This window comes from Spea bombifrons, chromosome 1 (assembly GCF_027358695.1).
Source record: "Spea bombifrons isolate aSpeBom1 chromosome 1, aSpeBom1.2.pri, whole genome shotgun sequence".
Taxonomy (NCBI): domain Eukaryota; kingdom Metazoa; phylum Chordata; class Amphibia; order Anura; family Pelobatidae; genus Spea; species Spea bombifrons.
Window position 1 is genome coordinate 157,946,285 of NC_071087.1, and position 288,358 is coordinate 158,234,642.

A 288,358-nucleotide genomic window follows, 5' to 3' on the forward strand; every position below is an offset into this window, starting at 1 on the left:
ATGGATGCAGCACAGCATCATCATCACTGCATGGATGCAGCGCATCATCCTCATCATCACTGCATGGGTGCAGCACATCATCCTCATCATCACTGCATGGGTGCAGCACATCATCCTCATCATCACTGCATGGATGCAGCGCAGCATCCTCATCATCACTGCATGGATGCAGCACATCATCCTCATCATCACTGCATGGGTGCAGCGCATCATCCTCATCATCACTGCATGGGTGCAGCACATCATCCTCATCATCACTGCATGGATGCAGCGCAGCATCCTCATCATCACTGCATGGATGCAGCGCATCATCCTCATCATCACTGCATGGATGCAGCGCAGCATCCTCATCATCACTGCATGGATGCAGCACATCATCCTCATCATCACTGCATGGATGCAGCGCAGCATCCTCATCATCACTGCATGGATGCAGCACATCATCCTCATCATCACTGCATGGGTGCAGCACAGCATCCTCATCATCACTGCATGCATGCAGCACATCATCCTCATCATCACTGTATGCATGCAGCACACCATCCTCATCATCACTGCATGGATGCAGCGCATCATCATCATCACTGCATGGATGCAGCACATCATCATCATCACTGCATGGATGCAGCACATCAGCATTGCATTCACACTAATAAACTCCGTACATAATACCTCTGGCATTCCAGATTCTGTGCGTACCAACTCCCATCATCCCCAGCCCACATGAATTGGCAACGTACACCATGATCCCATCCAAAAGAAGTGATGTAGTTATTATTAAGTTGCGCCGCTGACATACTAATTATTTTTATTATTATGCATGTGATGCGGATAAACAACTAATGAATAATAATTAAACGGACACTCCACCCATCATAAGCACTTTAATGCACAGGATACTTTGCAGAATCCCTCCATGCGCATTTGCCCCCGTCCCCCGGCACGTGATGCACTTGCTGCCGGCGCTGGCTGCGCATGCACAGGAAGCGCTCCTATTAAACTCAGGGGGAGCACTTCCCTACCACTGATTGGCTGCTTCAAGCAGGGGGTCTCTGGAGTGGACCTTTAAGCGGCTAAAGACATTTGCCATTTATTTGTGGAAATTAATTATTATTATTACTATTATTATGAGAGTGATGTGCGGGAAAATCATCAGATGGTGAGTACAAAATAGACAGAAAAATAGGAGTCCAAGATATTGCACATAAAATGATTTTCCCTTTTTTTTTAATTTAAAATCAGGTGTGAATATGCAACCCCCAAAAAGATAGATTAAATAAAGAAAGTATATATACAGTATATGTATACCGTATATATTCTAAACTCCTGAAGTGTCTGTATGTATCAATATATATTTGTTACGTGTGTGTTAACTGCCCCAATTAAATTGTACAGCGCTGTGTAATTTGTTGCCGCTTAATAAATAACAGGTAATTATATATATATATATGCAGTGAATATGAATCCCAAAGAAAAATAAACAGATAGAATCACAGAATTTGACGGCTGATCAGACCCATTCGGCCTTGCTTTATGTCCATCCCATGCACGTTTAAATTCCCTCTCCGTATTACTTTCTACCACTTCCGCTTGGAGGCGGCTCCACTTCTCTGCCGCCTTTTCAGCTTCCATAAATGACATATAGCCTGATTGCTTTAGCAATTACTGTGAGCGTTAGTTCACGCCTTAATCACAAACCCGGAGATATTGCAATTAGCACCATAGGAAAGGGTGGTGGGATGAGAAATGTATAATCCTGCGGGGAGTACACAAGGTAAGCAGGCATTCCAATTACAATGATTTATTAGCGTGCCCCCCGATCACATTCTGCTTCCCGTCCCACCGTTATATCTGCTCTGGTATTTGCAGATTAGACATACTGACCATCTACTGGTTTGCGGCTGAGGAGCTTTAATGGCAGCCGCGCCATCCCTGTCGGAGTTAAGATGAAACGCGATAAATGCACGACGTGTTCTCCCATTATACCCCGGAGCCAGTCCTGAGCGGGAATTACTCCAGAGCCCGGTGGCGGTGGCTTTACACCACTCCAGCCGCCGCTTGGCATTGTGCACAGTGATCTCCGGCTTGTGTGCAGCTGCTCAGCCGTGGAAATTTCATGAAGCCCCCGGCACACAGCGCTTGAGCGGATGTTGCTTCCAGAGGCAGTCTGGCTCTCTGAGGTGACAGATGGTACAGAGGCCAGGAGATTTTTAGCGGCTTCGGCGCCTGGCGGCTGCGCTCCGTGAGTGTGCACGGTCTACTGCTTCGTGGCTGAGCTTCCACTTCACAGTAATAGCATTTATAGGGCCCGGCGCAGATCTAGCAGGGCAGAGATTTCATGAACCCTCCTGTGGCAAAGGTGGCATCCAATGACAGCGCCATGTTTAAAGTCACTGAGCTTGTTCTACTGCCTGTGTCTGTCTATGGAGACCGCTGCCTATGGGCTCGATTTGACTGGAACAAGGAGGTCAGCGTGGCGGTTGTTTCATCATCATCATTGAGTATGCAGCGGTTTGTGTATTATGATCATACCCGGGAACTCTCTGGGTTTGCCTAGAGATTGCCGGGTGAAGCTCTGCTCTCTGGGTCAGGACCCGAATCCTCGGGAGGTTAAACGGACCACAGCAAGTGCAGAACCGGGAACGGAACCAAGTGATTCTGCTGCAAAGTTTGACGTGTTGGCAAAAGAATCTAGAAATCTATGAAATTTTTTTTTTTAAATACTTCTTAAACACGCTTGCAGTCTGTCCTCATGTCTGCGGCTGTTTTATCATTTCATTTACTAATTCATTTCATGGTTCAACTGATCTCCAACTAATTTTATGAGAGTTTATTTCAGTCCTAAATATGAGATTCAGAGCCCTCACCGCTGCAAAAGGGTTAATGACATTTCATGTGTAAATGTAACAAAATCTAGGCATTTATTGCCATGCCGAGGAACTCTCTTAGGTTGGCTCAGAGTCTCCGGGTGAAGCCTTCTTCCCTTGGTCTCCGGGTCAGTTTCTTCTTTCTATAGGGAGAGGCGTGGTATTTGGCCACACCCACTCCCTACCCGTGCTACACCTACTCCCCGCCCACTTTCCTGTTCCTGGTGCTAGCCCCACCCCTGCACCTAGCTAGCCCCACCTCCTTCACACAGCCACTCGTAATGTCATGAGCTTCCTCGCTATACCCATCAAAGCACCGAAATTACCACCCCGTCCTGTAATCCCACAGTTAGTTCCGGGCTATGGCTAGCTGGTGGAGCGTGATGAGAGTTGCAGTCCAAGTAGAACCAGAGGGCGGCCGGTTTCCCCCTGGTCCCCTGTCTGTGCTGTCCTTAAATGCGGAGGTATCTCAGATTTTAAAGGTCAGACACATCTAATGAATTTTCCCCATTGTGAGGCATGGCAGGAACTCCCGGTATTCAGAGACTCTGCACACAAATCCTATTTTCCTAAATGTCATTTCTAAATATCGTTTTACTAAACGCAACGTTCAGCAGCGCAGATATTTATTCCTTTCATTCTGGAAGGTTTCTGGCAGAAGTTCAGGAGAGATGGCAGGAGAACTGACATTATCTCCGGATCCGACCTTAGCCTAGAACGGCATGGACCAGCGCGCCAGGTTTATTTAAAAAAAAAAAAAAAAAATAGAAAGGGGGAAAAAAAAAACTATATAAAACTACGATGCAGATAAAAGCCCACCGCACAATATAAATTATAGCGTGCGATTCTACAGTTTGTAAGAAAGTAACACAAAGTGCTTAAATACCTCCTTGCTCCTCAATCTAAGTCAGCTAACAGCTAAATTGTATCCAGCAGGGTCCGGCGGCGTCCCGGCTCTCTACATTTTATATACATTTCTCTAGGATCTCCAACTGAGCCCTAACGGGTTAAAAAGCCACGTTGTGTAATTTTCTCTTGACACCGATAGCCAATTAATCCGTACAGCGCGGGGTTTTCACGGAAAGAAGATATCAAAGCGGCAATCTACGAGCCAGCAAAACATTAATCCCTCTGTATCCAGCGCTGCAGAATTTGCAACACAAGCGGATCGGTGAAACGGGAACGCTCGTCTGGCATAATACAGAGATCACCGGCTACTGCGTATTGCGGAGCGGCTACATTGTCTGACACTGCTGGAATTCTACTAATACAGAATACTTTAATCCCTCTATATTCCCAGCTCCCAGGATTTTATTCTTATTTTGAACCCAGATACTAAGCCATGCAGAGCTATTTGGGTCCCCAGATCAATCTCTCGTCTCATTGTTTGACCATGGAGTCTTTTGATCTTAACCAAAGGAACGGCTGGCTGGGGGCCGTTATATATACTTCAAACATGGCCATTGCAACTTTTGGTTGGCCTGCCATGGGATGTAGAAGCGCAGCGAGGTTGCGTAACACATTGTACTTAAGAAGGGTGCAAGATACATTCCAGGTATGAGTGTGTGAAGGTGAGAGTGTGTGTGTGTATGAATGATTACCTCAATCTTAGTGTGAATGATTCAATTCTCAGGGTCGCATAGCCTGCTGCTATCATCTTCATATTCTACTCAAATTTTATGATATCTGAGTATCCCAGCTGGTGCTTTTCTCACGCCTAGGTGGCATCTGAAATCTCTGCTTGAATACAGGTGACTTGATTCAGAACATCTATCTCCTGACTTTATTACAACTATGTGGTTGACACCGTTTAGCGGAGTCACTACAATCTAATCTATGGGGGGACGCTATTAAAGGGTTAATATTCGAATGGCCTCGGGACTATTAATTTCCCATTTAAGACAGCGCCAAAAAAAGTTAAAACCTCAGTATGCACAACGCGATAAAAGGTTTATTAAACATACTTAAAAGTATAACGCGGTCATAAAGAAAGGATTTTGTGCCGTAAACACTTTCCCTCTGCAGCGACACCTACTGGTCGGAGGCCATTACTGCAAATCATTCCTTACAATTTTATAGGCGACTCCTCATTCAATGCAACACTGAATACTCGTCACCCAATACGGAATAATATTACATTTATAGAGCGCCAGGAGATTCCATAGAGCTTTTATAACAGGGGGCCAGAGAAAACGAACAATAACAATTTCACAATAACATTACGATCAGTGATCGCTTCCTAAACTCGTTACTGCAGACGGGTGCTGCATTATTCAATATGGCGAATGTGATTGCTATGGGAATTCAGTGCTTAATAACAAAGTATACATTAAATGCTGGATGACAGTAGATATAGAATTACAGGGTCACCAACCTGGGTGCAAGACCCTCAGAGACAGAGCAAAGTTCAGTACAACGTTTATTTAAGACACTTTTCATAAAGCTGCCGGCACGGCAGAAACCAAAAAACATGCAGCTTATATATTGGCAATCTTAATGTTATTGATGATTTTCATGGCCCCCGGGTTGTAATCTGCTGACTCCCTACAAATAAATGCGACGTAATATCTCTTATTGGATTATGAGTATTCATTGGGACAAACAGATTTAGCAAAGAGTGCACAGTATCAGTCAGCAGCTGCAACAGCCAACAAGATATTAGTATGTATAAGACGGGAGAAGGATAATATATTGCCTCTTTATAAAAGTCAGTGGTGCACAGTGAATATGCGGTGAAATTCAGGGTACCGGTCCTTAAAAAAAGGACATAGAACTAGAAAAAAAAAGCAAAGGACGGCTACAAGACTAAGACAAACAGCCTGGAAGTGTGAAGATTTCATATACAACAAAGGAAGGGATTCTTTACAGTGAGGGCAGTAAAGGTACGGAATTCACTGCCAAGATGTGGTTCCAATCAGGTATAACGGTTCCCTTAAAAAAGGTAAAAAGCAGAATATAAAGGGTTATAAATGATAGAATAAACATTAATATTGCAGAGCTTCTTGACATTTTGGAGTCACAGAAGTTTCTTTCCTTTGTGACCCCAAGTCTGGATAACGAAATTCGGTGGGGGTTCCCCTTTAAGGATTCCGACTTCCCCTCTTACCCAACACAGATAAAGCACTTTCATACCGCGGGGTCAAGTAACCAAAATAACGTGTATATAGGATTATGTACTTAATCTGAATAATCTTGTAACTGAAATACTCTCCAGGATTTGCGCTGCAGAAACGTAACACTATATAGAAGATTATCATCTCGTGTCAATGGGTCCCAAGGACATGGCTGGTATCCACTACTCCAGGAGCGTAGCCGAGGCTCGCGGGTAACTCACTAGGTCAGATGTAGGGAGCGTCCGGTGAATTCGCCGTCTCCTGGCTTCCTTTAAGATTGATGAAGACTTCACTCACCCTCAGGGAGGCTTCTGACTGCCCCAATTATTGATTTACTTTGTTGCATCACAACGACCCCAAAATCATTGCAAACAATCTTAATCGTAACGAAGGACATGGAGTCCTGGAAGTGATGGTGTGCAGAGCCTTGATCTCAACATCACTGAGTTTGTCTTGGATTCCAGAAAGAGAGAAGCAATGGAGGCTGAATAAATCCATAGAACTGAGATTACTTCTCCAAGGTGTTGGGGACCACCGACCTGCCGAGTCCCTTAAACTGTATGCGAGAATACCTAGAACTGATGCAAAAGGCGGTCACCCCAAATATTTAGATATTTCTTCAGCTCTCTCGCTTTCCATTTTGTTAAATAAACTATTAACATGTCTATTATTGAAACCATTCTTCCTTTAAAGCTGCCCAAAACATATACATACACACACACATATAATTATATATTACACACATATACATAATGAAATATTGCCATGTATTATATATATATAGTCTATTGAAGCTGTCTGGGATTATTATAATTTAGAGGTTGACGTTTCACCTATCCAGGATCCAGACGGAGTGGTACAGAGCGCTACGAAGGGTAAGGAGACGGGAAGAGAGAGTTAACGCTCATTAGTATGTTGGTGGAACGCGTTTCATACGTGCTATAAAACAGCTACAGGAATAAGAGGCATCGATATAATCCCGGCCAGAGCTCTCGGACCCCCTCCCCCTCCTGCTAAGAGTTTTATTGATTCCATTACATTATCGTTCCAAATGCAATTCAGATTTGGATAGGAACCATGAAGGGTTTCCCACCGAGACGCTCCTGCGCCGTATTATTTTTCTTGTTAATTAAAAGGCGAGAAATGAAGTCTTTTCATTGTCGGTCCTCTGTAACGTATCGCAGACCCTACTGCCAATAAAAGCCGTGTATCAGAATCCCAATTTAATTAAAGAAGAATAGCGCGGCTGGATGCGTTGTTCGTCACCCTCGCGGCTCTTGGCGTGAATAAAATCATTCTACATTAGATACGGTTTCTGATTTTGTCTGTCAATCAAATCACAACGAAAAAAAACAAAAAACTAACAATTAAGCAAACATTACTTTTATTAAAAGGTTTGCAGAATAATTTCCTTAAGTGTACGGAGTAAAAAAGCATGTTTGGCTCCTCGTGGCTAGATTTACGCGAGCATGTGACGTGCGAGCCGTGGGGTGGGGTGTTTGGACTCCAGGTTCTCCAGAGTGAATTATTTCACCATGGCTCGGTCTAAAGGACGACCGAGTAAAAGGTACACCGGGAGAACTCAGGGATATCATGCCGGATACCATAGTGTCAACTGAGAAGTTTGCTGGAGGAGGAAACATGGCCCGTGCGACCGGGTCTGACCTCTCTGTTCAAGTGGAGACACACCTTAACAGCACCGGACAACGACATTCCAGAGGACGCTGCGCTTCTACAACACTTTCAGGAAGGCTCTATCCACTTGTGCATTCGTATTCGGGCGAACATGAAAATGAACACGAAGGGTGTGTTTTTATTGTTCAGCCCGAATCCCGAACATACAAACATGGCGGAGGCAAAACGCAGACAAAGACGAAGACGCACAACACAAAGAATCTTCATGTTCGTCTTCGTTTACCATTCTCCCTGGTCCCTTCCCCATCTAGCCTACCTTATTTACGCAGCAGTGCAAGGGTTAACGGGAGCGGAAATCCGTAGGTTCGCCGTCAGGAGTGAAAGAGCCGCATTAACGACTATTGGCCACCTGCAGGGGCCTCCTCTGGCATCAACTCCTAACGGAGCAACTTGGCCTGGGGAGACCATGGTCTCCCTGCTTCAAGAGTTAAAGGTCCGTACGAGTGACCCTATTGGTCGTTAGTACTGATCTTTGACTCTTGGAGCCAAGTTGTGGCACCAGGATTTTAAAAGTCTGCAAGCCCTTTGCCATTTCAGTTGCCCATCTCTGAACTTCAGAGTCCTCCAGGACGTTAATATTCTCCTAGAGATGGGGGTCTTCAGAACTGCCCCCGACACTCTAGGCGAGGTCTGACCGGAGATCTGTAACGTGGCAGAAACTCCTCCTTCTACCTGCTACTAACGCCTCTCGCCATACAGCCCCGCACCCTGCATGAAGTACAGGACCCTTTTACTGTTTAAGTCATTATAAAGATCTGAGCATTAATGCGTTACAAGATAAAAGTGCGATGATCAAGACAACGGTGTGATCAACTCTACATTCACGAACGCTTAGGACAAACTGGGTTCGTGTTTTGAAGAATCTATTAGTAATCAAGGCAATATATATTTTTTTTCTTAGTATACACAAAAATATACATTATCGTAGTCTGTACAAGTGCATTAAAGAAACTGCAGACTTTGTCACGGACGTGCGCCTCACCTACTAACGATTCGTGAGCTCGCTGTGTTAGCAGATGATATAACGCACCAGTCCTTTACTCCGAATCTCTCGTATACGATGGCAATGGCGTAATATACTGAGCATCCCGTGAAACCGCTTGTCCACCTTCACCTGGGTAAACTCTTTTATATCTTGATCTACGACAAAAAACAGTCCTGGGGGAAAAAAAAAAAACGGGGACCAAAAAAAGCAAGTTATTTAACAGTGAAACAAGACCCTCAGGGTATAAATGAGGCGAGACGAACACAGAGAGCGAGAAATGTCCTTGTTTTTGAAAGAGAACCACATTTGGTCCGTTAAAATAACATGAAATGGATGAGAAATCCAAGGCAGACGGGGTTAATACGTAGCCCCGACCCTCTAATATAGCATATATAGGTGTGGGTCACATGACTAAGAAACGACGCTCACAAAGGGCATGCTGGGTAATCTCCCGCAGTCCTACCTACCGGTCTATGCCCCTCTCCACAAGTTTCAGAGAGGAGCGTTTCTGGATTAAATAGGCAAATCTTTGTGGACTTTCATATCCCATGATTCTCAGGCTGTCTCAAAGCTGACCGAGCATCATGGGACATGTAGTTCCAAACATGTGCTGCTCATCTCTGATGCTAGGAAGGTGCATATGCAAGATTTTGTATTACCAGCCCCGCACTACTGTACATAAATGCCCCCCCCACCCATAGGGTCTTGTTATGTTCAGACTATTTTTCTTTCCGTCTTTAAATCGGGCTAAAGTTTCAGCTACGTATCACCAACCCAGCGGCGGTCCGAGGAGTATTCTGAGAGATCGCTCATATCTTATCCATAGTGCTGGCAGAAGGGTTTAAGACAACAGAAGGGGGGGGGTGTCAACATTGAAAAAAAATATGGTTTTTACCACGACATTTTGTGATGCGATGCATGGTTTGCCCCAAAAAAGGAGTCTATGAAACGTTTAATCTGTCCTAATATATTTATTTCCTTGGGTAAAGTGTATTCCTACCCCCAGCAGTCAAAGAGTTAAACCAAATACACCCAAAATAAGTACAACAAGACACACGAGCTATGGAAAGTGTTAATAAATGAATTAAGCCAAAGCCGGGACCGGTGAAGCCCCATGGGTGACGGTCATTACATTTATTTCGCTTTGATGGATTTATTATCTCTCTAGCAGCTGTAATCAGTTTTTAAAAGAGATGAAATCCATTAACCCGGTCGCAGGTAATATAATTATATCCCCCCACCCCCCACATATAGCAGCGTTTATGGAGAGAACCGCAAAACAATCGATATATGGATTACGTCGCAAGTCTGCAAACAGATGTATAGATCAATAATAGTCGGGGGGAGAGACTAAAAACAACGGAACAGCGGATTCCGTGTCAAAGAATTTCCACAGAAAGCTTTGAAGGATATGAAGGGGATTTTACCATCGCTCAGCAGCCATTGTATACGGATCCATTGAATAATCTCACAGCCTTGCGATGTAAAGCGAGGGGGTCTCCTACATTTTGTTGGAGGAACGCAGATGCAGTTCAACCTTGATAAACGTTAAGTAACGCACTTGGGACGTAAAATATTTTACTGAGAAAGATTTGAGTCGGATTACTTCCGAGGACTAAAACAAAATGCATGTTAAATGACTCTGTAAGCACTCTGCTGGGCGTCAGATATGAAATGCATATTAACCCCTTCACGACAAAGCCTGTACGTGTACGGGCTCACAATGCATTGTTTTTAATGGGTTAAATGCCGGATGGGTGGGTAATAATCCTCCTACACATTGCCAACAGGGACCTCCCGGCTGTCGTATGCACTTTAATGCGTATGATGGCTGGAGCATCCCTATCAGAGATCAGAAATAGGGGCGGAAAAAGCAAGGAGGTTGCCGGGTTGTGTATTTAGAGGCGTTGGTATTTATCTGTATGATTTGTTAAAGGATTACACCAACCTTTCGTCTCCTTGGTTTCTTCTTCTTTGAACCGGCACAGCTGCTTTTTGGCCGCGTTGTTCAGAGATTTCATCGGCTGGTGAAATATCTTGTATTTTCCCACAACGGCTTTGTTGACCTCCTCGATTACGCCGTTTATCTGTTCGTACGTCAGGCGGTTCTTCATGTAACTAGTTAGATTAAAAATCAAATCAGCAGTGCTCCTGATCGCATCGCGCAACACATCTTGCTGATTGATAGGGGATCAAATACTTATTTCACTGAGTAAAATGCAAATCAGCTTATTCTGGAGTTTTTTGTTGTTATTCTGTCTCTTACTGTTTAAATACAGTTATAGACTGATCATGTCTTTGTCAGCGGGCAAATTTACAATAATCGGCAGGGGATCAAATAATCTTTTCCTCCAATATATATATATATATATATATACACACACATACATAATCATTCAACTACGTAAGGTACCTAAATTGCTGTATATTTGAGAAGTAAGGCAGCATTATAGATTCTGTATTAACTGTCAGCCCATGCTGTCTGAAATTTGGGTACAGACACTTCCAGCAAAAAGCCCTTTTCTCTTTCTGTACTAGTGTGTCTTAACACGTATTAACGTCATTGTAATTTCTGTATAATATAAATGTTATGTTTTAGAATGTCTTTTTATTTGTTAAATTGCGCTGCCCCGCAGTTGTAAAACAGCTACTGAATCAGCCGGCGCTCTAATAAAATCTAACGCAATAAAGCCATTAAACCATCGCATTGACCGTGAAGGGAATAGATTTGGTAGGTGGAAGTGCAGACATTACTTACGCCGGGACATTTGCAAACTCCTGCACCGTGATCAGCTCCATTTCTTTTATGGCTTTCTCCTTGGTTGGTCTCTTCGGCGGCTCCGCACGCGCCGGGGCCTGACCGACATCCGGCGGCTCGCACTTTGCCTCATTACTGAAACGGAGAACGGGATTAAATGTCACCACAGTACCCGCTTGTAGGCATTCGCATGCAATGAACAAACACTGATCCTGCTTCGGCAGAGCAACGCATAAGCAGCGGAAATTAAACAGTTAAAATAAAAACAGCATAAAATAAGGTAAAACTATAAATACATTTGTACAGTTTGCTGCTCATAATATGCAAGATGTAGTTGGAAGATGCACAAAGGGCCTGTGTCTGATGCTTCCTCTTTGATCACAGAAACGCACACATACATATATATACATATACACACACATAATGTAATATGTATAAAAATGTAACAAAATATAAAGTGTGTATATATCTATCTATCTATATATATATATATATATATATATATATATATATATATATATATATATATATATATAGATATATACACACACACATAAATTTAGGAACAAGTGTAATGTCACACTTTATGCTCCAGGGGGCAGCGGCGCACCTAAGGATTTTAAATACCGTATTTGCTCGATTATAAGACGACCCCGATTATAAGACGACCCCCCAAAATCAAAATATTAATTTAGGAAAAAAACAAAAAGCCTGAATATAAGACTACCCTATAGGGAAAAAGTTTTACCAGTAAATATTAATTAATGTAAATTATTTTCATGTTAAATAAAAGCTATGATTGAGAAAAATATATTTTTTAAATTTCCTTTTATTTGCCAACCTGCCCCCCCAGTTATGCCACTCTGCCCCCAGAAATGCTTTATACCCCCCTATTTGCCACTCTGCCCCATGATATGCCTTATACCCCTGTATGCCACTCTGGCATATAGGGGGTTAAAAGGCATATCATGGGGCTGAGTGGCATATAGGGGGGTATAAAGCATTTCTGGAGGTATATAGGCATATCATGGGGCTGAGTGGCATATAGGGGGTTAAAATGCATTTCTGGAGGTCCAGAAATGCATTTTAACCCCCTATATGCCACTCAGCCCCATGATATGCCTTTTAACCCAGCATGTACTGGCTGCAATCACACTCCTATCAAGCCAAGGCAGCCAGTACATGCCTCCCACAAGCAGTGGGATTACAGCCTCCATATGCCATGCTACAACCCCCACCCCCCTTACACATCCATGCTATCACACACACACTCACACTCATTCACAAACATTTAAATACTCATTCATTCCCTTAATCACACACACTTCACACATACTCAAAAACCCTCCCCCACCCCCTCACCTGAACTGCAGATCTCCCACTCGCAGACTTCTGCAGGGGACCGGCTGTAGCAACTTCTCTGGCCCCGCCCTCAGAGGAGGGAGGGGGGAGATAGAGTTCTGTGAGGACGCTGCAAGCTTCCTGTCCTGCTTCTAACAGAAGAGACGCTGCTCGCGACCGGTAAGCAGCATGGCGCCAGCATTTTTTTGGGGTCTGATTAGAAGACGACCCCGATTATAAGACGAGGGGTATTTTTCAGAGCATTTGCTCTGGAAAAAACCTCGTCTTATAATCGAGCAAATACGGTATTGCCAGATAACTCTAGGAAGCGGATTATTGTTGTTTTATTGTTATTTTAGTAATGGCTGATAATGCATACAAAGTGCAACTGTGGACAAAACCACAGCAGAGGTATAAACTTTACAAAATACGCTAGACTCACCAGCCGAGTACAGAAATTGCTTTGTTTAACCCATTAACGGTCATTGATTTACCTGCTCGGAGCTTTCTTGGGTAGATGCGGAGGGATGTTTTCCTTCATGTGAGACGCTTCGGCAAAATTATTAGCAAAAGTAGCCTGTAGTTCCTGCAGATGAAGGCGAAAGACTTTACTTTAACAAGCGGTAAGAGAATAATGACTTATGGGTATCTGACACGCCAATCAAAGCCCCAATTTGTATGGTTTGCACAACTCAGCGGTGTTCATGAACACCCCAAAGCACTCTTTCCGGGGTATACGCAGCAATATAGGTAAACTGAATAAAGTTAATTTAGAGGAATATAAATGATGTAGAAAAGTTTTAGAATTTGTCTAAATCCAACTGTTAAAAAGAAGACAATATATTATAAAAAAACAAAGTTGTATTGAAGGCTACTAAGTGAACATACTCATAGGGGTACAGCTTGCTATCGTCCATTCCCTAATGGGTTAATCGGCCTCTTGGACCGTAATAATCAAACAGAAACCAGACGCACGTGCCACCGGCAGGACGCCAGCTTCACTTATAGCCTGTGATGGATTCTGACAGGTTTTTGAGGGGTAGTATGGGAACGGGGGACCCGTCATGTGACCCAAGCAACCCCATCTACCCTTTGGCTAATCTATGAACTTGTGATGACTTTACCTGTAACTTTTACAGAACGCTCGTCTTCCTCAGATCAACAGACAGACCGGTAAACCTACGAACCTGGGGATTTTATACGGAAATCTGAAAGGGACTTTAATTTAACGGCGAGGAAGCTTCTCTCATCCGCATGAACCGGACGACCACATTCTCCTTGACACAAACTACGCCGGTGAAGTCATAACATGGACTGAACATGAATATCCAGTTGGGTTAAAGCCGTGTAGCCAGAGAGTATTTGTTACTCCATGTGAGTAATAATGTCACTGATCTGCGAGCCGCTTCTTACCTTCAGGGAACGTGAAATACTCTCCTGCTTCTGAACCTCCGTCTCCAATTTGTTGAGAAGGTCATGCAGAGAATTCATTTCATGCGCGACTTTATTCAGGACGCAGGTCAGAGAGGGATCCTGTCCTGTAAAACAACAACACTTATCAGCTGGTGGTACCTGTACACATACTATACATAGTCCATTATTATATATACACATATAGAACGTAGTTTAATAATTACCTATATTTCTCAGCTGGAGAGTCTTCTTGATTAAAGAAATCTTTGAGTTAACATGAAAACATAAATCATCCAGATCGCTCGATTCCATTTTGTGCGTCTGCCGAGAGAAAACCAAAATCATATAATGTATCCGGGGGGCTATAGTAGCCAAAAGAAGTGCTCTATCGGAGGGTCTGATGTACGAACCAGAGACCAGAGTAGAAGCCTCCATAGGGGATGAAAGGGAAGCACAGATTCCTTATAAACGCCGACAGAAATATTAACCTTTACTCGTTAAAGATCCCAATAATGCTCTCCATTCACAGCCTCCAAACCCTACAGCGACCCTGTAAGTCATAAACCTATAGATATACATTTAACTGATCAGACAGATCTATAGACAGGATTGCTTCCTCCCTCTTAACCCTTTTAGAGATCAATCGGGTCACTGCTGTAGCAGCGGACCTGGGCAGCCCCTGAGATGCCACTTCTGCGGTTTGCAACTCCTATTATGCCTGGCCAACCCTTAACGATAACGGATTAGTATAGAACATTTTTACTAAAAGGGGCAGTAAGAGGTATTCAGGTGTCACAAGTGAAAAGATTTGGGAAAATCAGCATATTTAATAGATTGTAAGCATTCTCTCCTGGTATACAGTTTGTTTGTTTATATATATATATACATACATACATACATACATACATACATACATACAGTATCTGCTGGCGCTATATACATAAATGTAATGTACCCCACAGTAAGGTTAACGCTAGAACAGCAGCAGCTGTCAAAGACAATAAATCCATCTCAATACCTCTTCCTTAAATCCGAATTAGAACCAGAACATCCAACACAGAGAACCAAACCGGCTGCCAGCTACTCAGCGCAATTCAAAATAACCGCCTGACGTCATCAGAAGCGGCCGCCAATAGAAGCTTCTTCGAGCTCTACACAATAGAGAAACAAGTATAGTCACGTCTCCCTCGCCGGAAGCCATTTTGTCGGAGTCTACGCCAAGTTTTTAAAGATAAAATAAGCGACTCTGCAGAGATGACCTCAATGGTGCAACGGCAAGAAAATGGCATTTATTTGTAGTTGTTTGTGGTAGAACTCTCCATTATAGGGGACCACGGAGCAAAATTCACCTTCTTTAGGACTCCGACAAAATGGCTGCTTATCTGGACCGGGTGCTCTGGAGAGACTTTTAGTGATTAAAACGTAGTGTTGCAGCTTTTGTTTAGAGCTGTTAGGACTGTTCCTGGCAACCTTTTATGTTTTATTTATGTTATCATTTCTAATTTATTTAACAATATATTTTTTACACAAAAATTGTGTCACGTTAATTTGCACAATTTTGTTGTCTTTGTACATGGCGTTAGCTTATGTTTGATGTTTACCTTTACCCCCAAGCCTGTATTGTATAGTCTGTATTGAAAATTAAATTAAAGATATTTATATGTCTCCGGGACGTCACTATATACGTATATTAATGTTTATATTCAACTTTTTATTGTTTTTTGTACCTTGTATTAAAGGGACACGTCACTCTTACTAAAGAAGTATTAAAGTACTTCACTAGCACTCTTCTTCTCCACGGTTTCGATTAGAAAAGTCTAGAAAAGCTTTTTATATGCAGCTATTCACGCGTTCCTGTTATTGTCCCCTAACAATATCGCTATCGGAAACATTTCTATATATATATTCATCAATGTAGCATAGCAGCGGATATTATATCAATATATTATCTATATAGTCACCAGAGATCAATGAGGATATTGGCTGTCACTCAAACTGTTAACAAAAAGTTTAAAAAATGCTTTGAAATTATTATTACTATTTATTTTTTTAATTGTTTTAAACAAAATTATGTTTCTTTAACCCCTTCAGTCCCAGGGGTTTTTGGTACCTCACATCCCAGAGCAAATTTGCCATGTCGGTTCAGCGATTATTCTCTTCCTGTGAATAGTGTACCCATGTATACTATGTATTGTTTTTTTAAGGGGAGATAGAGCTTTCTTTTGATACCAGAGTTGGATGATTAGCTGAAAATTTAGAATGAGAAATTCAGTAAAAACTAGTGAAAATTAGAATATTTTTTTAATACATTTTCCCTCTGAATGCTCACAAAATTAGGTAAAATGATGGAAAATCCCCTTTAAGTTTATCAATTCAGGTGTCCTTTCCCAGTGCATATAGGGAACATACTATAAGGTGTACATTATTTGTAGAATTTTTACGGTTATGGCTTAACGGGTTTGGGGGTTGTGAACGGGGGCAGGAGGGTTATACTGGGTAGATGTTTTGTTAGGGCAATGGAAGGAGGGTGAGAGACATGGTTTCTCACGCTCCTCCTCCGATCCCCCTGCACCGATCACACTGTGATCTCTATGCAGGTCCTCACAGACGTGAGTCGCACTACGTCTGGCACCAAAAACCACCATGCCACGTTCAAAGTCACTGAAATCCCCTTTTTTCCCCATTCTGATGCTCGGTTTGAACTTCAGCGAGTTGTCTTGGTATATTCACGTATATATAAATTACACCAGCAGAGGGCAGTCCATCTGGCACGGCTGCCTCGGAGGGTCCGCTCATGATTTCATAACCAACAATCATTGATGTTTACTGCAGGGGTTAATTGCATCTCTTGGCATTCTCTAAAGCACAATATGAGTTGTGTTCTCTGTTGATAACATTGCCTATAGGAGTGTCTCCTGCTTTAATTATGAAAGTCCAGTTATACGCAGAAACCCCATTGTTTAAAAGAAGCAATTACCATTTACTCCTGAACGTGGCCGGGTCCTGACGCTTATTTTTCGTAGCTTACTTTGCCTGAGCCTTCAAAAAAAATGTAACATTTACCTCATATGGAAGCTGCAGCTTTGGGGCTACTCTCGTCCTTTGTGGTCCAACAATCCTTGCCACTGATTGGCTGCTTCAAACAGCATACAATACCTTAACATTAAGGGAATTGATTATGATGCGGGTGGGTATGATGATGGTCTGGCACAGCTTTACACTTAAACATACATACTTACATACCTACTCACCCACTGTAACATCACACGCTCTTAACACCTTACATATACATACACACGCTTTCACATACACTCACTCTAACACCTTACACGTACATACTCACCCACTGTAACATCACAACACACTCACTCTAATACCTTACACATAAGCACACACTTTCACATACACTCACTCTCACACCTTGCACATACATACACTCACTCTTACACCATCATTTAGAAATTTATACATACGCACACCCAGGCCCGGACTGGGACAAAAAATAGGCCCGGGCATTTAAGCCTGAGCAGCCCATATTTATTTATTTATTTATTTATTGTTAAAGCCCACCCTTCATGTACCATCTTTGCATCTAATCATTCACACAAATCATTAACACATTCATTAATGCAGTCTCACAAATCATTCAAGCAATTCATCCACACATGAATTCATTAATTGTCATACGCATTCACACAATTCATCCACACATTTATTCATTCATTCTCATACGCATTCACACTACCCCCTCTCATCATCTTATCTGCCCCTTCTCACTATGTTCCCCCTTTTCACTATGTAACCCCCTTCCCCACTTATCAATATGTACCGCCTCTATCTATCCCCTCTCCCCCTTTCTCACTACCTAACCCCCCTCTGCCCCTTCTCACTGCAGCCCCCTCCCTCACCCTACTTACCTTGTTGCCAGAGCAAGCAGCAACTGCGACCACGCCTGTGGCAGGGCAGGATTGACTTAGGGGCTGATGGAGCTGCAGCTCCAGGCTAGTACCTTAAAATATGGCCGCATTAAGGCAGAGCCCCTTAAGCCCGCCGCAACTGCAACCGGGTCCGCCACTCTAAGGCAGAGCCGGCCTTAGGTGTTCTGGCGCCCTGTGCGGACTACTCCTCTGGTGCCCCCCCATCCCTAAAAAAGAAAGGAATAAAAACTTGTAACAAAACTCCCCTTTCTCACTATCTATCCCCCTGTATCACTATCTACCACCTCTGCCTCTTCTCACTGTTATCATTATATACTGAGGCAGACATTGACAGTGGTACAGCATAATACTTATCACTATATACTGAGGCAGAAATTGACGGTGGTACAGCATAACACCTACCACTATATACTGAGGCACACATTGACAGTGGTACAGCGTAATCCCTATCACTATACATTGAGCCAGACATTGACAATAGTGCAGCATAACACCAATCACTATATACTACGCCAAACATTGATGTGGTGTAGGCCTACCACTTCATTGTCTGGCTTAGTAGTAGGGATGCACCGAAACGAATTCTGGACTGAAACCGAAAATGCAGCATTTACCTGTCCGAAACCGAATATGACACCCCCCCCCACACCATAAAAAAATCTAACACTTTTATTTAAAGTAAGTAACACACCAAAATAGGACAAAACAATTAAATAACAATATTATATGTATATATATATGATTGTTAACAGCAATCACATTCCTATCATGCCCAGGCATACCCAGATTCCAGGATGTACTCGCAGACTTGGCATGATAGGAGTATGATTGCCCTATCTACCCCTTCTCACTCCCTTCTGCCCCATCTACCCCTTCTCACTCCCTTCTCCCCTATCTACCCCTTCTCACTCCCTTCTCCCTATCTACCCTCTTTCCCCCGTCTCACGCCCTTTTCCCTATCTACCCCCTCCTAACTATCTACCCTCTCCCTCTTTGAAGTTCACTTACCTTTCAGGAGTCCTGCGGTGGGGGTGCAAGGCCTCTGCCTCCCAGCTCTGCCACTGTATGGAACAGTATAGAGTGATGGGAGTTATGATGTACTTTTAGAGCATAATTAGATCATGAAAAAAGACATTGGAAATGGTACAGCATAACACCCATCACTCTCACACACTTACCAATCCACACATATATACCAATCCACACGTATACCAATCCACACCTATACCAATCCACACACATACCAATCCACACGTATACCAATGCACACTTATACCAATCCACACGTATGCCAATCCACACGTATGCCAATCCACACGAATGCCAATCCACACGAATGCCAATCCACACGTATACCAATCCACACGTATATACCAATCCACACATATATACCAATCCACACATATATACCAATCCACACATATATACCAATCCACACATATATACTAATCCACTCTCACTGAATATTTTCCTACCTTTCCTCTTTTCTCCTTACAGCTCCTTTTCCTCCTCTTCGCTCCTCTTCTTCAGTTCTTCTGTCTTCTCTGTCTTCTTCCGCTTCAGAGGGCAACAGCTGCTGTGCGCCGGGGTTTGTTGTCAGATCCCGGCGCACAGCAGCTGTTGCCGTGCAGATCACAAGGGAGCGGTATCGGAGGTCTTTAACAGACCTCCGGCTCCCTTGAGTGATTTTAAGCCGGGTTCAACCCGGCTTAAAATCACTCAAGGGAGCCGGAGGTCTGTTAAAGACCTCCGATACCGCTCCCTTGCGAACCTGCTCCTCCAGCGGCGGACATTACTGTCCGTCTCTGGAGGGGTGCCGGGTGCCGCAAGTTGGCACCCCCTGATGAGCGGCACCCGGTGCGGACCGCCCCCCGCCCCCTAGAGTGTGACGCCCTGTGCGGTCGCACACCCCAAAGGCCGGTCCTGCTCTAAGGGGCCGGGAAGCCCCCACCAGGGCCGGCCTTAGGGGTCTGCGGCCGCACAGTGTTTAAATTAAAACATCGGGGTTTTTTTTCAACTTTATTTAACATCCTACATGTTAAATAAAGTTAAAAAAAACTTTATTTAACATGGAGGATGTTAAATAAAGTAAAAAAAACCCCCGATGTTTTAATTTATACCCTGTGCGGCCGCAGACCCGTAAGGCCGGCCTTGGTGGGGACTTCCCGGCCCCTTAGAGTGGCGGACCCGGTAGGTAGGGTAGGGGCCTGGAGCTGCAGCTCCATCAGCCCCTAAGTCAATGCGGCCCTGCCGTGGCCCGGCCCACCGGGCAAATGCCCGGTGTGCCCAATGGCCAGTCCGGGCCTGCGCACACCTACCCACTCTAACACCATACATATATAAACAAACATCCACTCCAGCACCATAACTTACAAATACATACATACAATACATACATCAAACAATTATAATACACTCTCACTCTCTCCGATCATCTGTGCCGCTCACACACTTCCCACCTCCCTCTGAATTTTTATGCTCTGGTTTTAGGAAAGCTACGTGTTTATTTGCAAAGTTTATTATCTACTGTGAAAGTAATTTCTGTGTTTTAAGGAAATTCGTTTTCAGTCATTTATTTAAATGAACTTGAAAGCGGTTCATTTTAATACTTTGCATTAACCAGACTATAACGGGGCTTTCCCAGGTGATGATGTCACGGGCCACAGTGATATCAGGAACTAGATGTATCTTATTTGTTGACTACTGACTAATGTGTTGCACTGGATAACAGGTTTGACCCACATAACTCAGAAGCAGAATTTTTATCCTTAGAAGGCCTTCCCACAATGTCATACCTAGCGCCTTCCACATTTACCAAAAAAAATAATGATTTTTTTAAAAATGACTGTTGAATTAAAATATTAGGAACCCCCGCGGAAGTCACGGATGAATAAATTCAAGCGAAAAACAAGAGGTACCTACATATAAGCCTCAGAATCAGATGTCGGATTGGAAAATAAGAGAACCATTATTATTATTATTTATTGTTTTATATAGCGCCAGCAAATTCCGTAGTGCTGTACAATGGGTAATATCCAAAGTGTTCCACACTTGGGTTTATTGCATCATTTGTATAATCTGGGGCACAATATGAATCATTTATTTTGTTCACAATAATATAACGTTGCCTAAAGGAAGAAGTGTCTCCCGTGCTAAATAAAAGAGCTTTTATTTCCCCAGAAACAAGGGATTTGCTTCAAAGAAGCCATTCCCGTTGACTGCTGAACGTAGCCTTGTCTCGCCGTCTTCTTTCAGAGCTTACTTTGCCTGGGCCTCGTTATATTCGTGCGGAGAAAGTCCTGCGTCTCTCTCCAGCATGTTTCTTGTGCCCTACAATGCGCCAGGAGCTCTCCTCCCCACATCAGCGGAAGGGGGAAGAAAGGAAATTGGGACACCATACAAAACGGTGCTCCCGGCGGCTCCAGCAGATGCCCCGCTCCAGGGAACGAACGCACGTATACATTACTCTTGCCGAATTTATTTGCCCTGGCTAATGCTTCCTTGGCAAATTTCAAGCTGTCATAATTATGGTCTTTTTCTCCTACCAGGAAAAGGATGGGACCTTTAGCTTTCTCCAGAGGCAGTATCGAGTCTTGGTATTCTGGTGACCTCATATCGGCCATCATGTTTCTTATGTCCATGGCTCCGATGTCTGTCACCAGAACTTTTTCTACCTCATATGGAATTCCTTCGACGCACAGATCTTTATAGGTCAGAACGGTCCCGTTTATAGCGTTGGTTCCGTTGATGCAGATGGTGGCCTTCACTTGGGGCAGATAGGAAGCCATAGCCAGTGCGATTTCTGCTCCTTTACACACAGCTACAACCCCAACTCCGTCACTCAACACCTGGAACAAAATACAAAGGACTGGAATCAATGAACTCCCTGATGTGATTCTCACCGATGATTCTTATAAATTGCCAGTAATGTTTACGTTCCCTCACTGTATAAACATCTACCACTTCTGCTGGGAGGCTATTCCACTTCCAAAAAATCAGCGTGATCATGTCCTTGCTTTCCGACACGGTAACACTTTAACAGGGCTTGACAAATTTGTTGTGAATCTAGGCGCCAGGTAAAAAAGTTAGGAGCCAGGATTTTTTTAAACTAACAGTTGGTCAGGAGTGATCTGATCATCATCAGCCCACTTACTAAACTCACAGCGCTTGACCTGGAAGCACCCTGGACTTTCAGGTCAGTGCTGTTTTTTTTTTTATTATTTTTTTTTAACTCTTTCGATGCTGATGTTCCATTGGAGCACAGCATTGATTAATATTTAGTCCCCACAAGCTTGTGGGGACAAATGTTAACCCCTACAATGCCACAAATGTGTCATACACAATTGTGGCATTGAAGGGGTTAACGCTGCACTGTCGCTCTCATGGAGCGATCAGGCAGCAGGGGGGTGTTGGGGCTGGTCTCCACACTCATGTGGAGACCAAAGAACCCTCTCCCCTGTCCCTGAAGCTGCCTCTGGCAGCTGGGAAGCAATTGCTGGTCTATAGACCAGCCACTGCAGGGGGGAGTCTATGATGACTGCTGTAGGCTTCCATGCCTACAGGAATCATCAAAGGGCTTGTGGGGGCTCGTTTTTGCTGTTGCTGGTCTGCCTGGGCTTCCAGGCAGACCACCAGCAGCAGAGCCCCGTACAAAACGGGAATTAACCCCTAAATGCCGCGATCGCGGCACTGAAGGGGTTAACGCTGCACTGTCGCTCTCATGGAGCGATCAGGCAGCTGGGGGGTGTTGGGTCCGGTCCCCACACTTGTGTGGGGACCCAATCAACACACAAACCCCTTCCCTGAAGCTGCCTGTGGCAGCTGAAAACACGATTGCTGGTTTTGCAGCAACCGCGTTTTCAGCCTACAGGATCACTCCGTGGGAGTGATCTCAGGCTCGGGGGCGGGCCCTGAGTGGATGTGCTGTCTTCCCAGACTCCTGGGCAGACAGCAGCAACAGCGCCCCCGTGTGGTGACTCAGCCTCTTACATCCACAATTTTTTCTGGATGTAAGAGGCTGACAAAACCTAGGCGCCAGGACAAAATTCTCTGTCGCCATGGCGACCTGGCGCCTGGGATTTGTCGAGCCCTGCACTTTAATGCTCCAGTTCTTATATGTTTTAGGTCTATCTGAAACAACCGATGTTCTGTACAACCGAGACATACGATCTACAAAGAATACATGGCTGTATTTAAAATTCACGCATGATGTATAGTAATTGGTTAAAAAATATCATCTCTTAACCAATAATCAGATCCCTCCAGCAGGTATAGCGGTAAATGCTCTCTGCTTATTTTTTTTACTTTATCATTTTGTATCAGAATTAAAGACTTCTTACTTTTGGGTGCTTCAGAAGGATTTGAGCAGCTTCTTCGAAGTATGTTAAATCTATTGATTCCAGGAATTTTGGAAGGTCGTCATAAGCAAAGTAAGCCAAAGCGAGGGACGCAAATCCACGACTGGCAAGGAGACCGCTTCGAAACTCAACCAATCCTCCGACACCCCCAAACATGTCAATGACTCCTGGGAAGGGACCCTCACCTAAAGAATACGATGAATACATTAACGACGCAATGATAAATATTGGTTCCCATACCCAGCTCGTAGTTTCCTACCAGCACGGCACCGCTGTCCTGGCACTGGCTCATGAGATTCCTTTGCGTGGACATCTGAGAGCCAGGCGCGTGGAGTACCAGCTTACCCGGCCATTTTTCTGGCCCAGAATATCTTGCAATGGCAAGATCTTTTGTCGCAGCTGTCAATGTAGGCAAAAGAGGCAACCCCTTTATTACTATAGGAGACCCCTGCCAGCGGGTAGCTGAAGACATTATGGGACCCTTGGCCAGGCCCAGCTGTACAGGGAAAAGGTTTATTCTTACGTTAGTGAACTTTAACCCTGGTACCCTGAAGTTTTTGCCCAAGCGGATAACCCTGCCGATAACCCTGTCTGGAGCCCAGATAAATATATTCAAGTCCATTTCCAGTTTACGTGAGACCTACTACAGCTGGTTTGGAGACTTTGTGGGGTAAAGACTATCTAAACCACTATGTATCATCCTCAGACCAACGGAGCCTTGAGACAGATGCTCTGAACCTTCACTTAGTCTCAGAGTCTGGGGACGCTACCTCCCTTAACTGCTCTTCACATACCGAGAAGTCCTCAAGAGTCCATGGGCTCCCCTCTCGTTGAGCTATTGTTCTGCTGTGTTTGTATTTTTATTTATCATTATTATTATTATAGCATTCTTCACGCATGCAAGCCATTTGGTCTCACAACAGATATAGTGGAGGACAGTTTCTTACCTGGGGGAAGGAAGAGAGCCCCCCTGACCCTTCCTTCTCTGATCTGAATTCTTTGCACCCCAGGAGTCACATACCACCGCTCGAGAACTGTTTTGACAGCAGGAGGGTCTTCAGAATCTGAGAAAAAGACCATGTTGGGATAGAGCTCTAGGTGGACGTGAAATGGACTTCCTATGACATCTCGTTTCATCAGCCTTAGGAAGGGGGTGACTGGTTTCAGAGCCCAGAAAAGCCCCATGGGACAAACACCTTGAAAATCTCCACCGATGGCAGGAGTACGATCTAGATCCACTTTCCCCTCCGTATCGGTTTTGTAAAAAGCCTGGGAACGGAATATCTTTCCTTTCTCATCCTTCAGCCAGGCTTTTAGAGTAATGAGCTGCTGTGGTGGCAAACCCCATGCACGGATCTGCACCGGTTCATCTGCCAGCGCTATCTCCGGTGTGGCTGTGAGAACGATCATGTCTGAACTTCAAGGATGGTGCTGCAGATCCAGGAGGAGAATGTTTCCAACAGGCTGACCGAAGTAAAGAATGGGGCTATTAAGAAACAAAAGTAATCATTGTCTCGTAAACCAGGATTTTTACAAGATGATCAGAAATAACCGTACGTCGTATAGATCACATACATAGGTCAGTCTGAGAAATACAGGCATCACTAAAGTGAATACACTATATTCTTTAACTGGCGGTAAATACCCAAGAGAAGCGCCTATTTATGAATCTCATTAACAGTGAGGTTCAACTGAAGGTTTGAGAGCATGGCTGCAAAGAACGATTTCCTTAGCGTATTATTTTATAGTTAAGAGATTAACCTGCTCTCTGACCTCATTTGTGGATCTGTTTAATATAATCCTTGCCACCTGACATAACTCTCCAACCTTGCCAACTGCCAAGAGCCACTAACATTTCTGTTGGCTTAAGACTCCTGTTTACCATATCCTGCCCCATCTTCTACAGGTTGGTCTACTATTAACGCGTTAGGTCGGACTTTGCGCTGCCCACGACTTCAGGTCACATCAGGGTTAAAAAAGGTTGATCATTTAAGCAATAGCTTAGCAATATATGGCCACATATTTATGCCTCAGGTACGTGCATCACTCGTCTCACTGGCAGGGCAGCCTGCCTTTGCCACCTCTGCCTCCAAACATAGCCTGCCTGTGCCAGCTCTGCCCCCTAAACAGCCTGCCTGTGCCACTTCTGCCACTTAAACAGCCTGCCTGTGCAAAGTCTGCCTCCAAAGACTTATACATTAATTCACTCACTCACTCACTCACTCATTCATGCATTCATTTCCTGGTAGGCCAGTCTGACCCTGCATGTAAGACTACCAGTTATTGCCTTTGCTCCTATGTTATGGTTGATATCCCTGCTTCAACACAGGTCACTCAATTAAGGGTATCTTTGAGTAATGGTAAGCCAAAGTTTTCATTAGGATGGGTTTTAGAGCCATTTGGGTGACACATTTGGAGAGCCACTAAATAGAATGTTCCTGATGGGCTATTAAAGGGTTAATATTTCAAGCTTCTCAGTGTGTGCCAGGTATGGTGATAATGCCTAAAAAGCTGGACTGTTATTTTAAGTACAAACAATTCTTTGTTGTCCATTATGCCTTCAAATCTATTCAATAGAATGACTCAAAAATTATTCCTTCAAAAATAGGGTGTGGATCGCCGACACGGACATGCTGGGTGGTGTTATTTACTTATAAAGCATTTTATTGTTTGTGTGTCTCTCATTAGCTATTACTTGCACACTGATATATATCACCTGGCTTGCGCTGGCCCTCTGGGGCACATGCCCAGTGGGTCTCTGGCTGATCCCACCCCATACGTACTCCTTCGAGCCCCATACTTACTCCTGGATCCGTGCGGCCACAAGGAGAATAATGTATCTTATTCACAGTATTTAATGTTTAGCTGTTTATATACATGTGTTTTTTTATCGCTTATAGGATTCATTCATTTAAAAATACAAACCAGAGACAGAAGTATTTGGTTGGATTGTGTGCGGCCGCAGCGCTTCATTCTTGCGTTGGTGCAACATTCCGACGCGCCAACTTATTGAATGATTAACTCATCTTAACACTAACTCTGTCGAGCATTCATACATTTTATCACAACAACAATAACCACCTTATGACCTCATAAGTCATAAGACACGCTTAAATAAAATCTCATTAATGGCATCATCATGCCAACAGAATGCATGCCGTCACTATCGTAACATTACCGTAACATTACGTTCCCTAATGGATCCTTCCCCTAGGAAGCCATCACCAGCAAGCTTATTGAGACGTCCCGCCGCCTGTCGCCATCCCATTGACGACCTGTCCTAAAAATCCTTTCCGGAACCAACGCCACAACCTGTTTGGTAACTCTATTACAGTCGAATGTGTGAGTCGGCCGGGGGGGGGGTGAGTCTTTTATTAAATGAAAAGCCTACTTAAAAAAGACTTTTATCAAAAGGGTGATGATAAAACATGATTTCTGATTACCGCCCCTTTAAATAATCTCGTCAATTAAAAATACATAGAAAGATTGGGCCTGTTTGTGATTATACCGGTAATACAAAAATCCAGCGCTACGCGACGGCAGCACAACTGTGTTACACTCCTCTGAGTTAAAGCCCACGGCGGATAGTAGTGTTCTCTCGCAGCGGCCTTAGTAAAATCTGACATTCATGCGGCGTGTAGCCAAGGCACGGTGCCAAGACGTTATACTTACATAACTCCCGGGAAATACACCGAGCGGAGGAAAAGAGAAAGGGTGGAGAGATACGAGGGCACGGGAGGGAAGGCCGACTGGGAGAGGTGGAGCGGAGAAGGAAATGCTGCCTTGATACGCTGTTTACAATAAATGCAAACTACAGCTATAAGGATTTAGGATCCAGCCCTCATATTATTATTATTATTATAAGTATCTTTCATTTATATAGCGCCAACAATCTACGCAGCGCTTCATACAATACATAAATTCAAGGGGTCTGACAAGACGAGAAGTGACAGACAAACCGATACATTAGGTGGAGAGACTCGGCTCACAAGCTTGCAATCTTCATAACCACGTCCAGTAGCGTACCTAGCGGGGGGCGGGGGGGGCAGTGCCGCTCATCAGGGGGGTGCCATTACTGTCCGGTTCCCTTGAACCGGCTTAAAATCACTCAAGGGAGCCGGAGGTCTGTTAAAGACCTCCGATACCGCTCCCTTGCGATCCGCGCGGCAACTGCTGCTGTGCGCCGGGGTTTGTTGTCAGATCCCTGCGCACAACACTGAAGCTGCGCCCACCGCTGTCCGTGCCCTCTGACCCGGAAGAAGACAGAAGAAGCGGAGCGAAGAGGAAGAAGAGTAGCTGACTGCTGAAAGAAGAAAAGAGGAAAAGTAGGAAATCATTCAGTGAGAGTGACAGTGAGAGTGGATTGGTATGTGTGGAATCCGTGGATTGTTATGTGTGGAATCTGTGGAATGGTAAGTGTGGATTGGTAAGTGTGTGAGAGTGATGGGTGTTATGCTGTACAATTTCCAACGTCTTTTTCATTATATAATTATGCTCTAAAGTACATCATAACTCCCATCACTCTATGCTGTTCCATACAGTGGCAGAGCTGGGAGACAGAGGCCTTGCACCCCCACCGCAGGACTCCTGAAAGGTAAGTGAACTTCAAAGGGGGGAAAGGGTAGATAGTTAGGAGGGGGTAGATAGGGAGAAGGGAGTGAGAAGGGGCAGATAGGGCAGAAGGGGGTGAGAATGGGTAGATAGGGAGAAAGGAGGGTAGCAAGAATATTGGAATAAAGAGTCAGAATGAGAGAGGGAAAATGAATGTGTGGATGAATTGTGTGAATGAGTGAGAGAATTAATGAATTTGTGAGAATGCATCAATGAATATGTGTAAATAATTTGTGTGAAAGAATAAATTATTGTGTGAATGAATTGTGTGAATGAAAGTGAATTAGTGAGTGACTGTAAAAGTGTTTGTGTTAATCATAGGTGTATAGTTGATTTGTCAAAAAGGCAAAGATGGTATAAGCAGGGTATTTATGGGACAAAGATGGCACAGGTAGCGTGTTTATGGGACAAAGATGGCACAGGTAGCGTGTTTATGGGACAAAGATGGCGTACACTCGGCTGTTTGGGAACAATGCTGACTCATGCTGGGCTGTTTGGGGGCAAAGATGGCACGTCCTATGTGTGTGTAATTTGGGTGCTGGTCAGGTTCTATGTGGGCAATGTGGACGCCGTTTTTTTTTTGGAGGGTTATTAAAGAAAGCACTATTATATGTTAAGTAAATGTTATTTAAACGTGTTTATTTTACTTATAAGTTATTAATTAATTTTTTCAGATTTCTTGTTGTTTACAGTTGACATACAGTTTACAAATTGGTGCAATAAATATTCTTGCCAACATAATTTTGTAGATGTCTGTCAGGCATCACCTAGAGTACCACAGACCGCAAGGCGTGGCCACCCCTTTAAGAGGCCCAGCTGGACTTAAAAATCACTATGTCATCACCTAGTTCTGTTCTGGACTGGACCCCGCCTCTCTCACCTGGCCTCATCATCAGGCTTTAAAAGATCAACCTCACCTCCAGCCCAGTATCTAGTTGTTGTTTTTGCTTCTGGATGCGCTGTGAGTATTTGCCTGATTTCCTGGACTTTGACCTCTGCTCTGATACCTCGTTTCTGAACCTACACTGCCTGCCTGTGACCTTGGAACTGCTTTTGACTACGCTATTTGCCTTTGCCAGACTATAACGGGGCTTTCCCAGGTGATGATGTCACGGGCCACAGTGATATCAGGAACTAGATGTATCTTATTTGTTGACTACCGACTAATGTGTTGCACTGGATATCAGGTGCGACCCACATAACTCAGAAGCAGAATTTTTATCCTTAGGAGGCCTTCCCACAAGGTCATACCCAGCGCCTTCCACATTTACCAAAAAAAATAATGAATTTTTTAAAAATGACTGTTGAATTAAAATATTAGGAACCCCCCCGGAAGTCACGGATGAATAAACTCAAGCGAAAAACAAGAGGTACCTACATATAAGCCTCAGAATCAGATGTCGGATTGGAAAATAAGAGAACCATTATTATTATTATTTATTGTTTTATATAGCGCCAGCAAATTCCGTAGTGCGGTACAATGGGTAATATCCAAAGTGTTCCACACTTGGGTTTATTGCATCATTTGTATAATCTGGGGCACAATATGAATCATTTATTTTGTTCACAATAATATAACGTTGCCTAAAGGAAGAAGTGTCCCCCGTGCTAAAAACAAAAGAGCTTTTATTTCCCCAGAAACTAGGGATTTGCTTCAAAGAAGCCATTCCCGTTGACTGCTGAACGTAGACTTGTCTCGCCGTCTTCTTTCAGAGCTTACTTTGCCTGGGCCTCGTTATATTCGTGCGGAGAAAGTCCTGTGTCTCGCTCCAGCATGTATCTTGCGCCCTGCAATGCGCCAGGAGCTCTCCTCCCCACATCAACGGAAGGGGGAAGAAGGGAGATTGGGACACCATACAAAACGGTGCTCCCGGTGGCTCCAGCAGATGCCCCGCTCCAGGGAACGAACGCACGTATACATTACTCTTGCCGAATTTATTTGCCCTGGCTAATGCTTCCTTGGCAAATTTCAAGCTGTCATAATTATGGTCTTTTTCTCCTACCAGGAAAAGGATGGGACCTTTAGCTTTCTCCAGAGGCAGTATCGAGTCTTGGTATTCTGGTGACCTCGTATCGGCCATCATGTGACTTATGTCCATGGCTCCGATGTCCGTCACCAGAACTTTTTCTACCTCATATGGAATTCCTTCGACGCACAGATCTTTATAGGTCAGAACGGTCCCGTTTATAGCGTTGGTTCCGTTGATGCAGATGGTGGCCTTCACTTGGGGCAGATAGGAAGCCATAGCCAGTGCGATTTCTGCTCCTTTACACACAGCTACAACCCCAACTCCGTCACTCAACACCTGGAACAAAATACAAACAACAAACTAGGCCTCAATGTGCAATGTCAGTCTGCGGTTGCTAAGGCCAGTAAGGTATTGTCGTGTATAAAAATGGGCATCAGGTCGCGGGATAAAGATATAATTTTGCCTCTGTATAAATCAATGGTAAGGCCGCACCTTGAATATGCTGTGCAATTTTGGGCACCTATTCTAAAGAAGGATATCATAGCACTAGAAAGGGTGCAGAGGCGGGCTACAAAATTAATAAAAGGAATGGAGCACTATAGTTATGAAGAAAGGTTAACTAATTTAAATCTGTTTAGTTTAGAAAAACGTCGCCTCAGAGGGGATATGATAACGTTATATAAATATATTCGGGGCCAATACAAACCATTGTGTGGAAATCTGTTCATAAACAGGACTATGCACAGGACACGTGGTCATGCATTTAGACTGGAAGAAAGGAGATTTAGTCTAAAGCAGAGGAGAGGGTTTTTTACAGTAAGGACAATAAGGATGTGGAATTCTCTGCCTGCAGAGGTAGTTTTATCGGAGTCTGTACAGACGTTTAAACTGCAACTGGATGGATACCTGGAAAAACATAATATTCAGGGATATAATCTTTAATTATGGGGAAACAGCTTATTGATCCAAGGAGAAATCCGACTGCCATTTTGGGGTCAAGAAGGATTTTTTTTTTCCCTGGTTAGTGCAAAATTGGAAAGAGTGAAACTGGGGTTTTTTTGCCTTCTTTTGGATCAACAGCAACAAATTAACAGATATAGGAAAGGCTGAACTTGATGGACGCATGTCTTTTTTCAGCCTATATAACTATGTAACTATGTAACAAAGGACTGGAATCATTGAACTCCCTGATGTGATTCTCACCGACGATTCTTATAAATTGTCCGTAATATTTACGTTCCCTCACTGTATAAACCTCTACCACTTCTGCTGGGAGGCTATTCCACTTCCAGAAAATCAGCGTGATCTTGTCCTTGCTTTCCGACACGGTAACACTTTAATGCTCCAGTTCTTATATGTTTTAGGTCTATCTGAAACAACCGATGTTCTGTACAACCGAGACATACGATCTACAAAGAATACATGGCTGTATTTAAAAATCACGCATGATGTATAGTAATTGGTTAAAATATATCATCTCTTAACCAATAAACCAATCAGATCCCTCCGGCATGTATAGCGGTAAATGCTCTCTGCTTATTTTTTTACTTCATCATTTTGTATCAGAATTAAAGACGTCTTACTTTTGGGTTCCTCAGAAGGATTTGAGCAGCTTCTTCGAAGTATGTTAAATCTATTGATCCCAGGAATTTTGGCAGGTCGTCATAAGCAAAGTAAGCCAAAGCGAGGGACGCAAATCCACGACTGGCAAGGAGACCGCTTCGAAACTCAACCAATCCTCCGACACCCCCAAACATGTCAATGACTCCTGGGAAGGGACCCTCACCTAAAGAATACGATGAATACATTAACGACTCAATAATAAATATTGATTCCCATACCCAGCTTGTAGTTTCCTACCGGCACAGCACCGCTGTCCTGGCACTGGCTCATGAGATTCCTTTGCGTGGACATCTGAGAGCCAAGCGCATGGAGTACCAGCTTACCCGGCCATTTTTCTGGCCCAGAATATCTTGCAATGGCAAGATCTTTTGTTGCAGCTGTCAATGGAGGCAAAAGAGGCAACCCCTTTATTATTATAGGAGAACCCTTCCAGCGGGTAGCTATAGACATTATGGGACCCTTGGCTAAACCACTATGTATCATCCTCAGACCAACGGAGCCTTGAGACAGATGCTCTGAACCTTCACTTAGTCTCAGAGACTGGGGACGCTACTTCCCTTAACTGCTCTTCACATACCGAGGAGTACCTCAAGAGTCCATGGGCTCCCCTCTCGTTAAGCTATTGTTCTGCTGTGTTTGTATTTTTATTTATCATTATTATTATTATAGCATTCTTCACGCATGCAAGCCATTTGGTCTCACAACAGATATAATGGAGGACAGTTTCTTACCTGGGGGAAGGAAGAGAGCCCCCCTGACCCTTCCTTCTCTGATCTGAATTCTTTGCACCCCAGGAGTCACATACCACCGCTCGAGAACTGTTTTGACAGCAGGAGGGTCTTCAGAATCTGAGAAAAAGACCATGTTGGGATAGAGCTCTAGGTGGACGTGAAATGGACTTCCTATGACATCTCGTTTCATCAGCCTTAGGAAGGGGGTGACTGGTTTCAGAGCCCAGAAAAGCCCCATGGGACAAACACCTTGAAAATCTCCACCGATGGCAGGAGTACGATCTAGATCCACTTTCCCCTCCGTATCGGTTTTGTAAAAAGCCTGGGAACGGAATATCTTTCCTTTCTCATCCTTCAGCCAGGCTTTTAGAGTAATGAGCTGTTGTGGTGGCAAACCCCATGCACGGATCCGCACCGGTTCATCTGCCAGCGCTATCTCCGGTGTGGCTGTGAGACCGATCATGTCTGAACTTCAAGGATGGTGCTGCAGATCCAGGAGGAGAATGTTTCCAACAGGCTGACCGAAGTAAAGAATGGGGCTATTAAGAAACAAAAGTAATCATTGTCTCGTAAACCAGGATTTTTACAAGATGATCAGAAAATAATTAATAATAAAATAAGCAGAAAATAATAATAAAACATCCTTTAGATCATAGACATAGGTCTGTCTGAGGAATACAGGCATCACTCAAAGTGAATACACTATATTCTTTAACTGGCGGTAAATACCCAAGAGACGCACGTCACAAGGAGTGAAGAAATAAAGAGTTGAACTTATTAATGAATCTCGTTAAGTTAACAGTGAGGTTCAACTGAAGGTTTGAATGCATGGCTGCAAAGAACGATTTCCTTAGCGTATTATTTTATAGTTAAGAGATTAACCTGCTCTCTGACCTCATTTGTGGATCTGTTTAATATAATCCTTGCCACCTTACATAACTCTCCAACCTTGCCAACTGCCAAGAGCCACTAACATTTCTGTTGGCTTAAGACTCCAGTTTACCATATCCTGCCCCATCTTCTACAGGTTGGTCTACTATTAACTCGTTATGTCGGACTTTGCGCTGCCCACTACCTTCTTGTACAAGGGGACTAGTTAGATCCTAACAAGTGGCTCTCAGGTCACATCGGGGTAGCCTATATCACAGGGTTAAGAAGGTTGATCATCTAAGCAATAGCTTCGCAAGATATGGCCACATATTTATGCCTCAGGTACGTGCAGGGCCAGTGAGGCGAGTGATCCATTTGCCTTGGGCACTTTGAGGGGGCATACAAAGCAGGTCTTTGGAACAGAGGAGTCTCTGCACAACCCTCTCCACAAACGTTAGGGAGATAGTGATAGAGAGAGTAAGTTATGGTGTACCACCATCAGTGTCTGGCTGTCACGAACCAGGTCCAAACAGATGACTGAAAGGACCCAGCGCGCCCAAAGATTGTGTGCAGGAGTCACAGTGCAGTAGTGGAGTTGGACAGGGCCTGGTTGCAGGGCGACCACACTCACCCAGGTGTTGAGCACCTAGGGTTGTGCAGCCACATACCAGCGCCCTGACATAGCAGCAGATGTAGTCCAAAATGAAACAAAGTGATATCCTGCAGGCACCCTGGAGCAGGCATGAAACATATCACTAGAATCACGTGCGGGATGCTGCAGGCAGGGAGTATGGAAGCTAAGCAAAGGATATAGCAGAAACATAACAAGCAAGGGACAGAGCAAAGAACAGGGAGACCAGGCACGAAACATAACCAGACAAGACATACATGATACAGGGCACAACAAAGGACAGGGAACAAGGCAAGGAACACAGGGGAAGGAGTGAGGAGCCGGAATCATCAGACACTTCTCCTTTAAGCAAGGATAGGCCATATTAACTAGGACATGGGGAGAGGAGAGAGGAACCAGAATCCTCAGATGATACAAGGAAGAAGGGTAAAGGTACATAAGAGACAGACAAACATGAATACAGAAACTAGCCTAGAACTATGTGATAACAATTGGAGATTCCGTCACATCATATGGCCATTGTATGCTTAGCCCACCACTACACCAAAGTACTCCAATGACGGTGGGTCCTAACGCTAATCCCTGCTGACAGTGGTACGAAACAAACCAAACATGAACTACAAACACACAGCACTGAGACATACCCGTAGACTGCAGACTGAGACAAACAGAACATACAGGTTGGGCACAACTTATAAAGGAAACAGAGCTGAAGCAAAGAACTGAAGCAGAAGCAAGGAATGGAAGATCAGAACGGAGCAAAAAGAAAACCAGGAATGGATCGAAGCTAAACAGAGAAACTGAAACAAGAGTAAGCTATGCAACTCCGCAGCCTGGGTAGGATCATGACACTGAAAATGAGTCTTTTATTAAATGAAAAGACTACTTTAAAAAAAGACTTTTATCAAAAGGGTGATGATAAAACATGATTTCTCATTACCGCCCCTTTAAATAATCTCTTCAATTAAAAATACATGCAAAGATTGGGCCTGTTTGTGATTATAATACAAAAAATCCAGCGATACGCGACGGCAGCACAACTGTGTTACACTCCTCTGAGTTAAAGCCCACGGCGGACAGCAGTGTTCTCTCGCAGCGGCCTTAGTAAAACCTGACATTCACGTGGCGTGCAGCCAAGGCACGGTGCCAAGACGTTATACTTACATAACTCCCGGGAAATACACCGAGCGGAGGAAAAGAGAAAGGGTGGAGAGATACGAGGGCACGGGAGGGAAGGCCGACTGGGAGAGGTGGAGCGGAGAAGGAAATGCTGCCTTGATACGCTGTTTACAATAAATGCAAACTACAGCTATAAGGATTTACGATTGTAAAAACGACACTCCAGCCCTCACATTATTATTATTATTATCTTTTATTTATATAGCGCCAACAATCTACGCAGCGCTTCATACAATACATATATTCAAGAGTTCTGACAAGACCAGAAGTGACAGACAAACCGATACATTAGGTGGAGAGACTCGACTCACAAGCTTGCAATCTTCACACCCACGTCTCTCATAAATGATGATTTTTGGAAATGCATTCAGCAGGGTCCGGGTATACGTTTCCCTGCCACCCAGCTCAAAATGCGTTTGGCCAAATATATATCTCCTGTTTGCCGGGGTCCGCGTGCCCCACACTCTCCGCGCTGTCGTAAAGGATCAAACCATGCAGAAGTCGTTTATATAATGAGTTTCCTCCAACTTTTAAAGGGACCCTACAGCTATCATATGCACTGAAAATACACGGTGTCCCCCTTACAAATGTATGAGGGGGTTCTGAATGCATTGATTGTTTAGGGGGCTCCCAGGGAGTGTCCCTTTAAGATAAAAATACTTCAAAGCTTACTTTTCATATAAGAAGGCTTTGTGTTTGTTACCACTTTGACTTTCACCTCCAGAATATACACATATACTACACATTGACGCAACACAACCCATCTACAGCCAGATACACTGTACAATAATACAACGAGGTAATAAACAGACACATTGTAACACTGACACATATGCTACACGGTAAGACAAGATCTAATGTACTAAAAAAATATAGAAACTGTTTATAGCAAACTGCTATAACCCTAGAAAAAAGTATACGGGAAGAAAACATATAGTAGTTTAGCCTCAAATACTATATAACACTATATATTATATAATCTATGTAGTATATATGTTATATATTTCATATATTGAGATATTTTTAAAATATATCCCGAAACTGTCAATATGTTTTTACAAAAGCTCTCAAAATTCATGATAGATTATAAGTATATCTCAAGTGTATATATGTAAATATATATATAAGGTTTGAGACCCCTAAATGATCTAATATAAAAAGAGCACGCAGCATGAATATGCTACATACATAAAGAATAACTATGGTAAAAATGAGGATTTTTCTAGGTAAAAATAAAGTATAAACCTCATTAGTGGTAAACTAGTAAACAGAAAATATACTCACTGCTGGTAGATACCTTTTGGAGCTCAGCGAGCGGGAGAGCTTTTATTATCTGTTATCTACAGAGCAAAGGTTAATAATTGTAATTGCAAAATCATAGGGCAAGGGCAGCCAAGTCGGGTCAAGAGACACTGGTGTTTTTCAGAGCAGGGGCAATAACCATAGCTAGGACTTCTCAGGGTTTGCCCCTAAGCTTCAGGGGTTTTGACCTAATCCCACGGTAAAAGTGACGATTCTCTGTGTCACACGGTTAGTTCTTCATATTCTGTCCTGTTGTGATCATATTTAAGCAGGGCCGGACTGGTAATGAAAAGTAACCCTGGAAATATTTGGACATCAGCCCCATATATCTCATTGTGTGGTTGACCTCATGTGCCCACACGTTACCCCAGGGGCATAACTAGAAACCACAGGCCCCTTAACAGTCTGTCTGTGCCACCTTTGCCCCTAAACAGTTTGCCTGTGCTATCTTTGCCCCCTCAACAACCTGCCTGTGCCACCTCTGCCCCTAAACAGTTTGCCTGTGCTATCTATCCCCCCTCAACAACCTGCCTGTGCCACCTCTGCCCCTAAACAGTTTGCCTGTGCCAGCTTTGCCCCTTTAAACATACGCCGTTTGGTGGCTGCTGATCAGGGCCACTTAGGGTATCCCCAGCCTAGCCCTGTATATGACAATGTTTACAGCGCTTTATGTAACCGAGTCAGTTTTTATTTACTTTAAAGGAGAATAGCGTATTTTATTTCACTTTTAGCTGTTTATATACATGTTTGTTTTATGACCGCGCATCACGCGTAGGATTCATTCACTCAAAAATACACCCAGAGATAGTAGTATTTCGTTGGATTGTGTGCGGCCGCAGCGTTTCATTCTTGCGTTGGTATCTATAGAATGATTAACTCAGCTTAACACTAACTCTGTCAAGCATTCATACATTTTATAACAGCAACAATAATAACCATTTTATGACCTCATAAGTCATAAGGCACGCTTAAATAAAATCTCATAAGTTACGGCATCATGCCAACAGAACGCATGCCGGCATTACCGTAACATTACACTAGCAGGTGGACCGGCATGAGCTAACATTACGATCCTAATGGATCCTGCCCCTAGGGAGCCATCACCAACAATCTTAATGAGGGGCACTGCCGCCTGTCGCCATGCCATTAACGACCTGTCCCAAAAATCCTTTCCAGGACCAACACCGCAGCCTCCACAACTTCACTTCTTCGGCTACTTAAAGTTATGGTTCTTGGCAAAGGTTAGGCTACCATATAAGCAAATGAAATAGGCGCTTTGAGCTTCTATTAGTCTCCATATAGCATTATTATCATTTCTTTTGTTCGTTTTTTTTTTTCTTTCTTTTTTTGTTTGAAAAACTTCTTTTAGTACATTTCAGTATGTCTTAACTTCGCAAAGCCAACTATGTTTATGAGTCACCTTACGTATTGACGTATACATTGCACAGGACCATTTTAGCCTTTCTTAAGAAGGAATCAGGCCTTTCAGTGGCAAAAAAACAGGCATATTTAAATCAATGGGTACACTCAGGTTATTAGGCCCACCCCCGAGGAATGCTTGAAGAGCCAGTGCTGGAACTGACTGGCAGTACGTATACCACAGACACGTCATTTTTTTTTATTTCAAGTAAAGCAGGTCTCCTTAACTTATTCCTATCAGCAATATTTAAAGAATGCTGGTTATTCACTCACCCAGCTGCTGCTTGCCAGTCTCTACCGTCAACCATTAAAAAATCCATAGCAAAAAGATCAAAAATGTAATAATTTTATTTCATCATAATTAGAATGAAAGAAAAAAAAAAGGACGGTAAAAAGGCGCCCCGCTCTGCCAATTTTTGTGAAGCATAAAGAACATAAAAACCCCCTTATTTCATCATAATAAAAATATCATCCAGTTTCTATTTTTGTCATTGAAATATCATACAGAATATTGGAATTTTTAAATATTTTATTTCAAAAACCACAGTTCTTTTTACAATCAGGTATAAGGTCTCATAGTAAATCATCATGCTACATTATTACGTTGCCCGATACATTGAAAAAAGCAGCAAAAAGAAAAGTCTCCCTTTATTATACCGCGGGACATGTGACTGTTCCGGAAAAAAAAATAAAAAAATAATAAAAAAAAAAAATCGAAACGCTTAATACAATTCTATTTATCATCAAATCTTGAAAAGTGATTTTTTTCATTTATTTTGTTGTTGTTATCTTTGCATGTCATTTAGTTCAGAGAAGTTGGTATCCATCCCGGGAGTCCCGGCAAAAGATGACGCACATGCTTATCATTCCACATAACTGTAAGAAAAAAGCAAACGGTTGGCAGGAGGCAACATTCAAAGATTACTCACAAGAATTACAGATATTAGCAAAACTAAATCCCATTCGGCCCCATCCAGTCGGCTCGTTTCTCCTGCTGTAAAGACTCAAACCTTAATCAGTCGTTGGTCTCGTCTTAGATTCAGGAGCCGTATGTCTATCCCATGCATGTTTAATACCCTCAATGTATTACCCTCTACCACTTCTGCTGGAAGGCTGTTCCACGCATCTACCACCTTCTGTGTAAAGTAAAACTTGCTTACCGTACATTATTGATTAAAAACTACCTACAACTAACTTTTTTTATATCACATGTAAAACACAGTGTATATTTTCATTTATTTAAAAACAAAATGTAACAATCTTGGATTGGACGGTGTTTTTGGTGGACAAAGCAGACTAACTGCTTATTAACCCTTACAATGTTTGCATGAAATAAATCTTGGACCTCAGAGGTACATTAAGTGACTTAACAAAAATTTAGGGTACAGTTTACGAACTGCCGCCCATTTAGGTATCCCTTTTCTAGCAAATCCTAAAAAATGCTAATAAAATATCCAATAAATAAAGTCAGCTTTAATACCATAATTTATATTATTTTTCGTTAAAAAGGCTAGGCGTCATTCTCTTGGTGAGGTCATAGAAAGAGGGATGCGGACTACTTTTGGTAGTATTATATTTACCAAGATCTCCTAATTGCCTTACGATGAAGGCAGGGTTTAACGTTCCTTTAAATGGCAAGATTTAAAGATCTACTGAATCTAGAACATGCAACGGAACACAGTGTTCATAAAGCATAAGCGAATGAATAAATACGATTACAGGAGATGTACAGTAAACCTACCTCCACAATAACAAATCCAAGGATGACCAGCAGGGAATAGCTCAGGACTTTGTGAATCAACGTTTCAAGCTTCATTTCGCAACCCTGTTACGGGACAAAAGCAAATAAAACACGCTTAATATTAATGTTACCTATGGCTGCAAGCAACGCCAAGGGATTCATACGAAATCCCAACAGGTTCTAGAATGAATCAGGTACTGAGAGAACCCTGACTTGCTGAAACTACCCCAGGGGGTGTAAATTGCACCCGTTACACGGGAGTCTCCGGGAGGCAAGTGCAGTCACCTGCAAGCAAATTTTGAATGTAGGGACTGTAAGAATCGCTATGGAAATAAATAATAATATTAAAATGAATTTGGGTTTTAAAGGGATCGTATGCAACGCCTAGTGGTGATTTTACCTGTAAAGAGCGCCACCTAGTGTCAGTACACAGATTTAACAAAGTAATAAATTACTCGGCTCTGATGAAGAACAACTCTGGGTCGAAACATCGGGCAGAGTTTGCATATATATTTCGGCTTGATCAATTAACTATTTTTATATTGTCTCTGTACATAGCTATGTATATATTTTGTATGCAAATCTGCCGGCAGCAATGCTAATTTGGTAAAAGAAAATTCTATGAAAAGGCTTTAGGACATTGTACAAATATTGTTAACTTTACCAATAAAGTCAATGTTTCTACAGATAATATCTCTGCCGGCTTTCTGCGGCGTGACTTGGCAGGAAAGCGGTTTTCTCACCTCCGTGTTTAGTTGGTCTGGGAGAGACAGGCTTCCGTCACAGTTTGTGGAGTTCTTTTTACAGCAGCTCAGCGGCGCGGAGTCGTTGGCGCTCAGTGTATGCCATTTACCAGTCCTCCAGGATGTGTAATTTTTGACTCCACAACACACAAGCTGTAAAAAAAAAAAAAAAAAAAAAAAAAAAAAGTAATAAAAATAAATTATATATATATATATATATATATAAAACGCAATATACTTGGCACTGGTTGTTAATTGGGAAATTAGGGGGAAAAATATATATATTTTTTACATTTAACATATTTTCATTCAGTCTTTGTTCACGTCTTAGATTCAGGAGCCGCATGCCGATCCCATGCGTGTTTAAATCCCCTCTAATTCATTCTATTACCTGTTCTTGAATAAAATCGACAGCTGAGCTCTGAACGTTTTTCCCATCGTATTCCTGGAAAAGGTTGTTCATGTTTTTCTCCAGTTCGGGATTTATCTGAGATAAAACAGACAGTTATTGTGAGATTAATGCCAACTTCCCTAAAATAAGAAAAATGATGCATTTATATATCTTGTGATCTGCGCACATTCTGTAGCACAGAGAACAGATGGAAAACTCTGCAATTTATCAATATTTCTAGTCAATTCTCCGGGTGTAAGCCGGGTAAAGCGCCGCTTCTCCAGCTCACCACGAACAAACTCAGGGTTGCGGGAGAGGCGTTGCCGCACAAGCTATGCCCCGCCCACTTCCCTTCCAAAAATGGGCTTGTTTCTGTGGGACCGCCCACCGACATCAGTGGGACGGAGTTCCTGAAAAGGAAGGGCTCCGGGTAGCCGTACCCTGGATGTTCCCAGGTATGCCTAGGCCTGACGTTGGGCAAAACCCCAGCTGCCCTCTTCCACTTACCGCCATACCGACAATCTACCACGCTAACCGCCAGGATATGACATCATACCTCAGTCTGAAGCATGTGCGTCGGGGAGTGAGGACACATAGTGTAGACGGACCAGTTACAAGGGAGATTTGAGCCCCCCCTCAACTGACCAAAGAAGAAGCAGCACGCCTGGGAGTCTGAGAGCCCGTATGTGGCCCCTAGGTCTAGTCCCCTAGGCAAGAATACACCACTGGCTATAGGCCTAAAATGGGATACTATACCACCCCAATGGTTAATCACGGCAGTGACTTGACTACGTCTGATAGATGTTGGTGGAGTTGTGGATATTTGGAAAACGGTCAAAATCAGACAATTTAACTATTGTACGAATTACAGCCATCCAATCCAAACCATCCAATCACTTTCTAGCTAACGTTTTTTTTTTTAATCTCCTCCCCTACTGTAATATGTTTTTTTTTTACTTTACTTTGTTTGTATCCTTCAGGTTTATGGTAAGATATTTATTAACAAATTAAATATTTAAAAAAATTAAAATAGAATAAGGTAATTTATACCCCGTTAATACGACTTCCAAAGGGTATTTATACTGGGTCATTATTCCATGTTATACCAGCATTGATACGATTTTTTAAATTCATTTTCTAGTCTTAAAAGTAAATTTTTTTATACAAATAAATAAATAAATGACAAAACTGAAGAGCGGTTGAAACAGATTTTGTCTTTTCTGTAACAATTATCGGGAATAACACAAAATGAGTACCTTACCTTGTCTTTGTACACAAGTCCTAGGACGAGGGCAGTCACTCCCGCGGCAAATATGGCCGTGATCAGGAACATGAACTAAACATTTGGGTAGAGAACAAAGAAAATGAGCCTTTGGCAGACCGTGCTTAGTATACGGGTGCTCCATATTGTTTAAGGCATTTAAAGGCTGCAAGGGAAGCAAGATAAAGAAACGTACAATTTCATTTTCAATCCATCTAGCCCATTTTTTTAGAATTCCCTCACTGTATTAACCTCTACCACCTTGGCTGGAGAGCTGTTCCACTTATCAACCACCCTCTTAAAGTAAAACATCCTTACATTCTGACCCTAGTGTTAGATTCGGGCCTCTTGTTGTAACATTGTCCTCCTTTTGCAATAACCTTCCGTCCTGCACTCTTTTTATGTATTTAAATGTTTCTCTCCCATCCCCTTTCTCTTCTCTCCTCCTAAATCTGTCTGCCGCTCCCTCTCCACCGAAATAAAACCTTCTCTGCCAGGTGATGACCGGCACATAGTGCATGTTTATATATTTTTAATTATTTAGTGCATCTTGTACTTAGCGCTCTACGATTTATTTAGAAAAAAAAAAACATTGTGATCGGTGTACAATAGATATGAATACATAAGGAACGAAGAAGAGCTTACACTCTAATGTATGCAAATATATCTACTACACATGCTTGTTGAGTGCGTAATGACAATGCCTTGAGGGGAGCGGCTTCATGAGGGGTAGGGCTTATGATGCAATTGGGCAGTTTTATGCCATGTGTGGGTGGGGCCATCTACATACATGGGCATATATATAGCCCAAATACCTTAATTTTAATAGGGGTGGAGAATTTGGCAGAAGTGGGCGTGGCTGGACGCCGCTCCTGCGACCCGGAGAAGTGGCACTTTACCCGGAGCCTCCGGGCGAAGGCCAGAGGGTTCTCGGGTATGGCTATGGCTGGTGGCCAAATTCACCCCATTACGGTTACCCAAGGGGCAAGAGGTATATGATGAGTGAGGCTAAAGGCCTCGGCAGTCCACATTCGCACCCCCAACATCTCCGGTGTTGGAAGCGCCACACCATTGTTGTGCGCATGGTTAGAAGTGAAGCTCAAATGCCCTGGGGGATTGTCATGATGAAGATGTGACTGTGGTCCATGCTGCCATGTTTGTAAATCGGTACTGCCCCGGGCAAACAGGACAGTTGGGAGGTACGCATCTCTACATTAACGCAACATACTCACACATCCCAAGCAGAAGGCGGATTCACTCATTGTAGCGCAGCAGCCGAGAAAGCCGATGAAGAACATGGCGACGGCTACGCACAGGATGATCACGGCCGGCAGCATGATGTACGTGTTCCCCAGGAAGTTCTCATATTGCTTGTAGGTGGTGATCACTTTTACCCCGACATAGGTCAGCCCCGACGCTGCAGCCTGAACACACACAAAAAAAAGATCCGTATACCACGGTTTCCGGAAAGCCAATAAATCGGTCAAGTCATGGCAGTCAACATTTTCTGTAACAACAAAATCACCATTAGGGGAACAGCTGAATGCATCAGGAGGCCTGATAAAAAGACCTGTACACAGGCCTGGACTGGCCACCTGGCGGGTAAATGGCGGGTGGGCCGCTGCCAGACATTGCTCCGTACGCACCCGATATGCTGCTGTGTGTGGCTATGGCGCAGTATGTCTGGCCGCATGCTACGTGAGCATGAAAGCGCGTGGTCATTAGGCAGCCGCCAGCCTTAAAGTGCCGGGGCCACCTCATTATACCGAGTAGGGCCCTGCCTATACACGTACTTAAAATATTCATAGATGCAAAAGATAAAAGGGACTGATCAAGTTTCACATGGATTCTTCAACCTGTAGGAAAAATGATTTAGGAGAAGCTGCAGTACAACACCCGCAGTCCCTTTTTCATGCCACTGATTAGCCGTTAAAAGCAGCCATTCAGTGGTATGAAAGTGAAAATCAATAGAAGCGCTTTTTGCCCATGCTAAAAAAAATACCGGTACATTTATTTTTTTTTAAACAATTTTTTTTTAAAGCCCCTCCCCTTCTTAGTAAATTTTGAGGGCTACAACTCACGTCATCCGTAAATTACAATCTTCCCATTTTTGTTTTAAACATATTTGTAGACGTACATTATTTGGTTCTATTAAAGGAGTCGGCTGAGAATTGCAAAGTTGCCACGTGAGAGCTTCCCAAAAACCGTGACTGTCCCACAAAAACCAGGACTGTTGGGGGATATGTCTACTGCTGTACACATTATAGTTATATTTAGGGCACGAGGACCCTGTGATACACTCGTACCTATCCTCAGACACGTCAGGGGAGGAAGAAGAGGACAGGGGGATTCGGGTCCCAGCTTGCTTGGCAGCTACTTCTACATACATGTAATGCAAGGAATTTTGTTTATTGCTAAATGACTGAATGATTAACGGCTAAACGATGAGCTAGAAGTCTTATCTCAGCAAAACAGGAGTGCAAAGGAAACACCTCTTGGCAGGCAGTTTAATAAACAAGGGTTCCTTTAATGCGTTTGGAGGTTTGGGTTTTTAAATAAATTTCAGACACGAGCCAAATGAAACGGGATCACAAAAGCTTACACTCTATAGAGCAGTAAGTAGGCACATACCTACGGTGTACGGGAGGAGTGTGTACAGCCCAAGGGACAGAGCTTTCTACTATGACTGTATTCATCCTATGAGTGTGTGTGTATACATACTATATATATATATATATATATATATACACACACACACACACACACATATACACCGTATATACTCACACACACATACACGCTAATGTTCCAAAGTTTTAGGTCACTCAGCTGTTTTTATGGAAAACAATGAAATTTCTGGCTGTAACATAATTACAAAAGGGTTTCTAACGATCGATACCAGGATACCAGGAGCCTTTTAAACTTAAACTTGGATCGGCGAACACAACGTGCCACAGGAACACAGGAGTGATGGGAGTGATAAAGGGCCATTGGAACACAGGAGTGATGGGAGTGATAAAGGGCCATTGGAACACAGGAGTGATGGGAGTGATAAAGGACCATTGGAACACAGGAGTGATGGGAGTGATAAAGGGCCATTGGAACACAGGAGTGATGGGAGTGATAAAGGGCCATTGGAACACAGGAGTGATGGGAGTGATAAAGGGCCATTGGAACACAGGAGTGATGGGAGTGATAAAGGGCCATTGGAACACAGGAGTGATGGGAGTGATAAAGGGCCATTGGAACACAGGAGTGATGGGAGTGATAAAGGGCCATTGGAACACAGGAGTGATGGGAGTGATAAAGGACCATTGAAACACAGGAGTGATAAAGGGCCATTGAAACACAGGAGTGATGGGAGTGATAAAGGGCCATTGGAGCACAGGAGTGATGGGAGTGATAAAGGGCCATTGGAACACAGGAGTGATGGGAGTGATAAAGGGCCATTGGAACACAGGAGTGATGGGAGTGATAAAGGGCCATTGGAACACAGGAGTGATGGGAGTGATAAAGGACCATTGAAACACAGGAGTGATAAAGGGCCATTGAAACACAGGAGTGATGGGAGTGATAAAGGGCCACTGGAACACAGGAGTGATGGGAGTGATAAAGGGCCATTGGAACACAGGAGTGATGGGAGTTATAAAGGGCCATTGGAGCACAGGAGTGATGGGAGTGATAAAGGGCCATTGGAACACAGGAGTGATGGGAGTGATAAAGGGCCATTGGAACACAGGAGTGATGGGAGGGCCTCTATACACCTATGAAGAGATTCCAACGTTTCCAACTGACAATAATTATTTACAACATCTCATAGTTACATAGTTCATAAGGTTGAAGAAAGACCTAAGTCCATCAAGTTCAACCCTTCTACCTAACCTTCCTACTCTTGATCCAAAAGAAGGCAAAAACCCCTAATTAAGCTGCTTTGAATTCTGCCATCAGGGGGAAAACATTCCTTCATGACTCCAAAAGGCAATCGGATTTCTCCTTGGATCAAGAAGCTCTTAAATATTAATATTAATTCTATTTATATCCCTGTATATCGTGCCTTTCTAAGAAAATATTGAGGCCCCTTTTGAAGGCATCTAGTGTATGGGATAACACCTCCTCCCTTGGAAGTGAATTCCGTACCTTTACTGTCCTCACTGTAAAGAATCCCTTCCTTTGTCGTCTATGAAACCTATGGCGACCTCTTGTTCTTTGTATATTTCTGTTAATGAACCGGTCACTGAAGAGCTCTTCATATTGGACCTGCATATATTTATATAATGTTATCATATCCCCTCTGAGACGCCGTTTTTTTCCAGTGTATATAATTTTAACTTTCTTAGTCTCTCTTTATAACGAGTATCTCCCAATCCCCTTATTAATTTTGTAGCCCTCCTTTGCACTTTTTCTAGTTCCATAATGTCCTTTTTGAGGACCGGTGCCCAGAATTGTACCGCATATTCAAGGTGAGGTCTTACCAATGACCTGTACAGAGGCAAGATGATATCCTCCTCCTGTGAATCAATACCTCGTTTTATGCATCCCAAAACCCTATTGGCCCTCGCAGCTGCTTGCTGGCATTGTGCACCGTGGTCAAGTCTGTTGTCTACCATTATTCCTAAGTCCTTCTCATCAGTAGTCCTTTTCCCCAAGGATATTCCATTTATAGTATAGGTTGCATTTTTATTATTTTTACCATAATGCATAACTTTGCATTTGTCTATGTTGAACCTCATCTGCCACTTGCACGCCCAGTCTCGAACCTTGTCTAAACATCAACCCCATCTGCGTTGGATTTCTGGCAAATATCATGTTATTTTAATGGACAAAATGTAACGTTTTAGAAGAAAATAAAGAAAATAAAGGTTTTAATGTTCTGAAAAGCTCTCCAGCATACCTAGTTAGGCACAGATAAGAAGGGGTTAATTTCCATAAGTATACTATAATAAAAATATTGATCGTACATTATAACTGTACCTCCATTTCCACAAGTATACCAACCTTTGTTCCACCCAGTTTTCCGATCTCAGCATCATTCTGGCTGAGAGTGATGGAGGTCAATTTTTGTATATAATTTAAAATTTGGTCATTTTTAAAAATAACTACCCGTTCCGTGAGGTGTGCCATCTCCTATCTATAGGTCTCTGGCCCTCCTGCTTAGCTATTCTACAATCAGTTTATTATTACTACCTGATCCTCCACACTGTTGGGATCATCGTAGTCCTGGGTCTCCTATCTCAGGGCGAATACCCCCGGGTAGGTTTATCAGGGTGAATACCCGTGTGTTGTGCGCTCCTGGGCTTAGGTGTTGTGACAGGGGGTGGCAGATGTTAGAGTAAGGGGGCATATGTGATGTCACACTTTCACATGTGATGTCACACCCTGTATGTAAACCCCCTCCTTGAAAATTCCCAGGTATTCCGTCAATACTTTGGGGAAGTTCAGGATTTCCTTAAAAAGACAAAAAGAGTCCTCAGCAGGAAACGAATCCTTCCTATACCGGGACTGCTGGTACTTTCAGCCGTCGTAAGGATTCCGGTAGATAACAGAACAAGAGGAACTACATATAGTTCTGCACGATCACAACATTCCCCAGTACCTCGCAGTTTCTATTGAATAAAGTTTCTATTGTTCAATAAAACCTACAATGACATCAGGAACGCGGAATGCTGACTTTTTCAGACTCTTTGGTTTGTGTTCGATGAACCAGATCATAGAGAAGACCTTCGGGACGGGTAAGGTAGCTATTCACTGCCCAAACTTCAGGATCAACAGCGGCTCTTTTGTCCCCAACCCCCCTCCTCCGTGTTCTTTTTTCCTCCCCTGATGCCCCCTCTTTTCTAGGAGGTCAGAATGTTTGCTGGGTATGAGGGGATCGCACGGTTCTACTGCCCTAAAAACCCCAATAATGTGTATAGAAACAGCAGGGGATGGGTTTAGAGATTAAATTGTGCAAATAAAATACATTTTTAAATGTATCATTTAAAACATCTTAAAACTCTGTCCCCAGACACATCCCTAACCACAAAAAGTGTCTCCCTTCGGCCATGTGATATGTTGAGCAGTATGCAACTATCTCAAAAAGTATTATTTGAAAGAATCAATTATTCTTTTGTGCGCCACGTAAACTGACCCATTCTATTGTGTGTATAACCCGGTATAATTGCTACTTCCATATGAATGGACACAAAGACCGGTGTGTATACCCATTAATTAACCCGATTATTAACCGAGATAAAAGGCGCGGGTTTGAAGGTTATTATTAGACAGGACACAAGGTACTAGTAATATTTTATCACCAGCCATACAGGGGACCGCTTAGTCTTTATAAATGTATCTACAGCGAGGTAATCACCCTGTTTAGGACCCAATACATACCAGGAACAGTAAAAAAAAAAATTTTTGTTTTATAATTATTATTACTATTATCCATTCTTTATTAAGCATCCTGTTAAACAGCTTGTGTATGTTTGGCAATAAGATATTTCAGGCGTCATTAGGGCCAGCTTCAAAGGGTTAACCATGCACAAGGGTGGGGCTAGTCATGACATGGGCAGGGCTACCCATGACATCGGCAGGGCTAGCCATGAATATGGGCAGGGCTAGCCATGAATATGGGCAGGGCTAGCCATGAATATGGGCAGGGCTAGCCCATATAGCATTAAATTTGGAGTGGAAGGCAAAGGGGGCAGACAGAGGGAGAACAGAATGACCCGGAGACTCTGGGAAGCAGCGCTCCGCCAAGAGACTCCAGGACAAACCCGGAGAGCTTCCAACTACGCCCAGAATCCTGTCCCAGATGATCACATACACGTTAATAGCTAATAAAGCACTATAAAGCATTAAAAGCCACCAAATCCCCCCCCCCCTCCGGACGGCCCGCCAGGGCACTGATAGCTTTTTGATTCTTAGGTTGTGGCTAAAAGCACTGTGAGTGAACGGCCTTAATACAGAGGCGCCAAGATGTTATTTATTTTATACACAGAAGAACACACAAGAAATAAGACGGCGTCTGGGATATGAAGAAACGCAAAAAAGGATTAAAGTGAGATGTCTGCCAAACAGAAACGGCACATTTAAGATTTTTCAAGGAGTAGGAAATTAATTGATCAACAAACCCATTCCAAATGAAGAAAATAACGCATTTAGATGAAATGATCGCTGCAGGAGATTTTTTATATATTTTTTTAGTAAAATTCGTTTTTTTTTCCAGGGCCAAGCTCTCTTGAGTTTAATAAAAATATCTAAAAATACATTTTATATATGGAAAAATTATTTATTTATTTATTTTTTAAATCTTTTTGGATACAGACCAACAAAGCAAGCAAAAGTAGATTCTTTTTCTGACTTTTACGTGAGCTTCGTCAAACAGGTTTGGTTTTTTTGCCCTTCTGCTGTTTTTTTAAGATACTGGATTCCTTCTATGTGTATATTTCCATTTTAGTTAGAAATCCCCCACTTAATAATCACCATAAAAACTTTTCTAAACTTGTATGAATAACTTCTCATTTCCCCGTGGCTGCCGTGGATTAAAATCCTGCCCCCTGCCGAGGAGGAAAAACACTCCTGGGGTATCCTGGTATTTATTATCAAATGATTTTATATTGTTTGATTTATAGAGCGTCATCAATGCGCATAATCAGATGTGGTCTGCTAAACGTGGTCTCGCTACCTGGGAAGTTCCTATGGTAAAGCTTCCTCTTCTGGATGGGGCGGGGTGAACCGTATGCAGGGGTGGGGCTAACAGCACATGTAGGCGGGGAATTATGTGGAAGGCGGACTGAGAGTAGGTGTGGCCAGACATTGTTCCTCTGGACGGAGAGAGTGAAGAAACTGACTCGGAGACTCTGGGAAGCAGCACTCTATCCAGAGACTCCGGGTCAAACCTCAGGCATGGCGGTGTCCCGATCCCGTATAGACGACAGCATGTCTCAGAGCGACCAGGAGACCTTTAGACTCTGACACCGATACCCTGCGTCATACCACCAGCCTAACCAAAGGGGGTAAATGAGGACATCCTGATGTGAAACAACCGGCACTCCAACTCATACCTCCCAAATCCTCCTGTTCCTCTTTCCTACCTAGCTGTCCCTCTTTTCTATGAGATGATTGTAAGCTCACAGGCACAGGGGCTTCTCCTTCCTTCTTGATAATTGTGTATGTTGTATTGTAGGATAAATGTCGCACCTAACCCGCTTCTAAAAACCAAAAGCATATTAACCCGGTTTGAGCATCTGAAACATAAACTACTGTCAGTTACAACTCCCATTATGCTCTGCCATACTGCAGAATGCTTCTCCTGGGAGTCCTAGCACACATAAACTACTACCGTTCCTGAAGCTTCCTGTATACAGTATGTAAAACAGAATATACAAATCACCACTATGTAAATACCAGCAGTTGACATAACTACAAGAAATGTATATTGACAAATAACACAATTTTCACGAGCCTCACTCTCAGCACCAACACACTCCGTAGCGCAGTATAAAGGCGTCCGTCTGCGATGATTCATTGCTTATGATTGTCATTTATGAACGGATTCCATGACTCAGACGATCGATGGGTTATGATATAAATGGACTTTTATTGCTTAAAACAAACCTCGCTTTTCTCTACAGGATCCAATAATATCTACAGTCCAAGCACTGATCCCGCTCAACAGGGTGGGGTATCTGTATACATCAAATGGACCATATATTTGCCCTTATAGAAAGACTATTTAACCCTTTATCAAGCATTTATCAAGCTTTTTGCTCTATAAAGTGTTTGCCTGCACGGCTTCCATCAGAAGCAACAACCCACGATTACATACATATGTGTTACATGACAATTAAAGGGACAGCGCATGCACAGATGAGACCCATTCGGCCCCCGTCTAGTCCGCCCGTTTCTCCTGCTGTAAAGACTCAGACCTTAATCAGTCGTTGGTCTCGTCTTAGATTCAGAAGCCATATGCCTATCCAATGCATGTTTAATACCCTCACTGTATTACCCTCTACCACTTCTGCTGGGAGGCTGTTCCATTAATACCAGCTCACCGGTTAGTCCTATAATGTTGCTTTAAAAACCTTTACCCTTGACTGTTACAATATGAATACAAATGTAACGAAGCTAAAAGTAACAAGATAAATACTTACCAGGAAAAATAAACTGAGCAGGATGAGAAAGGTTTTGGAGGTAAATACTCCTATCCCCATGGCGTCTTTGTTCCTGCCGTGGGTTTCTAGCGTCACTTGGGTGGGAGCTTGTGATGTGTGACGGTGTCTGTACACAGACTAAGCTTTCACGCGTGATCACAGCCTCCCTGGATAGTCACATGCTTTCTACCGATTCATTTCCTCTGGGTGGACGCACATTCATGGCCACTAGGGGGCACAGCGCTCGTGTGTTTATAACATTATCATTTATTGTTTTTTATATTATTATTATTATTATTATCTTTTATTTATATAGCGCCAACAATTTACGCAGCGCTTCATACAGTACATATATTTAAGGGGTACCACAAGACTAGAATAGACAAACAGATACATTAGGTGGAGAGAGCCCCAGTAGCGCTATCATATTTAGTAGCGCTGTACAATGGGCAAACAGACATAACACGTAGTATATAACATAACAATTTGACTTACAGAAACAACAGGAGAGGAGGGCCCGGCTCAAGCGAGCTTACAATCTAGAGTATTATTATTAATTGATTTATATAGCTCCATCATATTCCGTAGCGGAGTACAATGGCTAACCAGGTAGTACATAACATAACTATTTGGAGTTACAGAACCAGAAGGTGAGGAGGACTGTGCTCAAAGAGCTTACAATCTATTAAATGATATAAGTCGCTGTTGGATTTCTAGCTACTACAGGATATAACTCCTATTATTCTTAGCCCGCCTCTACCAATAAGCCCAGTTTGTAGCTAAATTGGTGACTAAGGTTGATGTCCACAGCCTGTTGGTCTCATTCTATGTAGAAATTTAAGGTGCTGTTCCACTTAAGGAAACAATAACTGGGCTGTCAAGCAAGTTAAAGGGAGAGTTTAGCGTTCATGACATCCCTATTCAAACTAGTGATTATTGGGGAGACCGTGATCATATATTTCTGGCCAGGGGGAGAACCGGAGACCTTTGGCCCCGGTTTTGCGGCAGAAGGAACTTCCTGAAAAGCACAGTGTCATGCCTGCTTCTGAGGAATGGTTTCCTATATCAGATCTGGATGACACCTCGAGCATGTGATGCGTGACCCTTGCACTATTGTCACATGAAAGAATATTATGTCATACTGATACGTATATTGATCCGCCGGTTCAAAGTCCACATCTTAACATTCTTCGCCAGTTCGAAGTAGGAATAATGATCGAAATATAAAAAGTATAAAAATAATGGACGATTATTAATGAAACATGTAAAGGGTACAGAACTAAAAACAAAAAAAAACACATTAAATAAATAAACAATTAAATTGTGTTTAATGTGTGATCTGTTACATTTAAAGGGACAGTATAATGTCAGACTCACCAACAAATTATTACAAAAATAATAAAAAAAGAAACTGCAGCTCCCCTCCTCCTCTATGGCCTGACAATTGTCTCCACTGATTGGCCGATGGAAACAGCCAATCAGTGGCAAAAAAGAACTCTCATTGAAATCAATGGGAGTGCAATTTATTACCCCTTGCCAGCCCTCTCCTGGGCAGGTGTTAGTGGTGCGTTGGACCTGTCCTACCGGCTAGGGTGGCTACGTCGGCCATGTGGGGTAATGTGGTTGGTTTGTAGAGGTAGGTGTGGGGCAGGTAGGGGGCACATACTCTCGCGTGTATTTATTTATATAGAATGTACACATTTTCACACATGTTGTCCTGTAAGTAAAACAAATTACCATTCCCACAAATCCTAGAGGCAGCACAGTGGCACCGAGCACCTGGAACGTATGGCAACTAGGTGCTTCTTATTATTAACCCCTTCATGACAAAGTCCATACATGTACAGGCTCACAATGCATTGTCATTAATGGGTTTAAGGACCACCCATTGTCCTTAAGGGGTTAATAACGTAAGCTCAACTAATAAATGAATTAGCGCGGAAAGAAAATTATCACATTTGGTAAAGATGATACCTAAAGTTATTATTATATATAGTATAGTATAGTATAGTATAGTATACAGCCCAGAAGGCCTGGAATCTGATGCAGTTCAGTTACCCAATAAAGTTCTCATCTTTTACCAAATTTTGCTTATTTTATTACCACTTAATAATAATAATATTTGAATATTTCTCAGTATAATAAGTATATATATATAATAATGCTCTGTATCTGTACATCAATTCTGTATTTTTATTCTATCCATCCTTTTCTAATCATTTGAGGGACTCGGGCGCCACCACCTGGCGGCTCACGGAAAAGCGTGTCCTCCTGTTGCTGGGATACCGGTGTCGTCACATCCGTAGATACCGTTACTCCGGCAACTGGACGCTAAACATGCTGATTCAGTAAGTGGAAAGCTGGGCCCGGGGATCTGAGAGCCAGGAGAGCCGGGGGCCCCTAAATGGTGAAGGTAATGAGAGGCCAGCATGTGCTGCTTAGTGCATGAGCCGAAATGCCAGCACTGTTACATCAATATATATATATATATATACCGGTAATATATATTATATATATATATTACACACACATATACACATACATTATGCTATCATACCTCACACACCACCTAATCTCCCATTATATTTGCACACATCCGGTTCCGTACTGTATATAAATGTGATATTATTCTATTAAATTCACTAACATATACCCAGCAGTTTCAAATCCAATCTATATAAATATATACCCACACACACATATTCTCTGTACTTTTTTATTATGTTTATACACATATACACTGTACATTTATTGATTTATTGATTTTTATGGCACCATCCTGTACCACAGCGCTGCACAATATGTGTAGTAAGTAGTACTATGCTTATCCAATTCATTAACACGTTTGCTAACCTAAATATAATTGCTATATATATATACGGTATATATATATACCGTATATACATACATATCAATTATAATGTCTGTACAAACCCATGCACACATTATTTGCAAATAAAAAAAGGGAAATTTCACCTATGGAATCTTTAAATTAATCTTTAGAAAATGAACACACAAACTTTGTCTAATAAAATATTATAGACTTAATAGGGTCTTAGGGGGCCCCGTGAAGTGTTTGATAAAGTACACCCATGTGTATCAGGTTTGATTGCTGGAAAGGACAGGCTCTGATGTGTAGATCTGCAAGGTCCAATATATGTATAATATTTATTTATGACCCCAAAAATCTTCCTTTCAGGATCGTATTGTCTTCACGGCACAGAAATAAACCATGCTGGTGGGTCAGAGGAGCCGACCCCGCTGCAGGGAGGTCACCGGACCAGCCCCACACAATGTGGCCGTGGTAAGTCGCCAGGAAAATGTATTTTCTCGCCTCTTCTCTGTTTGTGAGATTTAGGAGTCCTGCTTCTTGCCGTTTCTGGAAAAGAAGAAAAAGATGTTTTTGAGTGGATTTTGTATCCATCTGAACCCCACCTTAGTTGGGCGTCCTGCGGTAGCCACCTCCTGGGGTATGATCTGGGACAGAAGTAGAGCTCAGCAGCATAGAGTGGTAGAAGCAGGACTGTTCCTCACATAGTGGGACAGTTGGGAGGCTTGCTCTGTGATACTCCCTGCGTGATAGGACACTTAATGATATCTAGTAGTTCCTTTGCACCGGCAGAAGATATGACTTAGACTTGAACTGTAATCTCTGCGGGGTATTCATACCTAATTGTACCCCCAATCAAAAGGTCTGTGGACCACGGGATAGAGTGGCAAAATCATGACTGTCCCACGCAAAGCAAATCTGTTACCCAAATGGCTCTAATAACGGTCCTTTAGGAAACCTCGACACGTAATTATGTCATCTGCATTCAAGCAGGGGTATCAACCATAACATTGTAGATGTAAGTACAGCGCGGTGGAATCTGACGGCGCTTTATAAATAAAGTATAATAATAATAATAACATACTGGTCGAAAAAGCACCAATCGCGAGTCTTAGATACGACATCATCAGTGTGTAATAGGAAAGAGTCAGATTCAGATCATGTGACCCTGAGAATTTGCCACCTTTACCATGAGATTGGTATCCTGAGTCTCGGGTCAAACCCTGAGAGTTATCATGTACAGAACTTGTTGGATAGAATATAGAAGTGAGCAGGAAAATACCAGTATAGGACGAGGGCAGATTGTGGGCAAAGACAGGTCCAATGCCAGTAGGAGGTCTTCCTAAATTTCAGCATTATTTGCCCCCCGTTTTCCATAGAAAGCCAAGTTTCCCTCGCGACGGCCGGTCGATTTTTTGATTATTGAATCAAGACGCCAGGAAGAGGCTCGGGACAAACTGTTGGCCTTCGCCAAAGATGAACGATTGGGATTCATGAAGAGCAAATGGGAGAGGCTCACCGACCACAAAATCATCCACAACACAGTGCAGAGAAAGGTCTACGCGACAATGGAGGATTATAGGATGCACGTGGAGGAGAGGAGAGAGAGGTGAGCAACTGGGGTGTTTGTGTCTTAACCACAGTTCTGCAAATTTCCACGTGTCTTATCACTGGTCTAGATTCATGGATACAGCAAGCAATCGGGAAAGCCCAACATCCCGTTTCATCATGGATTGTGTGCCCTTGAGTCCGGAACCTGTTCAGGTAGAACCTCTCGTAGGTTATCGCAAAACCTTGTTTTTATCATTTATTTCCGAAGATTTTTTTGTCCACGAAAGTCTGAGAGTTAGCCGCAGAGTCGCATATCTTTTTACAACCTTTAAACAAGCTTCCTTCTTCAGGTTCCGTCTAAAGAGGGGTCCTCTGGGGTCTTGAAATCTTCTGCAACTAAATGTATAGCTCTATGGTGCTGATCTTAACGGGCTGCGTAAAATATAGAGTTTCCTTCATTTATATGAATTGTTTCAAATGCTAGTTTTTGATGTTTTACTTCCATTCCTTCTCCTGTCCCTCTGACAGCCGTGTCGGCCGGAATATGATTTATTAAACATATTCTAGAATCTGCAATACGGGTGTTTTAGATGTTCTTCCACTTGCTGTGCATCATTTACTCTTGGAAATGTAATTTTTGGGGGAGGGAGGGAGAAGTTGGTTTGAAAGTCAGAGTTAACATTATAGAAAGCAGCTCCCATACCGTGAAAATGCTTTTCCTCACCTTAAGTTCATTCAATGAAAAGGAAACTAGCGGATCATGACGGACCAGTATGATGTTGAGGAGCTGAGTCGGTCCTCTGCCCAGGTCAATGAATCGCCTTCCAGATAACAGGGTCCTTGTAAGCATCCTTCTTCAAGGAGGAACTTTTTGGCAGCTTGACTTCTGACTTACTTTCCTCCTGGTAATGACCCAGGAGAATTCCACCATGCTCAAGATCCAAAGCTAAGAAGAGGCTGAAACAGCAACCCAACTTTTTAAATCCCACTCTTGAATAAACCCCTTAGTCTTAAACGTAATTCTCTTCCGTCCACCAGTAACCACCACGTGCTTTAGTGTTTTTGAGTTAGGTAACAAATACATATTTACTTGATACATGCCCTAAATTGTTAGATGTTCTACAAAGAGAACTAGGATGCCTTTTACTGATTTCTGTTTCTGGACTCAGACTTAAGGCCTTACTGGAGGCCGAGGAGATGGAGCACATCCGGGAAATGGAGTCCATGGAGGAAACCACCCTGGAGAGACAGGCGAAAATGAGAGAACGCGCCAAGAGCCTGAGAGAGAGGAGAGAGCAGGAAAGGTTGGCCATAGTCGCTGAGAAGCGTGAGCAACAGTTCAGGTACATGTTACATTTTAATGTTTGTGAGATGCCACCCAACTTTTTATTCTCGGCATGTTCTTCATGTGTTATTTATATTAATTAAAGACAAATAGCTATCCCAAGCACATGCAAGATATGCCAATTTGATTCTTTGTTGACACATCACCAAAGTTGACTTGGTTTCGACTTCTTCTGCTGATTTCTTTGGCGTTCCTTGGCCAGAAATCCATTGCGAGATGCCTTCTAAAGCTGAACTCTCCTAAAAAAATGCTAAGTATATGAAGTAAACCTACTGAATTGTAATGGTGTTTATGGGATTAAACATTAAATATGAGGACAATTTCCTTAGTAGAGTAGCAAGTTCTGGTTAACAATGGTCTGCTGGAACCTTCCATTGGTTGCCCTTTCTATGTGTAGACCTCTCTTGGAATACTGTAAGTTCTCCAATATCTTTTCAGGGAACAATGTGAAGATCTGCGTTCCCTGAGGTCTCAAATTCACCAGAACGAGGTGTGCACGGAGAGGAAAGCACAGCTCGTACTTAAAGAGGAGCTGAACAGGCAGCGCAAAGAAGAAGACAACCTCTTTGCCCAGCTGTGGGAAAAGGACCGGATGGCCAAAGTGGAACGTGAAGAGAAAGACACCCAACGACAAAAAGAACTCAACCGGGAAATGTTAGATGTTCTTCAAGCCCAGAGAGCCGCAGCAGAAGCCCAGAAAATGGAGGGGAAGCGGCTAAAAGAAGAAGAAGCCCGTTTACTGGTAACGTTCTCCACCATTCTAGCTGGATAGGTTGTCAGTGTTTTTGGCCATCGTTGTATTGGTGTACTTTCACAAAGAAACGGTTAAACAGTAGGTGTAATCCATGATATAGCCATAATATATTTCGGATAATTACTGAATTACTGCGTAAACCTTCTGGAGAGAGACGTGGACTCACTGGTGACCTGGCTGGTGGCCTCACGTGGCGAGCTCTGGGTTAGATTGTACTTACAAGTGACAAGCAGTGGTCATCTACTCATACCTGGCTGTGTTTGCATGCAAACTAAAATTATTTCTGTACTATAAGTCTTTTTTTCATCAAATAGGTTTATGTAAATTAACTGAACAGTAATTCTGTATGTTCTAGAACACAAATGATCAGCCAATACGTCATTCTGTATAGCAATACCTAGAACCTTACTGTCGGCAGTTGTTAATGTTAATTCCTATTGGCTTTCTGAGACAATAAAGTCTGCCTGGTTGTCTCTTCCGAATCCACTTGTCATGGTAAATACAATGTTTTTGGTGCAGGAAGAGCAGCGACAACTAATGAAGATGGAGGATGAACGAGCTGTGATGGACAAACACCAGAAGCAGTCAGAAGTCCGGAACATGTTGGACAAATCCATTCGTCTAAAGATGAAGCGCCTGGCTCGGGAACAACAGGAGGAACTGGCCCTTGACATGAAGATCATGGAGCAGATTATGAAGGACACACATGACGACTCAAAGGATAAACTTCAAAGAAAAGTGAGACATTTTGGTGGCTAACAGCCATTCGGTCCCTCTGTATGATCCATTGTTCTAGCTGCTGTAAGACCTTACTTAGCCCTTGATCTCTTTTATTCAGGATAGCCTTATGCATGTGCCATTGTATTAACCCCCTGCTGTAAAGAAGATTTTAATGAAATGAACAGATACTTACAGTTCAGTTTTTACATTTTTTTTACACAAAAAAAATATCAAAAAAAGTTAAAAATGTTATATATTGTAAATTACCTTAAATGTTCTTTATTGGCTTTGTGTTCATTTGATTGATTTAAATCAGTGTAGTTTTTTTTTAGGTGGCAGCCCAGTAGAACCTGTCTGCGACCGCACTTTTTGATGACATCACAGTTTTTTTAATGAGTAAAAATGTCACCCCGCTTCAAACAGATTTGCGCCTATTTAATAAGCCGAGATGAACCGTTTCATTTCACCGCAATTTATTGTTAAATGAAACTACAGCTCACGCAAGGTCTTCTTTCACCACCGGGGAGCTTCTTACATCCCAAAAGAGAGATCTCAATGAGCGATCGCTATGTTTCCACTCGATTTCAAGTTGTTTAACTCATTAGAATGAATTCTCTATAACGCATCAGGCCTTAATTCACCAAGGAATATGCTCTCTACCCTCACGCCCTTCTCCATAAGGTTATTTAACCCCTTAAGGACTATGGGCGATCCCTAAACCAATTGAAAACAATGCATTTTGAGCCCGTACATGTACGGGCTTTGTCATTAGTGGGTTAAATGATAGATTCTTTCATTATCCCCCGTTATTAGCTTCTTATTAACATGGAGCCTGGTTTGCTTTCTAGCTTGAGCTGCGGAGAGAGCAGCAAACGTACCGGGAGTACCTGGCCCGGCAGCTGGAAGAAGAGAGGCGTCAGGAGAAGGACCTGGACAAGCTGATTGAGGTGGAGCTGGAGAAGTCCTGGTCTAAGCGGGCCACGCAGCTGAGGCTGGAGAAGGAGGCCAGGAACCGCCTGATGAAGGATGTCATGGACACACGCAGACTTCAGATTAAAGAGAAGTGTAAGAAAGCTTTTGCCGGCGTTTTAAAATGCTACATATTTATTTCGCCATCATTTCTAGGAGTTCAGAATGTAAAAAAAATAGTTTGCACCCAAATTGCCCTCAATATATACCCCCCAATGTATTTATTTCTGCACCTTCCCTTTGTGGGGAAGTTGGGCTATTGGGCTATATATTATGTGATCTCTCTGGCCCTTTGGCTTGTCTTTGATTCAGGAGAGCCTTATGCCTACCCGTGCATGTCTAACCTCTACCACTTCTGTTGGGAGGCTGATTCACTTGTCTAGCACCTTCTAAATTGGGTAAAACATTGAAACATCCAGGTGTCTGTTGGGCTTTGTTTAATGGACGTCTCATCCATCTCCTTTAGTTTGTCTAGTTTTTGGGTGACAATTGGGTCATTCTGCGTATGATCACAGGACAGGTTTTGTGAAGGTGATTGATGAATTTGCGTAATTTTATTTTTGTTCTCTTTCGGTAGTGGAAAGAAATGCTATAGAACAGGAAGAGCTTGCGCATGACAAAGAGCTCCTGGAAAAGGCCATTGAAGAGCACAAGCAGCTGGAAGTGGAAAGAAACGCCAGGTAATCATTTTTCTAAAGCAGTGTTCAGGAACTGGTTTGTATGAAGCTGATTACGACGGTGTTACGGTGGACATCACCGAATGCCGAGCCGTCTTGGTGCTCGCTACAAACCTGTGGTCAGGGCTCCTTGGCCCTATCCTACCTTATGGTCTCGCATTGGCCCACCACAGGCCAAAAGTGTCCGGAAAAATGCCACCAGGACCCAGTCCCTGGAAAGGGGACAGTGGGGCCTGTGACAGATCAGGGAGAAATGGCCCTCGTGCTGGCCCAGGCCCCTTACAAGGATACTGGTTCTAATGCCTGATGGTGGCCCTGGGCACGTGGCCATGAGACACGAAGCAGGGCTCTGTTATAGCCATGAAGGACAAAGTATGCTGAACATTGTACCCACAGCTTCACAAATTCACTTCTACCCCTAGAGAAGAGGGGCATCAGTGGGGAAAGGATAAAGGGGGTTTGGTCCCAGAGAGGGACTGTCCCTCTGAAACAGGGGCACATGGGAGGTATGTACGGTGATGTCACAACGCCGTGTGTTTTTCCTCTGTAGGAAACTGAAGCAAGCGGCGCAGTATAAGCAGCAGCTTCTTGGCCAGGTGGCTTTCCTGCAGCAGCAGCGGGACGCACAGAAAGAAGAGGAACTGCGGGAATACGAGGACGGGCAGCGGGCCGAAATCGCCTACCAGCAGAAACTGCGCGACATCCTTTCCCGTCCCTACGTCGGTCAGGAACATATTCACCCCCTGAGAAAGGCCCGCATTTCCAGCCCAAAAGATTGGCTAACAAATTAACCTTTCGCGTGCCGAATTCATTTTTAATTTCCCTTTAACCCTCAACTTTCCTGACAAATTTGTCAAACTCCAATATAGCATTTTTACCCCGTCTGACTCTTAGAACGCTCCCAGGACTGTTTTGGCATCTCATAGGTTAAACCCTAAAGTGGCAGCAGTTCTCAATAAAACGCTTTTTTGGGGGGTGAGAAACATTTTATTAAAGAAGAAACATGCAATATTTGCAAAAATCCGCCACTGTATTCTGTTCTGTTAATGACAACGCTTTGCATGGTGGCCTTCACGGCACGGAACGGGTAATGACTACATGGGTTCTGTAAAGCCAAAACCAGTCAAATAAGTACATGTTGCAGCTCATACAGGTTAAATGCAGGCAATGGCCGGCACGGGGGGGGGGGGTTCCACTGTCCCAGGGGCCAGTGGTGTATATACGCGTTTAAGGCCTAGGGTGAGAACCCATGCTTGAAGGGGAGCTCTTTATTACTTCATTATCTGATAAAAAAAAAAGTCTACAAAAATATTTTGCTGTTTTCTTTTTAAAAACAGTTGTAGTTTTTACCCCAAAATATAATGTTTTCAGGCAGCTGCATATCAGCCGTTTTTATGAGTGTTCGCTCTGTTATCTGAACCTCGATCTACTAAACCCCCCGACTCTTTATCATACTGCCTGTGGGGAACAATAGAATGACTCGGGCCTAATCATCCAGACAGACTCTCTGACTAATGAAAGTCTATGGAGGAAGGGACTTCATTATCATTGCCATAAAGCATCAGCTCAGTGTGGTGTTTAAGCAGTAAACATCACATGACCGACAACAATGTCCGCCTCCAGGTCCGCAGATAAAAGAGTTTATTGGGGCAAAAGGACATAAAACCAGCACTGAGTTTTATGCTCAAGGAGGAATTTTTTCCTACTATGAGACTTTCCTGTCTAATGGGCTCCAATTGGTCATTAAGCAATACAAGGGTTAAAAATAATGGTCTTCCTAAAAGGGCAAATTGAACATTTACAAGATCTTATAACCAGGCCGTAGCGTAGGATGCAGCAGGAGAGGAGCTCCGAATCAGCAGAAACCTGATGCGTTTTAGTTTAGTTTGATTTTTCATTGAATTTTCTGGAAATCGTCCTGAAAGCCTGCGCTCTCCTGCTGGTTTTCCATCCATTAAACTGTGGACTTGGGCATCTCCCCGGTCCTGGCGACGAACAGATTAATGCTTCTTCTCCTAACTTAAAAGTCACCAGTCATTTCATGTTTACCGCGACTCAACCTGTTCCCAAGAGCCCTCCGTGGTTCTCCACCCTTCGGCCATCTCCTCCAGCCCATTGCCAAAGACTCGTTCTAGAATCTCACACAGAGAGAAACATTCAGCTCCTTTCTCTCACTTCATCCAAATCAGGCTGCGTAAGCCCCGTCTTCTATCTTTTTGACACGCCTCAGCGGCCGCTGTTAGACATTCGACCTCTCTGGGCCACCAAGATTGAGACCTGGTGAATATTTTACCTGTAAAGGCTAATAATTATCCCGCTTTTCTTTTCTTCTACAGAATCTTTTCTGTTTCTTCTCACTTCTCATAATTTGCTTCCCGTTGACACCTTTAAGATTCGGTGCCGCTCTGCACATGTTCAAGGACCTTCTAGTCTATCTCCAGTAGAGTCTTGAAGGCTTCAGGCTCTACAGTCCACGTTCTCTGTGGCCTCCTAGCAATCATCACTGAACATACCCACCATGATTCCAGGGCGTCTGGTCATATGGGCAGCGGTGTAACATCACAGGGTTCGCTGCCCAGTAAATGCCCCATCTACCCACCCTTACATGTACTATCATCTCTAAAAAGGGGTCAGGTTGAGGAAACTCCGGAGATGGATGGGGCGAGGCTGTGCCCTTCAATGCTCGACTGCATCTCCCCTAGACAGGGTCGGGATAGAAGACCTGTTCGTCCAGTCGGTGGCAGGAAAGAGTCCCCATTGAAACCAGTTGGAGCACTATCTGCGCATGCATGGGGGGGGCATCTCTGTAGGCTCCCTGGAACTCCTGTGTGTCCTGGCTGATGGCGAGCATTGAGGACATGCGCAGCGGCAAGCGGGAGGGGAGCTCGAGCAAACACACGTCATCCAAACCAGGAAGTCTGCATCAGCGGACCCTTCAACACGAAACCCACCTAAATTATGCAGAACGGAGCCCAAGCTTCGCTCTCTTAGAACCCCCCACGGGCGACCTCCTGTCACGGCCAAGTCAGCATTCAAGCTGCAAACACAAAAAAAGAAGAGATGTTTCCGTTAATGGAACGAAACCTAAATGCGTTTCTTAAATTTCATTTCCCCGCCAATGTCTCCCGGGGGGGGGGGTCTCGCGTCATTCAATGTACCGCCTCTGGGCGAAGATGGGTGTCGGAATACCCCTCAACATTTCAGGGGTGAGTGGGGTCCGAGGCCCCCTGCCCAACTTGTCTTCAGAGCAACGTGGGAGTCTGGCCCGTGGTCCCCAGTACAGTGGGGCATTTATGTGGGACAGTGCCCAAAAACCCAGACTGACCGGGGCATTGCTGGGGGGGGGGGGACTACTGGGGCTGAAGCCCCAAATCTCAACCTCATAGCCCTGACTGTGGAGCTAAAGAATACTTCTAAACCACCTGTGGAAAAGGATTCCAGCCATAAAAGCCACAAAGGGAGGTCTCACCCTGACTCCTTCTCATACTGCCTGTGGGGAACTATAGAATGGCTCAGTCTTAATTACCCATTTCCACACTGTGACCAATGAAAGTCTTCATTAGCATTCATGGGCAGAAAGCTAAATGGAACTGAAGCTTTACCCGCAGTATGCCTCATCCATCCAGCAGATGTCCCGCGCGCACCGCTTATATCAACAGACCCTGCCGGCACATCAGGAGCCGTATGTCTATCCCATGCATGTTTAAATCCCCTCGCTGTATTACCCTCTACCGCTTCTGCTGGGCGGCTGTTCCTAAATGTAGGATGTGTGGGGGTTAAAGGATATGGGGGTAGTGGTGTGTGGGGGGTTAAAGGATATGGGGTTAGGAGTGGGGTAAAGGATATGGGGGTAGGGGTGTGTGTGGGGGGTAAAGGATATGGGGGTAGGAGTGGGGTAAAGGATATGGGGGTTAAGGGATATGGGGGTAGGGGTATGTGGGGGTGAAGTGTATGGGTGGTAGGGGTGTGGGGGGTTAATTGGTATGGGGATGGGGGTAAAGGGTATGGGGTAAAGAGAATGGGGGGTAGGGGTAAAGGGTATGGTGGTTGAGGTGGGGGGAAGGGGTGTACGGGGCAGGTACATGGGGTGTATGGTATTGCCCTAAATCTTTAGATGAGAGCAGCCCCTGTGTGGATGATCACCGGGAGTGCGGCGCTGCCCCACGGTCCCTGAGCGGTGTCGGTACAGTCGGAGCGCACTGTCAGCGGGCCCGGCGCACTCCTCCCACACCTGTGCAGGGAGCGGTGTGAGGCGGAGCGAGCTGTGGGCGCCGCCGGCACCGGGAGAGGAGGATCCCAGGAAAGGTCTCCGGCTGCGGAGGAAGCCCGGGCACCGGCGGCATGTCTGTGTGTGAACTCTACTCCCGGGTGAGTGTGAGCGGGGGTCCACTGAGTGCGGGGTCCACTGAGTATGTGAGTCCGAGTGCGGGATCCACATGCGTTTTGTTGATGCGCCTTTACTGGGTTCCTGCTGCAGTTACTGGTTTTGTGTTCTGGTCGCCGGTTACGGGTCCCCTTATTACTCCGGTCCCCGCGGTCGCCGCCTCCCTTCTGTACAGCAGTACTAAGTATCCACTGGTCTCCTGCCCCCCCCCTTGTCCCGTGTGCTGGTTCTCTTCCCCCCTCCCGTGTACTGCCCCCCCTGTCCCGTGTGCTGGTCCCCCCCCCGTGTTCCCGTGTACTGGTCCCCCCCCCGTGTTCCCGTGTACTGCCCCCCCCTTGTCCCGGTGGTCTGCGCCGTGCCCCTGGGGCAGTTCGGTGTTGCTGGTTTCCGTGTTGTTTATACTGGTGTCTCTGCTCCAGCTACTGGTTTCCATGTAATTGTCACTGGTGTCCCTGCTGCAGTTACTGGGTTTCCCTGCAGGTGTACTGGGATTATCCCCTGTGGCGGCCACAAACACTGGAGACTCCAGTATGCGCTGTGCTGATATCTCCCAGCAGCTGTAGGGTTAACAGAGATCAGGGTATTGGCTGATTCGCCCCACTTCTTTAAGAGCCCCTTCAGAGCTGACAGTCACTTTAAAGAGACCCCCAGAGCCAGCAGTCACTTTAAGGGGCCCCTGGGAGCCGACAGTCACCTTAAGGAGCCCCTGAGGGCCTGGGATCACTTTAAGGGGCCCTCAAGAGCCGCCAGTCCCTCCGGACGTGTCGGAGACTCATTCATTTGCATTTGGTAACATGTGGCAACTAAACTGGTTTCATAGAATTAGACGATGCCGATACGTTTCACAACAATCCAACCCACATCGACCATTACGTATTGTTTTATATATCGCCATCATATTCCGCAGCGCTGTACAATGTGTTATTATTATTATTTATTTATATAGCGCCATCATATTCCGCAGCGCTGTACAATGTGTTATTATTATTATTTATTTATATAGCGCCATCATATTCCGCAGCGCTGTACAATGTGTTATTATTATTTATTTATATAGCGCCATCATGTTCCGCAGCGCTGTACAATGTGTTATTATTATTATTTATTTATATAGCGCCATCATATTCCGCAGCGCTGTACAATGGGTAAACAAGGCATGACAAGTAATATATAACATAACAATTTGACTTACAGAAACAGGTGAGGAGGGCCCTGCCCAAAGAGCTTACAATCTAGAAGACTACATATTTTTCTTAGAATTTTTTCTTTAGTTCAGTCAGTCATAAAAGGTGTCTGTACGGCGCTCAAAAGGTTAAATGACCCCTGACTGCCCCTTGCACTGTCCAGCTGGAGGCTGAGGGTGCTCAGAGTTGTGGTTCAGCACCATTTGGAGTCTAAAAGCCCATGATAGAACATACATTATGGTGGCTGTTAGATAACCCTCGGCTCCCAGGGAACTCGGGGTTAATGTGTAAATAAACCATGATGCCCTATTGCCCCACCACAAAGTCATAAATCCGAGTGTCGGCTGTATAACTGCTGAGAGTGAGTGATGTAGAAACGCAGGCGCTGGCTGTTGGGTGGATTTCTGTATTTGCCACAACCTGCCACAAAACCTTCTAATCTCCCGAACACCGCAGCCGGCCGAGTTACACGCAGTTTGCAGCCATTTGCTCATGGCATATCAGCGTGTAATAACATGTATATTATATGGGATATTAGCGTGCACTAACATGTATATTATATGGGATATAACAGGGGATGTTATATGGGATATTAGCATGTACTAACATGTATGTTATATGGGATATTAGCGTGGATGTTATGTGGGATATTAGCATGGATGTTATATGGGATATTAGCGTGGATGTTATGTGGGATATTAGCGTGGATGTTATGTGGGATATTAGCGTGGACGTTATATGGGATATTAGCGTGGACGTTATATGGGATATTAGCGTGGACGTTATATGGGATATTAGCGTGGACGTTATATGGGATATTAGCGTGAACTTTATATGGGATATTAGCGTGGATGTTATATGGGATATTACACGGGATGTTATATGAGATATTAGCGGTATATTATATGAGATATTAGCATGGATGTTATGTGGGATATTAGCGTGGATGTTATGTGGTATATTAGCGGTATATTATATGGGATATTAGCGTGGATGTTATATGGGATATTAGCGGTATATTATATGAGATATTAGCATGGATGTTATGTGGGATATTAGCGGGATGTTGTATGGGATATTAGCGGGATGTTGTATGGGATATTAGCGTGGATGTTATATGGGATATTAGCGGGATATTATATGGGATATTAGCGTGGATGTTATATGGGATATTAGCATGGATGTTATATGGGATATTAGCGTGGATGTTATATGGGATATTAGCGTGGATGTTATATGGGATATTATCGTGGATGTTATATGGGATATTAGCGGGATATTATATGGGATATTAGCGTGGATGTTATATGGGATATTAGCATGGATGTTATATGGGATATTAGCGTGGATGTTATATGAGATATTAGCGTGGATGTTATATGGGATATTATCGTGGATGTTATATGGGATATTAGCGTGGATGTTATATGGGATATTAGCATGGATGTTATATGGGATATTAGCATGGATGTTGCGTGGGATATTAGCGTGGATGTTATGTGGGATATTAGCGGGATGTTGTATGGGATATTAGCGGGATATTATATGGGATATTAGCATGGATGTGATGTGGGATATTAGCGGTATGTTATATGGGATACACAGAATCTGACAGCAGATCAGCCCCATCTAGTGTGCCCGTTATTTTTTAATCAGTCGTTGGTCTCACCTTAGATTCCGGAGCCATATGCCATCTATGTTTGAATTCCCTCATTGTATTTTCCTCCACCACTTCTGCTGGGAGGCTGTTCCACTTATGTATCTACCACCATCACAGTAAAGTATTCCATAGTCTGGATTTCCCCGCAAGATCTGCTTTGGTTTAGCCACCTGAGTGTGGTTAGAAAGTAGCACAATGCTTTTTGTAAAGCAAGCATTATTATTTTAGTGAAAAACATAAATGAGATAAATATATATATTTATTTTTTGTGTGCAATGAAATCACGAAATGTTTCTGGGAGAGGGATTTAGGTTCTGCCGGCGCTTTGATTTCCGGGGGGCAGGTGGGTCACCCCTGGGCAGGTGCATAGGGTGAAAGCGGAAGTTTTTTTAGCAGTTTCGGTTGCAATAGCCGAGGGATCGTTCATAATGTATCTACGTTTCAAACACAAGAAAAAAAATTAATTAATTAAAACTCTTCCGGGGCTGGAAAACTGCCGAGACAGCTGATTTCTTCTAATCATCACTCGGTGATCTGACACAAACGTAGATTAAAGTCTGTAGGATCTACATTCAATGGCTGTACGTTTACACTAAACACGCCGCTTGTGTGACAGTCCCTCAATCCCATATTTGCCTTAGGCAGTGTTAGCACATGAGCTACCTTGGTGACTTATTACCTGGAAGCCGTAAACACAACACTCCGGCCAGACCGGAAGATTTCCTTTTTTCACTTCTCTATGTTTTTAGTTCTAATGGTCTCTGGAGCAGACGGTTTCATGTTGACGACCGTCTGTCCCAAAACTTGAAAGGCCAGCTTTTTTTCCCCGTTTTATTTTTTTATTAATTTAATTTATTTAATTTTATTTCTGTAAAAATAATCTAAGGAAAGACATTTAAAAAAGAGACTTGGTGGAGATAGCGAGACTCAATGAGTAACACTTATCACGGCGGGAGAGACCCCATGGGTGCCAGAAATTATTATTGATGATAACCCAGATAATTCATGCAGTATAATCATTTCCCGAAACGCTAAAATATACATATAATGGAAAAAAAAAATTAAAGGGACTGTTTATTGTGCCTGAGGTCCCGACTAAAGAAGAATGCATACATTCTACCTTAGGTAGAAGCTGCAGCTCCCCGCCTCCTCTGTGATCTGCACATTCTCGCCACTGATTGGCTGCTCGGAACAGGAAAGTGCTCTCATTGAAATCAATTTTTTTTAACGCAGCGCTGGAGGGGGTCCATGTTAGACCCTCCCATGCAAGGAAATATGCTCGGCCAAACACGCCTCCTGCACACGCATTAGGTGTGGGTGGGGCAGATGGGAAAAGGGGCAAATGAGGGGGTATTCTATATAACCCCCCATGTATTTTATTTTAGGTTTATTTGCCATAACATGTTTTTGTCTAAGTGGAACAGCAACTTTAAGACAGCATTATGTATAATCATACCCAACAACTTTTTAAATGACCCTGAGATGCTTGACACATTAACCCTTTAATAACCCGTCATGAAGCTTCTATGTAATGTATCAACGTACTTGCAGCAAAAGCACCAATCGGGAGTCTTACATATGATCACAGCGGGGGGGATAGGAAGGAGTCGGCTGCAGACTGTGTGACCCTGATCTGCCCTTTTGCCCTGATATTGGGGCAAAAACCCTGACAGTTTGGCTGATATTGTTGGCGCTATATAAATAAAAAAAGAATAAAAAGAAAATAATAGTAGTAGTAATAGTAATAGTAGTAGTAGTGTAATAATATATACCAGTGTGTGTGTGTGTGTGTGTATATATATATATATTTAATTTTTTACCTGCCTTTGTAAAGTCCAAGATTTGGGTGACCATGTAATAATGTTGTTCCTAGTATCTTGGTTTTCGTAGGACAGTCCTAATTTTCATGCGCTGCCCTGCATAACGGCCCCACGGTCCCTATTTCGTTTGCAGTGGGCATCACGGGCCAGTTGGGGAGATCCCCTGAGCCCAGGGAGCTTTAATGTCAATGGAGGTCTGTACTTATTGTAAAAGCTGTCGCGGCGGCAGTTCCCGTTTCATTTCTCAGGTGTGTTGGCATGTTGCGTCACTTCGATACGCCGCGTTAACATCGCGGTGAGTGGATTTCTTTACGGCCGCGCGGATGCCCTCTGAGAGGGTTGTATAAACTGCACCCTGCCAGATTCCCACCTGCAGAATATGTACTCTGTACTCACCGTGTTATTTCGCACACGTCTTAGTCACTGGAAATAGGCCGATCTAGACGTGTTACTATGTGGGATGTTTCTGTATGTGGTTAACACAGCGCTGGCTCAAGAGCAGTCTCTGACTCTCCCTTTACCAACATTTTGGATCTGTATATGTGTATATGTGTGTGTATATGTGTATATATATATATATATATATATATATATATGTGTATATATATATATATATATATATATAAACACTGTTCAGAAGTTTGGGGTCACAGTTTCCCCGAAATACAGCGCAGATGCGGTTCATGTCGCTCCCCCTCTTGACTCTTGCTGTACGGAGGCAGACTGTCATTGAGCACACACAGCCATCCCTTTCACTAGGTCTACTTGACGCTGTGTGCTGCAGGGCCGAGCGAGTTGCTGGGGCTTTCCGTGTGCTAAGAGTTTGTGTACACGCTACATGCTAGTTTTGTTAGCTGGGTCACTGTTGCCCTACTACGTTGCTAACACAAGGTGCTGCGCGGCGCAGGTTGAATCACAGAAGGGTCAGGAGGCATACATGTTGGAGACTTGGTTTCATTGCCTGTTAGTCGATTAGGCAGAACCAGTGCAGGCATAATCTCTGGTAATCTAGAGGTTAATATTTTTAATATTTCCATTTTTTTTGTTGGTAGTAATTTCAACAGAAACCCATTACAGGCTCCCCAGGGGCAAGCAAATGAGGGTCCACACGTAACCCGCATTCTCATTGGGTGCTGCCCTAGGCAGGCGCATATCTGGGAATGCGTGGGCTCGGGAAACTACCCTCGGCACGCGACCAGGACTACCCGCTGATGTCGCAGGAGGTCCCACCAACATCGGTGGGCGTTCCCGGTGACGTTGCAATAAACAGCCCCATTTATTGGAGAAATGGGTCAGGGAGTGGGGCATTGTCCCTTTTTGGCCACCGACCACTTTTTTTTGGTATCTCTCGTAAGTGGCCTCATTGAGTACTGAGTGGCTATAATTCTTATAGTAGATCAACTGCCACTTTTTGGCTATTTTTCTCACAGTAGTTGCCATGGTAACCAGCAGACATATCAGACAGTCCCTGGGCCTCACAGCTCTCCCATTCCTGATAGGAGGCCTTATAGTGGATGGGGCTGGGATCAGTCCATAGAACAGGCAACCCAAGTGTACCTGTCAGTGATCGCTTTTGTGTCACATGACAAATAAATGTTCCCGCCAAAAATGATGAATGACATTTTACATGGTGGAAGAATTATTTCTCGGAAAAGCTTTGGATATTTAATATTATATTTAGTTCCAAAAGTGTTACGTTCAGCAGATTAAGTGGAACAACACCTTTATTTGTCCCCCTGCCGCCAGCTGCAGGTTAACCCCTCAAGGGAAGAGACGTGCGCCGGGGGCCCCGGGCCCCGACAACCTCCCATTTTTATGTGTTCTTTAACGTGTCGGATTGACGTGAAAGGTTCTATAAGATCGATGGAAAGTATCCAGGGGGTAATAGACGCTTGGAAGGAGAGCTGAAATATTAAATGAAATGTCTTCCTTTTTCCTTAAATTGAGGCTCGGAGGCCGGCGTCGTCATTTTATGGTGAAATTTTCCTCGGCAGGAACCTTCAACACCGGCTTTGTAATTAAACAGCATGAAAATTCCACACTTGACTTCCTAGATGTTATTAAGTTCTGAGTCAGAGCAATGAAATACCAAGGCTATTATTTAAATCGAACTTCCCACGGCTTAATAAAAAAAACAAAAAAAAAACATTTAAAAATAATTCAAGAACCTAAAATTGTTCTTATTTTTCTTAAAACGTGGAGGCCGGCCGTCGCTCAAAATCAATGGAGCGTCGTTAAAGATCAGCGGTTTGGATACGAGCCGAATACTCTGATCAGTGACCCGCAACCTATTAACGCAGCCATCTAAAAGTACCATGAATGAGACCCCCCAAGGATCCCCCTTTAGGTTACGTCTGAAGTGGGGGGTGCAACAAATCATAACAGTAATTAAGAGCAATTACTGGATTTTATCTATTTAAGGCAATTTTGGGAAATGCCTAGGGGGGGGCTCATTTAATTTGCAAAAATAAGAAAAAAATAGTGCAGAATGTAAAGGGGGCATTTATTTAAAATAGCAATACGCTGCTTGTGTTTATTGCAAAAAATAACATAAAAAAATGGGTATTTCTAAAATCAGGACAGAAATAATCTATTTAGCGGGTTTTTTTTCCCTCAGCTTTTGTTCAAGAGTAAAAGATTTCCTAAATAAAAGTCAGAAAAAGTTTTTTTTTTTAATGTCACTATATTTTTATTATTTTTTTTGCATCCTGGCTATAATTATGTTTTAATGGAGTTTTCGTGTCTTCTTCGTGCTATCCACAAAACATTAATTGTACTCTTTATGTGGAGCAAATAAACCTTAGCAGATCTTATGAAGCCTTTTCAGTTCCTATGGCAACAGCCTATTGGGTATTTGCTTTTGCGTCACATGACAATTAAATGTTTCCTGAAAAAATTATGACTGATGCATCATTTTAGTCAATAAAGAATTGTTTCCGGTAAGGGTTTGGGTATTCATCATTACCTGGAACAAAGTTTCTAATGGACAAGGGGATGAATTAACCCCTTATGGAGAACGGTTTGTCCTTAAACCCATAAATGACATTGTGAGCCTCTACATGTACGGGCTTTGTCGCGAAGGGGTTAAAAGCTTTCTGGCAATCCTGGCAATGAGGTATAGGGGGGTCTTTTTAATGAAATAAGGGAAAAGGATGAAAAGCAGGCACAGGGTGTACAAAGTGCATTTCAATGGGTCTTACCCACCTTCCGCTTTAATGGTTTTCATCACAAAGCCCGAGAAAGTATTCTTTTTGGGTTTTTTTGGTTTTTCATACCACGAGTCTGAAAAACGTATTGAGGATTTAGGAGCGATGACGAGATTTATCAATATGAAGCATCACAAAAAAGTTTGGCGGCATCAGTTTGACCTCCCAGCATAAGACCTCCCAACATCTCTGATGGCCAAAGACGGGTGAAACTTTACCGAAACTTTGTGACCCAACAAATGGCAATTTATGTAGCTAATGCTTCCAGAAGAGTAATAATCCACGTTTGTTTTAAAGAATGTTTTGGGAGACACTTTTTTTGGGGTTAAGTATTTGAAGAGGTACGTCTTGTCACCCTGTAGGATGGGGTATTTGGACCTGTGTATCCTTTTAGTAACTACTTGACCAAGTGCATCCTTAACCTGAGTGACTGAAGTAAGAGGACGGGGCTCACGTTGGTTTCATTGTACATCACAGCGGCGTATGTGGGCGCTTTATGAAATGCACGAATGATAATTATGGGCTGGGCAGCAGGCATGAAGGACTGGATATCAGAATGATAATGGCTGAATTTTATTATGTAATAGAATAATCCTAATTTAATGCTTCGTTCACAAACATTCCGATCGGATGTGGCTGAAGTCCAGCAGTAATTCGATTTACATGTTCCTCCAGATATAATAACACGATTGAAATTCTCCTTCCGGCTTTAAAATCACATATGTTATGTTTCTCCTGCTTGTGGCCGGGTGTATCCAGCCGGTGGCCACACGCTGCGGCACCCGATCTGTCACTGAGTACGGAGCAATGTCGGCCAGGGGGCCGCTGGATTTATGCCAGATGACCAGTCCGGGGCTGGTCTAGAGTTGAGTCCTTCATGTTCTACTGTACGATATCTGACCATCCCAACTGCTGCTTTTCTCATTGCTATATCACAGGTGAAATCCCTGCTTGAATGCAGGTGACTTGATTCAGAATCTTTACTTTCTTGGGTTTTCATGAAAACTATTTTTTTAGAACCATTTTGTTGCTGTCTTTAGTGAATCACTACAGCAGAATCTTTTAAAGGGTCTTCTGGTCGGTTCACTCTTTTAAAGTACACTTTTGTATCCTAAAAATATATATTTTTGGCCTCAAAATTGATTGCCTGACTATTTGGTGAAAAATTTCTCAAACCCTTGTTTTGGACCCTTTTTGATTTCTTTTGCTTTTTCCATATTATATACATTCTCTCCTCCTTTTTGCTTTGTTGAAAGTTCGAAGTCTCCAAATATTTGCATATTGTATCGTTAATTCGCCTTGGAAAATATTTCCAACTTCCTAAAAGATGAGCACACATTACATCTACAGTGAACATTAACACGCTGCCAATTACCAACGTTGGGAGAGATCCATACGCGTAACTTGGTGAATCTCAGCATAATTCTGTATCTCCCAGCACAGGGAATACCAGTCAGCAATAATATGGCGGGAGGGGGGGGTTATTCCGTTCTGCTGCTTCTCAGCATTTCTTTCTAGCAGAGATGTGTCAGCTAACAACGAAAACCTGCATAAAAAAATGTATAGAACCAAAGTTAAAGGGGAAGTCTCATAAAAAATATTTCCTCCTACAGCATAATCCCCAGCGCTGTATACAGTAATATAACCCCCTAGCGCTGTATACAGTAATATAACCCCCCAGCGCTGTATACAGTAATTTAACCCCCCAGCACTGTATACAGTAATATAACCCCCAGCACTGTATACAGTAATATAACCCCCAGCGCTGTATACAGTAATATAACCCCCCAGCACTGTATACAGTAATATAACCCCCAGCACTGTATACAGTAATATAACCCCAGCGCTGTATACAGTAATAAAACCCCCCAGCGCTGTATACAGTAATATAACCCCCAGCACTGTATACAGTAATATAACCCCCCAGTGCTGTATACAGTAATATAACCCCCGCGCTGTATACAGTAATATAACCCCCAGCGCCGTATACAGTAATATAACCCCCAGCGCCGTATACAGTAATATAACCCCCAGCGCTGTATACAGTAATATAACCCCCCAGCACTGTATACAGTAATATAACCCCCCAGCGCTGTATACAGTAATATAATCCCCCCCAGCGCTGTATACAGTAATTTAACCCCCCAGCACTGTATACAGTAATATAACCCCCCAGTGCTGTATACAGTAATATAACCCCCCAGTGCTTTATACAGTAATATAACCCTCCAGCGCTGTATACAGTAATATAACCCCCCTCGAGCGCTGTATACAGTAATATAACCCCCCCGAGCGCTGTATACAGTAATATAACCCCCCTCGAGCGCTGTATACAGTAATATAACCCCCAGCACTGTATACAGTAATAGAACCCCCAGCACTGTATACAGTAATATAACCCCCCCGAGCGCTGTATACAGTAATATAACCTCCCAGCGCTGTATACAGTAATATAACCCCCCGAGCGCTGTATACATTATAAAAAAGGTTGCCACACACAAAAACCAGGTTTTATCTCCTTATATCCGCATACCAAAGCTTTATCCCGGAATAAGAATTCTGAGTAAAGTGGTAATTATCTGACACTGCTCATATCTGGTAATGATTGTATGTATATTATATTATAATATGTTATTAAATCTGAAAACAACATGGTTCCCAAGGCTTTCTTATAATTAATATAAAATTCATTGTATGTGATATATATATATATATATATGCCTGTGTGTGTAATTTTATCCGCTTCATAGTGTGTCCCTGAATGGCAGAAATAAAATGTAGTCACCCTAAGGCAGGATGATAAGGAGTCGGGGTATTTGTCCAGTAGACTCGGATAACAGATTTCATACAAATGGCTAAAATGCAGCCACCTGAAAACATTATATTATGGGTCAAAAACTACAACCGTTAAAGAAAACAATATTTTTGAAAACTTATTTTCAATTTGATATTAACAAAATAATGGCGCCCTTGTTCCCCTTGGGAATTCATTGAATGTAAAATAATGTTATTCTGGCTATTTCTTTGTTATTATTCCGCTGTCTTGCGGTTTGCGAGGTGTCTTGAAGCTGCCGGATAAAATACTTTTTTCCAGGGATGGGCGGCTCGTGATGGGAAACTTCAGTGTATTCCGGATATAAAGCAGTTTCTAGGATCACTGGATGTTAAAACGCCTTTTGAAATGATCTGTAGCCGGAGCATCGCTGTTTCTGATAGGATTTTCGGGGCAGATGTTATTTTATTATGTAGTCCTTCAAAAATGATCTAACATGAAAAAAAAAAAAAATTGTAGTGACTGGTAATATAACGGCTGTTGGTTTTATTAATATTATTTTAATATTTTTCATTATGAATAAAATTATAAATTAGTATTATACTATGTGTGTGTGTATATATATATATATATATATATATATATATATATATATATATATATATATATAAACCATTTATTTTACTATTTTAATTTATATATATATAAACATGAATATGTACCGTATTTTAAATAAATTTTGAGTTTAAGTTCAGCATTTGAAACATAATTATTAATTACATTATTATAGACTATTACATTTCACAAGCCATAACAAAAGAATTGTGTAAAACTTGGTTTTATTCATAATTTTGTTTTCTAGCAAGACTTATTTGCCGCGTGATCTGATAGGTTGTTGCCACTGAAACGGAAAAAGCTTCCTAAAAGTTTCTGTGGCGTTTGTATGGGATTTAACCCTTCAGAGAAAAAAATTAATAGATGGCAAAAAGTGCAATTAAAGTTTTGTCTAATAGATGTACGTTGAATAAAATATTTGAAAAAAATAGAGGAGCGAAGCTAGGGCGCCAAAAATATATAAAATGTTTTTATTATTATTATTTTATTATTTCACTTGCTTTTATTTTTTAATATTTACTTTTATTTTGTAATTTTTTTTTAAATTTTACTTGTTTTTATTTGGGGTGGAATCATGGTTTTTCCTGTCCCTAGCTTTATAGACAGGAATGGATGTACCTGATTTTTGGGTCACTACAAATACATCCCCCGTGGGGAAAGCAGAGTCTAATTCATACCCAACAAAGAGCGCTCTGTGCGGAATTGTTCGTCTCTCTTCATTCTCTGGAAGTCCATCTGTTTGGTGGCCCGTCAATAATATAAGCCGCCGGCTGGGCCGCCCAGCAGAGGGACTTTGTGCTAAAAATAATTTGTCTGCGTTTTGTCCTCTTTACAAACGCAGATTCTGCTCGGAAATACCAAAATATTTTTAGAAAGTACTGTAAAGTGTTTTTGACGTAAGCTTCAGAAAACTATTAAACCTGATCGGGTTACAGCCTGGTGTTAGCGTGAAGGAATGAGGAACGTGGGGGAAAAAAAGACATTTTACAGATTTATTACTGTGATTTTCTTCATCCAGGTTGTATCTGCTTTAGATTTTATGTAAGGAAGTTACACTTATCTACCACCCTCCCAATAAAGTGAAACCGCCTCCCAGCAGAAGCGGTAGAGGGTAATACAGTGAGGGGATTTAAACATGCATGGGATAGACATACGGCTCCTGAATCTAAGAAGAGACCAACGACTGATTAAGTAAGAGAAACGGCAGACTAGACGGGGGCCGAATGGGGCCGATCTGCCGTCTATGATTTTTGTGGCATTGGTTTTCTGTTATATCAAGTCTGTTTCTATTAAATCTAACTTGCTATTAGCCCAGGGATCTAGTTAGACCGGGGAAATGGACAACGAACACTATAAAAGATCGTAAGCTTGTGAGCCGAGCCCTCCTTCCCTATCTGTTGCTCTCTGTATCAGACCCTTTGGATGTAGGGACTGTAGGAAGCGCTGCGGAAATTGTTGGCGCCATATAAATAACATTTATTTAATTTTAAAAAAAAAATGTACGTTGTCGTAAAATAAAATGTGTCGTACTGGCAGCTTTTCTTTTTTTTAAGATATAAAACAAAATAGGAAAAAAATTGCCAGCGGGCCGGAATAATCCCTCTCGGCGTATTAATAGTATAAAGATGGATCTATTTATACTAGATTGTAAGCTCTTTGAGCCGGGCCCTCCTCACCTGTTGTCTCTGTTAGTAAGTTTGTTACGTTACATGCTACTTGTTATGTCCTTTCTACCCATTCCCGCTACCCACTATTCATTATGAAGGGCCGAAAGTGGCAAGTTTCTCCAGTAAGAAGGGTTGATCTGGCCCTGTATAATGCATAATTAAATGTGTAGTTCACTGTAGTTAACTATACATTATACAGGGCCAGCAGAGCGCCTCCTGCAGCAGAAGCTCACAGGAGTTAGCTCATTTAAAATGTAGAGTGAAGTCAAGCCAACTCTCCCTTTAGTGAATAAACCCCCAATGTATTAAATAGTAGAGATTGCTGTCTTTTGGTAGAGATTTTTTTTTATTATTTTTTTGAAAATCTTCCTAAAAGTGCATGAATTCAACATGACCCACGCCGCCAGACCGAGTTCCTCCATGATTCACACGGGGCAAATACCCGGTGGGCTTCCCACCAAAATGCGGCACACACTCACACTCACCAATGTGCGGACATGTACGTCACCAGTAATTAGCCCACCAGGCGCCCGCTGGCCTTAAAGTGCCAGGGCCGTCTCATCCTCGCCAGTCCGGCCCTGGCTTCTCCGCGCTCTCTCTGCGCTCTCTCTGCACTCTAATTGCCCATTTTAATGCAATATTTCACAATCTCAGGCACAATGCTTTAAACTGGTATTCTAGGTAAAGGATCCAGTCCGGGGAGACCCGTACGGGACGGACCCCAGCAGCACGGGCTTATTAGCCATCTCTAGTCTGGCTCTTTGGATTTGCCGCTCTAGTAGTCCGATGTGCGACGTCTTTTGTTATCTAGAACTCCCGGAGGCTTTTGTTACTTTTCATGAAGAAACACAGAATTCTTTTTTTTTTGTTGCTTTTTCCTGTCCCTGTCTCGTGTTACGTCGGGACTTTTGTAACGCGATCGCCTGTTTTAGATCCCCGCACGGTAAGAGGCAGGGATCGGTCTCGCCATTCATCACGCTTCTCTACCTACGTTCTGTGCTATGATGTCACCGGGCGCGGTGTATTCATCACGTATTCCGGACGCTTCTTTGTAGCGCTCATCGCTCCTGATAATGTTTAACCGTTCGTTTGCTTTCCTGCTGCTCTTAAAATAACTTTTTCTGTGTACAAAAGTTCTGTTTTTAGCAATAAGCAATGATTGACAGTTACGACGAGTGTTTTTTTGCCTGGAGTGAAGTCATCTCTTGGGTTTTAAGGGGAAGTTCCACTTGTGCGTTTATATTTTGGTGGTGGTATAGTGTGTATTCAGTAGGGTACCCAGTGTCGGGCGTAGTTTTTAGTTTTTTTATGGGTGTCTTTGATTCCTGGTCCCCCCCGCAGTCATCGTCCGCCGGCGTCTCTCACAGAGGTACCATGGGCAGGCGATGAGGTCAGAGGTCAGATGCCCCCGCGGATTGCCGAGTGTGCGCGGCTTCTGTATGGGGTGTCGGACGTCCCTTCTGTGAAACCATTCTCGGCAGTACGGAGCCGGTGTTCATACCTAATGACCAAATGGCTTTAATAGGGTCCTCATGGATACACTTGAGTCACCTGCATTCAAGCAGGGATATCAGCCATAAAATACTGGTAGTGAAAGCACCAATTGGCACAGCTGGTCGATCAGTATATGCGTTAAAGGTCCAGGTAAGTCGAATAAATAAAAGCTAAAGAACGACTTAAAATATTAAATATCTGTTACTTACGTACATAATGCTTTATTAAGAATTGGCAGGGTGAGGAGAGTTCCCCTTGTTAAAAAAGGACTTCCTCGAGTAAAGCATGATAGGGATTGTAGTCCAGCAGTCAATAATGTCTTTAGTTAGCCCTGAGTTACAGCTTTTGGCTGGCTAAGCCGGCTCGGGGAGCATGCAGTAAAACTGCAGTAAACGTGCAGTAATACTGCAGTAAAAGTACAGTATTGCAGTTTTTTCATGTCCAAAAAACTGCAGAAAAACTGCAGTAATTTTTTTGTAAGGGAGAGTTAAAGTATAATAAACCCTGGAAGCTCTTATCGTTTGAGACATAATGGTTATACACCAGACTTTGCCCTTATCTTGCAATGAACTGCTGTCATGGGGTAATAAATACAAGCTGTGGGCCCCAGGGGAGGTGGATCTGGTCATCCATGCGCCTTGTTGTAATTGAGAGACTCCTGGGCGTTATACCTAAGGTGACAAAAGCTTGAGTAATGTTACTGAGAGGGTGGTAGGTAGGTGGAACAGCCTCCCAGCAGAAGTGGTAGAGTAATACAGTGAGGGTATTAAACATGCATGGGACAGACACACCGCTCCTGAATCTAAGACGAGACCAACGACTGATTAAGGTTTGAGTCTTTCCAGCGGGAAAAATAATAATAGGTATCCCCTAAAGCCAAAGACTCCATTTTCATTTGGATTACCACAACTCTGTCTTATAATGTTACTAAAAATAAACGTCCTGGGAACTATGATGTCATACTTTTTCTTTGATCCTTACAATGTATTGGTTGATGGCAACTGATGATATGTTGTGGTCTGGCTCAACACACTTAGGCCTTGGTATTACTGGTGAACACGTACTATTCCAGAATAGCCAGTATCTTTTGCCTCTATTATATATATATAAATAAATAAATATATTTTGGTTCATTTTAAAATGTTTAATTTGAACAGTTTGATACCTTCCAGGCATCCCTCTTTAGGAGCGGCAGGACTCTGTGTAGTCCTAAAAGCCGCGATAATATGTATATTAACAGAAGAAAACATGTCCTGCGGTGCCATACTTCCCAACAGTCCCAATTGCTGTCCCGTTGTCATAAGCAGCTGCCCAACTCTCCTGCTGTTGCAGCCGGCGGGGGATCATGGACCATTGGGGAGATCGTTGGTTCCCGTAGACATTAGGGAGAAAATCCAACCTGTTTACCCCTCCGATCGCGATGAATGAATTCTAGTCTTTAGCGAATGAGCAAAGAAAAGCCCTGTCCATATTTCTATTGTTTTGTGACCTCATTTATTAAACGGTGGGAATCGATCTTCTGGAACGTATTTTCGAACGATGAAGAACGGAGATAATTGTCCACGTGGCTGTCCCTTATTAAAGCCGGTTTAGTGATGTCATGGGTCCATGACATCATTTTCTTCAGTGATCTTCTGTTGACCTTCTGAATGGTCCTTCAGTTATCATGTTTCCATTGCATTAAACTCAAGCGTCTTCCGAGGCAGCTGGGTGAGTATGGAGCGATGACAGACGGCGGCCCACCGGGCATTTGCCAGATGGCCGGTCCGGGCCACGGTATTGTAAACTGTGACATCCGTCTTGATGTCCTTCTGTAATTCATAGAAAAAGAAAAACAAAGCTGGGGACGGAAGGAAAAAACTGAGCTAAGAGAGAAATCCCTATTCTAGTGGCGAGGATTCTTGGGGTTAACTGGGAAAAGTTGGAGTGGAAATACTGGGGAGGAATAAAACAGGAGGTTTAATTGCGAGTTAATCATAGTCTGTCTGGCCTGGAGCCGTGTTGCGCCCGAGCGCTTGTGTCGTACAGTAACTTGCGTTTCTCCATAAATTACTCAGCATGACTTGACATTTCATCCAACAATAGACTTCGATTACCGCATCGTTTTATTTATTTGCCAAATAGAACCGTGACATTTCACCGGCCTCTAAACCGGCTTCCGCTAAATAAAACCGTTCTAGGAATGTGTCTGTGTTTATATCTTTAGCTGCCAGCAGGCGTACAGAAAGCGATAACCACCCCCCCCGACACGTAAAATTCTGGGGCAATATTTGAAGTAATCGGTAAAAATCTTCATTCCTTGATTTCTACTAATATCTGGGACCCTTTAATACTTAACCCTTTTCTACTGTGTATGTTTATTTAGGATTATTATAAATTCTGAACATTCTAAAACATAAAGGTGCCTAATATTGGGTATAAAAACTTTTTTTTTTTACGCAGTGGTTCTGGGAATCGGATTTGGTTTCCTGGCCTCTTGGGGTAGAGTTTGATCCCTGGGCCGGCATGGCGGGGGGGGGGGATTTGCTCTATACACCTAAGTTCCAAGTTTTGAGATCTCGTGTAGAGCATACTCTGGTATGCTCCCTGCTTTCCATAGAGGCTGCTGGGGGCGGAGTAAAATACAACCAATAGAATTCCAGTAACTAAAGAACGGCTACGCCTATTTGCATGCAGTAGAATGTTCTGGAGTCCACGTATATGGGTTCCAATATGCACTTAACATAAAAATAGAGCTAAAGTGGAACTTTATGCCTCAAGAGTTTTTTTCAGTATCTTGGAATCTCTTTTTACGATTGTTCATTTATTCTCGCAAGCGGACTGAACATTGACCTCACCTAACCAGCCGCCTCTGTACTCCGTAATGCTGACTACTAGCGAGCAAAGAGATCTCCAAAGGCAAAGGAACGTTAAGGACGCCATCAGTCTATATAATCTGCCTTTTTCCAGACCTTGTGTGTTGTCTTAGATTCAGGATAGCCTTCTGCCCGTCCCATGCATGCTTAAAGGGTCTTGCTGGACCCCCTGGAACGCTTGAGCATCCTTCAATATTTATATATCTTGCAGAAAAGAGGAGATGTGCTATTTAAATACTTAAACTTTCCTCTTGTGCATTGTTAAATCTCTTATTGCAAAGGAGGAGAAATGTTAGAACAAGAGACCATAATCTAAAAGTAGAGGGTCGGAGGTTTAGATGGAACGCAAGGAAGTTTTACTTAACAAGAGTGTGGTAGATAAATGGAGCAGCCTCCCAGCAGAAGTGGTAGAGGCTAATACAGTAAGGGAGTTTAAACATGCATGGGATAGACGTGGCTCCTGAATCTAAGACGAGACCAAAGACTGATTAAGAACCGAGTTCGACGTCAGGAAGAATGAGCAGACTAGATGGGCCAAATGGTTCTTATCCACTGTCAAATAACTACCGCGCAGTGCGTTTCAGCATTTAAGAGGTTAAGTTTTACACTTTGACATCATAGTTTAACTACATACGCCGACCTATGGTAGCGCTCATCTCTGTGGCATCCATCAGTTACAATGTATCTGTTATATTGTATCCATTCTGCTGCCTGCCCCCCGCACTCGCTTTGAATGTATCAGCGCTCCCTGCCAGCGGGTTATATCGCGTCTGACGGCGAGCCAGCCTTTAGGATTGGACCGTCAGAATGCAGCTTTCTCCCTATACCGGCCATCTAAGGGTCCATGGCGTGTTAGCTTGGCTAAGAGACTCAGAGCCATTGGTGGGGCCAGATGCCAACACAGTGCGATCCTTAACCCTGACCCTAGGGACAAATGCATTGGGAGCGTATGCGCATGCACAGGGCAACTAGTGCTCATTTCACCGAATCAAGGGCATTGGAGGGTTAAACATTTTTTACCCCCCCCAAGAAATGTTTAGTGCTTTTCAAACCGTTCAGCAGTTTTAAGAAGTTTTGATAAATATTGTGAAGCCGGGTCTTTTGTGCCGCAGCGTTACGTCTCTGAGGTCATTAAGCGTGTATTGTATACGCCGGATAATCCGTCGCGTGGGAGAATCGCTCGCCACACTGTTCTTCTTGTAGTGGTTTAGGAACGAGAGGATTTAGAATCCTTCCATTATTGTATGGATCGTACTCTATAAAGGAACAGTCTGATTTCACAGAGCTTGGCATTATGTCTTTGGTACGCGGATTAGACCGAGCCTTTCCACCCAACGATATATTATTATTACGAACGGATGTGGGGAATAAGCTGAGAAAAATACACGATGGTGATTATTTAACACGGTTTGACTTGGCAATTTGCGACGGCTTAAGCCGCAAAATAACGAGAGCTGAAGAAAGCTGTAGGAGTCTTATGGCTTCCATCCCTGCCGCTAAGTTGAAGGCATTGTCACATTGGAGGGGCTGATGCATGTTCTGGAGTTTTCTTTTCTAGATGTCTGGAGAAGACCTGATGTCAGAGGTCACTGTGGACCATGGGGCTCTTCATTCAAAGTAGTTGTTGGATATGTGGGAGATTAACCCTTACTTTCTGCTCTACCCCTTTTGGGGCAAATTGATGGCTCCAAATGTGACATATTGGCTGTGATGAAGCTTCTTGATCTGGAAGAGTGTTAGCAGCAGAGAGAACTGTTTTTTTAATGGCGGTTTCCGAGCTCCTTAGGTCTCATTTGTCTCTCGGTGGCCTCCGCAGCTGGCCAGCTTTCATAACTTTGTCCAACTAGAGAAGAGTTTGGTCTAATACAATGAACCACGACCCGTGGCCTTGGTGTTCTACCATTATTACAAAGGGATGGGTAGAAGCGTTTCTGCTTTGCCAAGAAAACCAAAGGTTCTTGGTTTGGCTATTGAACCACAATAGAAGTCCTCAGCTGTATGGGAGAGATACCTCCTTACCTATCCTACGAAGTAGACCACCGAGTCCATACAGCCTTGAAATGCTGATGTATTCATTCAAACACCTTACTATTATGAAGCTCCTCATTCCTTTCACAGAGTCATTCCTCACATTCCTAGTTTATATTCTGCTTGTCTGGTCTGGTAATATTTCCCTGAGAATTTTTTTTTTAAAAACTAACTTTTTTGCTTTAATAAATCCTATTCTAAGCCTTGAAGCAACGGGTGGATAACACGACTACCGTATTGGCTCGGATATAGGCCGCCCCCGTATATAGGCCGCACCCTAAAAGTTTGGTACTTTTTTAAAGAAAAAGTTTTTTTCTTTAAAAAAAGCACCAAAAAACATGCTGCCACTCTGTCCTCTCCCCCCCCTCGATATGCTGCCACTCTGTCCTCCCCCCCCCCGACTTACCAGAGCAGACTCCTGGGTGTCTTACGGGGCCAGAGGGGGACATCTATGCACATCGTGTATACAACTCCCTGAGTGCCGGCACCGGAAGTTGTATACGCGTATTGCGTAGATGTCTTCCGCCGGCCCTGCAAGACACCCGGGAGTCTGCTCTGGTAAGTCGGGGGGCTTAAAATGCATCGTGCGTCCGTGCAATGCGCTTAGACAACCTCCCGTGCCGGTACTCCCCCCGTGGAAAGTGCCGGCAGGGGAGGCTGTCTGAGTGGATCAGACAGTAGGATACAGGTCCCCTGCACCGCTGCGGGGGATCTGTATCCTAACCCCGCTGCCTGCCTGGCGCCCGGGACTGCATGTCCCCGAATATAGGCCGCACCCCCACTTTAAAGACTTAAAGTGGGGGGGGAAAGTGCGGCCTATATTCGGGCCAATACGGTAAATCACTAAGAGCCGCAGTAAGTGGCAAGTCGTTCGGTAGATGTTCCCCTCTCTTGGCTTGGTATTCTGCGCTGCAGCCAGGTACAAAGGGATGCAGAGAAACATCAAATATTTAACAGTTCTTCCTTCTCGAGGACATCAAAGTGTACGTCGCGTTCATCTTTCATATAAGTCTGCGTGGGAGATTGTTTTTTATTTGTTGGATCTGTCAGTCATAAAATTAATACGGACAAGGAAAGTTTTCAACGTAGATCTTAGCAGATGATTTATTATAGTGTGGGTTGGACGGCACTTTAATTTAAACCGCTTTAATGACTAATTCCTCAGTGCTGGGGAAGCACCACTGCGTTTGGGGTCGGCATCCCTCTAATACCACCATAAGCAGAGGTTTACTGGGGGTCTCTGGGTTGAAGCCTGGCTTCCCTGGGTCTCTGGGTCAGTTTCTTCTTCCTCTGGTGTTTGGTCTGCCTAACTCAAGGTTTAAGGTGCTCGAACCTTCTTCGCTTCCAGTTATATCAGTGCTCTGCAATAAAGTGAGATCTCCCTGAGTTTGGTGGGAAGGATCGATTGGTTGTCTAATGAGAAGCGTCCACCTCACCTGTTGCATCTATGTTTGAAATGTATAATATAATTTTTGGTAAAAAATCCAATATTTTTTATGTGCGTCTTTACGGTTGAGCCTGCCGATTCTTTCTGATGCTTCTTGGTAGTTAAATCATACTCAACGCTTCTTCATCCTGCATCATGGAGAAGACTGGTTGACCTCTAGATGGACTACGCGACCTGACCTTGTGCCAGAATGAACTCTCCATGGTTTATGACGTAGAATCACAAAATATTGTGAATATTATATTTATTATATGAAAAATGTTCTGTCTATCTATGCTATGGCTTGTGCTTTTATAATTCTATTCTAGCCTTGCAGTTTTGTGCCCGGTATAGTTGGTATTTTGGGTGGATAGTACCCATTCCTCCTATTTGATTGGTACATTTGGTGATTTACTTGGATTGTGATGAGAGCAGCAGACCCTGCGGCCGGAGTTTGACCAGGATCAGTGGCCCTCGCACGTCCATCGTGGTTTATAAACTCAATGCGCTGGATGAGCTGCAATTCCAGATGGCCGGAGATTGAGAATTAAGCGTGTTTTGTTTTTTTAAAGTGGCAAGGAATTTTTGTTCTTGCACAATTTTCTTTAGGTTACCGACGTATTGTGATGTTGTGTTGGGTCTTCTTTCTTAAAGGGGTATCGAGAGCACATTGTTGTTACTATGTTTCCAGCAACTGCAGTTCACATTGGCACATCTGGATTAGTGACTGTTCCTTTTAATGATATGTTTCAGCTAGATTAACATACCTTTATGTTTAGTGTTTTAGCATGTCCAGGAATGAAGCCTAAACAGATCCGTCATGCCATGCATCTTGTATAGATTCCTAATTATTTTAATCATCCAAAATAATATAATAATTTTTTGGGTGTTATTTTTTATTTTATTATTATTATTATTATTATTTGCATATATATATATATAATATAATATAATATATATATATATGCCCCCCCCCTGATTATGGCACAGGGGCAGATTAAGCTGTCCCTGGAAAAAAATTAAACCGGGCAGAAACTGAGGTGTTTAGAGAGTAATTGTTGGACGGGGCTTCGGCTGTCATAAATAATAAGGATTATACTTCTAACCCAATTATTTTTTTCATAAAACTCTTTTCAGAAGAGTTTTAGTTTAGAGATTAAAACAATGAGGCTCGTAACGTTAATAAATCTGCTTAATTGATGCTCTACAACTTAGAATTCAAGAATGGCAAGCAAATAAAACTTAGCTGTCGTTTTCTGTTTTAATTCTGAAGGTTTAATGAAATAAAAACGACAAAGGTTTCTACCCATCAGTGTCTGGTTTTTGTGTCACATGACAATACAGGTGCTTCTGGGAAAAAATTAGAAAATTAGAAATGAGCCAAAGTTCTACGTGTTTTAAGAATTATTAATGGGAAGGGTTTGGTCATTCAACAGGACTGGGAATGGTGCTTCTAGTGCTAAAAGTGCAAATTCTCATTATTTATTAGTCACATGGATTCATTTATCTACTAAGTTTAAAACAATTATAGCGCAAAAGGGCAAAACATTTTTATATGGATTCTGATAAATTAATAAGTAGGAAGACTAATTGCTCTCAGTGCGGTTATCGGGATAATATCTGTAGTTGCAGGTGTTTGCGTTCTCCCCTGGCATCGCTGTCATAACCCGATCTCAGATTTACTGTGTATTGTGCGGGGACTGTTTCCTTTTTCCTGTATGAATGTTTGAGCAATTCCTGCTTCAAATGTATAATACGCCTGAAGAAGAGACCTAGATGGTCTGGAAAGCCTGTAATATGTTATACTTCAGTTAGCCAATAAGAGGCGTTATCTTTGCATAATTTACATATTTTTTTTTACATAATTCTTTCCATGTTTAACACTCCCCTCTGCCTAGAGAAAGAGAGAAGTGACCTGGAGACCCCAGGGAAGCAGTGCTTCACCCAAAGGCTCCAGGTCCACCCGGGGACTTCTCAGATATGCACACCGGAGACGTAATTTACAGATAATAAGAAAACTGTAGAGGGATTTTCAGATAAGGTGGAAGCTGTAAATTTTTTTTAAAAACATGTTTTTTTTCTGCCTCCCTCACCCAGTATTTTTTTTTTAACTTTACAAAATTCTAATAAAAGTTTGAAAGGGGCATAATTTGGTTCCCAGCTCTGTTACATAGTCTGATAGATCTAATAGACAGGGAATGAGAACCTCAACGCATTCATTCTCTGCCAAGAATCTGTCTAGAAGACCCTCTGCTTCCGGCGGCACGGTATAATCTGGCATCTGATGAGTACTTTTTCAATGACGTTACCCCTGAGGAGGTGGCCGATTGACTATTCTCTTTCCCTAATACACTTTAGGGTTGAGGAATAATACCACATTAACTTTGGTGGCTTCCATATTTACCATCTACTACAGCTGCTGTGTGGCTTTGACTAAAGAAGATCTTTGGCCATTGATAGGTTGTTGCCATAGCAGAAGCTGAAACAGTTTCTTAATGGTTTTTGTGTTTTATGTGATTAAAGAGCTAAAGAAAAAAAAGAATAAAATTTTAACATCGAAAATAGAAAATATATATAAAAAAAATATATAAACAATAACTAAAATAATTTCAGCTATGAAACCATGTATAAGGTAGCCAAGTCTCAAGGGCACTCTCACCTTTTGAATTTTTTTTTTTTTTTTATTGGTGCTAATTTACTGGTATTTTATTTACTAACATTTTAGGGAATTTCATGAATTCCACCATGATTTTTAAATTATAATTTGTGATTAAAATATAGCCTGTACGTGGTTTTTTTTTTTCTGTTGCTGGTACCTGCTTTCACCGAGACGCAGCGTTATTGCTTGAATTCTCGGCGTAGTTGTTGCCTCCTGATAAATGTTTCGTTAATCTCCTTAAGTGTGAAGAATGAGTAACGTTACTTGGATGAAGAACGCTTTGCCCTGCTGTGTACCTGCGCAGAAAGAACTAGCACTCCTTAAAGAGACCCTCCGGCCATCATATACACTTTAATGCATATGATAGCTGAGATGTCCCTTTAAACTTCTATGGTGTTCCCCTTGTAAATGCATGGGGGGTATTCTGCTGACCCCCCCCAGGCATTCCCTATTTACCTGCCCCCCCTCCAGCTATTTTCTATATCAGGAGATGTGTTCAGCCCGAATAGAGTAATCCAGAATAACAGGTCTGTCTGTGACCTTCCGTCCGCCCATCCCATTAACTAAATGCCACTGATGAGCGATTGTAAATACTTCATCCGCTGGCCTCATATTCTTGGTTATGTTTAATTTAATTAAAAAATGCATTGATCACCCCTATGAGTTAATAATCAAAAATGTTAACTATTTCTATTGCTCTGCTGTAAAGAATGAAAAATAAGAATAAACGGGTTAATATATTTATATATTCTATATGGATTTTTTTATATATTTTTTTTTTTAGTTGGTTCTGCATTACTGTTGGCTTAGTTGGATACCCATGAAATAGTTAAATGAAATAAATAAATAAAAAATTCTATTGCTCTGCTGTAAAGAATGAAAAATAAGAATAAACAAGTTAATATATTTATATATTCTATATGGATTTTTTTTATATTTTTTTTTTTTTAGTTGCTTCTGCATTACTGTTGGCTTAGCTGGATACCCATGAAATAGTTAAATAAAATAAAATAAATAAAAAAAAAACAACAAAATTCTATTGCTCTGATGTAAAGAATGAAAAATATAAGAATAAACAGGTTAATATATTTATATTTACTGCCTGGATATTTTGTATAATTATTATTTTTTTTGTTGGTTCTGCATTACTGTTGGCTTAGTTGGATACTGATGAAATAGTTAAATAAATAAATAACCCCCCTTTTTTTAATGAAACATTATTATTTTAAGCTGACCTATAATTCTAAGGATACCAAGTGCCGCTTTTTAGTGCACAAAATATTACCTATACACCCTTACCTGTTTTTCAGCGCTACGGAATATGATGGCGAGATATAAAACAATGACAAAAATACTTAGCATTTGCTAGCGAATGTACAGGTTAAACATTGTACAAAAAGACTTTTAGCTATCAGCTGTCGGGCGTTATATGCTGAATAGCGTTATGTGAAAGAACGTGGGCACAGGAAAATAGCTATGGGGCAGGGAAAGGGGCAATATATATATATATATATATATATATATATATATATATATATATATATATATATATATATATATATATATATATATGTATATATATATATATATATACCGTATTGGCTCGAATATAGGCCGCACTTTTTTCCCCCACTTTAAGACTTTAAAGTGGGGGTGCGGCCTATATTCGGGGTCTAGCGCCCGGGACATGCAGTCCCGGGCGCCGGGCAGTTAGCGGGGTTAGGATACAGATCCCCCGCAGCGGTGCAGGGGACCTGCGTCCTACTCTCTGATACGCTCAGACAGCCTCCCCTGCCAGCACTTCCCACGGAGGGGGGTGCCGGCACGGGAGGTTGTCTAAGCGCATCGTGCGGATGCGTTTTACCTCTGCACCCCCCCCCCCCCGGACTTACCGGAGCAGACTCCCGGGTGTCTTGCGGGGTCGGCAGGGGACATCTACGCAATACAACTTCCGGTGTCGGCACTGGAAGTTGTATTGCGTAGATGTCCCCCGCCGGCCCCGCAAGACACCCGGGAGTCTGCTCCGGTAAGTTGGGGAGGGGGGGGGCAGAGGAGGACAGTGGTAGCGTATCTCGGGGGGGGGGGGGCAGAGTGGCAGCATGTTTTTTTGGTGCACCAAACTTTTAGGGGGCGGCCTATATCCGAGCCAGTACGGTATATATATATATATAGTCTAATGAATCCCCCTATCCACCTATGGTCACTGGTGGATCTCTTTAAGACAAAGTGTATATCTTTCTTATATATAGTTTTATATTATAATTATATTACAATGTAATTTATTATTATACTGTATATAATTTAACAGTTTCTTAAAGCTGCTGTCCCACTTAAACAAAATATTAATTGTGCTTGTATAATGAGCAAATCAATCTTTGCAAAACAAATCTGACGTTCCTTTATTCTCACTGAAATTTTAAGGGTTGCCAGAAAAAACTACGAACGGGGGAAAAAAAACGTGACTTGAAGAAATAATAATTTTTGGCATCCGGCAGGACAAGGAGCGAGGGTTTATCAGAGGAGGCAGTTGTCAATTAAAGAATAAAATTGAATTTTGTCTGTAACACGTAATTAATGGCACCTCTCATTCTAGGCAGGTGCAAAAAAAAAAAAAAAAAAAGCTGAATTATTGTTTAATATTAGAAGCCGATCTTGTTTTTCCATCACGCCTCTCGAGAGGCATCAACACAGCAGCGATTATAAACGGCCATTGGATTTGTTTGCCATTAATCACCGGTAAAGGGAACACGCAGTACAGACTGACTCTGTTTATATGTTTTTTTTTTTTTTTTTTTTTACTTTGGACATTCATTTTCATGGTTTAGTATTTTTAAAATGAATTCCGGGGTTAAATGTTAATGACTGGTAAGAAATTCTACACTGATCAATAATAGACCGGTGATTATGATACCCAGGGCCCAAAAATCATATCTGGGAACTCTCTGGGAGACTCGGGGTGAAGTGCCGCTTGTCTAGGTCACGCCAGGTCGCCGGAGTATGCACCACTCCGCGCGTGTTCCGCGACGACGGCAGCACCGCCGACTGATGTCAGCGGGACCTCCAAACCGCATCCCGCAAGAGGGGGGGGGCTATGGGTAGCCAAAGCCACATAGTTTCTAGGTATGCTGCACCTGCATAGAAGCCCCATTGAGCACCAGCCGGCCCAGTAGGTAATGATGAGCAATGTGTAGAATGCAGGCTCATGTATATTCTGCACCCCTTTATACATAATATTTATTTACACAGACATACAGACATACATACATACATATACTTAGCTTTTCACGCATGGCTTCTCTATTTTGGCTTTATTTTTGTTGAATACATCATGACGCAGTGTAAAATGTGGTGTTGTTCATCTGAGGCTGTATTTACCTCATTTCTCCTAAGGAACAGATAATTATCTCCTGAGAAGTAAAACCATAGACCTCAAAGAGGGTGTGCTTTTTACACTGTACATACATACATACATACATACATACATACTTGCATATACATACATACAGTGCATATGCATACACGTACGCACTAACATGGGCATCTCTAAGGGTGTTTTTCTCGTGGCTCGTAGAAGAGAGAAAGCAGGTGTAAGCGTTTCTGCAGACGTTGTGATTGCCGTCGGAGGTCTGTAATTCCCGTCTCCGCGTCGGACGCCCACACCGAACGTTAACAGCAGAGAATCTTCAACAACGCAGATGTGACGCAAATTTGCTGGAAATATGTCCTTTTTCAAAGGATTTTTTTTCCTTCATGCGGTGGAATAATTATTGTGCTCCTGGACTTACTTTGTGTGCCATGTTGTGTTTTTTTGACTGCCGGTGAAAGTTCTTGTATCGGGGATAGCCTTCCGCATGTTTAAATTCCTTATATACACCTATATTATACGTTAACCACTTCTGCTGAAAGGCTGTTCCACTTATCTTCTGCCCGGTCTGTGGCGTAAAACGTCTTTACGTTATATTTTGAGTCTGCGAGAAGAGCAGAACCACTCAGAATAACCCAGAATTCCCCTCCATGGCGCCGTCCTCACTGCAGAACGCCGCCGTATGATGTCATAATCTGGTGCTCTGTGACATAAAGGCACGCTGCCTTTTAAAGTAGTCTATGGAGGCTCTGCAGGCTCAGCATGGTGTAAGTGGGGCCTCGTCGTCTAAATCCGGCAGGAGACTGCTGCCCCTAAACCTCTCGCCCATCATATATCGCTGGAATAACCCCTTCACTGCCAGCAGGACACAGTATGACATCAGAATCCTCCATAGGCAGCCTTCAGAGGCTTGCTGAAATACAAAATATAATAAAAGTAGAAGAAATAGGCCAAGGATCCAAATCACAGAGGGGACGTTCAAATGTAATTTCCACTTTATATGAGAAGTTACTGTTCTTTTTTATTAAAAGTGAAATAATGTCTCAGTTTCCATATTTTAGCAATATGAAAATCCCGGAAAACAATAAGGATCATTGCAAGGCAAGGCGTTCCAGCTGCCGTGATCTATGACTCCTATCATGTCTATCCGGCAAATTCAATCCCATCTTGCTCAGCGTTCCATCAGCTGGCTGAGCCTTATAGGAGTTTTATTATATTTTCTGCCCCATGCTCCCATTGGTTTAAAGTGAAGCTGTCATGCAGTAAAGTGCGGACAGGCGCTGCTGCGTTGTATACAGATGGTGCTAGTGAATGTAAATGTATATACACAGTTGTTGCCTAACTCTCAGGTTTTTTGCCCCAATCTCAGGGTCAAGGGGCAGATTCTCAGAGTCACAGCCTGGAGCTGACTGCTTCCTGTTCTACATCGCTGTGATCATATATAAGACTCGCAATGTTTGCTTTTGTATACCAGTGTGTTATGGTTGATATCCCTGCTTGAATGCAGGTGACTCAAGTGCGTCTTTAAATAACGACAAGTCCAGGACTGCTATTAGAGCCATGTGGTTGGTACGTTTGTCAAGTCACTACTTTGAAACTTAACGATGGGCTATTAGAGGGTTAAAAATGTAAGAGTTTTAGGGTCAGCTCATTTAGATATTTGCAGGTTTGAACATAACATAGAAGATAGTGAGTGCAGACAGCTCACCAGCCCCTAAACTTAAATACACGCATAATAACACGCAAACTCACTCTAACACGGTACACGCACACCTGCTAACTCCGTACACTTACTGACATGTACCTGCCACGTGCACACTCTAATGCCATGCATTAACACTCACTCATGCTAACACCATACTCTAACACACACTCTACTGCCATACACTAATACTCACTAATCCTAATAACGTTTTTTTGGCTTTTTTTCCACCTCCTGCGCCGTGCCGTAAATTCTTTGCACCGATAGAACGCGATGATGCGAGAGGACCCGCCGCTTGTTTGTTAAACTTCTATTAAACTTTGCGGGCTGTGAACAGAGACAGGAGACTTTGATTTACGAAGCCGTTCAAAGTACAAGAAGGAAAAATTTTTCACGTGAGAACAATGGTTGAAACAAAGCGTCGGGCTCTGTGTTTAGAGGGTATAACACTTAGATACTACACTTGGTAATTGTTTTACAAAAGGAGTAGTGGATTTATGGAATTATCCTCCAGCAGAGGTGGGAAAGCCACATTCTTGATGCATCTCATTGAAAATAGCAAAGATGCTGGTCCGTGTCGGACGGTTTCAGCTGTTAGTCATTACTGTGATACGTCGGGAACGTGCTTATGTCACCAGCACTGGCTTTTTAAATCCCCGCCACCGTCTTCCATCCGCCGGCTGACTTTCAGGTTTGGCAAAAAGTTCTGCTGACTCATCTGAAATCACAAAACAATCAGGGCACGTGCCGGGCGAACCGGATGAATTAGTGACGCGAACTCTTCCGTTGATCTTTGTAGTTACCTCCCAACATTTCCACTGCCCAAGGAATGATTTGTATCGGTAATGGCGTCATCGCTCATCACTACTGCGTGACTTCACTATCTAGATATGGCCGGAGGAAGATATTCGGAACAATCTTTATTGCAAAAGGTTCCCTGGGGTAGGAAAGCACCACGGAGGGGTATTGGGTCGGGGCGAGGTGCCCTTGGGGGGTATTGACGAGCTTCTAGCAGGGGTTTTTTGTGTTATACAGGTTCCTGGTTCTTCCTGTGTCTGAAACGGATATTGAGCAATAGGGTTAATTTAAATAGGAAATAGGAAAAAACGGGAAATTGTGTTTTATTTTGGGGCAGGCTTTTGTTTCTCGAAGTCCAAATTGTTCTGTGATGCACTGCTTGCTATATCCTGCCTGCTTGTTGTACGGCGCTGCGGAATATGATGGTGCTATATAAATCAATTAATAATTGGTGAATAATAAATAAAATGAATAAAAAATAATTGAATGATATTAAAAAAAAAACAAAAAAAAAAACCTCCAGTCAATCGAGCAATTTATACAACAAAAATATACAAAGCGGTCTAGCGGTGACTGGTGTCTCATGCCTGCCAAATGTCCCGCAATGCGTTACACAGTCCTGCCGAACTCGACTTCTGTCTGTTTTTTCGGGGACAGGGGTAAAGCCCAGCGGAATTTGGCCCTGATTTTATTCTCCGGTGTCCGGGACCCCTAGAACCCATTTGTTTTTGGGCAAAACCTATTCTTTTAAGCTTTTTTTTTTTTTTTCTAAAGTGCTGACTACGTTGTATTTCCGATATGTTATATATTATTAAGTTCCAATGAGAAAGTTAGCAGATCGACCCCTTTATAAATCGCTAATTGTTAACTAACCATAAAGCCAGACTTCATAACCTCCCTTAAATTCTTAAATTTTATTACGGCGTTGTTAATATTCATTTTATCCGCTCTTTTATTATTTGTTATTGGAGGAGATATTTGTGTAACCCCCGAATAGAGCGGCACCGCGCGGCGTCCGTCCTCTGCAGCAATTACAAGTCATCTGAAAAGCGTTGACCTTGTGAAGGTTATGATAACTCGTCGGACGTATCGGCCAACGGGCAGCCGCAATGTCGCGGGAATCCCCGGCCCCCTCGGCCTCGTAATTAGACTTCACGGTGGCTGACAGCCGGTTTCATTTGCAGTGAGACTGTCAGTTCATCAAATTGGGGTTTAAGGCTTTTAATAATGCGACGGAAGCCAGAGGCGCTGGTAGGACGTCCTGCGCATGTCAATCTGATTGTTGCTGATTAATATTATTTAATCTATTGTCGTTTCTTTCTGTTCTGTATCTTCTGCTGTGTGTTTTACAGGCTGCTCGTAATGTTGCCGCCCCACAATAGATAAAGCAATCAAAGTATGATAAAAGTGTCGGCTTTCAGCTGTGATTTAATGATATTTAGTTATATCTGAATTGGGTGAATGGTTTAGGAATTACAGCAATTTTCAAATAAAGTCTCCCCATCTTCAGGGGCTCAAAAGTAATCGGAATCATAAACAAAGTGATTGTTGAATATCTGTTGCCGTGAATGCCTGCCTCATGTCTGGAACCCATGGACATCGCCAAATTCTACGTTTCCTTTGCCAGGCCTTTAATGCAACGTTGTGGGTCTTTCTGCCTTCAGTTTTGTCTTCAGCCGGTGAAATGCATGTCCAGTTGGGTTGAGGTCAGGTGATTGGCCATTTTCAGGCCATTTTCGTCGACTTTTAAAGCTCTTTGGTTGCTTTCACAATTTTTTTGGGGCCATTGTCCATCTGTACTATGAATTGTCTTCATTTGGCTGAATCTGAGCTGATCATATAGCTTTATACTCTTCAGACTCTTATCGTTCTGCTTCTGCGAGTAGCCGTATCATCAATAACCACTGGTGGCCCACTTCCATTGGCATCCATGCCTGCCCATGCCATTACACTGCCTGCCCATGCCATTACACTGCCTGCCCATGCCATTACACTGCCTCCACCATGTTTCACAGATAATCTGGTATGCTTCGGAGCCGTTCCTTCTCTTCTCCGTGCTCTTCTCCTTCTAGGTCGATCCTAGTTCCATCTGGCCAAAGAATTCGGTAAACATTTTTATATAATTTCCGGCAAAGTCCGGAATCTGGCCTCTTCTTGAGGCGTTCCAGTGGATGGCACTTTGTGGTAAAACCTTCTCTTCTTGTCTTCTCTTGATTGTAGACGTTGGCAGTGATACGCCTACCTCCTGGAAAGTGCTCTTGACATGGCGAGATATTACAAATGTTTTTTTTCCTTACCAAACCGTTAGGAGAGGCTAAATCGACAAAACGTTCAAATATGAGCAGTTTATTCAGGGAAAATAGACTAAAATAAACTCAATCTGTTCTTAAATCAACTTACTTTGGTTCCTTGTAATTTACTCATAAGTTCTATCGCCTTTTAATTAATTCTGCTGTTGTGGTCCATGTTTACAGGGAGTCTACGAGTCTATATATATATAATATATATAATATATAATATATATATATATAGATATATATATATAAAGCGCGAGGGCATGCGAAGCCTTTCTGAAACTGAATTATTTCTCAGTATAAAATAAAATGTATTCATGCGTTATTCATGTTCTTGACTGGGGTGGCATTAAAACTGGATGAGCAGCAATCCGAGGGGAATAAAGCTCTCCTTTAATTATTGAATAACCCATGATACTGTTTGCTGTGATTTTGAACTCTTTAACCTTTTGTGTGCTGGGAATCTCATACACGCAATGCACGTGATGCACTTTGAGGACCCGCTTGGGATTGAAAATGTTAAACACTTTCGCCCATTTTTTTTTTGCTATCAAGTGAAGAGAAGTTTAGAATTTTATTTTAATTTTTTATATTTTTATAAGGATTCTTGTTTTTGCCCCATAATGTGATGTTTTCTGTCAGCTTCGTATTAGTCAATTTTTTAAGAGTTCTCGCTCTATCTGAGCCCTGTCTACAAAACAAACTTCCGCAGTCGGTATAATAAGAAGCCATGGAAACAATAGAATAGTTTCCATTTTTTGTCTTCAAAGTTGTAATCCGGAACGTCTGAAGCGTCCACCTACATTCTGCTCCCATTAAACGGAGCCTACAAAAAAATGACATTAGCAAAACGTAATAGTTCCTCCCAATTTGGGCCGTGTAATTATACGTCGCTAACGCGCCTATCCCACCCCGAGCCTTTCCACTGCAAACGCTTTACGTTAGAAGAACGCGCCGAGATAGAAAGGCGAGAAAAGTCTCATTTCAAAAAACTATCATTTGCTACGTTTCACACTTTTTTGTCATTTTTTTTGTGTAGAGGGCAGAAGCTTTTACAACAGGGCAAAGTCCAATCCTACCCCCTGCACTGTATACAGTAATATACCCCCCAGCGCTGTATACAGTAATATAACCCCCCAGCGCCGTATACAGTAATATAACCCCCCCAGCGCTGTATACAGTAATATAACCCCCCAGCGCTGTATACAGTAATATAACCCCCCAGCGCTGTATATAGTAATATACCCCCCAGCGCTGTATACAGTAATATATCCCCCCAGCGCTGTATATAGTAATATACCCCCCAGCGCTGTATACAGTAATATATCCCCCCAGCGCTGTATACAGTAATATAACCCCCCAGCGCTGTATACAGTAATATATCCCCCCAGCGCTGTATACAGTAATATAACCCCCCAGCGCTGTATATAGTAATATACCCCCCAGCGCTGTATACAGTAATATATCCCCCCAGCGCTGTATACAGTAATATAACCCCCCAGCGCTGTATACAGTAATATAACCCCCCAGCGCTGTATACAGTAATATATCCCCCCAGCGCTGTATACAGTAATATAACCCCCCCAGCGCTGTATACAGTAATATAACCCCCAGCCCTATATACAGTAATATAAACCCCCCCAGCGCTGTATACCGTAATATAACCCCCAGCGCTGTATACAGTAATATATCCCCCCAGCGCTGTATACAGTAATATAACCCCCCCAGCGCTGTATACAGTAATATAACCCCCAGCGCTGTATACAGTAATATAACCCCCAGCGCTGTATACAGTAATATAACCCCCAGGGCCGTATACAGTAATATAACCCCCCCTGCGCTGTATACAGTAATATAACCCCCAGGGCTGTATACAGTAATATAACCCCCAGCGCTGTATACAGTAATATAACCCCCAGGGCTGTATACAGTAATATAACCCCCAGGGCCATATACAGTAATATAACCCCCAGGGCCATATACAGTAATATAACCCCCAGCGCCGTATACAGTAATATAACCCCCAGCGCTGTATACAGTAATATAACCCCCAGCGCTGTATACAGTAATATAACCCCCCAGCGCTGTATACAGTAATATAACCCCCAGCGCTGTATACAGTAATATAACCCCCCAGCGCTGTATACAGTAATATAACCCCCAGCGCTGTATACAGTAATATAACCCCCCAGCGCTGTATACAGTAATATAACCCCCAGCGCTGTATACAGTAATATAACCCCCAGCGCTGTATACAGTAATATAACCCCCAGGGCTGTATACAGTAATATAACCCCCAGGGCCGTATACAGTAATATAACCCCCAGCGCCGTATACAGTAATATAACCCCCAGCGCTGTATACAGTAATATAACCCCCCAGCGCTGTATACAGTAATATAACCCCCAGCGCTGTATACAGTAATATAACCCCCAGCGCCGTATACAGTAATATAACCCCCAGCGCTGTATACAGTAATATAACCCCCCAGCGCTGTATACAGTAATATAACCCCCAGTGCTGTATACAGTAATATAACCCCCCAGCGCTGTATACAGTAATATAACCCCCAGTGCTGTATACAGTAATATAACCCCCCAGCGCTGTATACAGTAATATAACCCCCAGCGCCGTATACAGTAATAACTCCCCAGCCCTGAAATTGTTGAACGACTTTCCTGGCTCAAACACCACACTGAGCTGATGCTTTATGGCAATGCTAATGAAGTCCGTTCCTACATAGACTTTCATTAGTCAGAGTGTCTGAGTGGTTATGACAGAGCCATTCTATAGTTCCCCGCAGGCAGTATGATAAGGAGTTGGGGGTTTAGTAGATCGAGGTTCAGATAACAGAGCGAGAATCATACAAATGGCTGATATGCAGCTGCCTGAAAACATTATATTATGGGGCAAAAAACTGTTAATCTGATAATAGGAAGTTTAGAAATGGTGGAAGATTGCCTTTAAATAGTGACAGGACTAACGAAATTACAGAGATATATTGTAATCGTAACAGTAACCGTTCAAGATCTTAAAGGATCTGAGGCTTTGATGTGGTGTAAGAAAGCGTGTGTGGTGGATACATAGAATGACATTCTAGCAGAAGCAGCACATGGTAACAAAGTGATTGAATATAAATAAAACCGCTTATCCATTCTTGTATGTCGAGCAGTGTAAATGCTTAAACGCAAGGGGCCATTGATTCTCAGGGAGGCTGTAATCTGTGGCAAACTTACATACTAATTGAATTCTGCGTCTTATCATGGTACCCTTGGAAAGAGTGTGAGAACCCATGGTTCTTATCTGTGGACACATTTCCATGACACGTTGAGTAGAGGGTCAGAGATGGAATTTTCCTTTACTGAGAGTGTAATAGATAGATGGAACAGCCTCCCAGCGGAAGTGGTAGAGGTTAATACAGTGAGGGGATCTATATGGAACAGGTGCACGGCTCCTGAATCCAAGACGAGACCAACGACGGACTACGTTTTGAGTCTTTACATCAGAACGGGCGACTGGATGGAATGAATGGCTCCGACCTGCCGGCAGATTCCATGTTTTTTATATGTTATATGTATGTAGATCCTGACGTGTTTTGTTATTCAGCTCTTGCCTAGAAATATCATGGGCTCCGCGCTATTTTGGGTAAGATGCTATTACGAGCTGGAACGCTGTGCTGTCTTCTGATTGGTTGGCAGACGTCATGGGTTCATTATACCTTATTAATAAGGTGCGTCCAGAACCCTGTCCACAAGACTTGTTTATTTTTAGACCCCATTCTGCAGTTTATCAGCAAATCCTTTTTTAACCATAATTTTTAAATTCACTTTTGGAAATATTCGCTATTTTGCTCCCGACGCAGAACGTTCCGGAACCCGTTAACTCTAAGTATATTTCTGCACATTATAAGGAAATACTCCTTATGAAATTAGATTTTATATCCTGTAAGCAGCCAACTGGCAACAAAGGGGTTAACAGTTCTTCCCGTTTAGAATATACTGGGTTAAAAATAAAGAATAATATGAAAAAAAAAAATATATATATATATATATTGACTTAAAAATGACTTTTTCAACCTTTATCTTAGTCAGCCAGCTTAACTGTTTATTACCCTCCCCTCCTTGGAATTCTATTAAGTCTAAAGAGGGACCATTTTCTGGTTTGTTTGGGTAAACTCTATCTTTGTCTGGCTGAGAATGATGGGAATTGCAGTTTGTGATCACCATGGATTTATCTGTCCCTGCGGGTAGAGCGATGTCTGGGAGTGAGATGTGCACCGGAGAAGAGTATACTGATGTAATCAATTGTTCTCTGCCTCTACGATATAGCATTATGTGTAATCTCAGAAAATACGACGGCTCGGCAGCGCCCGGCAGGTACGCTTCCCATAAATCCGAGCCGTAATGTCACTATTGGGAGAACGAAGGAAGAACGAGGAGCAGGAACATACTTACGGAACAACAAAAGCAATGAGCCACGGTGTGTGAGGCCGAGGGGTTAATTCCACACTATTAACCCTCTTGGTGATCTACCACCCTATCCTCCTACCCCATGCCCATGGGCATATTACAATAAATGCACCTATGGGGCAGAGGGGGGTGGTAGTGCCACCAGGCAGGGTATATGTAACATAAGCTGCCCCCATCAAATGGTTTGATCAGCGTCCTGTGTGGAATGTTATAAATTATCCAAATAATATCAAAAATAAACTAAAATACCCCAGAACTACCGCCGTGGGGTTAGATGATGCAGAGACGTCGGATGTTAGGAGAAATCTTTATCAGAAATACTGATCGTCGTGTTATATGTGCGTCGCTGCGAAATGATGATTTAACCCTTTGGGTGCCTAAAGAGAGGCGCAGTGGACTAGTACTTAGAGGGATAATCGGATAAAACAGATAATGTGAGTGAATCACAGAAAAGAATGCAGGATTTCAAAGGAATTGTTACATTTTGCGCAACAAAATTGAAATATTGTCAAGCATTGTGTAAAGAAACAATTTATATGGCTGTATCGATCCAATAAAAGATGATGGGATTTTTAATTGATAATATTTGGACCAAAATAGAAAAACAATCACTTAAGATGGAAAATCATTCATTCCATCTGAAGAGAGTAAGTGGAACGGCACCTTTAATGGGGATAGCTATTAAAAAGCAAGGCTGGGCAGAAGTCTATTTTTCGCCGTAGAACCGATGCAGCGTTTCTGCTGATTGCTGCCCCTGGCGTTTTGTGCATACAGAAGAGATGTAATAATAACATATATCGCCTTTATGTCTTGCAGTACACCCGGGTCTGGATCCCCGACCAGGAAGAAGTTTGGAGATCTGCAGAGATTATCAAAGATTACAAAGAAGGGGATAAAACTTTGCACTTAAAACTTGAGGATGAATCTGTAAGTTACTGTATAATGAGCTGCATGTCGATCAACGAGCGGGTGATTTATCACAAATACTGTAATAAAAAAGTATCCTAGTTATCTGAGCCCCAATCTACTAGACAAGGACCCTGACTCCTTATCATACTGCCTGTGGGAAATAATAGAAAACCTCAGTCTTAATCAAACACCAGGACACTGACTAATGAAAGTCTATGGAGGAACAGACTTCACTATCATTGCCATAAAGCATCAGCTCAGTGTGGGGTTTGAGCCGGGAAAGTCACCCAAAATATCACATGACTGACAGCAACGGCGCCTCCAGGTCTGCAGATAAAAGGAGTTTATTGGAACTAAATGAGAGAAAAACAGTTTTTTGTCACCAACCAACATTATTTTTTACAGCGCTGGGGGGTTACATTACTGTATACAGCGCTGGGGGGTTATATTACTGTATACAGCGCTGGGGGGGTTAGATTAATGTATACAGCGCTGGGGCGTTATATTATTGTATACAGCGCTGGGGCGTTATATTACTGTATACAGCGCTGGGGGTTATATTACTGTATACAGCGCTGGAGGTTATATTACTGTATACAGCGCTGGGGGGTTATATTACTGTATACAGCGATTGGGGTTATATTACTGTATACAGCGCTGGGGCGTTATATTATTGTATACAGCGCTGGGGCGTTATATTATTGTATACAGCGCTGGGGCGTTATATTACTGTATACAGCGCTGGGGCGTTATATTACTGTATACAGCGCTGGGGCGTTATATTACTGTATACAGCGCTGGGGGTTATATTACTGTATACAGCGCTGGAGGTTATATTACTGTATACAGCGCTGGGGGGTTATATTACTGTATACAGCGCTGGGGGGTTATATTACTGTATGCAGCGCTGGGGGGTTATATTACTGTATGCAGCGCTGGGGGGTTATATTACTGTATGCAGCGCTGGGGGGTTATATTACTGTATACAGTGCTGGGGGGTTATATTAATGTATACAGCGCTGGAGGTTAGATTACTGTATACAGTGCTGGGGGTTATATTACTGTATACAGCGCTGGGGGGTTATATTACTGTATACAGCGCTGGGGGTTATATTACTGTATACAGCGCTGGGGGGTTATATTACTGTATACAGCGCTGGGGGGTTATATTACTGTATACAGCGCTGGGGGGGTTATATTACTGTATACAGCGCTGGGGGTTATATTACTGTATACAGCGCTGGGGGTTATATTACTGTATAAAGCGTTGGGGGCTATTACTGTATACAGCGCTAGGGGGGGTTATATTACTGTATACAGCGTTGGGGGTTATTACTGTATACAGCGCAGGGGGGTTATTACTGCATATAGCACTGGGGGGTGATATTACTTTATACAGCGCTGGGGGTTATATTACTGTATACAGCGCTGGGGGGTTATATTACTGTATACAGCGCTGGGGGTTATATGACTGTATACAGCGCTGGGGGGTTATATTACTGTATACAGCACTGGGAGTTATATTACTGTATACAGCGCTGGGGGTTATATTACTGTATACAGCGCTGGGGGTTATATTACTGTATACAGCGCTGGGGGGTTATATTACTGTACACAGCGCTGGGGGTTATATTACTGTATACAGCGCTGGGGGTTATATTACTGTATACAGCGCTGGGGGGTTATATTACTGTATACAGTGCTGGGGGGTTATATTACTGTATACAGCGCTGGGGGTTATATTACTGTATACAGTGCTGGGGGTTATATTACTGTATGCAGCGCTGGGGGTTATATTACTGTATACAGCGCTGGGGGGTATATTACTGTATACAGCGCTGGGGGGTATATTACTGTACACAGCGCGGGGGGGTTATATTACTGTATACAGCGCTGGGGGGTTATATTACTGTATACAGCGCTGGGGGGGTTATTACTGTACACAGCGCTGGGGGGGTTATATTACTGTATACAGCGCTGGGGGTTATATTACTGTATACAGCGCTGGGGGGTTATATTAATATATATAGCGCTGGGGGGGTTATATTAATATATACAGCGCTGGGGGTTATGTCATGGGGGAAATTATATATACTGTTCCTGGCCAAAGCAGCAATTAGGAGCAAAAGGCCAAATAGCTGTACATCTGATTATAAATATAATAGTTACTGAACACTGTTTTATAGCGCAGCGAATCACAAATACAGGAGATATCAGGTAGTGTGAAAATCCTGTTAATCTTAAAACACCTGCACTGAAACGGTTTTAGGCGTAGATATAAAACGCATCAAATCCGTTTAGCTCAATTAAAAGCATTCATTGAAGTTGGAGCCTTTACATTAATAGGCAGATTCAGGTCGGAATTTGTTGTGTAAAAATATTGGTAGTGATATTTTTTTCCGCTACTTTCCATGGGACTTGCTACAAAGATCTAAATAAAGAAGAAAGTGGTAAAACGCGATTTTCTTTATTGGTCTGAACTTTTTAGGATATAGCCCTTAGTTCCTATTCCTAATACAGAGCATTGTTAATATGCAGCTCCCCCCCTTCCTGATATTCCCACTAATGGATCAGGTCCCTAAAAATTATAGAAATTTAGCTACGTCCCGCTGGGTGTCTCGGCCCCTGATGACTTCAAAACCAAACCGCTACAGATTAGTCAACACATTGAGGTGTCTGCTCCTGTACCCCACCATTTAATATTGGAGACACTCGGAACCAAGAAATTGTTTAATTCTCCCCAAAATTCTAAATCAGTATAATGGAGAGAGCGGGGATAAAACCTCTTTTCACAGAAATTCATCTTAGTAAGTTCAAGCAATGTTCACCTTAAAAATAAAATTTAGAATAGCCCCATAAATTAAAAGCCGTTGATTAACAGCGGCCGCCATACCGCGCCGGCGCGTGTACAAAGTATATCTAAGTCGGTCATTATTTCATAGAACATTAATTGGAATGTCAGAACATTTGCCTCGTGTCCTTGAGTCCTTAAAACCAGCGAATCAGCGAAAGCGCGAGGCATAGCCTGTCACTCGGAGGACTTTAGCGTTGATACATAGACATCACGAGCTCACATCGTCCTTCTTCTCCTGTGAACTGTGCAAGCTGAATTAGATTAAGCGAAAGGAGATCGGCCGGAGGGACACAATCTGTTTTGTTTTATAACCAAATAAGATGCGTATTGTTGTTATGAATCTGACTTGTGACTTTCCTAAACCTCTTAATATTACCGGCATGAAGCGTCTTTTCTTACAGAGGATCTGTTCCTTATTTCAAGTCACGCATTTTACAGTTCAATGCAACCATGTATTTTTTTACAGTTTGAAATGATATATTCAGTACATGTATGAAAAAAACCCTCCTTATGTATGGGGCTTGCATGATTATTCCTCCCTTAAGTTGTCTCCCATGTTGTTAAGTCGCTGATCAATGGCATCCAAGGGATATAATAGAGATCCCCAAAGGGATCTCAATCCATATTGCACCAATAAGAGTGCAAAAAAAAATGTTACAATTATATTTTTTATATTTTTATTTAATAGGTGCCCTACCATCCTGTTGTGCTAGTTCTACAACTAAAAAAAAGTACACTATAGATCAGGGGCATCCAACCTGCTATAGAGTTTTGTCTATACTTCATACATCATCATTTAAACATTCACAGTGTTAGTTAGAAGAAGTATGTGAACCATTAGGGGAATAACTTCAACAAAAGCTAATTGGAGTCGGGAGTTGGCAAACCTGGAGTCCAATCAATGAAACAGGATTGGAGGTGTGTATCAGAGATACTAAAAAAAACACTCAAACATTTTGAGCTATTCTCAAGAAGGGTCTGCTGATATGAACCCTGTCTCACAAAAAAGAAATCTCAGAAGACTAAAATCAAGAAGTGTTGTTTTACATAAAGCTGGAAAGCTCATATTCATCATCAGCCAACAGTAAGACAAACCCTCTATAAATGGAACAGCATGGACAAGCGATCAACATTACCCTTCACTTTTTTACCTCCTGAGGAAGTTGAGATATGAGGGAATGCGGTGAGGATCAGATAAAGACAGGAGGACATTTATTATTGCGGACATAAGTTTATTTATTCAATTACTTATTTATATTCATTGGACAGCATCACCGTGTGAGTTCAAGTATTCAATACTGGTTTACATCTGTCAGCACTTTAACAAAGGATCTGGCAGCACCTTATTGGAGATCCCATATGGATCAAGCACTTTTTTATTTCTTTTTTATTTCTTTTATATATTTGTGGAGTGGTGTGGAATATTTATTTATTTTTGGCCAAAGTACACCTTGACACTCCAGAATGCTACTGGGAAAATGTTTGGTAGACTAATGAAACTAAACTTCAATTGTTCAGGAGGAACACACATGAATGGTCAAGTATGGTGGAAGGAGCATCACGATTTGGGGCTGTTTCGCTTCCTCTGTGCCGTGACATCGAGGGGACAATGAATCCCCAAGTATCATACAGGATAATATCAAGGTGGCTGTCCTCCAGCTGAAGCTCAGTAGAAGTTGGGTGATGCAGCAGGACAATGACCCTAAACCTCGAAGAAAAACTGCAGAATGTTTTCGGAAAAAGAAAATCCTCCTTTTGGAGCGGCCAAGTCAGAACCCAGACCTTAACCTGTTAGAGATGCTGTGGAATGACCTCAAGAGAGCCGATCACATCACACATCCTAAGAATATGGCGGACCTTAAGCAGTTCTGTAAGAAGAATGGTCAAAAGTTCCTCCTGAATGTTCTGCTGGTTAGATCCACGCTTGTTTAAGGCTATTGCTGCCAAAGGAGGTCCGACCAGTTATTAAATCCAAGGGTTTACTTACTTTTCACCGGCACTGTGAATGTTTAATGGGTCTGTTCAATAAAGACATTAGATTATCACTGTTTGTGTGTTAATAGCGTAAGCACATTGTGTCTGTCTATATTTGTGACTTAGATGTAGATCAGATCACATTTTATGATCAATCAATCGAAACAATTTGGCATTAATGATTGTTTTTTTATATAATTCTATTTCTGCTTTCAGGTTCTGGAGTATCCGGTGGGTCCCTCTTCAAATCCGATGCCGCACCTGCGTAACCCGGATATCTTGGTTGGAGAAAATGATCTCACGGCACTCAGTTATCTCCACGAGCCAGCTGTTTTACACAATCTCAAAGTTCGCTTCCTGGAGTCCAACCATATCTATACCTACTGCGGTAAGACGTGACGTAGGGAAGCATTCCTAACCGGTCACGTCAGCCACCGGCTGTGTAGTCGCGTGAGGCTGATTGTCCACAAACTATAGGACTTTTATACATTACTTGGGTTCTGGGTGTGTTCTCACTTATAGTTTATTGCCCTCTTGTTTATAGAATCTACCTCCACTTCTGTTAGAGAAATTATTCACCGATGGTCTTTGGTCGATAGGTCGTATAGTTCAGAGACCAATAAATCCTCTTTAAGGCTAAAGGAGAGAGACAGTTGGTCTGCCCATTCCTTATCTTCATGAAAACCTATTGTTTTGGGGTTTTCTGCTCCAAGAAAGGTTTTTTTTCCCCTGGAATGAGCCCCCCAAATCACTGACATTAGTAGCTGAAACTTTTTAACAAGACATCACGCTATTATATTATGTGATACAATATGAGGTTTGCATACCTGGGAACTTTCTGGGATAGGATACCTCTCCGTCTTTTGGGCGAGTGGCTTTTTAGATATCGGTGGGGCTGGTCCCGAAGATGAGTGAGGGGGTTAGTGGAACATGGAGAGGGAGTGGGCATGACCCATGACACTGGGAGACCTGGAGACTCTGGGTCAAATCCAGAGACCTTCCAGTTATGACAATATGAGAAGACCGGGGGGGGGGGGGGGGCTCTGACCTGACAATTGACCTGTTAAATGTTTTCCAGGTATCGTGCTCGTTGCCATTAACCCCTATGAGCAGATGCCCATCTACGGAGAAGATGTCATTTATGCGTATAGTGGCCAAAACATGGGGGACATGGACCCTCATATATTTGCTGTGGCGGAGGAGGCATACAAACAGATGGCAAGGTGTGTACATGTTGGAATTATTCTTTATATGGAATTATTGTGTGTAAATGGTCAAATCACGTGGAATTTATCATTAATTGTAGTTGTTTTTTTTTATATATTACCTCTGTCCGTTGTTGCGGTACAGTAAGCGATCGTTAATTGTGCCGCCTAGAAGAATTAGAGAGTGTGAAGGACCTTTCAGATTTGATAAGCATCGTTAAACGGAAGCCGTCCCCTTTGCACCTTTTAGCATAATACATTAATTTATTCATTTCTAACCAGCAGCCTCTGCTTCCTGGTTGGCAATAAATGTCATTGTTTCCAAGACTTAATTTAAATATAAGGGACTGTTTGACCCTATGAAAAGTGGCAGAATTAGTATATCAATTGGTTTCTTGTTCTGAAATCCTCTCCCTTCCCCATCCCTGACAAATTTGCAGGACGTATTTGCATAGAAATGCCAGGGATTAGGGTGTAGCATCTGTCCAGTTTCCAAAAAATTATAGAGAAAATAGAAACAAAGGACTGCTCCTTGGATACAGGAATTAATAAATTTAAATTTTAAACTGACATTTTATTCTGATTTGATTCAATTGAGTGGTGCATGTATTTTACATTAACAAATAAATAAACATTATAGCATAAATGCAAGGAATATCATTATGGGCGAGCCAGAGTATGGATTTACCAAAAAGGGGGCCATCTGCTATTCGGGGGGCCTTCATAAACAAAATTAAAAAAATATAGAAAATTGAGAAAAATATGTGTTACTTGCTTTTTTTTAAATTGCAAATAGCACTTAAGAAATAATCCTTGTAGGCGCAACCCAGCACGCTAGATGTCAGTTTCTCCGTAGACTTTAATTAGTCAGGCTGGTGATTGAGACTGAGCCATTCTATCAGTATGATAAGGAGACAGCGTATTCATCAAATCGATAAAGCCGATTCGTACAGTTTTGGAAGGAGTGTGATTGGGATCAAGAAGTCATTTTTAGACATCTTTTCCTCAATAAAGTATGTTTAAATTAATAAAAACATGATTTAAACATGAAATTGCACTGAAAGCTTTCAGGGTGCCCACCACAGAAATAATAATCAGATAAATTATGTAGATTTTTTTGTTCTGTCTCCAAATCCTTTTTATAATTCGTTTTTGAAAACCAATTTCTTCTGGAGATCTTAATAATCTTAGAAGAGTCATGATTATCAAAACCAGTATTTGTAAGTAAAAAAAAAAAAATAAAAAAATAATAATTTTGGTCAATTACACTTTCGATCTTTTGTAAACAAACCCATATTTTGGGTACCCCAATTTTAAGTTTATATTTAGTCAATTTATAATTAAGTTCCAGCAAGACTACTTTTGTCCACATAATTAAGGGAAACGAGGCAACAAAAGGGTTATCTTTATTAAAACCTCAAAATATGAATTGTTCTCTATATATTCAGCCATTCTCTGTAGGGCATTTAAAAGTTCCATGAAAACTGGTAAAATTATGGAAAAAAAAACACATTTTCCTTAAAATAAACTTTTTTGTTCAGTCGGGCTGAAACCCTAGCGCCTCATTGTGCGTTCCCGTTCTTTGCCTCCGGGTTAATTATCTCTTAAAACCTTCCACCACGGCAGAGATTAAAAAAAACACACCAACAAACCAGTTATTATGTTATAAATTCCCAACGCATGCTTTGTTTGTTCTCATTAAAGACAGTTCTGATGGGACCGGACTCCACTTTTGAAAATTCAACAAAGGAGAACAAAAATGATAGCTGGGATTATTCGGGCAAAAGATGCAATGTATGCATTATACGAGCTTTCAGTTCAGATCTGTTACGGTCCATTGGTTGTCCAGGGGAAAAAAAAAACCACCATAACTGGGAGAAGTTTTTTAATCGCTAGAATAAATAACTGGTGTTCTCTCATCTCGCAGATGTAGAAACCTTCGGAAGGCTAGTAATCACATTTTTTGATGAGGCTTCAGGAATTCACCTAGAGCTTTGTTGTAATGTATCATTGATCTCGTCTGACAGTCCCTCAGGGGGTCTGTTGAGGAATTCCAGTTGATGTCTCATCATTCTGGTCTGGAGAATGTTTTGTAAAACAAATGAAGGAGAGGCTGGGAGGATCTTGATCTCCGTACCACTGCCCTCCAGAATGGTCCTGCGCTGCCAATCTACCAAAACGTGTAGCGTGGGACTCCACGCCGTTGATTTATTGGCCGCTGGGCTAATTTCACAACGCCAGTCTGGTTACTGGTTTTGGGTCACTGCGGTATGACATAGTTGCCTGGCATCGCAGGGTAGGATCATCTGCTATAAAGCAGGCTTCTTGGTTCCTTCAGTGATGGTCCATGTCCTGATGCAGCAAAGCATCCCCAAATCATGACACCATGCTTGACCTTTTTTAGGTTCTTAATGGTGGCTGCAGTTTGCCCTTTTCAGACATAATGGGGCCGGTGTTGCTCAAAAAGTTCCACTTTTGAAAAATGCCCATAGAACAGGGGTGTCCAACCTGTGGCCCTCCAGCTGCTGCAGGACTACATCTCCCATAATGTTCTTTCAACTAAGGGGCTGGCTGAAGAGTATGGGAGATGTGGTCCTGCAGCAGCTGGAGGGCCGCAGGTTGGACACCCCTGCCATAAAACGTTCTCTTGGAACTCTAGGCGCTTTTTGGAGAAACAGTAGTTGTTGCGAAAGCACGTTCATGTTGTTGTAGAGTCGTTAGTGACTTCCTAGATGATTTTGTGATTTGCTCTGGAAGATCTTTGGTATACGGCCATGCCTGGAATTATTCACTCCTGTCCCGAATCTGCTAATCCAGTGAGGGGAATATAAACACGCGTGGGATAGGCATACGGCTCCTGAATGTAAGACGAGACCGACGACTGATTAAGGTCCGAGTCTAAATGTCAACAATTATTTTCTGGAGTTTTCCTGGAACATCCTTTGAACGTGGGATGATTTGGTATTAGATTGGATTTAGGATTTAGGGCTAATTTGCAGCTGCCCAAAAACACATTTATATTAAAAAAAATCACAATAGGTTTTAAAAAAAAGCAAACATTTTTAATCTGATCCAGATCTGATAAAGAAATAGTTTGGAGTCCCCCTTTATCTCATTGATGGCAGCAGCTGACTGCCTAATTTGTGTGATAACTTCTGATAGTCGTCTAAGAAAGCAACAAGGAATGAATGAAACCTCCCTGCATATCTCCCAAACGTCCTGGCTCTCAGGGGCAGTCCCGGTTTTGAGGCACTGTTCTGTTCTCCAGTCTTTTCTGTCAGTGAAGCCAGTTGGGGAAAACCTTTTCTGTAAATCTGTTGGTCCTTAATAAGTAAAACTATACATTCGTACATCACCGGCCATAGCTTAACACTCATTGTAAGCCTTCGCGACCCGCTGACCTGCCATTATTAATTATGGAGATGAACAAGGTGAATCAGACTGCTGTGCTGATTCTGTGAATAGATTACCATGGATTAAATAAAATAAAGGTCAGCTCTCTGTGTATGGAGGAATAACCAAGGAGCATATCTCGGTGATCTTGGTCTTGGTTACGTACTCGATTTTGGCCTTTAAGAAGAGGATGACACCCTGGAGACGATGACGCCCTGTAATTATCTACTGTAAATAAACAAGAGTCATCACTACTAGTCATCACTGCTAGTCATCACTACTAGTCATCACTACTAGTCATCACTACTAGTCATCACTACTAGTGCTAATGAGTTCACAGTTGGGTTGTTCTGGGACCCTCTGCCAGAGAGGGTACTGATGTTTAGGCAGCGGCTTATGTGCGCCGATGGTCAGCGGACCCCCATTGGCTTTGTACACATAAATAGTCTATAATAATAACAGAGATCGTTATAAAATTGTTCAGATTTTTGTAGCGTTCACCAAGGACGCTCCATCCACGAGGCGGATAAAACAATTTTATTCTGAAAATGACATGGATTAGATCTTTACACGTTAAAAAGAAGCGTATTTTTATTGTTAACATAAGTGCACGGTGCATCATTTTTAGAATTACTAAAAATAATTTAAAAAATTACATAAATACATAAAAATATATAAAAATACAATTTTCACCTAAATAAGAAAGAAAAAATGAGTATGTTTTTATAAAAGATAGCTGTGTCTCTAAAATCTTTCTGATACACTTATTTGCCATCATTTGCCAAGCAGTAACAAACCGTATTATTGTATTTGTTATTTTGGAATCGCATATAGATCCTCTGTGTATTTATTACGCAGTCTGTATGAAATGTACTTACTGCACAGTGGGTGACATTTTATCAGTTGATGTTGCAGGTGGGTAATTAGCAGGGTTTTTAAAATAGTTATAATTATACTATTCACCAAAGTGATGTCATCTTTTTTTTTTTATTATTGTTTTGGGATTTCGGTTATTTCTACATCTGGACTTTTTTTGTTAATTTGAAAAAGTAATAAAAACCACGGGAGTCTTGTGTACTTCCATTTCTGATGGCAGCAGAGAGAGGATGGTGGGAAGTGTTTTTAAACAAAACAAAACAAAAAAAGATTTTTAATTATTAGAAAATAAATAACCCCTCTAACGGATTAGCATCAAATCTTCCAAAAATCTATTCCGTATACGAAGATTTGGGGAAATTCTTCTATTCATGCCAGCAATGGCATCAACAACAGATCCAATTAGAGACCTCCGTGGCGTGTACTGTACATTAACTGTACTTTATATTGCAGTGATAGAATTATTTTTGGCAGTGGGTTTTTGGGGGAGTGTGATAGATACATAGAACAGCCTCTTAGAAGTGGTAGAGGTTAACTACAAGAATTTTGAAAAAAAGCTTGATTTCTATGTTAATTGATGATATTAATGATCTCTCTAATATTAATTGCTTTGGATCGTATTTGCCCAGGGCAGGAAGATAACTGCTTCATTAGACCGTCCAAATGTGACAGAGGAGTCTTCTAGGATCAAAGCGTATCGTGGAATCGTGACGTGATTTATCTCATTCATTCATTCATTCATTCACACACAAATAACTTCGAGCGTCCTGCTGGCTCTCGCTTCGTTACAAATTAACAGATGAAGAAATAAAGCAGAAGACTCTGTATGAGATGTCTCTGAGCCCAACTGACACTAGTTAACATCTATTGTATACCCCAAACGACCTGCTACCCATAAATACCCCTCCTTGGGTAGGTTATCACTGTAGCACAGCTCCAGTCCTCGAGGGCCGCAAATAGGGACAGGAATTATGTGCGTTCCTGCCTGAAAATCAGATTTTAATTGGGAAAATTGCTCAAGCAGGGATACCCAAATAATGCGGCCCTCCGTGGCTCTGTGGCATCCTGGTCGGCACAATTAGGTTTTGTTTTGTGACATTTAACGTTTAACCAATTAAATTCCTCGCGGCCCTTTGATCTTCCAAGCAACGTAAACCTGTCTTGTAGCAATAAGGAGACGTTGATGACCCGAAATGACCCTGATATTATAATGTGAACCCATTGAGCCGTGGGGGAGATACCAGGGCTGTGCCCGGGTCGTCATGATCTCCGGCAATTCTGGACCATCCCCTCATAGATTGTAAGCTCACAAGAACAGGGTCCTCTTTTCCTTCTGTAACAGTAAATGTTAGTTATTTGTTACTTTTAATTTTGTATATTTTATCTTTACATTATTATTATTCTTGCTATTATTATTAATTGCCACATTCCCTCTTCGAATAAGTGTTACGGAATCTGCTGGTATAAATAATAAATGTAATAAACACACTCTCATAGTTATAATTTCCATAAACACCCGGTTGTTAAATATCATGAACGTATAATTGAGATTTTTTTATAATTAGATTTTTGTTGGCAAAGACCTTCCAAACAACAGAAAATACAAGGTTCTGCATTTGGCTGATTTTATCAGGTTATATTCTTATTGACGTACCATATTGATATCGGCTATCCTGTTTATTGTTGTGTATTCAGGTATAATTAAAAATTAATTTGTTCATTCATTAATAATTTTACTAATAATTGCATTTTTATATGAAAAAGTAGGTGCTCGTTGCATCATTTGGCAGCAGCATGGGGAATATTAAATAATTTAGGAGCTTCTCCTGTGGGAATGGCAGAACCGGCCCTGTATAATACATAATAGTATTAGGGTATTGTCATTTTTAAGCCTTCCAAAAAGTGAATACGCCTCTATGTGCCAATACACCTGATTTCAAGCAGGTATATATATATAGAGAGAAGCTGCTGACCCTCTAGATTAAGATGATGGCCTCTTGTTAGTAATTATTACTTACTTGTTATTTATTCAGCCATTGAATGTTATTTACGGTATAAATTAAATATCACTTTACCTCGTAGGGATGAGAAGAACCAGTCCATCATTGTGAGCGGGGAGTCGGGAGCGGGGAAGACGGTGTCTGCCAAATACGCCATGAGGTACTTTGCCACCGTCGGGGGCTCCGCCAGTGAAACGAATGTGGAAGAGAAAGTCTTGGCCTCGAGCCCTATTATGGAGGTAAGAGAATGCCAGGTTTTTGCTGCGGAGTTTTTGCAGTGAACCCAAAACTAGGGAAATAGTGGACTTTGGCCATTTTCATGAGTCCTTTTGAACAATGATGGCTGCCCTGTAGACTATTCGCTGCATGCGAGTCATTCTAATTAGAACTTTGGTGGTTTCCTGACATCAACCATCGTTATATGTCCATGCAATGGCAACAGAATGTTTAGCCAATGAGGAATTGGGCATGGGTAGTGTTAGGCCGTAAACATGGGCCTAAAGCGTTTCTTTGAGTAGGTTCCCGGACGTTGTTTTGTCTATACTGTTCTCTAAATCTATTTGTTATCTGGAAACCTGTTTAATATGTCGTATCTGAACCTATTATTTACTAAGTATTTATTTTAATAACTGCATGCGTGTGACATATAAAAAGTAATTCTCGTGTGAAGTTTTTTTTAAAAAAAATACACCTCAGAAAAAATGTCAACGAATTAAAAGCATGAAAGAGGATTCTGGTCCAACGATGGAATGGTAATCTTGTTACCATAGCAATAGATGGCATGGACTTGCTGATTGGCCCATTCAGTTGGTTGATCAATTTCAGTGTCAAAACTTTGGTTTTTTTTGTTACATTCTTTCAACCACACTTTTTTTAAAATATATAATATATAATAACTTCAATCAACTGGAAGTCTACATTTTGAGTTCCATGGAAACTCCCTGCCTGAAAAAGAGAATCCGAAGAAACCTCAATTGTATTTTTATTTTTTATATATATTTTTTTTAATAAAAAATAACACAGCTGTTCCTTTAAAGCTGCAAATTCAAAAAAATGTTTTCTTGTTACATGAAATAGCCAGAGTTTTTTTTTTCCTTCCTGCGGCAACCGCAGGAGAACGACACTGCCCAAAAGGCTAAATGTCTGAAATAAAATGTTGCTCGCATCCCCTTTGCACGATTATCTGCTAAGACGAACACGGTACAAATTACTACGTAGAAGATGCCTTTGCATGTGGCTGCATGTTTGTTGTCGAAAGACATCGAGCCATTGAAACCCCTGCTACAAAGCCTTCTTATTATATGAGATAAAGGGCCATGGGAACACAGGATGATGGGAGTGATAAAGGGCCATTGAAACACAGGAGTGATGGGAGTGATAAAGGGCCATTGGAACATAGGAGTGATGGGAGTGATAAAGGGCCATTGGAACACAGGAGTGATGGGAGTGATAAAGGGTCTCTGTACGCTTATAAAGAGATTCCATTAAAAATCAGCCGTTTCCAGCTACATTTACAACATTAACCCCGTCTGCGTTGGATTTCTGATCAATTTCATGCTATTTTGATGGACAAAATTTGCTTTCATTTCAAGAACAAGGAAGTTTCCAGGTGACCTCAAATTTTGAACGGTATGGTATGTAGATAGATATTAAAAGCCCTTGCTTACGTTTATACCATGGGAACAAACCCTCCTAACTTCCTGTTATCTGGGTCTGGATGATTATTTCTCCCCAGTGAGTTATCTCTCGCTTGTTGTTAAGTTGCTGATTGTTGTTGATTGATTCAGGCAGCCTTTTGTAAGGGTGGTTGGGGGGGGGGGACTTTACAACAGGAGATAGTTCAGATAATTCTGGCTCTGCCACTGGCTGCTTCCCGTCTCGGCTTCCATGAGACGAACGTCTAAACTAATTATCTCCAGAATAATTTAGTAGAACAAACAGTCATTTTTTATTAATAAATCTGACTTTGATGCTGATAGCTGTGACTACAACAAGTTTCCCTTTAATTCTCATACCAGATTTATATGTTTAACCCCTTCGCATCCAAACTGATTTTTTTTTTTATCACAGATTAATAACCTGCATTGGTTTTGTGTTCTTTACGTGCTTTAATAAAGCATCATACATGCGAGTATGTTTAGAGTTTGAAATGTAAGGATCGCGTGCACAAATAAACTATTGACTAATTTTTGTATTTTAATGACTTTTTGTGTAAATTGAACAGTATACTGATTTTGTCCACATTTTATGTGTTAGCTCTCTGATGAGGTACCCTTTGCTGATGCTTAAACTGACTTTTTAATTATAATTTGGGTTGGGGCTGTATACTTTTAGTGTCTCTCCCATTGGAGTTAGGATGTTTTCACTACTAACATTGTGACCTAGGAAGGTGTCGTGGGACGGTGTGTAATGGGAATCTCGATACAGGGTTTATAGTCCGGGGACGTACTTATTCCAAGTTATTTTTTTGTCCTTCAGGCTATTGGAAATGCCAAAACCACCCGGAATGATAACAGTAGTCGTTTTGGGAAATACATCCAGATTGGCTTCGACAAACGATACCACATTATTGGTGCCAACATGAGGACGTATCTGCTGGAGAAGTCACGTGTTGTGTTCCAGGTTAGTATATTTAGTGACTGTGCTGAAAGATCCGGAATCGTGTGTGTGTACATACCTGGGAACTCTAGGAGCTCTTCCTCTTCAGGGGGCTCCGCAGGGGCGGGGTTAACCCTTAGTGGTCGGGTAATGGGCGTGGCAACACCCCTCCCCTGCCCAGAGAAACTAACCTGCAGACCTGGAGAAACTCAGACCTTGGAGACTCCATGTCAGACCTGGAGAGTTCTTGGGTACGCATATGAAGGAGGAAATCTACTATATAAAGACAGGAGTGTAAGGAATGTACGTATACAAAATAACCGTAAAAAAAAGTATATTTGTTTTTTCTAGTTTTTATTTCATGCGCCGCCTGCTCTTCCTATTAATTATAAGTGTGATTATTTTGTTATATTCGCATTTTAACCCATTCAGATCAGCCTAAACACAGACACTTCTTAGGGAAGATTGGCCTAAAAAAGTTTTAAGCCACTTTTTGAGCTGGTAAAAGACGACACTAAAGCAAGAAAAAAGTTAAACGTTACATCAACGTTAAACGTTGTTCCTAAATAATCTGCACGTAATAGAAAACAAACTGCATTTCCAGCTTCATTACCTGCATATAAGACGTTTAATGAGCCAGGCCGCCTCGTTAAAAGCTTTGGGTTATCATAACAGCCGTGGGAGTCTAAAATGCTTTAGAGAAGGCGGTCGCTTTGTCCCGTTGTTAATAACTTGGAGTACCTGTATGTACAGTTCGTTGTCACCACTAAAGACTGTTTACATATGAAGAAAGTTTGAGGTTAACCCGTGGAGGAAGGGCAGCCGCTTATTGCTCTGACCTACGCTGCGTCCTCCTCGCACGGGGGCATCTCAACAAGTTCTGACACTACAAAGGAGAAATCTCCGTCGATATATTGGTCTGATTCTGCCACAAGGGCAGTTCAGAGGTGAAATCTGAGGCAAATCCCCCCTGCACAAGGGAACTAACTAACGTCTCGGCCTTTATGGGCTTCATCAGTGGGGGTCCGGTTGCTATCGATCTAGGCACAAGAGAACAAGGAGGTCCACGTCTGCACGTTCCCTTCCAATTGGACCCCAGGAGATCCTTGAAGGGTGGAATACAATTTCAAAAAGATTGAAGAATACCAGACCCAACTGGCGAGGGCCATGGAGGCTGAAACGCATGTCTGGGGTCGTTTCCTTTGTGTAGAAGAAATTTGCCCGGCTTTTCGGTTCTGGGCTGCTTTTTTGGCTGGGAAGTCTGCCTTTGGAGAGAAGATGATAAATATTGGCTTTGAAAGGTTGAATAGGATCCACTGTAAGCTTTTTTCATCCAACTATATGACCAACTATATGACCAAGCTCCCCGCATACAGAGCTAACACTGTATGTTACATACGTGTGTGTGCATGTGTTTCATACACGCAGTATGTAATGTGTATACGTCGCCACTAACCAACCTTTTTGTTACAGGCTGAGGATGAGCGGAACTACCATATTTTCTACCAGCTTTGCGCGTCTTCCAATTTGCCCGAGTTCTCCGACTTGTCACTAAGTAAGTGATTATTTAATATCTGAGGTCCTGCAGGCAATAAATTTGCTTTAAAAAAAAAATAAAATCACTAAAATCCATTAAAATGTCATTATGAATAATTATGTCTCAGAACTGTGTGTGGAGATAATTGAATCAGAATAGCCAGGGCTATGCCATCAATAATAGTTTTAAAGCTGATGTTCTGTTATCTCTTCATAGCAGAATAACACAAGGCTGAAGGGTACCAATTGTTTAACTATATCTCCTATGATCCAGAGCTTGCGGAAGGTCATGGGACTTAGAGTTCACATCATTGTTTTATTTATTTACTTTGTGCCGGGCTTCTTTCCCACCCAGCTTGGGCCAAAAGGCCTTCAAGCATGGTCTTTGGGTCCACTTGCATGGGGGACAACACAAAAATCGGTTCCTCTCGAGCCAGAAGGACAGCAGAAGGCTCTGATCTTCCCTGGCCTTCAGCAAGGCTTTAGAACCCCAGGGCTTTTACTGGCCAATTTTGAGCAATGCTCTGGCACACCGAGGCCAATTAGTCAGATTTGTCACCCCTGTAACGAGACCGTTGCCATTTCAGCTCGTCAGGAACTGTTGGTTGATCAGCCCAAAAAATCACGATAGGACTAAGCTAAGAAAGAGAAAAAAAATAAATATAAAAAAAGTTTAGTTTGAAATTCACAGAAAATTAAATAACCTACCTGCTGTTTGATTATATGTAGCAAGATTTATTTTGGGTCCCGTGGGACCTTGTTCTTCTGGAGCGCATCCTCCAAAAAAGGAGGACAGACTTTAATTTTTAAAGCCAAAGGCTGCGATCAAAGACATATCGGCGGGAAAAAAACCATAAGAAGAGTCTGTACTTTTTGCTGCACATGTCAAGGAATTTGGCTCCAATAGAGCCTTATTTCCTTTAGGATGCAAATCGACCTTCACACTCCTCCCGAGCTACTGCCTTCCGCTTGCTTTAATAAATAAAGCCGTAAATACAAATGAAAATTCCGAGCGAGAAGCTGTCGGGCAGCCCGGTTGTATCCCCTCTGTACCCGTCCCCTGAAAACACAATGTTTTTTTTGTTTGTTAAGCTGTTGTTAAGATAATGTAAGTGTGCATCATATTAGAAATAGCAAAGTAATGTTTTTACAATATTCAGTTACGGCCCAAAAAAACAGCATTTAAAGAAATTTAGTGAAAGCCGGTAATTATGAGATACTGTTCAGGTTTAAATTATCATTGTGGCCATTACTACACTGACAGTCACTCTAACCTTTGGTTGCCTTTGTCATTTTTGCTAAAATTGCCTTCTTCCTACAAAGTTTTGGATTTAGTCACACATGAATGATAATGGCCCTTGTGGATCCCATGATATGTCAGGAGGCAATGATGTTTAAAGTGAAGTCACCTGTATTCAAGCAGGGATCTTCGTTTTGATACAACATTGAGAAAAGCATGAAGTACAATGTTGAGATATCCTTAAAGCAGAATAGAATATGGAGTCAGCTGCAGATGGAGGGGGCCCTGAGAATCTGCCCATCTACCCCAAGTCCCTGAGTGCTGGGTAGAACCTTGAGGGTCCCAATGTATTCTCACGGCTGTTTTCTTATATTCACATGTCACGGTATTATATATGCTTTACCAATGGCCTGCTCGATGCTCCATGCTGGAGAAACCAGGGTTGGCCCTTCTCAAAGCGTCATTAATACACCTTACAGCCCACGTACCGTTAACCAAGAGAGAATGTGGCTGGACAAGCCTCGCAAGCGGTGGCATTTCCATCCTTGGTGAGATCCTACAGAACATGCTGTGGTCAAAATGTGCCTACTGCCCCATCTCCCTGGCTCCTGGAAAAAGAATCCTATGTAGTCACCTTAGTAATTGTCAAAAGTATTGAAGAGGAAGTATAATTATAGATAAGGATTTTGGATTAATGGGTTCCTATCCCATGGTTATGTCTTGCCGAGAAGAATGGGGTCAAGGATAGGTTCTAGAGGCTCCTAACCCCTAGGTCATGTTTCTCTATTGTTGTTGTAGGAAAATGATTTGATTTGGAATCTTTTTTACACCCTTTTGTCTCTGTCGGAACAATCTGCTGGTGTGGTGTTTAATTTTATCTCTCCGTCATCTTTGTAGCCCAAGCGGAAGATTTTTTTTACACCTGCCAAGGGGGTGAGACAACCATCGACGGGGTTGATGACGCAGACGACTTTGAGAAAACGAGGCAAGCTTTCACACTTCTGGGTAAGGACTGGCTCTCCATAACGCTTTGTCAGAACGATTTGTGCTCTGAGACGTGATGTGTCAGCCACGGCATTTCACTGTAACAACGGAACCAGCCTAACGCAAAGCCGGCGAGATTCCAACGCAAAGCCTTCCTTGGAGGCTCTTGAGAGTATTAAAGAGACGCGAGGATTCAACTGAGTGAAATAATTAAACTACTTTAAACAATAAATCTTATATGAGGTTATTGTGGCACAGATCGGTAAATTTATAAATGCCGTTCAGGAACGGTCAGAACCCAAATGACTCCTCGGGCAAGAAGTTTCCCCCCATTTCTGTATTTCCCATTTTACGATAAAAAATATTTCTTTTTTTTTTTTTTCGGAATTGAAGTTTGTTAACACAATTTCATGTATAAACTTTATGCTTTGCCCCACGGTTCTATCTCAACAATATTGTGACTTTTAGGGCCGTAGAACCCTGCGATACCTTCATACCTGACCTCCTAGAAAAAGAGGGGAATCAGGGGAGGATTTGGGTCCTAAAAGGGTGGTCTCGGCCCCAAGGAAAGTGTCGTCTTAGATTCAGGAGCCATATGCTTATCCCATGCATGTTTAAATTCCCTGTATTACGGTAGCCTCTACCACTCCTTCTGGTAGGCTGTTCCACTGATATACCACTGCTTGGTACCCTAGTGGAATATCCAGCTGCTAAGACCGGCCCTGGTGCCTTTACCCAATACAAAATAGCAGAGCAAACAGTTAATACTGAAACGCACGCCATGTGCTTTTATGTCCGAGGGGCGGGCCAATTGCTAAATAAATGCATTTTTACGATGAAGCGGCAGCCGGGCGAGAGACATGTTTTGTGCGCATGACTTCCATGCTTACAGATTGTGGCCCTTGGCTGATGACACCTAATAAATAATTACTGCTGCTCGCTCAAGATGTGACGATACCCTTTATTCACAATTGGGGGGGGGGGGGAAATCTTAGAAATAATGAGGGAAGCACAAAAACTGTTTAAATCAATTGTAAAAGTGCTAATGAAATTATTATTGTGATTAAGTGTACAGCGCTGCGGAATATGATGGCGCTATATAAAACAATAAATAAAAATAATTATTAATTACTTGAAAAAAAGAAAATAAGTGACTTTCGTGGTTTCTTTAAAATGTTATAAAACGAGTTCTGTTATTTAAAAAAAAAATTCCCGTTTTTTCTTTTTTTCAAATAATTTTAAATCACAATAATCAATTCATTTACACTTCATTTGTCGAATACGTTTTGCTCTCCTCTTATAATTTATAGCGATTTTATTAGTTATACATAAAGTATTATCGGGAAACTACAGCCTTATGTTTAACCCCAAATGGCTTTAAATAAATATTATACGTATTAAAAATTTTGAATTAGTGTCTCTGTAGTGAAATAAAACGCGTGTCTGTGTTTGGCAGGGGTCAAAGAGTCTCATCAGATGAGTATTTTTAAGATCATCGCTTCGATCCTTCATCTTGGAAATGTACCGATCCAGTCGGAAAGAGAAGGGGAGTCCAGCAGCTTACCGGTAATTTCAATGTTTTATTAATTTTAATTTAATGATGCATTAAACGTTTAGAACTTCCAAATGGCGTTCGCTTTCCCCTGGGATAGCGCACGAGTCTTATGGATAAATTAAATATTCCGTATTGACCGTTTGAGGCTTTTTTCCACTGCTATATCACAGCTGAAATCCCTGCTTGAAAACAGGTGCTTCATATCAAGTCATGCTTTTCAGGGGCCATTGTTAGAGCAGCTTGGTTGCCACTATAAGTACGTCAATACAATAGGATCGTGGTTATGGTCTGCCGAAGGGTTATTGCTGAGAAAGCCCCAGGGCCAGAGCATTCCCAGGTCAGCTATTAGACATTTATGAATGTGTTGGTTCAAAAGTTTGGGGTCACTCAGCAGTTTTAACAGAAAATTAGGAAATTTCTCACTATAACATAATTGCAAAAGGGTTTTCTGACGATCAGTTAGCCTTTTCAACTTAGATCAGCGAACACAACGTGCCATTGGCACACAGGAGTGATGAGAGTGATAAAGGGCCATTGGAACACAGGAGTGATGGGAGTGATAAAGGGCCATTGGAACACAGGAGTGATGGGAGTGATAAAGGGCCATTGGAACACAGGAGTGATGGGAGTGATAAAGGGCCATTGGAACACAAGAGTGATGGGAGTGATAAAGGGCCATTGGAACACAGGAGTGATGGGAGTGATAAAGGGCCATTGGAACACAGGAGTGATGGGAGTGATAAAGGGCCTCTGTACGCCTATGAAGAGATTTCATTAAAAATCAGCCGTTTCCAGCTACAATAGTCATTTCCAACATTAACCCCGTCTGTGCTGGATTTCTGATCCATTTCAATATATTTTAATGGACAAAATTAGGTTTTCTTTCAAAATCAAGGACGTTTCTAAATGACCCCAAACTTTTGAACGGTTTAGTATATATTTACCTTTTTTACAGTCTGAATGACAGATTTCGGAGCGGTTATTAATCACCGTCTCACAATATATTTCATTTTGGAGTAAAGGCAACTTTACGAACATACTGTTTAGTTAATGGAAAAAAAATAATTGGACGTTCCGGATTTATGACGATAAACAGGAATTTAATGTACGAGCGGAGTGTATACGATTTAGTCCTGGGTGCCTGAGATCTTACCAGAAGGATAAATGGGGATATTTTAGCTTTTTACAATATATGTTTTAATGGCTTTATACAACCCGTTGTACGCGATGTAGAGGGAAAAAAACTACGCGCTAAACGCTGTAATGAAAATTGTGGAGAATCCTCATTAATCAAAGCAAAATGTGCTGACTGTGTTCATTTTTACGTTCAGCTTTCGATACACACTGTAGGTTTATTTAACAATAAACTCCATCTGTGTGAAATAATTACTATTTTTTTTTCACCCCTGGGTAAAAATGAGATAGAAATACATTAAATTAAATTTGATTTTATGGAACGCTATTCCAAAAGGGGGGGGGGGTTTGAAAATAAACAGGAACGTTAAAATGGATAATATACAAAATTGACACAAGCTAAGAACAAGAAGAGAAGATGGTCCTGATCTTGGGAGCTTACAATCTATTAGAAGCATAATTCCATATATATGAAAAGAGCAAGGCTGGAGTATCAGCGGATTAAAGCTAAGTAAGACCACCAGAACGACTTTAGAACTTCCCTAACGAGCTGACCCTGTTGGGCTAAGCATATTAGATCTTTAACCCCTTAAGGACAATGGGCGGCGCCTAAGCCCATTAAAATCAATGCATTTTGAGCCCGTACATGTACAGGCTTTGTCATTAAGGGGTTAAAAACCTTTAAGAGGATCTCATGTATTCATTTGCCGTTTAGGACGGCCATATGGAATCCATACGTATTTAAAGGATTCCCTGACCTGTAAATGAAGGATATTCACCTCCTATTAGACCCTGAGAATCCTCCATTCATTTGCAGATCTTGAGTTTTGGGTAGAAACGCTCCAGTTTAGGGTCAAAAGACTATCGTATCATTGCCGTTGTATCAGTCCATAATGTTCAAACTTACTGCTGGTCCAGAAGAAGACCAAAAAACCCACATTAAAGCGATTTTGTGCATCAAAAAGAAAACCTCCTTCTTAACCCGCTATATCTATTCAATTTGAAAGCACAACCTCTGCATGTAGTGGATTCCGCATCTTTACTACCGTTACTGTAAAGAACCATCTTCTCTGCTTTAAATGAAGAGTCCCATCTTCAGGACTGAATGGATGACCTCTCGTTCCTTGCACGTTCCTACTAATGAACAGGTCATCAGAGAGCGGCTGCTGTTGTCCCTGTGTGTATGTTCTATAAAATGAGTTTGAACGGTACGGGATAAGCTTGTTGAGTTTGTTGCCATAGCACTGTTTTTTTAATTCATTGACTTGATGTATGCATAAGTTTTGTTGGATTTAAACAGTTCTGATCGTTACCCCTTCGTTATGCTTCTTCGCCATGTCTGCTCGCTGTGTGTTACTTAATTTCACATTTTCGTTTGTAGAAAGGGGATGAGCATCTTAACCATTTCTGCACGTTGCTGGGCCTGGAGCACGACCAGATGGAGCACTGGCTTTGCCACAGGAAGCTGGTCACCACGTCGGAGACCTACGTGAAGACCATGTCCGCCCAGCAGGCCGTCAACGCAAAAAACGCCTTGGCCAAGCACATCTACGCCCAGTTATTTAATTGGATTGTACAGCATATCAACAAAGCCCTGCATACCACCAGCAAGCAGCACTCGTTTATTGGAGTCTTGGACATCTACGGGTAGGAGTTAACTTATGTGCCAAAAAACCCTGAAAAATGTAAAGTTTGCAAACCAAGAAAAGCTCACATTCCATTTCCTTCTTAATCCTATTATACCTGTTCCAAAGGAATGATATTTTTTAGGGGTGTGTTTAGAGGTGGGGCTTGGGCGGGGCTTTACAGAAACATTTTATGTGATTGGTGGCGTATTTATCTTCAGCGCTCCTCTTGGCCTATCCCAAGGTAGTTTCACCAACAACCCCCTCTGCGCCGTTGTCCTTACCGCTGGGCCGCTGTCCTTACCGCTGGGCTTCGGAATATGATGTCATATCCCGGCACTCCGCTTTTTAAGGACGTGTGACGCTGCACGGAAGGAAACTAATGGAGGACGGTATCCGCTCAGCACAGCCCATGGTGTTAATGGGCCAGTTGGGGAGATCAGTGATATCCCTATTAACCGGCCCATTGAGCAGTGACGGTACAGGGAACCTCGTTGCCCAATAGGGCGACTGGCTACCTGTTATGAGGCCGAGGTGCTGTCCCCCAATTGAACCTGCAGACCCAGACGACCTAGGCCACAATGTTTCTGACCTATCTTTATGTAAACATAAAAAGTTTTTTTTATTTACACATTTTATTTGTATCTATTTTCCTGCCGTGTCCCTCACCTCCCACATCATCTAAAGGAGGTCTCTTAGACCAATGGGGGCCCTAAGCAGCTGCTTCATCTGCGCTACTCCTTCACATATAGGGATACTCGGCAGGTATAGCACAGGATTACGTGATATTGGGTTGCAGTTTTCTGTGCTGTATGTGGGGCTTTTTTTCATACAACGCTCATCTGATGGAGGGTCGTAGGAGCTGACACTTATTCGCAGCGTGAGTGCTCCCTATTGGTTACTCTCATCTATAGTACATTGTCTTCTTAGAATGTTCAACATCATAACAGAACCAATCAGGTGCATTCCGGCAAATATCTCTTGAAATGATGTAATAACGTTATTTGGGGGTCAGGTCTGCTTAATGCGTTATGATGTCACCCTCTGGAGTTTGGCTGTGAATGGACGGGTGTTCTTTTCTGTATTTTTGGTTAATCAGAAGGAGGTAACTCGCCGTGACTCCTTTGAGATTTAGCTGCTGCTGAGAGATGTAGCCTCTGCATTTTCCTAATTGCCTGACGAGCGCACGATTTTTTTTTCTGTCGGTGGTATAAATAGACAATTAGTATCGTTGCTGCTAACGGCAGCTTCTGGCTAATTACCTTGGCTCGTAAGAGCTGTGTAAAACTTTTTGGTAATGAGGAACGTTAATATAACCGATCTTTTAATATTACCGCTCCCTATAAATTACTCTGCTGGGGAGGGGGTTTTGTTTTATTAATCGCTGGGATTAGTTAGCTAGCTGCCTTCGATATGCCTGCAGATAGGACAAAAGTATCGGGACGCCTGACCGTTACACCAACAGGGACTTTGATGACATCACATTCTAAATACATAGACATTAACATGAAGTTGGTCCCCCCCTTTACAGCTTCCAGCCTGGGAAGGCTTTCCACAAGATTGTGGGGAGTTTCTGTGGGAATTTTTGCCCCTTCTTCCAGTAAAGCGTTTGTGAGGTCAGACACTGATGTTGGACGAGACGCCCGGCTCACGATCTCCATTCCAGTTCATCCCAAAGGTGTTGGATGGGGTTGAGGTCAGGGCTCTGTGCGGCGCGCCGGCCAAGTTCTTCCACCCCAAACTCATCCACCCATGTCTTTATGGACACAGTCATTACATGACATTATTTATATGGCGCCAGCAGATTCCGTAGCGCTGTTACAATCCGTGGGATAATTTAAAATCACGCACAATAACAAACTGGTACAAAAGAAGAAGAGGGCGCTGCTCTTGTGAGCTTACAATCTAGTGAGTGGTTTAGGGGGACGTGAAGCAGTAGGAAAGGACGGCTGGGATGGAGATGGTCCGGGTGATCTGTAGAGGTTGTCGGTCGTTCAGATGGGTTGATTAGGACGACGGCTGTTGCTTGGATCGGGAGATGGTGTCGCTGTAATTCTGTTCACTTCTTAAGAGTCCACGTGCGATGAGGCCACGGCAGCTACAATCCCGAGTGAGGCCTAGGAATTGATAGGGCCGCTTCACAGTCAGATAAAGTGATTGCACATGGGGTGCGGATGCTTTACAATTGCACCAAAGTTAACCCTTTGAAATCGGCATGATGTGAAGACAGGGAGGATAGAGGCATACCAGACGAAAACAAGGGAATAGAAAAGGGTCTTCCCCAAACTGTTCCCCAAAGCAGAGCATTGTCCAAAATGTCTGAAGCATTACGATTTCTCTTCACCGGAAGTAAGGGGCCCAAACCCTGAAAAATCATGGCTCGGCGCTTGATTTTATTCACCTGTGGCAATGGGTCCGATTGAATTCAATCATTTAGAGGTGCGTCCCAATACTTTTGTCCTTGTAGCGTGTTTCCCAACCTGGTATCAGTAGGTAGTCGACGCCTGCGGCAAGTTGGTGATTTTATTACCCATTTCCTTATATATTAGCAGAGATGTATGGGTGTTTTATAAGTGTAAAAATAATGGATACCTCTGGGTTTATACTAATTCCCACACCATAAAGTTATATGCTGCAAAGACAAATGAACATAGTGAATAAAAATCCCGCACAGAAAATAAATATACTTCCCTCGGATACGCGGTTATACAGCATCTTCCAATAGTTGGGTACATAAACAAATAAAACAAGAAAAGAAAAAGGAATAGTGTGGTAATTGTTCATTTTATATAATAAACAGATGGACTCTTGCCTTCATATAAGGTGGCGCCCCCTTGTGGTGCAATGATGTTACTGCATTCAATCCACACATAGGAAGCGCGTTTGGCTCCCATCCAGTTCAGAAGGGATTCTCATCCAGTTAAAAGATGAAGGTGGCACACAAACAAGAGAAAATAAAATCAATAAATATATTAATTCTTCAAATAAAGCATAAAATATCCGCTTTCACAAAAGATTGTCCGTAAGCGTCTCTGTTTTAACGGCTCAGAAGCGCTCCCGGCGATGTCCTCTGACGTTAGCAGGACCAGGATTGTTGCTTCTTCTTTTGAAATGTTTTAGATTTTTTTTTTATTGGCGCCTCCATTGGTTTGATTTTTTTTTTCTCTATTCTCAACACGTCTTGGACTTTATTTTATTAAGTTATTTAATTATACAAACGGATGGATTAATGTCCCATACACCGCCCCCGGTTCACTCCCCGGTTTTGGAAGCTTAAAGCAGCAGGCGTTCCCGTTGACATCATGCACGTATTAAAGTGATTATTGGATCGACAAAACGTGGAAAACAAATAACGCATTTTCTGTAAACGCTGCAAATCTAAAGATATAATGAAAACATCTGATCTGTCCATTTTTCTTACTTCTGTTAGCTCTCAAACCTTACGTGCTCTTTGGCTTCTTCTTTTATCCCAAAGAACCTTATGCCTGCCCGACGCCGGCTTATAATTCTCACCCGTATTAACCTCTCCCCCTCCTGCTCGACCGTAACGTCCGTCTCTGTAATTAAGTAAAGGATTATTAGTGGTGTAAGTGTAACACGGTGTAACGTTTGCGTGTAACATGCACTGTGTACTAGAGACTTAATGTGAATTGAGAAACGAGGGTATGGCACTCCCACCAGTCACAAGGGCTTGGGCAATGCTTTGAGTAGGGGTCTATTCAGACCCCCATGCGCACGCATAAAAAAATGCTGCCATTGGTTTCAGCAGGAGCTCTTTTCAGTCCTACTCCCTCACTATGATACATAAATGTGTGTGTGAGCGAGTGTCAGGGTGTAAGCGTGTGCCAGTGAGTGTCGGGGTTTAAGCGCGCATGAGCGAGTGTCAGGGTGTGAGCGAATGTCAGGGTGTAAGCGCGTATGAGCGAGTGTCAGGGTGTAAGCGCGTATGAGCGAGTGTCAGGGTGTAAGCGTGTGTAAGTGGGTGTTAGAGTGTAAGCGCGTATGAGCGCATGTCAGGGTGTAAGCGAGTGTCAGAGTGTAAGCGCATATGAGTGAGTGTCAGGGTGTGAGCGAATTTCAGAGTGTAAGCGCGTATGAGCGCATGTCAGGGTGTAAGCGAATGTCAGGGTGTAAGCGCGTGTGAGCGAGTGTCGGGGTGTGAGCGAGTGTCGGGGTGTGAGCGAGTGTCGGGGTGTGAGCGAGTGTCAGTAAATGAGTGTGTTAGGTGTTGTAATGATTAAAGCGGGTTTAGATTTTCCCCCGTAGGGTCGTTTTATATTCAAGCCTTTTCTTTTTTTTCTTCAATAATATCCGGCGCTCGGGGTCGTCTTATAACGGAGTAAATATTTATTCATCGTCTCGGGGACATTAATAGCGGGGGTGAATCTACTGGTTATGTCGTAATCATACAAACGGGACGTGGAAACAAATGAGATCTAATGAGTGTAATCTGTCTGTGTTCTGAACGCGCAGGTTTGAAACGTTTGAAATAAACAGCTTCGAACAGTTCTGTATCAACTACGCCAACGAAAAACTACAGCAGCAGTTTAATTCGGTAAGCGCTTCCGTTCTCCTGCCTTTTATTCTAGAAAGAGGGAATAATGTGTGATCTTTGCCCAAAAATCCTGAGCGCCTACCAGGCAGCGTTACAGGACGGCCGAGTATTTATTAAAGCTCCTGTTCCAACAAACAAAACTTTCCTGACTCAAACACCACACTGAGCAGATGCTTTATGGCAATGCTAATGAAGTCCGCTCCTCCATAGACTTGTATTAATCCGAGAGTCAGGCTGGGTTATTAACTCCAGGTCGTTCTATTGTTCCCCACAGGCAGTATGATAAGGAGTCGGGGGGTTTAGTAGATCGGGGTCAGATAACAGAGCGAGAATCTTACAAATGGCTGATATGCGGCTGCCAGAAAACGTTATATTATGGGGCAAAAACTAGGACTGTTTAAAAAAAACAAAAAACTTTAATGAAATCTTGGTTTCTGTCGCTGAGCCGCAACATATCGTTTTTTAATTGCAGCACGTTTTTAAGCTGGAACAAGAGGAATACATGAAAGAGCAAATTCCTTGGACCTTGATTGATTTCTATGACAATCAGCCATGTATCGACCTCATAGAGGCCAAGCTTGGAATCCTGGACCTTCTGGATGAGGAGTGCAAGGTGAGAATAATGGGGGGGGGCAGCTGTCAATCATCTATGACTTAGCGTGGCCTTTTCTGAATCTCAGGGTGCCTGTGAGGGGCATCGTAATGATTTATACCAGCTTGTCACGGCTAGTCCAGTAATAACGCAAGAAATTCCCGGCAAGAAAGCTTAGAAATTCAATTATTATCATTTTTTTACATGTACGATTATAAGACGAACGCCCCAAAATTTGAATATTAATTTTGGGGAAAAAGAAAAATCCCGAATATAAGACTACCCTATAGGAAAAAAGTTTTACTAGTAAATATTATTTCACATGTAAACTATTTTTTAATATTTAATAAAAGCTATGATTGAGGAAAAAAAATAATATATTTTTGTATTTCCTTTTATTTGCCAACCTGCCCCCAGTTATGCACATCTGCCCCCCAGATATGCCTTATACCCCCAGATATGCCACTCTGCCCCCCAGATATGGCATATACCCCCTATATACCTATATATAACTGGAAACCTTCAACTTATCTATTCATTTACTAAAAAGTGACTCTGTATACATACGGAAGTCGGGATCTGCTAATAATGTCCTGTTTAGGTGTTAAGCCCCCTGCCCCCCCCTTACCGAGGCTGCCTGAACCAATCAAAAAAATCAGCAACTTAGTAGTTGGGGAGATATAACTTACTGGGGAGGAATAATCATGCATTTGCTGAAAACAGGTAATCAGGAATTTGTTTACAAGGCTATGGATTTTGATTTCATTAACCCATTATTTCCTGATTAGGTGCCTAAGGGTACAGACCAGAACTGGGCCCAGAAGCTGTATGACAGACACACAAGCTGCCAGCACTTTAAGAAGCCGCGCATGTCCAATGTCTCGTTCATCGTCGTGCACTTTGCTGATCAGGTAAAGCACCGAGTGCTGGCCGCGAGCTAGCTGCCCCATAGGCGTTTTTCAGCGAGCCCCCCGTTACACAGCGATCAGTAAGTAAAGAGATTGCGGACGTGAGCACGGAGCGGACCCCGAGTGAATTCATGAGCGGATCTCCTCCGGGTCGATTACTTGCCACAACCTGTGTGCTGGCTGAGAGTGATCAGCAGTTTCCCGAGACCCCAGGCGTTCTTCAGTCCTGCAGTTTCGGATTAGCGCCCCGTTCCCAGTCTGCGCCGGTCCGTGCCGGTGCTCCCTACCAGTTTAACTCCCCTTGCAGCTGCATAGTTTGTCTGGCTTGCCCTATGGGCTTGCATTCTAATTCTTTAACCCCTTGTATAAGAGCGTCCTTAAGAGATAAGCATCTCATAGGAATTCTGCGGGACAGCATCTCCCGCGACGTTCCGCAGCCAAAGGCTTCTAATAAACGGCATCTCCCACCGTGGCCCTCCGGGGCAGGGCCGTTAAGGAACTTGGGCCGCCACTCGTACCAGGAATACATGTTACTTCCCAATCTCGGAATTACTCGCTGTCAGTGGGTTGGCTGGCAGTCATGGTAGTTGTTCCTAAAGAGAGATCCAACTCGAAGCAGAAGGTCACGGCGGAGACTTCATCGCTTTGTAACAAAATAGCATTAAATGGTGAGTGCGGCAAACAGTCTGACCTTTCGGAAGCACACGGGAGAATGAGAGCGTTTAGCGGGGAGGCAGGGATCGATAACGCTGCGTTCCGCGGGAAATATCTCCACCCGTCCTGCTCGGTACCGATTCCCACGCACCCCGTTTATCCGCTATCGTTTCTGAATCTCTGCGGGAAATGCTTAAAGGGATTTAACAAAGTACAGGAGGGAAGTTTATTTCAAAAGGAGGAGAAACGTTAGAATATGAGGTCATAATCTACAATTAGAGGGTCAGATGGTTTGATAGAGTGTAAGAAAGTTTTACTTTACTGAGAGGGAGGGGGTAGATAAGTGGAACAGCCTCCCAGCAGAAGTGGTAGAGGGGATTTAAACATGTTTAAAGCCTCCCAGGAAATACAATTAGAGGGTCAGATGGTTTGATAGAGTGTAAGAAAGTTTTACTTTACTGAGAGGGAGGGGGTAGATAAGTGGAACAGCCTCCCAGCAGAAGTGGTAGAGGGGATTTAAACATGCATGGGATTAGGCTCCTAAAGACGAGACCAACGACTGATTGAATTCTTTCACGTTCTGCAGGTGGAGTATCAGTCCGACGGGTTCCTGGAGAAAAACCGGGATACGGTGTATGAAGAACAAATTAATATACTGAAGGCCAGTAAGGTAGGTTGTAATTCCTCATTTGGCCACTAGGTGGTGTCTTGAGTGCGATCCTTTCTTAGAGCTCTTATAATTAACGAAAATGGATTATTATTATTATTTATTGTTTTATATAGCGCCATCAAATTCCGTAGGAATATTAACCGCAGAGACATTATTCCATGCAGAAGAGCTGTATGTTAATATCTGAACCCAGTATGTTTTTAAGACATTGTCTCATTCATAAGAAATTACACCGCAAAACGCCCGGCTTTTGTATAAAGGATAATCGCGTAGACTCACAGACGCGGAATATCGGGCTGGATCCGATCTCTGCGACAACTTTTGGAAAGGTTTTAAGTGTGAGAATATTAAAGCAATGCTGCTTTCAGCACAAAGATTCACGAATTTCACGCTCGCGCTTTTCTCGCTCAGTACCAGCTGGTGGCCGACTTGTTTCAGGACGACAAGGACGCCGTTCCGCCGACCCCTGCCGGAAAATCAAAAGTCAACGTCCGGCCGGCTAAGCCTGCCCTGAAGAGCGCCAATAAAGAGCATAAGAAAACGGTCGGGCATCAGGTACAAAGCCGCGTTTCATGGAAATTCTCCGCAATAAATACGAAGAAAAGAGATTTTTTTTTTTCTAATTCAATGTAATTATAAATTAAGGTGGATAGAATATAAATGTATTTGCCTTTTGATTGGCTGAGTGATGTGCGGTGCGTTATATAGTTATATTCATGAATATAGTTTATTCACTATGTATACCCTACCGCTCTCAAGTTTTGGGTCACTTTGAAATTGTTGTATATTATCACTCCCATCACTTCTGTGTTCCAGTGGCCCTTTATCACTCCCATCACTCCCACGTTCCAATGGCCCTTTATCACTCCCATCACTCCTGTGTTCCAGTGGCCCTTTATCACTCCCATCACTCCCACGTTCCAATGGCCCTTTATCACTCCCATCACTCCTGTGTTCCAATGGCCCTTTATCACTCCCATCACTCCTGTGTTCCAATGGCCCTTTATCACTCCCATCACTCCTGTGTTCCAGTGGCCCTTTATCACTCCCATCACTCCTGTGTTCCAATGGCACGTTGTGTTCGCTGATCCAATTTTAAGTTTAAAAGGCTAATTGATGGTTAGAAACCCTTTTTTTATTATGTTACAGCCAGAAATATCCTTATTTTCCATGAAAACAGATGAGTGACCCCAAACTTTTGAACGGTAGTGTGTATATTATATATAATATTGATTGTGGGCCATGATATAAGAGCCAAGAGCCAGGGACATATCTGTACATTTATATGATTTAGCAATAAGAAGTGTTTAGGAGGGTCTGGGATCTAAGCCTGGCATTTAGATATATATATTACATACGGTATATACATATATAGTTTCACAGCATCAATAACTGAGCTTTTTTGTTATTAATTTACCGCTTTTATATAAATACTGTGTTTTTTCCCCAGTTCCGCAACTCTCTGCACTTACTGATGGAGACGTTGAATGCCACCACTCCGCATTACGTGCGGTGCATTAAACCCAACGATGAGAAGCTTTCTTTCAGGTAAGGTTTGTAAAGTATTTTACATAGAAATATAGCCTATGATGGCTGATCGGCCCCATTCGGCCCCCGTCTAGGCTGTCCGTTTCTCATGCTGCAAAGACTCAACCCTAAATCCGTCGTTGGTCTTAGATTCAGGAGCCGTATGCCGATCCCATCACTATATTAGCCCTACCACTTCTGCTGGGAGACTGTTCCATTATCATGGACCAAGGGTCAGTAATATAAGGGCAGGGAGTGATGGGAGTGATAAAGGGCCTCTGTATGCCTATGAAGAGATTCTATTAAAAATTCCAGCTACAATAGTAATTTACAACATTAACCCCGTCTGCGCTGGATTTCGGATTCATTTCATGTTATTTTACTGGACAAAATGTGCTTTTCTTTTAAAAACACGGACATTTCTAAGTGACCCCAAACTTTTGAACATGAGTAACCAGGTAAGATTATAGGGAAATAGATTTGCGTAAGAATCTGTTGTTGTGAAACTCAACGCGGAGCTCGGACAGACCCGCCATTGTCCGCTGTTCCCTTTCCCACCGCCTGCGAGCGAAGCCGCTCCGCCGGAATCAGGTATCCTGCTTACACCTGGGAGAAGGCGGCGGGTCCCGTTCACACGGACAGCTCGTCGGAGAAATAATCCGCCCTGCCGAGATGGTAACGCTTTTCCTTCCCAATCGCCTTCCCTCTGTTAGAACGTTCGCTTATAGGAAATAATTGATGGATCTGACGTATAACGTATAATGTACAGCGCGTCCTTGTTTGTGATCGGAAGGGGTTCCGTCTCCAATCGGACCCCTCGGACTCTGGGGGGTTGTGATGTCATTAGTCTCACTTTCTCTACGTACCAAAAACTCTCCAATTACAGCGTAAAATAATAACGAAACAAAATGACGGTTTGTTACGGTTAGCAGAAATGTATACCTGGTTTTGATAATTTATGTATTTTTTTGATGGATTTATTTGTCATGAATTTTCTAGGAGGATGACATCTGGTGCTTAATAAACGCTCTTAATCTTTTTTTATTTATAAATGTGGGGACGCAATGGCAAATTATTTAATAGATTGTACGTATTTAACTCCTTAAAATTATATCAGGACCTCATAGGTCTTTTTCCAGATGTGTTAACATTCAAAGGCAAGGCCCATGGAAATATACAGTAATAATAACCCCCCAGCGCTGTATATAGTAATAATAACCCCCCCAGCGCTGTATACAGTAATAATAACCCCCCAGCGCTGTATATAGTAATAATAACCCCCCCAGCGCTGTATACAGTAATAATAACCCCCCAGCGCTGTATGTAGTAATAATAACCCCACCAGCGCTGTATACAGTAATAATAACCCCCTAGCGCTGTATACAGTAATAATAACCCCCCCCAGCACTGTATATAGTAATAATAACCCCCCCAGCACTGTATATAGTAATAATAACCCCACCAGCGCTGTATACAGTAATAATAACCCCCCCAGCACTGTATATAGTAATAATAACCCCCCCAGCACTGTATATAGTAATAATAACCCCCCACCGCTGTATATAGTAATATAACCCCCCAGCACTGTATATAGTGATAACCCCCCCACCTCTGTATATAGTAATATAACCCCCAGCGCTGTATACAGTAATATAACCCCCAGCGCTGTATACAGTAATATAACCCCCAGCGCTGTATACAGTAATATAACCCCCAGCGCTGTATACAGTAATATCACCCCCCCAGCACTGTATACAGTAATATAACCCCCCAGCGCTGTATACCGTAATATACCTCCCCAGCGCTGTATACAGTAATATAACCCCCAGCGCTGTATACAGTAATATAACCCCCAGCGCTGTATACAATAATATAACCCCAGTGCTGTATACAGTAATATAACCCCCCAGCGCTGTATACAGTAATATAACCACCAGCGCTGTATACAATAATATAACCCCCCATCGCTGTATACAGTAATATACCCCAGCACTGTATACAGTAATATAACCCCCCAGCGCTGTATACAGTAATATACCCCAGCACTGTATACAGTAATATAACCCCCCAGCGCTGTATACAGTAATATAACCCTCCCCAGCGCTGTATACAGTAATATAACCCCCAGCGCTGTATACAGTAATATAACCCCCAGTGCTGTATACAGTAATATAACCCCCCAGCGCTGTTTACAGTAATATAACCCCCAGCGCTGTATACAGTAATATAACCACCAGCGCTGTATACAATAATATAACCCCAGTGCTGTATACAGTAATATAACCCCCCAGCGCTGTATACAGTAATATACCCCCCCCAGCGCTGTATACAGTAATATAACCCCCCAGCGCTGGATACAGTAATATAACCCCTAGCGCTGTATACAGTAATATAACCCCCCAGGGCTGTATACAGTAATATAACCCCCCCCAGCGCTGTATACAGTAATATAACCCCCAGCGCTGTATACAGTAATATAACCCCCAGCGCTGTATACAGCAATATAACCCCCCAGCGCTGTATACAACAATATAACCCCCCAGTGCTGTATACAGTAATATAACCCCCCAGCGCTGTATACAGTAATATAACCCCCAGCACTGTATACAGTAATATAACCCCCCAGCGCTGTATACAGTAATATAACCCCCAGCGCTGTATACAGTAATATAACCCCCCAGCGCTGTATACAGTAATATAACCCCCCAGCACTCTATACAGTAATATAACCCCCCAGCGATGTATACAGAAATATATAACCCCCCCAGCGCTGTATACAGTAATATAACCCCCCAGTGCTGTATACAGTAATATAACCCCCCAGTGCTGTATACAGTAATATAACCCCAGCGCTGTATACAGTAATATAACCCCAGCGCTGTATACAGTAATATAACCCCCAGCGCTATATACAGTAATATTTTTTGTGGATGATATTTTATGGCATGTTCTGAAACAAAAACATTAGGATTGCAAGCTGTGAAAAAATAAAAAGCACTGAAATATGAAAATATTAACAAAATTATTTTGTGCTTTAACCCCTTAAGCACACGTGAATTGAAGCGGTGTATTTAGGGAATGTCTTTTTTTTCTTGTCTGCCCAATGCAGGGACCTACGTTTAGAAAGCTAATCATATCTTTTTATTACCATCCTGTTCTAGTTTTGACCCAAAGAGAGCCGTGCAGCAGCTGAGAGCCTGCGGGGTCCTGGAGACCATCCGAATCAGTGCGGCCGGCTACCCATCCAGGTAACGAGCGGCCGCGTTAATCGTCTTAATTATCAGTGGGGTTTTATACAATGCTTGTACAGGTCCAAGAATGAACAGAGTGCTAGTATTTGGACTATATATATATATATATATATATATATATATATATATATATATATATGTATATATATGTCACACATATCTTTGCGCCAGAATCACGTCTTTTTTAAAACTTTTTTTTTTTTAAATTGTCCTTGAAATAATATTCCCTAAATGAGGCGCGCATTAGAACTGTCGCAGCTGTAAATGAATCACAGATCTCCATCTTAAAAGAAGAGTAGATTAGCGGTAAAAATTGCTTTAAATTGTTAAAAAAAAAAAAAAAAATGAAATTAAAAAGTATAAGCGGTGTAAAGATCACCGAGAGAAGCGAGATGAGGCGTATGAATGTCTTGCACAGCAATAAACAGTGTAAGGGAGAATTGTGAGTGTTCATGAATGTTTATTGGGGCAAAGGACAGATATATTACAATTACAGCTTTTATAAAAAGAAATTCAAGTAATTGAGTGTAATAAAAAACACTAGACAAACTCTTGTTATACCTCAATGTATATATTTTAATTTTATTTTAATAAACCAAGGCTTATTAGACAGAGTAAGATTCCCGAGACTTATAACTTATAAGTTGAAGCTGAATCGTGATGATATTAAAGAACACAACCCAAAAATGTTTTTGGTGCATTTTTCATTATTTTGATTAATTAATTTAATTTTCATTAATTTTAATTTTATTTTTTTATCTCATCTTCTTTTAGCTAGGCTGTTTTCTTAATTTTTTTTAACTCCTTGTTGGCTAAACATATTTATTATTTTTCTTTTTTCTGCAGGTGGACCTATCACGATTTCTTCAACAGATACCGGGTGTTGATGAAAAAGAAAGATCTCGCTCAGAATGACAAAAAGCTGATCTGCAAAACACTCCTTGAGAACCTGGTTAAGGTGAGGTTTCCCGACGGCTTTTTTTTTTTTTTAATTCTTCTATCCAGGTATAGCACACGTTACACCATCAGTCCTCCACAGGGGACATCCCGATAGACTATAAGCTCAATAAAAGCAGGACCGTAAAGTCCTTCTTTACCGGCATGTCCTGATAATTTGTATATGGTTAATAATTCTGTATTTGTATTGTAAAAGCGCTACAGAATCGGCTAATACTCTGTAATAATAAAGTATACAACCCATGCCAAGCCGTAACCGTACCATGCAGTAGACCACACTTTCTCGTACGGCTCTACCGTCCAGCAATACCGGATCCTATTAGAATTTTGGGGAAACTGGCCTATAAGCATGACCTCGTTTTCTCCACCGATCTCAATCTCGCAGTTTCTATGCAATAAAGTATTTTTTCCCCAGTCTTGGACCCGGAGTAATGGAGTCCATAGATCGTGTAACCGTAAGACGATTCTACTCCAAGCTTAGAATCCATAAGAACCAAGTCATAGGCGGTGCAGACTGGGACGACGTAGCCCAACTTTCAGCATGTGTCTCACCAAGTTGATGCTACCATCGTACACTACGTGTGCCTTGAAATGTCTTTTTCCCGTGGAGTTACGCTGTAGGGATGTAGCCACACGGGCGCTTATTTTCACGCGTGACGGTTGTGCCATGGAATCAAGAATAGCTCAGTATTCAGGAAGCCGATTGCCATAAGCCCATAATCATATCTCTGAGAGCTTCGGTCTCTCTTAAACATGGAAAAAAAATCTCTCCGGCCGCCAGACGGTCATTAGGCAAAACTTGCCCACCGATATTTGTTCCACCATCATCAGAGTTCAGACAATCTCGAGGCTTACGGATATATTGACTGCCAAACTTCCCCATCGTAAGATGTGGATGCTGCGGCTCTCAAACCACGCTTGGCAGCCATAATTACCCTTCTATTCCTGCTCGCCCTCCTTCTATTTATTTATTTATCTTCCCTTTGATTAATCTTTGCTATTAAGTTCTACCTCATTGCTAATGTAATAAAAAACATTCTTCTTGGTCAATATTTTTATTAAAATATTATATAAAAATATAACAAAAAAACAATAACATGTTTTTATAAGAAAATAGAATCCCATTTCTCCAGGTGACAAGCATTATCATGTTTGTTGAATTGTATTTTAGTTACAAAGTCTTGTATGAACAGACTAGATGGGCTGGGAAAAAAAAGAATTTTACGTTGTAGAAAAATCTTCACTGATAACATTTGCCCTTTTGATATCATTTGTGGATAAAGTATTATATTCCCAAACAATGAACTTATTGCCCGTCCCGCAGGATCCAGACAAGTTCCAGTTTGGACGCACAAAAATCTTTTTCCGGGCAGGACAAGTGGCTTATTTGGAAAAACTCCGGGCGGATAAATTCCGGGCGGCCACAATCATGATCCAGAAAACAGTACGAGGCTGGTTACAGAGGCTGAAATACCAAAGGATGAAGAAGGCTGCGGTAACCATTCAGAGATACACCCGGGGGCATCTCGCTCGCAGGTACCTCGATGGAACAATAGCTGACATTTTTTGGGGGGGTTTATTTTTAAACAAACGTTATTGACAGCCTTTCCAACCACCCACCCCAATGCTTTTCAGCGGAGCTCAGTATGAATCCAGTTGTAGTGGAAGTTTTTAGAGTTCATATGAACCCCACGGGTTCCACTGACCTTCACCATGAAGTCAGCAGGGCCCTGCTGGGGTCAGCATGGGAGATAAAGGGTGATGGAACCAAGTCTGTGCCTCTAGTGATTCGGTTTTTGAGCAAGATCGCTGATTATTCATACTAAAACTATAATAGAGCAAAGAACATTAAGGCTGGAGCAGTTGCAGTGGTGAATTATTTAAGTAAGTTAGAGGAATGGTCGAGAGTGTGGCAGCTGCAGTTTAACATGGATAAATGTAAAATAATGCACTTGGGACATAAAAATCTGAATATAGCTTTCCTCCTCATTATAGGACCGATTTAAACCCCTTACATCAGACTAGATGGGCCGAATGGTTCTTATCTGGTGCCAAATTCTATGTTTCTATATGATTTTCTGCACAGGGGTGGGGGAGACAGTTGTGGCAGCCTTTCTTGTCTGGCATGAAGGCAGCGACGTGTTCTCATAGCCAGTTTTTTTTAATGTCTTGTCCTTTTTAACGTAATTAAAATGTTGCGAAAGAAGTTAAAATGTTGCGAGAGAATAGCGTTTATTTGCTCCCAGAAGTCAGGACCGGTTTATTGATTTCCGAAGCTTCTTTTTAGGCTGGCAGACAATCTCCGGAAGACGAAGGCGGCCGTGATCTTCCAGAAGCAGTACCGCATGATTCGCGTCTATCGTGGCTACCAGCGCATCCGCCGGGCGGCCGTTACCATCCAGGCCTTCACTCGGGGCATGTTTGACAGGAGAGCTTATCGCGAGGTATTGTGCTGCAGGCGTTTATCGGACCCGAGCCTCCCAGCTCATCGCTTCTTGTTTTATCAGCCATCGGTCTGGCTGTTCTCGTCCATCATGTCCGGGATATCTGTCGGGTGCCAGAGCTTTGTTGAGAGAAGTGACTCTTCTGTACGATAGATTGAGATAGCAGAATAATGATGTAGTTATGTAGTGTGTCTGTAGCGGGGAAACTTTTGTTTTAGGTCTAAAGTCAAGAGAAAACTTTTGGTCTATCGACCATCTGCATGCCAACAATACGGCTGATGCTGGGCATTGTTCCTGTCATGGGCCTCATAGGCTGCCCTCTTTGTTCCTAAAGTATTAAGGTGTTCTTCAGGTGACTGCTTTGCGTGGACCAGACTACTGTTGCTCTAGTAGAAGAATAAAGACGTCTCGTGTTTTTTAAATCCCGCGACTGCCCCAGAACCAAACTGGTTAATGAGACCCGTCACTCGTCATTATGCTTCCCGGAGTGGGCGCCGCGTTGTGCCGCTTCCCATTCCCGCAGCAGATGAGGTTCCCCGAGTTACGCAGATTAATCTGTCCAAGTGGATTTGTCACTTTCCCGGAGCGGAAAAGGTTCCTTGTGAAAGCTGCCGCCGTGCCGCGTGCCAAAGCACGAGGAGTATCCACCAAAGTGACGATTTTATTTTGATATGGTGGATGTCCGAGGCTCCGTCCAGCCTGACAACTCATCTAATCATCCCTTTGAGTGAAATGTTCCAAGAAAATCATAATGCCATGTAATTAAAAGCCAATTTAAATGGCAAGTTTAGTTCTCTGACATGTACAAATCGGTTTTATTTCATTAAACCCACTCATTTTCCACCCAGAGGATCGCTTGCTTTAGCTACTGCCTGCTGGTATAATTTCTTTATTACAACTGCAGATGGCATTAAATGACCTGAATATCTTATACTGATTCCTCCAACGGTAAAGAGATTCTGGATAAAGATATGTAGTGGGTGACTGAATTAAAGGTGTTACAGATCCTAATATACAGTAATAGCCACATTGGCCAGTGATAGGGAGTGAGTGTTATTGAGTGAGAGGTTTTCTGTGTGAAAGGTGTGATGGGAGTGACATGTGGTAGGTGAGATGAGAGTGACTTGTGATAGTTGTGAGGTGTTTTGTGTGATAGGTGTGATGGGAGTGACACGTGGTAAGTGTGATGAGAGTGATGTGTGACAGTTGTGAGGTGTTTTGTGTGATGGGAGTGACACGTGAGTGTGATGAGAGTGACGTGTGACAGTTGTGAGGTGTTTTGTACGATACATGTAAGGTGTTTTGTGTGATGGGAGTGACAAGTGGTAGGTGAGATGAGAGTGACGTGTGACGGTTTGAGCTGTTTTGTACGATAGATGTGAGGTATTTTGTGTGATGGGAGTGAGGTCCCTCTGTGATGACAAAGATGGGCAGCAAGAAAATGCAGCAAAACAGTATGTTATTTTTTTTTTAAAAACGGAATTCAATTATTTAAGATGCTTTCCATATTAATACATAATAATCTAACAATCTGAGAGAAAAGTATTTGTGGAGCAGCACCTTTAAGGTGTGTGAAGAACAGGGGCAAATGGGAAGTCAAGCACCCGACATAAAGCAATTTAAGAAGAATATTGGTTCTGATTGTTTTGGTCATATTTTTATTTCCTCTAATGTAACCTTCTCTTTCTCTCTCTCCTCTCTCTCTCTCCTCTCTCTCTCTCCTCTCTCTCTCTACAGCTACTCCTACAGCACAAAGCCACCGTCATTCAGAAGCACTTGCGCGCTTGGGTCGCCCGCAAAAACTTTGCCAAATTCCGCAGCGCGGCCGTAGTCATCCAGTGCTACTACCGCCGCATGAAAGCCAGGAGGGAGCTGAAGCTGCTGAAGATCGAAGCCAGGACGGCCGAGCACTTCAAAAAGCTCAGCGTGGGCATGGAGAACAAGGTGGTCCAGCTCCAGAGGAAGATAGACGAGCAGGTGAGGGAGAACTGCCGGGAATCGTATTTCTTATCAGGAACTTTCTTTTTTATTATGTAAATCACTAAATCTAAATTCAGGTCTGCGGATAAAGGACATTTATTAAAACAAAATAATAAAAAAGAAATACTATATCGCAGTACTGTATTAAAGCTCAAAAATGATAATTCTATGTAAGATAAATGAAAGTTCCTACTTCTGTTTCCAATGTTGAACCATTAGGATCCACGTAAATTCCAGGCATTTACAGGGTTAACAAAGAATTGTAATATTCAGCACCTGCACTTGTTGAGCTTTTCAATTTCGCTAAATCTCTGTTTATATCATAAATGGAAATGAAGATAGCAAAGATGTTTAAACAAAAAAAAAAAAAACAAATTCCCAGGAATAACAAATAAATCTTAGAATTTATCTGAAAAATATATTTTTGGTTCTGCTAATGTCAGAAGTGATTCTTCAGCCGCGTGCAGGGGAATTGGAAACAGTCTGCATGTCCTGATGGCTGTAAAAGATTGGCTTTCCCGACTTAATATCAGCCAAAACTCGGTCTGTATCGCGTCGAGATGCGCGGAACACAGAAGGCCCTTTATTCTGCTGCCCAAAAATAGGACGCAGATAGGATCAGTCGGGATTTATTACCTCGTGTCCCCTAAAGCATTGTCCAGTTGTGTTACTCAGTCTCCAGCATAAGGCTGTTTTCAGTTTGTCGCGTCTAAGCTGTCTTGGTTTAAGATATTGTGTTAGCTTTAAGGATTTTTGTACTGGTAAATGGTTATTTACACATTAAATCTCCACTCCGGCTAAAACGTCATATTAAATGCATATTGGAGTCCATTTTTCATGGACTTTGATGCGTTTTACGGCATTCAAATCGGTGCAGGCATTATTTAGTTATTGGGCTAAGGAAATGAGGCTAACTCCTCCCCAGCTGCCTCGGCTGAAACAGGAAGCATACGTAGGTACACTTCCTGCACACGCTCACTAGCTCTTTCAAATTCAATGGGAGCGATTTCTCATCTACTTCCAGCCTCAGACGACTAAAGATGCTGCCTCTACAGCATCAGAGAATAAATATACTGATAAGGCTTCAACGTTCTTTTAAAAATATTCCGCTTTTTGGGGGAGGGGAATATTTATTGACTTTTCTTTAAGCAAATATCAGCATTTTTCTAATTATTATTTGCATTTACTGGTTTTCTGCACCTGAACTGCGGGGGCACGATCCTAGGCCGAGTCTAAATTACTTGGATCAGCCAAATCCAACTCTAATTATAAAGCTCTTTCTATAATGGGATCTAATCAGTAGTTACTAGAAGCAAGCATTTCACAGAGACAGTCCTCGGGGTCTTAGTGAATTTATTATCTGCTTGCGGTGCGACGGGTGGAGAGGTTAGAAGTGGGCAGGGTAATTATTTTCTTTTCTTTTGCTGCGTTTAACACTTTTCCGTGTTCTGTTTTTGGCTGTGAAGTCTGCAGCCTTATGTATTTAATTAAATTGAATGAACAATTGTCTTGATTTTTTTAAGGATTCTGTTTTATTTTTTCTATTATTATTATTATTAATATCATTATTATTACTGCTAGAATTATTAGTATTATTTTTTTATTATTATTATTACTACTGTTTAAAATTATTTATTAGTATTATTTATTATTATTATATTTTTATATTAATTTAATACACTAAATAAACCCATAATAATGCCGGTTCTGCCACGGTCCAAAGTTCTAGCAAATAGGTCCAAAGCTGTTGCCAAACAAAAACAGAAGCAATAGGTAGTTTTAATCAATTTAAATTAGTGATGAGTCCTAAACAGGTTTGACTAATATTTCCGGATCCTCACGCCATTCCATCCTTTTGTTAGAGGATCCATTCTTTATTTCTTTTTTTTTTGTTTGTAACTATTTATAATCCTTTGAAACACTGAGGCGTGTAAAGGGCAGGGTCGCACTGCTTTCATCATCAGAGATCGATACAACGTGACGGAGGCTTTCGGAATAATAAAAATAAGGCTGCGTTTATTGGGGATTTTGGTCATTTTGTGACACGGAGCCACATTTAGTGCCGGCGGGCTGAGAAAAAATATATCGCTACCTCCCTCAACAGATTGTAAGCTGCAAAGCAGGCGATTACGCAGAGTCTCCGAGTTTTTTTCTTTTCTTTTTAAAGTTTGTTACCTAAATGCATTGATTTTTTGTGTAAAGTGCTGCCCCCTGCAGTTTGTGGGGGGTATAACCTTTTTACGAGTTTATACCCCCCACGTACTGCAGGGGGCAGCACTTTACACGCCTAATGTGAAAAGAAGCCAAGTTCCGGGAAAGATGGCTGATGTGGTCATTTAATATGTTAATGAACTAAGCAGCTGTGCTTTGAGGCTAAATGCAGCAAAAATAGTTTTTTTTGAATACGCAAACCATTCATAATACATTGGAAATTTATACAGTTTTAGAAATGGCCGTTTCTAAAAACACCTTTTTGGCCCAAAGACGAAGTTAGATGTAACGCAAGGAAGTTTTACTTTAATGAGCAGGTGGTAGATAAGTGGAATGGCTTCCCGGTAGAGGTGGTAGAGGTTAATACAGTGAGGGAATTTAAACATGCGTGGGATAGGTATACGGCTCTTGAATCTAGTAGAATGTGTTTGTGTCGTCCTGTAATCTGTCTCTATAGATAGAAATTCCTCGCTGCGTGTAACGAGCCATCACACTTTTTTTGTCTAGAACAAAGAACAGAAGGACCTGAAGGAGCAGCTGGCGGCCTCGGCGGTCACACACGCTGCCGAGGTAGAGAAGCTACAGAAGGAGCTGGAGAAGAAACGGCAGAACCAGCAGGACGACAATCAGCTGACGAGCTTACAGGAGGAGATCGAGCATCTGAGGGCCGAGCTGGCCAGGGCGCAGGATGAGAGGAAGACTATCGAGGACACGTACGCCAGTGAGAAGCTGCAGCTGCAACAGGTCTGTCAGAAGGGGTGAAGAAGCAACTTAGCAACACATCATTACATACATACACACATACACACATACATACATACATACATACACACATACATAGATAAATACACACATACATACATACATACATAGATAAATATATACATACATACATACATACATACATAAATACACACATACATACATACATACATACATACATACATAGATAAATACACACACATACATACATAGATATATTCATAGATAAATACACACACACATACATACATACATAGATAAATACACACATACATACATACATACATAGATAAATACACACACATACATACATAGATATATTCATAGATAAATACACACACACATACATACATACATAGATAAATACACACATACATACATACATACATACATAGATAAATACACACACATACATACATAGATATATTCATAGATAAATACACACACACATACATACATACATAGATAAATACACACATACATACATACATACATACATAGATAAATACACACACATACATACATAGATATATTCATAGATAAATACACACACACATACATACACTATGCCGTTTAAAAGTTTGGGGTCACTTGGTTATTTCCTTGTTTTTGAAAGAAAAGCCAATTTTGTCCATTAAAATAGCATGAAATGCATCAGAAATCCAGCGGAGACGGGGTTAATAGGTGTACAGAGGCCCTTTATCACTCCCATCACTCCTGTGTTCCAATGGCCTTTTATCACTCCCATCACTCTTGTGTTCCAATGGCCTTTTATCACTCCCATCACTCCTGTGTTCCAATGGTCCTTTATCACTCCCATCACTCCTGTGTTCCAATGGCCCTTTATCACTCCCATCACTCCTGGGTTCCAATGGCCCTTTATCACTCCCATCACTCCTGGGTTCCAATGGCCCTTTATCACTCCCATCACTCCTGTCTTCCAATGGCACATTTTGTTGACTGATCCAAGTTTAAAAGGCCAATTGATGGTTAGAAAACCCTTTTACAATTATGTTAAGTCAGAAATGTCCTTTTTTCCATGAAAAAAGTGAAGTGACCCCAATATATATATATACTGTATATTGATTAATTATAGGATGGACAGGATCACAGAGGGTGCAGGTGGCTAAAAGCTGGAGAAGTGGTGGAGGGTAAGACAGCGAGGGGATTTAAACATGCATGGGAGGCTTTACAGCAGGACTAGACGGGGGCCGAAGAGCGAGGTATGCGGCATCTGGGTGGTGCTGCAGTGGGTTTAGGGTCACAGGGATACGAGGTCCCCAACCTTCTTCTTCTGGGGCTGCTTTCCCCCTAAAGGGAATATGTCTTCCTTCCCCCCAGGCCGAGGTCAAGGGTGGCTGGATTTTGTAGGGTTTCCCACTTAAATCTCCAAGGAGGCATGGTGGCCAAAAGGCTCAACCACCCCTCCCAACCAAAAAGTCGAGTCTTCGGGGACCGGCCCGCCGTGGCAGTCATGCGCTCAGTGGGTTCCGGCTTCACTGCATTCCGTAGAACCAAGGCCATGGTGTTACCTCCTGATAAAGGGACGGTCCCTTCGTCTCTATATGCCAGACTTACAATGTAAGAACAACGCATGCAACCAAATAAACAAATAACTTGGCTTCCGGGTTTATGAGATCACCAAACAACCCCATATGCAAATTATTTTAGCTCCACCCACTTCTGCATATGCTTGGCTATTCTCACCACTTCTGCTTTGGCCATACATGGGTCATTTAGACCTTTTATCCAGTATAGCCGATAAACATCCTCCAAACACAATAAGGCACCCATACTATGTTATACTGGGAAAGGAGAGCCACCCTCTACGGTTCATACAATTCACTGACAGATCGGCCCCATCTGGCCCCTCCGGCTAGTCTGCCCCTTTCTCCTGCTGTAAAGACTCAGACCTTAATCAGTCGTTGGTCTCATCTTAGATTCAGGAGCCATATGTCTGTCCCATGCATTTTTAAATCCCCTCGCTGTATTACCCTCTACCACTTCTGCTGGGAGGCTGTTCCATTTATCTCTCCTTTCAATAAAGTAAAACTTCCTTACATTACGTTTTCTGTTTTAACCCACAGAGAATATCTGACCTCGAGGATGAAAACACTAATTTGAAAGATGAAAAAGAGGAACTCAACAGCAAAATGATCCTGCGTTCAGAAGGTGAGTAAAGATGTACGATCTTATCACGGCCGCACAGGAGGAGTGTGCTGGAAGCTTGTAAATTATCTTTCCTGGTCCCTGTGCGTGCGCTGGGGGTCTCTGTCGGGCTTTAAACTTGCAGAGCCGTATGAGAGGTAAGATGAGGGTGTATAACCCGTCTGTCTGTCTGTCCACAGGCGACGTTTCCCAGAGCGCCGTTAAGGAGAACGTGCAGATGCAGAAAGAGCTGGAGGAGGAGAGGGCCCGGCACCAGAACCTGGTGAAGGAGTACACAAGGCTGGAACAGAGATATGACAACCTTCGAGAGGAGGTGGCAATCATCAAGGTAACGGACCAAAGCCGCTCACGCTGTGTTTGCTGGTTTGGAGACAACGACCTTTTTTTTTAATAACAGTTTTTGCCCCATAATATATTGTTTTCAGGCAGCTGCATATCAGCCATTTGTATGATTCTCGCTCTGTTATCTGATCCCCGATCTACTAAACCCCCCGACTCCTTATCATACTACCTATGGGGAACAATAGAATGGCTTAGTCTTAGTCACCCAGTTGGACACTCAAACTTACTAAAGTCTATGGGGGATCAGACTCCATTAGCATCGCCATAAAGCATCAGCTCAGTGTGTTGTTTGAGCCGGTCACCCAAAATATCACATGACTGACAGCAACGGCGGCTGTCTTACTGTATACAGCGCTGGGGGTTATATTACTGTATACAGCGTTGGGGTTTATATTACTGTATACAGCGCTGGGGGGGTTATATTACTGTATACAGCGCTAGGGGTTTTATTACTGTATACAGCGCTAGGGGTTATATTACTCCATACAGCGCTGGGGGTTATTACTGTATACAGCGCTGGGGGGGTTATATTACTGTATACAGCGCTGGGGGGGTTATATTACTGTATACAGCGCTGGGGGGTTATGTTACTGTATACAGCGCTGGGAGGTTATTACTGTATACAGCGCTGGGGGTTATATTACTGTATACAGCGCTGGGGGTTATATTACTGTATACAGCGCTAGGGGTTTTATTACTGTATACAGCACTGGGGGGGTTATATGATTGTATACAGTACTGGGGGTTATATTACTGTATACAGCGCCGGGGGGTTATATTACTGTATACAGTGCTGGGGGTTATATTACTGTATACAGCGCTGGGGGGTTATATTACTGTATACAGCGCTGGGGGGTTATATTACTGTAAACAGCGCTGGGGGGTTATATTACTGTATACAGTGCTGGGGGGGTTATATTACTGTATACAGCGCTGGGGGGGTTATATTACTGTATACAGCGCTGGGGGGGTATATTACCGTATACAGCACTGGGGGGTTATATTACTGTATACAGCGCTGGGGGGTTATATTACTGTATACAGCGCTGGGGGGTTATTATTGTATACAGCGCTGGGGGGTTATTACTGTATACAGCGCTGGGGGGTTATATTACCGTATACAGCGCTGGGGGGGTTATTATTACTGTATACAGCGCTGGGGGTTATATTACTGTATACAGCGCTGGGGGTTATATTACTGTATACAGCGCTGGGGGTTATATTACTGTATACAGCGCTGGGGGTTATATTACTGTATACAGCGCTGGGGGGTTATATTACTGTATACAGCGCTGGGGGGTTATATTATTGTATACAGCGCTGGGGGGTTATATTACTGTATACAGCGCTGGGGAGGGTTATATTACTGTATACAGCGCTGGGGGTTATATTACTGTATACAGCGCTGGGGGGTTATATTATTGTATACAGCGCTGGGGGGTTATATTACTGTATACAGCGCTGGGGAGGGTTATATTACTGTATACAGCGCTGGGGGGTTATATTACTGTATACAGCGCTGGGGGGTTATATTATTGTATACAGCGCTGGGGGTTATATTACTGTATACAGCGCTGGGGAGGGTTATATTACTGTATACAGCGCCGGGGTGTATGGTCAAGGTCCTGGTCCTCCCCATTAAGCATGCTGGTGTCCCAGTGTATCTGGATACACTTCTCAGAAGTGAGTTTTGCCCCTATTTTTTTTATTTTTTTTTGCTATTTCTAAGCGGATTGTATCGTTTTGTGTTGTAGGTCACCCCAGTGTGTATCTGAGCGCACGCCTCCTGAGGTCATTCTCATTATGTGTTTCACGGGGGCTGGGAGTTGATGTTGCACACGCGTGTAATTAGTTATGAGTTTTTCACACAATCACACAAAGCTGTAACTACTCACAATTCCCACGTCTGCACCTCTCTCTGCTCCTGGCATCGGGGGGGGGTAACGTGTCACCCGGTGGATGATGGGCAATGCGGTGGTTCTGTTGCGAGTGACCCGTACACGGTGCTATAATTTTGCGTTCCTGTTGAATTAAGTTTTTGCATGTTTAGTGAATAACCCCCTTTTATTTACGGGACTTTGACAGCAAACCCCAGGACACAGGAGGAATCCATCCAACCAAAGCAGCCTGGAGTCCGATTCCAACCACCCGTCTATCTCCACGTCCGAGATCGGGGACACGGAGGACGTAATAATGGAGGTGGAGGTAAGAATCCGAGCAGATAAAACTCTTCGGATCCCTCCCCGTTAGCTCAGTCACGGAACGGGCAGTGGGCATTTCTGGATCTATTTTGTGAGTCTGTTCATAGGCTGATTAATACCTTTTACATATGGATTCATTTATTATTATTAATTATTTGTCAAAATTCCATTTATATATTTATCTATTTTTATGTATGTATTATATTTATCTATTTACTAATGATAAAAAACGGTAACATCCAGACTTTTTCCTGGGGGCCATTAAAAAAACAAACAAAAAAAGATATTACAAGCATAAGTTTGTCACAAGGGATTATTTATGAGACGAGAGAGGACGACCGTAACCCCAACGGGGATGATAATTCTTCTTAGAATGGAAAATTTAATGTTAAGGGTCACAGCGCTGGTACTGGCGGTTCACTGATGGTCTGTCTGCCCCCTCTGTCTGCCCCCTCTGTCTGCCCCCTCTGTCTGCCCCCTCTGTCTGCCCCCTCTGTCCGCCCCTCTGTCCGCCCCTCTGTCCGCTCTCTATTAAGGAGGCCGGATTGGAGAAAGCCGCCATGGATATGACGCTGTTCCTGAAGCTACAGAAACGGGTGAGGGAGCTGGAGCTGGAGAGGAAGAAGCTGCAGAATCAGCTGGACAAAAAGGAGCAACAAGAAAGTAAAAGATCCCAGGTGACTTCCCTCCCGCGGGAGATTCTATCCGTACGCGTGTGACGGAATAAATGAGATCCCAGGACTGTGCTTAATGGCAGTAAAGACAAAAGTATCTTCTAGCCTCCTGCGGTTTCTTGGGGTAACCCAGGTGCCTTCCAGCGAAGCTCATTGGGGTGGGCATCTACTAAACTGGGAGTTTACATTTACCCCCCCCACCTCAGTAAACATTATGATTCTCCTGCAGGAGAAGGCCCTGTATAATGTATAGTTAAATCAATGGGGTGACTTTCAGGGGCCATTATAAGGGGACAACTCAGCCCTGCCTGCAGGATAAGCCTTCATAGGGGCGAGAGGCAGTTTTAAAGCTCTTGCTGTTGTACCGGACGATCCGTTTATCTAATCTGTGCTTTTTGGATCACTTTTTCCTTCACTAATTCTTTATCATAGCCTTAAGCACATCCAAAGTCTTCTCCAATCGCGACCCGATCGCCTACATCGTGGGGGAAGTTCTAAAAGTGGTGCAGTTACCATGGTAACCGGTGGAGTGACTTTGTGTTGTCCTTGTTTACAGGCGATCGAGGCGCAAAATGACACGAGTGCGGATCGCGATACCGACATCGCATACAATAATCTGAAGGTAATCAAAGTCCCGTAAACATTTGCCGTCGATACGTTGGTCCCAAAGAAGACGTTTGTGATTCCTACCGGCGGGCCAACATTCAACGAGCAAAATGTAAAGTCAAAGAAGTTTTGGGTCGCTTTTTTAAGATGTAAAGTTCTACTTTCTGTTTTATTCTCGCAAGTCAAATAAGGCCATCGTTAGCGCTTCGTTCCTATCTTTTTTTTCCGAGGCCATTATTAAATTTGTCTCCTTTCGTTGGTCACCAGTCATTTCCAAAGAACGGTTATTCGGGGAGGAATCGTAAGAATAATCGTCGGGCTCGCTGAATCCTTCTGGTTCTTCCTTACGAAGGTCAGAGAGATTCATAGCAGCTGATCAGGTTTCGGGGAAAAGGATGGTTGGCTGCTGTAGGCTAGAGGAGCCTTAATGAGCGGAACTAATAAGGTCTTCTGGGACTTTGGTCTGAAAAATCCAGGCAGTTCTGTGAATAATCTTTTATCATGCGCAGGGAGGAGAGGGAACCGTGAGCAATGTACCTCTTCATTGTAGATGTGTGCAGGTTTCTGTAGAACCTGTCGGCCCTGAGATGGGTCCCGCGAGCATTGAAGAATCGTATGTTAAGAGCGTTATGGCGTCTACAGGCGTATGTATGGAGGGGGCTGTAGGTTGCATGCACATCTCTTATAAATGAGTTAATAACGTTCACAGATGTGCAGCGATGCATCCCAGGTCAGATTCCCCGGTTGGCTTTTGTTTCTGTCTTCGGTGATCATCCATTCGGTGGACATTGCAGGTGGTGGGGAACTTGGTACTCGGCTCAGCCTCGGAGATCTCAGCGTATCGCAGTAGGAGGGTTCAGGGTATTATAGTGGGGGATCTCAGGGTTTAACCTCTGGGGAGCTCTGGGCTTGGCAGTTGGGGAGCTCTGGGCATCCCAGTTGGGGAGCTCTGGGCTTCGCAGTTGGGGGGCTCTGGGCTTCGCAGTTGGGGGCTCTGGGCTTTGCAGTTGAGGGGCTCTGGGCATCCCAGTTGGGGGGCTCTGGGCATTGCAGTTGGGGGCTCTGGGCATCCCAGTTGGGGGGCTCTGGGCATTGCAGTTGGGGGCTCTGGTCATCCCAGTTGTTGGGCTCTGGTCATCCCAGTTGGGGGGCTCTGGTCATCCCAGTCAGGGGAGCTCTGGTCATCCCAGTTAGGGGAGCTCTGGTCATCCCAGTTAGGGGAGCTCTGGTCATCCCAGTTAGGGGAGCTCTGGTCATCCCAGTTAGGGGAGCTCTGGTCATCTCAGTTAGGGGAGCTCTGTGCATCGCTCACAGCTCATACGTGTGTCACTCTTGCTTTTGGACGCGTGTGAGCTCAGGCTCAACTGCGCTAAACCCCAGGTCCCTGGCGGTGACGCAGAACGTTTGCTTTGTTAGAGACCCGCTGAGGTCCTCACCAGCACCAACGAACACTCACTAACATCTCACATTCTCTTCCATCTTCACATTCAGCTAGTGTTATATATCTTTAAACAGAAAACCAACCTCTTTCCTAACCGTAATACCGTTTCACAGAGGCAAGAACTAGAATCTGAAAATAAAAGACTTAAAAATGACCTGAATGAGCTGCGGAAGGCCATCGCAGATGGAACTGGCGAGGACAACCCGGACGAGGAGTCCAACCGCTACGCTTTACTGCTGAACCAACTGAAAACGGCCAACGAAGAGCTGGAAGTTCGCAAGGAGGAAGTGCTTATCCTCCGGACACAGATTGTAAACTCGGCTCAGCAAAAAGATGCCGAAAAGAGTGTAGTAAGTACCTTAACTTATTCCCTTAAACATTAAATTCTGACCTGCAGCCACCTGCAGCTCTCAAACACCACTCTGGATATCGCTTTATAGCAGAGGTCCACGAGTCCTTGTTATCTTCTTCTCAGTTAATTCAGTGCTCCTCATGGGCCCAAATAATTTATATTTTTTTCTTGGTTTTTGGCAGGCTGGGATAAGGTTCTGGCTTACTGTACGGATAAATAAATAAAATAAAGTTCAGAAAAACAAACCTTTTAATTCAGAAAATGTAAATAATTTGCACTTGGCTCAGGCAGATCTTTCTTATAATCTTCTAACTTCGTGATGATTTAAACTTCGTTCTTCTTTAATTTAGGATTCAGAAACGAGCTGGGCTAACAGCAACAGAGAAACCGAACAGGATGACGCAATCGAAGCGTACCATGGTGTCTGTGAAGCAAACAGGTAACCCCATTTCAAATGCGTGCTACCCCATTACTGCAAACGCCAATATGACCACAAGTTTATATATTTTAGATTATTTTATTGATTTATATAACTCCATTTGGTGAGGACAGTGGTTCTGAGTATTAAATGTTACACAGACGGGTAAACCTCTTAGCCCAGGTGCCAGGTCAGACTGGAGTCCAGTAGGAGCTTCAGGGTTGGATGCAGGACTTTCCTCCTTGGGCTATAGGCTACTGGCAGCCATTAGTAGAGGTCATAGCGGCTGCCGTCATACTGAAGGATTATAACAGATACAGGGTCTATATTGTGAATTTTAAGCCAGATCTTTAACAAAGCAAGTAGAAATATTAGGCGCTAACATATAATGCAGAGTACAGTTTAAATATGAAACAAAAAATACCAAAACACATACATTTGCAACAGAAACTGAGGACACGGCCCATGAGCTTACAATCTAACCTTGTTGCACTCGCTAACAAGAATGATGGACTGAAACTGTATGCGACCCAATATACAGTATTTAATATATAAATATATATATATATATATATATATATATATATATATATATATCAAATTAAAAAGAATCGGGGTTGGTTTTATTGTATAGTAGGTGGACTGAGAGGCGAGTGTTAAGTACCGTCTGTTCTGGAACACTTCTCACATGATCGATGTGGTTATACTTCGTTCTTATACTGCAAATTAAAGCACTAAATATAAAGCTTTTTCAGTTTCTTGTGTCGCTTCATGCTCTTTTTATTTGTTAAACCCTGCACACTGAGACGCATAGAGTCCGAGGGGGCATCTGTTTCTAAACATTGTCTTGGTTCTGACTCTCTGTCTTTCCTGCCAACCCTCTTCTCTTTTTTTTCCGTCTCCTATCCTTTCTTTCTAGAAAGACTGAGGACTGGGGGTATCTGAATGAAGATGGGGAGCTCGGCCTGGCATACCAAGGCTTAAAACAAGTTGCCAGGTCAACTTCTTCTTTTCTCTCTTACGTTCTCCTTCCGCTTCGCTTTGGGGTTCTCGGCGCCACAATAATGACTGATGAACCTGGTTAATTTCTGAATGTTGTTTCTTAGTTACGATTAAGAGTACTTGTGATTGTCTAATGTACTGAATGTACAAAACCTTTCACCTAAATTGGAAGATAAATGTATAGGTTGAAAGGTTAAACGCCTAGAATGGTACCCCTAACTTCAGCAAGTATAAACCCACGTGTCTCCTTTTTCCAGACTCTTGGAAGCCCAGCTGCAGACGCAGATCAGAGAGCACGACGAGGAGGTGGAGGCCATGACGTCTCACATTGAAGCTCTGCAGGAAGAGCTGGAGAAGCAGCAGCAGGTCCTCCTCCAAGCCATGCAGCTCTCCCCCGAAGCACAGATAGAGCTGGGACTTCAGCATGAAATCACCCGCCTCACCAACGAGAACCTGGTGAGAAAACGGAGTCTGAAGTTAGAAACCGTAGACGTTAGAGATACCTTTACTGGCCAACAACGTAAGACGAAGAGCCCCATAAGTGGTCAAGACCTCAGATGTTCCTTCTTTGCATGAAGAATGCAGAAAGGTTTCATGCAGTGTAACAAAAATACAAGAAAGCGAGCCCTTCTGGAAAGTCTAGATCCATCGAGCATTTCAGTCTTATGTTTCTTGACGTTATGTTTTTTGATAGATAAAGTCCTTTGTCTACTTTAAAAATGTCCTACTTTTGACCTCTTCGTGGTTACCAGCCAACGGAGGACCACATCATGAGTAAAAATGGTCAATGTTGGTGGGTCTAAGAAAGCAGCTTTCTCTCTAAAGTAAAAGGTTGTGGTATTTGGTCAAGAGTGGATGGAGTGACTTTTATTGGGCCAACTTATAAAAGGATACAAAGTTACTAAAGCTTTTGGAACCTTAGAGGTCTAGTAGATAACTGTTCTAAAATACGTAGGATTTCCTAATTGTCTTATTTAAAGGAAATATGTGTAGTGAGGAATGTATGTATTTAACAAAATGTATATATATTTTGTTTTTATTAGGACCTTAAAGAATTACTAGAGAAATCTGAAAAGAACGAGAAGAAGTTGAAGAAACAACTTAAACTTTATCTAAAGAAAGTCCAGGATTTTGAAGGTATGAGGAGCCACCCAGCGCAGGGAGAAGCTTTTATAAAGTGTTTGCCGTAAGATGGCCAGCTTTAAAGATTTGTAGGTGGGGCAGGAATAGAACTGGGTGAGGAATGCTTAGAAGTGGGTGGGGTTCACACAAGGCCACGCCCACTCTGTTATATCATGGTCTTGGAAGAGAGAGAGCGAGCTGGTTATTGGCGAATTCTTCTCTAAAATGACATCACACCTGCTGTCCCACGTTTAACCCATTAATTGCTTTCCTAGCAGTGTCTCCGGAGATTGTCCAGACTGAGCGGAAACAGCATGAGCTCTCCAGGCAGGTGACGGTGCAGAGAATCGAGAAGGATTTCCAGGGAATGCTGGAATTTTATAAGGAGGACGAGCCACTTCTCATCAGGAACCTCATTCTAGGTTAGAAAAATGGCAATTACTAAGCTTGTGTGATAACCATGTGAGTTTGAACTTGTTTTCTATGGTGTTTAGTGCTATGGTCTTGGATGTGATGGCAGGTAGGAACCACGCAGAGGAGACACATACCTTACAGTTGAGGCGTTTTGTAATATTGTTCATAAAAATATCAAAAAGTCACAGTAGAGACCCCGGGCGTCCGCACTAGAAGACCCTCTTCCTAATCCTAAAACAGCACCTGAGTCAGACTCAGTAGTTCATCAGCTAGTTCCCAAAAGAACCCAGCAACTGAGCCTGGAAAGTTCTAAACGGAACCTAGAACCTGGCAGAATTCGGCAGCTAGTTAGTCCCAATGCCTTAAAGCTAAATCGTCACTTCTGTATGCTCTGATTTTTAGAATATTTTTAGTTCATTAGACGCTCACAAGGGTTGGTAACATGGTGTCTTCAAACAGATGTATAAAATTAAACTCTAATTATCCTCAGCCAGGAGCAAATGCAGCAACAGTTGGGGGTCCAGAACCATTTCAACTGTTATATGAATTTTTTGAACCTATATAAAAGCAAATCTTTTATCCATATCTGAATCTTTATTTTATTTTTATTAATAAAAATATTTTTTTTTATTTATATTATTTTTATTATTTTCTACTAAAAATGATAAAAATATTAAAAATTGCTGTGATTGACTGCACTTATATTTTTGGATTCCTATAAAGTAACTGCGTGGAATAGTGTGGAATTTGGTGTCAATTATTGCCTCTTTTATGCCCCTTTTTAGATCTGAAACCTCAGCTGATATCCGGCACGGTCCCATGTCTGCCGGCATACATCCTCTTTATGTGCATCCGACATGCAGACTACATCAACGATGACCAAAAAGTGCACTCCCTGCTCACCTCCACCATCAACGGCATCAAGAAGGTGTTAAAGGTAACGTATTTAGGGAATCCCCCAACGTGCTTTTCCAAAGCTTAACTACCTTTACATTTTGAATATATCTATAGCACACATTTTTACACAAGTTCACTTTCATAAACATAATTTACTTTATTGTAAAAACCCAGTATTCATTTATTTTTAAAAACGGGATAAGTAACATATATATTAATATACCGTATTGGCTCGGATATAGGCCGCCCCCGTATATAGGCCGCACCCTAAAAGTTTGGTGCTTTTTTAAAGAAAAAGTTTTTTTCTTTAAAAAAGCACCAAAAAAACATACTGCCACTCTGCCCCCCCCCGAGATATGCTGCCACTGTCCTCCCTCCCCGAGATATGCTGCCACTGTCCTCCCTCCCCGCGATACGCTACCACTGTCCTCCCTCCCCGAGATACGCTACCACTGTCCTCCCTCCCCGAGATATGCTACCACTGTCCCCCCCTCCCCAACTTACCGGAGCAGACTCCCGGGTGTCTTGCGGGGCGGGCGGGGGACATCTACGCAATACAACTTCCGGTGCGGCACATCCGGCACCGGAAGTTGTATTGCGTAGACGTCCCCCGCCGACCCCGTAAGATCACCCGGGAGTCTGCTCCGGTAAGTCCGCGGGGGGTGCAGAGGTAAAACGCATCCGCACGATGCGCTTAGACAACCTCCCGTGCCGGCACCCCCCCCGTGGGAAGTGCTGGCAGGGGAGGCTGTCTGAGCGCATCGGGGAGTAGGATACAGGTCCCCTGCACCGCTGCGGGGGATCTGTATCCTAACCCCGCTAACCCATGCAGTCCCGGGCGCCGGGCGCTAGACCCTGAATATAAGCCGCACCCCCACTTTAAAGTCTTAAAGTGGGGGAAAAAAGTGCGGCCTATATTCGAGCCAATACGGTATATATATATTATATATATTATATATATATAATATATATATATATATATTAAATCAGACACCCGCTATGATACCTACTGTTTGACTACCCAGCAACCGACTTAATTAGCCAATTTCTAGAGATGGACGGCATGAGCTGAGCCACAGGCCAAATAGGACTCATCCACTACACAAAATCATACGGACACCGGCAGGTGCGGGGTTACCTGTCCGCGTTAAATCGTGTGTTCTCTCGTTGGCAGAAACATCATGATGATTTCCAGATGACATCTTTCTGGCTGTCAAACTCCAGCCGCCTCCTTCACTGTCTGAAACAATACAGCGGCGATGAAGTAAGTCTCTTTTTAGACATACTGTATACGCAAAATCATTTTTTTTATCAAAATACCCAAAAATGACGATGCTATTAATCATCATAGGAGCACATCTTCAAAGCACGTAAAAATATATTATGATATAGAATATTGATCGGGTATCAGGTATTATTCGCTGGCTTATGAATTAAACACATACCGTTAATGCAAGCAATACAGAGCGCATTGCATTAACATCCCATATTCATTGAGATGATACCGCGTTATAAGCAGCATGTGTTGGTAATATCCGATATTTCCACCATTGGCGCCAAACCAGCTAACTTTCTCCAATCCACTCAACAAACAAACGGCGGAACGCATTCATTATCATTACAATAATCACTATATCTCACCGTACTGGTCTGTTGCAATGTTACTAATTACCAACAATTTAAAAAAGGTCAAGTATACAAATGTAGCTGGAATTATGCAACTTCTGCAGATTGTTCGTGAGATAAAAATGTCAAATCCAACAATGAATATACTACAAATGACAGGATTTAAACCGTATGCCATTTTTTGGTTAGAAGATGCAGTTCTTATAAAAAAAAATATATATATATATTATAACATATATATATATATATATATTTTCCCCGGAAAAGGGGTAAAATTATTCCAGAGGTTGAAGAAGACAAAATTCACCTGTGTTTTAAAACCATTATATTAAGTTAAGTGGAAATAATTTTCTAGGCAACTGCCGTAAAGATTTCAATTAGCCCAGAGAAAATTGTAAATACCAAGAATACTAAAAAATTTGAGACAAGTGTGAAAATAATACAAATGATCAATGATTATCATAGAGAGCGAGCAGATAATTATTGTCTCTTTTATAAACAAATCTTATCACTGCAATCCAATCTCATACATTAAAGCTCTCCAATAAGGATCATGGCTGTTACTTAGCACATTTCTACAAATGTTTCCATTATTCACCACCCAGGGGCGCTCTTTCGCCTAAATAATAATTTTAGTGGTTAACAATAATGAAATTGTGGCAAAAATGACATCGAAGGCCATAACATTTTATTACCCATCTATCAGAGATAGTGTCAACCATCAAAGTTTTTTTTTGGTGGAATTGTCCAAGGCGATAACAGAACCCTAATGGTCCTACTCTCAATTAATGTGGAAAGGGAAATGTTATAACTTTCCTTAAGATATAAAACCTACCTAATTATCAATTAATTTCAGATGTTTATCGGCTAGCAAGTCTCTGAAATTAGCATTCCCCAACCTTCACTGATATAAACAGTTTGTGCTCCTCATTGTCCCCCCGACTGGAGTAGCTGGGCCATAGATTGACTTAAGTTCTTCTTGGTTTAAGATGGAATATAACCACTTTGGGCGACTAGATGGGCCAAATGGTTCTTATCTGTCATTATAAGTAAACCTAGATGATGTGACATTCCTACGAGGGGTAACTGGTGTCCCTCATCGGCCTTTCATGTCTGTCCTTTCTCCAGGGCTTCATGAACAGTAATTCTTCCAAACAGAATGAGCACTGTCTGCGGAACTTTGACCTAACCGAGTACCGGCAGGTCCTCAGTGATCTGTCCATTCAGATCTACCAGCAGCTCATTAAGATCTCTGAGGGACTTCTCCAGCCTATGATAGGTAAGAGCTTAAGCCTTACGTGGATTGACCGACCTCCTGTCTTTACGACCATAATGTAGGGTTTACCAGAATCTGGTAAAATAAATCACCAAACACCCTTATATGATAATAATCAGTTAGTCTTGTTCCTTTCAAGTGTCTGCTATGCTGGAAAGCGAAAGCATCCAAGGTCTTTCTGGGGTGAAGCCTACAGGATATCGAAAGAGGTCTTCCAGCATGGTGGACGGAGACAACTGTTATAACCTAGAAGCTGTCATCCGGCAGCTTAATGCGTTCCACGGTGTTATGTGCGACCACGGGCTGGATCCAGAGATCATCCAGCAAGTCTTCAAACAGCTTTTTTACATGATCAACGCGGTGGCATTGAATAACCTGCTGCTGAGGAAGGATGTCTGCTCGTGGAGCACTGGGATGCAGCTTCGGTAATAATTCTACCCCCACGTGTATACAGGAGGGGCAGAAATAGTAACGTCTACTCTATATGTATTAATAACTATAGTAATGCTAGCTATACTCACGTGTACTGAGACGAGGCCTCTGCGTGTAAATGTTATTTCTCTTTATTAAGGTATAACATCAGTCAGCTGGAGGAGTGGCTGCGGGGGAAGAACCTTCACCCCAGCGGAGCCGCGCAGACCATGGAGCCTCTGATACAGGCTGCTCAGTTACTGCAGCTAAAGAAGAAAACCCAGGAAGATGCAGAAGCCATATGCTCCCTGTGCACAGTGCTCACTACAGGGCAGGTTAGTGTACAATACTCACTACACAGCAGGCTAGTGCACAGTGCTCACTACACGGCAGGTTAGTGCACAATACTCACTACACGGCAGGCTAGTGCACAGTGCTCACTACACGGCAGGCTAGTGCACAGTGCTCACTACACGGCAGGCTAGTGCACCATACTCACTACAGCGCAGGTTAGTGCAAGGTACTCACTACAGGGCAGGTTAGTGCCTGGTACTCACTACAGTGCAGGTTAGCGCACGATACTCACTACAGGGCAGGTTAGCGCACGATACTCACTACAGGGCAGGTTAGTGCACGATACTCACTACAGTGCAGGTTAGTGCCTGGTACTCACTACAGTGCAGGTTAGTGCACGGTACTCACTACAGGGCAGGTTAGTGCATGGTACTCACTAAACGGCTGATCACCGATTCCTTTAAACAGCAGCCTCCAGTGAGTGCTAGGTCTGGCCTGTCTGATATAGTTGTTACCGGCAGGTCTATTCTGCCCCCTCTGCCTGACAGGGATACAGACACTAGGGGCATCTGGCCAAGTAATTGGGGACATTAAGGGCAGAGGCGTAACTATATGAATGGGACCGTTTCCAAACTATGTGGCAACTGCCCTATTCCCTTTGCTCTCTAGAAGGAGCTTCCATGTGCATCACTTTTTGCCAAGTACTCAGGTGCTGGTTTGTGATCCCAGAGCTTGGCACCTTTGGTCCGTTCACTAAAACGCTGAGCGGTCATTCAAGTTCACTGTTGATCCGGACTCAAATTAAATCTCGTGCCATAAGTGCAACTTATTAACCATGCTGGACTGATAATCACCCCTAAAACTTCTAAACACCCCTAAAACCCGATAATCTCCTCCTAAAACTCATATTGATGCCTTCTTCGAAATGTTCTTTTGCATAGATCGTGAAAATCCTAAACCTGTACACCCCAGTGAACGAATTTGAAGAGCGCGTGACGGTCTCCTTTATCAGAAGTATTCAGGTAAGAATCGCATCGCTGACTAAACCAGCCGCACCAGGAGTTCTAATAATCGTTTTATTTTAATAAATAATATAATAATATATCTTCGCTTCTTATAACGGCTTCTATTTTTTTTCCAGGCCCAGTTACAGGACAGAAGCGACCCTCCCCAGTTACTGCTGGACTCGAAGTACATGTTCCCAGTTCTATTCCCATTCAACCCATCGGCAATAACGCTGAACACCGTTCATATCCCGGCTTCTCTCCAACTGGACTTTCTTAACAGAGTTTAAAAAAAACGGACAATATATTTTATCAAGAAACGTCTAAAAAATAAAAGAATAAATAATAATATACATTTTCAGAAATAAATATATATCTAAGACCAAAACCATATTGTTTGAAGCTGTTGACTTATAATCTCATCTCATTATTGCACTGAAAACCATTTTATTTTTCTTCTACTGTTATAAATACTTGAAACGGAAGCATTTTTTTAAAAAAAACTGTATTGTCAGTGGTAGAATTGGCCAATGTTAACCCCGAGCACAATAGTCCACAGGGTGCACGATATTCAGTGATGTTATTTAGGTTTTATGAAACACAATATGGTTGATTATGTTAAAATTGGAATCCTGTGTCTGTGTAAAAAACCTAGTGTTTTATTTTCTCTTTACACAATAAATGTGTAATTTTATATACATACTTTTTCTGAAAATTGTTTGTGATGTCGTATGGCAGCTGTATCCCCCGCTCTGCCTCATTCATACGCGGACAGTTAAGGGTTATTAAACCTCAAGTGGTTCTGAGTAACCACCCAATCACCATTGTACATCGCTTTGGAATATGATCAAAAATCCTAAATCAATAAATAATAATAATGATAATAGCTGTCACTTCGAGGTGCAGCCCGCGTGGGCCGGCCGCCTAACTATTTTAATAATTCAATTTTTCAATAATACAAAAAGGGGGCGGCTTAGGGTTATAAGCACACAATAGGGTAGTTGGGGCATCACATATAAATCAATACAAAAAGGGGTGGGGTGGGGGGCTGTTTACAATACACATGGGTATGGGGGGCATTACATTAACCAGTACAAAAGGGGGTGGGGGGTGTTAATACACAAGGGAGGGGGGCTGGCTGGGGGCATTACATAAAAATAAATACACAAGGGTGTGAGGGCACAAATGCACATGGGGCGATACACAAGGGTGTGTGGGAGGGTACATTAATACTAAAGAGGGGCCGGGCTGGGGCAACAATACACAAGGAGGCAAACACACAAACAACAATGCAGTGTGGAAAGCATTTTTTATGCTTTGTGTAGCTTAACCCATGCTGATGCGGGTATCAGTGTGACAGAGCCGGTCCGGGTGTTTGTGTTTGGGTGTCGGTGTGGCAGAGCCTGTCCTGATGTGTGTTTAGGTGTCGGTGTGATAGAGCCGGTCCCCGTGTGTGTGTGTTTGGGTGTTGGCGTGGCAGAGCCTGTCCTGGTGTGTATGTTTTGGTGTGGCAGAGCCTGTGCTGGTGTGTGTTTGGGTGTCCGTGTGGCAGAGCCTGTACCGGTGTTTATTTGGTCATCTGTTTCTTGGCGCTTTACTTACTGTAGGAATAAATAGAACTATTTAATTTTTACTTATCCAGAGATAAAACACGCTCCTGAATTTGTAGTCGCTTCAGAGGACAAAACATTCTAGGCCCTGACATCAGAGGAAAAATAAAGGTTTTTTTGTTATTTACTCTACTTCGATCTGCATATTTTATTAAAAAAGTTAAGTGGCAGTAAATTGTGGCTTCAGGCGTCCCGTGTATGATGACTTTTTTAGTGTACTGATTTCTCCAAATCCCATCACATTAGATTCTATCTTGTATTATCTGCCGAGCACGGATGTCATCTTTATCCGGTACACATGGTTGCTTTTATACACCTGTGGCAATGGGTCTGCCTGAAGCACCTGACTTCAATAATTCAATACACCAAGGGAGCAATCACAACCCTTGCCTGCCCTTCTCTATGAGGCTGCGGCAAAGTGTTCTTCACCCAGCTAGGGCTGTCAGCTTCAAGGTACGATCCCAAAGCACCCCCCCCCACACAGTAAAACGTTACAAAAAATGCTTTTTTAGGGGTGCTGCTTCATACTACATTTACTAAATACTTATGTGCACACATATACTAAATACCGTATTGGCTCAAATATAGGCCGCACTTCCCCCCCCCCACTTTAAGTCTTTAAAGTGGGGGTGCGGCCTATATTCGGGGTCTAGCGCCCGACACCCGGGACATGCAGTCCTGGGCGCCGGGCAGGCAGCGGGGTTAGGTTACAGATCCCCCGCAGCGGTGCAGGGGACCTGCATCCTACTCCCCGACACGCTCAGACAGCCTCCCCTGCCAGCACTTCCCACGGGGGGGGGGGTGTTCCGGCTCGGGAAGTTGTCTAAGCGCATCGTGCGGACGGTTTTACCTCTGCCTAACCGGCCCCCCCTTCCCCCCCGGACTTACCGGAGCAGACTACCAGGTGTCTTGCGGGGCCGGCGGGGGACGTCTACGCAATACAACTTCCGGTGCCAGCACCGGAAGTTGTATACGCGTATTGCGTAGATGTCCCCCGCAAGACACCCGGGAGTCTGCTCCGGTAAGTCGGGGGGGGGGCGGCAGAGGAGGACAGTGGTAGCATATCTCGGGGGGGGGGGGGCAGAGTGGCAGCATGTTTTTTTGGTGCTTTTTTAAAGAAAAAAAAAAAAAGTTTTCTTTAAAAAAGCACCAAACTTTTAGGGTGCGGCCTATATACGGGGGCGGCCTATATCCGAGCCAATACGGTAACTAATAACCTCCCATGACCCTGAGCTCCGAGAATAGATTATTAGGGTAGAAGCTATTCAACTCTCCAAAAAGGGACAGCTTTCTGAAAAATCACAGGATCGGACGAGCTCAGTGTACAACACACTAAAGATGTAATAACGCACACTATCAGGATCCAGTAATAACACAAAATAACGCAGGAAAAGTGTAATGTGACAACATTGTGTCGCCTATGCAAAAAGCAAACAAATTAACAGCTGATGCCATAAAAAACATTAAAATTTACTTTATTATTTTTTATACATAATTGCAAAGTGATTACCGTGTGATCGCCTGCTAGCGACACTTCGCGATTCTTGATCGCTCTTACAGGTGACTAAACGTACAGAGTGTCTGATGGTGTGAATAGAGGGAAACATTAAGCAGATGAGGTACTAGAGGTAGGGGCTTAACACACTGAACTAAAATGCTCTTGGGTCCTGCGAGGGGTAAATGGGATAAATAGGCTAAGCTGGTGTGACTTTTGGATAAGGAGCTGGCCATCTACACGGGGGTCACGCTGCACGTTAAACGGCATCACCCAAGGGCATTTTTATTTAGACCGTATACCTACAAATATACAACCCAAAAAATAAAAAGATTCATTAAATAAAAAAACGCAGATTCTTCATTAAGTCTTCAACGCCACGATCCAGCGGACGGGTCCGACGCGCTCCGCTTGCGGCAGATTTCCGGCTCTGCGAAGAAGAAACAGACAGCTACAATTATTCTAACGATTACTGGCAGTTTCTGTCATCATCATCATCAAGACAATCGTCGATTTACATCAACCCGAGAAAATTAAAGGGGTCTATTCATTAAAGGGGGATTTGTGTTTCAGCTTCTATCCGTTATAAAAGGTCCATCTCTGGTGAGCTTCTACAGCAGGGACGGCTTGGCTGGCCCCATATAATGTATAAGTAAATCAGTGAGATGGCTTCAGTCTCTTTACCCATTGAATTATGCATTATGCAGGGCCGGTATTGGTTAAAACTCTGTTTTTAATGCCGTGACCCCAAAAATGCATTAAATAAAAACAAAAGGTTGGCTGCTCTGGTGAAGTTATATCTCCGCGGCCATCGAGTAGATGTTGGTGGCTACCTGCCCACATGCGGTGACGGCCCAGCTTGGGATAATACTGAATCGCTTTAGATTGCAAGCTTTTGGGACTACTTGGGTCTCTATCACACGGTTTAGTTAATAATGTCCGGTCTCAGACTACAATGCAGCACGGTTTCTACCATATGGTTCCGTAGAACTCAGATTGCGCAGTGGGCTAGTCATCCCGGACCAGACGTAATAACCAGACACAAGCGGGCCAGAACCCCGAGGCTTCATGTGTTAACCCTTTAAAAGATTCGATAGCCGAGAACGAGGGCAAATGATGTATTGATTTGCATCGCGCCATCATATTCTGGGTAAATAGGGGATAAACAGGCGAGGAGAGCTCCGCTCAAACTGGCTACAATGGACTCATTAGAATGGCCAGAGACAAAAAAAACGTTCTGAACGAAGTCACCTGTATTCAAGTAGGGAAACCAGCTGAGATATAGAAGTGACAAAAGCACCAACTAGGATGCTTAACTATTGTTTGACCAGAACAGAACCCTTCGGACCCCAATAATCTACCCCATTCACTCTGGGATTGGGGCAAATACCCCTAGACGTGACAAAGATGTTAAAAAGTAAGCCACGGAGCCGCTCAGTGCCTACATACCTCGCTCGGTCCACTCTCTCGATCCCTCTGCACGTGGCGGAAGAGGTGGAGCCTGCCTTACTGCTTTTATCCCGGCTGCTTCCTGTCTCAGGGTACAGAGAGAAAGGAAGTCCTGGCGGAATTCCCTCCCCCGGTCCAATCCACTGCCCGGGGCTGGGTAGGGGGCGGAGCTGCAAGCCCTGTGGGCTGGACCAGGTGGTGAGGGGGCGGCAGTTGGGGGGCGGATTTGGGTGAGAGGTGACTCTCCGGGCCTGGTATTTATTAGTGTGAAGGAGAGGAGGCGGACAGCGGTGACCTTATCCCCCCGTGTGTGAGACAGCTGCCCCCCGCGACCCGACCATGGCCCTGCTCAGAGGTAACTGCCCTGCTAATGCTGGGGTGCAAATATAATAGAGGGGGTTATTTCTGTGTTACACATTTCATTTGCACTTGGGGGACTGTCGCCCCTTTTGCACCTGGAGGCTAGTGGGGGGTGTGTGGACATTTGCCTCCTTTGCACTTGAAGGCTAGTGGGGGGGAGGCCTGTTGCCTTGGAGGCTAGTGGGGGGTGTGTGGACATTTGCCTCCTTTGCACTTGAAGGGGGGGAGGGGGTGACATACATTTTGAGGATGGCCCTCGTGGACAGAGCTGTTCATCTTGGAAACTCCATTCAGGCTGAATCCTAGAAATAATTGTCAGTCCCTGACTTATTAATCAAATAACCCCCTCCAGCCAATCAAATTCCACCACTGAACTCCTCTAATTATTCTACACCTCTTCACCACTACACACCTGATGTAAGAAAGTTCTACCTTACTGAGAGGGTGGTAGTTAAGTGGAACAGACCCCCAGCAGAAGTGGTAGAGGGTAATACAGCGAGGGAATGTAAACATGCATGGGATAGACATATGGCTCCTGAATGCAGGTCTTCTGCTGGGTGGCTGTTCCACTTATGTACACTGCAGTATACATTCTCCGTGGGTTAGGAAGTTTAACAAGCAGGTCTCAGCGTCTCCAGATTTGCATGTTGTGTTTTTCACCCTCAGGGGTTTATTCACTAAATGAAATTCCCCGGCAGGGTAACGCTGTTCTTCTTGCCACCCTATAGATTATGGCAGCCAGCCTGGTGAGTTTCTCCAGTAGAAGCAGCCGGTTCTGCATCAATAAGAGATTTCTCGCCTCTGCTCATAGATTAAACTATACATTATCCAGGGCCAGCTCCAGCCTTCTTGCAGGAGATGCTCATCGTGGCTGCCCCTTCCTAATGCTTAATAAAGTTAAGGCGTTGACGTGTTTAATCTCGCCTGGTAACTCCCAGTTTAGTGAATAAACCCCACTGGCACTTTTTGAGAGATCATGTAAGAAAGCTTTACTATACTGAGGTTTGGTGGATAAGTGGAACAGCCTCTGGGCAGAAGTGGTAGAGGGTAATACAGTGAGGGTATTAAACATGCATGGAATAGGACACGGCTCCTGAATCTAAGAGGAGCCCAACGACTGATTAACCCCTGAAGGACCAGAGCTTCTTCACACTACAGGACCAGAGCAATTTTAATGATTTTCTATGAGTGTGTGTATATATTATTGATTTATTTTGGGGACGAATTGGGCTTTTTTATTTATCCACGCTTTTACAGCCGTATAAATTATCTTTGTTAGCAAAAAATATATTTGTTAAATTGCCCTGATTTTAAGTCTGCCAGATATTTCTATATAATTTATTTTAAGTTTCCTAATTTTTTAAAATTTATTTATTTTTAGGTTTTTTAATTTTTTTTTTTTTTTTTATTAAACCCTTAACTAACCCCCAACACACCCGATATACTTAAAGATTACCCCTTAGGGTCAGGTAACAAAAAAATATATTTTTTTATTGGTTTTTATTATTATTTGCTTTATATAGCGGCGTCAGATTCCGCAGCGCTGTACAATGGGTAGGCGGGGCATAACAAGTAGCGTATAACAAGAGGTAAAAGTAGAATGTCGAACGGAATCCGGATTAAAGAAGGGAGTTGGAGTCAAGGAGCTTAGTTGGGAATCAAGCTTTCAAGAAGCTTAGAGATGAGAGGTAGTAGAGTGGTGGGACGGTGATTGGGCAGATCAGTCCGGACCGTGGAGGGCTTCAAAGAAGGTAAGACGGATCCAGTAGAGAGGGAGGTGTTGAGGGTATAAGCTAGTGTACGGAACAAGGTAGAAGAGATAGACCGAGAAAGGTGAGAAGAGATCGGATCAAGGGGGCATGTGATTGGACAAGAGGAACGAAGAAGAGCATGAACCTAGTCTTCTGTGACGGGAGAGAAAGGGTTAAATGTAGAGGAGGAAGATGAGGAGTCGTGGGGGATATCTATCTGAGTTAGTTTTATTATCGAAGTATGTGGCAAAGGTCGGCAAACTGATGATTTATGAGGTACGGCGTTGGTCGTGAAGGGGTTAAGGTCTGAGTCTTGCGTGCGTTCCGCACCGGTCTCGATGTATGACCCCGGCCGCGCAGTCACTGTGGAGCGATGGGTTAACCTTTGGAGCCGGAATGCTGATTAGTGCGCACGTTTGGCTAATGTGGCTCCTGATTAACGTCTGACTGCCCTCGGGGACTCCTATTTGTATCATTCCATGTATTGCACCGTCGCCCTTATATACAGAACAGCGCAGAGCACCGGCAGCCATGCTTTCTTTAAACCCACTTGCTGTTCAGAGCGATCCGAATGTTGCATTTTATATCGATCTCCGGTAGATTTTTGTTAAAGCTCTGGAGTTTCTGCGATTTATACCCTCACAACCCCCCGACTGTCCTATCTACCACCGGGACTGTGCGGGCAACCATGTCTCCAATGGCCCTTTATCACTCCCATCACTCCTGTGTTCCAATGGCCCTTTATCACTCCCATCACTCCTGTGTTCCAATGGCCCTTTATCACTCCCATCACTCCTGTGTTCTGACGGCCCTTTATCACTCCCATCACTCCTGTGTTCCAATGGACCTTTATCACTCCCATCACTGTCCCATGCATGTTTAATACCCTCACTGTATTAGCCCCTACCACTTCTACCGATAAGCTGTTCCGCTTATCTACCACCCTCTCAGTAAAGTACAACCAGCCGGGGGCCATAAGAGAGCCTCTGTGCAACCCATCCGTCCGCGTTTTCCTTCGATGTGACTGTTTTTGTTACTGTCTGATGATGCCTTGGTGACAGTTGCATGTATTTTAAACATACAATTTTTTTTTATTTTATTTTGTAAAATGTATTTTTTTAGGAATTTTTATTGTTTCTGCTAAAAGAACCCCGTTTGGAACCTACGGGGGTCTGCTGAAGGACCACAGCGCCACAGACTTGGGTGAAATCGCTGCCAAAGCCGCGCTGGCTGCCGGTAACGTGGCTCCTGATTTAGTGGACAGTGTCATATTTGGAAATGTTGCGCAGGTACGGTATTTATATACTAAGTATGTACGCCGTGTTGCACGCACATGTATGACTAGACCCTGCCGGGGTGTGTCTCTGCATGCGCTGGCGGATTTTATCTCCTCATTCGGCCCTAATGTGTGTTCAACCTCTTCGCTGTTGCAGACCTCGTCGGATGCCATTTATCTGGCCAGACACGTCGGGCTTCGCGTCGGAGTTCCCATTCCCGTCCCGGCTCTCACCGTCAACCGGCTCTGCGGATCCGGCTTCCAGTCCATCGTGAATGGCTGTCAGGTATGGGGTGTTTAAGTATAACCGAAAGATTGGTCCTTCTCGTTAGATTTATTTCGCCTCCCCACGCTGCACAATGCTGCAAAACAAAATGCTACCCAAACGTTACAATAACTGCTTAATTTGTCACCAGTCTTTATTATTATAATTATTTATTGTTTTTTATAGCGCCACCATATTCCATAGCGCTGTACAATGGGTGGACAGGACACAACAAGTAGTATAAACTAGGGATGCACCGAAAATTCAAGATTCACTTGGCCCAAAACGAACCAAATATGCCCCCCCACCTTAAAAAAGTATTTTACACACCAAAATTGGACAAGAAAAATTATGTATGTATGTGTGTGTATATATATGTATGTGTGTGTGTATATATATATATTATATATATATATATATATATATATATATTAGTTATTGTTATTTCTGTCCAGTTTTGGTGTCTTTCTTTCTTATAATAAAAGTATGGTTAACACACCAAAATTGGACCAAATAAATCAACAACATTATATATTCTTGTGGTTTTATAAGCTGCACTGACCCTTTTCCGGTGTTTCGCAGGAGATCGGCCTCCGTGAATCCGAGGTGGTCATGTGCGGTGGGGCAGAGAACATGAGCCAGTCTCCGTACGCCGTGCGAAATATCCGCTTCGGAACCAAACTCGGAATGGACCTCAAGGTGCGATCTGTGATGTTGTTGGTGTTATGGCTGTCGGACTGCTTTAATAGAGATTCTTGGGTCTCATCTGTGGCTATTTGTGCCGTAAGCCATGGGTTTGAATTGTCGCATACGGCAGCTGTCGGCTTGGAAGCTGGGTTGTGACGAGTCCGTGATCTGCTCCATAGTTATCAGAACCCAGGAGCTCTGCTAAAAGCTCTGTAGGTTCATTTTGTTGGTGTTTGACCACCGCTCTCCTTAGCTCTTTCTTGTGCTTGTTTGCTCTGGGCTGATGCGTTCCGTCATCCAGGAGAATTCTGGCCCAGAATAAATGTCTATTTCAGATTTTCAATCATTTCAGGTTATGTTTTTTATTTAATTTATTTTGTCTTTTTGTACATAATTTTGGGTTTTGTTTTAACCCCGATAGATGGAAGACACGCTATGGGCCGGGCTCACGGACTCTCACATTAAAACGCCAATGGCCATCACAGCCGAAAACCTGGGCGAAAAATATAATATCCGCAGAGAAGATTGCGACAAGTACGCCTTCCAGTCCCAGCAGAGATGGAAAGCCGGTGAGCTATTTATTTCTTTAGTATGCATTTTAGTAGGAAAACTTATTGCGTGGACATTAATTTTCATGTGTTTTTCATCTATAAACCCCTCTCTACCCCCTGTCCAGCTCAGGACTCAGGATACTTTGGGACAGAAATTGCCCCTATTGAGCTGAAGTCGAAGAAAGGAACCATCAAGATGGACAAAGATGAGCACCCCAGGCCACAGACCACCTTGGAGCAGATGGCTAAACTCCCACCTGTGTTCAAGAAGGAGGGTTTGGTCACTGCAGGAAATGCTTCGGTGAGAAAGCTGAAGATTAAACTTGCGATACATTAAAAGCTGCAATTTAAATCCACCTCCTTTGTGGATGCTGTTAATTTTATTACACCCTTGAGTATTATCTTTGTTATATTTATATATTCTTGTGCTCAATCCGTACTATTCTGCATTTTGAGTTTTCTCTACTTGCAGGGAATATGCGATGGAGCCGGCGTGGTGATCATAGCCAGTGAAGATGCCACAACCAAGCACAAGCTCACCCCGCTGGCCAGGATCGTCGCCTACCACGTATCCGGCTGTGACCCCAAGATTATGGGATTTGGTAAGAGGCGTGCATTCTAATTCTGTCCCGATTATCCCAACTGATAGCTGTCTGCCTCTCTTAATTTTATAGTATGACGAATGGCACAAAGTAAACTACTGTAATTACCGTCACTCGCCACCTACTTCAGGTGTTTGTAGAGTGCATGAAAAAAATAAAAAAAAACTATATATATATATATTCCCTACCCCGAAAGAAGAATAAAGAGCTAAAAAAGATTTATTGGCCTGGCCCCGCAGTTCATGTCTACAATCAGCAGGTGGCGTCACTCGCATGGTCGGTGCTCCAGCATGTCGCTCTTTCTGCAGTTATCGCCCAAATGATCTTCACCCCGACCTGTCAAATACTGGCTGTGAATGATAAGATTAGTTCACTAGCGGGAGATACGGATACAGTAGTGCTGTGTGTGTGTTTATTTACTTGGCTCTAAAACGTTTTCATTTCTAGGCCCAGTTCCTGCCATTTCTGAAGCTTTGAAAAAAGCCGGGCTGTCTCTGAAAGACATGGATCTGGTAGAGGTACGACCTGTTTCAGTCGGAATTTGTTAAAGCATAGCTGGAAATAGACAGTTTAAAGAGAACCGGACTCCCTGGTATGGCTGGTAACATGCTGGCTAAAAAGTACTGCCAATAATGGGGCATAGCTGTATCTGTTAACAAAATTGACACCAGAATTTGCCTCAGATTTACCGTATTTGCTCAAATATAAGACAAGGTTTTTTTCAGCGCAAATGACTATAAGACTAAGTTCCATATCCCTGGTATCTGGACCTGGATCCTCCTCTCTGGCAGCCAGTGAACGTCTGTGCGATGCAGACAACCTCTGCTGGCGCTTCCGCTGGGGCTTCTACGACGAAGCGACGGCCTGACGTGACCTTCCGTCATTAAAGCCTTGGCGGAAGTACCGGGCGGCAGCAGCAGAGGTTTGATGTTTGTGTATGGTTCATATTATCTATGTGTAAACAGACAGAAATGAGGGTCTGCATCTGGGCTGCTGCTAAGTAATCTCGTGGGTCCATCAGTATCGGTCCTAAACCAGCTCTGACGTTCTGTATAAAACTTGTCATTGAGAGGAAATGCTTCATTCTTTTTTTAACAGGTAAACGAGGCTTTTGCTCCCCAGTATCTGGCGGTAGAGAAAGCTTTAGATCTCGACCCAGCGAAGACGAATGTGAATGGAGGAGCCATTGCCCTGGGGCATCCCCTGGCTGCGTCTGGATCGAGAATAATATCTCACCTTACCCATGAGCTCCGGTAAGTATCGACAGCAATTGTTTGTTTTTTTTATTCGCCATTCCTTATGGTGTGGAGCGGATATCATGTGAATGTCTCCACCATGCAAATGCATTGGGGGATTCTGTAGAGTCTTCCCTTTACCTGCACCCACCGTATGGTATACATATCAAGTAGATATCTTTGTAATTATGACCCAGGGTATCTCCTGCTTTTAATACCACGTTTTCCGTTTTCCCCCCGCAGACGCCGTGGCGGTAAATACGCGGTGGGTTCAGCCTGCATAGGTGGAGGGCAAGGCATCGCGATCATCATTGAGAACGTAGCCTAACGCCCTAGGAAACAACTGAACGAGGAAAATGTGAAGCTGTAAAGATATTAGTGATGTGACCTGAAAGTAACATTGGAACGAATGCACTTAAAGCTATGTATATAGAGCCCTGTGAGGCATGAACTCTTTCTCCTGCACCCAATGAATGCAAAACAGAGGGTTAAAATACGCCAAATTTGCCTCTGTAATTAATGGATAACTGTTGAATATCCAATATATAAAAAGTGCCTCTTGCTAATCTTCTGACTCTACCTACTGTGCCTATTTGCTTGGTAAATGACTAAATAAACCGGAACTACATACACCCTTAAGCAGTTTAGAAATTAAAAATCACCTGTAAACCATAAAAATACAAGTATATTTAATTTTTTGTATTTTTAAAAATAACAAACAATATTGCACTTATCCCCCCCCCCCATTTGATTAGCTGTAGTCGCTCTATAGGCACCTACGGTTCTGTAGCGATGTTGGGACCTTCAGAAATGCTGCAACTTTAACCATTTTATTGATTTATAGAGTACTTAATGACACAAAGATGCTCGAACGATTGTGTTAAATGCCGTAATACATGTTCCAGGTGTCTGAGATCTCTGGATCAGCACTTAATAACGTCTTACAGCCAAGCGCGTTGCACTCTTTGGATTCTTGGGTTAAACCCCAGTGTTTCTTTGCAGATTTATTATTTTCCATAGTAAAACACCTGATGATATTCTTATTGCCTAGAAGGGAGAAGACCTTTACGGGAAATGTTTATCATTGTGTGATTAAAAATAAAATATGGCTTGAAATGAATAGCTCTTGTTCTGATGCTTGCAATTCTTCCATCTATCTGTAACGGAATAAATGTTTTCTTGCCACATTTTAGGACAAAAATATCTATACATTGTGCGACTGACGCGCATGCCAGTGGTGTGGCGTCACGGTAACAATGCATAGATGTCAGTTCTTCATGATGTTTCTTATTAAGCAGACATAAAGCGTTTCCAGACCATCAGTTATCTTTATTGTCCCAGGCATAGGACCCCTTCACCGACAAACAACGCTTCCCCCATTTATTATTATTATCTTTTATTTATATAGCACCAACAGTTTACGCAGCACTTTCTTTCATTATGTTTCCAATGTCTGCAAATGGAGTGCCTTTTTTTTTTTTAATTTTTATTTAAAAGCAATAAAACCTGTGAATCATAGAATGCCAGATATTAAGCAGGAGTCCCTGCCTTGTATATCTCCTTTCTATCCAGATATGGGAGAAGGCACTATATATAAATTATAATATAAACCCTGCTAAAAAGTTAGTCTTGATCTCCCAACTGACAGAATGCGACACAAGTTCAACAGAACTCATCGTTTTAATGCTTTACTGCGGTTGAATTAATACAGTTTGTTACTTTACTTGCATTGTCTTCTTTAACCACTAGGTGGCAGTATCCCCTCCTGGCGGTGTAATGTTTAATGGCTGTGATGACTGTATATATAATCTGTATGCGTTTAGAATTGTTTGCAATGTACAGCGTCCTTTACACATAATGTGTTTAGAAGGAGAAATCCACGCTGTGCGTTTGGCAAATACAGAAAGGGAAGCAAGAGAAACGGATGTCTGCAAGACAGGAGGTAGAAGCAAGGAGGTAGAAGCAAGAACTCACAGGAACTTTCTCCAGATGCAAAGCAGGGAGCTGAATTACCAATTAGGATATTGTTTCCATACAGTCCCCGGTTACTGTTGCCAGAAACGGAGCCTAAATTTGCTATATACAGTGCTGAGTACACCGACATCTATTTAAAGTTGAGTAAGTGAAATCCGTATAGACTGTATGTCTGGCCGATGCGGCAAAAACGTAATCTGCCAATAATTTGCTTAATTTGTCCAAATTGCCCCGGGCCATGGTACATGTTTTAAATCCCAACCTATAACTAACCAGCCAATATGTTTATGCACCATATAGATCACTTTGTCTGCTATAGGAGCTGGCTGTTATAGATCGCTGCGGCTAATATGCTGTGCTTTTGGATCCGTGTGTTCTACGAAGAATCTACGACGCTGCCTTTGCTCATCCATTACTGTGTTACATGTATTGACAAAATACAGAATTATCGATACAACATGTTTATGCAAAATGACACAGAATTACCAAAAAGCATATTAAAGCCCTGCTTGTTGGGGGTTATAATCTTAAATTATTCCGAGCACATCCTAACCATCTGCCTAAAACGTCTGTCTGACATAGGGTGGGCTCGAGGAGGGGGTGGGGGTGCTTGAGATGTTCTGCTTTAATACCCCCTTTCTTTTGATGTGGGGTAATCTCCGTTTTCCAGACACGGTCTAGCGCAGACCCAAACAACCTTTGAAAATCCTTCCGTTGAGTTACGCGTTATACTATCCCATGCGTGCAAAGCGAACCCGTCTAATGTCTGCGAAACCTTTTGAACACAGTCATTGATGTCAAGAGATTATCCGCTTAATGTCACCTTTTCTAGTCCTAGTTTTAATGCAAGACACTAAACATGACACTGTGACAGGAGGCCAAGTTCTTTATTATTATTATGCAATTTATACATTAATTGATGCTAGCTGGAATCACACGCACAGTGGAACAGTGACTTAAATAACAATGCTGATCCGATTTGGAATCCCGTTTCTATTTTTTTTTTTTTATTCTAAATGCAGAATAATTAGCCTATAATAACATGATGGTGACTCGCTAGTGGTATTACTCAAATAGTTTTAATAACGGCCCGCATCGGACAGGTAAAGTCTGAATGAAGTCAACTGTATTCAAGCAGGGATCTCAGCTGTGATATAGCAGGGAGGATAGCACCAATCGGGATGCTCGGAGATCAGCCTCCAGACTGTGTCCTTTCGCTTTGAAATATTACGTTTAAAGAGAAAGAAATGTAAACCAAATTGGTAACTTTCCGTTCACCGATATTAAGGTGTTGTTTAAATGAAATTAGATAGTTGCTGAGTTACGATGGTGCTACCACATGATGAAATGTTTGTTTAATTTACTGAATAACCCTAAATCCGGTAACCAAAAATAACCAGGAGACTCAGTGTTAGAAGAATAGGCTGCTCGGGACACGCAACCTTCTAAATTGTCCTTTATGGCCGTATTGGATTATGAACCATCTGGTCTTCATATAAGGCAACTACCCTCACCTTATAGAGAACTGTGTTATAATTTTACCTATTGGCATTGATAATTGGGAGTAATGCTGATGTTATTGGTAAAATGTAGCATTTTTGATGTGGTAGTACCGGTAATGTTTGGGCACATGTCTTACCACCGCCTGACACTAGAGGGCGATGAAATCTTGGTACGTTTTGAAAGGGTTTTCTTTATACGGAGTTGGCGTTAAGTTACCGTAACTTCTAATATATCCTCGGCAGTGATCTTAAATGAAATGGAACCATTATTAACACTTTGCGGACCATGGGTTGGGAAACATTTGTCCCCAAGGGAAGGCCGGGCAAAATTTTTGTATTGTTGACATTTAGGTGACGGCCATATATTTAGTCTACCTTTTACCAAGAGAAACTATTCGTGGATAGATAACTTAAGAGAAACTGTGCACCTGATATGTTATAATGGTAAATTACAATATACAAGTATATACAATCATTTCCCACACCCCTTAATACATTTATTATAAATATGTATACTTTGTATGGACACTATATGAAACATTGTATGTGGACCCCCCACTTAACTCACTCTTACTGAGCTTAAGTGTTTCAGCCGAAGTCATTGCAAACAGGTGTATAAAATCCAGCCCATAGGCAGCCGTCTCCATAGACAGACACAGGCAGGAGAACGGGTCGTACCGAAGAGCTCAGTGGCTGTAAACGTGGCGCTGCCGTAGGATGCCACAAATCAGTTCCTGAAATGTCTGATAAGTAATGTAGGGCCAAAATAACTAAAAACTAAAGAATGAGGTAGAACAGACAGGACTAATATGCAGCTGCCATTGGAACACAGGAGTGATGAGAGTGATAAAGGGCCATTGGGAGACAGGAGTGATGGGAGTGATAAAGGGCCATTGGAACATAGGAGTGATGGGAGTGATAAAGGGCCATTGGAACACAGGAGTGATGGGAGTGATAAAGGGTCATTGGAACACAGGAGTGATGGGAGTGATAAAGGGCCATTGGGACACAGGAGTGATGAGAGTGATACCTGTGCACCTATGAAGAGATTCTATTAAAAATCATCCGTTTCTAGCTACAATAACAATATATATATATTTAAAATTCCAAGTGATGTGGCCGAGGATTCTATGATACAGCAGAACACAGATGTAGCCGTAAGGGTAATGAGTAAGGTAACGTGCCGTCTAATGGTTGTCCCCCCTCACACAGAGGTCCGATCCTAGTTTATTTCGTAATAAAGGGCTTTTTGAAGGGAGGGCTGTTGGTTTTTCTCGGAATTTCTGTTACCGTCTGCCTCTGCGTCTGATTACTCTTCACATGAAGGAGTCGGTTTCTGGAGAACAGATTGGATGCTGTGGAATCAGCCCACGTCGCGCTGCATGGAAACCTGAGCCTCATCCAGGCTTAATGTCAGAGTTATTAAAGCGTCTGAATGGTGCTAGTTGTCGGCAGCCGAATGGAACTATTTCAGTTTTCTCTGGGTAATATTTAGGGGACATTCTCTAAAACGGTGAAGGAGGAGAAGTTTACAGAGTAATTTCTGCCATGGGCCGACCACACGCAAGTCCCAGCTGTGGGGGAACAGTTAAAAATAATCCCCAAACCCCATAATAATAAATCTAGAATAGATAAAATAAATTATTATAACTATTTCCTTAACATGTGGCCCTAACTGGATCCTTGAACCTAAAACTGATACATCTGTAGCGGGACAGAGCTCGGAGGGACAGTGGGAGCCCCAAAATCAGGACAAACCAGGATAATTGGGTACTGTCCTGCCGAGATGTCCCACCGTCCTGCCAGGCAGTTTGTGATCTGGGGCCAATTAGTGAGATAAGAAGATCTCCAATAAACAGTGTACTGGATGTAACTAGGCCTCCTTACGGGGCATTTAAGTTGTAATCTGGAATCATATGCTGATGTCATATCCTGGCGTTCTACCTCAATGCAATGCAAGGTAACTACATGGTCTCCCTCCAACCATAACCCCAATGATGGCGTCCCAATTTGGGCACCTGACACCTAGATGATGCTAAGTGGGTGGGTAACGGCAAAAGTGCTATGGTGATAGTTCTCAGCAGGGCGACTAGATGGGGGCCGAATGGGGCCGACCTGTCTGCAAAGTCTCTGTATCTATATGGTTTGACTTTGTACCAAACCCCTCTCCCCATAGAAGCACCATCACACCTGGGAACTTTCTATGATTGGCCACCCAGAGTTCTCCCTCTTCTAGGAGAAATTAAATACATAGTGGCACATTGTGGCATATTAAAACATACTGATCCCGGTAGGAAAAGGCTGTTTATAAAATGTAATTATCCTTGAAGATATGGGCTCTAAGGTACAAAATGTAATTTTCCATTTTCCCAGCTCGCATTTTCATGTCATTTTTTATGGGGTATTTTAATAACACTTCCACTCAAAAGTTTGGGGTCACTTAGATATTTCCTTGTTTTTCAAAGAAAATCCAGCGCAGACGGGGTTAATGTTGTAAGTGATTATTGTAGCTGGAAACGGCTGATTTTAATGGAATCTCTTCATAGGCGTACAGAGGCCCTTTATCACTCCCATCACTCCTGTGTTCCAATGGCCCTTTATCCCTCCCATCACTCCTGTGTCCCAATGGCCCTTTATCACTGCCATCACTCCTATGTCCCAATGGCCCTTTATCACTCCCATCACTCCTATGTCCCAATGGCATGTTGGGTTTGCTGATCCAAGTTTAAGTTTAAAAGTTAAAAGTTAAAAATCCTTTTGCAATTATGTTACAGCCAGAAATGTCCTTGTTTTTCATGAAAACAGCTAAGTGACCCCAAACTTCTGAACAGCAGTGTATATGAAACACGTTTAAAAGTTGGAAACTCATGCTAGATCTTCTGTAAAGTGTCATAACTTCGCTAAATAACAGGGTATCCGGTGCATCGCTTGGATATGAATACATTTTTGTTCCTGTTTTGCCACAATATCCCTGGCACCTGCGTAAGTTTATTTGGAAAGACAGAAAACCTCTTCTGCAGACGCTGACTAAACAAGCAAGACGCTGAGGTGTGTAATTTGTTTCTTGAGATGTCTTGGTTGGGTTAGCAGATGGGGTATTAAGGAATATATCAGTGGCAAAGAGGTAAATATAACGCCTCATCCCTGAGAATAACTCGGTAACGGCATCTTTTCCAGGCTGTACACACCATGGAGGTTTTTTCGACTCACCCAGAGCTATAATTAAAAATGTAGACTCTGTTGTGATTGGTCCAGGACCAGACCACCAAGGAGACCTTTCATGGATCACAACAAGCCATGGCTTCCTTCCTTGCCATGGCGACCAATGGAATGGCCAAATCAGCAGGAATGTTCCATTGGTTGCTATGGTGATCACACAACTTTTAAAACTTTTTATCAGAATTACTTTTTTTTTACATTACACATATACTTATCAACCAAATGTTGAAGGGATCTACTCAATAATGGGGGTCACCATTATGTGTGCTATTTGAGACATTTGAAGTTGATGGTTTGTTTAGGATTAGCGTTTCCCGGCCATCCTTACCATATAGAAAACCTACGCAAAGGACAGGTGGTGCCGTCTATGTTAGACATTTCCAGAAGAAGCTTGATAACCCCAACCAACTTTACCGACTTCATCATGCATTATACAGGGCCAGCTCAGCCCTGCTTGGAGGAGAAACTTCCCAGCGCCGTCCATTCATGTATAGTGAAGTCGATGAATTGGAACTGAACCTCTAATCCAAGCTGCGGTTGTAATAAATATGAATCGTCAGGATGAAATCAGGGTTTTTTTTTTATATAGGGTTTTGATAATGCCTAATAATTAAATTAATGAGATAGAATGTTACCTTATCTATAAGTCATTATTAGTGAATAAACCCTATTTATATCTACTTCACCTTCTGCAGACCAAGTTCTTTCCGCTCAAAAATAGTCCAGTTTATCCGCAATATTTTATTAATTAATTAATAGACTTTCCATATTAATAATTTTAATTATTTTAATTATTTAATTCGTTGTTTCGCCCTAATCCAGCCCTGTTTGAGCGAACAATGCTTTGGTCACATGTTTCGTTCCAACGTTCTTGACAGGTCCATCAGGGTCCGGTAAATAAGGCCAGATATTTGCGTGACCCCGGCCTTTTACGAGAGGGCGAGATGTTACTGGTTTCCCAGGAACTTACGACTGTCCGGAGACAAGCATCAGACGCATGAGAACGATGCTGAATAGAGAGTAACACTGGGGCCGGGACCCGATGCTGGGTACACAATATGCGGCCAGCTCAGTTATTGCTCTGTCTGTATAACAAATGAGAACCCTAAGTAGCAATTTATTCCTTAACACGATAGATGTCACCCGGCGAAACGCGTTGGCAGCCGTCCAGCCGTCCTGTGTACACATTACCTAGTAGCAGAGCCGCGGAAACGAAAACCCGGTCTTTACATTTTCATCTAACCCAGACTTAAAAGCATCTTTGAATTCCGTCCAGCCCCTGGGAGACCAACGTGGGGGTCACCCGGCAACATTAAAAGGAGATTAATTATTTTAATAATAGAGGATCAAAATATTAGTAAATCTAGACAATCTCCCTGGCCCTCGATATGTAAAGAAAGGGCTATTGTTCGGTTTTTTTTTGTTTTTTAAGGTTTTAGTGGACGTGGATTAAAGGACAACTTCAAAAGAATTTTTTTTTTTTATTAATAAGGATTTCGAGAATATGGAATGATTGAAATGTAACAATCGCGCAGACATCCACCGGCTACCAGGGAGGAGGATCTGGGTCCCCTGCAGCGCTGCGGGGGATCAGGATCTTAGTTTTGTAGTCAGACCTCAATTTGAGGTCCGATTATAAGATGAAGTCAAATATAAGAGGAGGGGTATTTTTCAGAGCGTTTGCGTCTTATAATCGAACAAATCGAGCTTCTTCCTGTTCTCTGCTTCTTCATCCTTGTTTCTTCTCCGGTGATCTGCTGCGTTACCCCGGCCTCGTGGAGCATTTTGAATCAAGATGGTGTGCGCCCGGTATGAATCCAAATGCACAAGTTACCCTAGTGGCGGACTGAGCAATAAATGGACGGAATTCCCAATATTTATGCCTCGTGTGTTTTCCGAATGCTATTCGCTGGGTGCTGGCTGATTCTTTGCTCTGGTATACGTACATGTTGGTCATTTCAGCAGCACCCCGACCAACTAAGGAACTGATATTGGATCAATATAAAACAAAATATCTCAAATGCTATACAATGTTACAGTACCCAACACTGTATTTATTATTATTATCTTTATTTATATGGCGCCAACAATGTCCACAGCGCTTCCTACAGTCCAGACATTCAAAGGGTCTGACACAGCTAGAAGAGACTGAGACGAGCCGATACGTTAGGTAAAGAAGGCTCGGCTCGGAAAGCTTACAATCTATTCTTATGGCTCAAATTTAAATTTTGATTTTTCTATTGAACCTCCACATTAAATGAGCTCTATCACTCCCCCCCCCGCCCCCCGAAATTATGTTTGCAGCTCATTAGGTAGATGCTCTTTTTTATAGGGTTCCTTAGTTAAAGTGGCCATCTGCTGGTCACAGCTGGTGGGTTCGTTCGGCTATCCTAAGGATGAGGGTGGGGGAGGGGGACAATGACATCAGGACAAGCAATTTATTGATGTTATAATCGTGTCCCCTTGAATCAGAGTAATTTTGAAGTCAAGAAGAAATCCCCCCCCTTTTGAGACAGAATTGCCCCTTTCCCCACCGTGCAGGTGTTGGGCCAAACCATCCGCCAAACCATTCAGCCCCAGCCACGGCTCGAGGAGTATTCCTGGGGGGGTCATGAGACCCCCTGTGTGCGTGCATGAAAATAAACCCATTACTTTCAAGCAGCCAATCAGTGGAGCCAAATATCGGAGCAACACATCTCCAGCATGGCAAACAGCTCGGGGGCAGGGAGAGGGGCAAATTCATATGGAGGATTCGAAAAAAAAAACCCCGTGTGCATTTAAAAATGTAAAGGGACGTCTGAGCTTTAAGCGGGATATGAAGGCTGGAGTTTCCTTTTAAGGACCATTTTTAGAGAGGGGCCGTTTGTATAGGTGCTCCAAGGATCCTCACTTAATCTGGCTTTGGCCCCCGTGGACAGAGTCTCTTGTGGACTCTGACCGGTCATTTTTTCGTTAATGTAACACAAATATATGCAAAGCTGTGATATCGCGTCTCCGCCTCGTCTCTCAGACGCACCTAAAACATAAAAAATGATTGAATGATTTGGGAATATGGGTCAGATCCCGGGGATATTATTTAATACGCAGGCAGAGCCCCCGGAAGGACAGGCGCACCCAGAATCGGAATCTTTCATCCCAATATGAGGTGTGCCCCGCAAACATGTCCCAGGCGTGTGATCGGCCTCAGTTACAGCACTTAACCCTTCGGCTTCTACTGTTATGGAAGTAAATGGGTTAATTTATGTCAATATAAATAAATAGTTAATCTCTCTGTTTATTCATTTAATCTGATGGTCCAATGGCATCATGATCCCAATATTATGTCACTCCCCCCCCCGTGTCCCTTCTTTTTTCCTCCCCTGGTGTCCCTCTTTTCTTGGAGCTGTGGTACAAGTGCATCACGGTGTAAATAAGACATATGACATCACATCCCGCCACTCCATTTCTTAGGTGATAGGGGGCACTTTGGTGGTCACGTGTAAGAATCACTCTATCACAAATCATTACTGAAGCTCTTTTAGGAATATCGCATGATATTACCGCCTTCCAAACAATAATCTAAAGACGCTTTGGCATTTCAGGAGATGACAGGACCCAACGGGGGCGACTTGACATTTCCTTGGTCCTGCGAGCTCTCCTTGTCTCCTTCGCAGACGCCTTTTGGCTCTTCCACGGTTTGCTTGATTAATGGTCTGGTGTGTTAGCCCTGCCTTATTCTACAGAATTCTCCAAAACAATACAAAGATCGCATATAAAGCTAACGTGGTCGGGGGTCGCACAGCCATTGCTCATGGGGGACACTTACTGGGGTCTGTGGTGGACAATTTAATGCTTCTATGGACCTTTGCCTATCCCTGAATGTAGTTGGCGTCTAAGAAGCTTGGTTGACATTTCTGGCTTTTGTTTGATGCTGGAACCTACAGCCTTCTCTTCTAGAATCATCTAGGACAAGATGGATATTTTGGAAGCAGATAGAGGCATGCATTGGATTGCAGGTTCAGCCAAGAAGAACAGATTCCTATTGTGTTCCAGAGACGACTCCTATTGACATTAGCAATCGTCCAACAGCTCAACCCAGGAGATGTATCAATAGGAGTTCATCTTAATATTTTCCATATAACCATGGCGGTTACGTTCTTCTGTTGTATGTTCTCCACTGTTTACAGAAAGAGGACAGTTCCCAGACTAGTTAGATGATCTCTGCTGTTAGTTAAGTTTCTTAAAACCCATTATAACTAGCTAGGTCCTTTACCCAGAGGGTAGTAGATAAGTGGAACGGCCTCCCAACAGATATAGCAGAGGCTGATACATTAAGGCAATTTAAACGTGTATGTGATCGGCATACGGCTCCTGAATCTAAGACGAGACCAATGGCTGATTAAGGTTTGAGTCTCTACAGCAGGTAAAAATGGCAGACTAGACTATTTTGGAATTTCTAGATTTACTGCTTAGAAGAGCCGCCCGTTCTAGATCTGCTCTGGAACATTATTGGAAATGAACTATGTGAATAACGACAGTTTTTCACTCATAAAAGCTCTATTTCAGTTGTGCGAAGCCACTTGGCGGTGCTATTTAGCTGCTACAAAATAAAGCCAAAAGGCTTTCGTAAAGGTCCTATCCGGCCGTAACCTAATCCAATAAACGAACCGATACGCGGAAGAAATAATTACCATTCCTCAACTAAAGGTAGCCTAACGAAAAATCCCGTAGCAGGGAGTCGAGAACCTGCCAATGAGCTTCATTCTAATCTAATTAAAAAACATGAAAGAAAAGTAAAAAAAAAAATAACCTCATTGCAGACATTCAGCCATAAATTCTGTTTCTATAGGAAATAATGGATTTCAAAGACTAAGTAAATAGTTTCATATTAAAGGTTTGATATGTTTCTTATACTAAATGTGCTGTAAGTAGCTTCTTTATTGGTTCTTTAACTTCTCCTATTAAATTATTCATTTGAGGAAAGAACCAATAGGAGATGGAATCTCTTCCCTGCTTATCTCCCATTGGCTACACAGTGTTCTAGTTCGGATCCCACAGACGTTCAGATGCATCGCACACAGATGTTTTAGCCATTTTCAGAGTCCAGAGTTCATTTGGCAATTATAAGGTTAATGTTCCATGGAATTTACATTTTACCTGTAACAATATTATCCTATTTTGCTACTTTTTCAAAATTATTTTTTTGAAAACTACAGATACATTTGAACGTTTTGATTCTATTTTGGAATATTTCTATTGTGCACTAAACGTAAAAAAATGTAATGACTGGGTGAAATTCTAGCTTTCTGAAGACAAATAAAATCAATTAACAATATATACAATTTAAAAGTAAAAACTTTAAATAAAACAATGACTTTATACTTTATTTTATTTATGTGTTTTTATTATTATTATTATTATTATATGAGTCAAGGTTAAATCATTGAATGGTCAAGGTTAAATGTTGTAACTGATATCCAGTCACCTCTATCTTGGCGTAACGCAACAGTGGCGGGATTAGATTCCAAAAGTGGGTGAAGCGCTATAAAGAATGGGATGGGCTACTAAATGGTTAATATTTCCCAGCTGGCTTGTGGTATGTATTCCCCTAGTTACAAAAAAAGGCTGTTAATCGCACCTCTGATTTTATCTCTTAGACGACTGGAGTCAGATAAATGACCTGCCCTTTAAAATAAAGAATCCACAAACTATAAGCAGAGGCTTAGATGTAACGTAAGGAAGTTTTACTTTACAAGTAGGCTGGTAGATCAGCGGCACAGACTCCCGGTAGAAGTGGTAGAGGTTAATACAGCGAGGGAATTTAAACATGCATGGGATAGGCATACGGCTCCTGAATCTAAGACGAGATCAACTACTAATTAAGGTTTGAGTCTTTACAGCAGGGAAAAAGGACGACTAGACGGGGGCCGAATGGGGCCAATCTGCCGGCAGATGCTATGTTTCTATCTACTGACCAGCTGCCTACAGACTGCGACAGGTACTGCAAAGTTTTATTATAATTATTATTATTATTATTATACCACTTTCTTAATTGAGAAGTAATAAACTAACTGATAATCGAGACACTGGCCAGGACTGTCATAACCCCAGTTGTCAAGACTGCACTTGGAAAACTTGGGTTTATTGGCAGTTCCACTGGGATGTCGTAAATGTTTGTTGCCAACTGATTTTTTGGGTAGAAAATGCTACATTGTGAAAAATTCCCGTTTTACACATTAAACAATGGTAAGAATTGATTAATGCAATTAAGTGTATAAAGGAAGGCAAAGATAAAACTAATACATTTTTTTTAACCCCTTAATGACAAAGCCTGTACATGTATGGGCTCAAAATGCATTGTTTTCAATGGGTTAAGGGACCGCCCATTGTCCTTAAGGGGTTAATATTTATATTTTTGGCTTAAAGTGTACAGAATGCAGAGGAATTCGTTTTGTTCTCACAAACGGTTAATTCGTACAGCCTGTGCTAGTTTAGCGTAGTTCAGCAGCTGATCCGTAGTGTTTGCTCCCTCACGCCGGGTCGGGTTACACGGAACTTTTACTGAATGAACCATCCAAGACTTCTTCAGGTCTCGAGTCTTTGAGCTTTCCTACGTAAGAGCGTAGAGAATGCATGAGAATATTCTGCCAGGTTACTAGAATTCATTGAACTTTAATAAACCCAAAAGGTAACCTCTAAGCCAAACCTTCCAATAGGAAGCAGACAAATCTGTCAGAGTATATGAGGTGGTTTGAACAGCCAATCAGAGGTGGCCGGCGCTTAGTCATCCTGATGCTGCAACATAATTACCCTACATGAAAGAACAATGGTCGGATTGTATTTACAGTCGTACGCTCTGTCTCCATTAACCAAATTTCGACAATGGAAAGGAAGTGTCAAACCACAGTGCCGCTCCCCGCACACGCGTGAGATACCGAACACACCTGGGTTGGAAAGATACATATCTAGAGCAGGTGTGCCGAGCTACCGGCCACAGGTGATGCAAGTAGGCCAGTAGTCCTGTATATCCCTGCTTGAATACAGGTGATTTAATCTGTTTGAGCCATTTTAATTAAGATTCCCATACTTATTTATAAAATATATTATATATATGTATATCTATATGTGTATATATATGTATATCTATATGTATATATATATATATATTCAGTGGCCCTGGCCTATAGTCTCGGAAGTAGCATATGGACCAGCCCTGGTTTGTAGACTGGTGGACTTCAAATACCTTTGATGAAGATGATTATTACTTTATGGACTACGATGGACTTTTTTAAATGTAATTTTAATCTTTCAGATTCTCTACTTTCAGTGATCCTGCCCTTTGCCATTCAGTTTATTATTAAACATATACCCCCTGGACTGCTTCCCCATACTATCAAACCTTCTTGACTCCACTTCTCCCTCTCGTTTCTACCTCTTACTCTTTTCCTTCTATCTCCATTCCCATCCCAGGCAAACTGTCCCCTGCTTTGTCTCACTTCCATCCCATGAATAATAATCTCTCTCTCCCATCTCTGTCAAGATGCACTTCAGCGAACATATTGTCTCTAAATGTATTGTCCATTTACTTGTGGCTGCCAGACGCCCCGATGAAGCTGCATGTGGAAGGATCACACCTTCTCCATCTTAAGCTGGTCCAAAGGCGTTTGCCGGTTTTGGTATGAGATGTGTTGTCGTGTAAGTGTTCGGTTCAGCAATAATCAGAAGGAATTGTGAAGCCTCTGACTCACCATGCGAAACGTTTCTGTGGAATTGTATCCAGCATGGCATTCCACAGCTTGAAGCTTAATATCTCCCAGACTGAGCTACACGCCATTCTCCTCAATCCCCATCTCCTGACTTCTCCATCTACCCAACAGACAAGTGCTTTGGTGTTACACTTGAGCTCTGCCCTACTTATCCTAACGTTACCTGTTCAGAGAAGCTAACAATCTATCCTCTAATACCAAACACCAGAAATGAAACCATCAGTTCCTCAGACCTTCAAGATCCCTGGGCCGCTGACTTGTCCACATTACCCTCGCTGCCATTAAATCCCCCTCGTCCAAGCAGCCGCTCACCTTCAGTCTCATTCCCCCGATTCCTAATAGATCTTAAGCTTGTGTTTGTTAACGTTAACAACACATTGATTGTATAATATCAATTAAAATGTGATTGTGATAACGCTCCAGAATCACTCTTTGGGCCCCGCTATGACAATTTTCAGGTACAGTATCAGTTGGACAGGCCCGGACTGGCCATTCGGCACACTGGGCAAATTCCTGGTGGGCCTCTGGTGTACAGTGCCATACCCCCCCCCCCCGATCTCCTGCTTCAGCGGCATATCAGGTTCTGCAGTGTGTGTGGTGAGCGACTGGATACGTCCGGCCGCACGACGCGTGAGCATAAAAACGCAGATATCCAGCTGTCGGCCACACTTATGTCATCAGGTGGCCGCTGGCCTTAAAGTGCCAGGGGAGACCCATCATCGCAAGTACCATCCCTGGACTTGAATGGGACTTTATAGGGTTATAATGCTCCTACCCATTCACCTCCTGGCCACCCTACCTCATTGTTGCAATCTTTAGCCTCTATGCTGTATCTATCTCTGTTCTTCTCACTTCTTGGTTCAGTTTTTTGGCTTTTCCATTCTCTCCCTATCAGTCAAACAGCTTTCCTATACAATTGGAATTATTGCCATGACTCACTGTCTGAAAATGCCTGGGGGATCTGCTTATCTCCTGTGGACATCCTGCACATACAGACAGGGGGAACTAAAATCAGGAAGAAAAATGATTTTGGTAAATATTAAATGAATTTATTTCCAGTAAAGTGTTAAAAAGAGGAAAACCAAATGCCATGTTTGTGAATTTTATTGTAATTCTTCCTGTTTTTAATTTCATCTCCTATCTTCCTGAAAGGCTATTTTCTCACTTTCAGTAGAACTTTGATCATGATGTCATCATTCTTAGCATTCTAACCATCCCATTATATTCACCATGTTGAACCCGATCCTCTTGCCTTCATGTACACTATATGGACAAAAGTATTGGGACGCCTGCCCATTACACCAACAGGGACATTGATGACATCACATTCTAGATACATAGGCATTACTATGAAGCTGGTCCCCCCTTTACAGCTATAACGGCTTCCGCTCTTCTGGGAAGGCTTTCCACAAGATTTTGGGGAGTTTCTTTGGGAAATTTTGTCCATTCTTCCAGTAGAGCGTTTGTGAGGTCAGACACTGATGTTGGATGAGATGCCCGGCTAACAATCTCCATTCAAGTTCATCCCAAAGCTGTTTGATGGTGTTGAGGTCAGGACTCTGTGTGGCTCAAGGACGCAATTTCTTCCACACCAAAGTCATCCATTGATGTCTTTATGGAGCTTGCTTTGTGTGCACAATCATTCTGGAATAGAGATGGGCCTTCCTCAAACTGTTCCCACAAAGTTGGAAGCAGAACATTGTCCAAAATGTCTTGGTATGTCCCATACAGCAAAGTTCCATAAAGGTTCCTTACGATGACTGGAGTCTTCCCTTAAGATAGAATCCAGGTCAGGTGAGTAAAAGATTCTGAGGTGTGCCAATAAACGTCGTAACAATTACTTAACTAAGGTGCAGCCTCTGACGAAAAGCGTTTGAAGATCTGCCAAAGGAAGTCATTTCTACACAAGTGAAATTATGTGAAAATAAATGGATTTCACATCCACATTCCAGAAGTGCACGTTATCGTAGCGTGTCATATATGAGGTAGGGGTGAAATATGGCAAAAAGAATCTTCCCGAAGGCACATCGTTTAAAAACTGGGGCTGTTCACCTTGCAGTAATTAAGGGTTAAATTAACATACTGAATTATAACCTCGCTCTCCCATAAAAGGCATGAATGGGGCATTTACCTCTGGCACAATATTTAACTTTTTCAGGTCAGTGATTTCCAAGAGGTATACGCTACAACAATTAACTCTTGCAGATCTGACCACATAAATGCCACTAGAAAAAAAAAAACATGTCAATCATATTCTCTTAGCCTCAAAGGGATTATAGGAATTGTAGTCAGCAAATCCTGCATTTTCATTAAAATGTAAATATTTTATGGAGAAAACAATTATACCTCTTCAGTTTAAAGATGTCACATGCTTTCCTTCTTTGTGGATAAAAACTTAAAAATTTAGTTGTTTTTTCTGAAAGTGAGAGAAAATAGTATTATTATAATATTAGAGTTTGCCTTGCTATTATTTAAATTAGAGTTTAAGTTAAAGATTATCCAAGCTTTTTTATTACATTTATTCTGCATTTTACAGTACTTTGTAAGTATTTTATTTTATGGATGAAGATTAAAAAAAAAAAAAAAAAAAAAAAAAAACTTCACTTAAGAGGAAGCTGCAGCTCCAGAGCTGCTGTGCAAAGCCTCCTCTGTGATCCAGTTTTCTGCACCAACGACTGGCTGCTAGAAGCAGCCAATCAGAGGCAGGAAAGCTCTCCTATTGAAATCAATGAGAAGAGGAAGACCCACCGAAGAGCCTCAATGAGCCGGCACTGGAGGTGACTGGTGTTGAGTATACCCATGGCAGGGGGCAGAAAAGGAGGAAAGGGGCAATTCTGCAGATTTAAAGAGAACACTTAGCCATCGTACGTATTAAAAACTTTTAAGACTGTTTACTCTTCTAAAACACAATAACGTTAGACTTTGCCAAGCGACATAACTTCACAAAAGGGACTTTCCTTAACACATTACAGAAATACTGAAATTAAAATCGAAAACACAAAATCCCCCCGTAAATTAATATTGCAATTATAAACGGGTCAGGATTAGCTGGTGTTCACGGAAATAGGGGATTCCCAAAGTCACTTTTCTAATGACTTTTATCAGTTGCCAGTCATATTGCCTGTAAAGGGGCAGGATGGGAATTGTTATGGCTGGCCTACGATCCTGAAATATTTCCTTATAAACATCCTTTCATAAAATAAAAATGGCTGCTGCAAATGTTTTATGCAATGAAAGAGCTGAAGTTCTTCCATTCCAAAAAAAAGAAAAAGCCTGAATGTAAGACTACCCTATAGGAAAAAAGTTTTATTTGTAAATGTTAATTCACATGTAAACTTTTATTATTTAATAAAAACTATGATTGAGAAAATGCATTTTTTGTTTTTATTTCCCAACCTGCCCCCCAGTTATGCAAATCTGCCCCATGGCTTGCTACTCTGACCCCCAGATATGCCTTCTACCCCCTATATGCCACTTGGCCTCCCTTGTTCTTGGGATCTGGATCATTATTCCTCCCCATTAAGTTATCTCTCACCTGTCATTAAGTTGCTGATTGCTGTGGATTGGTTCAGGCAGTCTTTGTAAGGAGGCAGGTTAGAAGGAAGGGAACTTCACGACTAAATAAACTATTTATCTGCTAGATTTTTTTGGCTACAATTCTCTGGGATTTGGCATTCAGGTTACTATGTCCTTATATGTCTAGATTTTGGGTTTTAGAGGTATGAAATTTATACTTTAAATTTAGACAGGGAGGTTTTTACCAACAAAATTTTATTAATATCCATAAATATACAATTTAGGACATATCATTGAAGTTTACAAATCTCTTCCTCCAAAACATAAATTAGTATTTTGTAGCTTTGACAAATTAACTTTTACAAAAAAAAAAAAAAAAAAAAAAAAGCCATGGTAGAAAAGTCATGGTTCCGCTTTAAGACGGGGTGTTCCGTCACCCGGAAACGGTAAATATATTGTATCAAGATTTTGATTAATGAAATAATTAAGGAAATGAAACCCAAAGTAATTTTAAACTGCAGGACGGTCAGAAATAAACGTGACTGATAATGAGTCAGGGGGGCCGTGATCTATTCTGTCCGAATCTGTGTCCCCTTCCTGTTTGCCGGTACAGACATTGTCAGTAACCCACGAAAATCCCCTTATAATAACAATGGATACGCTGCCACTTCCCATCTAGATTCCCCTAAAAATAAATCGCTTGCCATCATATCATGAAATAATCAAGGAGAAGCCGAAACTATGTAGCTGCGGTGATGGATTTGGTTACCGGCATCCGGTCTATACATCAACAACTTACCGCGGATTCAATCAATACAACCGCCTCGCTTATAGTTCATCAACTGGATTATACGCGGACAAAGACCTCAGGTGCCATAAGTGGGTCGCTAGGGGCTATTATAATTATTGATTGATTTATATGGCGCCATCATATTCCACAGTGCTGTACAATGGGACACCTGGGAACCTGCCAGGGGAGTGTGGCCTTCAGCTCCATTGAGGGAATGGGGGTAGTCAGGTCTAGGGTGGTGGTAGCCCCGGTTTGGAGTGAGAGGTTGGAGAGAAGAAAAGGGTAGTAGGCAGGAGCCGGCAGCACCTGGTTGGGGACCAAAGGTCAAAGAGACGGGGGAGGTAAACCAACGTATTGAGTATAGCTTTGGTACATAACCAACTACCTGAGGCTCACTGCAGCTCTCCCTGCAGGTTGATTACACATTTTGCCATAGTGATATTCACCTTAAAGGGGAACGCTGTAATTAATTTCAGGTTTTTTCCCCCATTTTTATGAAATCCTGGGAATGATTCTGTGAAACATTGTATCCTAAAATCGAACAAACTTGAACAAAACATTGTATTAAATGTCAAGGATGGTTTCTGTGTAACGTTTCACATGATGTGATTAGTTTTCCATCAATCAATGTCGTTCTGTATTTATTTCAAAGAGACAGTGGAAATAAATTGTAAGATGTGAAATAACTGGTTTTTTTTTTATTGATTTCTTTACTCAACTTTTTGCTTCAGAGAGAACACCGTCAGTGTACAACACACACGTTTATAACATATCTTTGTCAACCTGTTTTGGGGTTTATTTAAAAAAAAAAAAAAAGAGAGAAAAAAAAGAGCCATAATAAGAAAGACAAAAGAAAAGATTCTCTGGAAAACTGGTGCATATTGGTACATCGTCCATCTTTAGCTAAACTGGAAACAGCAATGGGCCTTTTTGCAATGGCGGGGATTATAGGAGGCATGCGTTTGCTCAGATAGAACCCCATTCACACAAATTAACAAACATTATCTTTTTAGAGCCAGGTTTTTGTTTGTTAGAATGGGCCAGAATGGGCCAGTAGAGGGGCTCGTTGGTATTATTAATCTCTAAATAGTCTCCTATCTGCTCCCTTCAAACATCACCCCTCTTCAATCACTCCGTCCGATGCTATATCCAGGGTTTTACCCATGTTGCACTTATTTTATGGAATTCCTTTCCTTGTTTTGCCAGACTCTACCCTACTAACTCTTGAAATGGTCATTAGAAACCCACCTGTTCAGCATATAATGTATAATTTCCCAAAGGTCCAAGTTTGGGAAAGTAAGAAGCCTACGCCATTGTCCTTTGTGTCACCAGGTCTGGGAGTGTTAGTGAGGTGATGGTGATGGCCACCATAGTAGATAGGGGAGCAATGGAAGCAACATCTGAGGAGGATAGCCAGGTTCCAGTTAGAACAAGAAGTCTCAGTATGCATGATTGCTGGTTAATTACACCTGGAATGGGCATTCTTGACAAGCCCACCATGATATAAATCAATAATGATAATTATTAACATGTGGAATGACCAAATCCCAAATATTCATACCTGAAATAGCATTAAATAGTGTTTTGTAGCAGTTGCAGAATATACACTTACTCCTTGGTGGAATTCTAATAAACTGAAATTACTAATTGATATACCGTATATGATTTGTGGATATATCATCTGTAAAGTGTTTTTTAAAATATAACGAAAAAGCTAACATTTCAGTTTGGCCTTCATAACAAATCCCGAAGTCAGTTATGTTTGGGGACCTCTCGCATTTCTACAGAAGTCATAATCGCAGAGAGGTCATGGGAACCCTCTAGAGAGATTTTACAGTTCTTCCAAATACAAATAGGCTTCTTACGCCACACGCACAATAGAAATGAAATGTTCCTGTATTTATGAATTCACCAGACAGCCCTCATTCTCAGCCATAGGCTGGCAAATCACAAAATAAAATGAAGTTTTCCATTCATTGAGGTACACAGAAGAGATTGTTCATGGGCGGAATGGCCCGAGGGGATGGATATATCACAGACTCTATCCTGGAGCCCAGATAATGTGCCGCGATGGCTGTCGTCACAAGCAACGTCTTGTAGACGACCGGTGGATGAGAAGAAAGTTAACCTCCAAGAGCACAAGGCCCCATTTAGCATACCTATAAACCGTAGAGAAATGACTGGAGGATGGGGGGAAACTGGGAAAGACGGGAAAAAAACTAGCAAATAGAGAAGGTAAAAATGGCTGGAGATGAGAAAAAAGACTTGGGGGGGGTTGTCAACAGATCTGGTTTAAGACATCTCCGTCGCTTTTGTCAGAGCCAATACTTTACAGTTCTGTACACATAATAAATCTATGGAATGTCATGTACATATTAATATTCAAGCAGTATATGTTTATTAAAAGCCCCCATTATAGGTATACCATGTAAACTTCCTGTTAACTTCCTGTTAACTCCCTGCTAACTTCCTGTTCTCAGGATTTGCATAGTTATGCTTCCCGTTAAGTTATCTCTTCCATATTGTTAAGTTGCTGATTGTTGTTGAGTGGTTCAAGCAGCCTTGGATATGGTGAGGAAAAAGAAGAAAGAGAAAACTTCGCGACAAGAGAAAAAATGTTGCAATGATTAACAAACGTAAATCACAGGCTGTGTCAATAAAGGTATTTCCTTACGGTAAAAGCCACGGCGCACCCAGTAAGGCCATTTTTTATGGGCCAACTCAGATGTTCTGCAGACGTCCCCTGAGGAGATACTTGTAGATTCTTTTTGGATTAAGGAGACAACGTGTTACCGCAGGATACAGTCTACAACGAGAACTCTGAATAAGATAACTTGTAGCTACTTCTTGATCAAGAATGAGAACGAAGAAACACTGTAATGAACTGCGGAGGGCATTACAAAAATCAAACAGGCTATAGAGCTTATTCCCTCATGTGCATGGTACGTGCCAAAGTGGACGGGTCTTGGTCAAGATGGGCATGATTACCCATGATTAGACCCCTTTTCTTTTTGCGTATCTTGACTTAGGGTCCTGTGATGTTCTTGAGATGTTTTCATTTTACTAAGCAAAAAAAAAAAAAGATCTGGGAAGGATACAGGGTTTAAGAACAGAGGGAAGAAGGGTTGTGAGGGAAAGGTTAATGGCGGGGAAGTAAAGAAAACCCTAGAGGGGAAAGTAGGAGAGAGAGAGAGAAAATGTTAATATGATGGTGGCTCCGTACTGGCAAAGAAGCAAAAGAGAATGCCAGTCACCCTGGATTTTCTTCAAAATACCCCTGGGCCAGTTCCTGAATGGGATCTGCTCATGCATGCGCACACGTGCCTATTACGCGAGTAACCACCCGGGATGTCTCACCGCTAGTTTTACTGACAGACAGGGACTACGGAACACGGTTTAAAGGTATTCTCAGGTCTTTATAAGTACTTTAATGTATATGAAGGCTGTGCATTACCTTTTGTATTGTGTGTGGGTTTTTTTTTTAATCAAAATGGAGAGATGGATAAATCAGTATTTACCTCCAGCCTGCCAAACCCTGGCTCATGCTAGATAAAACGGGACCCCCCAGTTTAAACACATTTGATTTCAGTGGGAGCGTTTTCCTGCAAGCTTTATCGCTCAGAACTGTAGGGGGAGCTCTGGAGCTGCAGCTTTTTTTATTAGTTGTTTTACTATATATTCCTGATTGGTGAAGCTGTTCGGGGCAGTAAGCTGCCCCCTTATGGGGTGAACAGCTTTTAAAACACCTGAATATATTCATTTGAGTCTGTTTTTTATTCGGTTATAATCATTCTTTAACACCTACCATGTTTTTTTTACAGAGCAAACTTTCTGCTTTTCTTTTGAGAATCCACAGTAGTATCTGCTTGCCAAAGGTGATGGCTGAGATGGAGGACCTGTCCTTAACCATATTGAACTTTAGGACCATTGTTCATCACATCCGAGCTTCCAGGGTTGGACGACTGTCTGGAGTGTAGCTGCTTCCTCCAGCCTCATTGCTGGGTCCAAAGGGGCAGCTAGGAAGCCCCATTGCTTTGCTGGAGCTGGCAGTGCTTTTTTGTGTTCTCCTGGGATGATGATGTACCAAAGATTTTTCTGGTTTGGGTTTCACAGTAGTTTCTTCCCTGGTAATCCTGCTAATCTTTGGGACAGAGTTTGCTGCCATACTGATGGCCTTCCTGCTTTTTTTTAGAAGGGCATTGAGCTAAGCTGATCTTCCATCGTAGCAAAGTTTGCAGAAGTTGTCAGCTTCCACTGGGGTCGGAGTCTTCTTTCTTCTCCTGCCGGCGGAGTCTTCTTTTTTCTTCTGGCCTTGTTGCATCAAGAGATCTTGAATAATTGCTGGCCTCTTCTGTATTTTTTTGCTCGCTATCTCTTCTGTTTTTGTCTTCCTGCCTCTCAACTAGTTATTATAAGATGTAGCAGCTCAAGTTCCCATTAAAATTACAATCTTGGCCAAAAAAGCATTTAGCACCATTGGAGAGCCTCCATAGAGCTCCTTCAGTTTCTTTGGATCTCTTTAACGCAGGGTACTCGAGGCTCGATTGAGGACCGCTTTATCATTTCTAGAAGACCTCTTTACCTGCAGAGTAACATTCAAGAGACTCCAGTTCTTAAACCGAGTTTCCCATTCTATACTTTTGTATAAATAAAAGATGTAAAATAAAATACGTTGTCCCAGCCCGTATCAAACAGGTCATTAATAACAGAACAAGAGCGATCCATCTGAATAAATATGATTTTAATAGAAAGCCAAGAACCAGTGTTTGCGAAAAATGTATCAACCTATGGGAAAGTTAATGTGTAACGTTTAAAAACATAAATGTAAATGTTTCTTAGTTGTTCATATTATATGAAGTCAGACTCTCTTTAATTATTGCAATGTGCGTCTGTTTTATTATTTAATGTCTCCTTATATCTAGTATACGACATTCCTGATATTATATTACCATCTCATATGAGCTTCATACACCAGACTTTCTTGGGGGAAAAAATATATTTTTTTGTTAAACCTACCTGAAATATTTTGTAATGTTCTTAGCCCGTTAAGTCGCGCCGATACATGTCTTTAATGCCAAAGAGCGATCATTTAAAATAAAAGGGGCCAAATTTCCAACTTGGATGATTTCCTGGGGCGACACACTTTTTGTAATGTTACGTTGGGTGATCTCAATCTGAAACCTTGTGTGATTTAACTATAAAGTTTGTATTTTATGGAATGACACTCGAATCTTAGTATATTAACACATACTCGTGTACGAATTGCATTTATTTGCACTTATTTTTTTTAACAATCCGTCCAGCCTTTTCTGCACTCGGACGGGTCGCTGATCAACGTCCCATTCCCGACTTGCAAAAAACATAACGTTGTGACAAAAGCACTAGGTCATCACACGGAGGTCAGCGAGAGCCTCCACCCCTAGGGATCCACCTTACACAATAGGAGGTCACATTTTCAGGGTGGCTGCAATATGTTGTTTTCATTGTGATGAAAGCGCAGAGAAAACACAGACGAATAGATTTCCACATTCAGACATGTTTTCCGAAATCCAAACGGCCTTTGTCTCACAGAAAGAGAAAATATGTAGGGGGGAAAAAAATCTAAATGAGCTTTTGTCCATTTTTCAAATAGATGTAGAACAGAGGTGACCTTGACGTTGAGGAGGACTGTTGAGCTGCACCTAAAATGCAGTCAGGTGCACAGGTTAACCAAACAAAATACACATTTGCCAATATTGTTATATCTAAGACTAAAATATGCCCACAAGGACGCAAGGGATCCAGAAACGTCGTGTTTCTTCTATGGAATGTTTGTGCGATGCCCCCGAATGATAAAGAGAATTAGAGAGGAGCAGCCAGAGTACCTTGATCTTTACTGAACTACGTGTGATCATGTGTTTTTTGGGGGGCTTCAATAACAAAGAGCTGAAAGTTGGACAACCTTCTCGTGGAAGATGAAAGCCCTTTTCCAGAGACTTTATTTTTTTTTTAAACGTCTAATGAAAACTAACTGTTCCTGTGAACTCCAAGCGATCCTTCTGTCTTGCAGATAATTGCAGTTACATTTCCCAAGGCAGATATCGCAGGTCGGTGCCAGGAAGCTGCACATCTACCCTTTGTGGTCATTATTGCTTAACATTTGTCGGGCGGAGGGGGGGGTATTTTTGGCGTTCTAGTTTAAGGAAGAACTAGGGCAACAAACTCATACTTCTCTGCCAAAGACGCCAATGATACTAAAGAAATATTAGCGAGGCCAGGTCCTCCAGCTGCTTAATGCTGAGTAATCATCTAATTATTTATTTGAAATGCGTTGGACGAGAGATAAAATCGGCTTAGCAGAAGAAACGTTTTGGAGCTTGCATTCGGGTATAATTGGGATGGACAGAAACTGAAAGATACAATGAAACAAACGTGTGTGTAATTAAGTAACCATACAGGGCATTACAGATTAAGAAATACATATGTGTAAGAAACACACGTTATACGTATATTATGGGGGAAGCCATCTTCACTCTTCTCAGCATCTGAATGATTATTCCTCCTCGTAACGATACAGCTGGGGTTCTGGGGGGTGTAGAAGAAGGAATGGGGGGGAAGGAAGGTGAGCGTGGGGCAGGGGAAGTAGCCAGGATTTTCCGGTAAGTAATACTAAATAGTTCTTCATTGTTAAACAAAATATCTCCAATACAATTACACTGATTAACAAAAAAAAGATGTAAGTAGTTTTAATGAATGAATTTAATGATGCCACCCCTATGTTGGCCTTCTCAGGGACCCCGGTGCTACCCCTACGTCAGTCTTCTCAGGGACCCCAGCCAGTCATTTAGATTAAATTGCAGTTCTCAGACATGCTTCATAGATCGTATTACAGTTTATTATTAAAATAAATTCTCGCTCTTACACTGTAGCCTTTTATCTCCATGCCTCTGTGCCTTTACTTTCATATCATTTAATGACCCTATTGACATTGCGCCTGTCATCCCGGCAGAGAGAGGAATACAACTTCAAGCAACTTCACGGGATGCGGGCAAGAAGTCCCGCTGACGTGGGTGGTCCTGCTGATGCTGGTGGGTGGTCCTGCTGGCGCAGTGGGCGGTCCCATTGACAGCACAGGACACATCACGGTTTAAGGGAAAAATGGGCGGAGAGTGGGGCGTGGCAAGCGTTCCTTGGTATGCTTGGGAGGCTGATGTGAAGTTAAGACTGGAATGTGTATATTGAGGGAAAAAAAGAAAATTACATAAAAAATACACTAATAATATACAGTTTTAGTGCTGCTTTCATTAATGGTTTCGTTTGTTCCAGTTCTCAGTAGGGTTCCTGAGAAGATGAATAGAATTCCAGAAATTCACACAATGCATACATTTTGTATTCGTCACACGAAACCTGAGGGTGATTGAGTTCTTAGCCATTTTGGTTTGGTTTTGTAACCTTTGATAGGTGGTGGCTGGGTGGAGTAGACGCTCGCCTGAGCACGGCCCTCCTTAACTTTTTGTTTCTGTAAATCCTACGTGATGCAGTACCTGGTCACCCATTGTACAGCGCTGCTGAATATGTTGGAGCTATATGCCGTAAATCAAGAATAACAAGAGCTTCACACTTCACACTAGTATTCATAGTAACAGAACTGCCAAAAAAATGGCATTACTGTCTCTTTAAAATATACCATTTATAAATAAGTGAGCGGTCGTGTGTATAGATATATACCGGTATATATCTCTTTATTGGCTCAGATACATAACGGAGATGTTTTGCTGCGAGGGTTGCTATTTTATTACTTTTGATAGGTTTCTGGCATTGATTTCAGCCCATTGTTCTGCATGGTGTCCTTGGCTCATAATCTGCGTAATTTTTCATGGCAAATAAAACATAAAATATCTTCAAAGTAATTCCAAGTGAGGCATTAATGCTACTGAGACTCCTGAAAAGACAAGCATTTGTCAGTAATTAGTCTATAAAAAGAGATGACTCACTTCGCTTCATACACTAAAAAGTTAAATCACATTAAACCTGGTAAGGCTTTAAGATTAAAATATGTAGCGCTGAGACATGACAGAGACCAAACGGCAACAAAAATAATAAAATGTGTGCGACGGCCAGGACCGCCGTGCTGTAAGAATGAGCGTGAAATTAACCGCCCCAGTAGGCCACAAGGACTCTTTCACCATGAATGACACAGCCATGGGGGGGGTGATGCATAAAAAGTGATTCTGGTATACTAAACGTGTATAGCAACCAATGGTATGGTCCAGTCAGCTGGAACATTCCATTAGTTGCTAGAGTAATAATGCTTTTTAAATGTTAAAGTCACACGAGAGAGAGAGAGAGAGAGAGAGAGAGAGAGGAAGGCAGGTCGCCTACAAGGAGAACCAAAAGGATGACCTTATTCGAGTGACAGCCTTTTGATTTAGACATTTGCTTTCTGTTACATTGTTTCTGGAATGTTGCCATTCATTTTCTGGCCAGACAAAAATAGCTGTAGTCCATGTGTTACAAGCTATGGATATTTCAACGCTAATTTAATCGTGATGCTCTTTGCCTTCTATGTTTCCTGGCATGATACCCATGTCTGCTGCCCCAGGGCCTTCAAAACACCTAGCTTGGGTTCTGAAGGACTGAGGGTTATCCAGTTGCCAGGAGCTCTTTGAGGAGCTCTGAACCCTTTTTATTATTTTACTCATCATCCAGGAGTTGTACTAGGTCATTCGTATGACCTAGAAGCCATAGCAATTTCTGTCTGGGTCATCCAGTACCTGTCCTTCTCCTCTTAGAAGGATACCAATTATACCATATTGATGAGACTCACAGACTCCAAACCATACATCTTGGGTTGCTGGTTCTTTCATATTAAGGAAATTGAAGCCATATTTTGGTTCTGTACCCCACTTCCAGATAATGAACTTTTTTCCTTTCTTACGAAGAAGAAGAAGAGCTAAATTCTGACGCGCTCCCTTGTGAGGACTCACCATAGGCCAAGTTGCTTAGCGTTTTCTGTTCTGTGGATGCGCATGCTTGGAAAGTTAATTTCTGACTATATTGAATGTATTTGGAACAAAAGAACATTTTATTTTTTTAGTAACAATGGTTTGCTGCACAAGTTACTCGTACCTTTGTAATTATTCAGAACATCCTAACATCATAGAAAGAAAAATGTATGCGGGATTAATCCTCATAACAATCAAATATTCCATTTCCCTTCCATTTGTGAACCTTCCTCTTAACTCTTAAATGGAAAAAAAGCCAGGGATGCATTAAGTTTCCACTGGGCTTTTATTAAGACACTGGCACTCAGTTCACACTAAAGTGGGGATAAGTGACGTATTGTGGACTAGTCTTACTAGATCTATGAGAGGGGTGTCAGCTCTTGGAAGGGTGGCAGCCCCTCTAGCTGCTTTACTGGTGGAAGATCGATCAACTTGGCATCAGACTCCCAGGTACAGGTTACGGAGATCTGATCTCCCCTGCCACCAGCCCCTTTATGCTATGGAGAGCTGTGCAAAGCCCCCCAAAATATCACTCCGTACCACCGCAGGTGTAAGCAGGGCTAAAGGGGGTGTTTGGGAAGCTGCTCTGAATCAGACAGCATCTTTGTTAAATAAGTCACTGATGGGGACCCTGCTGGTATGCCAAGGACTAGATAAAGCGGTACTTGACAAAGTCGAGTATTATGAGTATCTGTCCGATGTGGAGGAGAGTTGGGGGTATTGTTCACCAGGTAACTGCAGACATTTTCGACATGTTATTTTAGTTATACAGCTTATAGCAGAGAAATTCAAGAGCATCGCTGCGGTGAATGTGTTACAGAACGTGCGGGCTCACTTATCGAAATGCCATTTGGTGCGAGAAATCCATGCCAAAGGTCGCTGCCAATATTTGGTCCAAAGCCAGTGTCCTGCACTAACCCCGCTATGCCTTCTCACTCGTGTCGTTAACATTGCAACCTTCGTTCTACTTCTCCTAAAATGACATAACTAACTAAACTATGGATATTTCTTGTTTGGGTTTTTTTTGTTGTTGTTATATGAATTGTGTCCGTGGTTTAAAGGGTTAATAAATGATGCAAACCTGCACCCCTTTTCTAGTTATTTATTTATCTTCACTCTTCTTCCAAATTCTTGATGTCGTAATGAGGTTTGGTCTTTCTTTGCTATACAGCTTGCTTTCTGGGTGTCGCTTTAAAAATCATGTAAATTCTAGGCCAAACATGGAGAAGGGGTTAATTATTTTTTTGGGGGGGGTGCAAAAAGGCAAGAGAATAACTCAATCCTGCGTCACAAGCAGTATTCACATGCTGAAGCATCATATATTGTAGCGTGTCAATAAAAGTCGGGTTTTTTTTTAAAAAAAATGGGAAAATAAAGCACTAAATTCCCTATTCCAGAAAATATACTTTAAAATCATGGGTTTAAGGTAAATTGTGGCAATAACGGTTTTGCTTTAAGTGTTCCATGTCGGGTCAGCAGGTAACATTACATTTATATATATATATAGCGCTAGCAGATTCCGTAGCGCTGTTACAACAGATGGAACCGTTACAATAGTAGAAAGACATTAATAGACAGGAATAGTTTCTGGATGGGACAGGGTTATGGTCTAAGCCATCGTGATTGATATGATGACAAAAGGCCCCGAACAATGTTTCAGCAAGTACTGGAGAAGGTCTGGCCAAGGATGGAAAAGTCAAGGGCATCGCAAAATAAAAAAACAACCCACTTAACATGTTAATTTGTACGTGTAATGGAACACCGGATCATACAATGTTACTGGGAAGGAAAAGGACACAAACACATCACAAGGGGAACTGTAAGTCGTTGCATGACCACATGCCTCTGCTATTTATAAAGTGATTTAGCGCCGTACGCAGGAGGCCGGTGTACCCCCCCCCGCGCTGTATGCATGTGCTGAAAATGCTTCACGTGCTTAAATAAATAAGCAACAAATGCGATACGCATGAGAAACCTTGTGTATGCCGCTGCTGATTGTTGTGATTGTTATTCCTCCCCATTAAGTTACCTCCCCTCTGTTGTTAAGTAGCTGATTGGTTCAGGCAGGCTTTTTAAGACTGGGGGCGGACTTCAGACATGCAAATATTTACATAATGCAGACTCTGCCGCAGGTAAAAAAGTCCCTTACAAAATATCTCCAAAGAAGTAAAAAGCGGCTGATTCTGATATAAATAAAAATACTAAGTAAAGAGTGCTTGTTAAACCTACAACGGGACGTGCCGGGCCAGTTCCTGCTTTCCAAAAGACATTGGTATTGGGGCGCAGGGCTGGCATGGCGATGGTCACGCGGCACTTTAAGTCCAGCGGGTGCCCTCTACATCTTTATGTTCGTATACCACAGCCCCTGATCTGCCGCTTCTGTGGGACGATGCTGGGCAGACCCCCCCAGAGGCCGGAAAGACTTTCAATTTCACTTTCAAGATTTGCCAATTTCGTTAATTCGTTCGAATGTCTGGAAACGAAACAAAAACAAAGCAGAGAGCTCAGAATTTGCGTTTCATTGCTTTTTCACTCGCTGTTTCTCACACTCTCTCACACGCTGCCTCTCAATGACCCCTACCTGCTCCGCCTGCCACTTCTGCGGCCTTGTCTCATTTCCTAGGCCTTCTGTCTTCTTTCTTTTTCCGCTTCTTGAGTTTTATCAGCTCTGTTAACCAGGCCTCCCAGAGCGCTTCCTCGAAAGGGTGGACATATTCGTGGAGAAAGAGAAGCGTTTCTGCACCTCGCTCCTCGAATCTGACTGCATTATTCTGGCTTCTTGGAGTGCTTCCTTTCGCGGAAGCGCTCCGGGAGTCCTGGTTCATGGAGCAGATGATAAGAGTTCAAGTGACTTCAGGTCAGTGATTTTACAGCGACGCATCAGGGACATTCTTGCGTGCGTCGGGGGGGCGAGAGAAACAAACACGTTTTCGGGAGACTCACAGACTTCCAAGGAGACCTCTGATGATGCATATATGGCTGGAGTGTCCCTTTAATAAGCCAGTTAGTACAGCTGAGTATAGAGAAAGTATGTACACGTGAGTTTGTTACACAACAGGCTGTAGGAGACGGAACGTACAATGTAACGGCACAATGTACGGTGTGTAGAGCAAATAATAGACAGGGGAATGCAGGGTATGGCAGCTTCATCTGCCCGCAAGCTGCTGGCTGCCTCCACCTGTGCAGCCCCGCCGGGCTCTGGGGGATATTCACACAAACCTTGCACGGCTCTACTGCTTTGATGATCGGAGGTAAACCGTTGTTGGTAAAAAAAAACCTTCGACGTTTTAACGTCTTACAGATAAATGAGAAAAACGCGTTCTGGAGATCCCAATCCGTTCTTAACGAACCTGCTGTATTCATGAGATGTTTCAGATTATTTTTGAATAATGCGTCTTTTCTACGTTGCGTAAACTCATAACAAATTGTTTTGGTCTGGAGGAGGTCCATGGCGGTGGCACCACGAGACAGCACACTGGGTGACACCAACCTTAGTGATGCCACACATAGAAAAGCTGACATGCAGGTTTGGACCGAGGATCACTAAACGGTCTTGGCACTTAAAGGCCAGAGTCGGCTAACAGAGCTACGTGAGGCCACCAGCTGGAAATACATATACACAGTTGGACCCAATCCAATGCTGGAGCACCAGTAGGGCTAAGAATATGGCGCTACTGGCTACTTGTACCCCGGGCATTTGCCCAAAGTGGCAAATGGTCAATCTACATGCCTGCTTACATGCTGTGGGACGGAATAACCCAGAAGAACAGGTCCCCACCTACATCCTCTACTGTAACCCTGTTAAACAGGCTTAATTTCAATAAAATAAACCATCATCCACATAATCCATTGTTTTACTATTTCATGGCTGCTGTCCTTAACGTTCACGTGTCTGCTCTATTTTTATATATATATTATGAATGTTTCTATATAGTTTTTAGTTCCTTAAAAGGAAATTATCCCCTTCACAGCTTTTGCAAATGCATTTATTTATCTAAAAATATGCTTTGCATTTATTGCTTTTTTCACAATCAGTCCAGTTGTTTTGGAGAAATTTTGTTTAAACGCCAAAGGAGATTTGTTGCAAAATGTGGCATAATCATTTCCTGCCCTAAAGTTGTCTCTTTTCCCTGACTCTTAAAAGGCTACCCGGACCAATCAACAACAGTCAGCAGCTTAACAATAGGGGAGAGCTAACTTAATGGGCAGGAATAATCGTGCGGATCCAGAGAACAGGAAATTAAGAAGACTGCTCTCACTAGATGTTCTTTTTATGTAAAAACTGCTTATTTAAATATGTAAATACCATTACAGAAAATTTAGATTAAAAAAAAAAATGCGATGACGTTCGATATGAAACGCTATGGACACGGTCAGGGGACGGATTCACAACACGGCTTTCTATGTGATTAAACAATCGGTTACCCAGCAACTCTGTGTACATTACATATAGTACAACCGCAGCGTGACATGTGATAACGGCACCCGGAATACCTGCAGGCAATACCAGCACGGGACGCGAGACATGACTGAGAAAAGCCGTGTGTCATTCACAGAGAAAGTTAGAGGGCATTACACCATTATGTATTCCGCTGAACACATCAACGGCTGGGGGTCCTAGAGGATAGGGGACTATGGTGTCCAACCCCCCACCAGTAGCATTTAATAATAAATGTTCACTTAATTCTGCTTATATGTTGGTGGCTTCCCAAAATAATAAAAAGTAGTTAGTGTGAAGTACTGGTCGAACCTTATATAGAGTATTGGGGGCCGTTCTGGAGACCCCATCTCAAGGGGGGTATTGAAAAATTGGACAGAGGTCAGAGGAGGACGACTACAACGGGGAATGATCAGAAAAGACCGAAAAAATCTCAATATGTCCATCTTGGGGGAGAGAAGAGAGGGGGGGATGGGAGAGAAACATTTAAATACATAAAGGGATTTAACAAAGTACAGGAGGGAAGTTTAGAAAAAGAAGAGATCACATTGTGTATGGAATGCCACCACAACCTTGGCCGCAAGGTCTGTGCCAACTGTCCTCAACTTCACGCAGCCAGTCTTGATGAATGAATGTCTGTGCCATTCCATACTGTGCTGCTCATAGGATTCAACAGATGCCTTGAAACACTTGAGATATTTTGTGTGATTATGTAACTACGTTGTGTGCCTTTTTTTTGTCTAGGACTGTCTCCAATTACCATTACAGACTTACGCTAACGCAGCCTACGCCTCATTATGCAACTGCCTTGAGTTTTATCTAAAGCATGAACTTAAACTTGTAACTTGTTACATCTGTACAGCGTTTCAAACCCTTCCGTGGCAACAATCATGAAGCGGATAATCATTGATCATTGGGAAGCCGTAATTCAAGGTGTAAAGTATGGGTATATAGTATATATTGATGTCTGCCTATGCAGAATGGGCTAGGGGGCCCTCTGTGTCCTTAGCTCAAGCTTGTTCCAGGTGAAACCACCTCAAGCAGAAGACCTTTGTGATCTTATCCTCGGGGCCTGTTGGATCTGCTCTTGTACTGGTTTGTACAGGTAGAATGTCAAGAGCCGAAGCATTCGATAAAAACACTACGTTCTATCTTATGATCCCCACTGAAACAGTCTGTCAGTATCGTGCTTTGGTCCAGGTTCAATAAATGCACCTGTGCCACTGATAAACCCTAGACATGCCTGAGGGATGATGTCTATTGCCCCCTGTACCGGGCAGGTGACACAATCTAGTCCCATATTGGTAAACAATGACCGTATTGTTCAGCTACTGGGTATGTAGTGGTAAACTAGAAAAGAGAATGCCCTACTTCATAATGTGCCATGCCTTGGGGGGGAGCTACTTCTGTATGGAATGTGGACATTTCCAATATCTTTGCAATTCGTGGATACTGAATCTATTGCATTCTCGTTAGCTGGGACATGATGATCTCTGTAGCCCCATACCAGCGTTCCTGCAGATCGGACACCTCCTGAGTTTCCGTTGGGACAGTGTTCTGAGAACATGTTTGCCACTGAGCCAAGATCTATTTTTCGATGTTAATGGACGTTGGCGAAGGATTTACTGTTCAAATGAAATATGTTGACGGAGAGGCATGATACTTATTTATGTCTTAAAGGTAACCGAACCCGGATTTGTATATTTTACCCCAATTCAAACTCATTTTCTGAAGTCCTTCCGGCGATGCAGATCTTCTGTTTCTCCGAGAGCAGGAACATTTTACAACGACGACTTCAGGCTAAACCTTTTAATCATTATCCAAATAAAATGAGAGGTCCACACCAGCCCCATTGTCATGTTAAATGTTATAGTTTATATTGCATGAATTCCAATGCATTTTATTGCATGCAAATCAGAGACTGTGCTGCTTAGTTATTGGAGTTAGAAAATGAGAGTTTTAATTCGGTTTAACTCCTCCCCCAGCTGCCTCTATTGAAACAGGAAGCATTCCGATGTACACTTCTTGCACATGCTCAGTAGCACTTCTACTCTTGCAATCAGTGGTAATAACAGCAGCCAATTGCATTTATGCTATCTGATATGCTGAGGTCTCGCAAACAAACATGCCATTGGCTGATCCTCCTGTTTCTTTCCATAAACTGGTTTCATACAGTTGGTTCATCCTGCCCTGTCTAAAAGCATACTTACCCACTTACCCCCAGCTTACTTTGGGTACGGATGAAACATCCCAGAATTTACATATTTATGCAGAATTGCTTCACAGAACTATTTTTTCCAACTAATTACCATATACAATATATCCCATTTAATTAACATTAATCTACGCTCGAGTATATTAAAGGGATGGGTGCTGTTAAATCCCTTATAGGGACTCACAAGATAGAGCACTTTCCAAAATTAAATGGTTTTAAAAAGCAGTCTTTGCTCAAAATCCCCCAGCTAAAAATATGATTGAAAACAATTTTAAGAGCTTTCCTCGCATTCCCTATTGTCAACAACAGATAAGCACAACTTAACGTACTTATGCTGTTATATAACCTCAAGGCAAATAACATCCATCGCTTCTTGGTCAATATGACAGGGTGACCTCGGTAGATGATGTATGGTACGGCGTGGGGTCTTTAAGTCTGTCAATTGAGCCTCCGGGATGAACTGCAGAACATTTCACTCCCTTAGCAGGATCTCTGGCAACAAATAACCAGTGACATACAGAATATTTATTTATAAAGTACTGGTTTATAAATACGGTGATGGGGGCAGAAAGCTTGTGAAATATAAAACGTTTTTCCTGGAAGACCAGAATGTAAAGGACTGTAAAGGCTATAGAATTGTCTATAAGTGATATATAGACAGGATTACATAAACAAAAATATAGTAATCCCCTTTTATATATGGGTAAATGCTCAATGAAAGAGAAAGGGAAAAGGAAGGGAAAGTGAAAGGGGTGAAGGAGGAAGGAAGCAAGGAAAGATAGGAAGGACCAGAGGAAAAGTAATCCCCTGTCTATATATATGTAAATGCTTAAGAATGAAAGGAAAGGGAAGGGAAGGAAGGAAAAGGAAAGTGAAGGAAGTGAGATAGGGAGGAAGGAAAGAAAGAGAAAGAAACAGAAAGAAAGGAATGGAAAGAAATGTAGAGGGAGAGAGGAAGAAGTGATTGGAATGAAAGGGAAAGGAAAGGGAGGGAAAGGAAAGTGGAGGAAGGAAGATAAGAAGGAACAGAAGGAAAGAAAGAAAGGCAAAGTCAAGGGAAGGAGAGAGGCAGAGAGAAAGGAAGGAAGGTAAGACAGGAAGAAAGAAAATTAAGGAAATAAAATGGATGTCATCCTACCACATTACTTTATTCTATGTGTGTCTCCCGCCCCATCCAGGCCACAGAGCTGCATTTCTCTGGCTTCCCCTGTCTCGCTACAATCCATTCCTGGATTTCGTTATGCTCTGTCCTGAACTTCTGATTCTTTGATTCCAGTTCTGCTCTTAGCTTCAGCTTCTAAAGCTGCAAGATATCTCTCTATCCTGTTATCTGTACTGGATACCTCCCGCTACTATTTCAGCGTCCTGGTATGTAGCTGCACAATCCTGATGGCCCAACACTCGGGGGAGTGTGGTTACCCTGCTTCTGGTCCTGTGTCTCTCTGCTCTTTCACGGTGACTCCTGAAATTCCATCACTGGACGCTCTGGGTCGCTATATCAAGTGAAAGACCACATTTTTTAAGAAAATACATTGTATGAAAAATAAGTGTAACCGGAAGAAAAAAATCTCCCAGAAATGTAGCCATGTTAAACAAAAAAAAAAAGAAGAAGAACAAACTACCAGCGCTTAAATCCAAACCTGCAAATAAATACATTAAATAAGCACGAGACTTCAGCAGTTTGTTTTGGCAAAAAAAACGACAAAAGCATCACACGGGTAGTTAATAAAAAAAAGCATAGTAACTTTAGCTATAAAAAGGCAAAAAAAAGAATTGATTGGGGGCGATCTGAGTCTTTACACTGAGTCTGGGGTCTTATCTGCTGTAAAATTCAAATTTTTCTATGTTTCTAACTCAAAACATCTTGTCTCCATATTGGTTAAACTGTTAAGATGATTACAACGAAAACAGAACGTCTGAATCTCTATTCCCTATCTTCGTTGCAGATTTAGCCGATCGGCAAAGACTCGGCAGGTCGTTGATAACTCCAGACAATGAACTCAGCGGTGCCCGTGGTGGTGGCGCATTGTGTTCAACGTACTCCTGAAAACGTCATGCTTTACCACAGCGCCTATCGGGTAGGGAGCTTCCATACCTTATTGAAACAATAACAACGAATCGGCCGGACTGTTCCTTTACTTTACCCTCATATCAGCGGTCACAAGGTTTTTAATGAGAGATTTGGAACTCTTGTTCTCCTTCGCATTCTTGGCATAGTCTGTATCACAAGGCTGGGTGTTTGGTGATATTAAGAGGCTTTTGTGTTGTGCGACAGAGGACAAAGATCACAGGAAATTCCGGGTAACAGAAGCTCCATTCACCGCCCGACATCAGGAACCTTGTAACAGGTGGAGTTCTGATATCTGGTGTATACCAACCCATGAGATAAAGCGGGAATCAGAAAGAGAAAAATGACTACAAGGCACCAGAGAGAACACCTTTCTTGGACACAGATGTTCTGATACATTGAGTGTCAGGCCCGGATCTGGCACACTGGGCAAATGTCCAATAATCTGTAGGCCGCCGCGCATATCCAGCTGTCGGCCACACTTATGTCATCAGGCAGCCCCACCGTGCCAGGACTGCCCCACCATCGCCAATCACCAATCATGTGTGTTAGAGGAATGTTAATATGCAAAATGGAGTCCTTAAAGTCATTATAAAACCTCTAGACTCATGGAGAGTCATTATCCAGTTCTCTCGGGTTCTTCTAGAGATTAAGAAGCTAATGTCATAATTATGTCACAGTATAACATTCCAAGGAGGTCCAGCAATGTAGACATCCTGGACCTCCCTGGACACCCAACTCATGCATCTCATCTGTCCCGAATACAATCCTCTAGATCACCAGTCATGCTCGTGTTATAAAAAGAATTCTTTAGAAGACCCTCGGGATCAGACTCTCATCCTCTCATCTCTTGTTTCATGAACCGAGGGAGGCCGGAGGGACAGAACACGTGCCTGTTGAACAGGTTGGGTTTGCAGATATGAGGGTTATCTTAGATAACTTAGTTGTCTGCCTTAACTCTGGTTTTAATGTTTTTTCTGCTCCTTTAAGATATTTCTTGGTGACTGGAGCATGTTCCAACTTGAAATTGTTCTTCTTCATCCTTTCGTCTCTGTGTCTCTGGAAAGCCTTTCCAAGGTTCTGTCTTACAAAGTTTAGCTGGAACTCTTGGATATTAGAGGATTTAAAACCTGACATGTGAATAGATATCGTATGAGTAATTTCCATGAATGATGGTGGAAGTTTCCATGGATATCATTGAGCATTACATGGATTTACATAGACATGCACTGCAAAGGGTGACTTCATAACGGTGCCATCATTCATCCTTACGCCAAGCAATTAGGGCAAAATGTGCAAATATAATTTCAAATATTGAAGCCACTATCCCAAGATATTTTAATACTAATCTACCACGGGGGGGGGGCTTTGGGGCTGGTGTCAATGGCATTTGTCCGGTGTCCCAGAAGGGACAGAACATCACGTGACGCTTCCTGCCATCTTTCATGACGTCACAACGGTCATGTGATGTATAAGTCATCACAACGCTGCTGACAGATATGTGGGCAGAAACACAAACGTGGAAACAAGGATTTGTTTTAGGATTTGGGAGAATTGTTTCAACCACTTCCAGGGGCATTACTAGCTTTAAAAGAATATCTATCCCTGGAGCCCAGGGCATTATTGAACAGCTTGGCACTGATGATGGCCACACAAGAGGAATCATAATGAATAAAACATTTTATGGTTCACGAATGTGAAAAAAAAAACCATACTTGTCGATTTAATGTTATGAAATGCTGTAATTTTCCATCAAACTAGACTGGACGGAGCTAATCAGTCCTGAGGAGCGTTTCACAAAGAGATACTCTGTTAATGTGTATTAAACACACATAATGTGTATTAAAGGCACACTATGTGTGTATATATATATATATATATATATATATACACATATATATATACAGTATAATGTCTAGGATGTATGTATATACATTTACATATATAGGCTAGCGTACTTTAATATGCGTTCTTCTTTTATAAGGCTGTCAGGTGCATTAAACTGTCCCTTAAAAGGACTCTTAGTTCTCTTGTCTGATGTTTATCGTTCTTAAATACTCGACAGGTTACTGGGAGCTGCAGGAATGTGGAAAGTAAGTGACACTTTCTTGTGAGGGAATACATTTGTCGGTAGAATTTCAGAACCATGTAAAACATACCACAGCCTCGCTTAACTGCTCGTACCTGGAGCATACTGGATTCATGGCTTCCCTGTGAAACATTTGGGACTTCGGCCCTTTCAGTGCCCCCAGCAAAGCCCCTGCTCCTGGGTCTTTGCTTAAGGCGACTCAGTCAGACGGTTGCCAGATTACTGGTGACCGTTCTAGCAAATATATCTACAATTTGCACCGTTCTGCACATCTAGAATCAGGGCTGGGGTGGGTGCACGGGGCGCCAAGCGCCTAGGCAGCAGACAGCGGAGGGGAGAGAGGGGCGCCGAGTAGACACTAAAAACGTTTTCAAGAACGAGCAGTTCATTTGTGAAAAAACAATTTCAGAGACCACTCGGTGCCCCTCTATCTCCTATGCTCCCTGCTGACACCCGCCTAGGCTCAGCCCTGTCTGAAAGGAACAGGATATGATGTCATAACTCATGGCTTTGCAGCACATGATGACGACAAGGGAGCAAATAATTACTTTCCAGCAAATAAGCCATAACTTTGCAGAGAGCTAAAATTTGTACCTTCAGCATTAAATATATATAATGTAATATAATATTTTTCTGCCAAAATACTTTTTTTTCAATCCTTTTTTTGCATGTTACTCATAGACCGGGCATTTGCAGATGTCTCGCTCTTTAGATTCCACATTTTATGTTTTTCATTGTCTACGCTCTCTAAATGCTCTCTAAATGTGTTTGCCTTATTTTGTGCGTACAAGCAGCCACCTGGTCAAAGTTAACCTTCCCATAATTTATTACCAAACACCGTTTGATCTGAGCGCCAGCTGGCTTTATATTCTGTTTTTAATGGAATTATTTTTCCATCAAGTGAGTTTCTCACTTTTATCTTGCGTTGGTTAGTTTCTTAAAGGGACATCCATGGCTAAATTATGTCTCAGAGTCAGAAACAATAACCAAATTACCAGCCTTTATAGATGTACACGCATTGGAGACATCATTGGTCGCTTGGCTGTATGCGTAAACCACCATGACCTTGGGTAAGAAGAAACTGTGTTCCGCTTACCCATTGCTCTAGAATGGGGAGAATGGAGTAAGAAGGTAAATAGAGAAATGTATAATAGATGACAATGATCATAGCGTTAAAAATTTGAAAGAGCCGTTGGATATCATGCCTAGTACAACACAAACTCTGGATACTGGGAAAAAGGGGCTACTGAACCCACAGTATTATGCCGTAACGGGGCATATGCCCACGGCCCAGCTTTAAGATGTAGATATAAGTCAGTAGTAACTGGATGTTTGCCCAGGCTTGGTGTGCACACAGAATAGACTCCAGCCTGTCGTTCCTATCCATGAATTCTGTAGAGGAAGGCAAGCCAGACATTGGCACCATATATTGGCCTCCCAAGAGCCACGTGAGTCCTCGCATGAGTCCAGGTTGACCAGCAGAAGCAGGACCGACCTGGGACTAAAACTGGCCCTGGTACGTTAAGCCACCATTGTGGCTTCCTGTTGGAGACATCTGTTGTGTGGAGGTGTTATTCAGGCCCAGATTGGGCATGTAGTTCGCTGGGCCAATGCCCGGTACATCAGCCACGGCTTATTTAGTTTAGTCATCTTTAAAGTGGGGGTGGTAACCTTGCGCTTGTCTATTCTGCAATCCATGGTTGAGGGCCCAATACACAGATATTGCGGGTGCCAAGGCGGGTTGGTGTTTTTAGAAGTCATTCTGTACATGTGTGGGATATCTCTGTATGAATGCATGTGGTTGTGCCTATTAAGCACAATGTATTTATTAATGTATTTATCACCCTCCGCTTTCTGTATCCCAGGTACAATAGAAGGAGCGCGGCGTACAAGAGAAGGAATTCGCCGCGTCCTAAAAGTCTACGGAGGCTGCGCTGAGCTGGTTGGGAAGATCAAAAGTTCCCTCTTGTAACCGGCGCATTGTGCAGTGGGACACAGAGGGGTTGTGTCTGGTGTCTCTGTTTGTGTGTAATTGGTTAACATTCCCTTCTTAAAAACCTCACGGAGGATCAAATGCGGGGAAAAGGCAAATCTCAAACCATTGCATTCCTCTGCAAAAGACATCTTTGTTGATAAAATGATAAAAAAAACAAAAACAAAATAATAACCAGATATTTTTATTAAACTTAAATAATTTCAAGATGCCCTAGTTGTGCCTACCCAGCTGTGTTAATGACAAATGCAGACAATGTTGACTTTTCTTTTTTACATATTTACAGAATAAATAACAAAACACAGCATACAAAAGTCTGTATATACATATAAAGCCATAGATATATATATATATTTTACAAAGTAACAAGGACAAAAATTCACTTCCAAAAATATGCAGGCAAGTTGGCCTAGGAAGAGTAAAAACACATCCTGCAGTCTGAATGAGCTTCTGGCGTGGAAATCACGGATTCTACAGCAACTTTTACCTGCAGTTCAATATAAGAAACTAAATACAGAAGGGAGATTGATTAATATAATCTCTTCCCTTCTATTCATTGAGATAACATCCCTTCCACCAGAATCACAGTCTGACAACGTCTCAGCGAGACAGAAAGCTCTGCGGTATTCTCTAGAGAGGAAATACAGTTCTAAACTAATTGTGGAATAGTTTAATCTTTTACAGACGAATGTCCTTTTTGTACTTGAAGTATGGCGTGTTAAAAACCGGAGGAAAATCAAGGAGAAGTTGCTGCTGCAATGTCAACATGGTACGCATAAAAGATAACCCACTTCTGGTGGAACAGGTCAGATCTTAAAGGCAAGTTTAATCCCCGCAGTCATTCCGGTGACATTAAAGTGTAACTGAAAGACCCTCTAACAAAATTCTGCTTAATATTTTGCTTTAAAAGACTAACTACGGTAATTACTGCAGCACCTTCTTAACCAAGTTCCAAATCCAAAACTAGAAGGGGGGGGGGAAATAAATAAAAAAAAAAAAAAAGGACAATTGAATGAAATACAAAGACCGTGATTGGATGATTGGGGAATGAAGTCATTAACATCATTTGAACAAATAACGCAAGCTTGATGAATTCAGCCATGCAGATTTTGCTATAAGCCTATAGTTTATGTCGCCGATCAGGGCAGGCATTGGTTTTACCTTTCCTACAGCCAAAGTACTTAAGGAGATCAGTGCAGAGAGCATTTCCTTCAATTCCCCTTAGAATATCATTCCGAAAGCTTTGGCCTCGGACAGGACCTACGCGCTCATTACGGTTCTCTGAAACTATATTCCGCATTAAAAGAGTTCACTGTATTCTGGTTAAAAAACAGCAAAACCCTTCTTGTGCTGGCCTTCAAAATGACTGAAAAATAGTTCAGAATAAAAATGCAGAAAAAAAAAAAGTCAATAAATTAAAAGAGAAACTTTGGCACACCTGGAAACAAAGCGCCCTCTCGGTTACCTTAAGAGGTTTTATAAAAATTCACAAATACTGCAGGAGTCAGTTGGACGGAACACTAGCGAAGAACATTGAAATTACAAAAAAAATTACGGAAATCAACAGGAAAAACCTCATTGGGACAGTTCTAATCTTTTTGAGTTTGGGACATCTCTGCAGGACCAAATATAATTGGTTTCTCGAGCGCCTCCTGAAGTTAGACATCCGAATCACCCGAGCTGCCTTTTCTCGGTGATTGGACCAGTTTGAGACATGTTTGAGTTCTAGCAACATGCTAGGAAAGGGTTGTAGTAGTAAACATGTAAACAACGTAGGGTTTCTTTTTGGAGAAAAGATGCTATAAGGAAAAAAGGTCACTCAGTTGTCCAATTTCTTGTAACAGTCCAAGAGACGCCAAACTATGAAAAATCAAGGTCCATGGAAGCATTCTAATAATAATAATAAACAAACAACAACAATAATAATAAAAAAGCAGCTCAATCTTCAGTGCGTTGGAAGCAGAACAGCGTTCCGCTCAAAGGTGTTTGGTCGTAACATTCTTCCATTTGTTTAGTTAAAGCAGCAGCAGAGTTCTCTAAGAGACCAAATTTACCCTGTTGGGAAAGAAAATAAAAAGAGAATGAGGAATGATCTTGGATTATTAAAAAAAAAAATAAAAAAATAAAAAACACAAAAACACATTCAATTCTTACAACATAGAGCCTCACAGACCCAAAGCTTCAGGTGTCTAATTCCCGAAGGTGTATGGCTAGCCGGATATTCAACTATTCAACCAGAAACTAAAATTTTTAGCATACCAAAAAAAGTTTGAAAACTGAAACCTGAAAAGGGAGCAAACAAGCCCAGAAGTTTGCCTCGCATGTCGGTCGTGGGCTGCCCGTGTGGCTGGCTGAGTGTGGAAACTGAACATTAGAGTCCTAGTTGTGATGGAGTCATCAGTCCAACGCGACTAACGAGGCAACTGGATTGAGAATGAGATCTGTACCTCATTTCTATGGGGGTCCAAAGTCTGGTCGCTCTTATTTTGGTAGACCAGAGTCTTTCTAATCATGGTATATATTTAAGGAGGGACCCATAAAGAGTGAAAAAGCTCTAGCGGGTAACGTGGGATTGAATTGCTGAATAGTTTGGTCTACTGTAGGCTTCCCTACATCAGCTGGTGGATCTCTGATACCATGCCTAGGATTCCCACAAACCTCACAAAATAAGTGCAATTACCAAATGCTTAACGTAGAGAAGGGCCGGCACAACAAGTTGAAACAGGTTATTATTACTTTTCTTCCTATAGCTGCAACATTTTGCATTTGCAGTCTTACCTTTTGTGTTTCTTTACCTCCCAGCCGTCTTTGCACTTGGAGAACACCAGCTCGCTGCCAGGGGTTATAAGACTCTCGTTAAATTCTTCAAGACAGAAAGTAAACCTTTAAAAAGACAAAAAAGGAAAATCATATTAAAACATGATTACTTTCTTATTAAGAAAAATAAATAAAATAATCCACAGCGAACTTATAAATGGACCTTCTAGAACCATAAGAATGAATTAGGAGCATCTTGTCCAGTTGAGACAGCTTGAGTTCACTTACTTCTGCTGGGTCTCTCCAGACTTGACCCGTATACGTCTAACATGCAGTTCCTGTTCGAGGGTCGGAGTCTTGGACCAGTAGGTCTGTAAGGAGCTCCAGAATGAATACCACGTCTGCTTGGATCCTTCCCATTTCAGCTTAATTTTCAGGAGATCACCAATATCATTCTCTGTGTAGACCAGGAACGTGTTTGTAAAGTTGTATCCGATCTGCTCAGGTCTACAAAAAAAACAAAAACAAAAAAAAAAAAAAAAAAAAAAAAAAATTTAAATTTTTTTTCGTTATAAACTTGTGTTGAGTCAGGTGGAAAACGTACCATTCCATAAACACTGAAGCGTGATCAACGGCCAGATCACATGGAAAGCCGACGAGTTTCTTGGAAAGCAATTCCATATGGTGGTTACGCTATACATACAGGAACCACTGTTAAGAAAACTCAATGCCAGACTTTAAAAGAGGCACCCAAAAAGATGACTTCTTAAACTACTTCTCTCTAATAAGCTCGACATAAAAATGTAACTTCCCAGAGTATCTGAGGATTTAGCCAGAGACAGGCTGAGAACTCTCGGGTTACATGGCAAGTCATCGAAGCAGGAAAGCTTCTTCTCCAACTCGCGAACCTTTATTATACATTGTGAAGGGCCATCCCCAGCAAGCTTCTCCTGGAAGAGCCGAGTTCAGTTGGCCGCGCATAATGGATAGTTGGGTGTATGAGAAAATTAAATAAATCACGCAGGTTTACCTATGGAATATACAGAGCCTGCTGAGCTCTTCTTGCAGGAGCTCATATGGCTTGGTCCTTCAAAAGGAATCGTAAACCCAGGGACGTTACAAACGTCGGCTCTAGTTCATAAACTACACATTTTAACCTCGTCACTTTTCCTTCTCTGGAATTATGGGGCAAGGCATCTACATCACAAGACAATTGAAGCCATTGTGACGATGCGACCCACCATCCGGCAGATACTCACACTGTAAGAGGAAGCGGGACGGAATCGTTGTTTGTTCCAATAAGGGTGACTGAGAACGTCGGCTCATTTTCCTCATCTTCTTTATACTTGAAAATGTGCATTTTCAATTGATAATGGAAAACTGGGGAGGAAAAAAAGTGGAATATTGAGTCAACCCAAGATATCGTGTCTACGGCGATAAGAAATTCTATGAAATGAAAGGCAAAAGGCCAAGTAAGACGGAGGCCGGTTCTCCATCAAGCTAACCTTTGTATGGCATCTGCGCTCTGGTTTTCAAGTACATTTTGATGTTCTTTTTGGTCCGCATTCTCTTTGCGTTGTAGCCGATGGCGTTGCACCGGTTCTTGCGACAGCTCAGACAGATGCCTTTTTTGAAGCGCGTGGGATCGGTGCACTGGAAAGCAAAGCTCTCCTTGTCTTTATTAATGAGAGAATCCACAAACAGATGCACAGATCTTTCGTGTTCGCATTTAACGGCTTCTCCGATACCTGAGAGAATAGCGGAATATAAATAATTAGCAAAATATTAGGTGGGGGCTCCCTGTAAACATTTTTTTACCCTCAGTCACTATTAAAGCGTGGCAAGGATACGGTTGTTCTAACAGCAATAGGATAATACAGATATAACATATAGTGTATCCATGTAGCAGATTATACACACACACGCGCACGCACGCATGCACGCACACACGCTACTTACTTCCATAGGCGATTGCCCCAATGACATCACTTAAGCCGCATCCCGGTTGAAAGTCTCCTCCGTTGGGATATATGTCCATATGGCCAATCGGCATCTGGATCCCAATGCTGACCCCTAAAGCTTCTCTAGTGTAAGTATGGAGGACATCAACAAAATCAGCATCATCCGGTGACAGACGTTTGTGTGGTTCCACTCCCTCAAACATGGGCCCTGCTGGATCCAGCCCTATTAAACGCAAGAAGGAATAGGGTTTTTATGGTTATTCATACAAGACAGGGATAAGAGATACCAATTGTAATTTATGTTGCAGCATTTATTTCTGTTCTGAGCTCCTCGGTATCAATGTCTATGTTCTAGATCACTCTAATGTCCTAGATCAGTTTTAATAGTTTCCTGACCTAGGGGTCTTTGGCATAACCTTAAGCAGCAAGTTCTTAAAAACAAAACTAGGCAGAAGGTTAGTGCAGATACAGTCTGTAAGGTATTGAGAACTGTTTTAGGAGGATCATATACTTCTAGAAAAAATAATCAGAAAAGTCCCATCTGCTAGAAGCTTTCAGTTAAGCTGAGTTTTAGTTAAATCTTAGTTTTTATTATTATTATTATTATTATTTTTTAGATGAGCATTTACAACCAACCTGTAATCCGTCCAATTTTGCCATTGACGTAATTCCCAGCAAAGCCCGCAACATGAGCGCCGAGACTGTAGCCGATGAGATGAACGTTTTCGAGGGATAGGTTCGCCTTTTCCTGTAGAGATAAATTCCGGCCATTCAGTCCAAAACGTCGACACACAAAAACTCCATGCAAGTTATTTCATTTGTATTTTTTTTATATAAATATCGGGAGGGATCCTAAGTTCTATAACGAGTTAGAAACCTTAGGCATTGCAGTTCGTGGTTTGTCTCACCTGTAGCCAGTTCATCAGGATCGCGATGTCCTGCCCAACCGCCTTCGTGTTATTCACAGCATCGGGGTACAGTTGATGCGCAAGAAAAATCCAGTCCACTACAATGATGTTGGCGTCTTGCTCTCTTTCCTGGAGCGCGAACACCAGTTTGTGTAGCCAGCTCTCGAACAGCCCGCTCATCTACAGGGAGAGAAGAGGGACGCCGCCGTAAAAAACATGAACGAGATTTGAGATCTGACTTTTATCCTACAAATGTTAAAGATGTATTGGTGTGTATACTATCCAAAAATGTCTTCTCTTCTAAGGACACCAAAGGGACCAATGCCATTTTCAGATGATCTGGACTCTTATAGCGATGCAGAAGAGAGACAATACAGGACGTTCCGTTCTAATTCTTTAATAGCTAGCAGTGATTGAATTAACAGCTGGACAGCTACAGCCACCCAGCAGTTGGAATAAGGCTTCCATCACATTCATTTGTAGACCAACTCAAGTCCTACAGGAGGAGAGATCTGACCACCCAAGCATGGCCAACACCATCTGGTCCTAGATCTGTGCCTTGCCCCGTCAGATTGTCTGTCTGCCCCATTAAATCTCCCTCCATCGATCTCATACGCAAATCAGGAAGGCGGAAAGACAAAAAGCCAAGGTTTTTTTTGAGGAATACCAAGGTCCAACACAAAAGTATAATTGCAGAATTATTGGTGAAAGTTTCCTCTGCTTATTCATTGTGACCGAGGTGTACCAAGAATACACGGACAAAGCAGAACGTCAAGTGAAGAAAACAGAAGCATTCCATTTCTTTTTACCCCATATCTGGGGTGTATTAAAATAGATTGGACGTCTTTGAATACTTACAGTCCATCCATGGATGACGATGAAGGTCTTTGAACTCGTGTTGTAGTTACAATTCAGCAAACAGTCATCCTGCCCTGGATACAAATAACAACCCTCATCGGGGTTAGACGAGAAGTGAGCATTGAAGCGCACGTGAAGTTTATTTGGCTGCAAAACGTCATCTTCGTCCTTCAGCAGATTGGCGATGGTGTCATCTGCAGGCAGGGAGAGAACACGGGGTCACAAACAGTAGTCACCCAGCTCAGCATTATATGTTTGGGTCAAAAGTGGATTAGCGGAGGATCCAGGTTATTGTATGACAGACAGACCTTGCATGATTTACTGATGGGGAGAGGGGGATTCAGACAAAGACTTAACCTCCACTCCCACCACCCTCGACGAGCTTTGGCTGATCAGAGATTTATATCAGAATAATAATTTTCTATGCTATGGATTATGTTCACATCTTAGAATAATAACAATGTATCAGAACAGACGTTTCAAGGTTTACCATTCATATCCAATGTTCATTCATAATCTTACTCATTTCCCTAATATCAGGGCAGAAGCGGGAAATGATTGTTGGTATATTATTTCCATAACAAGACCAACCAGTCCCGCTGCATTGTTACTGGAAACCATTAATATGTATTTCACACGACCAGATACCAGGAGAGCCTATAGCTCCAATCTCACAGCCGGTTAGAGTGAAACGAGCCGGTAATACTGCACCCAAGAGGAGAATTCTGGTTACAGCAGCTATACCTGCAATCAGTTACCCATGCAGTCTAGTTAAGGGGAGAGACTGTTAATACCGATTAGGGTAAAATAGTTCTTTGTATATTAAACCAAATGAATTACACCATTCATTCGCAGTATTCAAACATCGAAAGAAAAAAAAAAAACATGATATCTCAGACCTTAATCAGTCGTTGGTCTTATCTTAGATTCAGGAGCCGTATGTCTATCTCATGAATGCTATAAAATTTCCTCACTGCATTTGTAGCTACCACTTCTACCGAGAGGCTGTTCCACTTATCTACCACCATCTCAGAAAAGTATTTAAAAGTTTCCATCTAATCCCCTCTCTCTTCTTTCCTGTAAGCTATACATATTAAGATCAGCTGAACAGCGCTATGGACTGGCGCTATGTTTGTGATGGGCTGGCCAGCCCGGATTTAAAAGCCATGGGGAAATTCTATAAACAGGCAGAGTCCAATAAACTCAAAATAAAAAGTGTTATACCAATGGCAAAAAGCCAACAAATAAGAAGTATTCATGATTCAAAGAAAAGACTTTATCGGTTGTGTTAGTGACATTGTTTGGTATTGTAGACCCCACTGTGGCAGCCATGTGGCTACGCTAATTAGGGGGCTTTACATAGTAAGGCTCTGTTATCATGGACTGGGTACGCTGAGCGGACCCTACAGGTGCAGATAATGCCCCATCTGATCCTGCTGGGTGTGTGGATGCCCTGATTGGAGTATTAATAACTTGGGGCAGATGTCTCATTATGCAGCCATGGCTCGGTGCTGCTAAACACACAAATTATACACTGGAAATCCTATTGTATGGCGGAACGTTTGCCAGATTGCGGTGTTGAATCAATGAGTGGATACAAATACCCAGTCATTACTTTGCATGGTAATCTTTTACATTACAATTAGTGGAAATACAAAAAAATATATACATAGATATACAGGGCATGCTGGTTTAAACTCTGCTCCAAAAAATACATACAATCACAATACTAATAATCAAATCCATGTGTGTAATTTTATTTTTTGTTAAACCAATAACAACCAAAAGAAATTATATTATATATATATATATATATATATATATATATATATATATATATATATATATATCACACACATATACACACACAGAGAGACGAGAGACACCCTTTAAGGAGGACTGAGTCCTTAAAAGTTGAAAAATGAAAAATTAAAGGTTAATTGAAAATCGAGTAGAATGATTAATAACAATTCATAGTTGATTATAAAATTAACCCAGTGGCAGAATCTTGAGAAGAGAAAAAAAAAAAAAAAAACACACCAGAAATTAAATCCCTATCCACATGTCCCATTCATTCAATTCTCTCAGCTCAATGAAGGCAATCACATCATCCAACCAACTAAAGAGACCCCCAGACCCCCATTAATAAGTTAAAGAGACACTCACCCTTCAGAAGCCCCTCTTCAGCCAGCAGGGACCCCTGCCCCATAGCCCCAGCAATCCCCAAGAATAAACATAGAGCCCAGAGAAAGCTGCTCATTTCTTGCACTTTCCAGAAAAAAAAAAAAGAATAAATCTGGTAAACTTTAGAGTTCGGTTCTAGCCAATCCTTAGAATTTCTTGATTTTGCCTGTTTTATGATGGGTTCTCAGCTTAGATTCGCCCTGGGATAGCGCACGGGATGGAATGTTCAGAGTTGATACAATGTTGCCGGCTGTCCCAATGAATAGCGGCCGGTAGGTGGGTCTGCGGTTTAATAAAACGTAGGGTTGGGTCATGTGAGGCATCAGCCGATATTCTTAAAGCAAGGTATCGGCTCCTGATTGGTCACACCTCCAACACGCCCATACAATGTGTATTCAAATTCTCAATGGAAGAATACACACACCCTTCCTCACAAGACGATCGCAGCGGAGCACATGAACCTGGGGTTCGCATCCAGCCCCAGCCAAACAACGCAGCCCAGTCTGGTGACTGGAAACTATGTATCTTTCCACTCGCTAGCCAGACTACTCCTAAAGCCAAGATCTTCCACTAGCAGCAGATGGTAGAAACCAGAGACCTGAAAAAGAATTTAGAATGACATCAGCTGGGCTATCTAATTACCTCTGAGTGTCAGGAGTAAAATATGTTATATAGCCCCCTCCAGCAGAGCTTTAGATCAGCATTAGCCCATGTAGCTTCCACAATCAATTAATGGGGACTTTGGGGGGGGGGGCATGCTGCATGCAAGGGTTAAAAGAGCAGGGATCAGTGATTGTTGCTCCATATGTTTCATGATCTAAATTTATCTTAGACATTAAATTTGCTTGGGTCAGGGATCTGATGGCAGAGGTGTAAGCGATGAGGCTTAATCTTGCTGTGCTTGAGAGCGGGAGAGAGAAAATGGAAATGGGGAGAGGGCGGACAAGGGGTAGTGTCAATGTTTACACATATATAGCAATATACAGAGGTGTGTGTAGTTGTGTCACGAGGGTGTGATAGGTGTAATGTAAGGACGTTTTACGTCGCTGAAATAGTGGTGGATAAGTGGAACAGCCTTCCAGCAAAGTGGTAGAGGCTAATACAGTAAGGGAATGTAAACATGCATGGGATAGACATACGGCTTCTGAATCTAAGACGATACCAACCGCTGATTAAGCAGGAAAATCGGGCAGATTGGCGGGCTTAACCGGTCTGATCTAATATATATATATATATATATATTTACATATATATATTGTAGATGTGCTTTGTATAATATTTATACATGAGATGAATCGCTTTTGGAAGGAATTTAATAAGATGAACACACAACTAACTAAAAAAGTTCAAATATTTAAATATGCTTTATCGGTTTATAAAGATGGGACATGTGAGAGATCACGTTGATAGTACAAGCTAATAGCAGTATAATGTGTGCTCCTAGTGAGATGCTAGACCAAAGAGCTTACGCTTCAAGAGTGAATGTCCTATCCTGCACGTATAGAGAATGCCAGCCTTTGCCTTGTTTGATTAAAGGTTTGTGAGATGTAGATTTAAGTGTGTGTGTGTGTGTATATGTATATAATATATATATATATATATATATATATATATATTTATCACATAACCATCACTGTCTGGCACTTAATGGGTTACATCACCTCGTCCCATTGATTTATTACTAATGTATAGAGATAATTTAGCGTTTTATTTTTAATAGCTCTGCAGTGGTGGGAATACAAATCCTGGGGTGTTTAAAAGGGCAAAGCATAATTATATTAACCCTTAAATTAAATGTTACACCTTTGCATAATGAGCTTCATGGGTGGCAGGTTTATGTGCGTGTGTTTGTTTTTTTTTTTTTTTTTTTTTCATCTCCAAGAATACTAAATAGTTTAAAAAATGTTAACCCCGCATAGAACGTTTTTATGCAATAGACATTTTTTTTGTGACAGGTGTCCATTAACACATTCAGTGCTGGGACATTCTGTAGTGCACGCTCACACTTATCCCGTACTCGGCTGTGTAAATGAATAACAAAGACCCAACACACAAGAAGAAATAATTTCTCCGAGCCGAACAATTTGCCTTTTCTTATGTATACGGAAAAATGTGATTGTGAAGGGAATAATTAGGGGGTGTGGGACGGGGGTTAATCTGTTGACTGTAATAAAGCTTTGAGTTGATCTGTTGAGGGGGGGGGGTGCAGGCAATGCATGGGAAACTCAGCTAAATCTGACCGCCAGTAACCCCACCGGGAGAGGAACTCCCCCTGCCATACATCAGGCCACTTTCACAGAAGGAGGGTAGCCGGTTTCCTCATTTGCCCTCTGGATTTTTTTCACCTTTGTGTTACTGTTTATAGTAAAAACCGCATCGGGTTTCTGTTCAATGTTCAACCAGGCGATGGGTGCCCGCAACTCGCGCGAATGCCAGATCATTCAAGAAAAAGGGCTTAGATTAGAAATCTGCATTAATTGGCGTCATTATAGTATTTACAAACCTTGAGACATAGAAGATGACAGCGGATAAGAACCATCTGGCCCATCCAGGCTGCCCATTTTTCCTGCTGTGAAAACCCTCAAACCTTATTCGGTCCTTTAATTCAGGAGCCACGTGCGTGATCAGATTCCCTCTGCCGCTTCTACTGAAAGGCTGTTCCATTTATCTACCACCATCGCAGTAAATAAACACATCCTTACGTTACATCTAAACCTCTGACCCGCTATTCTTAAACTGTGACCTCATATACGTACGTACACTAGAATCCAACTACATTTGTGCATGCCACAAGGACATTAACCCCTTAATGACAAAGCCCGTACATGTACGGGCTCAAATTGCATTGTTTCCAATGGGTTTAGGGACCGCCCATTGTCCTTAAGGGGTTAACGAGAGAAGAACACCGGACACTTCTAAGAACAGTAAAGTTGAGCAGAATACCTGCCAAGAGTAGTTTGGACACAGCCAGTCTGAACACAGGTCCACCGCCTTAGTGAATTGCCCAATGGCATGCATTTGGTTAAATTGTGACTACTAGAACATAACAATGATAATAAAACAATCTAAAATGTGGCAAACGTCTTTCTTTCATTAAGATAAGGTTACTTTGAGTTATTTGCCCAGGATTCCGCATTCCATTTGGTATTCTTCCAGCTAGTTTGGAGGCTTGGCCGGATTCGGTTTTTTATCTCATGGCTTTATTCCCAGCGCGTTGTGATTGCCGATGGCGTGACCTCGCTCTTCCAATCCCTCGCTACCCCCGATTGCGCACGCAGGCGATATTCGCAAGCAAAGATTAATTCAGTTCACCCGTTTATGTCAAGCTACAATAAATTTCCTATGTTTGTTTTAAAAAGCAAATTCATGCATGGCTGAGTATGATGGGAGTGGTAGTTGACAACAGCTGAGATGCCTCTTATTAGTATAATTTATTTATTCTGCAGTTGGGTCACGTCAAGGACTAACCGACCCATTTAATTCGAGAAGTAGATCCAAGCAGGTTTGCAGCCAAGGTCATCACAATCTCAAAGGTTTTAGGAATGTTGGCTCCCACCGCATTACCTCAAGATAATAAAAGATGCCTTTTTTGTCCAACCATTTTTTGTCCAACCAATCAGGAGTTCTGTGGGCCGCAAGCTACCTTTGCTAGGAGGCTTTTTTACTTCTCCGCCACCCTATATATAAGATATCAGGGGTTCTTTTGCTGGGAAGCTGTTCCACGTATCCACCACCCTCTCAGTAAAGTACATCTTCCTTACATTAAGTCAAACTTTCTTACATTAAATAAAAGTAAAGATATCAGGGGTTCTTTGGACCTCAGGCTTCTTCTGCTGGGAGGTTGTTCCACATATCAACCACCCTCTCAGTGAAGTAAATCTTCCTTACATTAAGTTAAATGTTCTTACATTAAATAAAAGTAAAAATCTCAGGGGTCCTGTGGACATCAAGCTACTAGAATGTTACATCACTCAGCTGCGCTAAAATATGATATAATACAAATATATATTTAATAATAATATAATTATGTAATGCATATTATATAAAATACATTTTAACAAACCCAAGAATATATATTATTGTCCAGGTTCCTGTCTGTTGCTTGTAATGAGGCTGAGGAGTTAAACATCTGCAACCAATCTTACCTTCTGTTACTTGAGAGTCACGGTAATTGCTTGAAGTTTGATCGGCCCCCACGTGGCCCTGTGTGCGTCACAGCCTAAATACACATACACGTGTCCACGGTCAGTAAATACACTTCCTGTTCGATAGAAATAATATTCATGCAGGTTGGGTTCCACTGAAAGAGACAGTTTTTCCCATAAAATGAACACCATTTTGTTTAAAACAAAAACATTTGCCCCCTCACATCATCTGAAATACACGGAATACATTGTATTTGATGGATTTGGTGTAATTTTTTATATTTTTTATAGCTTAATAAAATATGTAGCTTTGTTACAAAAATGTTAATAATAGCACAATGATTCAGTGAAAAATCTTTGGATTTGGAGTCACTTTGGAGTCAAGAAGGATTTTTTCCCCTGTTTTTTAGGCACAATTGGAAATCGCTTCAGTGTGGGGTTTTTGATAGACTTGCGTCTTTGTTTGACCTAAATGACTATGTTACTAATAATAATAAAGGTGATTATAAATAATGTTTATTTTAAGGATAAACATTTTTTTAAAAAATAACTTTTATTAAAAGTAATTAACACACCAAAATTGGACAAAAAAAATCAATAACAATATTAATATATATATATATATATATATATACATACATACATGACTGTTAACAGCAATCACCCTCCTATCATGCCCAGGGTCCAGCATGCACTTGTTGCCTGGGCATGATAGGAGTGTAATTGCTGTTAACAATCATATATATATATATTAATATTGCTACTGAATTTGTCTGCCGCCGATATATCGGTGCATCTCTAGCTTATTTCATAGTGGCTAATTTTCAGAGCAGAATCCTTACTCACCTCAGGCGGAAACACATCGATCCTGACCACGTCTGGCTTTAAAATTTTAAGTATTCGAATCAGCTGTGGGATGAAATAGCAATTTGAAACAAAATAATAACCATCATTCATACAACTTTGCCTTTTTGCAACAAATTAAAATCACTGGGTAATATTATTCTTGGTAAAAAAAAAAAAAGGTATAAAGGTTGTGCCATTGTCTTAATAAATTTGAATCTGGTGGATGTGCTCCATCATGGGCAATTTGACTGCCTCCGTCTTATGTATCCGGCCATACAGTGGCATATTAATCTTCGGCACTGTCCTAGGCTTAAGCACTCCCATCGTGCCTCCATCCATACTGCTGGGTGTCCGGATATGACATCACACCCACGTGCTCCATTTTTAAGAACGCGAGAATGAAACTATGGCCCGCCACAGTGTTAATGGGCCGGTTGGGTCCAGTTAGCTCCCTTTTCATCGGCTCATTGAGCATTGGAGCTACAGAAGCCTGAATACTTAAGAGGGGAATGGCCCCCCTGGACCTGCCTCCCTTGGCAAGAATATGCCAAGTCGGCCTTGGCAAGAATACGCCACTTATCGTATGTATATAAGACCATGACAATGACACTGCCCTGAACAACAGAATACTATGATACAAATGCAATTTTTAATATGCAATATGGCAACTACCAAGCAGGTCAATAGTTTGTGACGGACGGAATGTTCCTGATTTAGAAGCGTGCAGCACATATATGTATCCATGCTGGCATGTAGTGTTTTTAGGCTGTTGGCGCCATCTTCTGGTTACATGTAACTATAACCATCCATTCAATTTTTCACATAAACAGTACCAATGTGGGTACTAAATCCTTACATACAGAAGTTTGGCCTTCAGGCGAGAAACAGATACAGATATCAGGGTGCAATTGAATGACCTGATAAACGTATTAAAAATAAATAGGTGTTCAACAGCAACGTGTGTTACTGCGTCTTACTATGAGTTGTTTGCATATTGTGTTCTCGTGGATCTGTTACTGTATGGTGTTATTGTATGGTGTGAGCATGTGTGTGTGTGTTAGTGTATAATGTTCACATGAGTGTGTGTACATGTTAGTGTATGGTGTCAGTATGAGTGTGTGTTATAGTAATAGATGTTATGTTCGAGTAGGTGTCAGTGCATGGTATTATCATGAGCAGGGCCGGACTGGGAATGAAAAGCAAAAGTGTTACAATGCCCTAATAAAATAAGTACATAAGACATAATGGAATCAAAACATTTGCTACTGCAAACATTTTTAGATGAAAAAGTTCAATTTTATTCAGTGGAACAAAACAGCGATCACATTATTCTTCACGATATTCTTGTAAGAAACTTTTAATTCTTTATTTTTTCATATTTGATAAAAGCTATGATTGAGAAAAAAATTGTTTTTATTTCCTTTTATTTATGCACATCTGCCCCCAGGCTTGCCACTCTGCCCCCCGAAATGCCTTATACGCCCCTATATGCCACTCTGCCTCCCTGATATGCCTTATACCCTCCTATATGCCACTCTGCCCCATGATATGCCTTTTAACCCCCCATATGCTACTCTGCCTCCAGAAATGCCTTATACCCCTATATTCCAATCTGGCATATAGGGGGTTAAAAGGCATATCATGGGACAGAGTAGCATATAGGGGGTTAAAAGGCATTTCAGGAGGCAGAGTGGCATAAAAGGGAGTTAAAAGGCATATCATGGGGCGCTTTGCCTCCAGGAAAAGCCTTATGCCACAAATCCCACAAATTTTGCAATTTGTCTTAGCATTTCTTCCACAAGTTAGGTGCCATTAATGAAACAATCCACCAAGTAAAATAATCCCCCACACGCATATTTGCTCCCTTACACACTATTTTTTTAATTATTTTTAAAGTTGGGGACAGGGAAGGATGTTTTTCAATTGTTTTTTCAAGTAGACGGGTTATGAGGTGTTTGAGCACCTACTTTACATTTCTTATCCTTTTTATAACCAAACGCTATCACTTATGATGTCGTGGTGACATCTCTGATAGTTATTTATTTAAAATTAGCATTTTATTCATTTTTTTTTTGCAATTTTTTAAGTCATATTATTTATCGATTTATCTAAATTTATCTATGTTTCCCATTCTTTGCTCTTTGATGGCCGCTGCATTGAGGTAGAAGCTTCAGTCCTGCTCTTGCAGCTGGCCAGCTGCCCTCCTCATCCGCCATATTGAACCTCAAGGTGGAAATAATGCTTCATGCCACTCTGGTATGATTTTTGATGAAGTTTGTTGATAACTTGATATTAGGAGGTGACTTTAACTATGCGATCATGCGATTTTTGGATAAGCTTCATCTAGCTAGGCCTTAGTTTTTCTCAACTATTTTGAAATTAGCGATGTTCGGTTCATGAACCAATCGTTCTTTTGAACCAATGTTGTTCAATGATCCGGGTGAAAAGGTTCAGTAGACTGAACGATTCATTTGTAACAGTTCAGTCTGTGAATCATGCAGTTGTAACCGGATCCTAGAGTGAGTCATCTGCACAGCACTCAGACACAGACTCTGGGATCAGGTTACAGCTCATCAATTCACAGACTCGTTCACAGATTCATCAGTTAATTGATTCAAAGAACCGTTCAAAGCAGTTTTGAGTTATCAGTATACTGCACACTGACACAATTATCCTTTTATAAATAAATACAGGATTAATCTTCACTCCACCAGGATTTAAATTATCCTTAGTTTGCCCCCCTTTATCTCTAACTGCACCTTAAGTTAACTTTATTTATCAGTCCTCAGCCTTAAATTAACCCTAAACACCCCATTAACCATAACTGCCCCTAAATTAACCCCCACCTCACCTAACTTTCAACAGCCCAAATATAAATTTTACACTAACTGTTGGGTTAGTTGCTGAGCAGTGTGGACCCTATAAGGAAAGGGGTGGGGCCAATCCAGAGTGTGACTGCAGGGAGGGACTGGGAAGTAGAAGGGGCAGGGCCAATCGTCAGTGTGACTGCAGGGAGGGACTGGGAAGTAGTAACTACTGTGAGTGACATGGAGTGAACCGATGAATCAAATCATGAATCGATCCATTTCAATGAACAACTCGAAATGAACCGATTCACTATTCAGAACTTCCCATCACTATTTGAAATGAAGTGGCAAATTTACCTAGATTCATAATTTGGAGCATTTACCAGATTTGGATCTTTTCTGGGAGGTCTCCAAACCAGTCTTGAGAGGGCATCTAATAGCGTATGTAAATCACAAAACATAAAGATCAGGGTGAACAATTATGTGTTGGTTGGTGGGATAGCCAGAGCCCAAAAGTTCCCAGGTATGGTAATAAAGCAGGATGTATGTTGCCAGTCTGCCCTGTAAAAGAGTAAAGACATTTTGATATAAGGTAACCAGACAGTAGAATATTTCAAAACACTTGCAGATATTTTGAAAATTAGTTTAGGAAAATTCTATTAGCCAAAAACAAAAAAACTAACAGCTTACCAGAGGCCCAAAATCACCATTAACCCATATATTAAATCAATGAAAAATAATAAGTCCAGGTCCAAACAGCTTTCGTACAGAATATTATGCATTGTTACTAGAAAATTAAACTCCGCTTTTATTAGACTTTTTATAGTAATGGAATTTTAATGGGCAAAGCTACCTCCTCAAGATTTTAAAGTGATCAGGATTACAGCAGTTTTCAACCCAAACAATAGGCTTTCAATTACCCTACTTACCCTTTAATATAGATTTCAAGCTATTTTCTAAAATAAAGGCAATATGGCTGCATTTAACCAAATTTCTTAGACATATTTATAATGTTTTTAATTCCTTCATGACCAATGAAAAGCCTGGTATGTTATGAAAAGTTGTCCCAAGATGACCAATGACGTACCTGGTACGTCATGGGCTGAAAATGGTCCTACTTCCCCAGGGGAGCGGAGAGATCGCTCTACAGCAGATTCCCCCAGTGCTTCTAAGCTAATATTCAGCTTCTCAGAAAAAAGCAATAATTATAATTTCAGTGAAAGCAAAAAAAAGATGCTCTCTTACAATGTATACAGCCCGTCGCGCCAACTGTAGTAATAACTCATTCCCATATATTTTATATTTTCAGAATCCATTGGATAGACGCAATGAAAGCAGAAGAAAAGACTGTAGATAGAAGCGTTTTATTGTATGTTTTGCCTTACACACTACACAAGCTTTACACAAAGTGTTTCAATGCACTTTGTGGTATTCAACGGAAATTATAATGAGAAATAGCCCATTAGGGAGACTTAGCTGAAATGGGCAAAATTGTCATATCATTTTTTGTACATACACTATTTCTTATAATCATCTATAAATGTATTAATGGGTTTGTATTAATGCTTTTTTCAGGGTTTTCACTTAAAACCATAGAAAAAAACATTTTTGCTCATTCATCCAGTAGAGCATTTGTAGAGGTCAGGCACTAATGTTGGACAAGAAGGCCTGGCTCTCCATTCCATTTCACCTCAAAGGTGTTCTATGAGGTTGAGGTCAGTGATCTGTGCGGCCAGTCAAGTTCTTCCAAACATAAATTGTCTATTTTGTGCATTCGTCGAATCTCCAAAAACGAGGGCGATCCCCAACAAAACTAACTGGGTGATTTCTCCCTCTCGCACAATTTCCGGGGCGGTTGCCAGTAATTACAAAAATGTAGCTTCATCTGGGGTCAGACAGGCTTCAACAAGCTATGACTAGAATTGCTTGGCAGCATACCCAGAAAATGAGGTTAAGGTTCAAAGTGGGTACATGTGTTAAGCATTCCGAGTCCAATAAATCTAACAGGTGCTGCTTATTAAGTATTAGCAAATGCAAACTCCACAGGAAAAAAAAACAAGGATGATGCAAAACATTATCTACAGCAAAAGAACTAAAGGCTATAGTTAACCATTGCAATCTCAGAGATATCGATACTGAAAAAATCCTACCTCAGATCACGCTAAAATTAAACTTTTAATAATATCTTTAAAAATATCAACCAAAACACCAACTTATATTAGAGAAGTGCAAAGATGAAGAAAATAAAAACAAACATCTCAGGGGTTCTGTGGACCTCAAGTTACTTCTACTGGGAGGCTGTTCCACATATCCACCACCTCCACAGTAAAGTAAGTCTTCCATACAATAAGTAAGACTTTATTACATTAAATTAAAGTACAAATCTCAGGAGTCCTGTGGACCTCAGGGTTCTTCTGCTAGGAAGCTGTTCTACATATCCACCACTCTCTCACTAAAGTGAGTCTTCCTTACATTAAGAAAAACTTTATTATATTACATAAAAGTAAAAATCTCAGGAGGAGCATAATTAATATACAAGGCGGGGCAGAGACAGGACTGAATTTTTTCAGAATTTCCGAATCTTGTACGAAAGAAAGGGTAGAAAATAAAATGTATTGTCCAAAAATGAGTAAAAACCAAAAATTAAAATTAAAAATTGAAAAGGATTTTGGACATTGTGCGGAAGTTTAATATATATATATATATATATATATACACTGTATATAAAAAAAAATGAATGGAAGCGGTTTCTGCTCCTGTGATTAGGGTTTTGAAAAGTGCCTCACTGACCTCCAGCTGACCAAGTTCAATGCCTTGGTGTCACACTTGACTCTGCTCTCTCCTTCATCCCTCACTTCCAGTCCCTCACCAAATCCTGCCTCCTTCACCTGAAAAACATTTCCCGAATACGCCCATTCCACACGCAAGACACAACCAAAATACTAATCCACTTCCTTGTGATATCCCGTCTGAACTATTGCAACTCCCTACTAACTGCTCTCCCCCTCTTCCACCTTTCCTTGCTCCAATCCACCAACTCTGCAGCTGGATTAATCGTTCTCTGTCTCCGTTCCTCATCTGCCGCTCCTCTGTGCCAGTCGCTCCATTGGCTCCTCATACCCTCCAGAATCAAATTCAAACTTCTAACCCCGACCTACAGAGCCCTTAACAACTCTGTACCCCCTATCTCTTTACCCTCCTATCCAAATACACCCCTGACCTCCCTCTTCTTTCATCCAGGATTTCACCGGTGCTGGAAAGTCTGGAATTGCCTTCCCCGTTGGGTCAAACTTTTTCCCTGATACGTAACTTTCAAATGCTATTTAAAAACTCAACTTTTCCGAGAAGCATACAACCTTTTCACCCAACACTCTCAGCCGGCATCCTAATAAAGCCACCTCACTTCAATCAACTCATCCTCATCCAAGCACTCATCCTCTATTACTGTCACCCCCCCTTTAACCACATAATAGAGCGTAAGCTCACAAGATCAAGGGCCTATACTCCTTCTGTACCAGTACGTGTTAATGTTTGCTCGGTCATTTTAAACTGTCATTTCTTTTTTGTAACCCTTATTGTAACGCCGCTACAGGATCTGCTGCCGCTACATAAATAAACGTAACGGAATGACCAAGATCCGACGCTTTTACCGAGCCAAAGCTGGAGCTGACTGGAGGTCAGGGTATCAAATCTACTACATGGCAACTATCTGGAGGACCTGGAAAGGGCACATGCATGTAGGGGCATTTAAACATTTAAAGGGGCCACGCAGCTATTATAAGCGCCTAATGACTGGAGGGTCCCTTTAATTCACGGTTTTATAAGAATCAATATTAGGCGCGTTAGGTTGCCACCGATATTAAAATATATTAGAATCTTTGTGATGGACTATGAAAGGGTTAATAGGTAACGGGCACACGGCCTTAATAGTTAATAATAACATCGCATCAGTCGCATCACCGCATAATCTAACACAATGGTTGGCAACCCTGGTTGGCAACATGGCCGCTTTGCTGAAATTGTGTTCTCGTATCGTTTCTCGCGAGATCTCGCACTGTGATACCGCTCCCAGAAAGCTTTGCTATTCCTCTTCCTGCGCGGCCTGAGGTGAGTGAGACATGGCTGCCGAGAGCGGCTCTGAGCCCCGGCCTTTAATCTGTTGGATATCCAGCCCATCCTTAGCCGGTGGCTTTCCTCACCATACTGGGACAATACCCTGACTACCCGGGAGCAGCAAGGCGGCGATATATGTCGGTTTGTGTGAAGTGCAGGGCTCCGTCACGGGCTGCGGGAGGGACCGGGGATGCGGCCTGTATCCCGGAGGGGCAGCAACAAGCGCTGTAGCCCGGCTCTCCGTAACCGAGCGCTGTTTGCGCGGTCATTTTAATGCTTATAACGAGCGCTGAGCTCTTTACTGACTTCGTACTAGTTTAATAAGCACCTATTACTCAGAGAAAGGGCTGCAAGCAGCGGCCAGGCTAATGAGTCGATCAGCCTAATAGTCGTGATATAAGGCATTTTATCGATGCAATAGGTGCTCTTAATGCTGATCTGTCTAAATTTATATCCAGGTTAATCTGAATTCCAGGGTAGGTGGTATCTGTAAACTATATAACGCTTCAGCATGTTGTAGAGGCTTGTTGTGACTCCCACTACCTTTGCAGACCTCATTGGTCCCTATGTAAAGGTGTCATAGAAAGCGCTTGTATGGCTGTCCATGCTTCTGGCTGGATGTGCCTCGTAGGGGTTGTGAGCCGTGTCAGTGTTGAATCTAAACGTGTGTTGTGGATCATGTATGTGTTCTGTGGAGTTATTAGTAAACATGTAGACTTTCTACTTATGGGGTTTTGCTGTCATGCATGTTTGGCCCGAAATACTTTGTGGTCCCTTGAAGCTGCCATGATGACTATCTTAGGACACCTTTGGATAAATAATGAAACAAACTTTCTTTCTGAGCGGCTTCTTTACGCGGTGACAGTCTGTTGAGTCTGTGAAGGTGTTTGAAACGGCTAACGCTTCATATCTGTTTCAGGGTAACCTGTGAAAATGGTCCGCTACTCCCTTGACCCGGAAAACCCCACAAAATGTAAGAAATTTTCCACTTGAACTGTTTTAAGATATTGGTGTCTGTAACCTGGGCAACCACAATAACCATGCTTTCTTCCCTCTGCAGCATGCAAGGCTCGGGGATCCAATCTCAGGGTGCACTTCAAGGTAAGATGAAGACCCAAATTACCTGTTTCTTTGTGTATGAATATTCTTTCTTCCTGAGTTTTGAGCCGAGTGGACTTAAACATAAACAGAGCTCATGAGCAGTTCATCTTTAGATAAATATAACCCACTGTTCCAACTTTTGGGGTCACTTAGAAATATCCTTGTTTTTGAAAGAAAAGCACATTGTCAATTTAAATAACATGAAATGGATCAGAAATCCAGCGCAGACAAAGTCAATGTTTTAAATGACTATTGTAGCTGAAAACGGTTGCTCTTTAATGGAATATCTTCATAAGTGTATGGAGCTGAGTGACCCCAAACCTTTGCACTAACTGTGTATATACATGTTTTTTTATTGTTTTTATATAATGCCATCAGATTCTGTAGCGCTGTACAATGGGTAGACGGTACATAAGTAGTATGTAACATAACAAATTGACTAACAGACAACTGATGAGGAGGGCCCTGCCCAAAGAGCTTACAATCTAGAGGAGTAAACGCTGTGTATACATGGTTTGGTTATTGTTCAGTAATGTGTGTTGTACGTAGCAGTGACCCGAGGATTCTTATGCCAAGTCGGGTTATCTGAAGCATGCTCTTTCCTTCAGTATTACAAACTTCTTCTTAGTACATGGGTGACACCCAGCCCGAGCTGGTCTTTCTTCTGTTGTAAATGACACAAGATAATTGGCTGCGTAGCGAATGGTCATTGTTTTAACCAACCATATGTCGTGATATAATGCATGTGAAGATCGTGACTGCACCAACCAGTATTGAAGAGAAATGAAATACTTTTTATTTTGCTTTGGATATTCTTATGACTCTTTAGGAAAAGTTTAAACGTTCTATAAGCTTATAATGATTCCAAATTCTGTTGGGTTTCCTTGCAGAACACTCGTGAGACGGCTCAAGCTATCAAGGGCATGCACATCCGCAAAGCCACTAAGTACCTGAAGGATGTCACTCTGAAGAAGCAGTGTGTTCCTTTCCGTCGCTACAACGGTGGTGTCGGCAGGTGTGCCCAGGTGAGTGCCCTTCATCCTTCCATAGAAACTTCTTAGGTTTTGTTTAAACCTATTCTAGTCTGTCTTGTGAATAAGAAGAATGGATACCACTTGCCTACAAACCTTTTTAGTTTATTTGTCAGCGGCCTATCAGTGCCTGCTTTTTGTGTCACATGAAAATTAGGTGTTTCTGGCAAAAAGAAGCAGTAATTTACATTAAACAATAATTTATTAAAAAGGATTGGGTATCCAGTATTACTAGGGATGATTCTAATTATGCGTTGAGTTATAAATGTATTAAAGTATAGTACATTTGAAAGCTTTGACAATTCAGGTTTGGGGGGGTCATATGGCTTTAAGGGCTTTTAACACAACAGTTGGTTTCTAGAAATAAGAGAACTTGCATTTAATAAGATATTAAGCAGTGACTGGGTACAGGGAATCATGGGTAGCAGAGGGCATACTTAAGAAAAAATGTACATACTATTAATACTTTGGGTAGAATGGTGGCGATGATGACTATCTTAGGACACCTTTGGATTCAAAGATGAAACAAATCATTGATCTGAGTCACCCATATTAATACAGCAATAATAATCTGAATAGGAATAAATTACGGATTCAGATGTCTGATATTTTGTTTTTATTTGGGAAACGGGTGTGTGGGGGTTCCTTGCTTGTACTCTGCATTCCAGTGCTGAACATGAGGCCGCGTCCTCAATGTTCAAGGCGTCATTTTTTTAAATTACCAAATGGGTCCACATTAGGTAGGCCAGGTTAATTCCCCTGATGTTCCTGTTGGGACCCTTTTACTACTGTACATTGGAAGCACATGAGGTGTTGGTGTGTGTTATAACGGTTTTATGTTTTCTGCACATAGGCCAAACAGTGGGACTGGACACAGGGACGTTGGCCAAAAAAGAGTGCTGACTTCCTCCTGCACATGCTGAAAAATGCTGAGAGTAACGCAGAACTCAAGGTAGGTTTATCTTGTGTGAGTGGTCCTTGACGCTGAAATATGACTGGCTTTGCAAGGATTTTCTGTGTAGTTTTGCCGTGCTCTTGTAACGAGTTGTCCTCCATGAAGCATGAAATTCCAGTTTAAGTGTCAAATTTGAAAATCGCACATTTCTCATAGTTGACCTCGTCTTTGTTACTGAGAATTTATTTCTATGCCATTGTACGTTGAGAACTCCCCAGTAGGGGATTCTTTTTATATATAGCGCTATCATATCAGCGTTGTACAATAGGTAAACAGGATATAACAAGTACAACAATTTGCTTTACAGAAATGAGGCAAGGTTGTCCATGCTCAAAGAGCTTACAATCTAGGGACAGTAAAACAAATAGAATAGCATGCGCAATGTGCCTATGCATGTTCCCGTATGTGTATATGAAATAAGATGGCTTTTTTTGTGTTAACATTGTTTCTGTACAATGTGCGCAGTGTGTGATCTTTGTTTTGCCCTACAGAATTTTTTTTTTTTATGAATGGGTCGTTGAAGTTGGTGAAATTGGATAAATGTACTGTAAACTTCTTAATAGTGCAACTAATCTAGTGTACAACATGCACACACGTTAAGATATATCTGTATTGGAGGCAAGGGCCTGGAAGGTGGCAATGATGACTATCTTAGGACACCTTTGGAATCAAAGATGAAACAAATCATTAATCTGAGCCACCATTGCCTTTGCTGCTGCAGTAAAATCTGCACTTTAGGCCAATTTCCTGAAGTGTTTGCAAAACCGTGGGAGATGAGAGGGAGGGCTAATGTTTGGTGCTACCGTTACATTGCAGCTTATTACTGTATGCTTTCTGCTTATTTAAGGTTCTGTCTGGAAATTAAACTTTTTTGTGTTTTTTGCTTGTAGGGTTTGGATGTGGATTCTTTAGTTATCGAGCACATTCAGGTGAATAAGGCCCCCAAGATGCGCAGACGAACCTATCGTGCTCACGGCCGTATCAACCCTTACATGAGCTCCCCATGTCACATCGAGATGATTTTAACTGAAAAGGAGCAGATTGTCCCCAAACCTGAAGAGGAGGTGGCTCAAAAGAAAAAGGTAATTGTTTTAAGGATTTCTTTTTCTATGGAAAAGCATGTGCCTATTATAAGCAGTGTCTTGATACAAGGAAGGGCATACTTAAGTAAAAATGTAAATACTATTAATACTTTGGGTAGAATGGTGGCGATGATGACTATCTTAGGACACCTTTGGAGTCAAAGATGAAACAAACCTTTAATCTGAGCCACCAATATTAATACAGCAATAATGATCTGAATAGCAATAAGCAATGATTAGCCTGATCGACATTAGTATTTGTTCTGTTATTGAAAATCCCACTTAAACTGGTCTGAGACGCCACGTTGGGAATTCGGGTGTATAGTCAAAATCTGATGCTTCTGGAGTGACTCCTTTTATCGGATTTATTTGTGCTTTTGTTTGGCTGTAAGTCTGTAGCTTACCTTTTGTCGTTAAATATTTATGTAAAATACTTTCACAGATTGATGTTAATATGGAATTCATTTTTACTTTTTAGATCTCCCAGAAGAAGCTGAAAAAGCAGAAACTTATGGCTCGGGAGTAAAGTTTCGCAGATGTACAGAAATAAACTACCGTGTTCTAAAAACTTTGCTTCTGATGTCTTTTCTATTTCTTTTTTTTTTTTTTTTCTCTTGAACAAATGATTGAAACAAAAAAATAAATTGGATCCTTAAACTTGGGTTACGTAGCAGAGCACAACCAGTCTTTTTTGTTTAACTTTGGGTTTCAGATTCCCCCACAGGGTACAATGGAAGAGTAACGGTCTTTACATATTAAAATTAACCTATCATCGATGAAGCTGTCCTAGTGTAACATTTTAGGGTCTGCATAATTTGCGATCATTCCTACTGAGTTATGAAGTCGTGTTGAATGAAATTGATCACATATCACATTTAGTGCAATGCTATTTCTGTTAGTGTTCTCAAACTAAGTAAATATTGGTATGTTTGTGTAACATAAAAAGAAAAACTTGCCCTGTATGTTTGAGTGGGTTTTATCTATGCTGTGTCGCTGTTTGTCCCTAATTATACCCTTTGGCTTAGAGTTTGCTGTTGGCATATAACGCACCCTTCCTGCCTTGGCAGCTCATATAGCTAATTAGAAGCTTGCTACGCAACTAGAAACTTCAGTTCTTAAATCTCCACCTTCACTAATGTGAATTGCTGCCGTCACGCTCTTTTCTTTTTTAACCCACACCATATATAACTATAGCTTGTGCTTTTTCTCAGTGTAAGCCCTGTCACGGGCTGTATAGGAGGTATGGTATAGAGAAACTACTGGTGTTAGAGATGGATGTTGAATATATCGGTTATCTTATTTGTTTTCTTTAGCACCATCAGATTCTGCAGTCCTGTACAAAGCGTAGACAGGACATAAGTAATATATAACAAAAGATGACAAACAGGTGAGGAGGGCCCTGAGCTTACAATCTAGAGTGAATATATGCTCTGCCCTTGGTGCACAGGAGACTGCAACACCATGTCATTAGCAACCTTCATACAGCCAAAATAACTTGCGCTACCCAGCTTTTCCCATAAATTAAGTTTTTTGGGGATTTATGTAAGGGAGAGTCATGATTTTCAAGTTGCTCCCTTTCTTAGACAGACTTCTGCAGCAAGAAGGTCGGCGCTAGCCTTGTAAAATTTATTAATGAGCGGAGGTACTAGAGACATGCCACTGATTTATCTATAAATTATATGGGACCAGCCAAGCTCTCCTTGAAGGTCATTGCAGTCAAGGTGTATTCCAGAGCTGCTTGGCTCAATCCCTTGGGCTGGCTTGTGTGCAATTAGCTCAAGTGGCTTCCACCAGGGAAAAAGAATACTATTAGGGGGAAGCATTGTGCAAAGTTTACGGACATCGCTTTCAGAACAGTGACTTTATATTAGGGTAAGTATGTCTAAGGGCAAGCGTGAATGTGTACGTATTTATGGGCAGGTATTTGTAAGGGCAGTGTACATGTGTATTCTGACAGTCTATACATTACTGTTACTGTTTTAAGTCCAAAGAGTATAGACTGAATAAAGGGTGCACCTAAACCAGATTGAGAGGAGACCTCTGTGGGTGCAGACCGGGTGCTGGGGCAAGTATTTATGTATGTACTATATAACTAAAATAGGTTGTCTCCCCCTGTGCCCCCTTAATATAACTGCTGGAGACCCCACTGCAGGGCCATAAGAAGGGTGAGGCGAGATAGGCACTCTCCTCAGGCGCAGCCACCTGATCAGCAGCTGCAGGATTGGATGGGGAGATCACAATCACCCTCTAACCGATCCGACATTAGGGAGTGCAAGGTCCGTCACTTCAGACCTCAACTTCCGTGCTTCCTTATCGCTACACGCCGGCAAATGACGCCCACCCTGCGCTCCGTATCAAAAGCTGTCACATAGTAAAAAGAGAGCGCTAGAGCGGAGGCCTGGAGTGACAGACCTCGTGCTTCCAAAATTTAATGGAAGGTGGAGGATGAAAGATGTGTTTATCAGCAGGTATGTGTAAGGGCAGTGTATGTGTAAGGGCAGTCTGTATATGTGTGTTAATGGGCAGTCATGTGTAAGGTAGTATATGCGTGTTTATGGGCACGTGTGTAAAGGCAGAGTGTAAGGCCCTTTAAAGGTACGTTCAAATTGTACCTTAACCCCCCAAAGAAAAATTTGGCGGATAGTGTTTAGCCCCCCCCCAATTGAAACACTGTGTATTTTTCATTTTTTGTGCAGCCGTGATAGACGCGCAGGAGAGAGGAGCAGAGTGGTTGCTCAGTAATAAATTTTCAGCAAGCGTTTGGCGCCTGTCACTCTCCTCTGCGAGGCCTCTGTCTTTGTCGCGGTGCCGGCATTTCATGCTGGGCGCCAGAATATATAAGTCTTGTTCCGGCGCTCAGCAGTGAAGCAGGATTAATGCGTAGATGCATGGTGTGAATGAGTGAGAATAAATGAATTAATGTGTAGATGAATTGTGTGAATGAGTGAGGGAATTAATGAATATGTGTAAACAATTTGTGAAAGAGTGAAAGAATAAATGATTGAATTAATTGTGAAAGTGAATTAGTGAGTGACTGTAAAAGTGTTTGTGTGAATCATAGGTGTATAACTGATTTGTCAAAAAGGCAGAGATATAAGTAGAGTGTTTAACATTGGGGACCAAGATGGCACAGCCAGGGTATTTCTTGGACAAAGATGACACAGGCAGCATGTTTATGGGACAAAGATGGCGTACGCTCGGCTGTTTAGGGGCAATGTTGACTCATACTGGGCTGTCTGGGGACAAAGATGGCACATACAATGCGTGTGTAATTTAGGTGCTGGTCAGGTTCTATGTGGGCAGTGTGGACGCCAGGGCTGGCTTTGGGGTGTGCGACCTGTGATCTATGCCTGTAATTTAGGGGGTTTTAAATATACCTTTAATGCTAAGTTTTTATGTGAAGTCCAATTGATCTATACCTGCAAAGCTGAGTTTTTGTGTTAATCTGTAGATCCATATCTGCTATGCTATGTTTCCATACCTTAAGTGCTTAGTTTACACGTGATCTATACCTGCAATGCTGGGTTTGTGTGTTCTGTTGATCTATACCTGCAATGCTATGTTTCCATACAGTATTAATGTATACCTGCAAATACAGGGCTTTTATGTCTTATTCAGTTGCATGTGCTGTTTCCATGTGTTGTTTATTTCATCAATTACCTGTACTACAGGGAGTAGGTTAAAGAGAGGTATGACTTAGTGAATGAGGGGACAAAGGGACTCTGTGGATGATTACGGGGGAGAGGACCTCTCAATGTCACGGTGCAGTCAGAAGGAGGGAACACTGCACTGACTCTCTCAGTCTTCCTCTGATCTGCAGTCAGTGTGGCAAATATTTTATTTTTTGGTGTGGTAGCGGAGGGAGTGATTGCATGCCATGGAGCGTGGCCCAAAGAAATATATATATATGTAGTGTTTTATAATTGTCCCTGTGCCCCCATGTGCCCCCCTAAATATGAAAGCTGGAGACGCCACTGATGTTTGGAAAAACCGATTGGGGTGTAAATTCTTCATTAAGTGAATAAATCTCAAAGTGAAAAGCCCCCCTACCAGGTGTCACAGCCTGCTCCTCTTGGAGTTGGCGTGGTGCTTTTCTATTTGTATGACATATGCTGCAGGTGAGCATAGCTCCCAAGTGTCAATGTTTGCTGGGTATGAGGGTATCGCAGGGTCCTACAGCCCTAAAAGCCCTAGATGAATTTTATAAAAACAGCAGCAGATGGGTGCATAAATTATACGGTGACAATACAGTACATACATTATACAATATACATGTAAAATTCTGAAACCTACTAAATTACGTAGAAAGTTACCTATAGCCTGCAAAGTCACATAGTAAAACATAGTTTTAGTAACTCCCTGCCCCCAGCCACGTCTAACAACATCCAGCAAATCAGTTCTGACCCCAAATTATGTTATTGTTTTTCCATCATGGCTATTTGGGGGTCAGTGAAGCAACTATTTAACAAACCAGTAAGCAGGGTGCTGGGCTGTATAGCGAGAGGTTCTGCCACGTTACAGATCTCCGGTCAGACCTCACCTAGAGTATCGGGGGCAGTTTTGGAGACCCCATGTGCAGAAGGATATTGAGATATTGGAGAGAGTTCAGAGAAGGGCGACTAAAATGGGGGGAATGGATTGCTGGATAAAAAATTATCAGGAAAGACTAAGAGAGCTCAGTCTGTCTGGGCCAGAATCAAGAGGCCAGAATCTAAAACTAGATGGTCAGGCATAGATGCTATGTAAGGAAGATAGGTAAAACAGCCTCCCAGCAGAGGTGGTAGATGTTAATATAGCGATTGTAAGCTTGCGAGCAGGACTCTCTCTACCTAATGCATGGGTTTGTCTTAGTCTGTCAATTCTCGTCTTTTCAGACCTCTTGAATATATGTATGTTGGCGCTATACAAATAAAAGATAATAATAATAATAATAGTGATGTGATTTAAAAATCACTATGGATGAAGAGACCTCTGATGTCCCAAAAGCGTAACAAGCACTCTTTTTTAGCCCAGTAAAATGCACCACTTATGGAACATCGAGTGCATTCATGAGCTTAATATTTGCGTAGTGTTTTATAGCATAGATTCGCTACAATGTATATATTATTAAAAGGATGAATCGTGTAGCGACTGTCCTGAAATAGGTATCGCTTTACACTACTCTTTTTTGGGGGCCGATATGGCCAGTCTGACCCTTTTCCAATTTTTTAATATATTTTTTTTTTTTTTTTTTTTTTACATAACTGCCCCTTGGTGTTAAAACCTGCTGATCCCCCCGTTGTGTGACAGAGATGGGGGAGGGGATTCTGCGGCTTGTATGATGCGCTTTAAAAAAAAAAACGTACATCGCTAGCGCGCACAGCTCGGTGCATACTGCATAATCACCGATAGGGGCGCTGCGCGGCAACTTTACTGCATTGTGTAACTCCTTGTAAATATTCCAGTGACGTAACTCCAGGATGTGACGCAGGCTTCCGGTTAGCAAACTAGACGGCGTTAGTGAGATCGCGGAAGCAGGTTAGTTTGTCGATGGTTTAGACCGAATGAATATATAATAATAATAATATAACAGAAGGGAAGGGGGTATATAAGGAGAGCGGACACAGAGGTTACCCAGGCGGGAGGGGAGGCTGGGCTCGTGGGGCAAGTTTACAGGGGTTATTAGGGCAGGAGGAGAAGGTGCTGACTCCATACATGACAGAGCTGTCTGCGTAGCTGTAATGGTGAATGTTCATCGGTTGTTTTTACGCCAAAGCTGTGCTTTTTCACGAAAAAAGCAGATGGGGGGGTTTGGATCGCACAAGGGGAGGGAAGATCTTTTAGTGTGAAAAACGCAGTGAACTGAGAAAGTGAGCTCATTTTGATACGTTTAGTTTGCAGTTTAAGTAGAATTTGATATTCTTAATAAATTAAATCTAAAGGAATAACTTCTAGTCTGTCTTTGCTTTGAATATCAGAATGATGAACTTGTAGGGTTAATGCTGTACTGTGTTTAAAGGTCACCACTAATCATTCATTAATGGCCAGCAAATGTAAATATATTTTAATTCTTGTCATTTTTAGGAAATTGCTTATAGACGCGTTTATCTTTGGTTTGTAACAGTCTAATTCTCAGGCACGCAAGAGCGTTGTATATAAGAGTGTTGTATGATATATATATGTGTGTTATATGATATGCAAAGTAAGTGATTGAACTGATTATTTTACTCTCTAATCCTTTATGTTTTTGCTGCTCATCAGGTAGAATGGTGTGCATTCCATGCATTGTGATTCCAGTCCTCCTCTGGGTGTACAAGAAATTTTTGGAGCCCATTGTATATCCCTTCATATCACCCATCATCAACCGTATCTGGCCAAAGAAAGCAGTTCAGAATACCCCTCCTTCCAGTAAAGAGGAGAAGCAAGCACTTAACGGGACCAACAAGGTATCATACGTCCGACACGATAAGTAATGATCGTTACTGATCGTGCTTTCAGCATCTCTGTCTCCAGTAACACTTTCGCTTCCCCTCTCCATCGTAAACTAATCTCTTCCTTTGGCTTTCAATACCACCTGTATGCTGACGACACCCAGATCTATCTATCCTGTCTTAATCTCTCTCCCTCTGTTTTAGATCCTGTAATGCCTGGATGTCTGCACGTTTCCTGAAACGTTTTCTCTCCAAAACCGAACGTCTCATCTTCCCTCCCTCCAACACTAACACTCCCCCATCAGTACACCTTTCCTAGTCACTCTCCTGCTATACTTATACTAGTGTGGCTGGTCCATCCAGCAGCGCTTTTACCTATTGTGTAATACACCCTGGCTCCCACTAGATTTGAACAGGGCCCTCCTTACCTGTTTCTGTAAGTCAGATTGTTAGGACATAACAAGTAGTGAATATCATGTTTACCCATTGTACAGCTGTATGGAATATGATGGAGCTATATAAATTATTAAATAGTAATGGCAGTAACAGCATAGGTAAAATGTTTCCTTTGATTAAAAGGCAATGTTTGAGTATCAGACTTTGCATGTTTAGTTCTAGCAATCAGCACTTCTCAGTCTTTTGTTCATGCACGAGCGACACTGCATGCACAGGCAATCAGGATTGAAGTGTCGGCACCTATTTGTGCTGGTTAAAGCGCCATCAGCTTGGAAGCCGCGAAACCAAGCTGCTCCGCTCACCAGGGGGAAGTATGGTGCGGGGGGCTTTTAGATTTAGCATAAATAATTAAATATTATATCTATCACTCATATTTATAGTTTTATATAAATAAACTTAAAACCTGCATTGGGGCATTTTCATACATACATGTTAATGCTAAAATGTATTTGCAGATGTCTAGTGTTAAGAACATAATTTTTAAGCGCACCTGGCCTTTTTTTTTATTCTTTTATTCATTGTGATAAGAGACGTGAAGGGTTAATTGTATATCTAGGCGACCCATTTGTAAGGTTACATTAATGTCATCATTTCTGGAAATGTTTATATATATATATTTTTCTTGTGCAGCTGGACAGTAATGGAATCTGTAATGGAAATGTTACCCAAGAACAAGAAGTTATTCCCAATAAAAAGACAGATTAACAGAGTTTGTGAAGGTCCGGCTCTGCAGTTCGCTCTTCTTGTACCTCGACATGTATGAAGTGAAAGAATGGCCACCGACTTGAGACACTTGGAAAAATATTTATTTACTGTAGATGAATGAAGAAGAAATCTTTGTATATATTAATATATTGCATTCCAGATTTTACATATTACCCAAATTTGCTTTCCTGTTTCACGTCTAAATAGATGTATAAATATCTTAAGTCTATTTCAGCTATAATTTCTGCAGTTTTCATTGCTATGTTTCTGGAATTCATGCCACGTCATAATGGAGTGTGTCTGCTCTTATTTAATTAATGCACAATGTGAAGACGAACTGAGGATTTATTAAATAGAATTGTACTTTGTAGGTGACTTCACAGTAAAGCAAATACCAATTTTTATTCACTCTGCATTATGATAAGCCAACTGCAGTGGGCTCCTCCTGCCGTGTTTTCTTGGCCCTGTATAATGTTTTGTACAAGTCAGAGTCTGGCGGTTCTTGCAAGTCGATTGAAAGAATTTACATTATGCAGGGCCTGCTTAGTCCTTCCTATAGGAAAAGCTCGCTGGCGTTGGCCCTTCATACCGGAGAGCGAGATCACAAAGTTAAAATTCTATTTTAACAAAAAAAAAACATGATCTACCAAGCTAAACACTTATTACTTTAATGCTTTTATTAACAGTAGATTAAGCAATTGGATTCCTGTTTTTATGAATAAAAATACATTAAAGATTTCCAGCTTTTTAATCAATTTATCCATAATTCCAACTGTCCTTCCCTCTGCACATTAAGAGGTTAACTGTATTTATACCCATAGAGAAGAAAAAGCAAAACCAATTTCACCATAAAATCTCTCCACATATTGTAGCTGTCACTTAAAAACATAATTTGAGTGCATAGAACCCCTTATTTTCCTGCGCAGCTTGGCCCCCTCATCACTAGCTGCAGGTCGGCCTGTGAGTAAGAATAGAGTTTATAAAGAAATGCTCATTTGAAACCTGCTGCAAAGTACAGTTATACACAAAGTCTGCATTACTATTTGTGTTCTTTATTATGCAAATGCCTTCTATACACAAGAATAAGAGGCATTGTTCAACTTTTGACAATAAAACTTCTTAAGTTGCCCTTTTCATAACATAGATAACACATACATTTGAATAACGTGATCTAGAATGCTGCAGCTTACATTATTTATATAGATAATTGCCAACAGAAATATATATCATAAAAATTCAATCACATATATATATATAATGATGATGTAAAGATACCTTCCTGGTGCTAATGATTTCATACAGATACACAATGTACCAAAATGATATCAGTCACACTTATACATCTTCCCTCTGCTGTAATAAACATCATAGGTGATTCTCTTTCAATTTACATACATGATGCACCCATTCAGCGAGACCTCACACTACAGCCTTGCTTTTTCAAACACTTTTGACTAAATGATTGGCTCCCTCTATGGGTATCTGGGGATAAACCAAGCCTCACCTCACTGCAATATATATTTTCACTTTGCATCCTGAAAAAGGTTAACATTGGCTTATACAATAAATTGGATTTTTATAACACCTGACATATATATGAACCTAAAATAAGTCATGTTACGTTTAAAGATGGTGTTCCATCTGATGAAAATAACACATTATACTGGAATCGCCCAGAAACTTACATAGGTTTCAGCTGACTTTAACTCCTGGAACCGGGAGACCAATGGCCAAGTTTTTGCGCCAGGGTTTAAAGGTCCATACCAGCGACTCTAATTACTGATTTATATTTCCAAGAAGATCCATATAATGAGGTGTCGGTCTTAACTTGATGTGTTTTTAAAAGCGTGAGAAGAGGCCACCTTATAACAATCTTTATCACAAGAGAAAAAAAATAAAACACCTGATCTCCCAGATCTCTCTGTATATCTGTATAGATTAAACAAACAAAATCAAGAAAACCCAACTGCAGAATTATCCACACATAATCCTGAGAAATCCAGAGGAAAAAAAGGAGGGGTATTTATGGCTTCACATTATTTCATATTTTGCTTTAAATATTAAATAATTCAGGGCCATGGAGACATGAATGAATTTTGACACAGGATTTTTTTTCGGTATGATGTTTTTGTTTGCCTTTGTTTCCATGTATTGGTGTAATTAGGCACAGGTAGGCTATTGGACGGATGTTCACGCTTACGCTGTATTGATGCTTAGAGTTCTGAACAACCGGCCAATTGGTTGATGCCAGAGGAGGTCCCTGTAGACGACCAATAGGCTCACTCGCACTGCCCTGTAACCCCTGACGGCGAACCTACAGATTTCCGCTTCCGTCAACTCCTGCGATACCGCGAAGGTAAGGTAGATGGGGAAGGGACCGGGGAGATTAGTAGACAAAGACGATTACGAAGATCTTCGTGTTGTGTGTCTTCGTCTACGTTTTACCGCCGCTGTCTTGTCTTCTACGTGTCTTCGGAACGAACACGAAAACGCGCTCTTTGTGTTCGTTTTCATGTTCGCCTGAAGACGAATGCACAAGTCTAGACAGAACCACCACTGATATACCTTTGTACCTCGGAAAATAATAACAATGGCCGGTCGGCTTCGATTGTCAAAAGCCGTCACCAACACCATGTTGGAAGAGATCTGCATTCCATTCTTCAATGGTGTAAACAAAAAAACAAGATGGCGGAGACCCCAAGAATGAACGTTTAATCTGAGGACTGCGAGTCGGCATTGGCCCTACTGATATTATATTCTGCTTGCTGTATGAATTAAACTGTATCCCCCTTGAAAATAATTTGCGGTTTAATATTAAGTGTAATTATGAATATAATCTCTGTTCTTGTAGTTTCTTTAATATTTATGTGGATAAAATGTCTATAATAAAACAAAATCAAGTGATAGATCAGTTATTATTCATTGTTTTATATAGCACCATCATATTCCGCAGCACTGTACGGCTCAGCGTGAATTTTCTTAGTTCTCAAAATATTGGTCATGCTCTGTAAATTGGGAGTAAATTGGGTAAATAAAGTCTTTTTTCTATCTGTGTGTCTAAAAATATATATATATATATGTACTGTATATTGTTTTCTAAGCTTCCTGTCAACCTTCTTGTCCAAGGCAGCAGAAAGTTGACTCCAGTCCAGCTTCGGTCCCCTCTAGGTGGAGATCTAATCTCTGTTAATTAGCCGCTGGCATTTATACAATGGAATTTATACTGGAAAAAAAATGTAAGAGAGGGAAAAAAAGGATCGTTAGGAATGATTCAAGGTGCTAACTGTATGCCATAAAATATACCATAAACCACCCAAGATAAAAGAGGAGAGCCAGAAACAAAATCAGAGTCCTGTGAGCTACAGAGGCAGAAGCATCTCTTTCCCAGGTAAATACACTCATTACGTCCATTACATACAAGATTTACTAATCACACGTGTTGTTCAGGACCAGCCATGTTAGTTGTATAAATGGGGGAAAAAGGTTTTATTTTAGGATGTTTTCTCAAATTCACCACCCATTCCCGTGGTATGAGTTTTGCTTTGAGGTTGATATTCCACAACGCTCGTCTTATCATCATTTTTTTAAATACAAACACACATTTGCCTCTAATTCAATTAACAATACAAATAAAAATGCAATTTTTTAATATATATTTTAAGGAAATATTGTTTTATAAAAGGATGTCACTAATTTTGTTTAGTTATAACAAATTACAGCAAAAAAATAGTGTAAAAAACAAGGGTGGAAATAAAATACTAAATGCAACCAGTATTAGTATACAGGTAAAGTATTGTTAACGTAATCACTAAAAAAAAGCATTACGGTGACTAAACTATCCTTCTTACACTATGCCATTTGATGCTATTATTGTGCAATATTTTGTCTTATAAATATTTTAAGTAACAATATATCGATATTAGCAGAAACTCACAATTATTGAATTTCATTTTTAATAATATTTATTATAATTCATTTATATATAGCACCATCATAATCCACAGTGATGTACTATGGGATATATATATATATATATATATATATATATATATATATATATATATATATATATATATATATATATATATATATATATATATTCTATTATGTTTTGGTTGGCTCTGGATAACTCTGGAAGCGAGATGGTTGCAGACACAAACTCCGAAAAAGGTACAGACATTTTTATATTAAATATATAGGAAAGCCTAGATCTAGTTTTTCACTAGATAATAACTCACAGTCTTATTTAGTGAGTGCTGATGTGTGTGTGTGATAAGACTGTCAAGCGAGCATTGAGATTCTTCATAAAGTGCTTTTACTCAGCCCAACAGTTGCAGGAGTGATAGTGGGGTATTACACTTGGTATGGCCACGTCCCTATGAAACCACCAAGCCGTTGAAGGACACTGAGATGGTGTGTACTGTATATATGTCTAGAGGAACTCTCAAATTATCTGGTACTTAGTTACCACTTACCACGTCTTAAACCATTTCGAAAACATATCAGACATAATGAATTATATCATTAATTAGAGAGAAAAAACACACTAGAAAACTTCTTGATGGCTCCACAATATAATAATATCTCCATTTGTCGGGCCTTTGTATTGGCTCCACTTGCCATGGCAGATAAAATTGAAGATCTGTAATCAATGTGATGAAAACCAGGAATACATTTCTCATAATGGGATTCAGATTGAATCAATGTATTTTTAATTATGTATGTGTCGTGGTTTATGCATTATAAGTACTCTTTCTTTAATTACTCCTTACCTAATGTGCTCACTCCCTATTTGAACCTCATTAGGGAGTGGTTCTGGGCACTTCAACTGTGTTAACAAATGTACTGCAGGAGTGCTTTATCCCTACAGGTGATCCAAGGAAGGGCCCCATCGCTCAGACCGGAGCTGTATTCACCAAGGAGTCGTCTGCTTAAACATCTCCTATACCTGAACGAAATTCCCTGCGTTTACTCCTCTGTTTCTCACCTGGATTGCTTTAAGGATTCCCGTTTACATACCTCTGGGCTTTATCCCAGTTTATTCTCCATTTCTGCTGCACCTTACTGTAGGATTCCACTTTATCAGACCGCTTCACGTTTTCCCAAGTGTATCTGAATACCTACTGATTTCGATCCTTGTAACGGCGTTCACCTCTTCAGCTTAAAGAGACTTTTTGCTACTTACCAACTCCATAGGATCTCCAGCCGACTGCTCTGTTCAGCCTCATAGCTGCTCTCCAACCCACTTGCTATATTTCACTACAGCCCTTCTGAGAGACAGCTACCAGGACTCCCCTTCCCACTATCCTCAGGTATTATTTTTTTACATTTGGGCTCCCAACGCGGACTTTTCTCCTTTGTTATAAGCCCTATAAACTGTATATGTAACAGAGGCTATTGCGTAATCTTCTTGCTGATAAAGTATATTTAAATTGCATTACTGTTTCATTAAACATCATTGAACACTCACTGCTCCGTGATTGTTGTTACCAGTGTGTATAACTAAAAGGATATTACAGTATACTTTGAAGAAGCCAGGCTTTGTTTTAAAGATACAATGTCAACATTTTGTCAGCTCCATTGTACAGTTGTGCCTATGTTAAGTATCTATCGTGTATTTAAAATATTTGAAATAAAATTAAAGGTGTAGCAAAGTCCTGATATTGTTCTTACAGAGCTCTATAAGCAAAATGGACACTTAACTGCATAAGTTGTATAATTTATATTGATAGGTGTAAAAGAAATGTTGAAGAAAAGACCTCTGAGGTACAGAAAGCTTATGTGCATATAGCATGGAACAGGGTAAAGATCAGTGGGTGCTGGGTTATGTAGCAAGAAGGAAAAAATAAGAAACTAGAAATATATGTACCGATGTATGTAATTCCGATACCAGCCTGGAGTTGTTTAACTTTTTTATATATGACACCCCAGCCTAAAAAGCTTCCTTCCACCAATTGGTGTACCCAAAACAAAAGTGCTTTGTGAAGCCATTCTGGCAGTTAGGTACCCAGACAGGCATGTAGAGTATGTTCTCTCCTCCATACACAATGAAAGTGCGCGTGGGGTATTTCCATAATCTAAAAAACATTTACTGGATTTCTCTGCCATCACACATAACCTGTGCAAAACAATCTAAACAACACAGAGACATTGGTGAAAAAAGTTCAGGAAATTATTTCGATGGCTAATTTTGGCAGTGATTGGTGGCCAAATGGCTGCCTGGCATGTGTGTCCTGAAGCCACTAGTGACATGTCCTAGAGTGGGTGGTATTTTTGGCTTCTTTGTTTAAAATTTCCAATTACAAACCCAACATACTAAATGACAAAAAAACAACAGTTCCAAAAAGGCAATATACACCTTATAAGCACTGTTAAAATGCTCAAAATGCATATAAAGTCTGGACACCTGAATTGTTGTTGGGGGTATGTTCTGTCAATTAAACTGATTTAGTGATGGATTAGATAAATATATGAAAAATATGGCGTTTTATAATTTTTATAACATTTTTATAACATTACTCATGCTAAACTATGATGTGTGTGGAGAGGTAAACTACTTCTCTACATGAGAAAAAAGACGCACTGATGCAACTTTGTAACCTTTTAAATTCATACATTGTCCTTTTTGTACACCGGTGCATTGGTGTTTTTTAATAAAGCATGAAATGCCTGGCTAAGAGCCCTAAGGTAGCCAGCGCTGCAGAGTACACACTGGTTGGGCCCCATCCACTGGTCTGGATAAACTCCATTAATTTTTGTTATTACATATGGTTACAGCCAGTGGCGAAACTACCGGGGTCGCAGGGGTCGCAGTGGTCGCGACTGCGACCGGGCCCTGCAGTTCTGCCAGTCAGGGGGACCCAAGGGGTGCCGAGCGGTCGTTTTCAGCAACCGCTCAGCACCCTTCTGTCTCCTCTGCCGCCGCCTCCTGCCTCAGCGCTGCCCCGGCTGCTGTGTTTGGAGCGTGAGGCGTCTTTCTCGGGTGCCGCCGCTTCAGGCTGAGCACAGCAGCGATGCCGTGCGCACCGCGGCAGAGCAGCGAGACAGAGGCCTTGCATCCCCACCACAGGACTGCAGGTAAGTGACCTACAAAGGGGGGTAGAGAGAGGGTAGATAGTGAGAAGAGCGGGGTAGGGAGAGGGTAGATAGTGAGAAGGGGGTAGGGAGAGGGTAGATGGTGTGAGAGGGGGGTAGATTGGGTTGGGGTGGGGGCCCCTTAATAGATTCTCGCACCGGGGCCCTGAGGCTTCTAGTTACGCACCTGGTTACAGCTACTTTGAATCAATAGTATCAAAAACCACAACAGACAAAAATGGTAATTTAATTTATTTATTACTAATGACAACATTAAATAATAGTCCAATTAATTAAGCCACAATGAGCTGATCATGGTGACAGCTACCTCTGGACTCACGAAGAGTCACCTTTCAGCACACAGGAGAGGAAAAACCCCATTAGGGGAAACCTCTGGGGAACCATGGCATGAAAGATTGTCCTTCCCTCTGGACACTAAAAGGTTCACTGTGTATTTATACCTGTAGAGAAGAAATGGCAAAAAGTAACTGACAAATAGTCATAATCAGCCTCTGTGGATGATTATGCCTCTACCGCAAGCATTCTCTTAATAAGCCTGCCCTAACACCACCAGTTCAATATAAATTAACATAGCATTAAACATGGACACAGAATTAAAGATGGACATAGCATTACACATGGAGATAGCATTAAACAAGACCATAGCATTACACATGGACATAGCATTACACATGGACATAGAATTACACATTGACATAGCATTACACATGGAGGTAGCATTAAATATTGCGATAGCAATGAACATGGATATAGAAATACACATTGATATAGCACTACATATGGAGAAAGCACTACACAAGGTCATAGCATATACATTAAACATAGCATTAAACATGGACAAAGCATTAAACATGGACATAGCATTACACATGGACATAGCATTACACATAAAGATAGCTATACACATGGAGATAGCAGTAAACATGGACGTCCCATTAAACATTGACGTCGCATTACACATGAAGATAGCATGACACATGGACATAGCATGACACATGGACATAGCATGACACATGGATATAGCACTACATGTGGACATAGCAGTATACAAGGCACTAGCATTACACATGGACAAAACATTAAACATGCACATAGGATTTCACATGAGCCCTACCTTACCTTGATTCCTGTGCGTCGACTAATTGGACTCTGCTCACCTACCTTGATTCCTGTGCGCCGACCGCTTGGACTCTGCTCACCTACCTTGATTCCTGTGCACCAGACCCGCCGACTGCTTGAACTCTAGTCACCTACCTTGATTCCTGTGCGCTGACTCCTTGGACTCTGCTCACTAACCTTGATTCCTGTGCGTCGACTCCTTTGACACTGCTCACCTACCTTGATTCCTGTGCGCTGACTCCTTGCACTCTACTCACTTACCTTGATTCCTGTGCGTCAACTCCTTGGACTCTGCTCACCTACCTTGATTCCTGTGCGCTGACTCCTTGGACTCTGCTCACTTACCTTGATTCCTGTGCGCTGACTCCTTGGACTCTGCTCACTTACCTTGATTCCTGTGCGTCGACTCCTTTGACTCTGCTCACTTACCTTAATTCCTGTGCGTCGACTCCTTAGACTCTGCTCACTTACCTTGATTTCTGTGCGTCGACTCCTTGGACTCTGCTCACCTACCTTGAATCCTGTGCGCTGACTCCTTGGACTCTGCTCACTTACCTTGATTCCTGTGCGTCGACTCTTTGGACTCTGCTCACCTACCTTGATTCCTGTGTGCTAACTCCTTGGACTCTGCTCACTTACCTTGATTCCTGTGCGTCGACTCCTTGGACTCTGCTCACCTACCTTGATTCCTGTGCGCTGACTCCTTGGACTCTGCTCACTTACCTTGATTCCTGTGCGTCGACTGCTTGGGGTCTGTGCACCAGACCCGCCGACTCCTTGGACTCTGCTCACCTACATTGATTTCTGTGCGCTGACTCCTTGGACTCTGCTCACTTACCTTGATTCCTGTGCGTCGACTGCTTGGGGTCTGTGCACCAGACCCGCCAACTCCTTGGACTCTGCTCACCTACCTTGATTCATGTGCGCTGAATCCTTGGACTCTGCTCACTTACCTTGATTCCTGTGCGTCGACTCCTTGGACTCTGCTCACCTACCTTGATTCCTGTGCGCTGACTCCTTGGACTCTGCTCACTTACCTTGATTCCTGTGCGTCGACTGCTTGGGGTCTGTGCACCAGACCCGCCGACTCCTTGGACTCTGCTCACCTACATTGATTTCTGTGCGCTGACTCCTTGGACTCTGCTCACTTACCTTGATTCCTGTGCGTCGACTACTTGGGGTCTGTGCACCAGACCCGCCAACTCCTTGGACTCTGCTCACCTACCTTGATTCCTGTGCGCTGAATCCTTGGACTCTGCTCACTTACCTTAATTCCTGTGCGCTGAATCCTTGGACTCTGCTCACTTACCTTGATTCCTGTGCGTCGACTCCTTGGACTCTGCTCACCTACCTTGATTCCTGTGCGCTGACTCCTTGGACTCTGCTCACTTACCTTGATTGCTGTGCGTCGACTGCTTGGGGTCTGTGCACCAGACCCGCCGACTCCTTGGACTCTGCTCACCTACGTTGATTCATGTGCGCTGAATCTTTGGACTCTGCTCACTTACCTTGATTCCTGTGCGTCGACTCCTTGGACTCTGCTCACTTACCTTGATTCCTGTGCGCTGACTCCTTGGACTCTGCTCACTTACGCTGATTCTTGTGCGTCGACTGCTTGGGGTCTGTGGACCAGACCCGCCGACTCCTTGGACTCTGCTCACCTACCTTGATTCCTGTGCGCTGACTCCTTGGACTCTGCTCACTTACCTTGATTCCTGTGCGTCGACTGCTTGGGGTCTGTGCACAAGACCCGCCGACTCCTTGGACCCTGCTCACCTACCATGATTCATGTGCGCTGAATCCTTGGACTCTGCTCACTTACCTTGATTCCTGTGCGTCGACTCCTTGGACTCTGCTCACTTACCTTGATTCCTGTGCGTCGACTCATTAGACTCTGCTCATCTACCTTGATTCCTGTGCGCTGAATCCTTGTACTCTACTCACTTACCTTGATTCCTGTGCGCTGAATCCTTGGACTCTGCTCACTTACCTTGATTCCTGTGCGCCGACTCCTTGGACTCTGCTCACCTACCTTGATTCCTGTGCGCTGACTCCTTAAACTCTGCTCACTTACCTTGATTCCTGTGCGCTGACTCCTTAGACTCTGCTCACTTACCTTGATTCCTGTGCGTCGACTCCTTGGACTCTGCTCACCTACCTTGATTCCTGTGCGCTGACTCTTTGGACTCTGCTCACTTACCTTGATTCCTGTGCGTCGACTCTTAGACTCTGTTCACTTAACTTAATTCCTGTGCGTCGACTCTTAGACTCTGCTCACTTACCTTGATTCCTGTGCGTCGACTCCTTGGACTCTGCTCACCTGCCTTGATTGCTGTGCGCTGACTCCTTGGACTCTGCTCACTTACCTTGATTCCTGTGCGTCGACTCCTTAGACTCTGCTCACTTACCTTGATTCCTGTGCGTCGACTCCTTGGACTCTGCTCACCTACCTTGATTCCTGTGCGCTGAATCCTTGTACTCTGCTCACTTACCTTGATTCCTGTGCGCTGAATCCTTGGACTCTGCTCACTTACCTTAATTCCTGTGCGACGACTCCTTGGACTCTGCTCACCTACGTTGATTCATGTGCGCTGAATCTTTGGACTCTGCTCACTTACCTTGTTTCCTGTGCGTCGACTCCTTGTACTCTGCTCACTTACCTTGATTCCTGTGCGCTGACTCCTTGGACTCTGCTCACTTACGCTGATTCTTGTGCGTCGACTGCTTGGGGTCTGTGGACCAGACCCGCCGACTCCTTGGACTCTGCTCACCTACCTTGATTCCTGTGCGCTGACTCCTTGGACTCGGCTCACTTACCTTGATTCCTGTGCGTCGACTGCTTGGGGTCTGTGCACAAGACCCGCCGACTCCTTGGACCCTGCTCACCTACCATGATTCATGTGCGCTGAATCCTTGGACTCTGCTCACTTACCTTGATTCCTGTGCGTCGACTCCTTGGACTCTGCTCACTTACCTTGATTCCTGTGCGTCGACTCATTGGACTCTGCTCATCTACCTTGATTCCTGTGCGCTGAATCCTTGTACTTTACTCACTTACCTTGATTCCTGTGCGCTGAATCCTTGGACTCTGCTCACTTACCTTGATTCCTGTGCGCCGACTCCTTGGACTCTGCTCACCTACCTTGATTCCTGTGCGCTGACTCCTTAAACTCTGCTCACTTACCTTGATTCCTGTGCGCTGACTCCTTAGACTCTGCTCACTTACCTTGATTACTGTGCGTCGACTCCTTGGACTCTGCTCACCTACCTTGATTCCTGTGCGCTGACTCTTTGGACTCTGCTCACTTACCTTGATTCCTGTGCATCGACTCTTAGACTCTGTTCACTTACCTTAATTCCTGTGCGTCGACTCTTAGACTCTGCTCACTTACCTTGATTCCTGTGCGTCGACTCCTTGGACTCTGCTCACCTGCCTTGATTGCTGTGCGCTGACTCCTTGGACTCTGCTCACTTACCTTGATTCCTGTGCGTCGACTCCTTAGACTCTGCTCACTTACCTTGATTCCTGTGCGTCGACTGCTTGGGGTCTGTGCACCAGACCCGCCGACTCCTTGGACTCTGCTCACCTATCGTGATTCATGTGCGCTGAATCCTTGGACTCGGCTCACTTACCTTGATTCCTGTGCGCTGAATCCTTGGACTCTGCTCACTTACCTTGATTCCTGTGCGTCGACTCCTTGTACTCTGCTCACTTACCTTGATTCCTGTGCGTCGACTCCTTGGACTCTGCTCACCTACCTTGATTCCTGTGCGCTGAATCCTTGTACTCTGCTCACTTACCTTGATTCCTGTGCGCTGACTCCTTGGACACTACTCACTTACCTTGATTCCTGTGCGTCGACTCCTTGGACTCTCCTCACCTACCTTGATTCCTATGCGCCAGACCCACCGACTATTTGGACTCTGCTCACCTACCTTGATTCCTGTGAGCTGAATCCTTGTACTCTGCTCACTTGCCTTAATTCCTGTGCGCTGACTCCTTGGACTTTGCTCACTTACCTTGATTCCTGTGCGTCGACTCCTTAGACTCTGCTGACGTACCTTAATTCCTGTGCGTCGACTCCTTGGACTTTGCTCACTTACCTTGATTCCTGTGCGTCGACTCCTTAGACTCTGCTGACGTACCTTAATTCCTGTGCGTCGACTCCTTAGACTCTGCTCACCTACCTTGTTTCCTGTGCGTCGACTCCTTGGACTCTGCTCACCTACCTTGATTCCTGTGCGCTGACTCCTTGGACTCTCCTCACCTACCTTGATTCCTATGCGCCAGACCCACCGACTATTTGGACTCTGCTCACCTACCTTGATTCCTGTGCGCTGAATCCTTGTACTCTGCTCACTTGCCTTAATTCCTGTGCGCTGACTCCTTGGACTTTGCTCACTTACCTTGATTCCTGTGCGTCGACTCCTTAGACTCTGCTGACGTACCTTAATTCCTGTGCGTCGACTCCTTAGACTCTGCTCACCTACCTTGATTCCTGTGCGCCGACTATTTGGACTCTGCTCACCTACCTTGATTCCTGTGCGCTGACTCCTTGGACTCTCCTCACCTACCTTGATTCCTATGCGCCAGACCCACCGACTATTTGGACTCTGCTCACCTACCTTGATTCCTGTGCGCTGAATCCTTGTACTATGCTCACTTGCCTTAATTCCTGTGCGCTGACTCCTTGGACTTTGCTCACTTACCTTGATTCCTGTGCGTCGACTCCTTAGACTCTGCTGACGTACCTTAATTCCTGTGCGTCGACTCCTTGGACTTTGCTCACTTACCTTGATTCCTGTGCGTCGACTCCTTAGACTCTGCTGACGTACCTTAATTCCTGTGCGTCGACTCCTTAGACTCTGCTCACCTACCTTGTTTCCTGTGCGTCGACTCCTTGGACTCTGCTCACCTACCTTGATTCCTGTGCGCTGACTCCTTGGACTCTCCTCACCTACCTTGATTCCTATGCGCCAGACCCACCGACTATTTGGACTCTGCTCACCTACCTTGATTCCTGTGCGCTGAATCCTTGTACTCTGCTCACTTGCCTTAATTCCTGTGCGCTGACTCCTTGGACTTTGCTCACTTACCTTGATTCCTGTGCGTCGACTCCTTAGACTCTGCTGACGTACCTTAATTCCTGTGCGTCGACTCCTTAGACTCTGCTCACCTACCTTGATTCCTGTGCGTCGACTCCTTGGACTCTGCTCACCTACCTTGATTCCTGTGCGCTGACTCCTTGGACTCTGCTCACTTACCTTAATTCCTGTGCGTCGACTGCTTGGGGTCTGTGCACCAGACCCACCGACTATTTGGACTCTGCTCACCTACCTTGATTCCTGTGCGCTGACTCCTTGGACTCTGCTCACTTAACTTGATTCCTGTGCGTCGACTCCTTGGAATCTGCTCACTTACCTTGATTCCTGTGCGTCGACTCATTGGACTCTGCTCACCTATCTTGTTTCCTGTGCGTCGACTGCTTGGGGTCTGTGGACCAGACCCGCCGACTCCTTGGACTCTGCTCACCTACCTTGATTTCTGTGCGCTGACTCCTTGGACTCTGCTCACTTACCTTGATTCCTGTGCGGCGACTGCTAAGGGTCTGTGCACCAGACCCGCCGACTCCTTGGACTCTGCTCACCTACCTTGATTCATGTGCGCTGAATCCTTGGACTCTGCTCACTTACCTTGATTCCTCTGCGCTGACTCCTTGGACTCTGCTCACTTACCTTGATTCCTGTGTGTCGACTGCTTGGGGTCTGTGCACCAGACCCGCCGACTCCTTGGACTCTCCTCACCTACCTTGATTCATGTGCGCTGACTCCTTGGACTCTGCTCACTTACTTTGATTCCTGTGCGCTGACTCCTTAGACTCTGCTCACTTACCTTGATTCCTATGCGTCGACTCCTTAGACTCTGCTCACTTACCTTGATTCCTGTGCGCTGAATCCTTGGACTCTGCTCACTGACCTTGATTCCTGTGCGTCGACTCTTTGGACTCTGCTCACCTACCTTGATTCATGTGCGCTGACTCAATAGACTCTGCTCACCTACCTTGATTCCTGTGCACCAGAACCGCCAACTCCTTGGACTCCGCTCACCTAACTTAGCTCCTGTGCGTCAGACCCTCTACTCTGCTAACCTTCCTTGTTTCCTGTGCTCCAGACCCGCCGACTCTTTGCACTCTGCTCACCTACCTTGATTCCTGTGCTATAGACCATTGGGCTTTGCTCACCTACCTTGATTCCTGTGCGCCAGGACCGGCAACTCCTTGGACTCTGCTCACCTACCTTAATTCCGGTGCGTCAGACCCTGGACTCTGCTCACATACCTTGATTCCTGTGCGCTGACTCCTTGGACTCTGCTCACTTACCTTCATTCCTGTGCCCTGACTCCTTGGACTCTGCTCACTTAACTTAATTCCTGTGCGTCGACTCCTTGGACTCAGCTCACCAATTGATTCCTGTGTTCCAGACCCGCCTGCTCCTTGGACTCTGCTCACCTACCTTGATTCCTGTGTGCCAGACCCGCTGACTCCTCAGACTCTGCTCACCTACCTTGATTCCTGTGCGCCAGACCCGCCAACTCCTTGGACTCTGCTCACCTACCTTGATTCCTGTGCGCCAGACCCGCCAACTGCTCGGACTCTGCTCACCTACCTTGATTTCTGTGAGCCAGAACCGTCGACTCATTGGACTCTGCTTACCTAAAGGAAGATAGTTTATTTAACCCCTTCGCGACCTTTGCCGGTTCAAGACCGTCACAGAAAAACGGTCACTTAACGACCTTTGACGGTCCTGAACCGTAACTAAATTAAATAAGCTTAGAAAGTGATCGTCGCTTAAACGGCGTTGCTGTAATGCCTCGGTGTCGAGGCATTCAGTAACGCTGAGATCGGCATTGGGGGCCATGTCTGGCCCCTCCCCGGGGCGTCAACATCGGACCGGACACCCGTTTCAAAAGAGCGGTCACAGGCACCACTGCCCGTGATCTTCACCATCAGCAAGATGGCGGCCGCCCTGTAAAAAAAATGAATACAGGTACTGCATTCAACCATGCACGTCAAAGGAGCCCAGCTTTCTAATCACAATGTGATTAGTAAAATATTCAGAAAATAATAAATAAAAAAAATGGAAAAAAAAATTATATACCAGGACCTGTATATTTATAACTAAATTACAATTTGTGTGAAAAAAATAAATAAAAAGAATTACTATTACAAAGTTTGACAAAGTGTGGTTGTATAATTGGTGCATGGAAAGGGTTAAAATAACAGCACTTGAAATACCCTGGGGTGTCTAGTTTTCAAAAATATATGGTTTGAATGGGTTAAATTGAGTTAACCGGCTTCAAAGATATTCCAAAGAGGAGATGGAGGCAGAATGACCGGATTTGTTAAAAAAGGTTTGGAAATCATAAAACACTGCTTGTACTTACTGCCCTATAACTTACAAAAAACAGCAAAAAAACATAAAAACATTGGGTATTTCTAAACTCAGGACAAGTATTAGCATCTATTTACCTAGTTTTTTTACTTGCTTTTTTAGGTGAGTAAAAGATTTTTCAAATAAAAGTCATAAAATGTGTTTTTTTAAAATTTTCACCATGTTTTTTTTTTTTTTTTTTTTTAATAGTAAATAAGATGATACTATCAATGGTATCTGAAGAAAGCCCATCTTGTCCTGAAAAAGAGAATATATAACTTGTGTGGGTACACTAAATGGGCGAGGAGAAAATTACAGCTCAACACAAGCACCACAAAAGTGTTAAAACAGCCTCGGTCCCACAGGGTACAAAAAGAAAAAATGAGCCCGGTCCTTAAGGGGTTAAAAGGAGAAATACTACCACAACAAGAGGACACAACCATAAACTAGAGGGGCAAAGGTTTAATGGTAACATCAGAAAATATTACTTTACGGAAAGGGTAGTGGACGCATGGAATAGCCTTCCAGCAGAAGTGGTAGATGTTAATACGGTAAAGTCATTTAAGCAAGCATGGGATAAGCATAAGGCCAAGCTAGATATAGGATAAGGGCAAGTACTAAAGGAAAGTACTCAGAGGTTGGGCAGACTGGATGGGCCTGCTGGTTCTTATCTGCCGTCACTTTCTATGTTTCTATGTTTGTACTTTCATTCCTGTGTGCCAGATCCGCCCACTCTTATTCATATAGCGCCATCATATTCCACAGCACTGTACGATGTGTGTTATTATTATTTATATATCGCCATCCTATTCTGCAGCACTGTGCAATGTGTTTTAACATTATTTATATAGCGCCATCATACTCCGCAGTGCTGTACAATGTGTGTTGTTATTATTGATTTATATAGCACCATCATATACCGCCACACTGTACAATGTGTTATTATTATTGTTGATTTTTATAGCGCCATCATATTCTGCAGCGCTGTACAATGTGTCTTATTATATAATGGAATTTAAGAACAAAATTTTCATATTTCATGATCAGTTTTTTATGAGATTTAGGATTGTTTTTTCTCCATATTGTCAGTTTTCTTCTTTTGTGATTAATTAGTCGGAATTAATAACAGTTTTAATAAACAAGGGATATCAGCTGTTACCAAACCTAAGCAGTGTTTGTGCTTCTAGTGAAATACAGAAAATTATAAATGAAAACTAATAATACATTGAAATCTGCCCATGAAACGGAATTCATAGTCATTCATGGTCACTGTTGGCAAACCAGAAACCAGAATTGTGACATCATCGGTGTCTGTGACATCATAGGTCTCTGCGACATCATTGGTGTCTGTGACATCATCGGTCTCTGTGACATCATCGGTATGTGCCTATAAAGCTGCAAGCCACTCCTCTTTCCCTTTAGTGCAGTTGGGCGCTCGACACTTCAAGGTGCTATTCCATAGCGAACTTAAAGTGTTGCTACCAACTATTTCAAACGGTTATGGAGAAGAAAAGCAAATCTAGCCCTGTGCAGGATTGCTGCCTTCTTTCTGGACTTCGGTGGAGTTTAAAGAGATGCTGCCCCAGAAAACTGAGAACATTCTGCAAAAGAGTAAGATCAGCTTTCACAAACGCTGTAAGGCGGACGAGGAGGAGAGATGAAAGCACGCAGCACTTGGCCAGTAGAGTCATACTCAAAAGAAAGAGAGAGAGTAGCAGTTCAGAGGAAGAAAGATACAGAGAAAGGAAGAGGAGGAGAGTAACTGCTGATGACAGAGATGATGGCATCAAAGATCTGGGGCAGCAGGGGGGACAAAAAGGACGCGAACACCTGAAGCAACGCATGCTGGTGAAGGGAAAGTTTCCCATCAAAAGACGCAGGAGTCAGGAGGAGAGTATTGTTCCTGCTAAAAGATTTAGGAACCTTCTCCCCATGACAGTCTCCGGCTTCACCTTCCATTCCATGCTGGGACAAGGAGCCTTTGGAAAGGTTGTTTTGGCTTCTGTCCCTACCAGGGACTCCCCGGTAGCGGTTAAGGTCATCAAAAAGAAGGCCATGAAGACTGAATATATAATAAGAGAGAGGAGGATTCTGGAGGTGGCTCGGAACAGCCCATTCCTGTGCCATGGATACGCAGCCTTCCAAACACAGAGATGCGCAGTCCTTCTCATGGAGTATATGGCTGGAGGGAGTCTCGAGTCATATCTGCGGAGGTTGGGCTCCTTCACCGAGACCGCCTCTGCCTTTTATGCAGCAGAAATGGTGTGCGGCATCCAGTTCCTCCACTCTCGGGGAATAATACATCGCGACTTGAAGCCAAGTAACGTCTTGCTTGATCAAGAGGCCCATGTAAAGCTCTGCGATTTTGGGTGTGTTGCAGAAAATATTTTCGGGACCGCACAGACCACAGGAATTTGCGGCACATTTGCCTACATGGCCCCAGAAGTACATCTCAAACAAGCATATGGCGTTGCCGTGGACTGGTGGTCCTTCGGGGTGATGCTCTTCCGCATGCTGAACGGAGATTACCCTTTCTTTGCCGGCGATTGCAGGAGGACACATTTCCTTCATATCGTGCATGGCAACCCCCGCTATACCAAAAAGCTGAGCAAGAAAGGTCTGGACATCTTAAAGCATCTCCTGAAGAAGGACCCTCAGCGTCGCCTCGGGGTGAAAGGAGACATCAGGCGGCATTCGTTCTTTCAAAGCATCAAGTGGGACGACATAGAGAGCCGACGTGCAACTCCCCCGTACCGGCTGGAAGTAAGATCAGATCTCCACCAGAAGAACCTCCGCAATATTCCGTCAATTCTGCGGACCCCGGAGGACATTTCCTCGTCATCCAGTAAAAAGGGCCTGTCTGGCTTTACCTTTGTAACCCCAGACTGGATGAATTGAAGGATGGACAGTGCCCCGGCCAAGTGACTCCCAAACTCTTGTTTCCAAAGACAATCCCAATAAATGAAGGAAACAAAACACACTTTTGTTTTTTGTATCTTCAATTCTATAGAACTCTGGATGGCTGTAAGTGGGTGTGACCTCACAATACAGTCTCTGCCTTTGTGACATCATACACCGTGACACCTTTCATATACTCTGAAACACGGAGTATAACAAATAAAACTAAATTTCAAACATGTACTTTCGGCACCTCGCAATTAACACAATCCGGGCGATACTTCGGCCAGCTGACCGGCTCCGACACTCCAGAACGCCCCCAAAACAAAAAATCTTAGAAATAACAATAAACATGGATAAAACATTACAAATAGAGATAACATTAAACATACACATAGCATTAATCCCTTAAGGACAAAGGGTTGTACTTAAACCCTTTAAAACCAATGCATTGTGAGCCTGTACACGTACGTGCTTTATCATGAAGGGGCTAAATATGGATATAGCATTAAACATGGATATAGCATGAAACATGGATATAGCATTAAACATGGATAAAGCATTACACATGAATATAGCATGAAACATGGATATATCATTACACATGTCTATAGCATTGAACATGGACACAAAAAAAAATATGGACATAGCATTACACATGGATATAGCCAGTAGCGTACCTAGCGGGGGGCGGGGGGGGCGGTCCGCACCGGGTGCCGCTCATCAGGGGGGTGCCAACTTGCCGGCACCCGGCACCCCTCCAGAGACGGACAGTAATGTCCGCCGCTGGAGGAGCAGGCTCGCAAGGGAGCAGTATCGGAGGTCTTTAACAGACCACCGGCTCCCTTGAGTGATTTTAAGCCGGTTCAAGGATCTCCCTTGAACCCGGCTTAAAATCACTCAAGGGAGCCGGAGGTCTGTTAAAGACCTCCGATACCGCTCCCTTGCGATCTGCGCGGCAACAGCTGTTGTGCGCCGGGGTTTGTTGTCAGATCCCGGCGCACAACACTGAAGCCGCGCCCACCGCTGTCCGTGCCCTCTGACCCGGAAGAAGACAGAAGAACTGAAGAAGAAGAGGAGAGAAGAGCAGGAAAAAGAGGCTGTAAGGAGAAAAGAGGAAAGGTAGGAAAGCATACAGTGAGAGTGGATTGGTGTATGTGTGTGGATTGTTGTATGTGTGTGGATTGGTATGTGTGTGGATTGGTATGTGTGTGTGGATTGGTGTATGTGTGTGGATTGGTGTATGTGTGTGGATTGGTGTATGTGTGTGGATTGGTGTATGTGTGTGGATTGGTATGTGTGTGGATTAGTATATGTGTGTGGATTGGTGTATGTGTGTGGATTGGTGTATGTGTGTGGATAGGTATGTGTGTGTGGATTGGTATGTGTGTGTGGATTGGTGTATGTGTGTGGATTGGTGTATGTGTGTGGATTGGTGTATGTGTGTGGATTGGTGTGTGTGTGTGGATTGGTATGTGTGTGTGGATTGGTGTATGTGTGTGGATTGGTGTATGTGTGTGGATTGGTGTATGTGTGGATTGGTATGTGTGTGGATTGGTATGTGTGGATTGGTGTATGTGTGTGTGGATTGGTGTATGTGTGTGTGGATTGGTATGTATGTGTGTGTGGATTGGTGTATGTGTGTGTGGATGTGTGTGGATTGGTATGTGTGTGTGTGTGGATTGGTGTATGTGTGCGGATTGGTGTATGTGTGTGGATTGGTATGTGTGTGTGGATTGGTATGTGTGTGGATTGGTATGTGTGTGTGGATTGGTGAATGTGTGTGGATTGGTATGTGTGTGGATTAGTATATGTGTGTGGATTGGTATATGTGTGTGGATTGGTATGTGTGTGGATTGGTATGTGTGTGGATTGGTGTATGTGTGTGGATTGGTATGTGTGTGTGGATTGGTATGTGTGTGTGGATTGGTATGTGTGTGTGGATTGGTATGTGTGTGTGGATTGGTGTATGTGTGTGGATTGGTGTATGTGTGTGGATTGGTATGTGTGTGGATAGGTATGTGTGTGTGGATTGGTGTATGTGTGTGGATTGGTGTATGTGTGTGGATTGGTGTATGTGTGTGGATTGGTGTATGTGTGGATTGGTATGTGTGTGGATTGGTATGTGTGTGGATTGGTATGTGTGGATTAGTGTATGTGTGTGTGGATTGGTGTATGTGTGTGGATTGGTGTATGTGTGGATTGGTATGTGTGTGTGGATTGGTGGATGTGTGTGTGGATGTGTGTGGATTGGTGTATGTGTGTGTGGATTGGTGTATGTGTGTGTGGATTGGTGTGTGTGTGTGGATTGGTATGTGTGTGGATTAGTATATGTGTGTGGATTAGTATATGTGTGTGGATTAGTATATGTGTGTGGATTGGTATGTGTGTGTGGATTGGTATGTGTGTGTGTGTGGATTGGTGTATGTGTGTGGATTGGTGTATGTGTGTGGATTGGTGTGTGTGTGTGGATTGGTGTGTGTGTGTGGATTGGTATGTGTGTGGATTGGTATGTGTGTGGATTAGTATATGTGTGTGGATTAGTATATGTGTGTGGATTGGTATGTGTGTGTGGATTGGTATGTGTGTGTGGATTGGTATGTGTGTGTGGATTGGTATGTGTTTGTGGATTGGTGTATGTGTGTGGATTGGTATATGTGTGTGGATTGGTATGTGTTTGTGGATTGGTGTATGTGTGTGGATTGGTATATGTGTGTGGATTAGTATATGTGTGTGGATTAGTATATGTGTGTGGATTGGTATGTGTGTGTGGATTGGTATGTGTGTGTGGATTGGTATGTGTGTGTGGATTGGTATGTGTTTGTGGATTGGTGTATGTGTGTGGATTGGTATATGTGTGTGGATTAGTATATGTGTGTGGATTAGTATATGTGTGTGGATTGGTATGTGTGTGTGGATTGGTATGTGTGTGTGGATTGGTATGTGTGTGTGGATTGGTATGTGTTTGTGGATTGGTGTATGTGTGTGGATTGGTATGCGTGTGGATTGGTATGCGTGTGGATTAGTATATGTGTGGATTGGTGTATATGTGTGGATTGGTATGTGTGTGTGGATTGGTGTATATGTGTGGATTGGTGTATATGTGTGGATTGGTGTATGTGTGTGGATTGGTGTATGTGTGTGGATTGGTGTATATGTGTGGATTGGTGTATATGTGTGGAGTGGATTGGTGTATGTGTGTGGATTGGTGTATATGTGTGGATTGGTATATATGTGTGGATTGGTATATATGTGTGGATTGGTGTATGTGTGTGGATTGGTGTATATGTGTGGATTGGTGTATGTGTGTGGATTGGTGTATATGTGTGGATTGGTGTATATGTGTGGATTGGTGTATGTGTGTGGATTGGTAAGTGTGTGAGAGTGATGGGTGTTATGCTGTACCATTTCCAATGTATTTTTCATTATATAATTATGCTCTAAAGTACATCATAACTCCCATCACTCTGTACTGTTCCATACAGTGGCAGAGCTGGGAGACAGAGGCCTTGCACCCCCACCGCAGGACTCCTGAAAGGTAAGTGAACTTCAAAGAGGGAGAGGGTAGATAGTTAGGAGGGGTAGATAGGGAGAAGGGAGTGAGAAGGGGTAGATAGGGCAGAAGGGAGCGAGAAGGGGTAGATAGGGCAATCATACTCCTATCATGCCAAGTCTGCGAGTGCCTCCTGGAATCTGGGTATGCCTGGGCATGATAGGAATGTGATTGCTGTTAACAATTATATATATATATATATATATATATATATATATATTGTTATTTAATTGTTTTGTCCTATTTTGGTGTGTTAATTACTTTAAATTTAAATAAAAGTGTTATATTTTTTATGGTGTGTGGGGGGGGTCATATTCAGTTTCGGCCAGGTAGTTTTAAAGTGTGTGTGTGGGGGGGGTGCCACATACAGGATCCGCCCCGGGTGCCAAATACTCTAGGTACGCCCCTGGCTATAAGAGTTATTGCCTGCTGTCTTCTGAATGTATGGGCAGGAGCAATGGTGTAGTGTTCCTGTGCGCTTACTCGCATTCTCAGTGTATTTATCCGCAGGAACTAGCTTCATCCCTGAACCTAGTAGCACCCACGCTGATGGATAGTGGTATGGTCCAAACCCCATCATATGTCCTGGAAGAACAGATCGGCTTTTAATCCAGCTAAACTTTTGTGTGCTCACATCTCTTCTAGTAATGATTTTTTTGTTCATTGAAGTCAACATATCTAAGAGTGTGAACTTTCATGACCTGCAAAGATAACCTATCCCATATATTGCTGTCTTGTTCTTAAATATTAACTAACCTGGGGCGAATAATAGAACCAACAGTGGCCTGTTTGGTCTTCAGAAAGAAAGAAACCACAGCTACTTCAGTAATGTAAACTAGTGTTCCTGGGCATGCTGATAACCAACAGTCTGTTTTGCATCTTCGCAATTATTGCTTTTCCAAGCAATTTTATTTTCCAGGAGACGTTTTAAAGATAAAAGTTGGCTTGGGGGTAAAACCATACTAAATAATTTGGCATGCATTGAAATTGTGCTGCCATATATTAAAGTTCTTATTATCTGTGATGCTAATATCTTATCAGTGGCTACAGCAATTCTGCTAAATCCTCATTTTTTCCCTATTGCGCAGCAGTCTGGAAATAGAAACCTTAATCAATCTAAACTACAGAAATTCTTATTTCTGTCCCCAAAAAACGCACTTTAAATTCAGTGCAATATCTTCTGATTCCTTTGAATACCTTTTAAGATATTTTTCTCAACCACCAACATTAGAACAATATATATATTTGTGTAATGATGATCAAGACTGGTCCCAAATAACTGGAAGCCAAGTTTCATCTCTGAATGAACTTGTCCCCGAGCAGCATTTTGACCCCCATCAAATCTAAATGAAGGATATAGTCAATGAATATATGAAAAATACGAGTGATCAAATAGGTGCAGATCCAGAGCCTGGGCTCGGGAGCGGCACTCATACTAACACACACCCAGACACTCACACTTACACGCATACCCAGATACACACGTACAGACACTCACATTAACACAACTAGACGTTCAATACTAACACACAGTAACAGATGCACACCCAGCCACCCACACTAACATGCCCAAACACTCATACTAACACACATCTAATTACTAACACAACCAGACATTCACACTAACACAACCAGACACCTTAATACACACACACTCACATTAACATAACCAAACACTCAAGACTAACTCATATGCACACTCACACACACCCAGACACACACACTAACACACTATGACAGTAACTCAAACACACAACTCACTTACCCTGTGTTTCTCTTGCCTTCTACGCTCACTGCCAGGCTACTCCCGCCTTGGTCACGCAACGCAATGTTACATGACCACGCTCAACCCCTTCTCCTTCTTGAAATTACGGACAAAAAGCGGTAAGTCCGTGCAGTAGCGTACCTAGCGGGGGGCGGGGGGGGCGGTCCGCACCGGGTGCCGCTCATCAGGGGGGTGCCAACTTGCCGGCACCCGGCACCCCTCCAGAGACGGACAGTAATGTCCGCCGCTGGAGGAGCAGGCTCGCAAGGGAGCAGTATCGGAGGTCTTTAACAGACCACCGGCTCCCTTGAGTGATTTTAAGCCGGTTCAAGGATCTCCCTTGAACCCGGCTTAAAATCACTCAAGGGAGCCGGAGGTCTGTTAAAGACCTCCGATACCGCTCCCTTGCGATCTGCGCGGCAACAGCTGTTGTGCGCCGGGGTTTGTTGTCAGATCCCGGCGCACAACACTGAAGCCGCGCCCACCGCTGTCCGTGCCCTCTGACCCGGAAGAAGACAGAAGAACTGAAGAAGAAGAGGAGAGAAGAGCAGGAAAAAGAGGCTGTAAGGAGAAAAGAGGAAAGGTAGGAAAGCATACAGTGAGAGTGGATTGGTGTATGTGTGTGGATTGTTGTATGTGTGTGGATTGGTATGTGTGTGGATTGGTATGTGTGTGTGGATTGGTGTATGTGTGTGGATTGGTGTATGTGTGTGGATTGGTGTATGTGTGTGGATTGGTGTATGTGTGTGGATTGGTATGTGTGTGGATTAGTATATGTGTGTGGATTGGTGTATGTGTGTGGATTGGTGTATGTGTGTGGATAGGTATGTGTGTGTGGATTGGTATGTGTGTGTGGATTGGTGTATGTGTGTGGATTGGTGTATGTGTGTGGATTGGTGTATGTGTGTGGATTGGTGTGTGTGTGTGGATTGGTATGTGTGTGTGGATTGGTGTATGTGTGTGGATTGGTGTATGTGTGTGGATTGGTGTATGTGTGGATTGGTATGTGTGTGGATTGGTATGTGTGGATTGGTGTATGTGTGTGTGGATTGGTGTATGTGTGTGTGGATTGGTATGTATGTGTGTGTGGATTGGTGTATGTGTGTGTGGATGTGTGTGGATTGGTATGTGTGTGTGTGTGGATTGGTGTATGTGTGCGGATTGGTGTATGTGTGTGGATTGGTATGTGTGTGTGGATTGGTATGTGTGTGGATTGGTATGTGTGTGTGGATTGGTGAATGTGTGTGGATTGGTATGTGTGTGGATTAGTATATGTGTGTGGATTGGTATATGTGTGTGGATTGGTATGTGTGTGGATTGGTATGTGTGTGGATTGGTGTATGTGTGTGGATTGGTATGTGTGTGTGGATTGGTATGTGTGTGTGGATTGGTATGTGTGTGTGGATTGGTATGTGTGTGTGGATTGGTGTATGTGTGTGGATTGGTGTATGTGTGTGGATTGGTATGTGTGTGGATAGGTATGTGTGTGTGGATTGGTGTATGTGTGTGGATTGGTGTATGTGTGTGGATTGGTGTATGTGTGTGGATTGGTGTATGTGTGGATTGGTATGTGTGTGGATTGGTATGTGTGTGGATTGGTATGTGTGGATTAGTGTATGTGTGTGTGGATTGGTGTATGTGTGTGGATTGGTGTATGTGTGGATTGGTATGTGTGTGTGGATTGGTGGATGTGTGTGTGGATGTGTGTGGATTGGTGTATGTGTGTGTGGATTGGTGTATGTGTGTGTGGATTGGTGTGTGTGTGTGGATTGGTATGTGTGTGGATTAGTATATGTGTGTGGATTAGTATATGTGTGTGGATTAGTATATGTGTGTGGATTGGTATGTGTGTGTGGATTGGTATGTGTGTGTGTGTGGATTGGTGTATGTGTGTGGATTGGTGTATGTGTGTGGATTGGTGTGTGTGTGTGGATTGGTGTGTGTGTGTGGATTGGTATGTGTGTGGATTGGTATGTGTGTGGATTAGTATATGTGTGTGGATTAGTATATGTGTGTGGATTGGTATGTGTGTGTGGATTGGTATGTGTGTGTGGATTGGTATGTGTGTGTGGATTGGTATGTGTTTGTGGATTGGTGTATGTGTGTGGATTGGTATATGTGTGTGGATTGGTATGTGTTTGTGGATTGGTGTATGTGTGTGGATTGGTATATGTGTGTGGATTAGTATATGTGTGTGGATTAGTATATGTGTGTGGATTGGTATGTGTGTGTGGATTGGTATGTGTGTGTGGATTGGTATGTGTGTGTGGATTGGTATGTGTTTGTGGATTGGTGTATGTGTGTGGATTGGTATATGTGTGTGGATTAGTATATGTGTGTGGATTAGTATATGTGTGTGGATTGGTATGTGTGTGTGGATTGGTATGTGTGTGTGGATTGGTATGTGTGTGTGGATTGGTATGTGTTTGTGGATTGGTGTATGTGTGTGGATTGGTATGCGTGTGGATTGGTATGCGTGTGGATTAGTATATGTGTGGATTGGTGTATATGTGTGGATTGGTATGTGTGTGTGGATTGGTGTATATGTGTGGATTGGTGTATATGTGTGGATTGGTGTATGTGTGTGGATTGGTGTATGTGTGTGGATTGGTGTATATGTGTGGATTGGTGTATATGTGTGGAGTGGATTGGTGTATGTGTGTGGATTGGTGTATATGTGTGGATTGGTATATATGTGTGGATTGGTATATATGTGTGGATTGGTGTATGTGTGTGGATTGGTGTATATGTGTGGATTGGTGTATGTGTGTGGATTGGTGTATATGTGTGGATTGGTGTATATGTGTGGATTGGTGTATGTGTGTGGATTGGTAAGTGTGTGAGAGTGATGGGTGTTATGCTGTACCATTTCCAATGTATTTTTCATTATATAATTATGCTCTAAAGTACATCATAACTCCCATCACTCTGTACTGTTCCATACAGTGGCAGAGCTGGGAGACAGAGGCCTTGCACCCCCACCGCAGGACTCCTGAAAGGTAAGTGAACTTCAAAGAGGGAGAGGGTAGATAGTTAGGAGGGGTAGATAGGGAGAAGGGAGTGAGAAGGGGTAGATAGGGCAGAAGGGAGCGAGAAGGGGTAGATAGGGCAATCATACTCCTATCATGCCAAGTCTGCGAGTGCCTCCTGGAATCTGGGTATGCCTGGGCATGATAGGAATGTGATTGCTGTTAACAATTATATATATATATATATATATATATATATATATATATTGTTATTTAATTGTTTTGTCCTATTTTGGTGTGTTAATTACTTTAAATTTAAATAAAAGTGTTATATTTTTTATGGTGTGTGGGGGGGGTCATATTCAGTTTCGGCCAGGTAGTTTTAAAGTGTGTGTGTGGGGGGGGTGCCACATACAGGATCCGCCCCGGGTGCCAAATACTCTAGGTACGCCCCTGGATATAGCATTAAACATGGACATAGCATTATACATTGAGATAGTATTACACATGGAGATAGCCTTAAACATGCCCACTCCTTGGACTCTGCTCACCTACCTTAATTCCTGTGCGCCAGACCCGCCGACTCTTTGGATTCAGTGACCCTACCGTGTACGGACTTTGGCTAGATCCTGACTTCGCTTTTTGGGACTTGTCTTGCATACCGGACACCGCTGTGTATATCTACTACAGCTGTCTCCTGACACACATGGACACGGCATTACACATGGACATACCATTAAACATGGACATAGCATTAAACATGGATATCCTATTACACATGGAGATAGCATTACACATGGACACAAAATAAAATATGGACAAATCATTACACATGGATATAGCATTAAACGCAGAGATAGCATTAGACATGTCACGTTACCAGAACTTCATATGACATTTCCATGTTTTTATTCTTATACATGTATTCTATATATTTAAGAGACCTCACGTTTTTGTCTAAAGATATATGTATGAGGTTTTCCATTATTATCCTCACACCATCACTCCCTCTACCCCTCCAAATCCTTCTCACACTGGCTAAAGTAACTGACGGCCGCCTTAAACTGCTGCGCACTGCACCTTATCAGTCTCCATCGCTGCCCGTAACCCCCTGTCACGGAGTATAATGTTAAGCGGTGTTTGCATGTTTTAGGCGGTGTGTAAGATGAATGTTAAAATGTGTTCTAATGTGCTTTACCTGAAAGATCCGTAATACAGGTGTTAGAGAGCTACAAATATGTTGGACTCCCTGCACATACATGTGTAGAAGATTAGGGCTGAGACTGTGTGCAGGAGTTTATTACAGAAATGTGAGTCAGTACTATGACATCATAAGACATGAGAGTTGCTGATCAGCCTGCTGGAAAGCAAAAAAAAACAATCTCCCCTGAGGCAGATAAATAGTTAAAAATTTATTAAAGATTGTAATGTGTGCTTGTGTGTTTATTACCGGGTTTTTGTTCTGAAAACTAGAGACATAACGGATATTGTTAAACTGTCACACTGTTTGCGGAGGTTCCGCGATCAACGCACGTCTACCGTAAATCGTCTGCCTTACCGGCTCTAAGCAAAAGGGATACCACAGAGACACGCCTACATACTAAGATACCGCCCATAGCCTGATAAACTACGCCTACCTATACACATGAATATTTCACGGACGCCCTGTTGGCTCAGCTCTCTTAGCGTCAGTTTCGCAGACTCCGCCCCCCCGATGGAGGGAGTCACAGCGCAGGCGGAGTCACGTGGTCTCGGTGACAGCGATCTGGACGCGCAGTGATGGCAGCTGAGAGGATGTGACAGGAGATTCCCCAACACTGGTGAGTGGAGGAAACGGGAGGAGACGGCACAGAAAGCATATGATGCAAGTGACCGGAGGGGACAGGGAGAGAGACCGTTCAGGTGATAGGGCGAGTGCGGGCAGTGAGAGTGTTGGGGTGACAGAAAGGGGGGGCGGGCAGTGAGAGTTTTGGGGTGACAGGGAGAGGGCGGGAAGTGTGAGTGTTGGGGTGACAGGGAGGGCAGTGAGAGTGTTGTGGTGACAGAGAGGGGGGGGCGGGCAGTGAGAGTGTTGGGGTGACAGGTAGGGGGCGGGCAGTGAGAGTGTTGGGGAGACAGGGAGAGGGCGGGCAGTGAGAGTGTTGGGGCGACAGGTGAGACATGCAGGTTCTGCAGAGACTCCCTGTAATGCCGTCACCTCCGGTCAGATCTGTCTCTTGCGGAGACCTCGCTGTGACTCTCCTGTGAGATGCAGCCAGACTTGGAGTTTATTTTGGGGGCCATATGACGCCAGCAGGGGAAATGTGTGTTGTCAGCCTGCAGCGGGTGGGTTTATGGGGGCTCAATGACTGTGTGCACTGCGTGTATGGTGGGTGTTAATCACACTTTATGGAAGTAGATTTTGATTCTTTTCTTTAGGTTTATTGGATTAAAAATCTCCTGTACCACTAACATGAGGGGCGTCAACCGTGGCCCTAAACAGCGCGCTTTGTTTATGTACAGATAGGAGCCTCAGCTAAATTGTCTAAAACTGTTACTGCTTGTTTACAAAATGACTCGAAAAAGGTGGTTTTATTATCATTATAAATAATGAAATTATCCATTCAACAGGAAAGTTTCGTCCGTTGCTATGGTGATAGGACTTTTCAACCTTTGCACCCAAATAATCTTTATATATAACCCACCGCGGGGTGTCTGATGGGAATCTTTAGATCCATCTCTTCCCAAATTCCATGCACCGGCTCTTTAGATCTATCTTTTATATAAAATGTTTGTGGAACTGTTAGAGGTTTGCGGGCCGGGGGTATTATTCAATGGCATCCATCAGTCCTGCCCAGTGCTTGGGGGTATTAGTCCGTCCCTTATGGGCCCGCGGAACCCCACGTTATTAAATGACTGATAGGGAAACTTTCTTATACCTGTCATTGTCTTTTTGGAGTTTTCCACCCAGCGTTAGGGGACATTATTCACGTTAACTGTGATATTCCCTGAAATATTATTCTTTACAGCATTCATTATACCGTCTGCAGTTTCCCGTTCACTTGGTCGCGTTGTTCCGTTGTTCGCACCCCGCGGACCAGATGACCTTGGCTAACATTCTGTATCCGCAGGCTGCCTTTATATGCTTTTTATTCTTTTTAATATCAATGGATGAATTTATTTTTGGCTCCTGAAATAATTTCGCTATATATTACTCGTTACACGTCGATAACATCTTTTTTTGCACGAAGAAACCAGAAGCCCAAATGTGAAAAATATTTATTCAGTAAAACAATATTCCTGATTCCTGAATCTTAATCTCTAAATTTTAAATGTTACAAGAACTATTGCAGCACAAATACCACTCAGTTGTGTTGATCCCTGATTTGAAACACTTAAATCATTAAAGAATGTTTTTATGTGATGGCGTATTAGGTAAATATAAAATAGGCATGTGGCTCAGCTTTCATTAATGTTCCCCTTTTGATCGCCAATGTAAAGGAACTCCATATACAGTTCTACTCCTCAAAATAAAAGTTAACTAATAAATATTAATAACAATATTTAGTATCCACTATAATTAAGCACCTGATGGCCTGAAACGTGTAAAACATTATTTATTTATAGCTTTTCATTTATAATTGGCTGTTTTTTATCCAAAAAATTTAGGGGCCAACTTTTCCTTCCCAATCATTTTTTATTTTCATTTATTACCCCATGATCTGCAGTTAAAGGATATTAATACAAGGTAAAACACACCTTTCTTCAGTGCTGCACCACTCTGTACAAAGAGTATTTTATTCCAAAAAGACTCAAGCTTGTAAGTTTAACCATTATTCTTACACTTACACACTCGTAACACCATGCAGTAACACACATTCTACACGCATGTAAAGCCATACACCATGCTAAAACCATACACCAATACACACACTATATGCTGATATAGACACTCGTGCTAATGCCATACTGTGACATACACACTATACATGCTTATGGTAAATTCTTAAACACATGCACAAACTATGCAATAACACACACACACACTGGCTAACACTATCCATATATAAAAACACACGCTCTAACACTATGCACACATGCACACTGGATATGGCAATATAGTATTATAATACAGTAGACATACTGACTCTGGCACTATACATTTACACACTGATACTGCAGTATAGACACACACAGACTGACTCCAGCACTATACGTATACACACATACACACCAACGCTGACACTATATGGTTATATGATATAAGCACATATGATATTCCATCAACAATACCATATAAAGCAGGGACGTTGGGCAGACTCTGAGCCGTCAGATTCTGTGTTGCTCTGCCGTACACGTTCTGTGTTGTTAACCTTTTTTTTCTGTTGTTTTGAGTTCGGGGGTCTGATTACCCTCCCCGTGAATCACCGCTAATAGCCTTTTTTTGACTAGGTTTACATTCGCTGCTGGTGCAGAATACATGCTCTGCCTGAGAGGGTGGTAGGTAAGTGAACGGTCTTTCAGCAGAGGCGGTAGAGCATAATGCAGCGAGGGAATGTTAGGCTGATTAAAATGTCATCAGTCTGGTAAGGGCAAGACCAAGCTGCTCCGATCACCAAGGGGAAGTATGGTGCAGGGGGGGCTTTTAGATTTAAAATAAATACTTAAATATTATATCTATAACTCATATTTATCGTTTTATATAAATACGCTTTCATCTGCATTTTCACACTTAGATGTTAATGCAAAAATGTATCTGTGGATCTCGAGTGTTTAGAACTTCATTTTCAATGCATTTTTTTTAATAAAGAGACGTGAAGGGCTAACTGTATATCTAGACGACCCATTTGTAAGCTTACCCTAATTTCTTCATTTCCGAAAATGTTTCTATATTTTTTTTTCTTGTGCAGCTGGACAGTAATGGAATCTGGAAATGTTACCCAAGAACAAGAAGTTATTCCCAATAAAGAGACAGATTAACACCGTTTGTGAAGGTCCGGCTCTGCAGTTCGCTCTTCTTGTACCTCGACATGTATAAAGTGAAAGAATGGCCACTGACTTTAGAGACTTGGAAAATGATTTATTTATTGTAGATGGATGAAGAAATCTTTGTATATATTAATTTATCGCATTCCACATAAATAAAATAAATATATATATTTATTTAAATAAATAACTTTAAGGCTCTTTGGACCATATTATTTTTTATATTATATCATCTCTGTAGTTTCCATTGCTATGTTTCTGGAATTCATGTCATCTTATAATGAAGCATGTCTGCGCTTATCTAATTAAAGAGTATATTAATTGTGGATTTATTCAATAAAATTGCTTAGTCCTTCCTTCCTACAGGAAAAGCTTGCTGGCGTTGGCCCTTCATACCGGAGAGCAAGATCACAAAGTGAAAATCCTACTTTAACAAATAAACCCCATGATCTACCAAGCTAAAAACGTGGGTAGCATTATACTACTTTAATGCTTTTATCAAAAGTAGATTAAGCAACATAATACATTTTGCTGTTAGAATGGTTAGATTCCTGTTTTTATGAATAAAGTTAAATTACAGATTTTCAGCTGTTCTTAATCATTTTATCTGTAATTCCAGCACCAGCCCCTCTGCTAAAGAGCCTTCCCTGTTAATGGCTATTGAAAATATATACATTTACAACATTTAAGGCTGCCTCGCTGGCAAGGTGACAGCCTCTGTCTAAAGCAGGGAAGATAGGGAGCTGCCTGCTGAGCCCTGAGCTTTACCCCTCACTTTAGTAAAACATCCCTTTTATCTACAGGTTAAAATCATTTGCGTAATGTAATTTTTAAAAATCTCCTCCCAGAGGTGAGTTTTTAGGCACCAGAATGTTGACTAAATTAAAAAAAAACATATATATATATATATATATATATATATATATATATATATATATATATATACACCGTATTTGCTCGATTATAAGACGACCCTGATTATAAGACGACCCCCCAAAATCTAAATATGAATTTAGGAAAAAACAAAAAGCTTGAATATAAGACGACCCTATAGGAAAAAAAGTTTTACTAGTAAATATTAATTCATGTAAACAATTTTTTCATATTTAATAAAAGCTATGATTGAGTAAAATATATATTTTTTTATTTCCTTTTATTTGCCAACCTGCCCCCCCCAGTTATGCACATCTGCCCCCAGAAATGCCTTAATCCCCCTTTATTTGCCACTCTGCCCCATGATGTGCCTTTTAACCCTCTATATGCCACTCTGCCTCCAGAAGTGTCTTATACCCTCCTATATGCCACTCTGCCCCATGATATGCCTTTTTAACCCCCTATATGCCAGAGTGGCATATAGGGGGTTAAAAGGCATTTCTGGAGGTATATATATATATAATATATATATATATATATATATAACTGCTAACAGCAATCAAACTCCTATCAAGCCAAGGCAGCCAGTACATGCTGGAACCTGGGGATGATAGGAGTTTGAGTACAGCCTCCCTATGCCATGCTACCCCCCCCTACACATCCATGCTATCACACACACACTCATTCACAAACATTTAAATACTCATTCATTCCATTAATCACACATACACACACATTAATCACAAAAACCCTCCCCCACCCCCTTACCTGAACTGCAGATCTCTCACTCGAAGACTTCTGCAGGGGCCCGGCTGTGCGAGCAACTTCTCTGGCCCCGCCCCCAGAGGAAGGAGGGGGAGGCAGAATTATGTGACACTGCTAGCTTCCTGCTGCTAATAGAAGAGACGCTGCTCGGGACCAAAGCACCGGTAAGCAGCCTGGCCCCAGCAGACATTTTTTTGAGGTCTAATTAGAAGACGACCTCGATTATAGGATGAGGGGTGTTTCTCAGAGCATTTGCTCTGAAAAACACCTCGTCTTATAATCGAGCAAATACGGTATATTATAATAAAATTTAATTAAAACTTCTCAGCAGACATCTGCATGCATGTTCGGCTGTACAGAGGTCCACGCTGTCTTCTGTTTGTTGAGAAGGATATGAGGTAGTAATCTGGAGATGCATCTGAATTTATGTGCCATAAACACAACATAACCTGTGTGAAAAATCCTAAACACGACATACCTTTGCAGGATAGCAAGTGTCAGGAAGCCGCTGGCGACATATACTGGGTTGTGTATCATTTTTGGGTTTCTTTGTTGACATTTCCAGTTACAAACTCAGCATTATAAATGTAAAAAAATAAATAAATAGCTGCAATTTACACCTTATAATGTGTGCCATATATATATATATGCCCGACGTGTGTGTTAGATTATGATGGTATATTGTCAATTTAATTTTGTAAGCATTTACATAAACCTTTTTTGTATGCTATAGTTTTTAATAAATGATTCATACTGTTTTACTAAATATATGAATATAGCATCAATGCGTGAGAAAAGCAATATAGTCTATATATTCCAGTATTATAAGGGGCAATCCCTGCTATTTATGGTGATACTAATGCAGGGATAATAATAGCGATTTATTATCAAGTCTAAAAAAAGGTTGGCCAAAATACTGAAATTAGACCATGTCACCATGCCAAACATCTTCTCGGAGTCCAAACCTAACATCTGGGGTGGGATGAATGGAATTTGTTCAGCATGCAACCACCGCTGTCAATAAGTTCAAAATATCATGCCAAAATTCCACTGATACCGGTTATATACTTAATTTGAGCTGTTTTGTTTTTTAAACCCACCAGATTTTAATGGATTAGGTGAATCCAAGGCTTATTTTTCCCTCAGAAATCTTCTGGGTAGGCACATGCAAATAAGGTTAACAATTATCACCTTTGCCTCTATATCCACTTTATACATGGAACCCTTGAAAGTAATTGCCCGCTGTACAAGACGGCCTTTAGACAAAACTTGGGTAAGAGGTGCAATATATATAATGATGATATAATGATGATGTAAAGATACCTTCCTGGTGCTAATGATTTCATACAGATACACAATGTACCAAAATATTATCAGTCACACTTATACATCTTCCCTCTGCTGTAATAAACATCATAGGTGATTCTCTTTCAATTTACATACATGGTGCACCCATTCAGCGAGACCTCACACTACAGCCTTGCTTTTTTCAAACACTTTTGACTAAATGATTGGCTCCCTCTATGGGTATCTGGGGATAAACCAAGCCTCACCTCACTGCAATATATATTTTCACTTTGCATCGTGAAAAAGGTTAACATTGGCTTATACAATAAATTGGATTTTTTATAACACCTGACATAAATGTGAACCTAAAATAAGTCATGTTACATTTAAATATCATATAGGTTTCAGCCGACCAATAGAGTCGCTCGTACGGACCTTTAACTCCTGGAGCCGGGAGACCAGGTCTCCCCAGGCCGAGTTTCTGTGCCAGGAGCTAAAGTCCAAATACAAGCGACTCTATTGGTCGCTGGCAGGACGCACCTCTGGCATCAACCAATGAAGGGCAGCTTTTCAAAAGGGCAGTATTTCAAGAATTACTAATTTATATTTCCAAGTAGATCCATATAATGATGTGTCGGCCGTAACTTGATGCATTTTCAAAAGTGATAAGAGTGATAAGCGGCCACATTCTAAAACTCGTTATCAATAGATAATAGGGTAATAAAACCCCAGGTCCCGGTGGATTTAAAGACCTATTCTATGAGTTGCTGAGAGATTGTATAAAGAGATTTAACTACCGTCTTTAATGAGATTGATAATACAGGTAAACTCCCCGAAGAACTCTTCATTGCACTGATCATGTACCGTATTTGCTCGATTATAAGACGACCCTGATTATAAGACGACCCCCCAAAATCTGAATATTAACTTAGGAAAAAAAGAAAAAGCCTGAATATAAGACGACCCCAAAGGAAAAAAGTTTTCCCAGTAAATGTTAATTCATGTAAACTCTTTTTTTTAATAAAAGCTATGATTGAGAAAAAGATTTCTTTTGTTTTTATTTCTTGTATTTTCCAAACTGTCCCCCAGTTACGCACATCTGCCCCCAGGCTTGCCACTCCAATATGGCACTGTGGCCCATGATATGCCTCTTAACCCTCTATATGCCACTGTGCCCCATGGTATGCCTTTTGACCCCCTATGTGCCACTCTGCCTCCAGAAATGCCTTATACCCCTATATCCCATTCTGGCATTTAGGGGGTTAAAATGCATATTATGGGGCAGAGTGGCACATAGGGAGGTATAAGGCATTTCAGGAGGCAGAGTGGCATTAAGGGAGTTAAAAGGCATTGTATAGAGCACTCTGCCTCCAGAAATGCCTTATACCCCTATATGCCACTCTGCCATTTAGGGGGTTAAAAGGCATATTATGGGGCAGAGTGGCATATAGGGAGGTATAAGGCATTTCAGGAGGCAGAGTGCTCTATTAAATGCCCCCTTAACGCCACTCCAGAAATGCCCTATGCCCCCATTTAACACACACACACCCTTGAACCCCATTTAACTAACACACTCTCTCTCTCTCTCTCTCACCCCCTCTCTCTCTCCCCCCCCTCTCTCTCTCCCCCCCCCTCTCTCTCCCCCCCCCTCTCTCTCTCCCCCCCTCTCTCTCTCCCCCCCCTCTCTCTCTCACCCCCCTTCCCCCGCTCTCCCCCCTCTCTTACCGGTGCTTCCAGCCGGGGCAGCGGGTTGACGTCGCCTTCTGCTGCAGCCGGAAGGAGGTGTGGCTAGCAGCGGGGGTTTGTATGCGTCCGTCGCGTATACTTTCCCCGACTCTGACAGTCGGGGAAGGTCTATGCGACGGACGCAGACAACCCCCGCTGCTAGCCACACCTCCTTCCGGCTGCAGCGGACGTTGTCTACGCGCATCGCGTAGACGTCAACCCGCTGCCCCGGCAACAAAGCAGGAAGCACCGGTAAGTGTGTGTATGGGGGGGGGGCGGGTGAGACAGGAGGATCCAGGTCCCCTGCAGCGGTGCGGGGGATCTGGATCTTAGTCTCCTAATCAGACCTCTATTTGAGGTCTGATTAGAAGACGACCCCGATTAGAAGACGAGGGGTATTTTTCAGAGCATTTGCTCTGAAAAAAACCTCGTCTTATAATCGAGCAAATACGGTATTTGCAATTGCATCATTGGGGGGGGGGGGGTTACCGCTGCACCGTCACTCTCATGTAATGATTGTGCAGTAGGAGGAGGTCAGGGCTGCTCTCCACACTCTTATGGAGGTTTAAGAAATTCTGGATTTCATCCCTGAAGCTGCCTATGGGGTTAATGCTGCATAACTTACACATTATGTATAATACACATCCCACTGACAGATAGGCTTTACACTCCAACGATCAGTAAAAAAAATACTTAATGTGCAATAAAGGGGCAATACATACACATAATTGCCTTAAACGGCACTTACTCAGAAGTTGCAAACAGCCGATACAATTAACTAATTATTGCATTCAAGTGATTCATACTAATCAGTGATAATCACTAATGAATTGATTTCAAACAATATCTATATATATCAATTACAACAATATCATTCATCACAAATCTGTAACATCTATTACCACAATTAAGCCATAAGGAACAAAAACCACGAGAAATAAGTTTGGTGTTAAATTTCTGTGGATTAATTTCAAATTGTTATCAACAAAAGCTGTTTTATCACTCAAGAAAAACAAGTAAAATCTAGGAAATTGAAAATAGTTTAAAGTGTAGAATATCTGATTGTTCATTGTCTTATTTGCATATCAAAATACATGAGATTAAATAAATTAGTAATCATTTAAAGCAGACGATGCATTACTGTGTATATTGTATACAGTTCAAATCATAAACTTATAAATAGATAAATAGTCACCCGGACTTTACTAGAAACAAATGAAACAATTATGATAAAGCTTAATGTCCAATGTATAAGCTACTATTGCTGATATACAGTATAATTTAAAAGGAAAACACTTATTTATGTAGGAGACAATTGCAATTACTCACTTTTTTGCTTCTTAATAAATCTTTTCATTTGCTACATTTATGTTAGTGTTGCAAAATGTAAGTAAATGTAACACTTTATTCATAATTTTTTTATGAAAAGAGATTTCAGTTACCATGAGATTACATGACTTAATCCATATAGAAATACATGGCTATATTGGTGACAAACGTATCACAATAAAATTCATTATTCTATTGGATTAATCCATTACTATATGCATACTACTGAATGAAGATAAAATAAATAATGATATAATGATAGGATTTCACGTGAAAACAACAAAATACAACTTTAGTTTATTAGTTGTACTCAATCACTGAAATATAAACATAATGAATATAGCATTGAATGTTTCATAAAAATAAATAATCAACTTGGATAATGGAAAAAGCATCATTATATACCGATTCCTATTCTTTATTTTAATTGCACAGTATTTATACAGGATATCCTTGTATGTAGGGGGTTATAGTTTCTCTTAGATAATGATAACAAAAGAAATTAATTGTAAACTTGAAAAGGATATAGAAATACTATGTATTGCAGGTTATAGATCACTGATTTTGCACAGAAGCCCAACGAGGATACCTTATGGACGTAGGGTTCTATAGTTTTTTCAAATCAAGATAAGAGACAGCCCTACAAGATTTAAATTTATAAGATCCACATTTACAATGCAATACATTCTAAACCCCTAACTTTTTAACAAATCTAACAGTTTCGTATGGTTAGAGGCAAAACGTAAGAAAAGTGAACTAAAAAGCCTGCTATATTAAACACACAACTATTTTTTTGGGAGAAAGAATTATCTATCTTCATCCAAAAATGTGTCTGGTATAGATCTTTAGTATTAGTAGATAAGAACATTGTTTAAGACCGATGGAAACAAACTATAACATATTAAATTGTTGGTACCTAGTCCCAAGCCAGTTATTCATAAAGTATCGAGGAGTTTCCAAAACCTGCTGGAGATGTGGAACACAAGAGGCATACTTTCTACATATCTGGTGACAAGTTGGCCCTTAACATTTTATTTTTGTAAAACATATTCATAAAAAATGCCCTTATTATATTGCATCAACTTAAAATTGAGTCCAGAATTAGCCTTGTTACACTTTAACCTGCGTTTTATTCTCTCACATGTTAGTGGCAACTAAGTTATGAGGTTTCGCCAGAAACAGGAAATCAAGTGAACTTTAGAATTGGAATATGGTTAAAAATGCAGAATATCTGCCAAAGGGGCATAAAAATTTATAAATGGAATCCTCCCATAAGACTAGTTGCACCAGTTGAAACAACAAATTTAACCCCTTATACTGGTTAATAATAATATAAGCGACTAACTATAAAGATGCTCTAATACTGAAGATATACAACCCTTCTTTCATCACAGTGACAACTAATGTGTTTTTATATTATTTTCATATATACTTAAAGCGTGTTGATTACATTTACCATGACTTCTAACTCATTTTCATGTTAATCCATTCTGTATTTATATATATTAATAATTTCCTTTAATTTTTAATTGTGTCATTGAAAATACAGCATTGAATGGGTTAAAGCTGCACAATCGCACTCTTGACAATCTTGTGCAGTAGGAGGAGGTAAGGGATGGTCCCTATACTTGTGTTGCATTTATCTATTACTATATGTTAATTATGAAAGAATATGGAAATATAGAATATGACTACTATTGTAATCAATAATTAATATAAACTAACACAGTGTTCAAGGATTGTTATAAATAATCATTACTATATACATTGTGATTAATAAATACATCATCATATACTAGCTACATACTAATTAATAAGGTATATAAAATACATAATGGCATAATTAAATTGCGCATAATTAATTAAAGCAATATCATAATTTATCATGTATCACAATTTGTAAAAAGAAACAGTTTAGGTCATATTCTGTGTTCATCCTCTGGGGCTTCTGTGAATGCATTCAATAAATTCAAGAAAAATATTTTAAGTTACCTGAATTACAAGCCTGAAAGTGTTAACTTACCGGAATCATTACTGGAATCATTAGTGATATCATTTAGGTGTTCTCGTTTGCGTGACTTTATTGTCTATATGCACGGCCTATATCGAAGAACACTTGAAGGTCAATATAATTCCAATGCGTAAAAAAACACATTAGTTGTCACTGTGATGAAAGAAGGGTTGTAAATCTTAAGTATTACAGCATCTTTATAGTAAGTCGCTTATATGATTATTAACCATTATAAGGGGTTTAATTTGTTGTTTCAAAAGGTGCAAATAGTGTGATGGGAGGATTCAATTTATTAATTTAATTAATTTTCTCTTTGTGGGCTGAAATATTAAATGCTTAAGAGAGAAACATCACAATCTGGGCAACATTCTAGAAAGCTAGTACCAAAACCTAATACGACAGTAGTTTTACTGAGAGGGTGGTTGATACATGGCACATCCTTCCAGATGAAGTAGTAGAGGCTTAACCAAGGATTGATTAAATTAAATAATAAGTTATACAGACACCTGGGAACTAGCTTGACACTCAAATACAACACTTCTGAATTAAGTCACCTGTACTCAAGGAGGGGTATGTTTCATTAATGTTCATGAGCTCAGCTGTTCTGAGAAAAGTTAAAAGGTGCGCTAATTCACTTATACAATAAAACTTTTTATATATGTGTAAAATAATGAGACTTTCAGCCAAATGGTTTCTGACTATGGTTGGCTTGCTGTGTGATTTTTAACCCAGGAGTGCAGGGGCTTCGATATTTCCTTTCTTTGTAAAAAGTCATGTTTGCCTCTTACTCTTGAGAGGCAGTACGGGAAGAGAGAAATTACTACTTTTTATGCCCTTTCTATAGCAGATTATACAAACAGGACCTTTGAGATCATCATGGTGTCTATCGCAGGAAGTATTATGCTGGTATCTGGCGTTATCTTATTGCTGGCAATCATGAAAAGGTACATCATGTAGCACTGATAAAGATTCTGCAGAATACCCAGACAGATAAGGGCGATTCTAAGGATGGGGGACCAGCTGATCCCCATGATTTTCTTATTTCTCATCATATGAGGTCATGTACTGGCACCTTCTGTTTTTTTTTACTTGTAATTATATGTATGCCTTCAAGGGTTATTTATGCTGAAATGTAGCTATATCTTTAGTTTTGCTCTGATCTTATAAATATTTAGGAGGGACAAATAACCTACCTCCTCATCCTTGTACTGAGTGTAATCTTGGAGTACCAGGACATCACTTCACGTAATAACGCCTCCAGAGGTCACACAGGTTGACCGAAGGGGTACTAGGGAGGGTTTGTGCTTGCTGAGACCTCCAATACATAGGAAAGCCTAGATCTAGTTTTTAGTTCACAGTCTTATTTAGTGAGTGCTGATGTGTGTGTGTGATAAGACTGTCAAGCGAGCATTGAGATTCTTCATAATGTGCTTTTACTCAGCCCAACAATTGCAAGGGCGATAGTGGGGTAATACGTCAAAGCCAACACTTTATTGGGCAACATACAAAACAATGTAAAGTTACAAAGGTTTTCAGAAAGGTATTGGTCTCTTCTTCAGATGTAACATTTTATGTGAATATCACTTGTTTAAATGGTTCTTTGTCCTTCGTACAGGCTTTGGGGTGGCTGTGACTCCTCTTACAAAGAGTACCCAGAAGAAAAAGGAGTCTCAAGTGTCAACGTGAATTGGAACACACATGAGAACTTCTCCACAACTGACTTTAAAGGCCCGGTGCATATAACTTACGTTACAGAGTAGGAGAAACCACACTCAGAGATTCCCATCAGTAGGGTGAAGCTATCCAGAGTTGCTCTTCTCCATATTTCTCTGATAACCTGTATGAACCTTCACAATTACATTGATTCAGAAGAAACTCTTTGAAGATGTCTAAGAATTAGACTTGTGCATTCGTCTTCGGGTGAACATGGAAACGAACACGAAGAGTGCGTTTTCGTGTTCGTTATGAAGACACGCCGAAGAGAAGACGGCGGCGGTAAAACGTAGGCGATGACGAAGACACACACCACGAAGATCTTCGTGATTGTCTTCGTCTTCTTCTACCATTCTTCCCCCCTCTTCTAACTTACCTTGTCTTCGCGGCATCGCGGCAGTTCCCGGAAGTTCGCCGTCACGGGTTACAGGGCACTGCGAATGAGCCTATTGGTCGCCTACAGGGACCTCCTCTGGCATCAACCAATTGGTTGATGCCAGAGGAAGACCCTGCAGGTGACCAATAGGCTCACTCGCACGGTCTTTGTAACCCCTGACAGCGAACCTATGGATTTCCACTCCCGTTAACCCCTTCGATGCTGCGTTATCTAACACAGCATCGAAGGGGTTAACGGGAGCGGAAATCCATAGGTTAAAGGGCCGTGCAAGCGACCAATAGGCTCACTTGCACGGCCCCTTAACGCTTTAAAAAACAAAGTTAACCCCTAACTAATTGAACAGGGAGGGAGACCAGTGGGATCTGCCGGGTAAGTTGCAACATTGAGGTTTTAAAACCCCAATGCTGCAACTTACCCTGCCGATGCCACTGATCTCCCTCCCTGTTCAATTAGTTAAATGTCCCTACGAGCGACTTTATTGGTCGCTCGTACGGACATTTAACCCGGCGCATACTAACTAATTGAACAGGGAGGGAGACCAGTGGCATCGGCAGGGTAAGTTGCAGCATTGAGGTTTTAAAACCCCAATGCTGCAATTTACCCTGCCGATGCCATTGATCTCCCTCCCTGTTCAATTAGTTAAATGTCCGTACGAGCGACTTTATTGTTCGCTCGTACGGACATTTAATTAATTGAACAGGGAGGGAGACCAGTGGGATGTGCCGAGTAAGTTGCAGCATTGGGGTTTTAAAACCCCAATGCTGCAACTTACCCTGCAGATGCCACTGGTCTCCCTCCCTGTTCAATTAGTTAAAGACCAGTGGCATCTGCAGGGCAAGTTGCAGCATTGGGGTTTTAAAACCCCAATGCTGCAGTTTACCCTGCCGATGCCACTGATCTTCCTCCCTGTTCAATTAGTTAAATGTCCGTACGAGCGACTTTATTGTTCGCTCGTACGGACATTTAATAATTGAACAGGGAGGGAGACCAGTGGGATGTGCCGGGTAAGTTGCAGCATTGGGGTTTTAAAAGTCTGCACGAGCGACCAACAGAGTCGCTCGTGCAGACTTTTAAAACCTCAATGCTGCAACTTACCCGGCACATCCCACTGGTTTCCCTGTTCTATCAGTTAAATGTCCGTACGAGCGACTTTATTGGTTACAGCACCAGGAGCCTAAAAGTCTGTACGAGCGACCAACAGAGTCGCTCGTACAGACTTTTAAAATCCCAATGCTGCAACTTACCCGGCAGATCCCACTGGTCTCCCTGTTCTATCAGTTAATAAATGATAGAACAGGGAGACCAGCGGGATCTGCCGGACAATTACGGCACCAGGAGTTTAACAGCTCCTATTGGTCGCCAGCAGGGGG

The 288,358-nt window shown here is 42.3% G+C and overlaps 10 protein-coding genes and 5 non-coding genes across 17 annotated transcripts; 9 read left to right on the forward strand and 6 right to left on the reverse strand.

The window, feature by feature from the left end:
• Window positions 1-8,541: 8,541 nt before the first annotated feature.
• On the reverse strand, window positions 8,542-14,493 carry SKA1 (spindle and kinetochore associated complex subunit 1). Its single transcript, XM_053448227.1, has 6 exons — window positions 14,397-14,493; window positions 14,173-14,297; window positions 13,254-13,345; window positions 11,419-11,553; window positions 10,609-10,778; window positions 8,542-8,833 (listed from the first exon to the last, which is right to left on the reverse strand). The coding sequence occupies exons 1-6, from the start codon at window positions 14,482-14,484 to the stop codon at window positions 8,685-8,687; spliced, it is 759 nt and encodes a 252-aa protein (XP_053304202.1). The 5' UTR covers window positions 14,485-14,493; the 3' UTR covers window positions 8,542-8,684.
• Window positions 14,494-21,059: 6,566 nt separating this feature from the next.
• LOC128466212 (acyl-coenzyme A amino acid N-acyltransferase 1-like) lies at window positions 21,060-24,877 on the reverse strand. Its single transcript, XM_053448229.1, has 3 exons — window positions 24,415-24,877; window positions 23,450-23,652; window positions 21,060-21,958 (listed from the first exon to the last, which is right to left on the reverse strand). The coding sequence occupies exons 1-3, from the start codon at window positions 24,875-24,877 to the stop codon at window positions 21,362-21,364; spliced, it is 1,263 nt and encodes a 420-aa protein (XP_053304204.1). The 3' UTR covers window positions 21,060-21,361.
• Window positions 24,878-29,687: 4,810 nt separating this feature from the next.
• On the reverse strand, window positions 29,688-35,094 carry LOC128466138 (acyl-coenzyme A amino acid N-acyltransferase 1-like). The gene is made up of 4 exons (XM_053448223.1): window positions 35,068-35,094; window positions 32,403-32,941; window positions 31,632-31,834; window positions 29,688-30,384 (listed from the first exon to the last, which is right to left on the reverse strand). Exons 2-4 carry the CDS (start codon window positions 32,863-32,865, stop codon window positions 29,788-29,790), a joined length of 1,263 nt encoding a protein of 420 aa, XP_053304198.1. The 5' UTR covers window positions 32,866-32,941; window positions 35,068-35,094; the 3' UTR covers window positions 29,688-29,787.
• A 3,220-nt stretch (window positions 35,095-38,314) lies between these two features.
• Window positions 38,315-51,231, reverse strand: LOC128466196 (tetraspanin-36-like). Its single transcript, XM_053448228.1, has 7 exons — window positions 51,074-51,231; window positions 43,172-43,363; window positions 41,940-42,014; window positions 40,679-40,774; window positions 40,288-40,440; window positions 39,545-39,628; window positions 38,315-38,679 (listed from the first exon to the last, which is right to left on the reverse strand). Exons 1-7 carry the CDS (start codon window positions 51,131-51,133, stop codon window positions 38,611-38,613), a joined length of 729 nt encoding a protein of 242 aa, XP_053304203.1. The 5' UTR covers window positions 51,134-51,231; the 3' UTR covers window positions 38,315-38,610.
• Window positions 51,232-53,399: 2,168 nt separating this feature from the next.
• Window positions 53,400-60,938, forward strand: CFAP53 (cilia and flagella associated protein 53). Of its 2 annotated transcripts, none has more exons than XM_053457964.1 (9): window positions 53,400-53,486; window positions 54,273-54,377; window positions 55,283-55,512; window positions 56,624-56,797; window positions 57,238-57,541; window positions 58,073-58,291; window positions 59,122-59,338; window positions 59,820-59,922; window positions 60,470-60,938. In XM_053457964.1, exons 2-9 carry the CDS (start codon window positions 54,306-54,308, stop codon window positions 60,708-60,710), a joined length of 1,560 nt encoding a protein of 519 aa, XP_053313939.1. In that variant the 5' UTR covers window positions 53,400-53,486; window positions 54,273-54,305; the 3' UTR covers window positions 60,711-60,938. The 2 variants fall into 2 exon arrangements, with proteins under 2 accessions (XP_053313939.1, XP_053313940.1); XM_053457965.1 differs by having other exon boundaries at window positions 53,409-53,480.
• Window positions 60,939-64,176: 3,238 nt separating this feature from the next.
• On the forward strand, window positions 64,177-161,544 carry MYO5B (myosin VB). Of its 2 annotated transcripts, none has more exons than XM_053448230.1 (39): window positions 64,177-64,287; window positions 101,134-101,244; window positions 106,271-106,442; window positions 107,133-107,277; window positions 113,611-113,767; window positions 116,007-116,150; window positions 117,600-117,681; window positions 119,800-119,907; window positions 121,343-121,452; window positions 123,957-124,222; window positions 128,674-128,755; window positions 129,228-129,368; window positions 130,136-130,258; window positions 131,496-131,579; window positions 131,991-132,134; window positions 133,030-133,127; window positions 136,268-136,354; window positions 137,204-137,315; window positions 138,639-138,850; window positions 139,602-139,758; window positions 141,496-141,735; window positions 144,457-144,693; window positions 146,799-146,883; window positions 147,060-147,208; window positions 149,308-149,427; window positions 149,960-150,100; window positions 150,654-150,719; window positions 152,258-152,494; window positions 152,847-152,935; window positions 154,174-154,372; window positions 154,960-155,053; window positions 155,314-155,460; window positions 156,238-156,389; window positions 157,524-157,613; window positions 159,104-159,254; window positions 159,391-159,676; window positions 159,823-159,997; window positions 160,898-160,978; window positions 161,098-161,544. In XM_053448230.1, exons 1-39 carry the CDS (start codon window positions 64,261-64,263, stop codon window positions 161,248-161,250), a joined length of 5,454 nt encoding a protein of 1,817 aa, XP_053304205.1. In that variant the 5' UTR covers window positions 64,177-64,260; the 3' UTR covers window positions 161,251-161,544. The 2 variants fall into 2 exon arrangements, with proteins under 2 accessions (XP_053304205.1, XP_053304206.1); XM_053448231.1 differs by having other exon boundaries at window positions 155,317-155,460.
• A 3,461-nt stretch (window positions 161,545-165,005) lies between these two features.
• LOC128468413 (small Cajal body-specific RNA 18) lies at window positions 165,006-165,090 on the reverse strand. The gene has a single exon (XR_008345833.1). It is a non-coding gene; the product is annotated as a small Cajal body-specific RNA 18 (non-coding RNA).
• A 661-nt stretch (window positions 165,091-165,751) lies between these two features.
• On the forward strand, window positions 165,752-172,598 carry ACAA2 (acetyl-CoA acyltransferase 2). The gene is made up of 10 exons (XM_053448232.1): window positions 165,752-165,869; window positions 168,748-168,914; window positions 169,059-169,187; window positions 169,749-169,865; window positions 170,275-170,422; window positions 170,530-170,705; window positions 170,877-171,006; window positions 171,454-171,524; window positions 172,105-172,259; window positions 172,485-172,598. The coding sequence occupies exons 1-10, from the start codon at window positions 165,854-165,856 to the stop codon at window positions 172,567-172,569; spliced, it is 1,194 nt and encodes a 397-aa protein (XP_053304207.1). The 5' UTR covers window positions 165,752-165,853; the 3' UTR covers window positions 172,570-172,598.
• Window positions 172,599-214,780: 42,182 nt separating this feature from the next.
• LIPG (lipase G, endothelial type) lies at window positions 214,781-221,562 on the reverse strand. The gene is made up of 10 exons (XM_053448233.1): window positions 221,425-221,562; window positions 219,259-219,452; window positions 218,401-218,580; window positions 218,129-218,240; window positions 217,491-217,715; window positions 217,037-217,279; window positions 216,791-216,911; window positions 215,820-216,038; window positions 215,553-215,657; window positions 214,781-214,829 (listed from the first exon to the last, which is right to left on the reverse strand). Exons 1-10 carry the CDS (start codon window positions 221,516-221,518, stop codon window positions 214,811-214,813), a joined length of 1,512 nt encoding a protein of 503 aa, XP_053304208.1. The 5' UTR covers window positions 221,519-221,562; the 3' UTR covers window positions 214,781-214,810.
• A 12,572-nt stretch (window positions 221,563-234,134) lies between these two features.
• On the forward strand, window positions 234,135-234,200 carry LOC128468820 (small nucleolar RNA SNORD58). The gene has a single exon (XR_008345903.1). It is a non-coding gene; the product is annotated as a small nucleolar RNA SNORD58 (small nucleolar RNA).
• Window positions 234,201-234,221: 21 nt separating this feature from the next.
• On the forward strand, window positions 234,222-238,090 carry RPL17 (ribosomal protein L17). Its single transcript, XM_053448234.1, has 6 exons — window positions 234,222-234,326; window positions 234,414-234,454; window positions 235,345-235,479; window positions 236,339-236,437; window positions 237,331-237,522; window positions 238,001-238,090. The coding sequence occupies exons 1-6, from the start codon at window positions 234,287-234,289 to the stop codon at window positions 238,046-238,048; spliced, it is 555 nt and encodes a 184-aa protein (XP_053304209.1). The 5' UTR covers window positions 234,222-234,286; the 3' UTR covers window positions 238,049-238,090.
• On the forward strand, window positions 235,966-236,032 carry LOC128468838 (small nucleolar RNA SNORD58). Its single transcript, XR_008345908.1, has one exon. It is a non-coding gene; the product is annotated as a small nucleolar RNA SNORD58 (small nucleolar RNA).
• LOC128468826 (small nucleolar RNA SNORD58) lies at window positions 237,075-237,141 on the forward strand. The gene has a single exon (XR_008345904.1). It is a non-coding gene; the product is annotated as a small nucleolar RNA SNORD58 (small nucleolar RNA).
• On the forward strand, window positions 237,647-237,713 carry LOC128468833 (small nucleolar RNA SNORD58). Its single transcript, XR_008345907.1, has one exon. It is a non-coding gene; the product is annotated as a small nucleolar RNA SNORD58 (small nucleolar RNA).
• A 4,889-nt stretch (window positions 238,091-242,979) lies between the features above and the next one.
• C1H18orf32 (chromosome 1 C18orf32 homolog) lies at window positions 242,980-245,322 on the forward strand. The gene is made up of 3 exons (XM_053448235.1): window positions 242,980-243,039; window positions 243,763-243,947; window positions 245,019-245,322. The coding sequence occupies exons 2-3, from the start codon at window positions 243,768-243,770 to the stop codon at window positions 245,091-245,093; spliced, it is 255 nt and encodes an 84-aa protein (XP_053304210.1). The 5' UTR covers window positions 242,980-243,039; window positions 243,763-243,767; the 3' UTR covers window positions 245,094-245,322.
• Window positions 245,323-288,358: the final 43,036 nt, after the last annotated feature.

Bases quoted from the DNA above. Each gene is read 5' to 3' on its own strand.
- SKA1 (XM_053448227.1), bottom strand. From the start codon at position 14,484: ATGGAATCGAGCGATCTGGATGATTTATGTTTTCATGTTAACTCAAAG. The intron at 10,779-11,418 runs GTAAGTAATGTC...TAATCTAACTAG, and splicing joins GAGTTTGCAAATGTCCCGGC to TTACATGAAGAACCGCCTGA. The intron at 8,834-10,608 runs GTTGGTGTAATC...TTTTTCCCCCAG, and splicing joins AGAAACCAAGGAGACGAAAG to GACTGTTTTTTGTCGTAGAT.
- RPL17 (XM_053448234.1), top strand. From the start codon at position 234,287: ATGGTCCGCTACTCCCTTGACCCGGAAAACCCCACAAAAT. The intron at 235,480-236,338 runs GTGAGTGCCCTT...TTCTGCACATAG, and splicing joins GTGTCGGCAGGTGTGCCCAG to GCCAAACAGTGGGACTGGAC. The intron at 236,438-237,330 runs GTAGGTTTATCT...TTTTGCTTGTAG, and splicing joins AGAGTAACGCAGAACTCAAG to GGTTTGGATGTGGATTCTTT.
- ACAA2 (XM_053448232.1), top strand. The intron at 171,525-172,104 runs GTACGACCTGTT...TTTTTTTAACAG, and splicing joins AAGACATGGATCTGGTAGAG to GTAAACGAGGCTTTTGCTCC. The intron at 172,260-172,484 runs GTAAGTATCGAC...TTCCCCCCGCAG, and splicing joins CACCTTACCCATGAGCTCCG to ACGCCGTGGCGGTAAATACG.
- LOC128466138 (XM_053448223.1), bottom strand. From the start codon at position 32,865: ATGATCGGTCTCACAGCCACACCGGAGATAGCGCTGGCAGATGAACCG. The intron at 31,835-32,402 runs GTAAGAAACTGT...CGTATTCTTTAG, and splicing joins GGCTCTCTTCCTTCCCCCAG to GTGAGGGTCCCTTCCCAGGA. The intron at 30,385-31,631 runs GTAAGACGTCTT...ATTTTGTTCCAG, and splicing joins TCCTTCTGAGGAACCCAAAA to GTGTTGAGTGACGGAGTTGG.
- LIPG (XM_053448233.1), bottom strand. From the start codon at position 221,518: ATGAGCAGCTTTCTCTGGGCTCTATGTTTATTCTTGGGGATTGCTGGG. The intron at 219,453-221,424 runs GTGAGTGTCTCT...CCCTGCCTGCAG, and splicing joins TGAAGAGGGGCTTCTGAAGG to ATGACACCATCGCCAATCTG. The intron at 217,716-218,128 runs GTTGGTTGTAAA...TGCGTTTAATAG, and splicing joins CAAAATTGGACGGATTACAG to GGCTGGATCCAGCAGGGCCC.
- LOC128466196 (XM_053448228.1), bottom strand. From the start codon at position 51,133: ATGGGGATAGGAGTATTTACCTCCAAAACCTTTCTCATCCTGCTCAGT. The intron at 40,441-40,678 runs GTAATAGAATGA...TTTTTTTTACAG, and splicing joins TCGATTTTATTCAAGAACAG to CTTGTGTGTTGTGGAGTCAA. The intron at 38,680-39,544 runs GTAGGTTTACTG...TTTTTCTTACAG, and splicing joins TTGGATTTGTTATTGTGGAG to TTATGTGGAATGATAAGCAT.
- LOC128466212 (XM_053448229.1), bottom strand. From the start codon at position 24,877: ATGATCGTTCTCACAGCCACACCGGAGATAGCGCTGGCAGATGAACCG. The intron at 23,653-24,414 runs GTAAGAAACTGT...CGTATTCTTTAG, and splicing joins GGCTCTCTTCCTTCCCCCAG to GTGAGGGTCCCTTCCCAGGA. The intron at 21,959-23,449 runs GTAAGAAGTCTT...ATTTTGTTCCAG, and splicing joins TCCTTCTGAAGCACCCAAAA to GTGTTGAGTGACGGAGTTGG.
- C1H18orf32 (XM_053448235.1), top strand. From the start codon at position 243,768: ATGGTGTGCATTCCATGCATTGTGATTCCAGTCCTCCTCTGGGTGTAC. The intron at 243,948-245,018 runs GTATCATACGTC...TTTCTTGTGCAG, and splicing joins CACTTAACGGGACCAACAAG to CTGGACAGTAATGGAATCTG.
- CFAP53 (XM_053457964.1), top strand. From the start codon at position 54,306: ATGCTGGTGGGTCAGAGGAGCCGACCCCGCTGCAGGGAGGTCACCGGA. The intron at 58,292-59,121 runs GTGAGACATTTT...TTTGCTTTCTAG, and splicing joins AGGATAAACTTCAAAGAAAA to CTTGAGCTGCGGAGAGAGCA. The intron at 59,339-59,819 runs GTAAGAAAGCTT...CTCTTTCGGTAG, and splicing joins ACTTCAGATTAAAGAGAAGT to TGGAAAGAAATGCTATAGAA.
- MYO5B (XM_053448230.1), top strand. From the start codon at position 64,261: ATGTCTGTGTGTGAACTCTACTCCCGG. The intron at 107,278-113,610 runs GTGTGTACATGT...TTTACCTCGTAG, and splicing joins GCATACAAACAGATGGCAAG to GGATGAGAAGAACCAGTCCA. The intron at 152,936-154,173 runs GTAACCCCATTT...TCCTTTTTCCAG, and splicing joins GGTGTCTGTGAAGCAAACAG to ACTCTTGGAAGCCCAGCTGC.